At 45.6% G+C, this 273,771-nt stretch overlaps 2 protein-coding genes and 1 pseudogene across 2 annotated transcripts; 2 read left to right on the top strand and 1 right to left on the bottom strand.

Annotated features, from left to right (window-relative positions):
* Window positions 1-25,635: 25,635 nt before the first annotated feature.
* Window positions 25,636-27,410, top strand: LOC147677914 (18S ribosomal RNA; annotated as a pseudogene).
* Window positions 27,411-42,054: 14,644 nt separating this feature from the next.
* On the bottom strand, window positions 42,055-228,350 carry GALNS (galactosamine (N-acetyl)-6-sulfatase). Its single transcript, XM_086945806.1, has 14 exons — window positions 228,090-228,350; window positions 174,584-174,707; window positions 172,750-172,824; window positions 169,756-169,858; window positions 164,093-164,236; window positions 163,432-163,498; window positions 160,123-160,250; window positions 143,415-143,554; window positions 135,389-135,492; window positions 114,471-114,607; window positions 100,490-100,592; window positions 64,624-64,745; window positions 53,699-53,816; window positions 42,055-44,342 (listed from the first exon to the last, which is right to left on the bottom strand). The coding sequence occupies exons 1-14, from the start codon at window positions 228,210-228,212 to the stop codon at window positions 44,256-44,258; spliced, it is 1,575 nt and encodes a 524-aa protein (XP_086801932.1). The 5' UTR covers window positions 228,213-228,350; the 3' UTR covers window positions 42,055-44,255.
* A 404-nt stretch (window positions 228,351-228,754) lies between these two features.
* TRAPPC2L (trafficking protein particle complex subunit 2L) lies at window positions 228,755-258,473 on the top strand. The gene is made up of 5 exons (XM_086945805.1): window positions 228,755-228,894; window positions 245,693-245,865; window positions 255,488-255,575; window positions 255,783-255,862; window positions 258,263-258,473. The coding sequence occupies exons 1-5, from the start codon at window positions 228,862-228,864 to the stop codon at window positions 258,306-258,308; spliced, it is 420 nt and encodes a 139-aa protein (XP_086801931.1). The 5' UTR covers window positions 228,755-228,861; the 3' UTR covers window positions 258,309-258,473.
* Window positions 258,474-273,771: the final 15,298 nt, after the last annotated feature.

Raw genomic sequence — 273,771 nt, 5'->3', positions numbered from 1 at the left:
TGGCAATACAGCCCCGCCATCAGATGACACCAAAATGTCATCCTTTCCCTTTTCACATCCTTCCCTGATCCAATCTTTGTGTTCCTCCTCTGTGACTTCCATCTGCAACCGCCTTACTTCATCCCATGTATCAGCAACTGCTAGCATCAAGTTGTGTTCGGTCTGCTCTGTACTCTCACCAGTATATTCCCCATTAAAAACATATGCATGGAAAGTACAACAACGCGCAACCTCTTCTGCGTACCCATTCCCCACTGTGACAAAATCATGTCCCATTCCATAAACTGCGCACTTAGCGACAGCCCTTGGCAGTAGTAAAGCTTCCAACAATTTTTTCAAATATTCCTGATTTCTGATTGGGGATCCAAATTACGTTAGGAATCCGCTCCGCGACCATAGCTGTCCAAAATCATGAACCACACAGAAACCGTACTGGCTATCAGTATAGAGGGTGACTCGGATGTGTTCAGATGATCAATGATTTCAGCCACTTGTGCGGAGTGTACTCCTTATAACCAAGCTGCTTCCACCACTCCAGAGATGGTACAGGCAGCAAACGCTGCTCTCGGATTACCTTTATGGTCTCATATGTATGAACCATCAACAATAGAACTTGGTCAGGATCAGACAATGGTTCATCTACAATGTCAGTTCTCGGTTTCAAACAGAGTTCAGTGACATCTAGACAGTCATGGTCTTCACATTCTTCTCTGTCAGCACTTGGAAAAGCCAACAAGGTAGCAGGATTTAACATAGAACACCTCTTCAGAGTCACATTTTCCAAGGTGAGCAACACCTACTTATACCTGGCCAGCCTGTTATTTGTCAAATGCTGTGTTTTGGTTCTCTTCATCATAAGTTCTACTGAATGTGGTACATATACTGTAAGAGGATGACCCCACTGTGGCATTCCATTCTGCTCGCTCGTGCTATACTGCTATTTCAAACTGTTTTGTATTCTGTTTGCTTTGTGACTCCGACTGCAGGCCCTCTCACCGTTCGATTCCTCCGTTAGGCAGTTGCCTGCTGGACTCGGACTGAGAAGGAGCTCGTTGTCGTGGGTTCCTGTATTTGTGAAGAATAAAGACTTTCAGCGTCACCAACTTCACAGCGTTTGGATCCTCGTTTTCTCCCCACCACATTTGGTACCAGGAGTGGGGTTGGCAGTGTTTTGACCCACCAACCGCAAAGGCACGTGTACCTGTCTCTACTCTTCCGTTTGTTGCTTACTGCTGGACAAGGACACTTCTCGCCTCATCCCTGCAGTGTTTTGTGCTTACTTCCCGCTCTGTGGGGTGTTTTCTTCTTTTGCCTTGGCCCAGCAGACAGCTTCGGGACTGTCGCAAGCCATGCATGAGTACACCGTGCGGCTCGCGCCAGGAGTTCCTCACCGCTGCACTTATGACCTGGCCTTCTTCCTGGTTCTCACATCACAGTGGGACATCGTCCTGTGACGTAATTCCTTCAGGGGTTGCTAGGTAGTGAAACGTCCAGCGCTCCTTATCCAGGTGCGGCGTCAGATCGTCACGTCGGAATGCGGCCATTTTGTTTTCTTCTTCATTTTACCTTAAGTTTCAGCTGATAATTACCGCGTCTACTGGCAGCCACCTGCAATTCCTACTTCCATTTGCTACAGGGACTCTTGTTCTTACCGTGCAATGCAACGCTGTAAGTTTTCCTGGCAAGTTAAACTGCAGTGCAGCGACGAGAAAACTTCTGGCAAATTACAGATTCCTGTTTTTGGCTCATCTGCATCTGCACTCTCTAAGCCTGGCAGACCGGAAGTTAAATGAGAAGAATGGCTTAGAATTTTTGAGAACTACTCAGCTGCCATAGACGCTGACAAATTTTCTCCCACCAGAAAATTGCCTTTGTTGTTTAAACATCTTGGCATAGCAGCGCAGAGAGTATTTGACAGCCTTCCTTCCGTTCCTGCACCAGGCGCAGAGGGTATTCCTTGGAACCCTTATCTAGAAGCCAAGGAAAGAATGCTAAAACAATTTCCTGATGAATCCAGTGTGTTACTTGAGAGATTTAATGTTGCTATGTGCAAGCAAACACAAGATGAGTCTGTTGAAGACTATGTAGCCACGTTTAGGGTACTTGCTGCAAAATGTGAACTTGGACCAAATGATAACATTTATATACGAGACCAGTTTGTATTTTATTGTTTCTCTAAATCAATCCAAGAGCATTTGCTAACATGTTGTAATCCCTCGTTGGCAGAAACTTTGAATGAATGAAATGGCATTTGTAATGCGCAGCTATGCCCAATGGGCGTCAAGGCGCCTAAATCAAATAACTAGCTGTCAGCAGTCAGAATCAGAGCTTACTGGTATGCTTTAATGAAAAGCCAAGTTTTTAATGACTTCCTGAAAAGGTCAAAAGAAGGCAGTGACTTGATCTCAAGGGGGAGTGTATTCCACATCTGGGGTGCCAGAATGGAAAAAGCTTTGCTCCCCCAACTAGCCTTCTTGGCTCGAGGGATTACCAGTTGGTTAAGCTCACTGGAGCGTAGGCATCTGTTCGGGACATACCTAGTAAGTAGGGATCCAAGGGCATCAGCCGGGCCTGCAATTAAAGCCTTATATGTTAGACAGAGAAGTTTGAACGTGATCCTTGAGGGAATAGGGAGCCAGTGGAGATTCTTCCTCGCCAAGGTCATAGATGACAACCAAGGCAGGGCAAGGGCAAAACGCGCTGCCGCATTTTGTATGACCTGCAAGCGCTGCAGAAGGCCCTTGTTGGCCCCGGCGTAAAGTGAATTACAGTAATCGAGCCTTGAGCCAACAAGGGCGATCACCACCTGTTTCCGTGCCTGTGGGGAAAGATAGTGGACAATCCTTTTTGGATGTGGCTAAGAGTATTGAGAGGTCTATGGTGACCTAGAACGTTTTGTCAAATTATGCTGTGCAATCACAACCATACGTCAGTTCCATTGTAAATAAAGATGTTATGTGTGCTGTTTTGGTAAATTTACTATTGACAAGAGACCTTTCAAGAGTCAGCAAATTCAGGATCAACAAATATGTTATAGAGGAGGTCCAAGGAGCCATTTTGGTAACAGTCCTTCTTGTCCTGCTGTTGGCAAAAGATGTAACAAATGTTGGAAATTGGGTAATTTTCAAGGGTTGTGCAGGGGTACGGCTGCTGTAAGCAATAACAACAACATAGTTAGAATTACCAGTGTGAATCTTAAGAATGTTGAGAATGAGATGGGCAAAAATACTTCAAAGTTCTCTAATGTGTTGTTAACAGTTGATCTTCCCACTGTTGCGTCTGTTAGTTTGGAGAGAACTATCAAGGGACCCACTATGGATGCATGTATTGATGGGAAGCATGTGCATGTCATGACTGACTCTGGTGCGCCTGTTACGATTTTGGCAGTTCTTACTTTCTTCAACCCCAAAGCGTTTGGAGAGCAAAAAATTGATCTTCTTGGTTTTCTTTGGTCTTCTGCCAAATGCTTGGGGAGGTCATTAACACGAAAGTCTACGTGGTTGTCAAGGGAAGAGATACTGTGGGTAGGAAGGACCTTACCAACACTTGGAATCATTCTACGACCTGGACAAGACCCACCCATCACTTTACGGGAACAACCCAAAGATATGCTTTATATGGACGCCAATGGAAATGTACAAATACCTCACCTGTTTGATGTTTATTCCAATGTTTTCAAGAATGTTGTTGGCGCAGTCTCTGGTTTTGAACACTGCATCAAACTTAAGAAAGTTGTCCTACCAGTGGTTCATAAGGTTAGGCCTGTGCTTTTGAGTGTAAGAGAGGATCTTAAAATCTGATAGAATAAACACAAGGAGGAGAACAACATAGCACGTATTGATGCTTCTAAATGGGTATCTCCCATTGTTTTGATGAAGAAAAGAACTGGGGACCTCAGGCTACTTGTGGACTTGAGGTCTCTCAACCAGAACATAGTAGTGGATTGTCACCCCTTGCCACACATTCATGAGATGTTGGCTAATATTGGCTTCACCAAGTTTTTTTCGATAATTGACTTGCACTTGGCATATCACCAAGTGCAACTTTCAGAGGAATCTCAACATCTCATTGTCTTTGTGACTCCGTTTGGTGCCTTCAAATGTTTGAGGTTGCCTTTTAGGCTCACATCAGCAGCGAGTGTGTTTCAAAAGTTAATGGATGGTTTATTTGGTGATATGCCACATATGCAAGCGTTTCAGGATGACATTCGTATCTACACAGAAATTGAGGAAGAACATGTGCTAGCTTTGCACAAGGTTTTAGGTGTTCTTCAAGACAGAGGCATGACAGTCAAACCTAGCAAATTAAAACTCTTGGTGCAAGAAGTGGAGTATTTGGGCCATCTCATCTCAAACAAGAGTATTAAACAAAGATTTTGTAATGTGGAGGCTATTCAAAAGCCCGGCTCCCTCTGATAAGGATATATTGCGTTCATTTTTGGGGCTGTGCGAATATTATGAGAGATTTGTTCCAGGGTATTCACTCACAGTTCAACCATTCTGTTGTTTATTGAAGAAAGGAGCTAAATTCATTTGGTCAGAAACTGTTAATGTCATTTTTGAAGACCTCAAACTATTGGTGGTCAGTGCTCCTGGTTTACAACCTTTTGTTTCTACAGGCAAATCATTCATCACGATTGATGCCAGTCTCAAGGGACTAGGAGCTGTTTTTGGACAGTGGGATAATGGGCAATAGAATACCATTGCCTTTGCTTCCAGGGCACTGTAAAGTGCTGAAACTAACTACAGCACTATTGAAAGAAAAGCATTGGTTATAGTGTGGGCTGTGCAAAAATGTAAAACCTGCATTTGGGGTAACTTGTGCAAAGTTTTCACTGACCACAAGCCTTTAGTATTTTTGTTGGCAGGTAATGGTTTGGGTTCGGCCTCTGCTCATCTGGTTCGTTTGTTGTCCAAACTTCAAGAGTATGATTTGGGGGTTAAATACATCCAAGGAGGGAAAAATGTCTGTCTCGGCTGCCTTTGGTTTCGAGTGGTGATTTGCTTGATTTCTATGACAAGGAGTGTGTGGTTGGACTTGTGGATGCTGTATTTCCTTGTCATGGCTCCTTTTCCCAACAAGAGTGGGAAGAAGCTATGAAAGAAGATGTTACTTTAGGTAAAGTTGAGAGCTATACTAAATATAGGTGGCCTTCTGAAAAAAATCTTTCCACTGAAATGAGATACTATAATCAGGTTTCCAAAGAGTTATATTTTGAGGATGGGATTTGTGCCAGAAAGGGTCCGTTTGTTACTCCCACCAAACTCAAACCCAAGATCATCAATATTGCTCAAGAGGGACACTTGGGGTTTTCAGACACTTCCAAGAAGTTGAGGCAAATTTACTGGTGGTTGGGTATGGACTCTCAAGTAGTCTGTGCGGTAGAGTCCTGTCCCCAACGTGTAGTCTCCGACAAGCACTAAAAGATGTCCATGGTACCATTTCAACCTGTTCCTTTTCCTGATAGGCCTTGGGAAAAAATTGCATTGGACTTTGCTGGCCCTTTTTCCCTGCTTCCTGGTGAAATGAGATAGTTGTTGGTAGCTATTGACTACCTTTCGAAATGGATTTATTATTCTTTTGTTGAAACAGCAAACACCTCCTCTGTTATTCATTTTTTTAAAAATAATTCTTTTTATTGTTGACAACTTCAATGGTTATAACTACATATCAGATTTTGCAATATCCATGTGATACATTTTGACATATTCGTACATTAGTGTATATTAGAAATGCTTCCCTAATCCGAGTTATTCTTCCTCAAGTGTCGGGTGTCTAGCTACTTGGGGGGGTTTGCATCTGTTCCCTCTGTAATAGTTCCATTTACCCTAGATATGTGCCCACTTCTTGGGACAGCCACGTGACACGTATATTGTCTTTTCCATTACCACGCATGAGTCCATGTCTTTTTGCCATGTGTTCAATGTAGGCGTTTCAGCCGCGCCCTGTTATCCGTTTTCTTGAAAACATATTTAAGGTGTAGTGCCCTCAATGTGAAACTGTCACCGACAATGGCTTGCATTTGGTTTCCAAACAGATGGAGGCCTTTTTGAAGAAATTTGATGTCAAACAATTACAAGTTGCCCTCTACAGTCCAACTTCCAATGGACCTGTTGAGAGAGCTAATAGATCTCTTAAAGAAGGCATTCAAACTGCTTTGGCAGCCAACATCTGTGTAGCGATTTCTTGCAAGAAAAGGTGTGGGCCTGCATTACATCTCCCCATTCTACCACTGGGGTTACTCCATTCAAAGCTCTCAGAGGGAGAGAACCAAATTCTAGTCTATGCCTGATTGGTTTCATACTTTGTCTATGGGTCAGGACTTGATTGAGAGTAGGAACTCTGAGAGCAATGCCCAGCTGGTCAGAAACAGAGTGGCCACAACACAGTTGGCACAAAAACTACTAACCAATAATAGACATAGGGTCAAGGATACTCATTTTGCCATCAATGATTGGGTGTTGATTAAAAAATTGTATAAGGTCTGCAAAGGGGAGTCCAACTTTTCTCGTCCTGTACATGGTATATGGGTCAGCAAACCTTCTGTCTTACCTGAAGGGAAAGGTTGGTGGGACAAGGACAATGTTATCTGTTTAACTAAACAACGACTTGATATCTTCCAATGTGTCTATACTGATAGGGAAGGTGTTGATGGTGCTACTTTGAGCTATATGATCTTGAACCAAGCCCTGGGCATGTATCCTGTCCTTCGAACTTCTGCACTAAACAGAGTTACACTTCTCAAAGTGCTGACACTTCCAATTTTCAAAGTTTTGATAATTGTGTTGATGCTTTTGTTATGCAAGGTCTAACAAGTCTGAAGAATGTGTGTTCTCACTCTCAATGCATCATCAGACCACCTTCTAGGTTACATGATTATGTTCTCTATTAGTGTTTTTTTTGTTCTAGGGAAGGGGGTATGTGGTTTTCCATTCTGCTCACTCATACTATGTTGCTATTTGAAACTGTTTTGTATTCTGTTTGATTTGTGACTCCGACTGCGGGCCCTCTCACCGTTCGATTCCCCCATCAGGCAGTAGCCTACTGGACTTGGTCTGAGAGGGAGCTCACTGTCGTGGGTGCCTGCATTTGTGAAGAATAAAGACTTTCAGCATCATCAACTTCACAGTGTTTGGATCCTCATTTTCTCACCACCACACCCACATCATTTGATACTAACACCTGTTGCAACAACAGATTCTAGACATCCGGTCAACGCTGAAGCTACAGGATCTAATGTAGCTGAGAAATAGGCCACTGGTCTATGGGCACCCCATGAGTCTGGCAAAGAAACAGGAGTGTTGTGAGCAAGAGGAAATCATTGAGCAGAAGCTTGGATTCCCATCAATTGTCACTGTGATCAATCTTATCCTTTGGTTATCCACCCATATGGATGATATGTCTCTTGATCATAGAGACTAACTTCCAAACAAGGGCAGGTTTTCTCAATGGGATCATAACAACAACCCCAAAGGAAAGAAGAACAAGTTGAGCCTCCCCCTTGACTCAGTACACGCCGGAGGCAACGACGGACAGAGCGGGGCCTCGATATCCTGAGTTAGGTCCAGGTGAGGTGAGGTCCAGTCCCCGGTCAAGATGGATGCCATCTGCATCCCTTGAAGCGGAGGATCTGTACAAGAAGGTTGTATTCATTCCAACCTTACAATGATGGTAGTTTTTTCACTTTAATTGTTCACGTAATTTTTTGTATATAGTCCGTTGCAGTAGCAAAATCTTAAGAACAAAGGTCCTGAAGAAAGCAGAGGGCATTTTTACCCTACTGGCTGAAACATGTTGGCCTTGTAAATTGCAGTTATTTGTTAATGCTGCTTATTGCACTGTTCTGATTTTAGACTAGTGTGTGGGGTGATATTCCTAATAAAATTTTGTTTTTCTCCTCACAACTCTATTTTATTCTACGCACTTTGTTTTGTTTGCACTGCACATAATTCCCATGTAGTCATGAACTAAAGAACGTAAAACTTGTTCTTCTTTCCTTTGGGGCTCTTGTTTTGATCCCATTGAGCAAACCGCCCCTTGTTTGGAAGGTAAGCAGCCATGACAACGCGGGCTTTACCCCGCGCTGCCATTACGACGCTGCTATTACAACGCAAGTCGTTAGAATGACTTGCGCTGGAGGGCGCTGTTGGTAAAGGAATAGTTTAATTTTCTATTCCAACACCTTCCCTACTGTAACATGGGCTGGAGTTGGAATAGAAGATTAAACTATTAAACAATTCAGCGCCTGCAGCGCAAGTCGTTGTAACGACTTGCGTTGTAAAGGATGCATTGTAATGGCAGCGCGGGAAAAAGAATGCGTTGTCATGACATACATTTATTTTGGAAGCTTGTAGAGCGCACGGCTACCTCCGGCGGAGGTGTCCCGGCACTAGGATTACATGAATGTCCCCACAGAGAGTAACCAGAATCATATCCCACTGAGGGACTAGGAGAGTGCCAAAGATCAGACAATACCAAAGCCCTAACGCTTCCGTTTGGAAGTTAGTCTCTATGATCAAGAGAAATATCATCCTTATGGGTGGATAACCAAATGATAAGATTGATCACAGTGACAATTGATGGGAATCCAAGCTTCTGCTCAATGATTTCCACTTGCTCGCAACACCACTGTTTCTTTGCTTTTCTATTTTTCACCTACTTCTCGGAGTAGGTTGAGGCACTAGGTGGCATTGCTTATATCAGACCCCCAGTTCTGTTGGTTATTGTTACTGTTTAGATTGGGGATTGGAACTGAGGCATGTCTTTAAATTATCCCTTTGACCCTATCTCTCTCTGTTGTGTTTTTGACCCCATGAGTCTGGTGAGTACGGATAAAGCGCATCCCTTACATTCATGACAAAATAATGAGAATGCTTTGTTGAAATTAGGCATTCCTAAACCTAGAGCGCGACACAGACACTCTCTCAGCTCCTGGAAAGCAAACAAACATATGTTACCCCTGGCATCGGATCGCACACTTCCTTGCGGGTCAGCATCTGTAAAGGTTTTGCCTTCAAAGAAAAGTTGGGAATCCACTGTCGACAGTAGCCAACCATTCCCAATAACATTCTGACCTCTTTCTGTGTGGCAGGCTGGTTCATTTTCATAATTGCCTCCACTCTCTCTAGTGACACATTTCTCTTGCCTTTTTAAATCGGATGACTCAAATACTGAAACTCAGTGAGGCAATGCTGACGTTTTGCTGGTGACACCTTATGCCCATTGTCAGCCAGATGGTTCAGCAAGAAAATTGTCTAATCCCTGCAATCCTTGCTCATTTCAGATGCAATGAGAAGGTTGTCGATATACTGGACTATCACCGAGTTTCAGGACAAGGTCAGGCCATCAAGATTCCTTTTCAGGATCTGGTTAAAGATCAATGGACTTTCAGTATCCCCTTGAGAGATACAACACCATGTTTATACACAGTTTTCCAGCCAAAAAGCAAACACACATCGGCTTTCCTCATGTAATGGGACCAAAAAGAACGCCAGACAGAGGTCAAGCATGGTGAAACATGCAGCTTCACAAGAAATCTGAAATAGGATCACAGATGGATTTGGTACCATGGGACAACATGAAATCACTATGTAATTGATCTTTCTGAGGTCCTGAACAATGCAATATTTGCAGCTAGGCTTCTACAAACCCATGATAAGACAACTGCACGGACTCTCCAGTATTTCCTTCAGAATGCCCTGCTCAATCATGGACTCAATCACCAATGTCATCCCTGCTATTGTTTCTTGTGTCAGATTGTCCTGGGGTGTTCTTGGAAACTCTGCATTTAGCTTGGCATGTATACAGACTGGCTCGACTCCTTGAATCAGTCCCATCTCTTCTCGTGAAATTCTACTGGGAAGTTAATGTCTCTCAGATCCAGTGGCATGTCTTCCACAAAAATTGCAGTACATGTAGCTTCACCAAGAGAAGCATAAATATCACGTTCGCCAATGAAGAGGTTTGGGAACAAATAAAATTTACAAACTGCAACAGCAAAAACTTGATATATATAACATCACTTGTCCATGCAGACTGGAGTATGACGGCATGACATCAAGACCAGTGAAAATCCGCACAGGCGAGCATAAGAGTAATGTACGCTGTAAGAAAAATACGACAAAAATGGCGAACCACTATCTGACCATGACCCACACAGTGGACGATTTAAAATGGACCATCGTTGAGCAAATCCAAAACGAGAGAGATTTACTAGAAAAAGAACAAAATGGGTATTCCGTTTGGGGACCAACCTCACTGGCCTCAATGACGACATACCATGGGCCCAACTATCTAGATAAAATTCTTGCACGATAACCAGTGGGCATGCTCCTCGATCTATTAAATCTTTATGGTCTTTATGGTTGACTTACCACACACTATCTATGGTGACTATCTTTAAAAACGCTCCCCAGAGACCATATTCTAGCCTTTTCTCTATATAGGAACCTCAGAGATCAACCTCTGACCCTTTTTCTAGGTAAAATCAAGATTAGTAATGAGCAGTGTCTTTGGCGACAAGGTCTTGAGTTTCCAGTATGCATATATGTGTGTGTATATATTTAGACTATGGGTTATTGCCACATAGTATATTTATGAAGGGGATTTATGGGCTTGTACCTCTATGAGATCACCTGTACCCTTTGTATTTGATGAGACCCCCTCGTACACGACGGTGCTTAGATCACTACCCTGGCTCCGTTCTCATTAACTCCGCTATTTTCCCCGGCCCCTAACAACGAAACGAGGTACAAAAACTCCACTCTAGCTGCAGGTTGTATAGCAGCTTTTTCTCACTTCCGCTGAACATGCGTCACTATGGCAACCGTGCCTGGCGCTTGGACACTGCCAGAACTTGCACCAAACCGTATTTCCAGAAGAGCAAGTGCTTTTCCGTTCGCGCAGGTGTAGGCCATTATGGCCATTTATTGGCAGCATAAATTGACCCGCCCCGCGGTTCCTTTCACATCACAGAGCAGCGGGTGGGTGTTATTCTGAGGCGAGGCTAAATCGGCCAGACCGTAAGTATGGCATAGCTGTTGGGGGATGTATTTATATTTGCAGGCATTAAACCATCACCAGCAATGTATGACAAACCCTTTGGAGGGTTTATGGGGCATCAGACCATCGCCAGTAAGATACCGATTTTCTCCTTCCTGCTTTACTTTACAGAGCTACGTTTGGCGACACCCTTCCCTACCTGTTACAAGAGGCTTATGGAGTATTACCTGCTGCATTACATAGTATGTATTGTCTAATGACTGATGACACCATGTACATACGCACCTTGCAACAATTACTCTAGCCACATAAATAGAGTGTGAGTTTTCTGTTCTATGTATGTGTGTGTCTCATGTGTCCCTTTTCTTCCTCAGGTCTTCGCACTGATAGACCACGGTATCAATAGCACTAAGATCACGCTACAGTCACCATGTGGTTGTTTCACTTTTTTAACAATTCTCCTTTAGCAGATTTTGAGTGTTTGCGCATGGGAAAGCGCTACTAATTGTACTTTCTCTTTCAGATTAACACATAGATGATACTATTAGGTATCGTATTAAGTGCATAAAATTCATGCATCTTTTAGTTTTGATTTATCACTTTTGCATATAGCACACCAATTTTGGTTAATTCAACATAGTGAGTACTGAGGGGATCTTTCAGTCCTGATGAAGAAGCCTTTGCTACGAAACATGTTGACTATATAGGAGTATCCGCACATTATAGGCAGGACATCTCTGCATCACTTCTTTAACAGGTCCAGCCTCGAGGACCTATTAAAGTTTTTTAAGTCCATGAGGCCAGGTCCTTTTTAAATCACATACCCATACTCACTCCTGACCTCCCCTCTCACTACCCTATCACTACACATATTATTGTCAGAACAGTGCTCAAGCATAGTCGTAAGTCGTAGCACGCCCGTCCCGCAGCGGGGCGGGAAGACCCCTATGATGAAGCATGAAGCAAACATTGTGTGCATCCACACCAGGATGAGTAACACACTTCCCTGAATACAATCAGATCTTTGTGGTGGATCCTTTTGATTTAATTACTGAGTACTAGAGGAGGACGTATCTGCCCAAGTGTCCGTGTACAACACTACCTCTTCACTCCCTCATCTTGTTATATAAGCATGTCTTCCACAGTCCGTAACAATAGCATAAAAGTTAATATTTGCTAGTTTAAAGGCAACATCTTCATCGTTAGTCTGTAACTCAATTCCCTTTGTCATGCAGTAGATGGTGCAATTTACTTTACAGAGAAGATTATGCCCTAACAAGCACACCTGGCTTAAATCACACACCACAAACTGATGTCGATCCTGAAAGACTTCAATTTTCACCAGCACCTCCTCAGTCAGTGGATTTGTCATTCTTTTATTAGAAGCTCCTACAACTTGGATTGATTTTCCGGAGAGGGGTAGGTTTGGGGCTACTGCGGATCTCACAATAGAATGGGTAGCACCATTGTCAATCAAGAATGTAATGGGATGACCATCTACGTCTGCTTCTACCTATGGTCCACTCTGGTCTACCTCCAAGACTGTGCCAAGTCTTTTGCCCTCTAAGGCACCTTTCATAAGGACGGGTCCTGATCAAATCCGTCCAGAGACTCCATTAAAGACATCTGTTGGTATACTCGACTACCCTGTGAAATCGTCATGGGTTGAGATACCTGTACTAATTGGTTCTGGTTCCATCCATTAAATGATCTAGGCCTTGTCACTGTTGGCAACTGGTTTACCCCCTCTGACACCTGTACAAGTTCTTCTCCCTGCTCTTGATTCACCGGATTAAGGTGACACTTGCGCTTCCAATGCCAATCTTGTGACAATAATGACAAGCGGTGGTCTTTTTTAGAGTCGCAACTCTATCCATGTCTTGGTGTCTATAGCAATACCTCTTCCTCTTCCCTGTCCTGCCGCTCCTATAACTCACTGTTCTTGTAGCCCTCCTGGGACATTTCACTGACCACAAGTTGCAATTCCCATAACTGCTTGTACCTGTTCTCCCTTCTGTGCATTGCACATTTGGACTAACATCAATTTCCCCTTCTTTCTCTTATATTTTGAGTCCACTCGTCACTGCCATACCTCGTACCATAAGATTTTATCTGCCAACAGATTATGTGCTGTTGAATCATGAGGCTAATCTCCAGCCTCAGTCCAGACCCAAATTTGGACACAAATTGTCCCATGTTCTTAAGGTCGAGCGTACTAACCCGCTGTATTGCTTGAAGGCTTGTAACAGCCTCTCAAAGTAGGCATGTACTGATTCTTTAGGTTCCTGGGTGGTTCCGTCTATCTTAACCCAATCAATGTCCTGGGGGAATATTTTAACTGTAATCATGTGAACACCTGATCGTACTTCTTCATAACCAGTGGTGAGGGACCATGACTTACAGAGTTCTTCTCTGGTTCAGCATCAGGCCAATCAATGGCTATCTTACAGGCAGACCACAGATCACTAGGAACCACAATTTCAAACCACATGTTCAAATCAATCCACAACACTTTCGAGATCTTAACAAACTGATCAACTTGCTTGTACCACTCAGCAGATTTCACCTTTAATCTGGGGAAATCATTTGTGAATGCCACAAGATCACCGCAACTCCAAGGAACATGCACCCACCCTCCACTAGGCACTTCCAGTATGGGATATTCCTCTACACCCTGTGTTCCCCCACCTGGAGGTGGTGTTTCTCCTGTTACCTTCTTTATGCTCTTCTTCTTGGGCAATCTCTCTTCCCACTTATACAGCATACTCCAAACCCTTATTCCTACTACCAGTTCTCAAATATGAATCCTCAATCCAGTTCCCCTCTTTTCCTCTACTTCTGGATCACTGTAAGTTAGCCTGTTGTTTCCCTGCAGTGTCTTCATCCGAGATAAGTCTACTCCATTCCTCTAAGTCAGTTCCAACAGCCTCTCATGAGCCTGTCTCGCCCTCTGGGTGAAATCCTTTGCCATAAACAACAGGTTACCAGGCTCATAGGTCTCCCACTGGTGATCTCCTCTAGCTATGCTTTCATCTGTACCACACCCACTAGCTTCACCTTCACTGCAGCCTTGATGGTACCCTGACTCAACTTACTATTCTGACTCTACCTGCTGTTTTTTATGGTCCTTCAACCAGGATTCCAAATCCGCAACTTCTAAGACGCTTTTGTCCTCAGAAGTCCTCTGACCTGTGATTGCCTCTTGAGGTGTGTCACTCGGTCCTCTCTCTGGAGTTTCACGCAGTCAAAGGTCTGAACTAGCTCTTACCATAAGGATGGGCCTTATAGTACTAGACCCAATCTGTCCCTCGAAAGGGTCCGCAGTAGTTGCTAAAGGGGTACTAGATTCCATAGGCACCAAAGGATGACAATTCTCGCTTACACTCCCTGTTTTTCCCAGCCTAGTTCCTTCGACCGGTATGGATTGCCTCTACAAACACTTCCCACTGTGCTTGAGTCATCAACAGGACCAATGGTAATCGGTACTGCAAGAGCTTACGCAACCATGAAGCAGCGTTTACATCAATCTGTTCCATACCTCCCAAGGTGGACACTCTTGCCCTACCCGCTCCTGCTGATATCATCCCCACAACCCCTGTGTAAGAAACCACTGGGGCTGATTCACTTTCTTGATTCTCTGTGCCTTCGACTCTTTGCCCCCCCTTCACTCAATTGCGGACTATAGGGTGGTGGGCGCTCTACCAACAACCCATCCGACAAGCTGTCTTAGTTGTCACTACTGTCGCTCCCGTTCGTCCTTCTGCTCCCAACCTGTGGTCCTCCATCTCCCACCAGTACGGAGTACATCCTCTCTCCCTCTATGGTATGCACTCTCCCCCTCTTAAGCCTTGCATCCCACTGTGCATTATGATACGCCTTATCAGTTTTCTTCATTCTCCCCTGATCTTTCTCCCTTTGCTTAGCATGAACTGCGCGCATCTAATGCTTCAAACTGTGTGGGTCTTGGCAAAGGTCGCAATGCAAACATCGTTCCTCTAAGGTGATTTAACACATCAAATCTAAATGAGCCAAAACATGGAAATGACAATTCACCTTCCTTCTCAATAATTTAATGCCAAGTTTGGAGCCAAATTATAGTATGGAGCCCAACTTTTGTTGCCATATAGTCTGCTGGACTATCCTAGGGTGGAGCTTCTTCGCCCAGTTGAGGAACAACCCCTTCAACACCCCTGGGGAGACAGAAGATTTGTGGTCACAGCAGCCAGACTCTGGAATGCTCTCCCACTCCAGATTCGGTTAAGCCAAACTCTTTTGCAGTTTCGTAAACTGCTGAAGACATGGCTGTTTGACCAGTAACCGGCCTGAATCTTGTTCTGAATCGCTAGCGCTGAGACGCCCATGGGCATTTGTTTGCGCTCTATAAATGTCAAAATAAATAAAATAAAAAAAGAAATAAAAAGATCTTGCAAAAACCTAAAGCATCGCATGATTACAAAAATTTAACTTTTGTTCAATTAATTCCGATGAAACAGTCCTCCTCAATCAAAAGTTTCCAGATGACTACCAACCAATCCCAGTGCGACGTAACACCAACTGACCTATCACAGTGCAGCACAACCTGACGTCACTCTTACTCCCTGCAGAGGTTCACCCTCCTTCACAATTTATCCATATGCATTCACTCACACAATAATCCTAAAGCCGTAATTGTCTGCCATCTAAAAGATTGATAGAATTCAGCTACACAAGAACACTCGCACACAGTAACCCTTAACCAGCGTGGATCACCTGAATCTGTATAGTCAACCCCTGTACACAAGGTCCACTAAACTATTCCCATACATCCCATTCCCACAAAGTTCCCTGTCTTATGTGGAACTGACGATGACATCTCATGACAACTTCTCAAATTCTTCGGTGAGGCAATCACAATCTCTGTGTCTTCTGCACAATTTAATATATCCCGGGAACTTAGGCCACTTCAAGACATGCACCTCAAATCTCAATCCTTGGACCGAAACCACATTCACTCGACACTCATTCCAACTCCACAATACATCACACAATCAAACCATTCCCGCAATCTAACACTCTACATGCATCCTGTTAATACTCCTCATTCCACTGCTGATTCCACGACACCATCAAACACGTCGGTCTCCGGCAGGTTTTGTTGCCGTCCTTTCTCGATCATTGGGCTCTAGGTCGGGGCTTTGGAGTTCTGCATCTCCTCTGAGCTAGATAACTTTTAGTTTCTCCCTTTACTTCATGTACAAACCATCCTACCAACTGAAAGGGCTAGGCCCATAAGTTCTAGACCTGTTCTGGAGTCACAATCCAATGGTTCTTTTTTGCAGCATGAAAGTGTAAATGGAGGGAAATTCATTAAACTCACAGCCAATTAGTCATTAAATCGTTTGGATACACAATAATTCATGGGCAACTATATAAGGTTATTTAATATATTTCAAAGCCAAAGATAACTGGATATAAAGAAACCTCAACACAAGTGTATGGTAATTCAAAGGAATTAGCATGAAACCAAATCTGTGTATTCAGTTCAGATGATGTAGCATAAACAAGACTATTAGTTCAAGAAGTAGGATACAGAGAATCAGGAAACATGAGTCCAAATTCCCCTGCATCGAGGGTTGGTGAGTAAAAAAAAGCATTAATCCGATCCCTACTCTACCACTAAGTTGACATCCCTACATAGCATTTCCCATAGAGAGGATATAGGTGCCAGTGCGAGTAGTCTTCCTAAGAGGTCTCACCACCATCAAAATGGGTCAAGCAGCATAAAGTCACTATCACAGAAGTAAGAGCTCATTCTGAGATGCTCTCCCTCTCAAGGCAAGGAAGGAGTGGGCTACTTTCCCTATTTCCAAACACCAATTATTTGCAGGTGGCTCTCTCATAATGCACAGCGCACATCTTAGTTCACAATAGGCACAGTCACAAGAAACCTTCCATGATGTTCTTCTCCTTCGATCTTGCAACAATCTGTCCTTGATTTCCAGACCTTCTCCAGTGTGAAACCGTCCGCGCCTCTATCACCTTCGAGCTGTGTAACTGTAACTTCTGCTCTCCTTTTCCAGCTCCTAAAACAAAGACTTTACTTTTCCCATACGAAATAACTTTTTTTACCTACAATGCAACCGTGAGAAAGAATAGATTCTACAGAGCAGAATGCATGAAAGGTGGATCATGGGAAATGCACAGGAAGGTTGTGGAAAAAACAAGAGCCTAGGCCGCAACACCATTTTGGACAGGAGACTAATCCTTGAACTTTAAGTGGCAGGGTGCTCCAAAAAGCCATTTGAGGGTGGAAGTGGCTCTTGTGAGGTTTCCGTCTTTGAGTTCTTGTAAATGTAAACGTAAATTGATACTTGTATAGCGCACTACTCACCCGCAAGGATACCGCTGTGGAACCCATCCTGGCTTTCCCTGTGAGGCGTCCACTCCTGGACACCCCCAAGGTGGAGGCCAGGCATCCTTAGCGTTGTGGGGGCCGTTGTGGAGATTAAGCAAGCTATTGCCCAGAGTTGCAGAGTGGGACTCTATGATTAGAGTAGGCACCGAGGCGAGAATTATCAGATCCTGTGGAATTTTGAGCCCAAGACCGGGGAATTGAACCCTGGTCTCGGGCTAGACCTCTGCATCAGGGTCTGCCGCTCTAACCATTGAGCCACACTTCTCCACTTCTTGTGTATCATGATATATATTGATTCCTAAATAGCGGAACGTACAGGACTCCCAGTGCAGCAGAAGGGTGCCTACTATCAGCTGCTGCAGAGGGCAATTCACTTGGATTGGGCCGACACACAATTTGGACCACTTTACTCCTCGACCTGAGGCCCTTTGGAACTCCGAGAGGATCTGTATGATCCCAGAATCCCTTCTCGGATGTCGCAGACATATAGGAGTACTTAATCTGCATATAGAGAGACCACATGCATTTCTGTGTTCAGTGGTGTTATCCACTCCCCGCCCTGTCGCCCGAGCTGCTGGGCCAGCTGCTCCACGGCCAGAGCAAATAGGAGTTGTTAAAGGGGACATCCCTGACGGCAGGGCAACCAATCCTCATCACAAGGGGAATGCAAGAAGTCCAAAGACCATGTAGTAGTTCCCTCTATGTCACCTCTAGGCCTTGGGAGAAGGAATGGGGGAAGGCACACACACAGGAAAAGAGTGAGAGGGCAGGCCACCTCCCAGGCGGCAGATCAGCAAGGCAGTACAACCCTCTCATAAGCAGCGATAAAAGGCAAATCGAAATTTCAGGCACAAAAAGTTCACACAGTAAGTGAAAACATTCACAACAGTCACTGCTGCACTTTCACTCTGAAGGTAGGAAGCAGTCAGCAGTAACGTTAAGCTATGATCCCACCTGGGCATAGAGTGCAGGGCAGATGGTGAGCTCTAGCACTTGTGCACTCTGATCAACCCTAACCTACTGGGCACTAGTTCACACATGAATTCCCCATGAAGTGTATGTTATTCTTTGGGAAATTGATGCTGCTGATTCTGGACATGTTTGTGCACTCTAGAGATATGATTGTAGCAGGAGCTGGTGCATGTTCTCTGGGATTGTGATTTATCTTGTCAATCGAGAATCTACCACATAGAGAAAGTTATTTACACCCAAACCAGGGCTTCCTATCTTTAAAATCAATTGTGTCTTTATTTAATACTTTCTGTGCGGAGGACGAAACCGTTCCATCCTCTCTACACATCCAGGAAATCCTTCTGCTGTTTACAGCAGAGGCATTTCCTTTTTAGGTCTCGCCTGTCGATGCGCATGCGCATCGAGCAAGCGAGAGTATTGGGACTTATCCACTCTTTATCCACTGCAAGGAATCGTGGCGATTCCTTGCAGTGCCCGTGACTTTTAAGCTCAATGCGCATGCGCATTGAGCTTAAAAGCGCGTGCACGTCCGTCTTGTTTTACCCGCTCCGCCCCCTCCCCTTCCCTCCGTGTCGCATTTCTCATCCCCCCTCCCCTCTCCTCCGTCCGTCTTCTTTGTTTAATTTAACCCGCTCCGCCCCCTCCCCTTCCCGCCGTGTCGCATTTCTCCTCCCCCCTCCCCTCTCTTCCCTCCGTCTCGTTCGCATTTCTCATCCCCCCTCCCCTCTCCTCCGTCCGTCTTCTTTGTTTAATTTAACCCGCTCCGCCCCCACACAGGTTTGATTCTAGTTACTAGTTTGCCTTTCGCATGAGGCTGATCTATATTGTTGTTCTTGGTTCCCCTTAGAGCTCCAAATGTGCCCACACTATCCAGGGTTTCACCCCCCCCCCCTAATTCAGCTTCAATCACAGCAGACATTATCTGCTCCGAGCCCCCAGCAGCGTTTTGACATACTGCTTCTTGATTAAAACCCTCAGACGCATTATCATTATTTACTTGCTCTAAACAGATTAAGTTAGTAATTATTTTGACTAATTTATTGCTTGTTGTGGAATCTGCGTTGGTATCAGCCTCTAGCAGCTCAGCTGTCTTCCTCGAATGCAGATAACGCAGCACCGGCTTCCCTAGACCAACAGCCTGTTTCGCGTTCTCTGCTCCAGCTGCATCAGCCTTCCCTGACGCCCTCATGCCCCCCGGCGTCTCCGCACTCACCGGCAATCGATTTGTGGCACGAGTCCCTCTAGTTGGATTCTTTTGCGGGGCTATTTCAGACAGCAGAATTGACAGCCGTGCCCGCAAGGCTAATCCTGAATTAAAGCAGTTGGAGACATGCTGGGTTGCTAGACGCGCCGCCACGTAGGTGAGCAGCAAGCGAGGTGTGCACCTAAATCCGGCCCTTACTAGCGTCTGCATCCAGCACTGTGGACTGTTGGTGGGGCCGCCGTCAGGTGAGTGGAGTTTCGTGGAATGAGTTCCGGGCTCGCAGGTAAGTTCCAGAGCGGCAGCACTCTCCCCTTTCTCACTACACTCAGATATTCAGCTTCCCGATTTATCGTTGCATTTCTTTCCTCACCAGTCCGCTAGCGTTCCTCTCCCATAGCTAGTGAGAAACGCAGGAGTCACAAACTTCTCGGCAGCCACATCGTGGTACAGGCTCACAGAGACAGCGTCAATCCGCCATCTTGCTCCTCCCTGATAGACCCAATTTCATAATCAGCACTTTAAATGCAGTGAACTGTCGTTCAAATTAAAGACTACTATGAGAGTATTTACAAAAACAGTGACTCCAATTGTAGGATTCCTTCATCAGGGGGGATTGCATATCTTCCCATACCTGAACGACTGACTAAGCCATATTCCATCAGGTATTTGACTCAAATGGCAAAGAAGAGAGTTGCCTAATAATTAATCAAAATATGCCACTCTAGATTCCACCACAGACTTTGGAGTTTATTGGGAATCTTTTCAGGACGGACCTAGGAAAGGTGTTTCTCCCAAAGCAAGTATTGCAGTCATCACTTCATTCTTTTTTTCATTGTAACTTGGCTCCAGTCAGGTCTTGCGTTAATGTACAGTGACACATGGTATCTAAGGTGTTTCTGTTACCATGGGCGCATTACCTATTGAAGAACTTACTTCACCACCTCCATAAACAATGGAATCCAACATACAGGATGACTCTGCAGCTGCCAATCACTCTTTTTCTTCAGTTACATTGGTAAATACACATATTGAGTGCACTCCCCCTCAACACCTCACCCTAACTCACCCTCACCCTAACTCACCCTCACCCTCACTCACCCTCAACACCTCACTCGCCCTCACCCTCACTCACCCTCAACACCTCACCCTCAACGCCTCACCCTCACTCACCCTCACCCTCACCCTCACTCACCCTCACCCTCACTCTCACTCTCACTCTCACTCTCACTCACCCTCACTCTCACTCACCCTCAACACCTCACCCTCAACACCTCACCCTCACTCACCCTCACGCTCACCCTCACTCACCCTCAACACCTCACCCTCACACAGTGCAATAGGTCTCAGACCATTTCAGTTAGAGCTTTTAGAAATGTGTATGGCTTTTTTTATTTGTAATTCTTTAGCATTGGCTACAGGAAACAAAAATGCTAAACATTTACCAAAAAAACCCATAAACAATTCTAAAAGCACTAACTCTAATGGTGCGAGACCTATTGCATTTCCAATGCTTGTTTATTTTACAGCCTCTGGAGCAGGGGGCAAAGCTTCCCCTGCCACCCGAGGCATTTTATTTTGTTTGTGTAATGACAATCGGCACCCCTGGAATGCTGGCATCATTACATTGAAAGTGAAATGGGCTCCACCCTCAGGCCTGCCACATGGCAAAGCGCACAGGATGAAGTCCTGTGGACCTGAGAAGGTCCCTCCAGTTCGGCCGGGTCCAGGAGCTTCGAACAGGCCCCAGGCTGCCGCACTGCCAAAGGCCTGGGACGGGGTCCATTGGGCCTGAATAGCTTCCCCTGCTTGGCCAGGTTCAGGAGCTCCGACAGGGACCCTGGCGGGCCTTGGGATGGGCCCAGGCTCCCCTGTCCTGATCTCTGTCCTGCCGTGTGGCAGAGTGCCAGGGAGGGGGCCCGTAGGCCAGGGGAGGCATTCCCTGCACAGCCAGGTCCAGTTGCTCCAACAGGGCCACAGGGCAGGTGCTCCCGCCCTGGGCTCTGTCCTCCGGTCTGCTGCAGGGACGGGGGTCCATTGGGACTAAGGAAGCTTCCCCTGCTTGGCTGGGTTCAAAAGTGGTGACAAGGGCCCCGGTGGGCCCTAGGTTAGGTGCCCCAGTCTGTGGCCAAGCCACTGGGACTGGGCCCGGGGAGGACGCCTCTGTGGGCCGGGTTCAGGAGCTCCAACTGGGTTAGGTTCTCCAGCCCTGGGCTCCGTCCTCCAGCCAGCCGCACTGCTAAGGGCCCGAGATGGGGGTCCATCGGGCCCAGAGAGGCTTCCCCTGCTTAGCTGGGTTCAGAACCTCTGACTGGGGCCATGCCCCCGGGAAAGGCTCCTGTGGGTGTGGGGAGGCCTCCCCTGCGCGACCGGGCCCCGGGTCAAGGAGCTTTGACTGGGCCCTGGGTCAGGTGCTCCCACCTGGGATCCATCCTCCGACCTGCCACAGCGCCAAGGGCCCAGGACGGGGGTCCACTGGCCCAGGGAGGCTTCCACTGCTCCAGAAGTTCTGCCTGGGAACCCAACTGGGCCTTGGGTTGGGGCGACCCATCGGGCCCGGAGAGGCTTCCCCTGCTTGGCTGGGTTCAGAACCTCTGACCAGGGCCCAGGCGTGGGGCCTCCCCTGCGTGACTGGGCGCCGGGTCCAGGAGCTTTGACCAGGCCCCAGGTCAGGTGCTCCCACCCTGGGATCCATCCTCCGACCTGCCACACCGCCAATGGCCCAGGACGGGGGTCCAATGGCCCAGGGAAGCTTCCCCTGCTTCAGAAGTTAAGACTGGAACCCAACGGGCCCTTGTGTGGGGTCGCTCCATCCTGGTCTATGTCCTCGTGCCCACCGCGGGGCTATCCCTCTGAGATGAGCTGCTGCGGGATAGGGAAGGCCTCCGCTGTGTGGCATGGTCCAGGCTCCATCCCACTCAGACCGGCTTCAGGCGTCTACAGGGCACGGAGACTGCCCTTCTTGCCGTGGTTGAAGAGTCTAGAAAAATCTTGGACAACAGAGGCTGCGCTGCTCTTATACTGTTAGATCTCAGCGCAGCCTTTGATACTGTGAACCATCAAATCAAGATCCAAAGACTCAGGGAGGTGCGGGTTGCAGGCACTGCCCTGAAATGGCTGCAGTCCTTCCCTGTAGATAGATCTTTTGCTGTCTTTGAAGATGTTCTCTCAAAGCAGACTCCTTTCCAGTATGGAGTCCCCCAAGGGCCCTCTTTAAGCCCTACCATGTTTAACCCCTCCCAAACTCATGATGAGCTCAGCTCGTCATGAGCCACGGTTCCCGTGTGCTCATGACGAGCTGCGCTCTTCATGACCGTTAGAGCGCTCACACGCGGGGCAAATTCCCCTGCTGTGCTGGGCGTTCTAAGGAACGGGCGTGGTCATGAAGAGCTCAGCTCGTCATGAACACACGAGCACCGTGTCTCATGACGAGCTGAGCTCGTCATGAACACCCCCCGGGGCGCTGTGCGCACCCCCCAGCACAAAGGGGGAATCAGCCCCGCAGTGAAGGGGTTAACATCTACATGAGATACTGCGCGGATGTGGTACTTCCCTGGGGGATCCATACTGTCACCTATGCTGACGACACCCCGCTAGTGGTTTCTCTCAGTCAGCAAGATAAATCTGAGTTGGGTTTAACTTCCTGCCTTACGAAGGTCTCTGAGTGGATGAACATGTCTTTTCTTAAACTAAATGGCACCAAGACAGAAATTATGTTACTGGGCCATGCTGCCCCTAAGAATGTAGATCCTATGTGGCCTAGTTGCCTTGGTCCCCCTCCCGTACCGAAGAAACAAATCAAGAGTCTGGGTGTTTGGTTTGATTGCAACTTGGATTTTAAAGTCCAAGCACGTAAAGCTGCTGCCAACTGCTATGGACTTCTCAGGCTGATAAGGAAGATTCTCCCCCTTCTTCGGTTTGACGCCAGACGTATGTTGGTCCAAGCACTCATTTTGTCCCGGCTGGACTATGCAAATGCAGTCTATTTGGGCGCGCCACAAGGAACTATCAAGGTACTGCAGATTGCCCAGAATTGCGCGGCCCGCCTCTTAATGAATATTCCTAAACGGAATTCAGCTAAGTTGGCACTTAGTCGGCTGCATTGGCTTCCTGTCCAGGAAAGAATCATGTTCAAGGCAATTTGCATTGTTCACAAGTCTATCTCTGGTAAGGGCCCCCCCCATTGTTTCCGTCAATGGTGCAATTATATTGCACCAATAGGACTTTAAGATCTAATAACAAACGACTACTCGCAGTTCCTATGATCAAACGGTCACGGACTGGAGGTCGGCGGCTCTCATACAACGCAGCCAAGTCTTGGAACCAGCTTCCGGACTACTTTCATCTGGAATCTGACTATTTTAGGTTCAGAAAGCAGTTGAAGACGTTTCTCTTTCCGTGATCAGTGGTGAATGATAAGGTGTCACAGGAAACGCTGGGATGCACTCGGAAATCCATGTGCTATACAAGTGCGAATTCATTCATTCATGGCCTGTCACACAGTTATGGACCAGGGACTGGGGTCCATTGATTTGCTGGCATGGTAAGGTGCCTGAAGGCCCCAGGTCAGAGGTCTGTCAGGGGCTCCCTTTCAACCTCATGTCTGAGGGCCAGCAGGGGTCCTACAACTCAGGCCACAGAGTCCCCATGCCCACCAAGGACAAGCAGAAGCCCTTTTTTTAAGGCACAGTGTGACCAGATGGCCATCCTCTGAGCATGGACATCTGGACGGACAGAGCCCCTCTGCCATCTGGTCACACGCAATGCTTTCCAGTGGCACGCCCAGATGGTTGGGCTGACCTGGAAGTCCTGATGAAGGCTTATTTTCATTCCTAGAGCCCAGTCAGGCTCCAGGAGGTTGTGTGCATTTGCACCTTCGGTCCCTTCTGTCACTTGGTGCGCACGTAGTACAAGAAAGGGGGTAGCCTTCCTCTGGATTACTAGGGATAGTGTACTCTGGATCCACTTCTAGAAGTGCTCAGCCGGGTGCCGCCAAGTCCCGGGAGTACACTTGCCTTCCATCCCTGCTCAATGGGCCTTTTCTCTGAGCCCCAGGCCTCCCTGCCCTACCCAATTGGTCTTTCCTCTGAGCCTGCCTTCCATAAGAGCAGGCAGGGACGCAAAGCCAAAATCCCAGCACAGGGTGGCCTGCCAGGGGAGGGCCCACACTGTATACCCTGATTGTTGGGCACACTTGGTCCATTTAGGGTTAGACTGCTTGGCCAGCCCCGGCTGTTGTTTTAAGGGACACTAAGCCATCATCCCGGTTGCCATGAAAGTTCCGATGAAGGCTCATTTGCTTCCTCAAACCCAGACAGAGCTCCAGGAGGTTGGGTGTGTTCACACCAGTGGTCCTCTCTATCACTTGATGCGTACAAATTACAAGAAAGGGCGGTAGCCTTCTTCTGGATTATTAGGGACAGGGTTCTCAACCGGGTGTAGCCAGGGCCCGGGCCGGGCTGCCTGGTCCTCCTGGGGCGTGGCTCCATGCCTGGCTCTCAGCCCTGTCCAGTGTGCCTTTCCTCAAAGCCTGCCTTCTCAGAGAGCAGGCAGGGGCATGAAGCTGACATTCAGGTACAGGGAGGCCTGCCTGGGCTGGTTCCGGTCAGTGCGTATACTCTGATTGAATTGGCATGCTTGGTCCATTGAGGGATGGACTGGTGGGCCAGCCTCAGCTGTTGTTTTAAGCAAAGAGCTTCCACCTTCCCAGGGACTGTCCGATTGAAGGGCCTGCCATTCGCAGAGGCCCTACCCAGCAGAGTGAAGGCCGATCAGCCTTACCAGCTTGCGCCCCACCAGTGGGCCTACCAGATTGAAAGGGGTCAGGGGGCACTAGGTCCCAGATGCCACCTGGCAGTCCGTGCCCTGTGCATGATACCATCACCCCCTCTGCCCAGCATATTTCTGCAGCAGCTCAGAACAAATGTTCCGTGGGGTGTCCCCGCCACATAGGCTGACACTGCTGCATCTCGGTCAGGCTGTCCCTCAGCCCGCTTCTTCTTTCCACAAAGACAGTCGGGCCTGCCGGTGGCAGTGCAACAGCACCTGTGCCCCCCAGCAAGCCCCCCACCTCCCAGGAGCATATGCTTGTCTCAAGCCATGCATGTGTAAGTACACACGGCTGGTACAGTAACAGTACGAATGGCTCATTAAATCAGTTATGGTTCCTTTGATCGCTCCATCTGTTACTTGGATAACTATTATAATTCTAGAGCTAATACATGCCGAAAAGCGCTGACCTCCTGGGATGGTTGCATTTATATGAGGAAGACCAATCTGGGCTCCCCCGGCCGCCTTGTTGACTCTAGATAATCTCGGGCCAATCGCACATCCCTGTTATGATGATGATACATTCAGATGTCTGCCCTACCAGCTTTCGATGGTACTTTCTGTTCCTACCATGGTGACAATGGGTAACGGGGCATCAAGGTTCGATTCTGGAGAAAGGGCCTGCGAACTACCATGGTGACAACAGGTAACTGGGAATCAAGGTCCAATTCCAGAGAGAGGGCCTGCGACACAAGGAAGGCAGCAGGCATTCAAGGGAGGCAGTAACAAAAAATAACTATACAGGACACTTTAGAGGCCCTATAATTGGAATAAGTGCACTTTAAATCCTTTGACGATGATCCATATGAGGGTAAGTCTAGTGCAAGCAGCTGCAGTAATTCCAGCTCCAATAGCTTATATTAAAGTTACTTCAGTTAAAAAGCTCCTAGTTGGATCTTGGGATTGAGCTAGCAATCTGCCGTGAGGTGAGCTACGTCCTGTCTCAGCTCCTGCCTCTCGGCGACCCCCTGATGCTCTTGACTGAGTGTCCTGGGGTTCCTAAGAGTTTACTTTGAAAAAATGATTGTTCAAAGCAGGCCGTTGCCTGAAAGCTTCCATTATTCCTAGACAAATAGGGCTCTGGTTCTAATTTGTTGGCTTCGGAACTGCAGCCATGATTAAGAGGGATGCCCGGGGCATTCGTATTGTGCCACTAGAGATGAAATTCGTGTACCGGCACAAGACGAACCAAAGTGAAAGTATTTACTAAGAATAAAAACTATAATATACCTTTGCATTTCTGACCATAAACAATGGCGACTAGCGATCCGGCGGCGTTATTCCTATGACCCACGAGCAACTTCCATGAAACTAGTCTTTGGGATCCGGGGGAGTAGGTTGCAAAGTTGAAACTCAAAGGAATTGATGGAAGGGTACCACCAGGAGTGGAGCCTGTGGCTTTATTTGACTCAACACGGGAAATCTGACCCAGCTCGGACACAGAAAGGATTAACAGATTGATATATCTTACTTGATTCTGTGAAAGGTGGTGCATGGCCATTCTTAGGGGTGGAGTGATTTCTCTGGTTAACTCCTATAACTAATGAGACTCCTCCATACTAACTAGTTATTCAGCCCCCAGCAATCGGCGTCTAACTTCTAAGAGCGACAAGTGGCATTCAGCCACACAAGATAGAGCAATAACAGGTCTGTGATGCCCCTAAATGTCCAAGGTTGCATGTGCACGCTAAACTGAATGGATCAGCGTGCATCTACTCTTTTCCGACAGGTGCGGGTAACCTGCTGAACCCCACTCGCGATAGGGATTGGGGATTGCAATTATTTCCCATGAATGAGGAATTCACAGTAAGACCGGGCCATAAGCTCGTGTTGATTGAGTTCCTGTCCTTTGTACACACCGCCCATTGCTACTACCAAATGTGTGGTTTAGTGAGGTCCTCAGATCGGCCCGCTGAGGTCGGCAAAGCTACGAAGATGATCAAACTGGACTATATAGAGGAAATAAATGGCATAACAAGGTTTCTATAGGATGAACCTGCGGAAGGATCATTAACGGCGGACTGGCCCGAGCGAGTGACGGTGCCAGTCCCAAACCCTCCACCAACTCCAAGTTGGACACACACTGTAGGCTTGTGTGCTCTGGCTGCAGAGTGGTTTGTGGCCGAAGAGGGCGCGTGGGTGAGGACTGCGTATGGGGCGGGCTCCTCTACATGGGACGACCTGACCCATGTACCCTTGAGGGACCAGGATGGGAGCGGCCTTGGCCACTCCGGGAGGAGCACAAGGGAAAGCTAGCCCGAGATGGAACCCACGCTCACCCAGTAAAATCCAGTGGGCGGAAACCAAATGGCAGTGTCTCCCAGAGCTGGAACTACCCCCCCGAAGGTCCTGCGTCCTGGGCCCTTCCGTGCCCAATCCTGGCCCAACTGGGTTTTGGGCGACTGAGGAACCGCCCTTCTTGGGTGGCAGGGAAGCCTGGAAGAGAAGGAGCCGGGGTCACGAGTGGACCCCAGCTCCTCTCTGCAGAGTGTGCAGCATGGGGGAGCCATCAGCTCTCTATTTCTGGTGCCTCCGACCATGGCAGGGGGAGAACTCTCTTGCTCCCTCTCTGGGTTTGGGGTAAAGAGCAGAGACCAGCCCTGCGTGAAGGACCAGCTCCTGGGTCACCAAGCAGGTACTTGAACCCAGGAGAGCTCTGGGAAGCCCTTAGCAGATGCCTGGGCTTGGTCTCCAATGGCAGTGCCTGTACATGATGTCCCACCCTACCCGGGGATACCGTCAGCAGGCCTGGCACAAGGCTTACCGCACTCCTAAGAATGAGCATGGCCTGGCAAAGTGGAAGTGGAAGTGGCAGGATGGGGAAGCCCTCTCCCCCTTCTCTGGCAGGGAGGGAGGCTGTGGGCAGGCCCTCGGTCAGATATCTGGTGAGGCCAGGGCTCCATGCGCCAGGCCTCCATTTTGCAAAGCGCTCATCAGGGGGAAATGGGCTCCACAGACAGGGAGGCCTGCCCGGTGAAGAAACAGAGCTGAATCTGGTCGATCGGGCATAGTTCGGCCTATTTGGTGACTCTGGGCTGCTTGGCTGGAAACACCTGACAGTGGCCCCGGTCAGAGCTTCCGAGCCACAGAATGGACAGGACGGGGCTCCGCAGGGTCAGGGAGTCAGCAGGCCTGGGTCTGTGAGCCCACTGGGACCCTGGGTTCCCTATCCTGGCACATGGTGTCATAAAAGGAATGCTGCCCCTGTGTGGCCAAGTTTAGAGGATCTGAATGGGGCCCTTCTGGGCCATGGGGTAGGCGCCCCAGTTCTGGGGCTCTGTTCTCTAGCCTGTTGCGCCGCAATGGGCACAGGAAGATGGCCCCACTGGCCTGGGGAGGCTCCCCCTGCTTGACTGGGTTCAGAAGCATGGACGGGCCTGTGCCAGGGCTCTGGCAGGCCCTGGGGTGGGAGCCCCCATTCTGCGGCCGGTCACGTGTCCAAGGGGAGGCCTTCTCTGCATGGCCAGGTTTAGAAGCTCTGGCAGGGCCCTGGGGCAAGCGCACCCGTCCTGGGCTCCGTCCTCCGCATTCCTCGAAAAATCATAAAAAGCGTACTAAACCTGCAGGTTGAGGAACCTGAATAAACTCCAAATCTTGTGCCCCTTTTGGAAATACATAGGTTTCCTTGATACCTATTTTTAGGTCTCGCCTACACAGCGCGCATGCGCTGCATAGGAAACCTTTAGCCGTCGCTCTCCTCTTTGTGGAAGCACATACCCGTGCTTGCGGCTGTATCCTCCTTACGGGAGCAAGCAGGTGCGCGCCACAAGCATGAGTATGTGCTTCCAAAAAGAGCAGACTGCTGTCCCCAGCGTGCGTGCACCACTGGCGGATTTCACGCTTGCCACCAGCAGCCCGTCACTTGTCATTCAAATTGATCCTGGGACATGCATTTAATCTGCAATGCTTTAGGCCGACTCTTAGGGGCTAGGCTGTCCAACAGAAAGCAATCTGCTTTCGGCTGCAGGGGAATAGGAACTTCAGACGTCTGCATCCTAGAATGCTAAGCAGGGGCCCGCAACTTTTTCAGTGTTTGTATTGCATGGAAATAGCTGTGCCGCTATTTCTTTGAACACGGTTGGCCCCAAATAAAACCACATTGTCTGCTCATTCCTGAGCTTTTAGGGTGGTGTGCGCCTTGATCTGTGCGACTGGGATCGTTCATTTTGGAACTGGACGGTCCCTGGCAATTCAGCTTTTTATGCATGCTTGACTAATTGGTGTCCTAGGGAGGAGACTTATGATTGGAGCTGAGCAGCGAGCCATTTCGGCTCATTTGATAATCTCTCTGTATATTTAATCACAGGCTAGTTGTGGCCTGTGATGATTGACGCAAAGAAGTAAAACTCCCTCTTATCTCCGGGTTTCTGTGCTTTAAAGAATGGTGATCCCACTCATCTCTCTTTTGCTCATAATGTTTTCTCAATAACTATTGCTTCATGTTTTGAGGAATGGAAACCAAGTCCGCTATTGCTATTTTTTAAAATTTACTTTGTGTTGCAGCCTGCTGTGCCAGTAATTGATCACGTTCTCCTAGTGTAGTGTTATCTGTATTAAAACAGGGCCAGAATCGGCTGAGAAACGTTTGTTGTAACCATCCGCTCTCGACTATGCAATCACGACAGAGTTATTACTATCAAGCGTGGGTGCCTTAGAACAACATGCTTTGGTACTCATCGGGTTGGCAGCTGCCCTCTACTTCGTCGATGTTAATGCCTCCACTGATGCCTTATGCTTCCTGAGAGAGTTAATAATGCATAGTGTTTTGACAGTGGGTGCAGTGGTATGCAGACGGGGGCACAGCCAAGCCATCCAAAAAAAATGCATGAAACATTCAGGATGAGACAACAGCTGGGCCTTGCAGGGCCTGAGGTGGGACTGATGCCTAAACTTTGTGTTCTTGGCTTTTTTATTTGTTGGCGTCTTCCTCCATGAACAGGAATTTGCAATAACATATTGACCTTCTACTTCGTCTCCATTTATGATTCCGCACCTCGGTCTGTCTGCACGAAACTTATTTCACTTACGTGGCCATCTGAGGTTATGCCAACTTGATGGATTTGTGCTTGTTTGGGTTTGCCCTGTACACACAAACACTTTTGTTAGTTTTGCAAAAAAAATCTGTCTTCATAATCATACATGTGTTCTTGTGCTTTTGTGGAGTGCGCTGCTTAGGCCCATGCTTCATATATATCCTGGCACTATACCCATATATTTAGCTTTAATCCTACATATGTGAGAATGTTTTTCAAATTCCCTTTCAGCCAATATCCCTTCTGTGCACTGTGCTCTTATGATTTGTAGCTGGGTATCTGCGTATTTTCTGATTTGATTGGCTCCCTCACAAGAGTTTCATATTTGGTAATAAATAAAGCTAATTTGTTTCTATTTTTTTTTTATTAGGCAGTGTTGTTCATTCCTACTTTTTTGTAGTTTTATATAGCACAAACTCAACCCGGAGGTTTCAGAGCGCTTTATATGAACACCGGTTGCCTTTCAGAGGGACACATTAATTTTTGTTAGGCATGGGGAGATTAAGTGATTTGCCCAGAATCACAGGATGTTGACCATCCCTGCCGAGACTCTAACCTGGTTTCCCAGCTTCGAGGTGGACCGCTCTAGCCATTAGGCCACATCCTCTTTGTTGTTAAACACCCTGGGTCCGAAACATAAGTTGTAGTTAAGGCCAGCAAACGTGTTTAGTATTAATTCCAGTGGTTGCTGTTGTGTCTTGATGTCACATTATTTATGTTCATCAAGGTCATTTTTCTTGACGTTTGTGTAGATAATGTTGTTTGTGCTTAACATATCCCCAAAAATGCCTGAGCCTAACCCAATAAGAAATGAAAACGAGAGAACAGGGGATAATCTGCTGCATGGCTAAACTTATAAGGTCCCAAAGGGGAGACCTACTGGCTATGCCAATGCTTGTTCACTTTTTATATTTTACCAAATGAATTTCTATATATCCTGTACACAATGAAATACCATTGTAAGGTGCAGCTCACTTATTGGCTCTGGGTTCCTCTAGAAGGAGTAGTTTCTGTCCTGTAACTCCAGTTCTGTAGTAGGGGTATCTCTGTTATAGTCATAATCTAGTGAATAGTCCCGCCCATGTGCGTGGACCCCGGCAATCAAAAATAATCTCTTAAGTTGTCAAAAAATGCAGAACTGCAAAGACACTTAAGAGAGAATTTAAAGACAAATAATGCAGCCTATATCCACAGGCTACACTGTCCAGTACTTCAACTAGAAATTCCACCAAAAAACCGCACAAACAGCACAGCCTGCCCAGTTTCCTACATAGAGAAACTTGCCTCTACCAGTAAAAGCCTCTGGAATGATAGAGAGGAAGGCATGGACAGACAAGCCCCATCGGCTGCAATTATGTGGCTTAAATAGGATACTGTGCCTTTAAGAGAACGTCCCAGAACTTCTCCCAGTATCCCAGAATGCACAGCAGGTCCCTTTTACTTTCAGTTCTTTTTGAAGGCGTAACACGCCAGACCTGTAGCATTCCTTACATAAATATCTTTCTCCACCGGGGAGGAGGGCGGGCGCTTATGACTATAACAGAGATACCCCTACTACAGAACTGGAGTTACAGGACAGAAACTACTCCTTCTGTAGTAGGGGATCTCTGTGTATAGTCATAATCTAGTGAATAGAATGGCAAGCCCATCCCCACACCAAGCGGTGGTGGAGAACGAGAATTAACACCACTATTGTGCGAACAAATTTCGCAGCGAAGCCTGCTGAGCGTCTGCCCTGGCATCAGTGTCCAGGCAGTAATGCTTAGCAAAGGTATGGACCGAGTGAAATTCAGGCGTTGTGTTGCCAAGAACCTTATACTGTATTTCATGCTGCTAAGGTTGTTATGCGTACTCACCCTAAATTTCTTCCCAAGGTTATTTCTGATTTACATGTCAACCAGACCATAACTTTGCCTACGTTTTTTCAGAATCCTTCATCTCCAGCGGAAAGGTCTTTACATTCCCTGGATGTTAGGAGGGTGCTGAAATGTTATCTGGATAAAACCAAAGATATTCGTAGGTCAGACCAATTGTTTATCAATTATGGATCGGTCAGGACGGGTCTTGCTACCTCTAAGCAGTCCATCTCTAGGTGGATTGTGTCCTGCATACAGCTGTGTTACCAAAAAGCTAATAAGACCTTAGGGGGTAAACCTAAGGCTCATTCCATCAGGGGCAAAGATGCCATGACAGCTTTGCTCCGTAATGTTCCAATTGCAGAAATCTGCAAGGCGGTCACTTGGAAGTCGGTCCATACCTTTTCTAAGCATTACTGCCTGGACACTGATGCCAGGGCAGACGCTCAGGTTGGGCAGGCTTCGCTGCGAAATTTGTTCGCACAATAGTGGTGTTTATTCTCGTTCTCCACCGCCGCTTGGTGTAGGGATGGTCTTGCCATTCTATTCACTAGATTTCGACTATACACAGCGATCCCCTACTACAGAAGGAGTAGTTTCTGTCCTGTAACTCCAGTTCTGTAGTAGGGGTATCTTTGTTATAGTCATAAGCGCCTGCCCTCCTCCCCGGTGGAGAAAGATATTCATGTAAGGAATGCTACTTAGAGGCAAGTTTCTCTATGGAGGAAACTGGGCAGGCTGTGCTGTTTGTGTGTTTTTTTGGTGGAATTTCTAGTTGAAGTACTGGACAGTGTAGCCTGTGGATATAGGCTGCATTATTTGTCTTTAAATTCTCTCTTAAGTGTCTTTGCAGTTCTGCATTTTTTGACAATTTAAGAGATTATTTTTGATTGCCGGGGTCCACGCACATGGGCGGGACTATTCACTATATTATGACTATACACAGAGATCCCCTACTACAGAACCTACAAGCCCTATATATCCCAGAAGGATGCATCGGACGTAACAGTATACCCGTCCGGTTTAGTAAAAAAAGCCACATGACATTCGGGTCCTTGGAGAAGCAGAGATAGGTCTGTAGCAGGAGAGTGCCTCACTGGAAATTCTACCGGCATCTCTTACCCCCCTCCCAAACCCATGAAGTGAAGTCAGTCTCTACTTCACAGTCCTGTGGCTTTTTGGAAAATCCCAGAAGGACGCCTATGTAAAACCGTGAGTTTTACCTTCCATACGTCTCCACAGGTCAGGATACGCCTTAGAGAGCATATACAGCCGTGGAACTCTGGTCCTGATGAATGCTTAGCATAATTGCAACTACAAGCAGAAACATGTCGACCACCTTTCACTTTTTATACTAAACCGGACGGGTCTGGTCAAACTAACCAGCCAGCTTAGTCTGTCTCACCTGCTTTTAACGATTTCTGATTTTCCACCATTAAAATCACTTTAGGATAAGACCAGCCATCTTTTAAAAATTGCACCACTTTCGCACTTCCCTCTCTCACAAAACAACGTGCTCCGCTGTAATTCAGACGTTGTAGAACACCTGGGGGGCACTCGGCCTCTGTGGTAGGAAACCAATGATGAGGCATGTCACCAACTAGGTTGGTGAGTGAGGGTTCTTTTAAACAAAGAGGTTTTTCCTTGTGCTGTCTATTCCCTTAATTTTCTTTTCTTTAGAATTTTTTCTTCAGAATTCTTTAGTCACTCTTTTGTTGTTACTGAGTATACTCTTCAGTGGGAATAAGAGTGATTATCCCGCTCTCTCCTGTTGTTAATATAGTCTTCTCCCAACAACCAGCACTGAACATTACACACCAACAGCACGTCAGATAACTTAGTTAAGAATGCTGCCTGGTCCATGTTAGGTGCATCTATGCTTCCACTTAAAATGTGTTGTCGTCTAGTCTGCCCTTGATTAAGACTTATGGTCCATCTGGGACAACCTTGGTGTCATCTGCCTAAAAAGGGGCTCCTGCCTTGATCCACACCAGTCAATCAATCAATCATTTATAAAGCACACTACATACCCGCGAGAGTCTCAAGGCGCGGGGGGGGGGGACGCTACTGATTGAACAGCTAGGTCTTGAGTATCCTCCAGAAGGTCAGGAGGTCTGGGGTCTGTTGTAGGCTCAATGGGAGGGTGTTCCATGTCTTGGCGGCGAGGTGGGAGAAGGATCTCCTACTGGTGGTTGTTCTTCAGATGCGCGGGACGGTGGCGAGTGAGAGGTTGGCGGAGCGTAGCTGGCGGTTGGGGATGTAGAAGGAGAGCCGTCTGTTGAGGTAGGCTGGGCCGGTCTTGTGGAGTGCCTTGTGTGCGTGGGTGAGTAACTTGAAGGATATCCTCTTGTTGACGGGGAGCCAGTGCTATTCCCCAGCTATCCCCCTGCATATTTTGAGAAGTTAGTGGAATACACCTGCCCTCTCCAGCACCTTTGCAGCTTGTTAGCCTCAGTAGTGATCAAGTGTGATTCCTTGAAGCAATCAATATGGGTATTGCGGCAGCGGAGGTAGGAGTATGCATGCTGGGGTGTGCATACCACGGATGTTCCACGTTATCACATTTGAGCCAGCCATGGCGCTGAGTGGGGCTTGTGTCAGAGTCTAGCTTCACCGAATAGGGTAAATACCAGATCCAGAGTGTTACGTGTGTAGACTGGGTGTGGACAAGAAAACCACACATTAAGCAAAAGAACCATAAAATATATATAAATATAACACATAATACCATCAGGGCAGAACCTCAAAATGCATCTGTCACACTATATAACATAGTATACTTAGAGAAATAAACCAGCCTGTAGGGTTAGAGCAGTTTGTGGGCTTCAGGCGGAGGATACCTCTCAGATGAGCAGCAGTGTAGTTAGCACTGTGCAGAAGTAAGGTTGTTGCCCACAAGATAGGACACCGAATTTTGAAGAACCCCCCCCCTCAAATATGCACATCAAGCTGGTGCCTTGGAGTATATTATGTATGTATTACCCTGCGGGAGCCAGTGCCTTCTGTGCACGTTTATGTGCTGCTGTTGTGTCATGTTGGTAAAGAGAAATAATGGCTGTGTGTCCAGTGGCGTCTGTGCTCAAAAGAGTTCATCCGTAGCCTGCGGCATGCCTTCTGGCAGTGTCAGTGTGTCAGGATGAGGGTGCCGATGGTGGAAGAGCAGTTCCCACTGGAGGGTCCAATTGATTCTCTGCCAGCATCAGATTGGGGGGAATGTTCCCGGATGTTTGCAGCCATCTTTAGTGCATGCCACTATTCCTGCATCACCTGTACCAGATTAGGAGTGTACATGAGACTGGGTGGACTGCACTCCCTGAATTGCTTATCACGGCTTTGGTCTCGACATGGGAGTACTGATGTTTCATTTTCCAGTAGAGAAGGATGTTGCGAGTTCATGCAAGCTGCAGTTAACAGACACAAAGGAGCCTCTTTGGCTTTGTACTGCCAAGGTGTAGTCTGGTAAAAGTATTACTTGAGCATTGTCAACAGGTCAGTCATCTTGCAGGCTTCTTGGTGGATGAGGTTGCGGCCCTGGAAATACAGCACCCTGAAGATCAGACATCTGGTGTTGGTTGGCTGCCAGCAGTGTCCTGCGGGCAGGTCTGTGGTGGGCTCTTTTGACTGGGAAGAAATGGCCAGAGGGCTGATGGGGAGATAAATTCACTGATCCACTGGTCGATATAAGCGACGGGGTCCTAGCCTTCAGCATTCTCTGGAAGGCCCACAACTCGGATATTGTTCTATCTGGAGGGGCGCTTTGCATCATCCGCTATCTCAGAAAAGATGTGTATGCGGTCTGTAAAGTGGTTGATTTCAGTTTCTGTGGCATTTTCCTTAAGCTGTAAATCAGCTAATGACTATTCTGTTACATGCACTCTTTCAGCTAGCTCCTGGTGGTCGGCATTTTGAGGTGTTATACACCATGGTATTTAACGAGAACCAGGCTATCAGGTAACATTTGTGTGACAAGACCTCATAACTATTAGAGAAGCTGTTTTCCTATGTAAAACCATTGTAATATGAAGCTGGTAAAATGATAAACTGTGTTTTCTCAGGCCGTTTTTGCTGTACTCTGGATGAAATATGACATTTGGACTATAGTAATAAATGAATGATGTGGGTTTATTAGCACACTTGCTCTAAATACATGTTATTGGGCTACCATTATGTTTGCTAGAATTCTATAAATTGTATTATTAAACTACAGATGAGTGAGGCACCAACACTAAATGAATGCTTTTTGACACATTCAATATGTAGATGTACTGTAACACTGACCACTCAAAAAGTACTGCAAGTTGAATCACAAAAGTTACTTAGTTATAATGGTCTATTCCATTTTGTCATTTTCAGGAAGTTGCAGTGAAGGTAACATAAAAAAATCCACATATTCTTCACTGTAAACAATAAGCAAGAGTTCCTCTCCAAGGCAAAATTGTTTCAGGATGCACCACTGCAAAAGTGCTTTCTCAAGCTATTCCCAAGCAGCAAGTATTTGGAGATATATCTGGAGTGCCTTTGGGAGAGGAATTCACTTTAAGAAGGGCACAAGCAAAGAAAACCAGTGTAGTAAAAGCAAAGGCAAACAAACAGATGTTCACCAACTTGTAATTAAAGCTGGGTGATAAACTCCACTCTGCCGGCGGAGTTCCCAGTGCTTTGCCCACTACGCAGAGTTCTGGCAAAACTCAGCTAACTGCCACGTGGTGGAGCTTTTTCTTGTGTGCGGCTCAACAACATTACGTTGGCGAGTGCTAGGAAGAATTTAGTACACCAGGGTGATTTTTGGGAGCAAGAATGGCACCCGTTAAGATATTCCCAATGTGGACGGTCACTGTAGGTCGTTGGCGTTGAGAAAGCTGCCACTCGAGTAGAAAATCTACTCGATCAGCAGAATGAAGCAGCGCCCTCTGGCACGCTGTGTGGTGCAGTTCATGCTGATTTTACGGTGCGGAACAAGATCCTGCGCTAACAAGCAGCGCAACATGTCGAAATCCACCCATTCGCAGAACTCCACGGAACCTTGCAGAGTTTTTATGTAACTCTGCGCAATTCCACAGAGCGAACTTTGAGACTTCTGCCCACCCCTACTTGTAATACTTAACACAGTTCTAGGCCACCATAGCTCAGGATTTTTGTTTGCGCTCATCTTCACATGCATGCAAAACATTGCACAATTTGGAGAGAATAATACACTTATGCTGTTGACAATGTAATCATGCTACCACACTTTGATCAGGTAATTTGCTTTATTAAGCACCATTAACAGACTGTTTACTAATTAAAGTCTAAAGGATGACAGTGTCCAAGAAGAGACAAATAGTTTGAAAAGTGCTTCACTCAAAAATGCTCTCACCCAGGCGGGCACAAAAATGGACAAGACAGTCCACAAAATTCAGAAATAATTGCTGAAACTACAAAATCACACAATCCACTTCTGTACATTGCATCAATTTATTCAATCAATTTGATTTTTCTTCATAATACAAAAATAGAATGCACCATTTTTTATCATACAACTTTCTAGGGTACTTCTGACATCATAATCGCTATAAAAACTTACCAACAATTGCATTTATGTAAAACAAGGCAGAAGCAGAAAGGACAAAATCCTTGATGTACAACATTATGGATTTGAATCTTACTTTGGTACGATTTAGTAAGTGCCTTTCCTCAAAACGATAATCCCTTCGACTTTCAGAGGAGGTGGGAAGGAGCACCTCTTGACAAGTTACACTTGAAGCCTCTATTCTGGATGAGGCTGGCTTGAGAGTATATTTAGAACAGCACTTTAAAAACATTATCCTGAGGTAGCAGGGTATAGAGGCTGTAAAGATTGCCATTTCAATTCTAGGTTCATATGAACACAGATGGGCATGAAGCAGGCCAGCACATCGTCGTTGGAAGTTCAAAGCAGCCGAAACGTTAGGCCAGGTGAACAATTATTGCAGACATACAAGAGCTTCTGTAAAGAGACCCATTGTGAGACAGTCCAAATTTTAAATCAAGAATGAGCATAGTGCAGTAGCCACTTCATGAAATGAAAAACCTGCAAAATATGGCTACACCTCTGGCTGCTGCATTTTGCACAATCTGTAACTAAGACCATGATCCAAGTTCTATTGAGAATAAATTACTCAGATGTTTTAGTGATTTGTGTTGTCTTATCTTTTAATCAGCTCCTCACCGGTACATGCAACATTGCCCATGTTGTAGCTGTGACCCAAATTGCTCTAACATAACGCTGATCTTTTCCAGTGGTACTGCGGTATAAACAATGAAAAACCCATTGGCGTTGCTTCACCAAATGTGGGAGTTGCAGCTGTGCAAACATTTTAGTTACAGATATTCGTCATCATCATATTGGAGAATTTGATTATTTTAACTTACTTGAGCCCCATGAGAAGAAAGCCTTTTAGGAGAGACAGAACATCTTTTTCAATCAAAGGGAAATTGCTGGTTGGTTTTCATGTAACCTTTGTTACACATCAATAATACTTCCTTTGCAAGCTGGAGGTCCTAAATAAAGTGTTGTCACTCTGTATATCAACCAAACATTAAGGAAGGCGGGAATTTATTAATTGGTAAGCATAAAGTAATTCTTGCTTAATCAAATGGACACTCATGATTAAGAATCTAGGCCGGGTCTGGAGGCTTAGTGAACTAACATGTCCACTGTAGGGACCTGTATTTGACCTCATGGTCCTGGTTCAAATCCGAGCAGGCCCACTCAGTCTTTCATCCTTCTGAGGTCTGTAAAATGAGTACCATTGAGTTGGGAAATAATAAACATCTGTTATTCAGTGCCAAGATACCCTTTGGTGAAAGTGTGCTTTATAAATACACATGTTATGTTATTTAATACATTGAGCCAAATACATTCAGCCAATAATAACAGCCAATCAAGTGAAAGCTTTGCAATTGTAAACTTTGAGATACCCACCAACAGTTGTTACTGTGGCAACTTCCATCTTCTGAAAACATGACGAACGAGTGAAAGTTAGTGTGGTGTGATACAGAGGAAGTCCAGCTTTATGCAGGTGTCCTGTCTCCACCTCCACGTCTGGAGCAGACACTAGTGTCTGGAATGTGACAGAGTTACTGCCAGTGGCTCACGCTGTTGCAAGCATTCCAAACCTCACATTTTATTGTATTAATGTGATGCCCGAAGTGTGAAAAGGATCCCCAGATGTCAGCCCCATGCTCACTGTCACAGGATCTAACTGCACCTCACTGGTGAAGCCAAACAGGTCTGAAATTGGTTTGGGGTTGCTTTTCTTCTAGTTTAGATTAGTTGTTGCCTGGCAGTTTGAGGTGGACAACGCCTACTGAAGCAAAATAAAGATTTGTTTGCATGGTTGCTCCATGTCTATAGACGCACAGCGGGAAAAAAAGATAGACTGGAATGCAGCTCGGAGGAATTGCCAGTGAAAGACTTTTGTAAGCATTCCACTCATCACCATTTGCTGTTTTAACCACTTGTCACCAGAGCCACAACCCAAGAGTAAATTTGGTTGCTTTAGAAATACCCAAGATTGTACAGTGTATAGGTTAAAAAAAATCCAATAGCTCTGGAGTGGTTGATTTTGGGAGAAGAATTATTTTCTCCAATTGAACACATTTCCTGCGAATAAGGACTTGGGAAGATAACACCAAAATAGGATTTTTAATTTAATTCCTATTTCTTTATTCTTTGGAAAAGTTATGAAGTCACAAGTAACAAAGTTTTAAGTTCAGAAATCTCAAGAAATTACTGTTTAATCAAACTTTCCAAATGTGACCTTCTAGCTTTACTTGTTGATCTGCCAGATACCGTAAACCATACCAGATGCATTCCAAAATGAGCAATTGGGGTGATTTAATAATGAACTTGGTGTGGCAGAGCAGAGTACATTCTAGCCACGTATGCTTCATTATTCTATATCCAGGGCTACTGGAATTGTGCAGTACTGCAGCTGTGGCGTTTTCCACATAATTATGGATTTGCTGCATTTGCCACACACTCCATCATCTTTTGCAAATTTTGCAAATTTTAACTTACCGAAATTGTTTCTAGCTCAAATGGATCAATAGTTTGCATAGACAGATAAAAAAGTACAAAACTATGAGGTAATACGATCACAAAATGTGCCACATTATGAAACCTATTTTGCCTTTTCTTGCTGCATGATTTAGTCAACGCTGCTGCATAATTTGGTCCTCCCCTGCCACATAATTCCAGTGGCCGTGTCTATATTCTGTTATGTTTTTCATGCCTGAGAAGCTCTTTCTCCTTTTGCTGGTGTATAAAGTAAGTTATTGTTAACCCATCGTTGTCTTTCTTGTTCATACACAAATGAGTTGCCTCAGTCTCAAACAATCACAGAAATTAGGGTGAAACTCTTTGGTAATGAAATTTGTAAAGTAGCCTACCCAATTTAAGACATCTTATTAACCTAAACAAACCTACTAAAGTTATTACTAGGTTTGTTAATTAATTGCTGTGATTCTAGCACGAGTTCTGCACATACTACCATGCTTCAATCACACATGAACACCTGCCTTGTTTTAAACTAATGCTGAGACTCTACAATGAAATACTTGAAGACCACAGTGTCCAATATTTAGGGCATCAGAAAACATATTCCAAGAAAAAAAAGCAAAATAAGAATTATTGCTGAAAAAAAAGATAACATGTTCCTATAATGATTAGGAGCTGTGCCCTGATGGTACATCGAGTTAGTCCTTTAGGAAAAATAGGGATCTACAGAAAATATTGATGGAATGTTATTCTAATCTCTTACAATATTTGATATCAAAAAAAGGAAACCATTCAGATAATAGTAAGTGAGTCGTGACTTGACTCCTCATATTACACTTACTAGTACAGTCCTTACCCCGCAACGTAGTGGATTAAGCCTTCTGGACATCAATGTTTGCCGAATTCAGCACTACCTCATCTCGTGGAAGGTCGTCTCTAAAATATTTACACAACTTTAAGATAGTGCTTCTGCTGGTGGCCTAAAACATCAAAATCAAAAAATATGTCATAGACTAAACACTAGTGTCTTTTGACCCCGCCAGTGTACCTTGATACTGTGCTGTGTAGCTCACAAATTACACAATGACCAAAGATTACTCAACAGCACAAAAAGGAGTATATTTGTCAAACAGATTCATGGTGTGCATCCACCTCTTCTGACTGAAGTGTGCATTCTGGTTTTCCAGTATATCTGGAATCTAAACATGTGATGTAAAATAGCTGTGATGGTCAGCACCTTTATTTTCTGTTTGAAGACACAGACAGTTTGTGCACCATCTTTTCATCTTGGGCCTAGATGTACTGTTTCTTGCCTTTGTGTTGACATTCATCAACTTTGGGAAGTCTACATGGTGGTGTATGACTAAGAGTTTAAATCTGTGCTAAGTGGACTATTTAGTTCTGTAAGTCCATTGCTAAATTTGGGCAGATGATTTCCGGTTCTCGGCACCGGCACTTAATTGTCAACACAGGCATTTATGACACCTGCCACATGGTGGTGCTGTATGTGTAATTTAAAGATGAGAAGAACAACACTTGTTCAATAGTACAATATACATTAAAAACAACCAATACCTGCCGCCCAAGACATTCTTATAGCTTTGGGGGCTTCGAACAGTCTGAATTGCAACACTTGTAGCAGTGTAATGGCTGGTAATTCTGTAGGTGCTGTCTTTGGCAGCACTGGCAGGGGAAAAGGGTGGTGCAAGCTGCGGCGGCCTCCTGACTAGAGCTCTGGCACCTATATATTTTGTTTTACAAATTAAGCACAGGGAGTACCACAAAATGGGTAATATTAACACCGGTTATTTCAGCACAAAGAAATGGCAATAGTGTGGAATGCAGTGCTAGAAAAGGTATGATGTATGAAGGGCTATATAAGAAACAGATTGTTATTGTGTAAACACTCACTTATCGTATACAATATTGTAAAAAATCAAGAATGTTGCAGTGGTAATTCTTAGACAAGACTAAAGATTCAAGGCAGGTCTCCAGCTCTCTGTATTTGTATGTTGTAGTCCATGTCTCATTCAAGTTGACCAAAATGACCTTTGAACCTAGGATTGCAGCCTCTCTATCTGCAATCTTTCTTAGTCCCATAGTCTCAGGTGCACTCAGGTTGTACGGCTCCCATGTGTACTGTAATACATACGCTGGGAAGACGCCCAACCTGAAGTGAGACACCAGAATGAGAAATATCCTGCTGCCACCTGCTACCAAGGTAAAATCTTTGGGGGGTAATAACTGAAACCCTGTTCTTTGACCACCGGATTAGCATGGCTGCATAACATTGTTTTTCCTTGCTGAAAACTTTGCAAAATATTTTTACTTTTCTCACTAGAACCGTTCCCTGGTTAGTAGTATCCGCTTGTATCTTGGCCAGACTGGATTACTCTAAAAAGATGTACGTTGGATTACAGTCAGTTCAAGCTGCCAGGCTGTAATGCATTTATGTTTTTATTCTATCACATGCCTCTTTGTTCCACCACCTTATAATTCCAGTCCCAGTGTCTAACTCTTGCCTGTTCTTTTTCATCACTGCTTTTCTCCCCCATTGCCACTGCTTTCCTAGATTTCTCCTTCGCCTAGTTTCTCCCTTTTCTGCCGCTCTGTCTCTGTCTGTGAGCCAAATTCTGGTTGTAAAAAACAAATAAGTCTTGCTCCCCATAAGTGGGTACCGGTGTCAAGCACTTGCTAACACTGGCACAAATAAAGCACTGATAAAGTCATACAAGGGCAGGGTGCACGTTAAACACAGAGCTGAAAAACAAAGAACACTTCTTCAAAGAGGGCTGTTCGGGTCAGGGCACAGCATGGCCTGCGCAGAGTCTGTTGGTACATGGATGGATGGATGGGAAAGGTCTGCCACTCGTCTTTTGCCATCAAATTCTTGTTTTTCTCATAAGATGGACTACAAGTTCACAAAAAAACTGCCAATGAGCAGACATCTAACAGTTTGATCTTTGTGATTGCAACAACATTACTTAACGTGTGTGCATCGATTTGGGCACCTTGGAATAAAGCCCCCTGACCCACTCAAATGTGCTTTGACACTTGTCTAAATTAGGCAACGAGACACAAACAAGTGTTTTATGCACTATACGTTTTTTACAAATTGTGTGGTATATTTGTAACCAGTCTTCTGCTCTCTTTGAATGATTTTACAGATATAAAGAATGTGAAACTTATAATGAATTACTCTAATTCTGTTATGCTAAATAATTTAGTTTCTTGTCTGAGAAACTTTAAAACCTACGCATCACTGTGTACACACACCTTTTAATGGTGATTGTTATTTTAATTGCCGTATTATTTGGGCTCGTTATTTTCTGTTTATTTGCTACTTGCCTAACAACAGCTTTTAAAATGTTTTCCATAAACCAAGAACAGAGGAGTGTGAAAAGAGAATGAAAAGGTAGGTTTTTCATAAAAAGTTCCCTGTGGAAACCCCATTGAATCGTTCGATAACTGATTTAGAGGTAACTTGTCTGCTTAATTAAAAATCTGTTCCCTCAGAAACCCAGAAACCCAGAAACTCATGTTTCTAACTCCTGTTCAAAAGGCTCGTGTGAGTCGTTGTGCTTCCAGCATGGTGCTTGTTGTGAAGTCACTGAATTGGCTCTTCACTTGTGGACTTCCTTTTAATGTTTGTGAACTCTTTGGTGATAGACGTGACTGCAGCCCTTCTGATGAATGCACCTTCTGTTCTTCAGAACACACCTGGAGTATTTCATTAGAAGTTACCTTTGCATTTCTGGATAACCTTTTGTGGAAGAAGAATGAGAAAATGGGCACTGAATGATGGTCCCAACACCGCGGGTAAAAGGGAAGCAAAGGAGACTTTGAAGGAAAGCTAGCCAGAATGTCAGCAGATGACCCCGGCACTAATGCCGCATGATTCAAAACCATCCCTCCACCAAGTTATTCCAGTTGTAGCAGAAGTCAGAAGTCAGTGGGGCCAACTGCATTTCCAGGGCTTGGACGCAGGAGGAGTCAAACACTTGTTCAGCTTCTCGCAGCCTGGAGGAGACCAATTCTGCCAGGTGAAAACAGAGAAGAAGAAAAACCAAAAATTAATATTTTTAAATGTCAAAGGCACAGCAAAGACTTTGTATACCTACCTACTGTTTGTGGGATTCAATAAACCCTACTCATGTTTAGGTGATGAATCAGTTTTGTTTTCTTTCTTAGGCCCACTGCTAGAATATTTGTTTTTCCAGATGTTCTACTTTAGTGGCATCCCACGCCATTCATGAGAACATCTCATAATTTAATCTCAAATTATCTTCGTTGGATCTTTCTGCTTTTAATAATCATGTGAGCGTTGGTGCCGTATTTACACCACACAATCAATACACTAGTGGTTTGCCTGTCAGGGTCACATTACTGTATTTCTGGTGTGTGTTTAAGGCATGATAGAGAAAAACATTAACAAAGTCGAAAGAACCGGACTTTTGGCTTCGCCATAAAAGAGCCCAAAATAGCTGCTGATACGCAAAGCCCCTTTAGTTGTCTTTATTTGGTGCCATTGTATTTTTGGTTCATATTACTCCATTGTGTCCAACGTAAACAGGAAACATTTTACATAGTCAGTGGTTATTCTGAAAATCTAGCATGTTTCGTGCCCTCCTAGTCTGATGCGGGACACCCCTGATCTAAATGGCCTTGTAGCAGTTATATGCATAATATATCCCATAACAATGGGATCTACAAAGTAATTAATTCTAATCAGACATTTATTGGTACATCCTATGTAGGATACCAAAACACACTGTAACAATAATAAAGTGCTGTTATAAGCCTGTCGTGGCACATCATGTACGTTACAGCATGAAAGTACAAACACTGTAGGTAGGATTTCCAGTTTTCAGTTAAAACCGATTATAACCAATAAAACACCACCAAAATGAATATTTGCTTTTCAGAAAAAACTACAGAACACCAGATTTCGCTGCATGTTTACAGCTTTGCCCTCCTCTGGACAAAGTGTAGCAAATACCAGTATGGTCTTTTCTGTAATGGATGGTCCCACTGTACCCCACTTAGACCATGGTAAGCCATTTACTATGCCCATAATTTGAATTTCCCTGGAATCTTAGGAACTACTCCATTTACATTTGGGGAGCCTTGCTTACCCCATGTGGCTTCGGCTCACTGTTTACTGCAGATTGCTGTGTAGTGGCAAGCAGGTTTACAGCTGAACTCAGGGAAGGGTCTCAGTCCAGGGAAAACAGCATCTCTATGATGTCATCCTCATTTACTGAGAGTGTTACAAAGTTGTGCTTTCTCACAGCTCTGGTATCCGTACTGTGGCAACAAAGAGCATTCTGCAAACGGATGACTCCAGACTAAATGTCCTCTCATACATCACTTTATCTAACACTCCCTTTCCTAGGTTTACTTTATGATGATCTGGAAAGCCTGCCTATATGAGCCACATCCCCACATACAGAAAAATCAGGGGCCATATCATGAACATCTTCAGTACCCATGTACAGAAGGGCTTCATGCACCTGTTTTACTTAAACTGTGCTACATTTAGCACATATTAACTCAGAAAACCTACAAGTTTGTTTCTGGCCTGTAGACGGTACAGCTCAGAAACATGAAGTGGCAAGCACTGCTCTGTGTTTCTTCATATTTGTTTCAGACAGTGACACCTCAGGAAAAACAGGTGCAAAGATCTATTTTGACGCCTTCATTATATAGCCCCAGGATCACAAAGCTCAACTTTCATTCCTACATTCTCCAGTCAAAATGAAGCTTGGAACTTATGGAGCCTCCACAACGCTTGACACTTTTCAACACCACTTGTACAACTCCCTGTGGCTGCAATAAATAGAAATATATTGAATTGTGCATGTGCTTTTCCCCAAAGATGAAAAATGCACTAGGAGAGTGCATGCTGCACAGAACACATAGGTAAAGTGACATGTGCAATATTCACACATGTTAACAACCTCTGAAGGATGATTTTAACACCGTGGGTGCTCATGACGGCTCCCGGCCGTCATGAGTCACAGTAGGTGTGTGCTCATGACGGCCGGGAGCCGTCCGAAAGTTGCTGCTCCGCCCACGCGGTATTAATTCCCCGCCTGTGCGAGGGAATTAATCAGTGGGAGGAGTTCGGGCAGCTCCCGGACGTCATGAGCACAAGTCCACCGTGATTTATAACGGCCGGGAGCCGTTCTCAGTACCAGAGTGCCACGCCCAACCCCGTCCCCCTCGCACCGCAGCCGAATTTTCCCCCTCGGAAAGGGGTTAAACACTAAATGCATGTCTCCCCTTCTATGTGGAAGTTGGCCAGAAAACGGTTCAGAGCAAGGCATTCCTGCCAGGAGAGTAAAGGAGAGGTGGTGGAAAGAAAATACCAGGAGACATAAAAAAATGAAAGGAGAGGAGGCAAAAAGGGGAGGCATAGGAATGCAGAAGGTTAGGGGTAAGAGAGATAGAATAAGATGGATTATTAAAGCAAACAGTGAACAAGAAGGAAGGATAATGCTAAAGGGGGACAGCGAGGGTAAGAGGGAAAATGTGTAAAAGAGTAATGGAGTGAGATGTATAATTTCATAAAAAGCAGATAAATGTATGCAAGGGCATGGATGGAGTGAAGCAATCATGGGAGATGTTTATCACAATCAGTGCAATGGTGCTTTCTCAGTGAAGAGGCTAAAACTGAGGTGTCATGAAGTCTAAACCTCCCCATCAGCTTCCAGCGCCGGTACGCTGCACGCAAGACGCTAGTATGATCCAGTATACAGTGAGGGCACAGTAAGGAACTGGCACCAGTGGGCTGTACAGGAAACGGGCAACGGTGAGCTCTGGGAGGGGCAGGCCCCATTACACTCTGTGAGGAGCTGGCATTGGTAGGGGGTGCAATGAACTTGTATTGGTGGGCAGTGTGAGCAACAGGCATGGTTGGGCAGGACAAAGATCCTGACCTGGTGGGTAAAGAGAGGAGTTAGCCCTGCCTGGCATGGGGGGACATGGTAGTGCCCAGAATGTGAACCTGGCACTTCTAGGCAGTGTGAGAGATGGGCAGCGAAGAGCAGTGTTACGAAGCTACCACTGGTGGGGAGCTAGCACCGGTGAGAAGAGTGGAAAGTAGGAACTGGTGGTCAGTGTGAGAAGCAGTGGCAGACAGTGTGAGGGACTGGCAAGAATGGATCCTGAAAGTAACCTGAACTTCTGAGAAGCTGCCAATGAGCAGAGTGAGGAGCAATTGGTAGACATTAATAAGAAAATGGGACTGGCAGGTATAGTTTGGTTACGTACCACTAGATGGCAGTGTTGTGTTGGGAACAAACAGAGCATACAAAGTTTTGAAGTAGGTACCAGTGGTCACAGTGAGGACACGGTAATCGTGCGCACGGTCTGTAAGAATCGCTTATTGGTAGGTAAGGAGATGCAAATGGTGTGTAGTGCTAGGAATTGGTACTAGTGAGTAGTGAAACTCTGACAGATCGACACTGAGGGGCTGGTAGTAGTCAGTGGGTGAATCTGGCAATAAGTAAACCTTGTTCTCATGGGCAACAGAAGCGGCTAGCACTGTTGATACGTTTGAGGAGGCAACACCTATGGATAGTGTGCGCAGTTGGCATGGTGGCAAGTGCAAGTAGCAGTCACTTGAAAAAGTGAGCAGCCTGCATTGCTGGGCATTGTGAGAAGCGGGCATCATTTGGCAATGTAAAATGCAGGCAGTGGAGGTTAGTGTGAGGAGCAGTCACTGGTGGGCAGAATACAGAGCTGGCATCTATGGGCAGAGTAAGGAGCAGTGACTGGTGGGCAAAATACAGAGCTGGCATCTATGGGAAGAGGAAGGAGCAGTGACTGGTGGGCAAAATACAGAGCTGGAATCTATGGGCAGGAGCAGTCACTGGTGGGCAGAATACATAGCTGGAATCTATGGGCAGAGTAAGGAGCAGTCACTGGTGGGCAGAATACATAGCTGGCATCTATGGGCAGAGTAAGGAGCAGTGACTGGTGGGCAAAATACATAGCTGGCATCTATGGGCAGAGTAAGGAGCAGTGACTGGTGGGCAGAATACAGAGCTGGCATCTATGGGCAGGAACAGTCACTGGTGGGCAGAATACATAGCTGGCATCTATGGGCAGAGTAAGGAGCAGTGACTGGTGGGCAAAATACAGCGCTGGAATCTATGGGCAGAGTAAGGAGCAGTCACTGGTGGGCAGAATACATAGCTGGCATCTATGGGCAGAGTAAGGAGCAGTGACTGGTGGGCAAAATACAGAGCTGGCATCTATGGGCAGAGTAAGGAGCAGTGACTGGTGGGCAAAATACAGAGCTGGAATCTGGGCAGAGTAAGGAGCAGTCACTGGTGGGCAGAATACAGAGCTGGCATCTATGGGCACGAACAGTCACTGGTGGGCAGAATACATAGCTGGCATCTATGGGCAGTGTAAGGAGCAGTCACTGGTGGGCAGAATACAGAGCTGGCATCTATGGGCAGGAACTGTCACTGGTGGGCAGAATACATAGCTGGCATCTATGGGCAGAGTAAGGAGCAGTGACTGGTGGGCAAAATACAGAGCTGGCATCTATGGGCAGGAACAGTCACTGGTGGGCAGAATACACAGCTGGCATCTATGGGCAGTGCAAGGAGCAGTCACTGGTGGGCAGAATACATAGCTGGCATCTATGGGCAGAGTAAGGAGCAGTGACTGGTGGGCAAAATACAGAGCTGGCATCTATGGGCAGGAACAGTCACTGGTGGGCAGAATCAAGAGCTGGCATCTATGGGCAGAGTAAGGAGCAGTGACTGGTGGGCAAAATACAGAGCTGGAATCTATGGGCAGGAGCAGTCACTGGTGGGCAGAATACATAGCTGGAATCTATGGGCAGAGTAAGGAGCAGTCACTGGTGGGCAGAATACATAGCTGGCATCTATGGGCAGAGTAAGGAGCAGTGACTGGTGGGCAAAATACATAGCTGGCATCTATGGGCAGAGTAAGGAGCAGTGACTGGTGGGCAGAATACAGAGCTGGCATCTATGGGCAGGAACAGTCACTGGTGGGCAGAATACATAGCTGGCATCTATGGGCAGAGTAAGGAGCAGTGACTGGTGGGCAAAATACAGCGCTGGAATCTATGGGCAGAGTAAGGAGCAGTCACTGGTGGGCAGAATACATAGCTGGCATCTATGGGCAGAGTAAGGAGCAGTGACTGGTGGGCAAAATACAGAGCTGGCATCTATGGGCAGAGTAAGGAGCAGTGACTGGTGGGCAAAATACAGAGCTGGAATCTGGGCAGAGTAAGGAGCAGTCACTGGTGGGCAGAATACAGAGCTGGCATCTATGGGCACGAACAGTCACTGGTGGGCAGAATACATAGCTGGCATCTATGGGCAGTGTAAGGAGCAGTCACTGGTGGGCAGAATACAGAGCTGGCATCTATGGGCAGGAACTGTCACTGGTGGGCAGAATACATAGCTGGCATCTATGGGCAGAGTAAGGAGCAGTGACTGGTGGGCAAAATACAGAGCTGGCATCTATGGGCAGGAACAGTCACTGGTGGGCAGAATACACAGCTGGCATCTATGGGCAGTGCAAGGAGCAGTCACTGGTGGGCAGAATACATAGCTGGCATCTATGGGCAGAGTAAGGAGCAGTGACTGGTGGGCAAAATACAGAGCTGGCATCTATGGGCAGGAACAGTCACTGGTGGGCAGAATACATAGCTGGCATCTATGGGCAGAGTAAGGAGCAGTGACTGGTGGGCAAAATACAGAGCTGGCATCTATGGGCAGGAACAGTCACTGGTGGGCAGAATACACAGCTGGCATCTATGGGCAGTGCAAGGAGCAGTCACTGGTGGGCAGAATACATAGCTGGCATCTATGGGCAGAGTAAGGAGCAGTGACTGGTGGGCAAAATACAGAGCTGGCATCTATGGGCAGGAACAGTCACTGGTGGGCAGAATACATAGCTGGCATCTATGGGCAGTGTAAGGAGCAGTCACCGGTGGGCAGAATACAGAGCTGGCATCTATGGGCAGTGTAAGGAGCTGTCACTGGTAGGCAGTGGGTAGAAGACACTGACCAGTAGTGTGAAATATCTACTGATGGGCATGTGTGAGGAGATGTGAATCATGGGCAGTGCAAGGATCAGCCAATGATGAGCAAGTGAGGAGAGGACCCTGGTTGGCAGGGAGAAGTCTGAACAGCTTTCCCACCAGCAATCAGCTAGTCCTGGAGGGCACTGCCAGGAGTTCACCTCTGAACCGCTACTCTACTTTGGTCCACCGTTTTCTTCGCCCTGTAAAGGCGGAATAAATAAACACATAATAGTCTTCGGAATAATTTTAGGTGGAACTTGCAGGGCGTGTTTTGCCTTCAGACTCTGGGCTTCTAAGGCTGATGGAATAACCCTTCTGCCACCGCCATGTTCAAGGCGCTTCTTTCACCCGAATGGAGTAGCTGAATAAATGCAGGCATCTTAGGCTTAAAATGTACTTTGGTTCTACGCATTTACATACTGGGAAAAATGATAAGCATAGGCACTCGGTCCTTTCAATGAAAGGTTTTCTTATAAAAATGCCGGACCAAGAATCCACATTTTATGTTGGGCATTAATTTGCATAAAACAAGACCAATGAGCTAAGTTAACAGTGATGTGTAGAGAGGCACCCTGCAAAGAGCAGAAACTCTCCTCTGCAGGATATATGATGCTGTTTGCCGCTTCCTTCCCTAGGCTTCTCTCTTGTAATATTTTTGTGTTTTATGAAAGTCTTGTTACCTTTGCATTGCTTCAGAGTGCTAGAGGAGGCAGCAGTGAACATTGCTATAGCGCCAAGGGAAGTTAGCATCCCTCGGAAAATGGAGCCATTAACCCATCCAGGGCATCTTAACAGCATTATAGGCCCCCGGTCAAAGCAGTGCCCTGGGCCTTGTCTACATAACCCCTTACAGGAATAAAAATGTTTAACGGAAAATTTGTGTTTAATTCTGGTCTGCATGGGGCCCCTATGCTCGTGGGGCCCCCGGGCTACTACCCAACGTGTCCATGCAATAAGACAGCACTGAACCCATTTTCTTCTACAACGATCCCTAATCTGAGGGAAAGAAAATTGGAAATCAAGTGTGAAGAGTTCTGTCTTCAGGCATTTCCTGAATCGAAGGTGGATAAATTCAGACCTTAAGTTATTGACTTTTATGTATACATTAATTTACTTACTCATAAAATGTGTTCCTCCTCTCCCTCTAATATTTTATTACAGCTATTATTCTATAAAATGTTGATATATCTTTTTTAAATTGTAACAAGCCCTCCTACTGGTATATTGTACATTTTATTATATTTACTATTGCATTTTTTTCATCCCCCACCCCCCTTCTCCTTCTTTCCAGAGTTACATTATCTTTTCTCTCCATATACAAATGTTTTGTTTGAATGTGTTACTTTATGGACTTGTTTGTACTTGGTTGTATCTTTTCCAAAAGAAAGTTTCTTTGTTTAAACTAAAAAAAAATTAAAAACTTAAGGTGCTGTTAAGGGAATTCCACTATATCCTATAATATACACCAAATCTATGCCGGGCCTTGCAATACAGGACAGTTGATGCACCCAGCTTTGAGACTCACTGCCATCCCTCTAAGTGTCAGAAAACAATAAACTTCTCCTGTTTTGTGAAAACTTCTGCACAGTGTGCGAAAAAAACTTGCCAAAGATTCAAGTAAATTTTTTTGATCATACTAGAAAACATACATTCAGTTTTCACATTATATTACAATTACTTCCATAGTTCAATAAAAAACTGATGTTATGCTGCCCTCTGGTGGCTGTTCACAATATGATAGTATAATCTCACTATAGAGGTGACATGCTTCATCATTGGGCTCCCTCTTGCAAGCGTTTTTATCGTGAATTAAAACTATCTCCTGGTTGACAGGGTCAATCCTTTATTGATGTCCCGAAAAGATGGATGTGAAGGACAGACAATCAGTGTAAAAGAGGATGAAGAACCACTCGTACATCTGTCCCCATTCAAAACCTGGGAGACCAACTCGATTCTCAACTTGCCTCAACAGAACGGTATCCTGACTATCCACACACCACTGTATCCCTGCAACACCAGTGGCAAGAAACAGAACATACACAAAATATTTTGTAGTAATGTTGCTACAATTTGTTATGTTTTTTTGTTATATCATGTGTGTGAAGACCTATGCAATTCATTGTGGGGGTTATGGATGCTTCGTGGCATAGAGGATGAATTTAATTCGTTTTTAGGTTTTGGATTGTAATCAAAGGAATAGTCAACTGATCTTTTCCAGGGAATATGAGTGTGCACAAACACACACATATTCTAAAGTCGACTCTGTTGAATGTGATGCGGACATAGTGATTTTTAAACAGTTTCCCAGACTCTCCTCCCGTTGACACAAACCTTATTTTTTCAATGAAATAACATGTCCTCCCTTTGTACAGATGGTAGTCTCTACACCCATCAAACTTTTGTATGATGCCCACAACAGGACTGGCCCAGTGGGTGTTCCTTCATCACTGTAAAGGCAACATGATCGTGAGAGGAAATATGGCACCTATGACCTTCTATAAGGAATAGGTATCCCTCACTTCCGCTTCCCTCGTGGAATTGAAGTGCACTTTGGTATCTGCCTGGTCCTGGTGAACCTGCTCCTCTGTTCCCCTTCCTCTACTTTTCCACATCACCACAGAGCTCACACGCCACCCTCTCTTGTACACCCTTTCATCTCCCAGACTGCTGTCTGCAGAAAAGAGAAGGACGACTCCACCTATTGCCACAATGATGATGAGATCTTCTAAGGATGGAGTTAGTAACGACACTGCAACAATCCTCGCAAGCTTTCACATTAGCATCGCAGAGGAAAAAGCTATGACTAATGCACACAATTGTATTCATTTTTTTATTTTCAGGAGTTTTATATAGCGCGAACTTAACCCGAAGGTATTGGGTATCAGAGCGCTTTACATAGCACCAGTTGGGTTACACGAGTACACATTCATTTTTGTTAGGCACAGGGAGATTAAGTGATTTGCCCAGAATCACAGGATGTTCAGCGTAATTGCCGAGACTCAAACCCAGTTCCCCAGATTGGAGGTCGACCGCCCTAGCCGTTAGGCCAACTCCTATCCCCTGGATGTTCCAGACAAAGAACTGTCTTCAAAATCAAAATTATCAAGAGCAGCAATTGTAAATCATTTCCTGGTGAAGTGACTAATCTATGCAGACTGGCATCAAGTCTTGGTTGTGAACACGTTGGCTGTTCAACAGAGTATCGTCTGGTTTGAAAGCAATTGAGGAGAAAGATATAATGCCAATAGTATATTCATTTATTATGTTGCATCACATGAAGTGATGCCAAAGCAAAGCATGTGCTTCCAGATCCTTACCATGACTGCCCGGTCACAGACGTTGAGCTGCGGTTCTCCTGGCACCATCGTCTCCTGATGCTGTTTGACTATGAAGAATATCTGCTGCATAGCACCTTGGTACTCCGGGCTCGTCACTCTGGAAAAGCATAGCGCAGCGAGAAGTCATCATTGGTGGCAATCAGCATGGCGAGGATTGCTACAAGACTACAAGATGGGATACACTCACAGCCACGATACAACCCAGCCTTCCTAACTGCTGACGTCTGCAGAGAAGCTCCACTGTTTACATCACTAGAGAACAAGGCCACAAGGATGTGTATTAGAAAGGGCCCTCATGTAACACTATAAATTTAGATCCGATTTATGTGTCACTATCAAACAAGATTCACAAAGTGTGTGTGTACCCATATTATAAAATGCCCCTTGTGTGCCGCACTCGTGTACAAGGCCCCCAGAGGGTGAACCAGTGTCAGACAAAGCCAGGTATGTTTACCACTACCCTTTAACCATGTAGTCTTCATCAATGTCAGACGTCACCTAAATATTTCATTATCAACCAAACCAGCAAGTGTAGGCCCTAGTATCAGACAAAATGATGTATGTATACCACTGCCAAAGAAGACTTAAAGGTATGCACCATCAGCCAGCAAACCCAATAAAACACCCCCTCGACGGTGTGTACCACTGTTGACTGTGATCGGAGGCGACACTATCCGATAACATCTCTGTATCTGCACTATCAAATCAGAGTACCTGAATGAGCTGCTACTAAAGAAGCCCTCTGCTGTGAGACATTATCAAATAAGTGCCCTTCGATCACTCAACACCCCAAATGTGGACCACTATTAACCACATGCACCATTGTTTACCCCTTTCCAACTAGGTCCACCTAAATTAAGCATGTCTCAAGTGAACCCCACTACCACAAGGTGTCAAAAATTACCTTTTTTCCTGCCAAGAAAAAATAAATGATATTGCTGTAACATTTTAGGAATCATTTCTCATCAATTTTCAGATAAAACAGCGGGTGAGTTTCCAGTGGTTGTTTCTTCCTTTGCTTCCGTTCAGAACTGACTTCAGAATAACTATGTTCTTTGGGAGAATAACAACTGAACTATTTAAATATAATGTGCGGAAAATCTTAAATGCACCCAGAAGAAGTACCAAAAGGGAAAGTCTAGCTTTAATCACTACCTAAACACTGAGCAGTGGGTGGGTACTGGAATGGGAGCAGTCACCATCAATAAACATCCAAAATCACTAGAGGTGGAAACATCAATGTGGGACAGGGACTGGAGATAAGAGATCCGGGGGAAGTGAGGGAGAAGAATGCTTGTACAAAACGGGATCAAGAGAAGTGGAAGAGGGCCGAAGATGCATCGGAAACAAAGAAGGAGGTGGGAGGAAGAGGAGGGGAAAGATAATAATGAAAGATCACAGCTAAAAAGGGAGATTGTGAGAAGGTGCTGCATGGAGACATCAGCTGGAAGATATCCCCCTATGGGCAACACATTATACAGCGCCTAGAGAGCACAAACACCTCAGCCTGAGGCCATTACGCTAATTGACAGAGGTCTTCAGGGAACCAATCACACCTATTGTGAATTTAAAGTCCAAGCCAGAATAATTCTTTTACCCTCTGTTATTTGATCTTTTAGGGTATTTATTTTCATTACTGCTCTGTTTGCATTCGACCCAGTTTCCCACTCCCTCCCTCCCAACTCAGAATACAACGCTGTTTGAGGAGGCGAAGTGCCTGTAACGAACGCTGGTGACTTCACTCCTCGCCTTGTCAACAGAACCAAATCCCTGGGATTCCAAAGCGACACAAATCCAACTTCAGAAAATGGATCACCCAAGATTTAAAAACACATAGTACCAACTATCATTGTTTCACTTAGTGAATGTGTTTCTTCCAAAAAAAGAACTTCAGAAACTCCACCAATGCACTGGTTCTACCCAACCCAAAAGAGGAAATACCCCCCTTACTTTGACATAGAATTATGCTACAAGACTCTTCTTCAGTTACATCCTCGGGGACAAATGACGTCAATCCTGCAAGCCCTATACTGGCTACCGATAGCCAGGTGATCTATGTTCAAGACAGTTTCCATCTTCACAGAACTACCCAAGGAAAAGCGTCACTTTACCTAAAGCTGAGTTTCAAACAGAACTCTCAAAATAGGACACTTTGTTGAAGAGGAGCTAAACGGATCATTGCACATCTGAGCTCCCCTTAAGAGTGTGTTACATAAAAACACCAAAACTGGTTAAAGATCCATGAAACTACAAAAGAGCAAACCCTAAACTGCGAGAGCTCCACTCGTTGCTGGTCTGCATCATGACCTGCTGTGATGTTTCAAAGGTGCATAGTTTCCAGCACCCCACTGTATCCAACAACCAAGGTTAAGTTCTGGACGAGGGCCAGTACTGCATCCTCTTAAAGCCCATCCAGGGGGCTAGGTAAGGACCAAGATGTCTGATCTGTAAATATCGCCCCACTGAGAGGACCAGCAGGAGCTAAACACAAGGGCCGGTGCTGGTCAGTGAGCCAGCTTCAACGCAGAGATGCAGTACCGAGACTCCCCCCGACACCCAGTCAGAACCAGCGGGGACCCTGGAGGCACCCTGGAAGATACGTGCTCAGCTGCATCCATATGTGTTTCAACATGGAGCCGTGCAGGAGAGGAAAAGAAGTAGGAGAGCACCTCACCACAACTCTGGCCTCTAGGGCCCCTTACACCAGTCGGTAGGTGGGGCAGACAGCAACGACTGCCCCTCCAGTGAGTGGGGAATTTGTTGACGAAGTCGCCGGATACTGGCATTGTAGTATTTGCTGCTCCCCCTCAGCTTGCAAGGAACTGTGCACTGCCTCCCTGAGGCTGCCGGACCTGGAGAATTTATCATATCCTCGATCGGCGCAGATGCAAGACCCAATCGGCACCACAGTGTGGTGCTGCGGCGGTGAACTATAAAAGGGGGTAGACAGCCCACCACTGGGCCGCAGCTCCCATATGTGTAGGCTGCCCGCAACCGATCCTTTGATGGTGCCCAATATCAGCCCTTTGCCAATAGCGTTAACTAATCCAACTTCAAAGTGTCTTGATTTGGAGGCCCCATATTACAAACAAAACTCACACTGATTTATCGCTAAATACTGGGTGCAACCACATTTTGGTCATGATGATCACCCTCTTCAAAACTGTTTTAGTAGTTTTGAAACATGACAAATGCAGTAGTGGACTGATATTAATTATGTTAAGGTACATACTTCATTCCTATTCAGAGTCGTGTTGTTAAATTTGTATCAGCCCCTAGTATTACACATATGCATATATTTGTATATAGAACTGGGGAAATTGTTTCCCTCGTGCCCATATTCACTTTCCCTGCGCCGTTTTGTTGGAGGACCTTTGTTATAATGTAATGTCTTCTCATACTAATGAGATGAATATACTGAAAATAAATGTAACTGTATTTTCTCAGAGCATTTGATATCCTTATTTGATTAGTCAAAGAAGTCTAGGCTTATACGTCCTCCAAGGGACCATTGTCTTTTTGTATCATCAGCACTTGGCAGACCAATCATCAACAAATCTGCAACCTTACGGCAGTGGCCGAATGACCTGGTGGGTCTGGCAGCGGCCCGGGAAGGCCATTGATCACCAGGAGTGGGCTCTGTAAAAGGATGTATGTCGTTACTATGCATGCTTTTACAACGCATGCCTTTACCACGCAAATTTTACAACTCAAGTCGTTACAACTATTGCGTTGGGGGGCGCTGGATAGAGAATAGTTTAATTTACTATTCAAACTCTAGTCCCCGTGGATAGTAGGGAAGGCTTTGGGTAGTAAATTAAATCATTCCCTATCCTACAGCGCCCCCCAGCGCAAGTCGTTGTAACGACTTGCGTTGTAAAAGTTGTGTGGTAAAGGTAGTGCATGGTAAAAGCTGCGTTGTAAACGCTGTTCCCCCTGTAAAACAACCCATCAACTGAAATATGCACTGGCTGACTGGTTGGCCTTGAATCCTGCCCAGATACTGCTTGAGCTGTTCCTAATCCTGCCGGTTTGGAGGCATGCCTGGTCGCACAAGACCTGGTTGTGCGAAACATTCGCTTGCCGAAGATCCCCTCCATCCCTGTATGCATTTTGCACAGCCCAAGGCTCCAAATAAACAAACCCAGAAGAAGATAACAGGCTTCCCTGCTGCCCAGGCTACAAAAGTGGTGACCTCCATGGCCCAAGTGGGGTTCCAAGTGTAAGAAAAGCAGTCTGAAATAGCTTTTACGAAGGCGGATTAGAAAGCCACCTTGCAATTGTTTCGAACTAAACTGCGAACACACTTCAAGGAGGATATTTCCAATGAGATCTTGCAGTTGGGGTCCGACAGATCTGGAAGAAAAGATTGCTGTGCTTCGATCCGATGTAGACTCCACAGGCACTAGAGCTGTGTAGAAGGAAACCCAACTGGAAGCCCTGCAGAACCAAAGTTTCACCCTAATTGACAAATGTACTTCCCATTTCTGTGCAAAACAATGCAATAGCACAAAAGACTGACAGCCTGGAAAACACAACCAGAAGTAACAACCAGTGCATTAGGGGCGCCAGAGAGTGAACTGAAGAGCCTGGTACAGTAAAGTACATCCAAACCCTATTTGCACCAATTGTGGGAATGGATCCACCCACAATCCAGATCGACCGAATACACCACATAGGCCATGACACCCAGAGGAGAAAAACAGACATTGAGACATACTGGCTAAGTTCCATGAATACCAATGCAAAGCACTGGTCCTGAAAGTGGCCAAGAATAAAGACTCCACTGAGTACAACATGTACAGCTGCATACCCTACCAAGGTATCTCCCTGGCTACCACTCCTTTGTCGCCAACAATTTTGCTCAATAACTGATCAATTGAGAGAGCATAAAACATGCTACAGATGGCTTTTCCACTTTGGCATTGCCTTTGACCACAGGAATCACTCCCACTACTTCTCTGAGCTGGAGCCTGCTGCCCACGTGTTAGGAGTGGACACTGAAGACCAAGCCCCATCTCTGTGAGAGCCACCTCGGCCTCACCGCCCCGTGTTTCATTGTGGCAAAGTCCTAGATTCCACAGCAGGAGAGGGACAAGACGCGACAGATGCAAGTCCGTAATCGCAACAGAGGAACGGACAAACTCAGAGGAACAGATACCGACCACCAATATGGCCAGACACTCCACTGTCTGACTTAACATTTGTTCCAATACGACAACTACAACTGCAATGATTGCTTCCTACAGGAGAGACATGGGGAGATGCTTTGTTTTTGAACTTCACAAACGGTAGTACTGCAATGCAACTTCCAGGGAACCATAGGGGTACAGTGATAGTAATAGAGGACACAGCAGGAAGTGCTCGGGGGAACGAGACCTCACACCAACGCCCCTATGATTTAGATTGTTCCTTAGAATGTCAAGAGACCCAACACCCCTAACAATGTAAAATATGTCAATTTGCTGGGTGAAGGGGATACGCCATTTTAACTTTCAGGGAATCTTTCAGGAAAACTCTTAAAAGATTACTGAGAAAACAAAATGTAAACACAAACGCTGTCCCCGGGGCTTTATTTATCTAGCTAATCAAAACATAATGGGGTAGTCCTGTTGTTGCATAACAAGTCACCCTCTATGAAATTGAATATCAAAAAAAGATAAAGAACCCTAAAAGAAAAACTTCTCACTTGCACAGCCATCTATACCCCAAACACTAGACAAGATCAACAAAATGCTAGACGTCCTGTCAGGTTTTACAAAGGGGGACATTATACTCCTGGGGCATTTAAATGTTGTGTGGAATCTACTGATGGGAAGAACAGGGGGTGCAATCCAACACATGAGGACCTTCACAAAGAGACAAAAAAAGAGCTGGGACTCCATGACATTTGAAGAAAACTCCATGACAAGGAGAAGAGATATACAGTCACTGAACATTTTCAAGAGTAGACTATATTTTGATTTCCTCCCCTCTCATGCAGCTATTCCCCCATTCAGATATTGGGGTAATTGTTGTCTCAGATCATGCCCCAATGCACACTGCCTTGAATTAGGGGAAATCTCTGGGCGGTTCAGGAGATGGACTTTCAATTCATCTTTGCTCCATTGCCCCGTTCTGAACTAAAGACCCATATGACTGAACATTTTCAAGAAAACGATTTACAAGGGAGCCCAGTGGGATGCCTCTGGGATGCCTTCAAGGCATTTATACGGGGAGTAGGCATCAGCAAGATGGCCTTTCCCAAAAAGCTACGTTGGAAGCATAGAGAAGAGCTAGAAGTCGTCATGAAGAAAAAAAAGAGGAAGAATACTGGATCTCACAGGGACAACTAAGGACCCTAGGCACTAATAAAGCTGAGCTCTCACTTTTGATACTAAAACACGTACACTTTGTTCAGGTAAACAAGGTTGGGACGTTCTTGGCTCGTCTCCTCAGAGCAAAGCGGAATGGCCCTTTATTGGAGACATCCCCCTAGAAGACAGCACTAAAGTGCCCAGAGAAGATGACAAAGATGTCAGCTTTTCATTCTTTTTAGTCCTGCCTCTATGTTGGGGAGTCAGACCAGGACACTCGCCACAAAAGAGTCTTGTCATTTACTGAGCATCACTCCCCAGCAATATACGAAGCTGGAGGAGCCTATTACAGTAGATGAGATCAAATTAGTTATCAAATCCCTGAAAATAAACAAAGCCTCAGGACTCTTTGGGCTTGTGGGCAAGTTCTATAAACTGTTAACATCTCAGATGACATCTTTTTGGAGTGCCTTTACAACTCCCTCATGTCAACCAGAACAATCACACCATCCATGAACGAGGTGACAATCTTCCTTATGTATAAACAGGGTAAGGACACCACCAGATGCGCCTCATACAGGCCCACAGCGCTCCTGAATATCAATGTTAAGATCTATACAAAAATCTTTGCTACATGCCTGAAATCAATTATACCTGTACAGCAGGATCAATCGCACTTTATTGCAGGCCGACAAACACATTACTATATGAAGATGGTGGTCTACTTGGTCGAGAGGCAAAAATGAAAAATTCACGCCAATCTTCCCTCCCTCGACACAGAGAAAGCTTTAGACTTGGTGGACTGGGTCTTCTGGTCAAGGGTATTGGAGATAATGGGCCCAACATTTTGATCCATGGTCCTGGCGGGCTACCAATATCCAATATCACGCATCCTAGTTCACAGGACCCTATCTGAGCCCATACTCTTACCCAAGGACACACTCCAGGTGTGTCCCCTGTCCCCTTACTTTTCGCCCTGATTAAGCCCTTCATATTCCATATAAGGGATGACAATGAGATAACTGGCCTCTCTTTTGTGAAAGAACATAAACTGATGTTATTTGCAGATGATGCCCTGTTGACTACAACCAAACCAGAAACAACACTCCCTAATTTACAGGAGCACTTACTAGCCTATGAAAAAGGAATACGACCAAATGTGAGATACTCAACCTCACACTCCTGCCTGACACACTCATGACAGTGCAGAATACTACCTCCCTTAAATAGGTATATCTATGACCTTTTTGGATTTAATTTGACCCCTTATTTGCTGAGATACAAGGAGAGCTTTGATGCTGGGAGTCCCACCTAGTATCCTGGTTAGGACACATCAACGCACTAAAAATAAAAATATTAACATGCCTTCTCAAACTGTTTCAGGCCCTGCCCATTTTGCTCCTAAAACCTTTTTTCACAGGGTTAAAGACCGCTTTTTTGAAATATATCTAATGAACTAGGAGGGCTCTAGCTGAAGACCTCGAGAGAGAAGAAGCCTACCTTTGCCAGATATCTATGCGTATTATATATCATCTCAATTGCACGTCCCACTAGAATGGAGAGCACATGAATCTGAAAAGGCCTGGTCACACATGGATAGAGTGACAGCAGACCCATCCTAGTTTGGAAATCTGAAAAGCAGAGACCATCAAATGTATACCCTAGTACTCCCACTAATACTGTGCTATAAGTGTGGGATATCATTAACAATAAGTTAAACTTAACTATATACCCATCTCTACACACCCCAGTAAACTTCAATTCTTCATTCACACTGGCACTACTCCCTGGCCCATTTGAGGCCTTGCACAGAGGTGAATGCCTCAGGTTAGGCGATATGTATTCTAAGGGTACTGTAAAGACATTGCTTGATCGCAAACATGACTTTCCCTTGGAGGAACATGAATGACTCCACTACGCTCAATTGAGACATTGGGTACCCCACCCAACAATAAAAGACGCAGCAGCAACTGACCCAATGGAGCGTCTTATCAAATGTCTCACTGGGTCTAAATGAGTTATCTCCTCATTATACCAGCTGCTTCTTACCGGAGGCCTCTCCACTACACACCAACACAAAGACAAATGGCATGCTACTCTGGTGCAGACACTAACAGATTGAGAAGGGGCACAACTATAGCACACCCTTAATATAAATTCACATACATAATTGGGCAAGAAAACTCACTACAAATTGCTTTTCGATTGGTACATGTACACTACCTAGTTGCATACACTCTTTCTCGGGGGTGAGCCCACTATGTAGTCTTTGAATGTGGAAATGTAGGCAATATCTTACATATATGGTGGTTATCCCTTAGATTAAAGGCGGAGGGGGCGACGTTGCCGTTTTTTTAAATCAATTTTTTTCTTTTCCTCTCCTCTTTTATTTATTACCTTGAAATCCATAGCCGTTCATTACTATGATCTTTGAAACATACGAATTGGAAACATACTGTGCTGTTTGCATGACTTTCCATTGATATTTTTGTAACATTTACTACTTTTGAAAACAATCAAAATCATCTTGTTACAAAAAAGCGCATCACTGCTACAGTTTTGAAGCTACATTTTGTCACCCTCAAACTGTTGAATCAGCCCTAGTATATGGGGCACCCAAAAACTCACCGCAGACAAAAATGGTGCAGCACCACAACTGCTTCTGGGCTTATCTGCAGCTTTGAAGGGATTCATCAACAAAACATTTCTACCCAGCCTTGACAGTGTAGTTATACAAGAGCCAGCTCTAAAATGGACCCTTTCTCAAAAACAGACAAATCCTGGATTCACGCAATCATAGACTTCGGCTACTCACAACCCACAAAGTGTTATCCTATGTGAATGTATTATTTGCCCTCCTCTAATTGACCTCTACCTGCCACTCATATAGAACCTAATCAATTGCTTTAATATGGCATGCTAAAACTATGTAGATGACATAAAAATCATTCTAAAAATGGAGAACCTCAAGGACCTTTTCACATCAAGACTTTATGACAGCCTCCAAGCTACACATATTTGGATGAGGATACATCAAAGTCAACGCCACAAAAACTGAGATCATGACCTGCAGACAATGGCACGATCACCACCCCGCATCTATGTGGCCCAAAAGGTTTGAAGCTCCACGAAGAACTGTAAAGGAAGTGAGGAATCTTGGAGTGACCATGAACTGAAAGCCACTATTGACTCCACAAGTTATTGAATCAAAGGGAACTCCTCCAACACAATGAAAACCTTGAGGGCCATTTTTCATTACCTGGGCTACCAACAAAAGCTAACAGCTATCCTTGCCCTTGTAATCTCAAAGGTCTATTAGACTAACAGTATGCACCATGGCACATCTGATTTCTTAATTAGAAATCAGATTCAGAATGATGCTGCAAGACTAATACTTTGTCTACATCCTCGGGAGCACACAGCGCCAATCCTGTAAGCACTACAATGGCTACCCATAGCCAGGCGATTGATAGTCAAGGCAGTTTACAGCTTCACAAAACTAATCGGAGGAAAACTGCCCGTTTACCTCCAACTGAGTTTCAAACAGAACTCTCAAACTAGGACACATTGTTCAAGACTAGCTACATAAATCTTCATACTCCACTACAGGAACAATCTAGTCGTGAATCTGCCTTCTCAGATAAGGTAGGTAGACTCTAGCACCTACCTTTCCAGAAACAAATAAAAGTGTGGGTGTTTTGTAGGTAGCTACTGAGTCAAACCCAAGCAAGAGATATGGAAGGACGCCGGGATGCCCACAAGATCCCCAACCACACAAGTAGTAGAAAAACACAACCCTCTGTACACTGGGACGGAAGATTCAATAATAGGGCACTTGTTCTCACGTGTACTAAAAGAGCAATAGCCCACTGTAGCTTAAAGAGTTTATGTTGAGGCCGCCTAACTAATAATCAACTGGGTCAGCCAAAACAAACCCACCAAATCTTGCCTACACGAAGACTTACTTTACTACATAGAACAACTATAAGTTAACTTATTTATGCACCCAATTCACGATGGGGAGACCCACATAGATGTAGAGATCTGCCCCACCTAGACGGTGAAGAAGAGGACTCTAATATAGCCCTTCCCAACGGGTCCCAAGTCGAGGTATCTTCTTCAGCCTATGTCCAATCATGCGCAATATGACCTTAACACTAGTCATCTGGTCATATCTTCACTGTCTACCCTCAACTCCCTCTCGCAGCCTGTTACCAATCACTAGATGACCTCAAGTCGATGCGTTTCAGCTGCAATAAGTTCAGGGAGACACTGGAAAATTGGACATCACAATTAAACAGGGTTCTGCAGAGTTAACCTCAGCTACCAGCCTATTTAAACTATAAAACTGTGTGTCCATCTCTCCTGCCTTTTCATACATCACACCACAAGACAAGAGCACCTCTCTGGTCACTCACATATGACACAAATACACTTCTCACATGGTCTCACAATTAAGGACAACTCTGTTCCAACCACACATTATGTCCAGTGTAGCATGCTGCCCACCCAGGGGTAAGAAGCAGAATATATATTGTTCAGTACAGCACCATATAATACACTTTTTCACATGGAGGATGCTTACCTTCTTCCCACCAGTGGCCTCACCTTATTGGATACTTTTCACCAGGATCCCGCCCAAGGTGAAACAGGAGCGGTAACACTGTGTGCTCCTGCTGATCATGTGTTGTGACTCCCAAAATATTCTGCCCTGGACAGAAATCGATTCCCTGCAAAATAAGGTGGGGTGGGGGAATGGAAGAAAAAAATTGATTCTGTGCAAAAAAATATATTAATTAACCAAGTAAGCGTACATGAAAAATACGGGCAAGCCTAATAAAGCAACTGCGTTTACCACACTGCATTGATGTTATCTTGTCTCAACTGCTAAGTACTGAACACTATTCTGAACAGCCTTGACATGGCTTAATCCACTCTTGTTCTTTTTGTTTCTCCCTCGTCTGAACCCATAAACTTTCCCAATATTCCAAATCAACAGTAGGCTCCAGTGAAGTAGTCCAGAACTCACTGGTTAGGCCAGAGGAACTCATATTGCCACATAGGTAGGTGACTTTCCATTCCTTTCTTGATCTCTACAGCATGTCAGGACCTCATACCAAAAATGGTGGTAATCTTACCAAAAATGGTAGTTGAGCCTACCATCAGCAGGAAGATGTTACCAGTTCCAGAGGAGAAACATGCCAGCTGCAGGCAAAAAACAGCCGACGAATACGGATGGGTGATGGAAGGTGTTAAAATTACCACCGGTAGAGAAAGCATTACTACTGGTTTTCCCATTCCTCAGGGTAATAACATCCAATCGCAGTTGTCAACATACCATCAGCTATAAGCTGAACTTAGTTAAGTCAAAAGTGTCGAAACAGGAACCAGAGGCCATTTCCTAGTGCATAGGCCAGGTAATGAGACTAAGGGCCTGATTTTTTACTGATATCTAATCCGCCGAAATATAAATCCCATAGAATATAATGAGATTTATATTTTGGCAGACAGGATATCGATTACAGTTGTAACAGAGTAACCCGTCCGTCGAAATCAAAATCAGGCCCTAAGCCATCACATAAAGGAAGAACTATTTTTACCACAGGCTGACTGTTGCTGCAGCTACCATTCCCATCCCGGCTTATTTCAGGCTAGAGATATTTCTAACAGCTGGGGTAAAATTGTAATGTAAAACATAAGTATACTGCCAACACTGAATTCAAGCTAGAGAGGCTGATGAGGGGTGTTACCCCGAAACCAGTAAACAAGACTTCATTCACTTGATTTGTATCTTTTCAGCCATGAACCAAGCTCGTCGGTGTTGGCTAAAATCAAAGTTCAATGAACATGGAGTACGCACCTGTCGGTCAGCGATTGTTCAAATCCTATGCTCAATGGATCCACAATTGATATGCAAAACAGTCAAATTCATCACCCATTTCGAGAAAAAACGAGGCCTTTGGGAAAGACTTGATCTTGAAACAAGAACTCCTTTCATTGTGGCAGAGCCACGGCCCTCAACAAGCATATCTTTAAGCAAGATTGACATCTGATTTTATAGATTTTATCTTTTATATAGTAGTGTCAATATCCTGCTTTTTAAACACTGTGGTATTTTATATATTGTAATGATTTTAATTAACTAAGCAATCAAGAATTTACTCACCCAGGCCCCGGTAGATATATATATATATCCCAGAAAAATGTTAAACATCTTACAGTCAAGCACAGCACTGGCAAGAGGAAGGTAGTCGCCGAAACTGATACAGCTGCTCTGAAAGCTGTCCCTGTTAAATGTTATTCATGCCCCTCCTCCAGATCAGGTGCACTTACATTGCATGCTGGTGTCTGTAGTCTGGGTGGGTGGCTGAATAGTTTCAGAAGCGCTCCAAATCATACAGTGATGCTCCCAACTTAATGAGCGCGGGCCACACACCAGCTCGAGCGCCCGGAGGGTATCAAACAAAGTCCTCAGCGGATTCCTTCCTCAGGCACACTGTGATGCCTCCTCTCTCCCCAATGCAGCCCACACAGCCAAATGGCAATATACCTGCTGGGGGGCGCCTTGTTTTGCCACCAATGCAAGCTTCCACACGGCTGGTTTATATATATATACACGCGTCAAAGCAGCCTATAAGTGAATAAACTTATTTGGAATTGTAATTTCACGGAGTCAGTGCCTTTCTTGAAGTGGAAGATTGGAGTGTTCCTGATATATATATATATATATACACACACACACGCATACATTCACACACGTACACACACGCATACATATACACAAACACTGAAAAAACAAAGGTTAAAGTAACCTTAGAGTTTGGTTAATTTGTCAATGACAACATTAACGTTTTGAACTAACAAAAACAAAAAAAGGAAATTCACCAGATATAGTTAACAGCACTAACTATAACTTGTGCCCCCACCATGCACTGCTTATTATCTCACATGACATCACTCATGACATGTTCTATGACATCATTTATATCACTCATGACATTTCAAATGACGTCACTAATGACATCATCCAAGCTTACTTTACCCACATATTGCACTATAAATTATTATGGCATCAGAAGCCTATCAGTAAGTGCAACATAGCTCAGGAGAAATCAGCCATCATTAATACCATCACAGATGCAACTCCCTTAGGTATAGAGAGCATACATTATGAGCAACATTGACCCTATACCATCAACCACAGATATATAGAATGCCCTAATTGAGTACAGTGTTCAATCTGTAGACAACTACTCACAGAAATCCTATTTCCTAAAAATATGAATGTAAGTTTCAAAACAAATGACCTACTACGGACAGCTTTTATCTGTATCAAACCCCTAAAATTCACCGAACCTACATTGAGAAATAAAGTTGATCCCAGTAGTGAACTATGTACTGTAAACAGTGCTTACTCTATGGAGAGAGTTTACTCTACATCACACTGTTTTAAACTGTGACATTTTCACGAGAAATGCACCCACAAAGTATTAGGAAGTATCTACTAAGAACAGTGTACACTCTATGCAACAGTTGTCATAAAAGACACTATTTGATAAAGAAAATAACCAACATCTAAAGGTGCTAAACATCCTACTACCTGCACCCTTCACACTGTGGTGAAAACATTACAGATAGCTCGTCTCTCAAGAAAAACAAGCTCATGTACATAGGCTAGTACCTGGTGCACACAGTCTTCTATCTTTTGTAGTAATGGTCATGCGGTACAAAAGGGGGTGGTGATGGACGGAGCATCTGAATCAATCAAACACTCACACCCAGTCAAAAGATCTCGGTTTAATCCATCACCGTTCTTTAGCCCACTCTGCCACCCCAGTTCAGACATGGCTATATGCAAATCAGTCTGACCCTGTGCCTCATGGGAACAGTCCAGCCCGAACTGCCAAGCCATGTCTTCCCTGGACCCGAAACAAGCTTCCGAGGACCAGTTTCTGACATGATTCTGTCTAATAAATCAAGGCTGCTTACAAAAGTTGGTATCTATTATGTAGAAACCTACTCCTATTGAAATCTTTTTCTGCAGAACCAAAAAGGTTGTGTGGAACATAATGAACACAGTTCAAATGCCACCTGCATATAGAGCTACTCATGAATACAAAGATATACAATGTGATCAACACCGCCACAAACCTATGTGCATTAGACCTAAAAAGGTTTGGTAAACACTGACACCCATTAGCTGGATCCGGTTTGTACAAAATTAAGTAGACAAGTAATATGGTAATTAATATGGTACTTAGCCGCCATTATGTAAACTATAAAACAAACTAGCACACTCACAGGATGATGTAATCAGTGATGTCACCAATGATGCTATTTAAGATGTCATAAATGATGTCAAAGAACATGTCATGTGTGATGTCATATGTAAGGTCATAAGCAGTACATGGGGGGTGCATCTTGTAGTTATCTCTGCTAAATATAACTTTAGTATTTCTGTGTTTTTTTTTTTTTAGAGAAGGCATGCGGCCCCTCTCCCCAGGCTGACTTCGGCCTCAGGGACCCCATCCCCCAGGTGTCAATATTAGGAGGAGGGAGCACCCGGCCCCCTCCCTAAACCAATTTTGGCCTGGGGACTCCATCCCCTGGGGCCCGGTGTAAATTTTAGAGGGAGGGACACCCCCCCCCCCCCCTTTACCTCAGGTGATTTTGGCCTCAGGGACCCCATCCCAGAGGCCAGGCGACATTTATAGGGGAAGTGGGGCATGCTCACGGGGCCGCTTTTGGTCACAGGGAACGCCACCCCCTGGGCCCGGTGATATTTTGCAGGAGAAGGGGGGCACATGGGGCCGTCCTCCCTGGGCAAATGTGTCCATTGTAACACCATTCCCCGGGACCCTCAAACTTAAAGACGGGTGCCCACCTAGGGCACCCACCATTGTCTCATTGGGGGCCGTGGGGGAGCTACTAATGTTACTAATGCTGCTCCTTGCTCGTGTGTCAGCAATATTTTGATCTGTTTCCCAGCCCACATCACTGTAGGCAGGGAAACAGATCAAAACTCCACTCCCAGTGGGCAGGAGCATTTTTAAACCTCCCACCAGTTGTGAGCAGACTTGGTTTTTATACCGTTTGGCTGGAGTTTTTAAAATATTCTTGACAAGCAAGAGCAAACACAGGTTTTCCTGCCCGCACTGGTGTGGTCAGGGAAACCGATATTTCCCAGAGGTGGGCTCCCAGGGACATTGCATCAGAGACGACCCCGGGGGATGGGGTCCCTGGTGCCATTAATGGCTCATTAAGGGGGGCCCTGTGGCCCTCCCTTCTTTAATGATTTTGCCTCAGGGGTAGGGTCCCCGGGGCCTCTGAAAGTTCAGGGATGGGGGCTGTACATTCCCCCTCCCCATACCTATTTGGCACCAGAAGTGGGCTCCCCGGGGCCTCTAATGACTCAAGGGGGGCACACATCCACCCTCTTCATACACACGTTTGGCCCCAGGGGTGGGCTCTCTGGGGCCACTGGAGGATCAGGGAGGGGAGCCACACAGCCCCCCATCCCTTTACTAATACAGCACAGGGGTAGGTTTCCTGGGTCATATAGTAAATAAATGGAACCCAGCCACCATTATTTTTCCCCGATCCTGCACAAGTCTTGCTGAATCAGAGCATATGTGCCATTTTTAGGGGGGGCGTGGATCCCTCTGGGTCCACCCTCCTCCCCTATGGGGCCAGGGGAGAATATATATATATATATATATATATATATATATATATATATATATATATATATATATATATATCAGCAACATTTTTCTCATGTTGGTGGCTGACTCCCGCAGGAATGAGATGACTCAAGGGAAATAAAGCTCCCTGGGCTAATCAGAACGCTTTTTTAATTGGCTCTCTTGAGACTCTGGCAGACCTAGCTGTCAAAATATACAATTATAATGTACCCTACATTTCGCAAACATGAATGAACAGATGTACACAAAATCACAAAAAGCACAAACATGCAGACCTAGATCTAGCTTCCTACCAAATTTAGTGTAATTCTGTGCAGCAGTTTTTGCTGTAGCCTTGTCTAAAGAAGTCTACGGAAAATGCATGGGGATTTTGTGTTTTGGGACCTCCCTTTTTTCTGGGTCCCTGTTTTACAGATCACCTTAAACACCTTGAAACTTTCCAGGAAGCAGCTGAGGTGGATAAACTTTTTTAGGGAAAGTTTTGTGAAGATTCATCAAACTGGGGCCAAAGATATTGGCAAGCTAAAAAACGCTCTATCTATGGAAGAGCAGACCTAACTCAAACTACCTAGTGGCCACCACCACTAGGTAACACATATATAATATTTATACTTAAAGAAACAATGTGTGAAATGTAAACTATCCAGATCTAGAAGGCAGATCCCGAAAAGAAAATCTTCAATTTGTCGTACAGACAAATGCAGATGTAGATGTACTTTAAATGGGGAGTGAAAGGCACTGGGAAAGCTGTTCAAACTGCGATGTGTAACATCCGTGTGAAATTTTAAATTAATGAAATAGGGCCTGCAGAAGGAGCTGGCCAATAAAAAACAACCACCAAAGCAGAAAAAGAAAGCCTATATCTAGTGGTACTAAACTCTCTATAGTCATTTAAGAACAAAATTGCTTATTCTAGTTAAAAAGACAATTTCCTTCAGTGAATGAAATTAATTCTGTGCTGATCTATTTTTGTTTGTTAGAATCAGAGGAAAGCTTATTGCAAAAAAGCCAAAGGCAATGGTCAACAAGAGTTTGTTTGGATGAAATTAATAAAAAATTATAAAATTTAATTTGATTAATTTGTTTGACGAAATTTATAATATTAGAATTTCTTTGCAGTAAATGTTATTTTAAATAAAGATGTACATGTTCAAACTTTGGCAAATCCACCAAAAATAATCTTAACTGAAGTACTACTGACTTAAGTATTAACTACATGCTAGGAAACTATTGTTAGCGGTGTGTGCTAAAAAAGTATTTGCTATTAAAATGAGTGCGTATGAGCTGTGCAAATTTAAAGGAAAATAAAATGGCGGCCTAGTTCACGGAGACCGAGCTACTGAAAGGGCTGGTTAAACAATACACCTTTTACAGTTCAAGAGCTGGGCTACTTAGGCCACCTTATTACCTGGCAGGGAATAGACAAACTGTTCAGAAAGCAAACAGCGGTGTAATGGAACGAGAGCGAATGAAAGAAAGACAGGGGGAACAGACTATTTGCTCGGCGACCAAGTAACGGGTAGAACAGACCTCCTTGGTTCCCAGCAGGATTTGATCGGCCAAACAATTTGCTATAAATATCGCGAGTGTGGGCTTTTAACGGACAGCTGGTCAACAGAGCGGGTAATAATCTGGTTTTCAATAGAGGCGGGAGGTTATGGACCTGTCGGTGGCCATTACACTATGGTGGACTCCTGCAGGGGCGGCGGGACGAGGGGAGGTTGGAGCGGAGGGTCGTCAAAGAGGCTGCGGGCCCTGCAGACACTAATGGACTTAAATGCATCTCTGCTGCAGGCCGCGCAACAGAGTCCGCGCGCAATCATTGGCTGTAGGCCTTCATTTACAGCCGCGCGCGAAATAGGACAAAATGGAGCTCCCAAGACAGGCCGTTCTGGAGAATTTAGAAGGAATTTAAGAAATTATATGTGTTCCAATGTTACCACCTCCCGCCTTTGGATTACTTGTTATTACTAAGAAATGTTTTGACCTTTTCCGGGCGCCGAGGCTGCCCACGCCTGTACTTCTCTATAACATTATCCTCCTCCTATGTTAGACCTTTGGTTTTTGCTGACTTAGCCCCCCATGAAGCAAAACATCACAGAAAAAAATGCTTTAAAGTGCTTCTGGACAGACCTGGTTTAAGGTGGTATTTTTCAAAAGAGACCAATTTTTCCATTAGTTACTTGCTAGGTTAAAAATCATTAATTGACACACCTTGATTGTGAATGCGTTTGACATCAAATATCAATAACACAAAGAGGGGAAAGAACTGGCCTAAAAATGTTAGTATTAGCAAAATACACAGATATTTAATTTGATACCCAGTTGTTGACTGGACGAAAATCCACAAAATGGCAGGTGGAGGTCTACATTTCCAAAAAAAGCCAATCAGGGACCAGTTAGGAAATGTTATTTGTAGTTGGTCATCTTAACTCTTTCCTTCCTTGTACGAGCCGCTTGTGGAATCTTGCGTGTCCGCCTCGACGCAGCACCGCACACAAAGTACCAGGAGTTTAAAAGGAATGTGAGGCCAGCTCAGAGAATAAAGTAGAGTAGTAGCATAATGCATCTATTCCATCATAAGAGGAGGAACTTATGACTAAGTTGGAATTATTGGGGCACAAACAGGTGCATCTCTAGATGTGATTTTTAAGGGTGGAGCGCAGAGGTACAAAAATATAACTGGGAGGGGGGGGTACCTGAAATACACGTGAAGAGTGTACACACTTATGTGAGTAGACTTGATTATATATATATATATAAATATATTAAAAAAATATATATATGTATATATATATATATATATATATAAACACATACACAATGTAGCTATACATAAATCCGTATCTATATCTATATATATCTATAGATGTGATTGTTTCCGTTTCTTGCCAATTACTGCCCCATTTTTATTTTTATTTTTTTATATTTAAAGACCTTTATTGTTCAAGACACCTTTTCACACAGCACACAGCCTACAACCCTCAGGGGTTGGCAGCAGTGGATAACGATCAAAGGAAACACTGGCAACCAGACACAGCCATTTAGCCAGCAACCCTGGGGTCCGGCGGCGTAATATAGGAAGAACAGATAGACATTTCTTAATACACAGCACGGTATACAGGTAGGTCTGTAGATTTTATACTTTTCTGCTAAGCTAGGTACTTCAACACATCTCCGGTATCTACACCATATGAGTAACGGTCAATATCCACACGGTGAATCAAACAGTAGCAATATCTATCAGGTACATCGTGGACAGGCAATAGAGGAATTGAAGAGTCTTCACGTGTGATGCCACTGTGTCATAAGCAGGCGTAAGATGGTATAGCTCATTAAGGCAAGGGGTAGGCTCATATGGTTGGCGGCGTCAGGCTGCGACTGCTGCAGCCGAGACCGAGACACACGATGGCTTGACGTGTGTGGAACCCTCTAATGACAGTGACGTAGATGTGAGCGTCTGAGGTAAAAGGTGACGCCCGGGCTCGGCCGTCCGGTGCCGGAAGGCGTCCGCCCCAGCCGTGCTCTGCAGCCCAAGTGCGCAGAATAGTGTGACATGTCTCTGCAACGGGAGTGTAGTGTGGCAACAGGTATGCGACGTCCCACAACTCCGCCACGGTGCATATATTGTCTTCGTCAATAGTAATAAGAGGCCTGGCCAGGGAACGTGACCAACGAATGAACTAATACATTAACCAATGCAGTGGTGTGATAACAAAGGAAGGGGGAATAAGAGAATGATGGCGCCTGTCGGTGCATTTAGGTGGGGGGGGGGGTGTCATTGCTGTCGCAGTAGTAAGGGGGGTCAGTGGTCCTGGGGCGAGGCGTGGCGAGACAAATGTATGGGCACGAGGAGGCCCGAACAGGAGTCGCCAGGTGATAGCTCCAAAGTGCAGCCAGGGCAGAGGCCACACTCCGAGGGGTGAGAACAGTGTCTGGCGTGCGGGAGGTGCAACAGGGCGAAGAGGAGAAGTCTGTCCGCCGTCAGCGGCGGGGCATGTAGCGCAAGGAAGCAGGAGCGAAAGCAGGAGTGCGGGTGTAGCGCGGCTCAGGGGCGCGTGGGCGGTGGGAAGGCAGTAGCGCCAACATCGGCTTGGGCGTGGTGTTAATCAGGAGGGGGAAGGGAGTGAGTGTGTCGGTATCTCGTAGTGGTCCTCGCCATGGCGGCAATAGTGGGTTATATCAACTCAAGTTATCCCTTGTTCCTGACTGGCTTGCTGAAAGGACTTAAGGAGATCGTCCCAGAGCTGTACAATGGGGAATTTCCGGAGGCCCGCTGTTTCCTCCCGGAGGAGCACCGTACTTTCCGCCCGCACCCAGTTAATGAGGGATGTGTGCCAGTGTCGGATATGTGGGGGGGTGCTGGCCTTCCAGTGTTTAGTAAGTAAGCGCTTAGCCGTGATGACACCCATATCCCAGATCCTCGCCAGCACTTTGTTCAGCTTCGTGCACTTCTATAGCCCTAGGATACAGGCTTCCCGTGTTCGCGGCACATGTTCATCGGTGCTTTGCGTGAGTGACGCTGTGACCTCGTCCCAATACGCCTGTACGTTCGGGCATTGCCAGAGCATATGCAGGAGGTCCACTCCCACCAGGGAACATCGCGGGCAGGTGGCATCAGTGACTGTGAAGTATCTGTTAATTTTATCGGGCGTGAGATAGGCTCGGTGTAAGATATAAAATTGGATGAGTTTAAAACGGGGGTTGCACAGGATGTTAGTTGGCCCGTCCAATACCATTGCCCACTCCTTGTCAGTCCAGTCCCTCCCTCTATCGGCTGCCCATTTCTCCCTTAGCGGCAAGGTGGAAGGTTGCGTGTGGAGCAGCAGGGCCTGCGCCAGCCAATGTATTATATGGGAGCCGTTGCTCATGACATGGAGATACTGCATAAAATGATGCATCGGTAATTCCTCCGACATATCGCCCCAGGAGGTGGTCAGCGTACGTTTGAGGGATGCGTGCAATAGGAATTGCCCGGCTGGGAGGTCCGTGCTCGCGGCGAGGTCCTCAAAAGAAAGCAGTGCGCCATCAACGTATAGGTCACCTAGCGTCTCCACTCCCGCCCGGGTCCAGCTGACCAGTTGAGCCTCCGTCAATGCACCCATTACCCCGGGGGTGCCCAGGAGAGGGAGTATCAGGGCATATGGCTTTGTTGCCCGTGATCGTAGGACTACTTTTGATAGAAGAGAGGTACATGTACTCGTGCATCTGGTATGGTTAAAGGACAAGTGACTATCGGTGTAGATTTGAAGATTGGATATATCGATGCGTCCAATATACAGATGAGATAAGGTATTTTCAGACTTGTTTCTGACTTTGAACTGAACTATTAAATGCCCAGGGAAGGACTAGATATCATTTAAGCCCTGATGAAGTCAGTTGATGCATGTAATAAGCATTTGACGAAACACGTGTTGGCTGTGAAAGGATTTGTTTTGAAGAACGACTATTTAAAGAAAGTGACTATGAAAGAACGTATTTTTGGAAAACGCCCATTAAATTACGTTGGACAATCATAACGAGTTGGATTTGTGGATCACTTTACTTCAGTGGATTTTTATTCTACAAGACATTACTTCTGCACTTGCTTGAAAATGTTCTAAATACATGATTGCATAGATTGTATTGTTTCTTCTTGGTGTGGAGCTCAGAGAGTAACCAGTGATGTCGGTAATTCCTCCGACATATCGCCCCAGGAGGTGGTCAGCAAACGTTTGAGGGATGCGTGCAATAGGAATTGCCCGGCTGGGAGGTCCGTGCTCGCGGCGAGGTCCTCAAAAGAAAGCAGTGCGCCATCAGCGTATAGGTCACTTAGCGTCTCCACTCCCGCCCGTGTACAGCTGGCCAGTTGAGCCTCCGTCTATGCACCCATTACCCCGGGGGCGCCCAGGAGAGGGAGTATCGGGGCATATGGCTTTGTTGCCCAGTTGAGTCATAGGCTTCGAAGGAAGCACTCGCATGCCACTGCTAGATGCAATTGAGAGGGACAGGGGGACCGAGATAGAGAATAGAACAATGTACAAACCTGCGCTTGGGTCCAGGCGACAGCGTCTGAAGCGGTGTCTCCCAGTTTTTTACCGCAAAGCCATCCCAACACCCATTGCAGCTGCGCCGCAAGGTAGTACAGCTCCATTTTGGGAACCGCCAGGCCTCCCGAATCAGTGGTCATGTACAGTTTAGTCAGTGCCACGCGGGGCTGGCCCGTGTTCCAGACAAGGCTGCGAAGTAGGACTTCCAGGTCCCAAAACACTTTGTTGGGGACGTATGTTGGAATGTTGGCGAAGTAGTACAATAGCCGTGGCAGGACTATCATCTTGGCCAGTGCCACACGGCTAGGCACATTCAGTGGCAGGGTTTTCCAGAAGCCGATTTGGGCGCGGATGGAAGCAATCGCCCGCATCAGGTTCCCCTCCAGGACATCCGCTGGGTTCCGATAGACGTGGATTCCCAGATAGCGGAATGTAGTGGGGTACCATTGCAGCCTCTCGCCGCCTAGGCGGATATCGCTTTCGGGCGTATCTGGGCTGAAGGAGTAGGCACCCGACTTGGACCAGTTGACCCGCAATCCCGACATGTCCTCGAAAGTTCGGAAAATGTCAGCGAGAGTACCTGGGACACTGGTCAGATCTCTGACATATAATAGCAGGTCGTCGGCGTATAGTGAGACCACATGAAGTCCATCTGCCATTGGGATTCCCCACTCATCACCCTGCGCTCGGAGGATCGTGGCCAGGGGCTCCATAGCCAAGGAGAACAATAGGGGTGACAGGGGACAACCCGGTCTAGTACCCCTTCGTACACGGATGGCATCAGAGAGCAACTTGTCGGTGCGGACCCGGACCGTGGGTCTATGGTAAAGTAGATCAACCATGGTCTCATAGCCGCCTCCCAGCTGGTATTTCTCCATTACCGCCCTCAGGTACGGCCACTCGACTGAGTCGAACGCTTTCTCGAGGTCCAACACAAGGCACCCCGCTCGAGGCCAGCAGCGAACGGCATACTCCTGTATACGGAACAAACGGCGGATATTATAAGAGGTGTGGCGTGCTAGAACGAAACCGTTCTGGTAATGGTGCACCAAGAGGGGCACTAGAGAGGGGCCAGCCTCCGGGCTAGGGTGGAGGCAAGTATTTTGTAATCTGTATTTAGGAGGGCCAGGGGGCGATAAGAGCCCATCCGTGTGTTATCCCTGCCGGGTTTAGGTATGGATATTAGGTTGGCTTCATTTAGCGTGGGAGGAAGAGAGGAATCCTCCGCAGCCGCCGCGTACATCTTTAGGAGCTCCGGAATGAGAATGTCCGAGCTAGCCTTGTAGAATTCGGCCGGTAGCCCATCAGGGCCAGGGGATTTGCCATTGGATAGATTAAAGATGGCTTCACGGATCTCCTCAGGTGTGAGCGAAGCTCCTAGTTCATCATGTTGTGCAATAGTCAGTTGTGGCATTAGGAGGGGGGAGAGATACTCTGCCACATCAGGGTGGGGGTCACGGAGTCGGGAGCGATATAGAGCGTCGTAGTGGGCCGTGAACGCCTCATGAATGTAGCGTTGTGAATACAGCAGGCCCGTCCCGTCTACGTGTATCGCCGCTACCGGGGCTGCACGATCTTCCTGCGAGATCAGCCAGGCCAGTAATTTGCCAGGCCTATCGCTCAGATGGTGTGTTCGCCCCGAGAGGGCAGCATAATTAAGATTGCGCAGCCTCTCCAGGAGGCGCGCATGTTCTGCATGCGCCTCCTTCAGCGGGTCAGCAGTACCCCCGACCGCGTTCCGTTCCCGATCAAGAAGACCGGTCTCCAGTCGGGTGAGGTCGCTATCTAGTTGCCGCCGCATGTGCCCCTGCGTACCCAAACAGTGGCCACGAATCACGACCTTAAAGGCATCCCATTCAATCTGGGGAGAGGACGCCGGGTCGGAATTCTGCTCAAAATACTGGGCCGTTTGCGTGAGAAGGGAGTCGCTAAAAGCCGCATCCAGCAGCAGCGCCGGTTGAGTCGCCAAGCGGGAACGGGGGGTGCGGGCGTTCCCAAGTGATGGTTAGAAAGTGTGGGTTGTGGTCCGAGTGATTGAGTCCCATGTATCGCGGGTCAGTAACAAGTGAGAGAAGTTCAGCGGTCACCATGAATCTGTCTAGGCGCACGTGTAGGCTGTGCGTGCCTGAATAGTAGGAATACACTTGAGCCATGGGGTTGTGGGCTCGCCAAGCATCGTGAAGATCCCACTGAGCGGCCCAGCCGAGTAACGCCTTTGTGGCACCGTGTGTCTGCGCGCTGGCCAGGAGCGGGGAGGAGCAGTCCAGTGTTGTATCTAATACGCAATTATAGTCGCCCCCCAGTATCCACGGGCTGTATGCCAAGTTGCCATTGTCGTAGAAAGGCGCACTGGGAAACCGCCCTGGTCAGTGTTCGGGGAATATAAGGAGACTAACACCACCTGCTGCCCATCTAGTCTACCTTGGGCCACCACGTATCTGCCTTCGGGATCTATATGTGTGTCCGTGACCGCCCAAGGAGTCCCAGGACGGACCCACAGTAGGGCACCACGTGCATATGAGGAGTAGTCCGTGGCATAGAGCTGCCCGCGCCACCTACGATGCAGTGCACGCACCTCCGTCTTGTTCAAATGTGTTTCTTGGAGCAGCGCTATATTTATCTTATGGCGTTTTAGATAGGAATAAATCCGATATCGCCTGGCCGGTGTGTGCATGCCTCTGACATTCCAAGTACAGATCTGGATTTCAGTCATGATCCCCGCTCATGTAAGTCCCACTCCCGCCGCCCAGGTCCAGCCTCCCAGGTGAGGCTCCCCGTAGGTCCCCCGGTCCCATCCCCGCCCCCAGACCACATCCAGCTGCCAATTCAATATGCATTGATCCCCACAGGTGCACAAGGGTAGGGGAGAAAGGGAACTTGTAAAGCCAAAACAAGGAAACCATATAGGTAATGCCAAAAGGTCGGCTGCACAACATGTCGCCGTCCAAACACTCTAGTGAGCTAAAGTAAACTATACAGTTCTAGAGGGTGTTGGGTGACTTATGCAACAAAAGTCTGATCGACAATATTGTCTGTGAGAAGAGTGTCACCCCTCCCGGGCCAAAAAGGGGAGATGCCGTGTCTGGCAGGCAAACCCACAAGTCCATCCGCCCAAAGTTCCGGAAAAGGGGGGGCGCTCGGTGCCAGAGAGTAGAGTGAGAACCCACAAGGGGCCCTCGTCGCCAGAGGGGCTAGAGCATAAGTCGCTAGCAGGCGTGTGGTCACAGCCGAAGTGCCGGTCCCATCAAGGCAAGAACAGGGCTGTGTGTGCATATCAAAATGTTACTCACTGCGTCACACCGTCGCTAGGCTCCTCAGGGCAGGGAAATTCCCGCATCAGTCCATGCTTCAGTTTGCTCACCTCAGGACGAGCCAGACCTACACCGGCACAGCTTGCACCAGCCCCACGCCGCGGCGGGGGAAGGCCTTCGGGTCTCCCTCAGCCAAGAAGGTCCGCTGTTTGAGGCGTGACGTCCGGGGGGCCCGAAGACTGTTGGGAGTCCGGCAGGCCGTAGATTGCCTCATCGTCACTTGGAAATGTGGTCGGACTGGCGTTTGGGGCACAGGATGGGGTCGGGGAGCTGCTGATCTCCGTGACCTTGCGCAGCGCATCCGGTTGTTCCTGTAGGATCAGGTCCGCTGGTGGAGAACGAGTCGGCACCTCCTGGGTGCGGGGGTGTGTAGGTGTTCTGCGCCTACGGCGCTTCCGAGATGCTCGCGTGCCCGAAGTCGTGGTAGTCCCCTGCGCCTTCCTACGCGCCTCAGTCACTCCTCCATCCAGCCAGGCCTCGGCCTCTTCAGGGCTAGTGAAGAAGTGCGTCTTGTCCTGTGCCACCACTCTTAGCTTGGCGGGGAAGAGCAGCGAGTATTTGAGGTCCGCCTGTCGCAGTCGCCTCTTGACTGCTAAGAAGGAGTGACGTTGCCTTTGGACCTGTACGGTATAATCAGGAAAAAACATCACTGTTGCATAGTCTATCTGGATGTCGCCAAGTTTCCTAGACTCCCGCAGGATCGTGTCGCGGTCCTTATAGTTGAGGATACGAAAGATGAGAGGTCTGGTGTTGGAGCCAGGAGGGAGGGGTCTTGTGGGTACCCGATGAGCACGTTCCACTACAAAGTGGGGCGATAGTGTACCCTCCGGCAGCAGGTTTCGCAGCCAATCCTCTACTCTTCGAGTGGGATCTGTCCCCTCCCATCTCTCCGGGACGCCTACTAGCCGGATGTTATTTCTCCCCGCCCGTCCTTCTGCATCCTCGGCGCGGTCCTCCAAAAATTCCACCCGGTTGAGCAGGTCCCGGATATGCTTGTCTGCCTGACTCACCGTGGGTTCCAGTGCCGTCACCGCCCCCTCCAGGGCCGAAGTGCGGTCTTGTAGCTTCTTGTGGTCGGCTTTGAGGTGGGTCAAGTCAATCACCACGCTGTCGATTTTGGTCTACAGGGATGTGCGAGTCTGCTGAAGGGATTCTTCCAGCCGCTCCATGACTGCAGGTACATTGTCCAGCTTGGACGTCACTTGGTCTGCATCCATCTTGGACGGCGCCTTGGAGAATTTCCCTTTCGTCGTCGTACCACCGGTTCCGGTCCGAGTTTTCACCCCCCCCCCCCCCCCCCCCCCCCCAGACATGGGCTAGGCGTGGCAATTCCACAAGTCCTGCACACAAGTGGGACAGCCCAAAACGCAGCACCAGGCGGTTAGTATACAGGATGCGGGGGGGTCGGCGGCCTCAAGCGCAGTCCGGGTGCAGAGCGGGAGCAGCTGTAGTGGTACCTCACTGTTGGCACGGCTCCGCTGTTGTGTAGCTAGCGCCCGTACCAGCTCCCACCCGCGGGTGCACAGATGAGCAGGGCAGGCAGCGGGGGTGCGTTGCAGAGACTGGAGGGGGTGTCCCAATAAAGCAGCTCCAGACCTCGGGCGCGCAATTTTCCAAAGGGTTGATACTCTCAGGTGCAGGCCGGGCGCGCAGTGACACGGGCTACACTGGTGTCAGGTAGTTTTCGTGTGTCAGATCCAGTACCAGCGGTAGCACCATGATGTGCAGCGGGGCAGGGCAAGCAGCGAGAAGCGAGAGCGCGCCGTAGAGACGGAGGAGTTCCCCCAGGCTCGCGTGGCAGCCGGCATGAGTAGCCCCCCCCGCACCACTTGGAAAGAAAACGCCTGGGCAATTGTAGGCAGCGGAGCTTTTTTATGAAGGCCACCTCATCGTGGCAACCCTCTGAGTCTGAGACATGAAGTAAGGAGCGGTGGTGCAGAAGAGCAATTGTCTCTTGGGGGTCCCCAGCTCACCTCCAGAGGCTCTTGTGGCACTTCCGCAGATCTCTTTCCCTCCAGGGCGTCCCGCGGCGTGGCGTCTCCGCAGGGGTGGGGCGAAGGGGGCGTCAGTGCCCAGTGGTGCTATCCTATGGTGCCGGGAGGTGGGCAGATCCCTCCCCGTTTCCGGCGGCTCCGCTCGTGTCCTGGGCCTCTGGGTCCCCGCCGGCCACTTGCCGCCTGACGGATAGTGCCTCCGTGTTGGACGTGAGGAGGGCGCACAGATCGACAGTACCACAGATCGGTCGGATATCTCCTCTCCACACTCAGCGGCGTAGGCGCTCAGGCTACCGCATCCCGCGCCGTCAGTCCGACACCTCTGGATGCGGCCTCGCTCAGGGTCCCGATCAGTTCCGACACTCCAGCGCCATCACGGTCGTGCACCGCAGCCCCAGGCAAGGAAGGTGCAGCTATACGGCAGGATCGGGCCGCAGCTCGGTGTCCGGAGGGCCGCCTGGTCCCTCCACTCAGGTTCCGCAGGCTCCGGCTGTGTTCCGCTTGGGCCGCAACTGTAGGCCCAGCTGCTCGCCCAAAGCCCCGGTCTCGCAGGGGCAAGCATCCCAGCGGCGCTCCGACAAGGCCGGCTGCAGTGTCCCAGCCAGCACCGGCGCGGGGCCCGGCGTCCGATCTACCTCAAAATCGGCCAGTGGGTGGGCGGGATTTGTGTCCAGGTTCGCCAGCCGTTTTTGGCCAAATCAGGATAACTGGGCCGGAGAAACGGCCCGGGAGAGGGGAGCTCAGGCAGGAGCTCTACCCAGGCATGTCGTCCACCATTGCGTGCTAAGCCACGCCCCTTGCCAATTGCTGCCCCATGAGGAAGGAGCTTGTGGCTCCGAAACGCGTTGGGGAACTGAGAAAAGCAGCCATAATTTGCAGCTTCAGAAAATAAAGGTTTTTGACAAACTCACCTTCCGATGGAGTTGCGTCCTTGAATCAGAGGCAGTTTGGGGTGAATATATGCATGGTGGCCTCAGCCGCGGAGGATGCACCACTCACTTGAAATGTGGTGGTGGGACTGCATGGTCGTGATCTCACAATCAGAAAGCGGTGCAGGATAGCATTGGTCGCGAGTCACGACAGCAGCCCCTGCCCCACCCTAAAACTAGCGTAGGCGCGTGGCGGAGACAACTGCGCACCCAATAACCATTTTAGCCTAAGAGGCCTGGCTGGGCCCGCGGCGCGCACCATTAACTATTGAAGAGGCTCAGGCAGAGGCAGACGCCCCGCCGGGGCCCGCGCGTGCGCACTGCACAGCAGTTGCGTACCATTAAATTACTCAAAGTCAAAGAGTGATCCTCTGAGGCCCGGGGCTGGCGTGCATACACCATTTAATTATAACAGCGGGCGGTGCTGTTGTGCACAGTCCTGGCTGTGCACCATTTAATTTATTAAGGTCGGCCTGGCCGGGTGTGCAGTGCGCTCTGCGCACCATTAAAATCTTGCAGTCATAATAAAGAAAGGGAGGGGGCCCCCCCGCAATGCAGGGGCTGCGGTGGCCTGTGTTACGCCCCTGTGCAGGAAGTGTTTAATATTGAGAAGCTACACATTACGTCTGGGGCCCACTGGAGGGCTGTAAAATATGAAGGATAATAAGGAACAATGTTTTGGCAAAATAACACGGACCCGACTTTCGGGAAAAATTGGGACCACAACTACCAGCATGCTTCACTGGAGAATCCATGCAGCTTTGGTCATTTATAGATGTGATTGTTTCCATTTCTTGCCAATTGCTGCCCCTTGAGGAAGGAGCTTGCGGCTCCGAAACACGTTGGGGAAATGAGAAAAGCAGCCGTAATTTGCAGCTTAAGAAAATAAAGGTTTTTGACAAACTCACCTTCCGATGGAGTTGCGTCCTTGAGTCAGAGGCAGTTTGTGGTGTGTGTATATATATATATATATATATATATATATATATATATATATATATATATATATATATATATATATATATATATATATATATATATATATATATATATATATATATATATATATATATATATACACAACCACTCAGGATGCACAAAAGGAGGGAACTCTAGGAAGTTCAAGTATGTGGATAAACTTTATTGTCGAACAGCTTGCCAGCAGTCATTCCACCAAAATCGGCACCTCTTTAAAAGCCAGACGCGTTTCAGGAAAGTATTCCTTCCATCAGTGGCAGCAGAGAGTGAACGTCCGTGCTGCACACGTTCTGATGTAATATCAAACACCTGCCCCGGTGGGCGGGGCGCTCCCGCAGCCCTCTGGTGAGTGTAGTCCATGTGCTGTAATGTAACCAAGTGGCTGCGCTGTTGGCACTCTGCAAAATACAAATAATGAAGCCCCAGTGGGTTGATGCTGGGATCTTAAATGTCCTGGCTGCCCCGCTTTATAGCAGTCCGATTCCACGATGCTGGTTCCATCCCTGAAATGGGCGCAGCACATCTTCCTCCCTCAAGTCCCAGCTCGAGTCATTATTTATATTTGCAGACTTTCCTGAAACGCGTCTGGCTTTTAAAGAGGTGCCTTTTGTGCATCCTGAGTGGTTGGATTTAGTACGGTCGGCACCGCCGTGGAGGAGAGCCACTGCTTCAACGCAGGCCTTTCCGGCTCGAACTCGAGCTGGGACTTCACCCATACAGGCACAACGTAGCTTTTTTTCCCAGTTATTCATTTATTTCTCACTTTATCCGTTTCTTTCTTTCATCTTTTTCTTATCTCTCATTCCTTACCTCATTTTTTCCCTACATTGCCATCACATCTCCATCTACAGCTTGCATTTTATTTGTTTCTCACCCTAGCGCCCTGACTCCTCCGACAGGCTTAGCTCAGAATCTCTAGACTTGCTTTCTGTTTATTTTTTAAAGTGGTCAAATCCATATAAGAGAGAGAGAGAAGCAGAGACTCATTCAGCTTCCAGTATCGATGAGTGAATAATCATAGGAGACCCGTAACAACACATGTGAGACTCTAGTTCTTCCCCACTAGTGATTCATTCCCCTAGGATTACCTTTTAAAGCGTTCTTTACTCTGCCCGATAGCCGTGGCGATGGGGCATACAGGGGTGGGGTAGGAAGAATGCAGCTAGGGCACAGGCCCTAGCTGGCCCCACCCTGGAGATGTCACAGGACACGAGTTCAGAGTTGCTGCATTTTAGCACATGGTTGTAGGTACACTGGTCCTTCTGCACACATTTTCGCTAGTTTCTTTTTCTAGGTGCCGGGGGTAAGGCATTTATTCAGATTATTCTACGGGAGCCCAGCGTCACGGTCCAGAGAGAATTCGTGAACATGTTGTGTACCTGGTCACAGGGGCGGCCTTAGGCATGTGCAAGCTGTGCACCTGCGCAGGGCCACCAAACCCCAGGGGCCACCACGCCAATATATATCCTTAATATAATAATCCTCTGAGGATGGATACATATTTGCGTGGCCCCTGGCAGGGATTTGGTGGACTCCGGCTCTGTTCCACTTCCAAACACCCTGCCCCCCCCCCCCCCCCTTCACTGGCCTCCGCGCTCCGCCCCGCCCGGACCCCCTCTTCCGGGGCCTCCTACCTACGCTCCCTGCCCAGGGCCGTAATGAGCCTAGAGCGGCCCCTGCTGGTCAGGTTGCATTGGCGCTCTCGGGGTAGTTATATAACCGGTGCATAGTCGTCCACAATAAGCCTTAGGGACATGGATGTCTGCTCAGAATACAAAGCAGCTCCTGGAGAAATTGCATCCTGTCCGTCCGTATACATTGTACCTCTGACACTGTGCAGATACACAGGATGCATAGGATAGGAACTCTTGCAGAAATTGTATCTGGCCTAGACGCACAGTATCTCTCCGAGAAGCTGCGGATTCTCCAATGACGTCCTTCCTGTTCGTAAAGTCCAAGCTTGGTTGCACCGCTCAAATCTTCACACCTCGAGTCGCTACCGAGACTCGCCTGCCCGGTCTCGCCTCTGTGAGCACCAGCACCTCTGAGCAATGAAAGCTCTCCGCTTTCCTGTTCGGAAGCCTGTGTTTAACCAACAGGTTGATTAACGTCTGTAGCCTCTTGTCAGTAAGATCATTAACAATGCATCCGCTCGGCTGCAGCCTGCACGTGCGTGGTTGGTGCGGGTGGCGCCCAAGCGCTCGACACAGTGACTATTAACAGTGACTATTAACAAAACAAGCATTTGCAATGCAATAGGTCTCGCATTCACGAGAATTTGAGCTATTGACATTTCAAATAACAATATCTTTTATTTTTGTTTTTAAAACATAAATAAAAGGCATTGTCATGTACAATGCCAATAGCTTAAACTCGCGTAAATGCGAGACCTATTGCACTGCAAATGCTTGTTCTAATCTAGCCAGTCACGCGAGAGCTTAAGAAAGTAGGTCACCTGTATACTGTGACGAGTCCCTAACACGGAAGAACGTGGCCATGATTATTGAACATCTCTGAGACATATTTGTCTTCGGTTGAGAAAATATATTTAATGTATTGTTAGTTGTTACTCACCACATTCACAGACATGGAAAGCAGTGCACTTCGGTGCCAGGCTGGTGTTTTGGGGCTGCTTCTGAACTGCTTTTGACTTTTCCAATGTTTTCCAGTGTTTTTAGGTCTCGCGACCTATCAATGCGCGCAAGCGCATTGAGCGGAGCGAGAATTCAAGTGCTCGAAATCCTCGTCAAACCAAGGGCTTCTTGCGCTGCGGTTTTCATTAAGTTCACGTGAATCACGTGACCAAACAAGCATGCGCATTCACGGCCGCACAGCACATCAAAGGGCTTCTCCCAGCCTGCGCTGTGCGGCTTCTCCTCCCCTAATTATTCATGGCCGGCCACAGGCCGGCCGTACTTTCAGTTTCCCGGCCGCTCTGCATTATCAGGTACGTGTTGTTTCACTTTGTCTCCGTGCGTGCGTCTCCTTTGTGGTGTTCCCCCACCACTCGTGTTGTTCTCTCCCTTGTGAACCCAACCCAACCCCCCCCCTTGCATTTCCCGTACTTGTCTTTATTTTTTTCCTTTATCGCTGTATTTTCACTTTGTCTCCGTGCGTGCATTTATTTCATGTTATCCGAGTTTTTTCACTTTGTCTCCGTGCGTGCATTTATTTAATGTTATCCGAGTTTCACTGACGTGATGGAAGGAGTCCAGCTCCAGTAAACTTTCAGGGACATTTTTCTTTAAACCAACCTCCGAGCCTTTCAGAATCGTAAGGTTTATGTGACTTACCATTATCTAACTTTTCTTGAAATTTACATGTGATCCTGGCACGTGGCAGACTATCCCTTAGTTTTGCTACAATTACCACTTGCAACTGTTAATGCTGAAATGCGATAGGTTGCTGTCATAGTCTGCTCCCCTTTCAAATGTAATTTTGACAGTGCCGTCCAGTTGCCCCATACCATATATGGCCTTTTACCCAGCAGGACACTACTTTCTGTAACTTGTAGTTTTACTTATTCCTACCGAACTATGAGCTCCCATGTTTTATCATATGAAGTGTTTATGAAGAAGCCAGTATTTGCTGCAGGTTAAGCACTCAGCTAAGCATTCGTGTAATTGGCTTCCCCCCAGCGCTGCAACCCATTTGAAGGCAGGTTAGTGACAATCATGCATGTAATACATTTACTGGTTGTGTTAATAGCAATATAGGTCTGACATGTACTGGCTACTCGAACACAGGGCTTACTAAAATGTACACAAATGACAAATTTGAGCTTGATTCCGATGCTTAATCCACAGAGTTTTTTTTGGTTCCTTTTCAACACGTAAAAAACAAATACTGAAGAGGTCCGAATCACATCACCGTCAATGGACTGTCAGTTGATCCAGACCTGCAGAGTACCTTAAAGTCAAAAGGGTAGTGCGGTTGGCAGATTAATTTACTTGTCTCTGTTTGAACAAGTGGTCAAACCTCTATATTTTAGTTACGTTGCAAGGGGATATTTAAAGTTCTGTGTTCATAATCCGTTGGTTCCAACCTCATTTGATCATTCATAATTTAACAAGACTAGCTCTGCTCGGGCTGTTTTGACACTGGCCGCATACTCCATTTGAACCCATCCTAGGTTGCTATCTACATAGGGGATTTTATGGTGCAGGGTCTCTGTGTTAATTCATGTACTAGACTGGTAACATTTTTCTAGTTTGCCGAAGGTAAACTCTGCTTGAGTGCAGACCGAAAGTCCATTTACTTCAGATACTGATTGAGACTACATAGGTTTACGAACTTTACTTTTTTCATCTGAACTACTATCCTCTGGCAGTCAGCTACTTCATTTCATGCTTATTTTGTTACTTTACTTGATCAGAAGTTAAGAAATACATTCCCTGGTATTAAAATTAATGTCTCGATTTATACTTGGGTCCCAGCTACATAAGTGATTCAAGTATACTGTGCTGTTCAAGACTATTCCGCCTACTGGATTGGAGGGGGTATACATCTGGCAGTAAGAACTGACAATATAGTAACCAGATGTTACCTCAACTTTGTAACCAGGATTAAAAATGCATATTAAAATTATCAACCATTTGAACATAATCGGAAGGTTACAGTATCGTATGCCCAGCCTAATTGTTGATAGTCAAAGCATGTTTCAAACAATGAGCAAGAACATAAAAAAAACAAGCACTGGCGTTGCCAATAGGTCTCGCAGTAGGAAAGTTGGAGCTATTGGTTTTGTAAATGACAAAGCCCTTTATGTTTTTAAAATGAAAACAAAAATAAAAGGCATTGCTATTTGCAATTGTAATAGCTCCAACTTTCCTACTGCGAGACCTATTGGCAACGCCAGTGCTTGTTTATTATTTATTGTATACTGCATATATTTGCAAAAATACAAATTTAAAAAAACAATACTGCACACTTGCCAAAGGCAGACCTCTTGGCTTTGCCACTAATTGTTTAAAGTTGTCCTACCTGCACAGCTGCTACACTGTTGCTTGCCATTTACAAGGTAAGAAAGGGTACCCACTAGTACTTGGGGGCAGGGGACTCGTAGGGCTGAAAGGTAAGGAGACAGGCAGTCCCGAGGTGGCTCTATATGAAGACGCGATGTTTACGGGATAGAAATTGAGGGTGGAGGGGTATACCTGGAATAAGAGGGTGAGATTAAGGGAGATAGTGGGGTTACCTCGTGCCACAACAGAATAAACCCATTTGAACTGGAGGAGAAGTGTTAAATCTGGAGTGGCATCTGATGGAAGAGGGCCAAGAGCAGAGGACAGCTACACCCTGTGGTGGAAGTCCAAAGACACCTGGTCTGAGAGAGGTAACAGTCCGGGGTCAGGGAGATCCGAAAAAAAGACTGTGAAGGAGTAAACAGTAGGGAGAGACTGCGAGGAGACCTGTACAGGGCAGAAGTGGCGTGTAAACAGGGGTCCCCTGCTAAGGGCAGGTAATCGGCGCTCTAAGCGGGGTTCCTGTGTGTGAGAAGAGCCGTCAAGAGATTGGGAAAGTGCTGCCAGGTGACACCATGCCTTCCAGCAGTCCAGATCTGGGCTTTAGGTGGCGATTATTTTGTATTTTAGCTTCCCCGTGTTTTGTATGGGTCTGTAAGTCCCCGCATGCTACGAATGAGCAGTTGACTAGAAATCCGATATTAGCTGAAGAAGTCTGACCCGACAAGATGTTGAGCAGCTTTGAATCTCGGCATCGGCTCAACATCCTGTGATTGTGTGCAGATAACTTATTCTCCCTGTGCCTTCAAAAAATGAACGTGTCCATGTGTGATGTAAATGGTGCTCGGGTCGCTTTCGCGCTATATAAAACTGCAACAAATAAAAATGGGCGCGTATGGCCGGTAACTTTTTGTCCCAAGGCAACGTAGGGTGGTGGTGCTTTTGAGGAAATCCTATCACGTTGGTTCAATCAAAACTACTACAAAAATATGGAGTTGGAGTCACTTCCAAAGGGCTCTCCTATCCGTCTCTTTCTTTTCAAGAATAGACAACGTGCACGATGGAAACTCAACAGTCAAGCTAATGTACTCTTACAAACGCAGCACGCGCTGTTGTGTAACACGATGCCGCCAGCTTGCTTCCGGGTCCGACCTGTCATCAGACTTGCACAGAGGCAGTCTGAGCCCTCCTTGCTGTTTCTGGTAGCCTGGATTGAGTCACTTTTCAATTTTATTTCGTCAGGAAGTCAGCTTTGTCATTGAACGTGACAAAGTGAAATTAATTTCTGCCCTTACGCTGTGCACGTGACTGGGAGGGAGGGAAAGTGAAAGCGAGCCATGCACGCGTTGTGCTGAAACAAGCCTTACGCGTGCACATCTCCTGTCCATACGTGTGCACATCTTCTGTCCCCTTATGACGAAAAATCGACAATAGATCTCGCCAAGCGAGCAGCGCATTCGCTGCGTCGCTAAGCGAGACCTAAAGAGGATTGACGTCTGTTTCTCCAGCACTAGTTCAAGTGCACCTTCTGTAGGTGACTGGATCCACATGCAGAAGTAAGTAATAATAAGCTATTCATAAAGCGCCCAGCAGACGTTGAACCATTTCTAGGCTCTCAGCGAAAGGAGCGGTTGTGCAACCTAACGAAAGGCCAAGCCGGCCATGTAGGGTGTGACTTGCTGATCTGTTTTCCCTGCCTTTCTATCTTTTAGATTTGGCCTTGAAGAGATTGTGACTACTACATATGAATGTTAGGGGTGTACTGTGGAGGAATCTGACACGTGATTCGAAGATCAGGGGCGGAGTAATATGTGCAGCTCTCTGACTCCACACACACCAAACACATTTCAAAGAGACAGTGCGCGGTCCACGTCTAATAAATGCACATTGCAGTAGCATTTCATCATGGTAAACCGACTCTAACTGCATTAATTGAAAATAAATAAAAAAGCAAATGATGTACGTAATGCTGAACTATGCCAAACACTCACCCCCAGTATAGACTTCTGGGCCTAAATCCGTATATTTTTTGCTCCCCACGCCACCCCAGTTTAGACACAGCCATATGCAAATCAGTCTTGACTCTGCTCCCCATGGGAACAGTCAAGCCCGTACTGCCAGGCCAGGTCCTCCCCGGACTGGAAGCAAGCATCCTGGGACCAGTTTCGGGGTAACACCCCTCATCAGCCAGGCTAGCTTGAATCCAATGGCACAGGGAGCCCGGGGCCCACGTCTGGGTATACCCTGCCAACTTAGGGCAACAATTGCAAAAAGAACAAATAATTGATTGAGGGTGAGTGTTTGACATTGTTCAGCATTCCGTCCATCAATTGTTCTTTTGGCATTTGTCACCTGAAGTGCGGCAGAGATGCCCAGACATGGGTCCAGAGCTTGCCATGCCACTGGATTTGAGCTGTCTTGACTGATGAGATGTGATACCCCGAAGAAGGTCCTAGGATGCTTGTTGCTGGTCCAGAGAGGACCTGGCCTGGCAGTTCGGGCTGGACTGTTTCTATGGGGAGCAGGGTCAAAACTGATTTGCATATGGCTGTGTCCAAAGTGGGGTGCCGTGGTGAGCAAAAAAAACTATGGGTGGTGGTGCTTTTGAGGAAATCCTATCACGTTGGTTCAATCAAAACTACTACAAAAACGTGGAGTTGGAGTCACTTCCAAAGGGCTCTCCTCTCCGTCTCTTTCTTTTTAAGAATAGACAACGTGCACGATGGAAACTCAACAGTCAAGCTAATGTACTTTTACAAACGCAGCACGCGCTGTTGTGTAACACGACGCCGCCAGCTTGCTTCCGGGTCCGACCTGTCCTCAGACTTGCACAGAGACAGTCTGAGCCCTCCTTGCTGTTCTGGTAGCCTGGAGTGAGTCACTTTTCAATTTTATTTCGTCAGCAAGTCAGCTTTGTCATTGAACGTGACAAAGTGAAATTCATTTCTGCCCTTTCGCTGTGCACGTGACAGGGAGGGAGGGAAAGTGAAAGCGAGCCATGCACGCGTTATGCTGAAACAAGCCTTACGCGTGCACATCTCCTGTCCATACGCGTGCACATCTCCTGTCCCCCTTCCAACAAAAAATCGACAATAGATCTCGCCAAGCGAGCAGCGCATTCGCTACATTGCTAGGCGAGACCTAAAGAGGATTGATGTCTGTTTCTCCTGCACTAGTGCAAGTGCACCTTCTGTAGGTGACTGGATCCACATGCCGAAGTAAGTAATAATAAGCTATTCATAAAGCGCCCAGCAATCTTACGAATCGAGGGGAGGGTTTGACATTGTTCTGCATTTCGTCCATCAATTGCTCTTTTTGCATTTGTGATCCCAAAAGGGATGGGGATGTGCAGACTGGATCACGTGCTCACCATGCCACTGGATTCGAGCTGAGGGTTGATACCCTGAGGCCGGTGCTAGGATGCTTGTTTCTGGTCCAGGGAGGACATGGCCTGGCAGTTTGAACCGGAATGTTCTAATGGGGAGCAGGGTGACGACCGATATGGCTGGGTCAAAACTGGGGTGGGTTGGTGAGCAAATAAACAAAGGATTTAGTCCTGATCTTTGCCTGGTGGTGAGTGCTTGACATTGTTCAGCGTTCTGACCATCAATTGTTCTTTTTACATTAATTGCAGCTGAAATTCCCTCTGGCTAATACAATGTAATAGAAATCAACATGCAGTAGGTTAAGAATTGACCTGGGCGACCATATAGGGTGATCGTCCCATAAATCTGGGCCTCACACGCAGGAGGACCGCAGACAAGACAGGTGCTGCTGCAGTATATTTTAAATTAAGCCACAGTTGGGCCAAGAGGACTACAACTGAAGGAGGGTAAAAATAACCCCATCCCACATCGAGTGAACCCCGGCTGTGGTCTGAGATGTCAAAGAAATGTATTTATTTGAATACATTTAAGGCTGCCCTTTGATCTGTTTTAGTCCTGAGGAAGACCCGCCATGACGTATAGTCAATCACATTTGAACACAGGGTTGAAACGTTGACGGCATTACATTATGTCCTATGTCAGCTATCCTTGGAATACGTAAAGAAGAGATAAGGATACACTGAACAACATTTTTGGGAAATGTTGATTATATGTGGTTCCAAGGTCTCATGTTTGTGATCACTGGGAGATTTTTGATTTTCACTATGTATATGTTAATGTGATGTATTGTTCTTTATTTTCTCTGGGCAGCTGTTGAAAAGAGAAATATGAAAAGAGATAAACATGTTTTGATATATGAAAAATAATATATTTAAAACAAATTATTGGTTGTGTCTGTAGTTTTTAGCTATTATTTTCTTGAAAGCTTTGTGTTGTTTGAAGAGAGAAGTTTCACACGTTTGAGGGTTAATTTATAGGCCCTTCTAGTATTTAATGTTTAACGAAAAACATTATAAAATTCCCCTTTAGGAGATTTCGTTCACTGAAAGAACTGTTTGTAGATCATAACTGTATACTGAGGTTCTGAGGGACACAGTGTAACCCCATTATATTTAATGATATGGTCACCCCCTTGAGCGTTCTTCAGTTTTACATTGCATCTTGTTTTTCTCGTCTGATCACCCAGCGCCCAGGAAGCACCTGCGTTAACTGGTGGTCAGTGGGACAAAGTGACTACCAATAGTGTGTACCACACTGCGTATTTGAGCACATACAGAGTCTGTGGTGCTAGGACAGTGACTCAGTTAAGCGGAGGCAATGACCACACCAGTCGAGGAAGATTAAGTAGAGCCATAATGCTCATGATGCAGGTACTTTTGCAGCTGGAGTTCTTCTTCAGGCCAAACCACAAAACCCACCACCCAAACAATGTGTCTAGCCCTTTTCAAATAAATGAGTGGACCAGTTTTAGCGCAAGACTCTTTGTTGATGTAGGATTTCCTCAGGAGACCTTGATTCTTCCTTCAGAGTGACTTCAGGTTGCAGTAGGTCTTGTCCTCTTGGGATTCCCTTGTCTGCCGCCGCCAGAGCGCCCCACGCTGAGCGTTCCCTCCCCCTCTGACGGGCAGGTCACGAGGGCGGGGACGGGCGTGGCTACCATCTTGGGCTGCTCTCTGGTTGGCGGGGCAGCTCCTCTGTCCCTCCACCCCCTGCCACGCCCCTGCTACTTCCGGTCCCCTACTTATGGCACTACTATCCCGGCCGCGCAGCGGACGAGCGCAGCGGGCGCGACGAAGGCGCGCCGAAGTTGCGCCTAAGTTAAGCCCGTCTGCGCCCGTCCGCGACGGGGCGGGACCAGGGGCCACACCCCCTGCTTCTTCATTGTCATATACGCCTGCACAACTCCTCGCCTGCACCGCTGATGTGCCTCTTCCCCATACCCTCATGCAGCACCTTGTTGCATTAGATATCTATGTCCCCCATTCAGACTATGTTGTGCCTCCACGCCCCACTCCTTCCTTGCCTGCTCAGGACACCGGATCTCCCCCCATTGGACCCTCATCACCCCCTCACACTGCTTCTGCCTATCTCCTCAACACTCGCTCGGCAGGCAAGCACCAACTTGAACTGTTTAACCTTCTAACCACAGACTCCCCAGATATTCTGTTCTTAACGGAAACTTGGTTTTCTGAGGCTTCTCTCCCTGACATTCTTGCCATCCTCCCCGATTCTTATTATGCCCTCCGGGCTGACCGCTCCGTGGGCAAGACCGGGGGGGTGTTGCTATGATTGTTCGATCCACTCTTCAATTCCAGCTTCTCTCCCAACTATCTATAGCTGGGGTGGACTTTCTGGTCGCCCGCTCCTCTAATCTTTCCGCACCTCTCACTGTCGTCCTTGTCTATCGCCCTCCCCTGAGTATGCCCCTGTTTGTGGCCTCCCTGCAGGAACTCCTCGCTACGCTTGTAGTTAACAACTCCTCTGTTCTCCTGCTAGGTGACTTTAATTACTGGCCTGGCGACCCCAGGGAGGACTTAGCGTCCAAGGACTTCACGGCCACTCTCTTATGTCTCAACCTTAAGTCCCATGTACTGGCCCCTACCCACAATCTTGGACACATTCTGGACCAAGTCTGGTCATCTCAGGACATAGTTTCCCCCCCCAGCATCCTCCCTTGTACCTGGTCCGATCATTCCCTCATTTCCTTCACTATCAACATTGGTTCCCCTCACAAACCCCCTCGTCCCAAGAATGTTTTCTCACGTAGTTGGAATCGCGTTGACTTGCCTTCCCTCTCTCATTCCCTTGCTTCTTCTCCTCCCGACCTTACTGGCATTTCCCTTGACTCACAGGCCGCTGCAGTTGGCAACTGGCTATCTTCCGCATGAGATTTAGTAGCCCCTCTCAAGTTAGTCAAGTCCATTCGTCCTCATGAGGCTCACCGTTGGTTTAACTCGGAGCTCAAGATCCTCAAATTGGAACTTAGACGCTCGGAGCGCCATTGGCGCCGTAGCTACTGCCCCGACCTCAAGGCCAAACACAAATCTCTTCTTAAAGAGTACAAGAAGGCCATTCTGGCCACAAAGACCAAGTATTTCTCCGAACAAGTAATTCTTTCGGCCAACAAATCTAAAGAAATCTTCTCCTTGGTCAACAATTTGGCCACCTCTGATCGTGCTTGGCCTCACTTTACTCCTTCCCAGGCCCTCTGCTCTTCCTTAAACAACTTCTTTATTGAGAAGATTGTTAAAATTAAATCCAACATCTCTGTTACTCCTTTTACCCCACTTCATTCTGTCCCCTCTGTGCCTAAATCTTCCTTTTCCTCTTTCCCGCCCCTCTCCTTGGACTCTTTCTTAGCTCTGCTCACTAAAACCAAGTCTGGCTCTCCCACTGATTGTGCCCCCTGCCCGCATTCTTAAAACTCTCTTCTCTTCCTGTCCTGCTACCCCTCTTTCCCTCCTCAATGCCTCTCTTTCCACCGGATTGGTCCCTTCTTCATTTAAATCTGCTATTGTTTCCCCCATTCTTAAAAAACCTGGTCTTGATTCTTCTCTCCCTTCTAACTTCAGACCCATCTCTCTTCTTCCCTATCTTGCTAAAATTCTGGAATCCTACGTCACCTCCTGTCTCTCTACTTATGTCGAACAGAACCAACTCCTTGCTTCTCACCAAGCAGGTTTCCGCTCGGGTCATTCGACCGAAACTGTGGTGCTAGCCGTCCTTGACGAGCTCAAAGCCAAGGCCGACATCAACTCTCCTCAAGCTTTGATTCTCCTCGACCTGTCCGCTGCGTTTGACACGGTCGACCATAACATTCTTTTGGACCGTGTCAGCGCAGCGGGCATACGAGGCCCCGCCCTTTCTTGGATCACGTCCTTTTTGACAGGACGTTCTCAAGCTGTTCACCTCCCCGGCTTTTCCGCTCTCCCCCTCCCGGTGCCCTGTGGGGTTCCCCAAGGCTCCTCCCTTTCTCCCCTTCTTTTCAATCTTTACATCCACCCACTTATCTCTTCTCTCCTTGAGCTGGGGGTCTCTGTGTATAACTACGCAGATGACCTCCAGCTCGTCTTTGATCTTTCTTCTTCTTCTCACTCCCTATCTTTCTTCCACTCCACCATGGTCTTTATTTCTGGGTGGATGAGCGCCAATCACCTCAAGCTCAATCCAGATAAGACTGAGCTTGTCCTGACTGGCGGCTCATCCAGCCCTTGGTCCCCTGCCTTCTGGCCCCTTATTCTTGGCCCCCCTCCTACCCCGGTTCCCTCCGTCAAAACATTGGGCATCAAGGTCAGTCAGGACCTGTCCATGCATGGCCAGGTCAGTGCCGTGGTGTCCTCCTGCTTCCTCTCCCTCCGGATGATCCGGAAAATCTCCTGCTTCTTTTCTCTTGACTCCCTTAAAATCATTATTTCTGCCCTTATCACTTCCCGCCTTGATTATGGCAATAGCTTGTTCGCAGGCATTCCTGCCTACGAAACCCGCCGCCTTCAAGCAATCCAAAATCAGGCTGCCCGTCTCATCTTTCACTTGCCCAAAACCCATCACATCACTCCTGTCCTCAAATCCCTCCACTGGTTACCCATCCTGCAGAGATCTTTGTTCAAACTAGGTTGCCTTGTTTATCGGGCCCTTGATCACTCTGCACCGGCTTTCATCAATTCTCTGATTTCCCTTCACACCCCTGCCCGCACTCTCCGCTCATCTTCTTTTGCCCTCCTCACTGTTCCCCGTTTCCACAAAACTCGCACTGGTGGAACTAGATTTTCTGTCCTTGCACCCCGGTTCTGGAACTCCCTTCCTCTCTCCATGCGTTCTATCCCTATTTTCTCACACTTCCGTAAAGCGCTCAAAACTTTTCTGTTTGCCTTGGCCTACCCCCGCTAAACCTCCTGGCCCTGTCTGTTCTGTTCCTTAGAATTCTCAGCGCCAGGAAGCCGTTTTGGCCATCGTGCGCTCTACAAATAATTTCATTCATTCATTCATTCATTCTTCTTCTAGTGCCTTGATACTTCTTGGCTTCCAAACAGAACTTTGGTAGAGTAAAGTTACTGGTACCCTACGAACAAGAGGTGTAGTGGTGGGGGGGAGGGGGGCACTGGACAGTTCAATTCCTGCTGTGTAGACACTTCCGGAGCCCTGAGCCTCAACCTCACAGAGCAGTGCAAGTCCTTCTTGGGTGCCGCAGAGGACATCTAAGGTTCGTCCCGCCAGGCTCCTTCACAGCTCGTCTGCTTCTAAGCACCATCTTCCTCATGCGAGGGCAACTCCAATGCCTCTCCTGAGCAGGGGGTTAGCTCTGTCCTGCGAAACAGAGTCCATGCACCCCTTCCTGCCTTCCTTTCTCTAAGCTCGGCAGGGTACTGGTCCCATACCTGGCAAGTGGCGTTGGTAGTAAATACTGTCGCTAGAGCTGTAGAGACTCCGGATTCTGGTACATAATTCTTTCTATATGCTTGAAGTGGATGTTCCAGCCTATACTAAAGTGTCAGGTGGTAGTTGTGTAGTCAATTAATCAGTCCAGACACCAGTTCTGGTATTTCTAGACCTTTTGCTTTACATTCAACTAAACTATATTGAACTCGTTTATACAGTGAACAATTATCCTGAAAATCTGGCTTGGATCTGGCCTGCCTGGTCCTACATTGGAAACCCATGTTTTAGTTCGACTTAAAGTACTTGCAACCTTTTTCAAAGCTAATGACCTTCTCAATCCAGAATAGAGATGATTCAGTCCAGCAACGGGCACTGCCAGTCGGCAAACTCTTCTTGATAACCGAGGCTGGAAGCGGATGACCGCAATGATGCCTGGCCCGCATTCCGCTAAATCTTTCAGCGACCTTTCAAAGCTATAGCTCATAAGACTCTTTTAGCTCATTTAGATGCTTTAGGCCTGAATGACTCCGCAGTGGCTTAGATACATTTTCTTCTGTCCATCAGATCCTAATAAATGTTTCCTCTTCCTATCCAGGTCATTTATTTACTTGTTGAAAGTATTTGTATAATGCTTACTTACCTGCAAGCATAGCCGAGACAAGCACAATTCAACTCAAGCAGTACAGTAACAGTAATCAAATAGTATTCTAGTACCTTAACAGGACATACATAAAAGGGAGAGTATTAAATTGCTAAATGCAATCTGAAAAAGTGAGATTTAGTTATTTTCCAATCTTCATTTTCAGTGCCCAAATGGTGCCTTTGGAATTTGCTTTTATAATGGCACTCATTATTCCCTGCCTGTCACCAAGCATTCCCTTACCTTCAAAACACATATGATGTAATTTAATGTTCTAAAAATTAACTCATTCAAAACCGAAATGATGATGCTTAGCATCCCCATCTAAGTCCTGGTGAACAGCATCTGACAGTCCACCATTTGGTGCTAGCCTTTTCTAATGCAAAAATACAAAAAGTCTAAGCGGCTAGTTTGGATGTCGGTTGGAAAGCCTTGGAGGCTTTCCGACCGACATCCCTGGTTTGACTTCCGCCCGTCGTACTACAATTACAGCGGTTGGAATTCAAACCAGCCGGTCAATCCGGCTAGTCTCAGACGGGCTCGAGGAGCCCGTCGGACAGTGAGAAGGGCCGCATAATCCTGTGAGGAACGCTTTCCTCCTTCGGGATTATCTTGGCACTTTCCAAGAGCAAATCAATGTTGGCCTTTCTGACATGGATTTGCTATTGGAAAGTACTTTTGGGGGCCCCTAGCAGGGACCCTTTTCCCCCTGGCCCTCCAGTTGGGGGATTTGGGAGGCACCACTATAAATCCCTGCACACTGTGCTTGACACATGGTGCAGGGATTTACACAGGCTCCAATTTCTCTGCGGGAGCTTGTGCAACGGCTACAGCAGAAGCTCCCATAGAGAAATGGGAGTATGCGACCACCCCATGTGCAGTGGGGTTGTAATTGTGGTGTCAAGACCACCGACCGGAGTTCGGTTGGTCATCCCGAGACCGCAACGGTGCCGACATTGTAATCGTTCCCTAAGTGTTCTTAGAGAAATGGGAGTATGCGACCACCCCAAGTGCAGTGGGGTTGTAATTGTGGTGTCAAGACCACCAACCGGAGTTCGGTTGGTCATCCAGAGACCGCAACAGTGCCGACATCGTAATCATTCCCTAAGTGTTCTAATGTACTCTGTACTGACCATCGAGCCATTGATCACAAATGTTGGAAAACATAGTTTCTACCCTCTAGAAATTATTGAGAATTTCTTTCCTGTTCTCAGCTTTCATCATAAACATGAGGCAATCATGGACCTCTTCTTGCCCCGATTCAATTCCACAAATAGTGCACTTCTATATCCCTGAATATTTGCTTGGCCAACTCCCTAATGTGACTTAAATAGAGACAACATGTCTACCAGTCAATACTTCATTCCACTGGCTGCCCATACGTGAAGGATCAGATAGATTCTACTGTGTACGGTCCATCGAGCCCATGACTACTGGACACAAGCTTCATGATAATCCGTGACCATAAATCTAATGTACGTGGATAGCCTGAAACCATGGCATTGATTCAGCCCTCCTGGACCTATGTTGGACACTCCTATTTTAAACCATGAATAGCAAGGTATAAGCAGGGCTAATGGAATTATGTGATTCAACATCAGCACCATTTTCCACAAATATGGATTCTGCTGATCAGCCCCATAATTTACAGATTTCAACATTAGAACGTGTTCCTAGCTCAAATGGATTTAAAGTTACCAATAAAGTGGTACACATGGTGCCGCACAGCGGAAGACCCTTGCAAAGGTTACCTGGTCACATGTCAGGTGCTAACTAATACCAATGAAGTGAATTATTTGCTCAGTCAGTATTATTGTGCAGGAAAATGACAAAAAGTGAAAAATATACTGAACTCTAATTTGCCTCATGCATTTTATCGCAGCGTCATACATTCAACACTGCAGGACAACTGGATCCTCCAATGCAACATAATTCCAGTGCCCCTGGGCCAACGTAAAGTAGGAACATATTTTGGACCATTACATGGCAGAGCGGTAGGGGCCTGTGCTTTTACTGGTAGGAATGGTCTCTGTAAGGGATGGGCTTAAATCCTACAAACTACACTTCCCTCAGCCTTTACTGGTCTTTCAGAAATTCCAGTCCATCAAGAGTTCTTCAATCTCCACTGACGTCCTATAATACATAGACACTAAACTCGGGAGAAATTCATGTACACCCTGGGCTACACATGGAAAAACATGCTTAACATACTGATCTATGTAATCGGGAAAAGGGGTGTACCCGTGATGGAATTAGAATTTCAATAGAAAAGGAAAAGAGCAGCAAATTCACAATGAACATATGTGGTGGGGCTTTAAAGTAATGCACAAATGGTAAAAAAAGAAAAGAAAAAGAGAACCTTCCCTGAAAAAAGGTCCCCTCCACTACACTGCTGGACCATTACACAGATGCCAGTCCATCAAACTGACCACTACCGAGATAGTCACTGCCCAGAATAACCCTGCAGAGAATGAGGGAGGTACAATGGAAAGTGTAAGAGTTAGAGAGGGGGCTCCTGTTAGATTTAGGATTAGGGTACAGGGTAAACCTATGGTAAGGTTTAGACTTGGAGTTCGCCCTAGATTAGGCAGTAGTGTTAGGTTTAGGCATGGGGGTAGGATTAGGTTTTGGGTATGGTAGATAGGCTTAGGTTTAGTGTTAGGGTAACATTTGGATTTAGGCTTAATGTTAGGGCTAGAGTTAAGTTTACGTTTATGGTTAGATTGTGGCTTTAGGTCAGTACATTGATTATTTACTTAGGGCCTTATTATGAGTGGCAGTATCCTTTACCTCACTATGTCCCGCCCTCCCCAGAGTATTAACACTAGGTGGAGGTACTGATCTGGGCCATACAAGTGGCCTGTTGTCTCCAGACCCAATATTTCTAGGCCTGGAGACGTTGCCTAGTTCTACCAGGTGCAGGTGAAACCACTGGAAATAGAATTGCACCTAGCAAAGTCCTAACAAGAGCCTAAGTATATATTCTCTCAGTATTAGTAATTTTAATGTAGTAGTTTCAAGAGAAAGCTGCAGATTTAGTTTACGTTGTAATACCCACATTTTGAGGGTTTCCTCAGGAGTTTTATATTTCGGTTTAAGAAGTATTTTTTTCCCGTGACTTTCTCTTGGTTAAAATATATGTTTCCAGATGTGCGCGCCTTACCTGCGAGAACTCCTGCCATGAATTGCTCCAAGTCCAGAAGTGGGCCTTGTGCAGGCCGGCTCTGACGGCCATCATCTCGTTGCCACGGTAATAGAATACGGGCCTGTGAAGAGAAAGCGGAAGGATGGAGGCGAGGTCCAGGCGCGGGAGCGGCGCGCGGCGGCGTCTGAAGGAGCGCGCGCAGATAAGGGAGACAAACACTTTAATGGAGTATGCCTTGTGACGCCGCTATCAGCCTCGGCCAGGCGGCCTCTTAATCGGCTCCACTGCAGGCTTTTCAATTATGGCTTTTTTTTCTGGAGGTAAAGTGTTTCATCAAGTTCAGAGATCGCCTTGTGCTGGCGGGAGACACTGGGGAGCGGGCCTGGGCTGATAATCGGAGAGCTATCGCTGGGAGCCTGGTTGAAGAAAAACACGCGCCCTGGGTCACCGGAAGCGGGGGAGGTTTGAGCGGAGGCAGTGGTGGTTACTTGACTCGGTCAATGACAAGTCTCTCTAATGCAGGCACTGCCAGGGACATCCTGAAACCTTCCCTGCAGCATCTGGTCTGCTCCGTCAGAGCACCTCTCTAATCCCAAGCAGCAGCAACTTGTACACTCTGCACTGCCTAAAACCTTTCAATTAGCAACGTGCACAAAACTGGTACCGTAAACAGCTCTGCCATTAGATCACCTCAAGACTGAAGCAGCACCTTGTACCAATGCACCCCTTAAATGCTGATCTGTAGCACCTCTCATCCTTCCAATGCAGGTAAAGACTGCTTTGCAACTAGGCCCCTCAAGCATGCCTGCAACGCTTCTGGTTTCTTTACCTGGAGCAATAAACAGTTCTGTTAATGCACCTCTGCCATCCTGGTCCTGCAGCCATTTGTCTTCGCCAGTCTCTGCTAATGCACCTCATTGTCTTACTTGCAGCATCTACTGTTTTTCCAATGCGGAGAGCTCTACTCATCTGACAATGCACCGTGGTAATCCTAACCAGCAGTAACGCACGCCTTTCCAGACAGGGGACTATAAACAGCTCTGCCAATGCCCCTCACTCTCGACTAGAAGCAAAGTGTCCCCTACCGGTACCAAAACAGCTCTGCCAATGCACCTCACTCTCGACTAGCAGCAACCTGTCTCATACTGGTACCAAAACAGCTCTGTCAATATCTTGACTAGCAGCAACTTGTCCCAACGGTGCCCAAACACCTCTGCCACTTCAACTCAATCCCGACTAGTAGCAACTTGTCCCATACCGGTACCAAAACAGCTCTGCCAATGCACCTCACTCTCGACTAGCAGCAACCTGTCTCATACCGGGACCAAAACAGCTCTGTCAATATCTTGACTAGCAGCAACTTGTCCCAACGGTGCCCAAACACCTCTGCCACTTCAACTCAATCCCGACTAGTAGCAACTTGTCCCATACCGGTACCAAAACAGCTCTGCCAATGCACCTCACTCTCGACTAGCAGCAACCTGTCTCATACCGGGACCAAAACAGCTCTGTCAATATCTTGACTAGCAGCAACTTGTCCCAACCGTGCCCTAACAGCTCTGCCAATGCACCTCACTCTCGACTAGAAGCAACTTGTCCCATACCGGTACCAAAACAGCTCTGCCAATGCACCTCACCCTCGACTAGAAGCAACTTGTCCCCTACGGGTACTAAAACAGCTCTGCCAATGCACCTCACTCTCGACTAGAAGAAACATGTCCCATCCTGGGACCAAAACAGCTCTGCCAATGCACCTCACTGTCGACTAAAAGAAACTTGTCCCCTACCGGTACCAAAACAGCACTGCCAATGAACCTCACTCTCGACTAGCAGCAACCTGTCTCATACCGGGACCAAAACAGCTCTGTCAATATCTTGACTAGCAGCAACTTGTCCCAACCGTGCCCAAACAGCTCTGCCAATGCACCTCACTCTCGACTAGAAGCAACTTGTCCCATACCGGTACCAAAACAGCTCTGCCAATCCACCTCACCCTCGACTAGAAGCAACTTGTCCCCTACGGGTACCAAAACATCTCTGCCAATGCACCTCACTCTCAATGAGAAGCAACTTGTTCCATCCTGGGACCAAAACAGCTCTGCCAATGCACCTCACTCTCGACTAGAAGAAACCTGTCCCATCCTGGGACCAATACAGCTCTGCCAATGCACCTCACTCTCGACTAGAAGAAACCTGTCCCATCTTGGGACCAAAACAGCTCTGCCAATGCACCTCACTGTCGACTAAAAGAAACTTGTCCCCTACCGGTACCAAAACAGCTCTGCCAATGCACCTCACTCTCGACTAGCAGCAACCTGTCTCATACCGGGACCAAAACAGCTCTGCCAATGCACCTCACTCTCGACTAGAAGAAATTTGTCCTATACCGGTACCAAAACAACTCTTCTAATGCACCTCACTCTCCACTAGCAGAAACCTGTCCCATCCTGGGATCAAAACAGCTCTGCCAATGCACCTCACTCTCGACTAGAAGCAACCTGTCTCATACTGGTACCAAAACAGCTCTGCCAATGCACCTCATGATTGACTAGCAGCAACTTGCCCCACACTGATACCAAAACAGCTTCGCCAATGCATCTCACTCCTGACTAGAAGCAACTTGCCCCACACCCATACCAAAACAGCTCTGCCAATGCACCTCAATCTCGACTAGAAGCAACTTGTCCCATACCGGTACCAAACCGCTCTGCCAATGCACCTCCTCCATCCTCATTAGCAACAACGTGTGCCTTTCGAACAAGCTCTATTAACAAACAACAGAGCAGAGGAGTGACGCGTTCAGTGTCTTACCATTACTGAATCCTGAAGTTTCTGGAGTTCACCGCTCCCATTAGTACTGAATGTGGAACAGCTGCACAGTACAAACCATTAGGTGAAGCGAACCATAAAAAAACAGAGCACCATAAGTCAGATCCTTTTTAGCTTGAGCCTACGAGACAGCTAAAGCTGTCTGGTTGTGAAAGATCTATTGTGCGTTTACCAAGAACTTGAAGGGGCTTACAGCCCATTGCTTATCACTGGTTGGCTTTATTGTCAGTCCTTCATTTGTTTATTGTTTGATGGCTTTTTTTGTCCATCTTGTGTCTGTCCATCTTCTCTTTGTCCCAAACCTGTAGCATAGAGTCTTTACCATCTCTCTGATAGGCTGGCTGCTATCCTTTCGTAGCTCACTTTTAGGGAACTGCTTTTAAATTTTGAATAAACTCTCCATTAGTGTGTGTTTTTCCAGCTCTCTCCCTTGTGCTCTTCACTCCCCACCCACCAAATATTCCCACTCACACTCAATGTTGCCATCTCTGTTGTGTTACAAGTCCTTCTTCCCAGTGCTTAATTTGTAAAAAATGAAGTGCTAGGGTCTTCATCAGGAGGCCACTGCAGCCTACACCACCCTTTGCCCCTTCTAGAACTACCAATTACAGTACCAAACCAATTTCTAACCATCACACTCACTTTCCTACCAAGAGGGCGTTGTAGAGCTAGATAAAAGGACAGTATGGTGTTTTCCTTCCACATCAATAATATAACCAGGGACATGAGGAGAATAAAATGAAGAGAATAAATCGAGGAGAATGCATTTTGGTGAAAGGGTGGAGGCCTCTCGGACCGTCCATACAGGTGGTTTTCTGGTACCCTGTTTTTATCCCCTACCTTTTGAGTGCCCTTCCTTCTTCATGTGGGAAGAAAATACTCAGAAATGGACCAATACCAAGGAGGTAATCCAAGGGTTTTAGGAACTGTTGGGATAATCTCCCCATGCCCTGATAATATTCCCATTCGATGGGATAGGAACAGCTGGGGGTATAGATTGTTTCTGCTAATCTCTTGTTTGCTAACAGTAGATCCCTCAAGAGGGTGAGTAGAACGAGTACCTCTTGCACTCTGTGTGTATCGTAACCTCCTCGGCGCTGACCAGCAGCAATCAGAGGTGGGCGAGCCAACAAATTAACAAGGAGAGCCAAGCCAAGGGTCAGGTTTGGCGCTTAGAACCTGTGCACGAGCCGAGCCCTGAATAGGTTTGTTATGTAAATCATACAACAAATATCACATAAAATATGATAAAGCCTCCTCAAAATTCAAGAAAATGTATTTCGTTAACATGTCGAAGAGTTTATATAATAATAATAATAATCCACATTTGTAAAGCGCGAACAATCACCCGTAAGGGTCTCCAGGCGCTGGGGGCCGTCGGGAAGATTAAGCGAGCTATTGCCCAGAGTCACATGGTGCTGGACTAATCTGCCACCGGCCTCGGGGATCGAACCGTGATACCCAGATTCCAGCGTCAGTTGCCCTGGCCGCGGCGCCACAACTCTCCCTTTTGACATTAATATGTCACATTATAGAACTGGATTGAGACGCACATATTAAAAGTGACATTTTTTAAACATGAACCATTAGTGAACGAAGAGGCAAGACAGTGGTCATGTAAACCCTGTACGTGGCCCAGATTATTATACAGCAACACTTTATTATATTAAAGCAAACACAAAAGGGTTTTTGTTACAAAAGGAAGTGGGGTCGCACACTACTCACACACCGGCGGTGTCGCCCCTAAGGACTCTCGTTAGTGTAGTTAGGTGTTCGCAATGCATCATCTTTCGATCTTCCGCTATCTTCGCCATCCCTGGACACATGTTTTGGGGTATCACCCCTCGTCAGCAGGGATAGGCCGTGTTCTGGGGTTGCCGATGGCTGCCAAATATCTGCCAGGTATAGTACCACTCAGGCGCGTAGGTGCGGGATCCCTGGCTCGTCAGCCGAGAGCTCAAGGGAGCTTTAAAGTTACAAAAGGAAGTGGGGTCGCACACTACTCACACACCGGCGGTGTCGCCCCTAAGGACTCTGGTTAGTGTAGTTAGGTGTTCGCGATGCATCATCTTTCGATCTTCCGCTATCTTCGCCATCCCTGGACATGTGTTTCGGGGTATCACCCCTCGTCAGCAGGGATAGGCCGTGTTCTGGGGTTGCCGATGGCTGCCAAATATCTGCCAGGTATAGTACCACTCAGGCGCGTAGGTGCGGGATCCCTGGCTCGTCAGCCGAGAGCTCAAGGGAGCTTTAAAGTTACAAAAGGAAGTGGGGTCGCACACTACTCACACACCGGCGGTGTCGCCCCTAAGGACTCTGGATAGTGTAGTCAGGTGTTTGCGATGCATCATCTTTCGATCTTCCGCTATCTTCGCCGTCTTCGCCATCCCTGGACACGTGTTTTGGGGTATCACCCCTCGTCAGCAGGGATAAGCCGTGTTCTGGGGTTGCCGATGGCTGCCAAATATCTGCCAGGTATAGTACCACTCAGGCGCGTAGGTGCATGATCCCTGGCTCGTCAGCCGAGAGCTCAAGGGAGCTTTAAAGTTACAAAAGGAAGTGGGGTCGCACACTACTCACACACCGGCGGTGTCGCCCCTAAGGACTCTGGTTAGTGTAGTTAGGTGTTCGCGATGCATCATCTTTCGATCTTCCACTATCTTCGCCATCCCTGGACACGTGTTTCGGGGTATCACCCGTCGTCAGAAGGGATAGGCCGCGTTCTGGGGTTGCCGATGGCTGCCAAATATCTGCCAGGTATAGTACCACTCAGGCGCGTAGGTTTTGGGATCCCTGGCTCGTCAGCCGAGAGCTCAAAGGAGCTTTAAAGTTACAAAAGGAAGTGGGGTCGCACACTACTCACACACCGGCGGTGTCGCCCCTAAGGACTCTGGTTAGTGTAGTTAGGTGTTCGCGGTGCATCATCTTTCGATCTTTCGCTGTCTTCGCCATCCCTGGACACGTGTTTCGGGGTATCACCCCTCGTCAGCAGGGATAGGCCGTGTTCTGGGGTTGCCGATGGCTGCCAAATATCTGCCAGGTATAGTACCACTCAGGCGCATAGGTGCGGGATCCCTGGCTCGTCAGTCGAGAGCTCAAGGGAGCCCATAGGGGCGACACCGCCGGTGTGTGAGTAGTGTGCGACCCCACCCCCATTTGTAACAAAAGGGTTTTTGGACAAGTGGTATTGTGAACTTACATATTTGAAACTATGAAGACAGAGGTTTTTTGGGTGAAACAAAATATTTGCCTGCGATCACACAATTTAAGCAGGGAAGTCACAATTTTCCAGGTTTTGTTGTTTCACTGTACAAATCAGCCACTAAACAGATGTCTATTTGTCTTTCCCTTTTTTGTTAATGCCTTATTTTTTCCTTCGTGCATTTTGTGCAGCATCTGGTGGCTTAGTGGACTAATGCGTCCACTGTAGGGGCCTGTGTTCGACCTAAGAGTCACAGGTTCAAATCATGGCAGGTCCACTCAGTCTTTCATCCTTCTGAGGTCGATAACATGAGTACAATTGAGTTGGGTAACAATAAACTTCTGTTATTCAGCTCCAAGATACCCTTGGGTGAACGTGCGCTTTACAAATACACGTTATGTTATGCTTTTATGCAGGTTTCATATAGCGTGACTCAACCCAAAGTTATTTGAGTGCTATAAATGAGCACCAATTACATTACACAAGTCACATTCCTTTTATAAACACAGGGAGATTATGTGATTTGACCAGAATTGCAGGATGATGAGCAGACGCTAAGACTCAAAACTGGTTCCTCAGTTCCATAGTCAGCAGCTCTGGCTGTAACTCCACATCCTGGATAGAGGGAAGGTGGCAAGCAGCAACCTTATGAAAGATCAGTTCTTTATGGGCTTGAGGTTCCAACAGACCTTGGAGCTGTGCTAGAACAGACCTCAAGCTATCAGTGGTCCACCCAACCTCTAGCAGCAACTTATGTCTTTCCAGTACTAGGACCATGGCACTGGACGAGGGTATACGCGGGTAGACGGCTTTTACACACTCTTTCACAGGCTGGATGCTGTCTCCTCCGCTAAGAAGCTGGGCCCCACAGTAATATGCTGAACTCATCCCAGAGAAATTTTCAGGCACCTGAACACATCCAGCAGCTCCTGCACCTTGTCTGCTTGTTCACAGCAGCAACGTGCAGGCGAAGGGGCTTTGTTATTTTTTATTCCAGCTGAGCCCAAAACAAAGGCCATAGTTAAGCGGCCATCAGACCTCATTCTGATTGATTATCTTAGCTGGGGGCTAGCTGGAACCTCACCTCTAGCTGAAAATCTAATGGAGGTAAACAAAGGCTCACAGCTTGATTTTTCTCCACAGGTACTTAAGAGGGGCATGTTTTTGGCTCTGCTCAGTCCCTGTATATATGATATATGAATGCACTGTTGAAATGTCAGATGTGTTGGTCTGTCCCAGTATTAACACAAATAATTTAAATACCACTATTTTTTTAAATTTCTTTCATAGCACTACTCATCCCAGTCCAGAGTGTCAGAGTACTTTCCATCAAATGTACAAATTATACATTGACAATAAATCATGTGTGTGAAAATAAATGTGCAGGAATGTGTTACATTAGACTGTGAGGGTTACATGGTCCAGGCACCACATGTCCTTCATAGCTCACTGTGCTTTGTTAGAAGAACTACAATTTATGAACTGCAAGTAAAAGAAGAATATCTGTGTTAAAAGCCATAACTCACTTGCCCATCTACACAAAATAAAAATCGGTCATCTGCGTGCCACATGATGTGCTTTGCAGGAGACATATTAACCCTCTATGCTACTTCGATTCAAAACTGTGACTAGACAAAACACAGATCTCTTCAGCAAGTGCATCAACCTCCAGAGTTATCTTACCATTATTACTATTCTCTGAGATTTACCGGGCACACAAAGTTCTATGCAATAGTTGCCTTAAGCCCATAAGATATTTTAAAATGCAGACTTTTGCAACCAATTAACTAGAGTAGATTTATTGCATCATTTCTCCTTGTTGACAATTTCTTTGTGGCAGAGTTAAAAAAAAATAATGTATAAATCGAACCCCAGATTTTGCAACGGGGTTGCGTCACTTTTTGGCACAACTCTCAATGCAAAATCTAATTTGTTAAATATTGTAATGCACTCAAATCTACCCATGATAGACATGCTACACGTGTGTGAGGTCTTAAGATCTGATGTCACTTTCTGTGAGGCCATCACTTCCTCTGAGGTAATGGGTTGTAATGCCACTTCCTGTGATGCCACGTGCGATGTCACGCTCATTGATGTCATGCACCATGATGTCACTTGCACACTGCCTAATTTGGTTAGTCCCTCACTTATTTTTAGGTCTCGGCTAAAGACGCGCGTAAGCGCGTCTCCGCCGAGATCTTATGTCACCGAGCGTGCTTCCCAGGAGACAGTCCTGGCCGCGCGCATTTCCTGTTGAGGCGATTGCCGCGGGCCGCGCGCTCAGCCACTGTCTCCTGAGAAGCTTCAAACACGCCTGCGCATACACGCATACACACACGCATGCACACAAACACACACATCCCCACCAATACGGGAGCCGCCCGCTCGCCCCCACCCCGCCCCCCCCGCCGACAGATGCGCACCTTTTAAAAACTCTCCAGCAACGGGCCCCTTATGCCGTTACTACTCCGGTGATCAACCATTTTTCAGCGCTCCCCACTCTTCACATCGCTGATGTTCCTCAATTGCCCACTATCCCGGCACTCTCGCCCCCCCTTCGCATGCCTCCCAGTGCCTCGTCCGCTCTCTCCTTTGCCCACGATACTGCACCCACCCCTCCCCCACCTCGCCTCACACTCTACGCCGCACCTCTTCTGACAATTCCCCCAGCGCCCACGCACGCACATACATAGACACACACCCCCGGACACACACATACACGCGCGCACAAGCACACACACACGTGCACCAAGGCCCCCCATCGCACACATACATATACACACACAAGCGCACCCCCCCTCTACAAGTAAGGGCACTTACCGCCACTCCGGAGATCTGCAGCCTCAACCACTGCTCCTCGGGCCAGACACTCGTGGGTGCGGGCTTCGCGCACAAGGCGGAAGTCCCGCCCCCACCATAGCTTTCGTTTTCAGGAGTGCGCTCGCCGTAGCAACAATGGTAAGACTTTCATTCTCAGCCAGCCCATCATAGGAGGGTCACGCAGAAGGGGGCGTGCTTTGTGCTTCCTCCACAGCCCCGCAGAGGAAATAAACACGGGGCCAGCCGCGTAGCTAGGGGGGGGGGGCGGGCTCATCGTCTCGTCATTTAATGGTACAAGTATCTTATTCAGGACTCGTCCAGCTTGTTAGTCTGTACCGGGGGACCTCACTTGGGTTTCATCATGGGGAAAGGTTAAGTAACTGCGTATCAGGAGCAGATCGTTCGCGTGATGACTGGCAGACCGTGTAAGTGCACAACGTACACCTATCTAGCAGGATGGACCAGCCGCCGCCCCACAGAAGATGCCGGTGGTTAGGAGTGTTTATAGCAGCCACTGTGGCGTATTAATTATCTGAGGTATGGTCCCCTTGGTTGGGCTGTTCCAGCAGAATCAGGCAGTCCCAGAAGTTATCCCCATGCTAGGAGCCGATAGTGTAGCAGGTGCCCAGCATCCGGCGGAACGACCCTCTGTGTTTTGTAAATGACTGTGATTCACAATGATTTGGCCTTGGCAGTAGTTGGGCATTGGGTACTTTACTGGTCCGGAGCTTGCCCCCGGCATAGGGGCGGTGATCACTAGTTCCAAGTCTCAAGGCTGCGAGATCGTCGAGGCTCCAGCCCCAGTGTAGCACTGATTCCCAACTCTCACAATGTTGGCTCAGTCCCGAGGTTTTTTGTAATAAGTGGGGTGGGACACCAAAGCCACCGGTCCCCAGTTGGCGGTGCTTGTTAATGTGGAGCACTTTGTCTAATACTGCCTGTGTCCGCCTTGGTTTTATCTCGCCTGGAAAGCGCCTTGCAAGAGGTCTGCCCGGTCCCTGAACCCGTGTGGGCCTCCAGTTCAGTGGGCGGCAGCCGGGTCGCACTGCTGCCCAGGGTAAAGGGTGGGTTGATCGGGGAGGGGTGAATGCGATTCCTTACCCCTATTACGGTGGCTGCTTTGTCTTGGTGGTGCAGGGTTCGCCACGCAGCTCCGAAGTCAGGTGGGAAGGAGAGGGGGCACCCGATGACGGGAGCCAGGCAGGTCTTCGTCCCTCCTGGAGCCGCCGGCTTTGTTTGTGGACCACCTCAGATCAGTGGCCTCCGGGTAAGGTATATAGGGAGCGGCGGTATCAATTGGAGTCACTCCTGCGAGCAGCTTGTCCTATTTCCTCCCGTGGATCTACACTTGGGCGAGGTGTGTATTCTAGTGCGCCTACTTCCACCGTGTCTCGCTTTGGCCTTACCTCGGAGAGCGCCGTGATTAGGAGAGGAGGCGAGGGCAAAAGCATACAATCTGCATATCATTCAGTGCGACATGCGCTCCGCAGGTACTGCAATGATGGTAGCCTCGTCTGCAACAGAAAATATGCAGATATTTAGGGGCTTTTGTCGCGACTCTGGTGGAGCTCCTGTCTTAAGGCGCCATCTTCATCGGCGCCAAGCCATGACCCCCCTCGGTGGTGTTTCTTGTTTTAAAATACTTTTTTTCCTTCCTCGAGTGTTAACTGTTCTGACCGAATCTGGGATCTAGTGTCATTTTTCTTAAAGCATTTGCCGAGTCTTTGATGAGGCACTGTGTCACATCTCATTTGGGCTATTTCTTTTGGCCTACACTGGAATCCGGGACGCAACTTGCTGCTTGGTTTTAGGTCTTTTTAGAAAAGGGGGTGGTGATGAACAGAGTGTCTGAATTAAGCAGACCACTCTTACCCAGTCCAAAGATCAGGGCTTGATCCATCACCGTTATTTATCTCACTGCCCCATCCCAGCTCAGAACCTGGCTATATGCAAATCAGTCTGTCCCTGGCCCAGTGCATCATGGGAACAGGGCAGACTAAACTACCAAGCCAATTCTTCACCAGAAAGGAGACAAGCTACCGGGGACCGGTTTCTGGCATTTCAGCCGTCTTCGGCCCGGCTTGCTTGAATCCTGATGGAGCAGTGAGAAAGGGTGCTGTGTATTGGCAATGTTAATGACAATGCCATTTATTTGTGATTTAAAGAAAAAAAAATGTCATGAGCAATGCCAATAGCTCTACCATTAATGATGCCGAGACCATTGCATTGCAAATGCTTGTTTATGACTTCTACCCGTACTAGAAGACAAACATCTCTCTCTCCGTTCTGACCAGCAGCAAAGCAATCCTTATACCAGCAAATGCATCCCCGCACCCGATTAACAGGAAAGTGTCCCTTTCCAACACTGGGACATGAACAGCTGTGGCAATGGAATCCTCTTCAGTGGTGATCTGCAGTAGGTTCCTTCATCCTTATTATGGTAAAGAAACAGCTGTTCAGGAGTAGACCCTTCCTTACTCCTGGAGCACCTTCTTGTGCAATGAGGTTCTTCTCTCCGTCTCTATCTCTCTCTCTGTTCCCTTCTCTCTGGCTCCCTGGCCTTCTCCAGTGCACTGTCTGAATCCGGATTGACCAGCTGGGATTTCTGCATCACTAGGAGAGCCCTAACAATAAACCTCAACAGTCCCGCCTGCCGTATCGACTGTTTCTGCCAACAGTAGGAGCTCCCCATGCATTGGTGCCTCAATCCTGACTAGTGCCTTTCCAAAGCGGAGACCTGTAACCAGCTCTACCAAGTCACCATCGAACGCAAACTATGAAAGCATCCACGAACTGCCCAGCCTGTCCACTCTGCTTTTACCATTCACCACCTTAGACTTCATTAACACAACTATAAAGCACACATCACACCTCCAAGCACTACATTTTCCTCCTTATATGCTGTGATTTGTTTCTTCAGTACGCCACGGAAATCTCCTCACCACCATCTTAGTATGGGATAGTATTCAGGACCTGGCTTGTTTCTCGGCTGCTAGACTGCAAAATGAACGACTAAATTCAGCATGGGGTCGCCATGTTTGAAAGGCTATTTCTTGCAGGTGGTTCTTCCATCTCCTCTCCTCAATACTTGCTTTAATTTGTACTTCTTCGCAGTAAGGAGTCGCCCTGGGGAGGGTAACTTTGAGCTCCAGAAATCCCAAATAAACCAGTTGAATACAACAAAGAGTATTGCAGTAAGCAAGTGTCAAGTTTACTGCTGAATTAATCAAGGGAGCGCATGGAATTCAATTGCAATACAAGCCCTATGCATTTCTAGTTTGAAGGATTGATGAAATAAAGTCTTTATCACAACTTTGTTTTGGGTTGTAGGAGCTGGGTCTTTGATGAACACCATAGCTTGACTGCTAACCCTACCCTAGTGCACCACATTAGTGCTCTGAGGCTGTTGGCTGTGATTACTCTCGCTCAGTAAGGGCTTTGATGGGCCCCAGAGCATTACCTGCACCGAGTGTTAGAAGACTTGAGCTGGGGTCAGCAAGTATCTCTCGACTACGGAGAGACACCTAGAAAGGGATGTATGTCGTTACAATGCATGCTTTTTCCACGCATGTCTTTACAACGCAGGTTTTACAACGCAAGTGGCGCTGGATAGTGAATAGTTTAATTTACTATTCCAACTTCAGTCCCCGTGGATAGTAGGGAAGGTTTTGGATAGTAAATTAAACTATTCCCTATCCTACAGCGCCCTCCAGCGCAAGTCGTTATAACGACTTGCGTTGTAATTCCTGCGTTGCAAAGGTACTGCGTGGAAAAAGTTTTGTTGTAAAGGATGTTTCCCCCTAGAAAGCCTCTTACATTGCAGTATACAGCATTTGTGTTGCGTCAATCCTGCTGCAAGGCTAAATGCCACAAGCATTGCATCGGATAAATAAACACAGAAGATGACAAAATGCCCTTCAGCAGGGTGGCCAGGGGAAGCTCGGGTATTAGGAGGTTGAGGGGGGGGGGGGGGGCACCCCTGTAAATAAAACATGATAGGAGACAATCACCGTGGGGAAAATATCTGTTAATAGAGTGTATCAGTGTTTGCCCCACATTGAAAAATCCACAAATCATGTGCTGCATTGGTGACCGCCTTCAAGGCCCAACCGGTCTGGAATTAAGTGACCGGGAGACCAAGGGCTCAACCATACATTACATGCAGACAAAGTATACGCCGTCCGGCGCATCTCAGGTTTGCAACAGCCATCTTTATACTCACAAAGATCTAAACCAGAGCAAATCTGCAGATAGCAAGAGCATTGTCAAGGTGTGCATATCTAAATGGAACTCCCCCTGAGTTGAAATGAAACATCTTAAAAATGACTCCAGCACTTTCAAATAATGCACATCTTCACGCGTACGACACAGAACAGCTGAGGAGAATGGGGATGCTCAAGGCATCTCATGACTCCATAGGAAATTGTGAATCGTTTCCTAGACTGTTGTCCTCCCTATTCGTTGGTTGTGCCAGTGCTTTATTGGTGGTTCTCTGCCTCTCTTGCTTGGTTTTACTTTGCATATCAGCAACTAGGAGGCTTCTAAGTGGCACCAACATTTTTGACAAAGTAGTCCCTTCATTAAAAGTTCCACTTCTTATTTTACTTAATTTTCTCTGCCTCCAAGCTCTGGAATTCTCTCCTCCTATTGATCTCTGGGCAAGACTCTCACCTTTCATGTTGCAAGGCATTAAAAACCTGGCTCTTCACTCTCACCTGCTAGGCCTTTTCTGCGCTTCTTCCGACCTCCCGCTCTATCTGTAGCGCCTTGACGCCCTTGGGCAAAGAACGCACTTTATAAGACTAATATTCATCCATTCCTTATGATTCGCTTACCTTGAGAAAATATGACTCAACTACTTGCACTGGCCGTGGGGAAACTTGAAATCCTTGCTTGTTGTTCTAAAAGGAGAGTTATCATTTGCAACACAGCTCAGTTTGGACTGGTAGTTATATCACCAGCAGGCTGTCTCACATGTTCACTCATCAACACCCTAGTTTTCAGTGTTTGCCTTCTAGCATTTGGAACAAAAGGAACTTTCCGACAGCAAATCAATGCCTTCAATCTTCGCCTGCCACTCTCCTTTCAGTCTCACTCACACAATCCGCAAGCTTCAGTTAGAACCTGAAACTTTCCTTCTAAACTCACCTGTCAATCATCTTGCCCTGCAAAAGGACAGGTGAAAGGTCAATTCCATCTATCACTCTGTCATGGGGTCGTTCAAGCCCGGCCAGCGACAGGCTTGTGGTGAAGAGATCCATGACACTGCCCAGTTGGTGGCTGACCTGCAAGAGAAGATACTGTTCATAAACACAATTTCTAGAGCCACGCCTGTGACATCAAGTCAATTGTAAGAGTACCTCATACTGCTGAAAAACTGGTTCAAGGTGCTTGAATGCAGAGAAAAGAAAAGAAGGTAAAAGTTGAAGGATATGGGTAAACAGGAGAGTAGGGGGTTTAGGAAAGGGGCACATATTCAGGAGAAGATTAATTAAAGACAAGTCGGAATGGGTAGCTATGTAGCAACTTTGTGGCAAAACAATGTTCTTTGCTAAATCAGCTTCCTGAAGCCTTAGTTTTATACAAGCTCCAGTGTCATGATAATTTCAAGACACTCTAGTACAGCTCAAAAGACCAGTGGAATACCACTGAGGATTGTAATGAACAAGCAGGGTCACAGGCCTCAGTTGTTAACACAAGAGATGAATGTAAACTCTTGAATCTATCTGAACGCAGGTCATTAGTACAAGCACATTCAAGTCCATCATCTTTAACAGATGTTTGCAATTACAGACACTATCCATCAACAGGAACATCAATCTAGGTCCTGTCCAAAAATAACTAAGGGGTGCTCCACATGTTGTCACTGAGGATAATCCAATCCACTCTAATCCAAAAAAGTTAACAGCAAAGTGCACGATTACTGATGTTTGTCAGCACTGCGAATAGCTCACTGTGGGCTGCTGATAGGAAAATCATCAAGCGATCATATGAATTAGGTTACAGTGAAAAGAAACGTTTTTAGCTGTTTTTGAAAGGAAGATTTCTTTGTTTGCTCTCAAATAGAATAAGAAAATCCAAAGATCTGAACCTGTTTTTCTAATTGTTCTGTCTTCACGGTCAAAGAATTGTGGTAGGATTTTTGGTAAAGGTGCATGCCAGAAAAATAGTGGCCATTCCACAGACGGTCCCTGTGTGCAATGAATGGTGCTTTGAAAGTCACATGTTTTCATCTGGAAGCGAGTGGAGCTTCATTAGAGTGGGGTTAGATTAGCCATGGACATTTAAATCAAGCACCATTCTAACAGTGCAAATCTGAACTAGTTGTAGAGTCAGAGGTTTGCTTGGTAAAACCATGGTAGACACTACTGGCATAATCAAGGCATGCCTGGACAAAGACATTTGCTGCCTGGACATATTAGGAAAGATCCAAGTAAGGGGACATGCACTTAAGACATTTTAGATGGAAGAACGAAACAGTCCTCTATTACAGTGGACATTTGGGTTTGAATTTTAAGACAGGGTCTTTAAGGGTTCACTTTTTTTACCCTGAAGTTACTAGTATAAGACAATGTCCAAAGGTCGTGGACAGAGCTCAGCTTGCCAAAGTGGAGTCTAGTGAGTTAGGCAAAACCACGGTCTTTGCCGGGTTCAATTTTGCCTAAATTCTAGAGATCTAGGAAGAAATAGTAGCTATACCGTTAGCTATATCATCCCCAATGTGTTAGAGGTCTCAGGCAGGGAGTTCAGCAGAATCAGTAGCTGACTGTCATCACTGTACGTGAAAGTCACACCTGATAGTCATGTAGTCCTTTAATCAGTGGTATCATGTACAGGTTGATAAAGAGTAGTGACACCTCTTGTGAAATGCTCCAGACTGGAACCAGACTAAAATCAGTGGGCTGGTGGAGGGAGGAGAAGGTGGAGGGGTTTGAGACAATAGAATTCAGGTGTTACAGTAAGTAATGGAATTAAAACTGGTCTAGATTCTTCAGATTTGTAGGACTCACAGACTGGACAAGGGTCTGCAGAACTTTTTGAGAGAAAGGATTTCTATGTGAACTGCTAGGACAGGCTGCTGAAAGCTTATTCTCCCAGTTTTCCTCATTTAAAGGACTAAAGTCAGTATAAAGAGCCTTTAGAGATAAAGATTCAAATTTCACATCATCTATGGTGTTACAAATGTCTTGAAGTTTGTTAGGCAAGAACTGCTCTATGCTACAGAAAAACATTTGGGAAGAGGAAGCGTCGGATTGGGTCAGTGACTATGGTTTTTAAATATATTTTTATTAGCATTTGAAGATCACATACATAAAAGGCATGTTAAAAGTTCAGAACACATTACAGCATTGCACATTCTAAGTTATAGGACATGGGAAGCTGGCTCTGTATAAATATTAAGTTATTTTATTTCTAGAAGCAAGCCAAGCCTGGCACAGGTAAGTGAAATAAATGCTTTGCAAAATCTTATGCAATGTTTTACAATTGAATGCAGGTTCAAATGCAATTGATTGTAATACAGGTAAGTCAAAGTGTCGAAATTACATGTCAGATTACTTTTAAGTTTTTAAAAAATCATTTTTCTATTCAGTGCGATATGCCTATATATCACACTGGGACATTTCCGATAGAAAAGGTAAGTAAAATGAGTTTTGCACATTTGTAGCTTTTCAGATTTTCATACAAATCAACTCCACACTTTTTCAAGGAAAAACAGTCAATGTATTCCCATAGAAAGAAATTAAGTTATTGGTTAACAGGTAAGTACTCAGTCTTTGGGGTTGAGTTTCTGGGGTTAGAACAAGGGTGCCCCAGGGTCAAGGATGCACCCTTGAAACGCCCTCAGAGGCACTAGGACGACCGGGTGCAGAGTGCTCGGACCCATGTTATCCAATGGGGGGGGGGGGTAGGGGGCCTGCGGGTGGTGGCTGCTCACATGCAGGCCACACTGTTGTGGGAACAAAGCTCCTAGGGTTTAGCTCAGGGCAAAGGTTTAACACAAAAGGTGCACCCACAGCGGCACAGGGCGGCCGGGATGGTGCTGTTTTGGCATTGGGTGCCCTGTTGGTTTCAATGGAGAATCTAATTTTGGTTTTTAGCTGTAGGCTCGGTCCAGGAAGACTTTCGGGAGGAACCAAGATCTGTGTTGCCTCCTTCCACCGGTCATGGCCGACCGCTGGTTGGGCAAGGTTCTGCCTGACCAGAGCGGGGGCCTGGCATACCCCTAAAGAAGCCCATGTCTGTGACGTTGACGGGGAACCCACTGATGGTTTTGCTCTTCATCCCTCCCCTCGCCTGCCTCTCATCTTCCCTGGGACCCTTCCCCCCTTACTGGGTCCTCCCCCTCTACTCCCCTTGCATTCTTACTGTACCTGGACGATCCACCCCATTTCTAAATTCTTGAGGATCCTTCTTCATTTTGTGGGGTTGGGGGGTATCCTTCCACTTCTTGACACAGACCGGGAGCTGAACACCTTTGTTTTGTTGAGCTAGTTGTTCTTCTTTTGCATATTTCTTTTTACTATATTCAGGCAGTCCAGGTCACCTACTAAGTATTGTTGAACACTGTGCAAACAGCAGGCGCTGCTCATTTATCTCTCTATCGATCTGGAGATCAATCCTGTGTAGGAAGCTGGGTTTCTGTTGCAGTAACCCTCCCACTTGGTTGCCAGACTACTGATGCACTTTGATTTGACGTCCCTAGGTACCTGACAATCAGGTTACCAGGGCCTGTGTTCTTTCCCAAAACTGTATCTTGTACCCCCAATTGGCACAGCTCTGGCCACATGTCAGACCCTTGTAAAAGGTACCAGGGGTACCAAGGGCACTGTGGCCCCTTAGAGGCCCTGTACCTTTACACACACACACATTGCCATTGCAGGCTGCGCGTTTTGGCCCAGAACAAAGTAAAGAGTCAACATGACACACATCCATATGTGCCATGCCTACAACCTGCTGCCCTGGCATAGGTCAGCCACTACTCTAGCTGGGTGCACTATTCAAGTGGTGAGGGTACAGAGGCATGAGCCCTGCACCCCTACAGTGTCTAGACCAATTCTTAGACACTGTAAGTGCAGTAATGCCATTAAGAGTATATGGTGTTAGGAGTTTGTCCTTACGAACTCCCCAGCACCATAATGGCTTTACTGAAAATTGAGACGTTTAGTATCAAACTTCTCAGAACATTAAACCTACACTGATGCCAGTGAGGGATTTAATGAAAAATGCACTCAGAGGGCCTTAGAGATGATGAGCCTCTGGTGGGTTCCCTGACTAGTAAACACCAGCGTGCCACAACGGGACATGTTTCCTGAGCCCAGAAACAAAGCCTTTACAGTATTTAGGGGGAAGCCCTGAACTAAGAAGACAGATTCCTGCAACCTAAGAAGAAGAAGGATGAAAGAAGACGCCCAGCAGAGGAGACTGCAAAGAAGAATGGACTTGGCCCCAGACCTACCGGCCAGTCTGTAGTTTCCAGAGATCCTGTGCCAAAAGACACCTTGTCCTGCAGCCAGCAACCTCCAGAACCCCTGGGAGGACTAACTGCCTTCAACAAAGACCGGATCTCCTGTGAACAGCTGCTCTGTTCAAAAGAATCCCCAAACAGACTGAGCCAGCTGACGACAAATAACCAGACGCCTGGAACCACCACTGCACCCATCGCCTACAGCCCGAGGCTTCCCAGACCCTTGTGTGCCTGAGTACGGCAGTAATTTGCAGTGTCTGGTGGTTCATGTGCATCAGAAAACAATGTATGAAGCCTGCAGTTGCGAGTTGGGAGAGAGACTCATCTGGGCTTGTTTCCTCTCGTGCACCTGAGCCCTTGGCTGCTTCTCCTTCTCTCTACAACTCCAAAATGGAAATCACCAGTCTGACGATGTGCAACTGCCTTTTAAGGAGACTCCACAGCAAATCCACTTCAGGTTTTCTTTTTTCTTTTCCCTTTCCATCATACTTTTTTCTCCCTTGGTTTCTTTCTGATCTTCCCAATGCATTATGTTTCCTGTCTTGTGGTGTTTGATGTTGTTTCCTTCCCTTGTTCGTTTACAATTTAAAGGTATTTTTGTGGTTAGAGGGTACATTGCAACAAATCTCTGTACCTAAACTTGTTTTCTGGCTACCTCCATTTGCTGATCCTCACTCCTCGCTCTTGAAGAATTCCACTATCGGATCACAGATTCCTGGTTTTCTTCTGTTGTGTATCGATTTAGATTCCGTATGCATTTCCCGATTCATGCCCTTATATAGGTATAATTCACATTGCCCTCATATAGGCATAGAAATCCAGTCCTTATTTAGGCATAGCCCCTGCTACCCAAATACAGGCATGGCTACTTACATCCGTTCATCTACGTCACAACGACTTCTTGGAAAACCAGACTCTTAAGCTTTAGGGACTTTCCCTTGCCTGGATATTGATTGCTCCAAGAACTCATTTATTATGCATGAACATCTATTCCTTAGGGGTTCATTCATGATGTTCATATGCCCGACTTTTACGTCAATACTGGAATTCCTAAACACCTTCAGGGTATAAATATACCTTCACTTGTTATGACAAAGCACGGTGTGGTTCGGTGCAGTTAGACTACCTACATGCACGACACAGCTCGCCACAGCAAGTACCGAAGGAAGCCAACTCCCCTGCTGACGCACTGACTAGAAGCTGTCATCCTCCTGCCGAGAATCCAGCTCCAGTGTTTCGGACTCCCCTTGCGGGGTGTTGGGAAATCGTGTCCCAGGAAAGAGATACCAACCTCTCTCATTGTAAGGTATGGAGCTGATTAGAACTACACTACACTTCAATCCTATGAAGTCCTTCTCCAGTAAGGAAGTTGTTATACCTTTAGCTTTTTCCTCTCTAATAGGTGGCAGCTTCTCAAGGGCACATGCCTGCCACATGTTCCAGGGTGCAGTGACATTGTGGCTTCTGGAAACTGTCTCCCGTACATCTGAAGGCCCAGGCTACATTACAGGTAAGATTCCAGACCTGAACATGTACTTCTTCAGCAAACATTGCAGGGAGGCATACAAGGCCCTCTCTCCTTAGATGTTTTCCAGACAAGGAGGTATGGTACTGTGCAGCTCGGAACCCAGATGCAACAGTTGGAGAGGGTATACTAACAACCTCGCAGTCTATCCTTGGATCTGCCAACTGCGAGGCATAACAAGCAAACCAGGTACTTGGAGAAAACCTGCCTCATGTGTGGGTAACGGATTCTGTAGAAATGATTTGGTGGCAGAAGGATTTTTCAAAAATTGCTTATTTAGTAACAGATAGCTTTTGTCTAACCAAAGTTTAAGATTGCCAAGAAAATGGTAATTGTTCTAGGTTTAAAGGTAGAGTGTCTAATAGATTAAATAAAGACATTTGGAGTGAGGCATGCCAGGAAGACAGTAGTTTTACAAGAAGGTGAAGTAAAGTCAGAATAATTTTGATTAGCGTTTCGAAGTATTCTATACCTGTAAGGAGTTACATGCAAAAATGGTGACTAAAAGATCTTGGTGGTAGATAAATGCTATGCCACCACTGAGTTTATTGTTTCAATGGAGGTTCAAGATTTTAGAGCTTGGTGGTTCAAGTTAGAGTCAGATGGATGCCAGTTTTCAGTTAGGAACATTAAGTTTACTTCTTCATCAAGAAAGGAGGAAACAGTTATTCATCACTGCCAAACTAAAGTTCAGTAAAATAGCCTTCAGAAATGGGGATCTTGAGGCTTACTATTCAATATTAGGTTCAATTTACTTTTTTGCATGGCAAATTTACTATATGAATTGCCCGCACAGCTTTTTGTGCTATTGGGATTTAATACGTAGCGTGTGGAGACGAGATTAAGCAAGACCTGTAGCTTGTCATTACCTCGACCTCTGCTACTCTCTGACCTTCTACTGGGGTAGAAGTGTTGGCGTCAAGCAGTGGTTGGGCTTGGACAGGGACATACTGTCTTGGCTTCACCACAGCAGCTGCACACTTCCACTGTGCAGGATTCACCATTAGGTAGGTAGGTTAGGTAGATTGTTAAGAAAAGGCAGGGCCATGAACCTGCAAACCAGAGAGCAGGGCCACCTGTTCCAAGATGGTGGCAGAAACAAATAAAAAACAGACTGGGCGCATGCTATTGCATAATGGCATGGAATAAAGAGTCCTTAGCACTAGAATGTGAAATGAAAAGAGAAGAGGCTGGAATGTTACTTTAGCAGGGCTTCTTTAGCAGTCAGGACTTAAAGATAACACCTCATATTTGTTCACTCAATCAGTATAGGAAAAGAAGAGGGAACTCCCTTTAATAATTGATTGTTTGTTAGGTGAAGGTTCTCTTAGTGACTCTGAGGATACTACTCTGCTCCTGATCAATAACTGGGTGTCCACCTATATCCAGGTCATTAAAGGCCACCTGAATCCAGTCCAGAACTTTTCACTAACAAGTCATTGATTTCAGGTGCGTTATTCCAACTAGTTCAATAGCATCAAGACAAGACAACATCAATCAAAATGCGTTAGGCTCTCATACAAATATCTAAGACTGGAAGCTGTGTTTATAATGACCTGGATGGAGGTGGTCACCCGATTATTAACATGCATGTGTACCCTCCCATGCTTGACAATGCCTCCATCATAAAACTGTCTCCTGCCTTTGGTTCAGAAAAAGCTGAAGATGGTTTCCATAATGACTGCAACCTCTTAATACGATCCGCCTCCTTACTCCCACGCAAATCAACCTTGTGAAACTGGAGCTTATCTTTGCCTCAATGTAGGTGGAGCTGTTCCTTCTAGCTACAGAACAGACAAAACGTGTCCATCATACATATGTGAACTTCCTATTTGCATAGATTTCCAGGACAACGGGGATTCTCTCTCCCTTTTTTGTCAAAGTATTCTCCATGGGATATTTAGAGTGCTCTGTTGGACAGTTCAGCAGCCTATAAGAAGGCAGAAGTGTAATACAGGATTTTAAGTCAGGTCATCACGGTTATTAGAAATGAAGGAAGAGTGGTGTTGTAATTGGCCATTAGTAATAGATTTGAAAGCCAACCTTTACATTTGCCTGAGCTTTGAGACGTTTGGCTAAGCAGGCGTAAAGACTTAATAGAGAGAACAAAAAAGGCAAGGAGAGTTCACAACTTTCTCTTGCAATGACAATTGACTCTTATCAATTCAGATGTGGTCCACTTCAAGGACCCGAGAGATGCACAAGCAGAGACGGTTTTTAGGTCTTGCATAAGACAGCAAGCAATGGACTTGGAATTTGCCCGTTGCTTACCATTTGTTGGCTTTATTTTCATTCATATCTGCTACCTCCAAATTGGTCAGTGCGTGCTTGTTTTACTTCCTCTTCTTTCATTTGAGGCATGGACCAAGTACTGATTGCTTCACTTTGATAAGTGTCCTTCTGCTGCTTGTGCCACAGGTACTATTTTTCTTTCTTCTTCCTCGTTGGCATGTTGCTTCTTCCTGTCCACCCCATTGTCCGTGTTGGCTCTTCCATCCCAACCCCATCTGTGTTGCTTCTTGCCTCCCACCCCTTTGTCCGTATTGTGTCCTCCTTCCCACCCCCTTGTCCGAGTTGCTTCTTTCCTCCCAGCTCCCACCCTCCCACTGTTCATATGACTTCTTCCCTGCCACCTTCCCTCTGTGTGTGTTGCCCAAACCCACACACAATAAGAAAAATAAAGTGCTATGAAGCAGCCAGCGTTGGCAGAGTCAGTGTTTTTTGTATCTTCCTGTTGTACGTGTTGCTTGTTCTCTCCCTCCTGTTATCCGTTACCTCCCAGCATCCCTCCAGTTGACCATGGTGCCCACCAACCATAAGGGAAAAAAGTGCAATAACGCAGTCAGCGCTGGCTGCTTTATAGCACTATTTTCCTAACTTTTCACCATGATGCACTGCATCCATACTGCTCCACAACATGGGTAAAATACATTGGCAAAGCCTATAGCTTTCTTACGGGCGAAACTATTTGACTTTGCCAGTACTTGTTAAAATGCTTATTAATGGAGGTTTAGAAAATGTAGTAAGGAAGGATGGAACTGTCCCTGTGGTCAAGAATATACAATTGCAGAGAAACAAACAGGAAAGGGAGTGTGGACATGTTTTATCATTGCACGCAGGCATTGTAATCTCACAAAGGGTGATGTCACCAAGATCGTGTAAATTGATTTGAAGCTGTTGCTATTCTTACTCACTGTCCCTCTTCAGACAGAGTTTGAACATGAGACAAATTATACTAGTAGTATGAATGCAGCCCGTCTCTTTCATTTGTATGGTCTTGTAGCCCACTCAGCAGTCCAGGAAGCCCTTAGACACATGCCTTTGTTTGTTTTTTTGCAGACTGCAGTCTTTCTGGCAGACAGCATTGGGACAGGTATGAGTATCATAAATATGTCCAGATGTGCTTACTGGTTTAAAGCACCGCACATTGTAGTTCTGGTGTTGTTTTTGAGGTGTTTGTTGGGGATGCCTTGTTTTATCATTTTGAGCAAGTTGTAGGACTTTGTGATTTGTGTGAATTCACAAGGGAGAACTGTAGTACGTTCCTTGGCTGGTTGTGATAAGTAGTAGACAGTCTGACAGTCTGGTGTCATGTTGTGCACTTGAAGGTGGCAGTTAGTCTGAAAGTCTGCCCTCCGGGAGTGATATCACTGTACATTGGATTGCTCTGGTGCTGTTCAGTGCCTGTGAGGGTGAGGTGTGCTGATTAAAGCATTCTGTTGTTATTATGAGTCTTGATGTGTCATGTTTTCAGAGGGCCTTTGTGTGAGGGACTGAATGCGGTGTTGAGGCACACCATTCTCTTAGCAAAATGGTTTTGGTGCTGGGTACAGGAGGGTGAGATGGGTTGATTATGGAGTTTTGTTATAATGGGTGTTTGTATAAAATATTGTAAAGGGTAGTTCAGTGAAGAGGTTGATGTGCTGTTGGGTGGTATGGTTTTGCCTTTGTGCTGCATTATTTGTGTGAAATTGTATACAGCTTTCTAAAGTTGTCTATTAATGTGGGTGCTGGTTACCAGTAGTGGCGTCTAATGCTATCAGTAAGAAAACATATTACATTTTCCTCACTATTGTGCGGTTTGTGTATTTAGGGCCATTTGCGTCGCATTTGTAATTCACAATTTGCGACTTGATAATTGGGATGCACAACAGTGTCTGATCAAATTGAATGCCTCATGCATATTAATGAGGCTGTCGCAATTTGCGACCCCATTGGGAATGGCTGGCACGCCCAGGGATGTTGGCCTGCTTTTTAAAAAAGCAGTTTTTTTGTTTTTTAATGTAGCCCGTTTTCCTTAAAGGAAAACGGGATGCATTTAAAAAATTAAAATGAAACTTTTCAGTTTCATTTTTTAAGGGCAGGCAGTGGTCCCTGGGACCACTGTCTTTCCTTAAAGAATATTTGTGCATGCATTCACAAAGGAGAAGGGGTCCCCTGGGGACCCCTTTCCCAATTTGAGAGTGCTTCCCCATCCTTCTGAGAAGGGTGGTAAACTACAAATGTTTTGCGACCGCAATTACGATCACAAAACATTCTTACATAGCTTAAGGAGTCGCTATTAAGGAAGGACGACTTTGGAACACCCCTTCCTAATAGCGAGTCCTGAAACCTATTTTGCGAGTCGCAAATTGATTTGCGACTCGCAAAATAGAATTACTACATGGGCCACAGGTTTTTTGCGAGCGAAAAACGGGTCTAAAACTTTGCATCCGCAGAAAACCTTTGTACATCTGGCCCTTAGAGACTTGGGGTTGGTGTATGCCTTTGTTGCTGTTGGCGTGTGATTACATCCTGTGATATTTTCTGATTGGCTTACTATTGGTTCTGTGAAGAATTGCTCTGTGCCAGGTTCAATGCATTGTTGGAGTGACACTGATCTGCCAGTTAGATGTCATTGGTGCCATGTTGCGTGCATCCGAGGGCGGTGGGAGGGCTCTAACAAGTTATTGTATTAATGTTAATTGCGAGAGTTAATTGTGAGTAGTTGAATGAGTGGTTTAGGTGGCACTGCTTTGGCATGTACATGGCTTGAGTGCTGTGTTGTGGGGGTGAAGAGGAATGGGCTGTCCAAAACGTTTCAATCTTATGGGCGTTAATAACAAATAGTGGTGGGTTGTGGTGTTACTTAGTATGGCCCTAAACCCGGAGAAAAAGAGTACTCGAGATTGAATAGGCCTGTGATTTGGCAGAGGTAGAATGGTGGTCAGGCTAACAGGCAGGTGATGGTTCTGCCCAACACATCTTTCAGTGGCACGTCCCCATCAGGAATCCAGAGTTCCTTCAGGCTAGCCCTTTATGTGATTGGAAGCATGAAACATAAATGAGAGCCTTTTTTGAAGCCTTACAAGAGGTACAGATTACATGGTCACAGAATAGCTTGGGGAGGCTTCCATTGAAATGAATGCAACAAATATTCTGTTCAGTAGGAGGGGAAATCTCTGCAGAAGTTTGGACTATTCACTAAATTATTAGATTGGTGGCATTTTCTGCAACTGTAATGAGGTTGGGGATTTGGAAGCACACACTTTTTGTGCATATTTGACAATTGGAAGAATACAACTATGAATTGGCTAAAGTGTCGGAAGTGCCACACATGATACAGGGTTGTGCACTGCCTCAGATCACATTTTCACATGGTCTGTGAATGTCAATGTAAATTTCTTCAGAATAATTTTCCACATGGAAAATGTCAACACTGGAAGGTTTGTTGCAGAGTTTCTTAGTGCTGGAAGTAGCTGTATAAATATTCACAGCAACCTGACTAGCATTCATAATGTCCAAGGCAGAAATTAAAATAGAAAATATGCATCTTCAGATGTTTTCAAAGTGGTCTTTCCAGCAAACAAAAACTGGAATAGAGAGTAGTCAGAAATGTACCTGGCACATTAAAAACAGTCCACTGCTGAACTACTCGAGGGTCGAAGAATGCCCTCCACCTCTTTTCTGCAGCCATGTCACTCTTCTTGTGTCAGATTGCTAGCCAAAGACTAGGAGGGCCCCAAACTTTGTAAATGAAAAGATGAAGATTATTGCATAGGGGGGTCCTCAAAAGATCCCCCAACAGTAAGGGGCACAATAGGTCAGATGGAGAGGTCTTGACTAATGCCCTAAATATGCTGGGGAAGTCCATTCACCAAAGAAGGTGTGGCCATGACCTATTCCCTTAAAGAAGCACTTATTGGCTGTGTGGCCTTCTGGGCATCCACACCAGCTGCTGGGAAAGGCACACTAGAAATTTGGTAAATGACATGTACATAAACATTCAGTCAGTGTGACATTATTTCCATGCAATGAAGTGCCTGAACCACTTCTGAATGTTTGAGGTCCTCTCAATCACCTTTGTCACTTCACTATATTCACCCATTAAACGCACAACGAGAGTCACTCTGTAAGAGGCACCCTTGCATGGGCACAGTTCATCTAGATTCACTGAAAAAGGAGCACTGGTGAGTGAGCAGAAAACACCCACACTGGTGGCCTGACTGTTTGAGAAGTTAACCACACATGATGTCCCCCATGAGATGTGTTGTTGCCACGTGTCGGGTGTGAGTTTCTGAAATAGTGCTGGTTTCTACTGCTAGTTCTGCATTTAGAATTAGAGAAACACAACTAGAAGTAGTAGAATGCAATGTACAAAGTAGAAAAGCATGATCTACACATAGCAGAAGTGTGGCTACTACAGCATTTTGTCAAACCACATAAGTTACAACACAAGTTGTCCCAATGTTTGTGACCTTGGTTGATCACATAGGGTTTGAAAAACAAGCAGTGCTGCCAATGGAATATTGTAATCCATAATAACTTACATGTATGTCAACTACGAGAGCTCACTGTTGTGATGGGACAATGGCTGGCCACTGTGAACTCAGCCAGGTTACTTATTTGGGACCAATACCAAACATAACTTACAACCCTCCCAGTGTCAGACGTCAGACTGATTTTCCTGTGTCATCCTCAGCCACTAAAAGGCCCAATCCCAATGATTTTGCAGTGCATTGTCACATGCAACATAGAACTACACATCTAACACTGTAGGTGAGTAGTGGCTGGTGTCAGGTGAAAGTGGTGGGCAACGTGGGGGAGGGGAGGGACAAACAGACGACAACAATAACAACATAAAATATAACAAACAAAAAAGAACTTACCTGCTGCATTGCTGCTTTTTGCTCCTCTCAGTCCACTGAAGCACAGGCTGAGGCTCCCAGACTCCCTACGGCCAATCCAGACGAAGCTCTTATGCTGCTGGCAGCAAGAGAGAAGTGCCAAGATGGGCTTGAGCGGCCTGGATTTGTGCTCCCAGAGAGACTGGGAGCCTGTGACTGCTGTCTCCAACCCGGCAATGCAGCTCGGGTTGGAGACATATCAGGACGCAAGTTGGTTTGTCCGTCCTAAGATGGTCGGCCAAACCTACAAGCGCACTTGTTGCAGTGCCCACCACTCCTCCATGAGTGGTCACATAGGCCCTACACCCAAGACTCGGCTCTGCGAAGAAAAAAAAATTATAATAAACCTGTTTTATCATCATTTTATTTATTCAAGTTTTGAATCTGCTGGCAGAGGGTGGTGACGCTCTTCCACTATAATGGAGGGTCTGCAGCTGCTGTAGGCCCCATCACATGCACTATACGTGCCCATATCTGGCAAGATCATTGGATCCTAGCTCAAATGACATTATTCTCCTTTCTATCCTCGCAATGGAGCAATTAGAGGGGGCTTCTAGTCCCCCTTGCTGTCAGCACTAAAGCCTTCTTCCTAGCATTGTGCTTTGAATGAAGTGTGAGATAGGTTTATCCATTAATCAGAGCTGTAATCAGGAAGGCCATAAATGGGTGCAGAGTGAGGTATGGGACGTGCCTACACACTACAGAGGATTGTGGCTAGGAAGATCTTGAAACAGCCAGAGAGAGAAATGTGGAAAAGACTTATCAACGAGATGTACCTAGGAAGAGGCATGTACAGCTAGAGATGAGGATATGCAACGGGCCTCTCCGGTACAATGCAAAAACAATGTACCCAAAAGGCATTTAAAAAATAACATTACCTACATTTTTAGATAGCAAGTCAAGCTGATTTATTGTATACATAGTAACTATGCATTAAGCATTTGGATAAATTGTCACTTAAAGCATGGTTTATGGAATGTATTCAAGGCATGGCCAAAGAGCCAATAGTTGTATGTAGTAGTAAATAAATTGTGGTAAAAGGATACCGTTAGGGCCTTGTACAGAAGCACTTTCTGCAGCTGTGCAAAATACAAGAAGAAATATCCATAAGCAAGAGGTGATAATAGAAATGCTAATTGTCAATCAGTGGGTGTCAACAAGTCAATGTTTCAACCCCTTTTTGTTAATTTATACAGGTTTTCATCAGGACAAAAAGAACATAGGGCCGGATTTATATTTTGGCGATCCGACATTGTTCTGCCACAGCATCATAGTAAATACCTTTGTTGTCCTGATGGAAGTCCCGACTACCGAATTTATAAATGAAGGTCACAGCGGTTCCGGTCAATGCAAACCACTATTTGGTGTGGGGCTGCGTCTGCATGACACATCCCTGCATCAAACAGAAACTTTTTTTATTTAAAAAAATAAAAGCTCAAAACAGGATTTTGTTTTTGAAAATTAAAAACACTACCCTCGCCATAGGAGTCATCTCCCATGGCAGCGGGGGGGTTATTTATTTGTTTACTTTTCCTCAACTCCAGGGTTTGCCTGGCAGTGACAGACAATAAAAAAACATGGCCTCATGTCCGCCCATCCTGATTCAGATGGCGGACATGAATCCATTTCTCCGACACACCTTACTTCGTCGGGCTGTTGAAGAGGCTTGTCTATGGCTGTGAAGGAGTAGTGACTGCCGGAGCCAAACTGTAGGGCTGCCCACATTTAAATCGAGCAGGAGGGTGTTCATGTTGGTGGTGTGTAGAAGCTGTTGCAACTGAAAATACACACCGCCAACATATAAATCAAGCCCATAGTTTGGTGTATTATAATATTTATTCTAGATGAAGCAATTGTGCACTCTATGGAAGGATGGAATCTCTCACTTAAGAAATGACTGTGCAAAGAAAAGATTGTTAGTCTGGCATTAGTATTCTAATACATGAGGGGATAAGTTCACCTTGGAAACACTCATTCTATTCTGGAAGAGACAGGCATACGCACAGGCCCTGGTAGGAGGGGTGCTGCAGCACCCCCAAAATACCCACGCTGGAGTTCAGATGGCGAATGAGCAATAAAGATTTTTAAATATTTGTTTTCATCGTGTCACATTTGCTGTGTGCTCAAAGACAGAGGTCAACTATCAGGATATGTCTTCTGACAAATTGCTGCTTATTCTTTTAACATATAGACAGACCAGTGTTTGCTTTTCTTTTCTGACTGCAAAGTTTTGTAAAGTGAACTATCAGATAATCTTGCTGGGGCACAGGGAGTGCAAAACGAAAGGATGTAGGATGTCAGTTTTTCCTAACACAAAACATTTAAATACCTGTAAAATAACTGTGCAAATGTTTCAAAATATATCAGCAGTAAGGTAAGCATACATAAAGCACGTTATTTTTTTTATAATTCTGAAGTGTGATTGAATCAAAGATTTTATTAGGATCAAAACACTTTACTTGGTGATGTGCAAATGGTAAATATTTACTGAAAACCGATTTGCACATATTATCATTTGTCTACTTTACAGTTTTATGAGTAAAACTGTACGTTCGTGCGAATTTTGTAGCCATTTCAATGGAAAACGACTGTGTGTAAATAACTATGCTCTACCATGCCAGGCTTTAGTAATAGTTTCGCAACAGTGTGACCCCTAATACACCGCCGGCTACATACTACACCCTTACCACTCTCCTGATGAATGAACTTGTCTTATTTGCAAGACTTGATTTTTGTGCTACACTTGGATTGTTTTCAATCCCTATGACTTCATTCATGTAACACTGCTGTCAGCACCCCACTCTGAAAATTGTTCCAGCACCACTGGGCATAAGTCAGTCCGTTAATTCTTGTTGTAGTCTGCGTTCTGCAGGAAGTCAGTCCTCTGGAGAGGCTGTAGCTGGGAAGAGTTTTGGACACCTGCAGATTGTGGAGGGGGTGTGCTGGAGGACTGCGGTGACAAAGAGGGCAGCAATCCCTGAACTGTATTTTCCCGAATGGAACTGTAGCAACTTAAAGTTTGATGAATTTGTTTAGAAAAGGTGGTGCGCCTACAATTGAAAGAATAAACTATCTTGTTGAACAGTAGAACGTTCCTGCTACACCACACTGTGCCTACCAACAATTAGCGCAGCAGGTGCAATGTTACCAAGACTAGTTGGGGCCCCACTGCACCCTAATTTTAGTTATCTTGTACTATCACGCTAGGAGGGGTGGGGGTGATTTCCTTGCTTGCATTAGGGACCATGCTACCCTTGCAATGTCTCTACCCTATTACTCTAGTGTAGACAACCCAAGCCCCGGCTGCCCTACCCTGTCATTTAGGAATGCAAACAAAATACACCACACGCAAGCCTATTACAGGTGTTGTGAGCAGAGGTGTTTATCTCGACTACAGAGGGCATCGGAATCACATTCTTTAAAAATCAAAAAAAAACTTTACTGCATTCAAACATAACAAACCACCATTTAAAAAACACGCAATTTCGCAGTCAACAAAGGCCCGGGCATTCTATTCTATTAAGCAGTCATGAAGAGCCGTCGGCCGCGAGGAAATAAATGTTGGCTGAGTCGATCTGATAGGGCCGGTATCAGCGAGGAGCAGGCGGCAAAGCGCGCGCAGACGGCCCCCGCGCGCACAGAGGCCCCCGCGCGCCCGCGCCGTCCAAGGCGACCCGGCTGCGGGGAGCGCGTCTTTAAGGAAATGACAATCCCTTCTGCTCCGGGCGGTGTCGCCAAGAGGAATAAGTCAGCGCGTCCAAGCTTTAAAACTCTGAAACAATTAATAAAACTGCCAAACAAGAAATGGGAAGGAGAGTGGACGAGGCGGGCCGGTTGAAGCGATGAAGAAACGAGGACAAGAGCTGTTTTTTTCTGTCTTTCTTTTTTTTTTTTTTTAACTCGACACGCCGATGTCAAGGCACGATCTCTTTTTTTTCCTTGCATAAAAATCCTTTTGCAGTTATCACAGCGCGCAGACCTCCTATCCCTGTCTAATTCCGTCTCAATCTGGGCCCGGGGGGAGATAGCGGGCTGGTGGCGAGGCTGTCTCTGGGATGATACGTTCTTTTCCTCCTTCAGGGACCCGCATGGCGGAGAAAGGAGGATTCTAAAACCGGCACAATAAGCATCTCTGACAGATGGAAGGTTCGAGAAGTCGGGGAGCGGCGGGGGTTTGCAGGGGGCTGCCTACTTACGCATTCTACAAACACAGCCGGACTCAGCCGAGCGGTAAAGGTGGAAGTCAGAAATATGTGATTGCTCGGGCGTGAACTTGCATAGCTCCCGAACACATCAGTGCGGGTGGGGAGAGGGGTTACAGCTTTTACAAGAATGGAATACTAAATAACTAGAAAACATAGTTGCACACAAAAGACATACACATCACTGAAAATATATTGGTTAAGCTTCAGCTAATATTCTGTAGGTATGCGTGCGTCTGATCAGGTTACAAAACAGAAAAAGAATTGGTGTGACAGAGATTAACAAAAGCAAAAACACTTTAATTTCCATGAGTTAAGTTGCACTGCTCATGAGTAGTGTAATGTTCATAAAGAAGAAGAAGACGACGTAGATACACCTCAGCCATCTCAAACCAGTCAGCAACTGACTCCAAGAGAATGCATACCACATCAAACAATGTTCTATGTTCTATAGAACCTAGCACGAGGAACAGGGAGAATAGAATATCAGACATGTCCCTTCTAATGATAAACAAAGAGAAATATGCAGTTGTATAATGCAAATACCAAAGTAATAAATCTTAACATGAAATAGGGAGAAGAGAATACCACACATCTCCCTTCTAATAATAAACAAAGAGAAATTTGCAGTTGTATAATACAGATAGACAAGTAACAAATTTGGCCTATGCGAAATTTTCTTTATGCCGGCGTAATCTTACATACTTCTCAATGTTTCACAATATGCGTGTTATACAAAATTTGTGAAATGACACCACCCTGCGTAACTTCATGTCCATTTGGGTAAAAATCATATTGCAGGAGCATGAACAAACAGAACACGAGTGACTGTTATTCACAGCATATGTGTTTTTTGTTGTGTAAAAGGCATGCTTGCATCCCAAAATGGACGCGAGGACGCATTTGCTGCTCAGATATACCTGTAAACGCTAGATTGGCATTTTGTATAATTTTTCAGAAATGTTCATGCAATTTCACAATCGGAAATTATATGAATTTCACACACCTCTACTCATGACCTCAAGCCTGGCCTCATACATAGGACATCACACATCACAAATTTCCTCATCAATGATATCACTTGTGATGTCATAGATCACATCACTGCTGACATCATTGATGACTCCACTTCATCGTCAGTGCATGGCCAGCCCAGTGGTTAGATCTTGCACCCAGAGCCTTCCAGGAACGTGGCTAATATGATCTGCGATTCCAGCATCTTTTCTCCTTCCATCCCGAGGACGGCTTATGCTATTTACATTGGCCACCTCTATTGGGGATGGCTCTGTGTTTTACCCAATGGACTGCGTGCTACTGTGTCCTTCGATCACATAAATGATACAGTCAACAATATAAATCCTGATGCCCTTTTTCTCTGCCAGTGTGACCTTTGAAGGAGTGCACTCAGTTAAGATCCATGGCTAACTTAACTGTCAACTGCTTGAAAGCTTCCAGTTTTCTGTTTTTAACACTGACTCACAGCACTTCATTTCTGTTTGCCAATGTCATCCAAATGGTAGCAACAGAACCTTAACTAAAGTTTTTTGCATCTGAAAGGTTTTATGAATAAAATCCCCATTCGATGTGGCCACAAATGTTTATACAGCGCCTGGATACCCGAACGGGCGACAAGTAGCGCTCTACAAATCTACTGATTGATTGATTGATTGATTTAACTGTGCCCAGCCTGTGGTAGTTTGAAGGAGGTTCTGACTACTGCACCCAGTCCTTTCACACAAATTGGCTGTTGCCATCTGGGTAAAAGGCGTTGCTGAAGGTTACAAATTGCCCTCAGTTGTTCTGCTTCTGATACTTCTTCACAAAGGCAATACGCTAGTTGATTTGCCATTGGACGGAAGGCTTGTTTTTTGGCCATGCTCTTTGCCAATCCCTGTGCACTCGGAACCACTGAGCTCTGCCTTTGGCAGTCTGTGGCATATACTGGGCAAAAGTCGCCCATGCCCTGCACCTAGGCGCCTGCAGCAACCCACTGGCACATCGTGCCCAGTCTTTCTACACCTGACCTCGCTGCACAAAGGCTTCAGCCATGTGAATTGGGAAATGGGTGCAATGAGCGGTCATCAATCGCACCTTGTGCCCATTCCTCGTGTACCTGCACCCACTGCAGACTGCCCTTGGGCCTACATCCTAACATCACCTGGCACTGATAATAAACTTGCACATAATTTCTCACTTAACTTACACAATTACACAATAAATAACATCAGTGATGTGATGGGCGCTTAGTTTGAATAAATAAAAAAAAAGTAGAACATTCATGCATTAATCAAAGCTAGAATCCTAGAGTGTCTGGTGAGAAATATTAAATGTGGCTTCATGGCACCTGACTACAGGCTGAACAAACCTTTGCATTAGGTCATGCTAAAGTATGCAATCATTTTTGCAACTAACAATTGAGTTTATGACTCCTTTGGTGAACTTAGTCTCAACACCCATCCAAAGAAGTAATGCACATCAATGTCCCCAGAAGGGAGCCTGAATGCCAGCAGCCAATAAAGGCATCAATGACCACAAGAAGTACTGAGCATCACTAAAGGGCCCAGGTGGTAAAAAACATGAACGGCCCTGGGAGTGATAGCATCAATATTGCCCTGAGGCAATAATAAATATCAAAGGCCCCAATGGTTTTTGAGCATTAATGTCCCTTAGCATTTATAACTATCAACAACTTCAGGCAGTAACGAGCAGCAAGCCCTTGAGGCAGTAAGGAGTATTAATAGGCCCATGCCGTTCGAAGTATCGATATTGGCGACAGGAATTAAAAAATGCCCCAGGCGGTAATGAACATTAATGGACCAGAGCAGTAATAAAGGTTTCAGGGGCCCAATGATCAATGACCCAAGCAATAATGTGTATTCAAATCTCCCCCTGTTAAGGAACATTAATTGCCCCATATCTAGATGCGCCCACCTTACATAGCCGATTCAAGTGACTTGCTAACTTAAATTTAAAAATCTTGCAAATGCCTTCTACAATTGTCGGGTGTCAATCCGAAAGAAGCCACCAGAGCAGCTGTCAGCTATCACAGCCCACCCTTCGCTACCACTACATCAGCCGCCCCATTATCCTTTCCACAAGTCAAAAAGGGTATTAATTTAGCAGCAGATCCATTATGTCCATATAGCACAAAAATAAAACTCTTTAAAAGACTCAAACTTTAAAAGCAGAACAGAATCATAGTTCACTAGAAGGAGCTCCATAAGCAACTTCATTTGAGGTTTCAACAGATGATGAGCGTGGATATACTCTGCTATAAAGAATTTAACAAAAATCCCTCATTCATATGGCCTATTGGAAACCTACATCCTGCTTTCACGATATCCGACATTCCAGGTCCTTTCAGGACAGCTTTCTGTCACCGCTTCTTGCAAAAGGAAAGCGGCTAGAGAGCAGGCCTTTTTACGCCCCTTTAAGTCTCATCACCATGATTCTCTGTGGTATAGGAACATAGTGACAAAAGCCAGCACACTTCACCAATAGTTCCTTTACATTGTTCCTAACTGAAGCAATTCATAAGGGTCAATGTTAGGAAAAGAATGGCATGCTCAAGAAACCTAGTAAACAGAAGTCTAAGTAACTGAAAGCTCATCATTTTGCAGATAATACATCAGTCTTGCAACCAAATAAAGACGTACTCAAACGTCCATCACCAGCCATGACCATAACTCTGCTATGCACCTTCTTACCTGCCCGGCAGGGATGTGTCCAGGCCACCAAGCAATGGCTGGCTCCCTCATACCTCCTTCAAAGGTGGTCTGCTTTCCACACAAAAATGGTGCATTGCTGCCTCCTGGGGAAAACGATGGTTGCAAAAGTGAGAATCAATGGGATTCCATGATGAATCATTGTATGTCAAGTGTGAGTGATTGCGTGGCAGCGTGTATGACAGTCTGAGTGTCCAGAATCTGTGCACTGATGTGCTGGAATGCAAAGTGTTGGGAGGGTCTACAATGCTGTGTGTGTGGAAGCTTGGTGGAGTGTTGGGGGGAGGGCATTTGAAATGAACTGTTGTAGCTACTACTAGGGTAGACACCATTCAACTATGGACGTAAACCTGTACAACAGCTACGACCCAGTAACCGCAATCTGCTCTGCATACGGAGAATAAGGAAGGCCGAAATGGGTGGGCGTGCATTTTCTCAGATGGCCCCCAGTCACTGGAACTCCCTCCCTGATGAGATTCGCGATTATTCCAATCTCTTTCAATTTAAGAAAATGCTCAAGACTTGGCTATTCTAATTTGGTTCTTACTGTCAATAGGTTGTTCTTCTCTGGCGCCAAGAGTTCTCCCTGGGGATGATTCGCTGCGCCATACAAAGGAGTAAAACATTTTAAAAAATAAAACCTGAATAACTGTATTGGCCCGATGCACAAAAACCCATACATGCACTCCTCTAGGTGACTTTGTATGTTCAGAATAAATATCTGACTCTATTTTGGAATTTACAAACTATTCTAAGAGTACTCCTGGGAAACTGCAGCTGGGAATGTCCCCGAATTTGGTATTAGCCTTCCCATTTCTATTTGGGAAAAAATGTATTCTTGCACTATTCAAAATCAAACTTCCAGGGTTGGTATGGGGATTAGAAAAGTTTATAAACAAACAAATGTGTTTGTGGGAGTTCCCAAACAAGAAGGCAGTTACTCATTGGATGCCCAACCCCCGTTCATGAAGAAAAAGTTACTTACCTGCGGTAATGATCTTTCTGGCGGATACTCTAACTGTAGATTCCTCACCTGTAGAACATAACCAGGCATCTGACTGGATCCGAAAACTTCGAAACTGTCACATTGTGGGTAGGGGGTGCTGTCTTCGAATGATGTCAGGTGAAGTCACTGAAGCCATATAGCGCCCGGCCCGGCACATCAACGCTATTTTCCTACCATTTTTGCCAAGCCTTTGAGGCAAAAGTTAGATTGACATTGACAGATTAGTACAGTACCAAAAAAAAAAAAACGGAACATTATTAATTTTCCTTATAACTCATTCATCAAATGAGGACAAAGGTGAGTCGGAGAGAAATCTGTAAGTAGATAGAGTAACCACCAGAAAGATTGTTACATCAGCTGAGTAACCACCAGAAAGATTGTTACATCAGCTGAGTAACCACCAGAAAGATTGTTACATCAGCTAAGTAACTTTTTCTTCCAATGGTTACTTCTTACTGCAGATTCCGATACTGTAGAACAGATTATAGAGCCATACCCTGCTTAAGAGAAGGGTTGATGGATGGTTGGACTAGGAAATCCTTCAGAACCAACCAGGCAAATTGGCCGTCCCTACGCACTTCCGAATCCAGGCAGTAGTGTTTGGCAAAAGTGTGCAGGGATGCCCACATTGCCACCTTGCAGATCTCTGCTATGGGAATGCCTATGGCAGGTCCAGAAGTGGTGGACTTGGCCCTATTGGATGGTCCACTTCAGCACTGCCTATCTTTTTTTGCCCTACGGAAAACTGGTAATCCAGTCTTATGTCATTGGTGCAGTCTAGATAGTATAATTTACTGCCCGCCTGGGATCCAAGCGATGGTACCGCTCCTTCTCCTCAATGGGATGGGTAGAAAGTCAGGAAAGTGATGGACTGATCCAGACGGAATAAAGTCACCATCTTTGGTAGGAAAGTAGCCCTTGTTCTCAACACCAACTTATTGGGGTCGACACAGGTAAATGGAGGACAGGAAAGGAGAGTCTGTAACTCGCTCACAAGTCGGGCGAAGGTGATAGCCATTAAAAACACAGTTTTAAGGTTCAAGAAACGTAAGGGGCAACTAAGCAGAGGCTCAAACAGCATCCCTGTAAGAAAAGTCAATACTAAATTATGGTCCCACTGGGGCACAATAAAGATGTTTGGAAGATACAAATTTGTCAACCCTTTCAAAAAAAGGATAAAAGTGGTGGACTTGAAAAGGGACAGCTGGTCCAGCAGACAAAGAAATGCAGACAGGGCATCTAAATAACCCAATGTAGTACCAATCGCACAACCCCTCTGAGCAAGAGAAACTGCAGGACCTAAGACAGCTTGGCCTGCAAGAGGTCCACATTATTGTCAGCGCACCATGCAACAAAGTTGCTACATTGGCCCAGGTAAGCATATTTGATGGAGGGGGAAGACGTGCTGACAAGATGACATCCACCACCTCCGGTGGCACCTAAAAGGACCTCAGATGCCTCCACTCAATCTCCAAGCATGTAAGTGGAGGTCCTGGAGGTTGGGCTAAAGAACCATTCCTCCCAAATGGGAGAGAAAGTCCTGCTTGAACAGTAGGCGAAGCCGAGGACATGTGGAGAAGCACCGAAAGTCTGTGTACCACACCCTACTCGGCCACTCCAGAAAAAAGAGAATGACTTGGCCCAGTCTTGGTTACTCAATGACTCAAGGGTACAGGGAAAATGCATAGTGCAGCTGAAAGTTCCACCTCAACATAAGCACATCCCCCAAGGCTCCCCATAACAGATACTGCAGGGCACATAACTGCTGGCACCGAATACTTTTCGGGGAGGCGAAAAAGTCTTCCTGGGGAGTCCTCTACTGGGCAAAGATATTCTGGACTACTTCTGGTAGAAGAAGCCACTTGTGACCGGCATGGTGACGTCGGACAAGGCTGTCGGCTCTCACATTCAGAGACCCCGATAAGCGATTGTTGGTGAGCCAGATCCCTTAGCAATGTGTCCAAGACCACAAGCTCAATGCTTCCAAGCAAAGGAGGTGAGACTCTACTACTCCTTGCTTTTTGACGTACCACACTGCAGTCATGTTGCCTGTCAAGATCTTGATTGACCAACCTTCACTGGATGGGAGCATGGGCTTGAGCACCAGCTGAATTGCGCTCACTTCCAGCAGGTTGATGTTAGAAACCCGCTCTTTCGGAGACCAGGGGCTCCTGTTCTCCTGATGAGCTTCCCATTCCTATGTGGAGGCATCCATCACTACCACAGCCACGGTCAGAGGGAGAGTGAACGCCATCAAGCAGGTCAGGTTCGCCTCGATATCCCAGCAAGCCACTTTTGCTGTAACGCTGAAGGAAATCATAAATAATATAGTCTGACAGGTTTCCCCCATTCTGTGGGGGCTACCAGCAGAGGGACCACTGCAGGGCTTTCATGCGCCAACATGAATTCGTGACTAGGAGAATGAAGGAAGCCTGCAGACCTGGGAATCTGTGACCTCTCAGGACTGGGACGCTTGCACCTTGGGGAAAAGATGGAATCATATCCTAGATGGCTGCAGTCCTCTTAGGCAGAGGAAAAGCACAAAAGATGGTGATATCCAGTTCCAACCCCATAAATTGGAGTCATTGGGAGGGTCACATGTGAGATTTGGGCTGGGTGACCAAATAGAGACAGGCGGCGACATGGTACTGCAGCAAAATAATTTTTGTGAACAATTGTTTCAACAACTTTCAGGAGAGAGCTAGCTCTAAATCTGAATCAAATGCGAGGAAAAAAGGCAACCGACACTGATGTACCCCAACAGACCCTATATGTTTTTGTTGGTGACACCAGACACTACTTCAGACATCAAACCGAAGTCAGCACTCACTACCCGCCTACGGAGAGCGTTAACTTTCCTGATTCAGTCTGATGCCTGGGGATATCCTGCAGGTGAGCATTCCACAGGTAGCAGTATCCATCAGAAATCATATTTACTCATACAAGAAAGTATGTGTCAGTCAATCATTTTTATGAGTACAAGATCAAGTTTTGTGAATCAAAAATTCAACTTTATTCTTGAAAAGAACAATTTTCTTACTTTTGGTAATGCCTTTTCTGGTGGAGACTATCTAGCTGCAGATTCCCTAGCTTAGACTATGCCCAGGCGTCAGACTGGATCCAGAAATTTTTGAGCAATCCCCTCATGTGCCAGTAATTGATGTCAGTTGGCTCCATGTGGCGTCATCATAAATGACATATAGTTTTCAGAACGTGGAAGATGAGAGGGTTGTAAGGAATCTGTGGCTAGATAGTCTCTACCAGATAAGTTGTTACAGAAGGAAAGTAACTTGTCCACCTGATAGAGACTTCTAGCCACAGATTCCTTACTTTAGAATAGATACCAAAGCAATCTCTCCCCAGAGGTGTGTCTGCAGACTGTGTTATTATACTAAGAAGTCCTGGAGGAACGAATGGCCAAAATGCCAGTCACGCTGACATGATTGTCTAGGCATTAGTGTTTGGCGAACGTGTGCAGTGATGCCCATGTGGCTGCCAGGCAGATGTCCAGAGCAGGGACCCCTCTCACGAACGCAGTGGTTGCAACTTCATCTCTGGTAGAATGAGCACTTAAGCCCTCAGGGGGGCTGATTTTTAGCCATTACACAGCAGGTTTTAGGACAAAGGATAATTCATCTGAAGAAGATTCTTTAATGAATTGCTTTTCCTTTCTTCACACCCATAAAACCAACGAAGAGTTGATCATCCACCTGGTAATCTTTGGTGCGATTGACAGTGCTCTATTTGGGTCCAGATGTTTAGTCTCTCCTCTTCCTTGGTAGGATGAGGGCGGGGGGCAAAGAAGGAAGGAAGTGTGATAGTCTGCGTGGCGTAAAAAGATGCTACCACCTTTGGCCAAGAGCATGTTTGGGTTCTAAGAACCAACTTGTCTGGTAAGAAAAAACTGTACAGGGTTAATGGAATGAGATTTCAATTTGGTAACCCTCCTGGCAGATGCAATTGCCACAAGGTAAAGTTTTGATGGTCAACAGTGTCAGAGGGCAGCTGTGCATCAGCTCAAAAGGTGAGCACATGAGGAAGGTGAGGACTACATTCAGGTCCTATTGGGGCATAATGAAGGGTGTAGGGGGAAACATAATTTGCAAACTGTGAAGTAGAGGATCACCAGTAAATTATAGGAGGCACAGAATGGAAACAAGCAGCTTTATTGCAGAGAGAGAGAGAAACTCCATCCACTCAGCACAGACTCTGCCACTATAATTTCAAGTCATAACATTCCACATTCCCTGAAGAATGCAGCTAGTTCAAAGAAAAACACATATACATCAATACAACTGTTAAGTGAGAGATATCACACAAACCTTTAACTCCTTGGACGCTCATGACGAGCTCAGCTCGTCATGATGTACACCTCCATACACTCATGACGAGCTGAGCTCGTCATGAACAATGGGAAACTCAATAAATCAGCACAGGAGGAAAATAACACTAGCATCGATGGTGTTAAGGAAGCTAGTCACAACATGTGACTTGAACAGGAAAGGTTAGCCTGGCAACTGCAGGAAGGCAGAAATGGCGGAAAGGAACCCTTTAACCGTGCCCAAAGCAAAGCCTTGCCGAGTTAGAACAAAAAGTAGAACTTCAGAGAATGGTGCAGGCAAAGTATCAACAGGTTTGGATACACACCAAGTCACAAGATTGTCCCATCAGCAGGCATAAATCATTTTCGTGGAGGGACACCTGGCTGCAAAGATGACATCACACACTTTGGGAGGGAGGTTGAACATTCTCAGCTGTCACCGTTCAATCTCCATGCATTTAGGTGGAGAGTGTGTAGGTTCAGTTGCAGAAGCCTGCCCTGCTGGTGCGATCGAAGATCCTCCCGAAGCGGCAACCTGATCAGAGGACAGATGCTCATGCTCAGGAGTTCAGGATACCAGAATCTCCATGCCTAATTCAGGTCCACCAATATTACTTGGGCCTGGTCGATCTTGATGTTCTTGAGCACTCTGGGCTGGTAGTGGCGTTCATCGGACGGCCCTTCTGGGAAATTATCTGATTCAGGCCTTGTAGGCCTGGTCGGGGTTGGAATCAACACCATGTAATGCCGGTCCAGCTCCGTATCGGAGTCGGGAATCATGATGGGTTCGAGTGGCCAGGAAAAGAGCCACTGGAACAGACACCAGAGGAGATAACGAGGTAGAGTCTGATCGGATCCACCAACAGATTCTGAAGGGCCGACTGGTGCCGAAGGCGGACCCGCCAGGAGAGCTCCAGTCAATGAACCTCCTGAATTCGTGGGTCCCGAATGCACTCCAGAGGGGTTCAGTGTCCTAAATATGAGGGTCATTGCCTCGTAGAATCCAAGAAGCTTGTGCGGGGGTCGCTCCAGCTCTGGAGAATGTGGGGAAGCCAGAACGGTCCCAGCATCAGGCCCAGCTGCACAGGAACAACTTGTGTACAGGCCTGGATTTGTATCCAAGAGTGAGACCAACGTGGAGAAGTCGAAGTGCGGTTTGACTTCTTCTTATGGAACTTATCTGAAGAAGTCCTAAAGCACAAAGAGGATCGAAGCGAGCACCTTCAGGAACAGCCCCGTAACCACCCACGCAAATGGGACCTGGAGCAGCGTGGAGTCACATGGCTTTATGACCCATTCAAGAGGGTCTTACGGTTCATGGTCTGACACTCCAAGCAGAACATGGAGTTGTGGTCCTTCTCCAGGCACCACAGACACACCAAGTGGGGGGTCAGTCACTGACATTTCTCAAAGATGGGCTCGACAAAGCTTAAACCCAGTAGGTTTATTTGGGGACATCTTCCAGAAATTACAGATGGAAAAAGACACACTAACTTTGACAAAATGTCAGAAAAATGCAGGCAGGGAAAAGAAGGAACTGAGGTCAGCGTACTGGGGTAGCGCCAATCTAGGCACTGCATACATCACTTCCAGCACAGACGACAGCATGCCCAACCGAACGTCCCACATACCGGCGCGCAAGGAGATTGCTCAAAATGTTTTGGATCGTTTGATGCCTGGGGAATATTCTAAGGTAAGGAATCTGCAGCTAGAAGTCTATCAGAAAAGGACATTTGCAAGCTTAGCTTCAACTTACAGGCACACAGACCTTTGTGAGTCTCATTTATCTTTTCATAAATTTTTCAATCCGACTGTCTTTCCCCAGGTATGTGGCTTGGTCTAACGGTTCAGGTCTCTGGAAGTGTTACAACTTTATCTAAAGTGATATCAGTATTAGCAGATATGCTTTAATATAACGGCCCAACTCTTCCCTGTGTGGTGGATTATAAGGGAGAAAATACATGCCCACCACTGCCAATTACACACAACAGTAGCACCTATACATGCCGCAGATACTTAAAGAAGCCACCAATATCTTTAAAGGCCTCTGATAAAAAGCAGCTGGTGTTGCTATTCATTAGGTTTACCATAGCAGCTAGCGGTACCTGTGGAAACTAAGTACACGAGTTGCCTACAGGTACCACTAGTAACCAGCCAGTAATAATACATATAGCCATAGGGGGTCCCTAAATACAGCACAGATACAAATAGGTGACAGTGAAACCTATAGCCAGCAGTGTTACATACTTTATTCAAGTGATACATATTACCAATTGTTATACCTATAGAAAGCATTGTTACATTAGCTGCCAGTGATAGATTATATATATATATTATATATATATATATATATATACACTATAGTAAGCAGTGGTACCTACAGCTGGCAGTGATATTGACCAATGGCAGTGGCATCCACAGTCCATGGTGGTTCCTAAAGTCACGGCTTGTGACAGTGGCTGCCAGCGATACCTAGAGCTTCTCATGACACCAAATAGTCCCATGGACTACTTGAGCATCTGTTTTTCCATGCTTGACTCCCGCAGTGTGTCACAGTGTGTTAGAAATTACCTCACATCCTATCTTGGAGTGCGTTTATAAGAATCTGTCTAGAGAAGATGGGCGCCCACATCTCTGAATCTTTACAAGATAAACGCTGGCAGCAACTCCCAGATTCCTACCTTCATTAGGTGCAGAAATGAGAGCAGCTCCGTTATCAGATGTCAGAAACACAAATGTCTTCTCTGCAATGCCCAGGTTCTGGAGATGTGCCAGGATCTGTCCAACGCTGTCATCGATCTCCCGCACTGCATCGCCATACCTGGGGAAAAGACAGACAGCCTTTCCATGGGCTTGTTCATAATGGGGCCAGCAAAAGAACATCTACAGCCGGACTAGTACTGCCATCACTTCACCTGAACAATGAAGGACAACTAATCAAGAGACGGACAAGGAACTTATTAGGAAGCCCAGCACTCATGCTCCTGGGGACAATCTAACAAAAAAGAGGGGTACAGTTCCCTGAGGATGGAGGGGGGGGCATTGGGAAAACCAGGGGAGAAAAAGAGTGCTCATGGATGGATCTGAAGAAATGGCCTGGTAGACCCGGGGGTGGGGTGGGGAGGGGGGAGATTCCTGGTGATCAGATCTGAAAGCTCTCGCATACCCAGGAGGGTGTCATGCTTCATCATAGGGCGCTCCTCATCGAGCCGGCGCTGCAAGGCTCGACGAGCCCCTCAGTGAGGGCTCTTTAGCTGAGATCTTTTGATCTAGCCATATGCTGAGGGCAAGTGAGAGGGTATTGGTGTAGGGTGGTACACAAGTGGTTACAAGCATTGAAGGGAGATCAAGGAAGGCGTGAACATGATGGCCCCCTCAACACAGTAAAACCAATGGGGCTATCTGTCACAATAATGTACTGAGATAGCTAAAAGGTCAACATCTTTCATGCCTGGGTTCCAGGAGGGTCAGTGGCATTTCTTCAGGACCAGGTAACTGTACCTACCCTGCTATGGATTGGAGCCAAGAGATACTTGCAGCCAGGTAACCAATGCAGAACAGTTCACCTGTGCCTGCTGTGATGCAGGAAGGAGGCTCAAACCCTCCAGTAGTGGTCATTTGGATTCCAGAAGCAAGGTGCGGCCACAGCCTTCTCTAGATGCAAAAAGCATATCTGCAGCTGCACGACACCCACATACAAACACAGACCTGTTTCCACAATCATCTCAGGCTTAGGAATAAACACAAATAGAACTGTTTTGACCTTAAAGTTCAAGTTCACATACACAGAACGAGATACACTGATGACATTACATCTTTAGCAGGCATTTGTTTGGTTTTAGCACAACTATTTATTATTTTGAGAATTTGTAAAGCGCGACTGACACCTTGCAGGCTTCCTGGCGCTGGAAATTACTCTGTTGACGGTAAACCGGGAGAACAGTCAGACGGACAATTTATTTGGGGAAGAGCCAGGTCTTGATACGTCTCCTGAAGGGAAGAAGCTGTGATATCTGACGTATGTCAGTGGGCAGGCTGTTCCACAGCTTGGCCGCTGCAACACTGAATGATCTGCCCCCTGTCCTGGTTCTGTTAAATCTGGGTACCTTTACCAGACAGGCAGAGGATGAACGTAGGTCTCTGGCAGGAGTGTACCATAGAAACAGGGCTTGCAGAGGTTTGGGTCCAAGTCCGTGCAGAGCCTTAAAGACAATGCAAAGGGATTTGAAGGCCACTCTTTGTTTTAAGGGTAGCCAATGTAGCTCAGCCAGAGCTGCTGTGGCTGAGGCCCTCCTCGTCCAGCCAAGAGCCAGCTTGGCGGCGGCAGATTGAATTCGCTGTAGTCGATCCAACATCGTGATTGGAGACTCCAGGAGCAGGGCGTTGCAATAGTCAAGGCGACTGAGTATCGTGCACCTGACTATCGATGCCCTGGCTTGTGCCGGGAGAAGAGGCATGATTTTCCGCAGTGATCGAAGCAGGGCTGTGCAGATTCCCACAGTTTTCGTCACCTGGGTTTCCATACTTAATTTGTTGTTCAGCATGGCTCCCAGGTTGCGCACCGAAGGAACTGGCAGAGGTTTGTCTCTAAACTCCGGGGGCCAGAATTCGTTCGGAAACTGGCGGGGTATCTTAGTGCCTGAGCAGAACAGGACCTCCGTTTTCGCGGAGTTGAACTGGAGGGAATTACTGTGTAGCCATCCAGCCGTCTCTCTTAGGCAATCGTGGAAGGTTGAGAAAGGAATGGCGTCTTCACCTTCCCACGAGAGGATGAGCTGTGTATCATCCGCGTAATTTATTGTTTTGACCCCAAAGGATTGGATCAATTTGATTAGCGGGATGAGGTACACATTAAAAAGGATGGGGCTGATGGAGGAGCCCTGAGGGACTCCCTGGGGTACTGTTGCAAAGGCAGATTGAAACGTGGGAAGAGAGACAGCCTGTCTTCTGTCCCGAAGATAGGAATGAAACCAGAGCAATGCAGTGCCTTCCACTCCCACTTCCCCAAGTCTCTGCAGCAGCCTACCATGGTTGACCGTGTCGAATGCGGCAGACAGGTCCAGCAGTATCAATGCCACTGGCTGGCCCCTGTCTGCACGCATGCGAAGATCCTCCATGGCAGTTAAGACTGCTGTTTCGGTGCCGTGGGCAGGACGGAACCCGAACTGGTGATCGTCAAGAAGGTTGTTTTGTTCTAGGTGGGTGGACAGGCACGAACTGACCCAGCGTTCTGCGACCTTCGCTGGGAAAGGCAGCAGAGAGATGGGTCGGTAGTTGGAAAGACAGTCTGGGCTCAGGGAGGGTTTCTTTAAGAGAGGGGTGATTAGTGCCTGTTTCCAAGGGGTTGGGACAAAGCCACTATGCAAAGACTGATTGCATATTAGGCGCATGGTATCAAAAAGTTCATTACCGAAATTTTTCCAGACTTTTGGAGGTAGGGGGTCGAGTGGAGAGCCCGAGGTGATACCAAGCGCAAGTCTTTCAAACTCGACGGCCGGGATCGGAGGGAATTCCCCCAGTCTTTCCAGAAGGGCAGAGCCTGGAGGCGACAGATTTCGCGAGCTGGTGTCTGGTCTCAGCATGTTAGAAGTTTCTGAAGAGGGGGGTGTTTTCAGGTTGTGAATAATGGTGTTTATTTTATTAATAAAAAACACTGCAAGATTGTCGCAGAGGGCTTGGGTAGGAGGCTGTGTAGAGATGACACAGTCCGGGTTGGTCAGATTTTTGAGTATTTGAAAAATACTTTTAGAGCTGTTCGTGGCGTTGGTTATGATGGAGCAATAATGTTTGGCCTTATTTAGGGCGATGGCGGTTTTATACTCCCGGAGGTTTGCTTTCCAGAGGGTTTTATGAGTATCAGAGTAACCCTGCCTCCATTTTCTCTCTGCTTGTCTGCATGCTAGTTTGAGAGCTCTTAAAGAGTCATCAAACCATGGGGCCGGCGCTCGTCTCTGTGGTTTGCCCTTTTTCAGAGGGACGAGGCGTTCCGAGGTGCTGGAAATCCTTGTACAAAGGGATAGGTAGTTGGCCTCCACTGGTTGCGTAATGGAGAAACTGTCTTCTACTTCAAATACTGGGCCATTCAGTCTGAGTTTGTCCAGAGCCTTCCAGTCTCTGTACGGGGGTACATGACCGTGGAATGACGGTCTGCAAGACCTGCTACCTACTATATGAAATTTGATCAGTGCATGATCAGTCCAGCACATTGGCAGAATGTCGCTCAGAAGTGCTAGCTGGGGGGAGGAAAAGATTAAATCGAGCTGGTGCCCTGCTGCGTGTGTGGGTTTGTTTACTAGCTGGGAAAGTCCCATTCCTTCACAAGAGATTAGGAGATTGTTGAGTGCAGAGTCGAGACTGCCGTTGGGCCAAAGGTTGAAATCGCCCAAAACAATCAAGTTGTTGTGAGAGGTGGCCATATTGGTGAGGGTGGTGAGGAGCGACTGCTGCTGAGTAGAATTAAACGCTCCCGGCGGGCGGTAGCAAATCACCGCCGTAAAGGTAGTACCAAGATGACAGTTGATGGAAAGGCCGAGTATTTCGGTCCCGACCACTGGGTCCATGGCAATAGTTTTTGCTGACCATGATGCTCTATAGATTACACCGACACCACCGCGCCGTCCCTTAGGTCGTGGGAGATGCAAGATTTTGAAGTCTTGTGGGCAAGCCCAGTCCAGTTCTATATTGCAGTCGGAGTGGGTCCATGTTTCCGTCAGGAATAAGACGTCAAGATGATGATTATCTATGAGCTGGGCGATTTCGTGAGCGTGTTTGGGCAGGGACCTCACGTTCAGCAAGCCACCTGTAAATAAGCCTTCGCGCGCGAACTCGTGCAGAGGATAGGCGGTGTCTTGGAAGGACAATTGTCCATTATGAGCGAAGTCTCTAAGGAGGAGTAGAGCCTCACGCGTCAAGTGTGGTGAGCTACTGGTGGACGGGGGGGATCGAGGCCGCAGGTGGCGCACCAGGCGCTGCCGAGGCGCGGACGAGCGCAGACGAGCTTGCCTTAAGCGCGCCTTCGGCGCGCAAACGGCGCTCCCGCTGCGCTCGTCCGCTGCGCTTGTGTGGCCGACACATTTATGGCGATGTTGTGGGCGTGGCCTCGCAGGGGGCGTGGCTCGCCTTCGAACCGCGATGGCGGTGAGTTAGTGAATCCTGTCTCAGCGCTGGTTGCCGCTGTTTCAGGAGTGCCTCAGAGGGTCTGCTAGGCGTGTGAGGGCAGCGCTTTCCAGTGCAAGTGAGGTTAAAATGGCCAGAACACAAAATACAAGTGAATTTTTTTTAAAATAAACGAAAGTACCGTCCTCCGGCTTTCCGCCTCAGAGGAGTTTGCCAAGTGGTGTTTGTTGCGCTGCGATCAGCGTTTTATAGGGATCCTGGGTGGGCGTGGCCTCGCAGGGGGCGTGGCTCGCCTTCGAACCGCGATGGCGGTGAGTTAGTGAATCCTGTCTCAGCGCTGGTTGCCGCTGTTTCAGGAGTGCCTCAGAGGGTCTGCTAGGCGCGTGAGGGCAGCGCTTTCCAGTGCAAGTGAGGTTAAAATGGCCAGAACACAAAATACAAGTGAATTTTTTTTAAAATAAACGAAAGTACCGTCCTCCGGCTTTCCGCCTCAGAGGAGTTTGCCAAGTGGTGTTTGTTGCGCTGCGATCAGCGTTTTATAGGGATCCTGGGTGGGCGTGGCCTCGCAGGGGGCGTGGCTCGCCTTCGAACCGAGCACACATTTAGGGATGATACCCTTAGTTGTGTGGTGCCTGGCAGGACAGGTATATTACTGCATTTTTGTCCCTGGGAGTAAACACATTGGGTACACCAACGATCCAATCATAGCCCACTATACAGATCATCATTACTCATGTGCTACGAAGGCCGCTTGTTCATCACCACACATGTGCAGTTCTAACCCAAAGCTCCATCCTTTGGTACAGGTCACTGGTCAATCCGATGTGTCGAATATCATGTAAATAATCAGAGGTAATGTCTCCAGGCTGCTAGAGCAAGCTGTCCCTGGGAGGTGGTAAAGATGGCTGCTGAGCCTTAAAGGGATGTCGGGGTTTTCCAAAAATATGTATTAAGCCCATAGGTAGTAGTACAGCATGCATAGGACCAATCAATCAGTCAATAGATTTGTAGAGAGCTTCTGGTCACCCGTGAGGGTATCCAAGTGCTTATTTACGGAAGTAATAGCTAAGTCTACAGCAGTGGCGGCTGGCAGGGAACGGGGGTGGTGAGGTTAGGGGGGAAAAAAACGTTTAAAAAAAACACTTACCTCCTCACGGCTGCCTCTGTCTATCCTCCGTCGTTGTTTCCTGACAAGACCCGGAAGCGCACAGGCTCAGCATTGTGATTGGTTTAGTGCTCAGAGGGGGAAAGGGAGCCAGTGCATGTTTCCCACAAGGCTGTGTATTAAAACCTGGTGGGGAACATGCAAAGTGCACATGACTGTTTGGCCAGGCAAAGACAGCCGGCCAAACCATCATGCGCATTAAGAGTGTGCATTAATCAGTCTTCCCAGACTCTGACACCAGCCTCGCCCTAACCCAACCCCGTAGCGAAGAAAAATAAAATGATAATAACGAGGTTATGAAGTTATTTTTTCCTGCTCCGACAGCAGTGGGGAGATGCTCCTCGCCTTAGCGGAGGAGTTGCCCCTGGTCTACAGGTCATTTAGGAGCACTCTGTGCTTGGAGCAGACAAGCAAGATAGGTAACCCCTGCCCAGGCTCCTTGTCGCTGCATGACCACACCCCTCCCCCCCTCCTTCCCTGATGTATCTTGTTCTCACCTTCGACCTTGCTGGTGAGGTGCTCCTAGAATCAGCAACACACTGAGCAAGAGGTGATCACTCTGATAGGAAGGATGATGCATTGTCCTTTGGGGGAACAACCGAGGAAGACCACTGGAGTTCATAAACAATTCCCTCAGGGCCAGGCAAATGATGCTGCAATAGTTAAAACCCAAATGCAAAGTCTCAAAAGGTTTCAGTCTGTGAGCATGAGAAACCGTTAAATACAAAATGGCGGCTGGCATGGGGCAGACATCAGCAGAAACGTACCAGGAACAGGTCTCTTTCTAGCACCCTAGGGTTATGTTATGGTATACTGCTTTTGTATCCTGACGAGCTTGCCCTTCATAGGCTGTGTTCGGGCAATAGTTGGGCAGCAATCCCAAATTAGATGGCTCATGCTGCTGGCTCGAAGGTGTTTTATGATTCAGTCCACAAATGTTATCTTGCCATTGGAATAACATTACACCCGCCACCCTTTATTCTCTGCGGTAAGCACTACAAAACAAATCAAAGATACTATCTGGGCCGGTACCCGTGGGCGAGTAAAATTGAGGACAAAAACATAATGGAAAGATGAAAAGGCCACAATCAGAACTCTATATCCCTAAGACAAATATTTGTTCCCTGAATGTTTCACTAGGGTAACATAGCGTGTATCAATCCAGGATCACAGAACAAGGGGTTGCGGGCTTTCTGAAATCCCACCACCAATATGACCGAATTGGCAAGAAACTGTAAACATACCTCGTAGAGACACAGTAGACATTATAGACATACACAGAGAAGTCTCAGCCCACACAGAAGAAACACCAGTGTCAGAAAAGGTCAAATTAAGAAACCTAGTTCCAAGGTTAACAGGGTCCAGACCACAACAGGCCATGTGCCACTGAGTTTTCACAAACATAGTATGATTCTCCCTTCAGTAAAGGTTTCAGAAAGAAAGTCACAGCTTTCAGTAGTTATTAAAAATAGATCAACGTCTTAGGAATGTCAAGATACAGGCAATGCCCTTGGGCAATGCAGCTAATAGCATAGTGAATGCAGAAGAGACACAATCACACTGTTCCCACAAATGTTTTCATCATTTGCATTAAGCTAGGTTTGCCTGAAATGGCTGGGTCCAGAATCATTCTAGGGGTCCGTGTTATATGTTGAGAAGGGAACTGGGAAAGATCATGTGAAAAGAATAGGAGAGCAGCGAGACATTCGATTGCGCTAAATGGAACAATCTTTGCAAGGAAAATGGGCACACCCACTCCTTTATCATCCAGTCTACATCATTGTTTGATCGTACTGTAGTATTTCTATAGAGCTTTTGAACCCACTTACGAGGCACAAGTGTGCTTTCGATTTGGTTGAGTAAGAAACTGCCCCCATTTGTTGGTTAGGGCAGTTCCTCCGCTAAGGCGGAGGAGCATAGTTGCACTGCTTTTTGAGCAGAGAAAAAAAATAATAATATTAACATGATGTTATTATCATTTTATTTTTCAGTGCGGGCTCGTAGCCAGGTTAGGGCTTGCCTGGGAGAGTCTGGGAGCCTGGGTGCTTCTGTTCCGAGCTGCCCGTGCCAAGAGAAGAGGAGGGAGGAGATGCGGCAGCATTCATTGGTACGTTTATTCTCCTTTTATCTTTTTTTAAACCCTCCTTCTCCTCTGTCACCCCTCGTTCCGAGGCAGCCACCACTGGATCAGACGCGTGTGCGGGATGAGTTGTCAGCTATGAGTGCTGTGATTTGGGGTCCAGCAGGAAGCCTAGAGATGTGCTCCAGACTTGATGTGGCAGCATTTTGAAGTGACTTGTGTGTGTAGCTGTATGATGGATAGCCAGTGCTTAATTTGAGCTGATGGTTACAGACAGAAAACACCAGCACTCATTTTTGGGGTCCGGCACTTATTTTTCCTGCAAAATTTAACTCTGTGGATAAGGTGAGCATTAACTTTCTGTTAATACAAAGAGCACTAACATTGGAGCTTGTTCTAACATTAGCTTGTGTTTACACTGTCCTCCATTTTGCCTCAAAGTCACAGGATATCAGGAGATGACTGTTGTTAATTCTGTTTCTAAACAAAACTCATTTACTTCAACTTGAATAAGCAGAAACGGTTCTCAGAGAGATTTTCTCGTTGCGCTGAATCAGGGAAAGATCTTACTGTCCCAAGCTATGTAAGCAATGCACCAGAAAAGCTGTACATCTAAGGCTGTGAGAATGGGTGAATCTTAATGTACCCTTGTGTTGAGAGAATCTTCGAGTATATTCAGTAGTAAAATGCTTCCTTTAAGATGTTTGCTATTGATCAAAGCCATGAGAATCAGGCATCCCCATTGAATGCATGAACCTCTTTGTCTGAAGCCGTATGTAAAAGTGTGGATTTTGCTAGTAATCAGAGCTTCTCTGTTCCCCATCTTAGAAGGCAACTCTATGCCGTATTTCATTTATAACTCTACTGAGTTCTTTGAACCAGTGGCGTAGCAAGGTCAGGTGGTACTCGGTGCAGGAAATTTCTTGTTATCCCCCCACCCACATTAAAATTATTAAAATAAGTTAAAAAAAAGATAGTTACAAACATTTTTTGCAATTTTGTCACCCCCTCACTGCCATTTTGTCACCCCCCTCAGCGAGGACACCCGGGGCGGCCCGCACCCACCGCACCCCCGCTTCTATGCCACTGCTTTGAACTTATGATTTATATGCTTTGCTGCTAACTTATTCATGGTACCTTATCTGTAATTGGTCAATTGTAAGGAAATACATCTTTTCACTGTTCACCCCCACTTTTTGGACTGATGCTGCTGGTTTTTCGACTCAGAGTGCACTGAGGCTTGCCAATCAGACCTCAGTGCTAATGTTTAATAATATAAAAAAGGCATGTTTAACTGCATACACCCAATTGGCACGGACATGCTTACTTAGAAGTCCCTAGTATCTGGTACCCAGGGCATGTAAGGCAGAGTGTGCACACAACTGCAGCACTGTCTGTGCCATCCTGCGTGTAACTGAAGTAAAATGGATCCCAGCCTGCCACTGCAGACTGGCAGGGCAATGTGTGACACTGCTAACTCGATTTTGCCATTACACCTACTGGGAAAGGGACAACTTCCCTTACGTAATACATGTAAGGCTACCCTAGAGAAGGCCTATAGAGTCTCATGACAAGGAGCTATGTATTATTAAGTAAGACCTATGTTTTAATATGTTTTAACAGCAACACTTCGAAAATTTTCGTTTTGCTGGGGAAGGTTTGGAGCCCCATTGGCTAATACAGGGTTAAAGGGTTGGCACTCCAACCTATCTAACCCCTGAAGGGGACCGCCTAACAATGTCAAATAATCAATTTAATTGGGAAATTAAATCAGACCTGATGGCCACTTTAGATTTAAAGTCACTATTAAAGTTAAGCAACTTTTAGAAAGTTGCTAACCTACACTACAGCTAGTACAGTTGTCTCACAAAGGCCATGACACACAAGCAGGTTTCTGACCGCCTGGGGAGCCGTGTGAACGACTCCCAGGTCTGGGAACAAAGGCTGTTGCCGCAGAGCGAGGTGTGACTTCCACTCCCAATATGGCCACTCGGTTGTTAGCCCAAAGGCAGGCTTCAAAAGTTAAGTAGTCTTTGGAGGGTCGCTGGTAACAACCTCCCTGACCAGGATGCCTTTTTAGGTCTCGGCTAGCCGCGCGGAAGCGCGTCTCCGCCGAGATCTTCTGTCAGCGAGTGTGCTTCCCAGGAGACACTCCTGGCCGCGCGCAGGAGATTCTTAACTGGCACGCGCATAAGTACGAGCGCTGCGCGAGGCTCCCACACAACACACGCATGCGCATACATAGAAACACACACAGAAGCCCTCACACACGCACATACATACATACAGAACCCCCCCCACTCATACACACACACGCGCGCGCACACACACACACACACACACACACGTGCATCGCCCCCCCTCTCCTCTCCCCCCTCCCCCCCCCCTCCCCTTTAACTTACTGTGGCAATCTGGGGGACTCCGCTATCCGCACCGGCAGGGAGAGTTGACGCTGCGGCTCTTGGTAGCTCCTTTCCCGGGACTCCCTCTTGGTCAAGGGAGCCCCGCAACACGTGTGCAACGTCCTGTTGTCGGCCCCGGGGCTCTCCGCGCTCGCAGGAGCCCCGGGCCGCTCCACGCATTTCCTCCGCCTGCCTCCTCTTCCGGTCCGGACGCGGCTCCGCCCCCGTCACAGGCGACCTTGCCTGACTTCCGGTGCGGCCGCGGCGGAATTCCGGGGACAGTAAGAGTTATGTTATATTTGGCTGCTAAATGAAACTATGGCCTGCCTGTTTTGTTACCTATGTTATTTACTCTGTTAAGATAAAAGAGCAGTTATAAATGATGTCCTTTTCGAGGCACATTTGTCTGGTTATTCACATTAGTGCGCTCCATGCATCTTTCAATATGTACCATTAACGCTAGTGCAGGATACACTTCTGCACTGCCGTCCCAGTCACTGACAGCAGATCCAGGGCTGACAATTCACGAAAGAGACACTCTTAATTATTGTAAGTGGTGTTTTCTGTGCCTTTGTGTTTGTCTCTGTAGATCATTGCAAATCTGATCGATTTTAACGATATTATCCTGGAAATCTGTGTCAGATGTCAGTACCCCAGCCCAGAATTCCCAATATTGTACTTTAATACGTTGCATTACAACATAATGCAACATATACAGTACTGTAAAAAAAAGCCCTGAAGTCTATCACCAGTGAAGTATGCTCGAGTCCACAAAAAGACGCACTGTGATGTAACATGCTCACCTGTGCATGCAAAGAAAATCCTCTTTCAGTGTTCCGTATGCTGTAGTATATTGTGTTTTGTTGCTAAAGAAACACAAGCTCACACCCAATGTTTACAATTCCAAAACAAGACCACAAGAACAGTTATGGTATTGATTGGCGAACTCCGTATGTTTTCCTACTAAAGGTGCTTCACTCCCAGGGCTCCCTGTTCACGAGAATGCCGTAAAAATGTTTAAAAAAACTAAAATAAAGGGGAAGCCCTCTTGGCGGTAGTAAAAAAAACAGTATAAACAAGAATAGAGTGTTAATATATCTCAATAAGTGCCAATACAGAGTTATACATAATCTCTTTGAGTTTCATATAGACGTTGAGAAACAGGAATGGTTGAAACGTTCATTATTTATTTCTTGCTTGAAAATAGCAGGGATATGGACACAGCCAACATGCTTCGGCCCATAACAACAGGACTTCTTCAGGGCTGTTAAACATACACATGACAAAACTTAAGCCACATACAAAACATGGATCCATGCAAATTATAAACATCAAGTGCACAGTAAAGCAACATACAAAGCAACCAATTAAAAAAAAATAACAATATTAACACAAAATATATTTGAGTGCAGAGTAGTGAGTGCAGAGTAGTGAGTAGTGAGTGCAGAGTAGTGAGTGCAGAGTGCAGAGTAGTGAGTGCAGAGTGCAGAGTAGTGAGTGCAGAGTGCAGAGTAGTGAGTGCCGAGTAGTGAGTGCCGAGTAGTGAGTGCCGAGTAGTGAGTGCCGAGTAGTGAGTGCCGAGTAGTGAGTGCCGAGTAGTGAGTGCAGAGTAGTGAGTGCAGAGTAGTGAGTGCAGAGTAGTGAGTGCAGAGTAGTGAGTAGTGAGTGCAGAGTAGTGAGTAGTGAGTGCAGAGTAGTGAGTAGTGAGTGCAGAGTAGTGAGTGCAGAGTGAGTGTGCAGAATGCAGAATAGTGAGTGCAGAGTAGTGAGTGCAGAGTAGTGAGTGCAGAGTAGTGAGTGCAGAGTGAGTGTGCAGAATGCGGAATAGTGAGTGCAGAGTAGTGAGTGCAGAGTAGTGAGTGCAGAGTAGTGAGTGCAGAGTAGTGAGTGCAGAGTAGTGAGTGCAGAGTAGTGAGTGCAGAGTAGTGAGTAGTGAGTGCAGAGTTGTGAGTGCAGAGTGCGGAGTAGTGAGTGCAGAGTGAGTGTGCAGAATGCAGAATAGTGAGTGCAGAGTAGTGAGTGCAGAGTAGTGAGTGCAGAGTAGTGAGTGCAGAGTGAGTGTGCAGAATGCGGAATAGTGAGTGCAGAGTAGTGAGTGCAGAGTAGTGAGTGCAGAGTGAGTGTGCAGAGCAGTGAGTGCAGGTGCAGAGTGCTGTGTATTGGCAATGTAAATAACAATGCCATTTATTTATGATTTAAAAAAAAAAAAGAAATGTCATGAGCAATGCCAATAGCTCTACCTTTAATGATGCAGAGACCATTGCATTACAAATGCTTGTTTTCCCTGCAGACAATTAGGAGACAGGGCCAAGAGAGGGAAACCAGTGCCCAGACCAGTTTTCCCATGACCATGTAGCCTACTGGTAGCCACACCCCTAGGGTGGTCTACTCTGCTCCTCATGATCAAGAAAGGGTCATGCCATCTTGAAAGAGGCAGGAATGGGGTATTCTTGGATAGCCAGATGCCACACATCACAGGCATTTCGGCACTAGAGAGGAGGAGACCAAGTTGTCCATTGTCTAGTGACCGCGTGGTCCCCTCTGGCTCATTTCTGGGATAAATATGGCACCCCTGGCACCCTACCCCATAGTTCACTTAGGAGAAGAGGAGAGGACCTAAGAAGGAATGCCCTGCTGTCCCTGAACTGCGCAAAGAGAGGCTGCACCCTGGAGAGGACTGTCCCTGCTGCACTTCTGGGCTAGTGTGACTGGGAGTGAACCTGCGGCTCCTGACCCCCTGATAAGCCAATTTCCCTGCTTCACGAAGACCCATGACTCCAAGAATAAGGTGGCTGATCCCCTGGAACCAGCTCCAAGATAAAAAGAGCTGAAAGAGCTGAAACTGGCAAAGTGGTGGTCCTTGCAAAAGATTTGCCGCTACTAGTCGCCAGCCACAAGAAAGAGAGAATCCAAGATAGCCAAAATCTGCACCGGAGTGGCAGACCCGGGAGTGCTGTTCCAAGTTGGATTTCTCATACTCAAAGGACACCAGCCCCCACCAAAGGCTTTGCATCCAACTACGGTGCAATGTGAAAGGTAGTCCAGCATTGGCTGTCTGACAATTGCAACGTAGATGACTTCGAGAGACACCAATGTCCGTGGCCAAAGTCGCCCCACATCACCCGTGGTCTTAGGAACCACCATGAGACATCCCCGTTGACTGCACCACTACTGGAGCATCCTTTTGAGCCTCTTTGGCTGCATCTGTCAGCATCAAGACCACTCCATTGACTTCTACGGTGGTTGATATCTAAAGTTGGGATTTTGCTTTAAAAACGCTTGGGTGGCCAGGCAACCACCTGCAGTATCCTTTCTGGTCCCCTAGACCTCGTTCCAGTTGGATTTGGTTGTCCAAGCGAGGCTGGTACACTCGTTCTCACTTTTCCATGCTTTTTAAACTTTACTTTTGCCAATGCTTGTTTGCAGCATCATTTAAAAGTGATAAAAAGTTCTAAAATCTATAACTACGGAACCCTCTGATGGATTTTAATGATCAAGGCCTCTAAAAATCCATACAAATATACTCAGTGGCGTAGCGGGGAGCAGTCTTGCGGCCATACGGGGCGGCAAACTTAGTGATTGCCAGCCTTCCCCACTCTCGCACGCGGCCGCTGCAGGGCTGCAAACGCAGGGAACGCCACGGGCGACAAAATGTCTAGCTACACCGCTGAATATGCTCTATTTTTTATAAATTAGTGTTGTGTCTTTTTACTGGTGTGTGATTTTCTTATTTCGTTGCAAACTTTATAAATAAATGGTGCTGTTAACTGCTTTACACTAAGTTCCTTTGCCAGTCCTTAAAGCTTGCAGCCACAGCTACCCAGGGTTGACTTATAGTTGAGTAAACGATACTGACTGGAACCAGCAAGGTCTCTGTGAGTGTATGCCACGATAAGGCCCCACAGCCATATCATATCGTACACCCAGATCCTCACAATCAATCAATTCTTATATAAAGCACTGAAAAGAGAATCTTTGTGTGTCATTTTAATAAGAATATTTTTCTAACTAAAACAGATGGTTCCAATCGGGGAGCACCAAAATCATCCATATGGTGACTACACCGCTCCTGGTCCTAGATGTTGGTGCATCCTTTGCGATGGTATTTAATATAGATATCCCACCAACAATAGTGTATACAAACCTGAGTAACCAAGTCTGGGAACAGCCACATTTTCATTGCTTTTCTGAATTCTAGATGGCTGCTGACAGCCCTCAATCTTTTTTGGAAACATGTTAAGGAGCTTTCATGTCCGAACAGGGAAGGAGGTTATAAAGGAACGCGAGGAGGAAGCTGTGGAAGAAAACACTTGTATTAACCCCTTCGCTGCGGGGGTTATTTTCCCGCTGTGCTGGGGGGGGGGGGGGTGGGGAGGGGGGCGCGCACGGCGCCCGCATGCTCATGACGAGCTGAGCTAGTCATGAGGCACGGCGCTCCTGTGCTCATGACGAGCTCAGCTCGTCATGGCCACACCTGTTCCCGTGGAACGCTCAGCACAGCAGGGGAATTATCCCCGCATGCGAGCGTTCCACGGCTCATGGGTAGCTGAGCTCGTCATGAGCACCGGAGCGCCGTGGCTCATGACGAGCTCAGCTTGTCGTGAGCATGGAAGGAGTTACGTTTGGGGTTATTAGCAGACCAATTAACAATATAACAACGTTACCCACGAGAGGGCTGAGATTCGAAGACAAACATGGGCAACTATAGAGTACAGAAGGACCCGTATGTTGCTCCACGAAAGTGTAAAAAACAATTGGCAGCCCACATTCCAGTAGACAAGATAAAACGTAAACTAACTCACCCTGATAACATAAACCCTCACTCCGCTACAACATTCCCCCAAGAAGGGATGGATGTCTAGGTCAACTTGGAACATGGACACACTATGCAAAACCTGTTTCGATGTTTCATCCCAGTCTACCAGCGGTGTCACACTTCAATGTTTAGAAAAGAATACAATTGATCTGAGAATAACAAGATCCCTGTAGCGCTCATTAAACCATTGTCTTCAATTGGTGTTAAGACATCATTTGTAGCTTCACCAGAGTTCCAAGGAAATTATTTCCCTATAAGTTCCTGGTGCGATTCCTGGGACCCCATCAAGTGCTATTAATATTCACTGAATGTCTTCTAAAGTGGTCTGCTCTTGTGGAGCAGATGAGATAATTCTGTTCAAAGATTTGCTATGCGTGTTTCATTGCAGGCTCACAGCTTTACCACTCCATTCTAGAAGAGCTTCCAAGACCTAGAGATTAAGAACAGAGCCCAAAACAAAGGGTATTGTTACGATGAACTACTGGACATCTCTTAGTTAACCATTTACATCTTCAGTTTAATTAGAATGGAGCCCCCAAACCTACTCAATACATTTAGCAAAGATCCCTTTACTGACTGACTCACTCACTAGTTAGTGGAGCTAGATTATGCCCCCTGATTTAGCTCCTACCGCGTGCATGCGAGCATGCACACACCGTGACAGCTCACCTGTATGCGTCCTTCTTTCATAAGTCACATGTCTCTCTCTCTGAATCCTCACACTTGCTCAGATTACGCTTTCTATTTTTTTTTCACAGCACTCGTCCTCTGAATCATCTAATTTGCTCACTTTTGTCCTTTCCCCTTGGCCTCCCACGATCACTATAGTATTATAGTTGCATGTTTTAGACACTAAAATTACTTACACGTTGTAGTGCTTCTCTGACATAGATATGGTTCTCGGATGCTAGTATAAATTATCTTACCAACGGTGTGGAACGTTCAGTGGATAACACTTAAACAATGGTTATCCAACATGGGTGTCCTTTCTAGATTCTTAATATTGGAATGTTCATCCTAGTTGGGTTGATCAGGCATACTTCAGTGTCTGTGTGTGCTCATGTCTTGTACCCCTGAGAATGATGCTATGGAGGAGAATAACTGGTTGACCTGCTCTTTCTCAGCCCTACAAAATAGCCTAGTAGTGAAGACAATCTTTTTGGTTCACTCCGCAGAATGTTGAAAGTGGTGGTTGGGGGCCATCTTCCTTTCAGAGGCTGGAGCAAGGTGGATGGACGCTCTTCCAACAATGCTTGGAGACCAATTGGACATTGACAGATTTAGGAATTGTTTAAAAATCTATCTGGGCTTAATCATACAGGGACAATCTGTTGGAAGATAAAACTGGTTATATTTTGTGGACAGCCCTAGGGATATATGCATAGGATGTACAAACACAAGTTAACATACCATAACAGATACAAATATCTGCCTTCATGTTTGTGAAGTATTTCATGCAGTGATATAAATAAGCTTGTCATATCAAAACAACCCCAATTTGCAGTCATTTTCCAAAGAAAAGGTGTCCGCCCACATGAAGAGCCAGAGGGCTCTAGTCTAGCAGGAGGGTCTCTCCCTCTTGTACTGAAGGATGAGGACTGGCACGTAAGTGCCTCACTTCTGAAACATGGACTGATGCCCGACAAACTATTGTCGCCCTAATGAATACATCAGCAGAAACACTCAAAGGGGAGTTGTGGTAATTTGCAAGCAAGGTTTTTAATTCTCTCTCCTTTCAGATCACTACGTCCTTTTCAGCCCTGTCACTCTACTTAAGTAGACTAATACAAATAAGTAAAACTATACTTACAGCCCCCTCTGGCTGGTGCCTAGAAACTTCTTGGAAGCATAGACAGGCGCATGAGTGGCATCGATGGCCCAGTACAGGAAGAACGGCTGATCACTATTATGCTGCCTTCCGATAAAGTTTAGAGCCTCCTGAAAATAAGTGTAAAGCAGAGTGTAAATAATAAAGTATACACCATACAACATGGAACAAAGCTCTAAAAGGTCTTGTCTTAAATGGGTCAATCTACAGAAAAGTGTCATCTACAACAAGGCCACAGTGCACCCAGAACTAGGTATGGTTCACTGGATTGAACAGAAGCATTTCAAAGATAATTGCTTTCCACAGCAACACATGTTGTTATACAGGGCATTACCAATCAGAATAGAGAGCGAGTAAGGGTTGAAATTCTGAATTCCGCGGTTATAGTGATTACAGGAGACACTGAGAATGAAACTTGCAGGATTAATGAATGTCTATAAGAGACGCAAGATGAAGCAAAAACAAGCACAGTAATATCCAAGGGTTGGGGAGACAGATGGGAGGAGAGAATAAGAAGGAGGTGCTCAGGCAGATAAGGAAGCGATAAACGGTAAACTGAAGACACGGGTGAGCAGCAGATATTCTGGACGCAGGGCTGACAGACAGCCATCTTATCAGGTTCCAGTGGTGGATGTGTGATGGAGTAACACGTCCGCCAAGATCTAAATCAGGCCCTGAATCTTGTGGAAGAGGCCCCATCCCAGACTGTGATAGTAGCCCATCCTGATCTAGGCAGGCCGCTTCATGAAACATTTAGCAGTGTGAAATGAAAGGTGGGGCAGACCTTTACCGAGCAGCTGGAATATGGCTGCTGTGGTACAAATCCAACCTTCCTATTAAATTTTAGGGAAACAAAATTCAAAGGTTTCCAACAGAGGGCGTTAGTAATAGAAAACAGAAGAATGTTTGGCCGTTAGAGGCATATGGGTGGAAGGAGAAGTCCATGGAGATGAAAACACCTAGGGAGATGTCAAAGAGCCAGAATGCCAAGGAGTTCCGGACAGTTTTACAATGTCCAGTGGTAGAAGATGTGAGCATTGGGCAGTGGAGAAGTGTGGCTCGATGGTTAGAGCAGCAGACCCTGATGCAGAGGTCTAGCCCGGGACCAGAGTTCAATACCCGCCTCGGGTCTTGGGCTCAATTTCCTCAGACCTGATAATTCTCGCCTCTGTGCCTATTCTAATCATGGGTCCAACTCTGCAACTCTGGGCAATAGCTTGCTTAATCTCCACAACGGCCCCAACAGCGCTGGGGTGCCTGGCCTCACCTTGGGGGTGCCCAGGAGTGGACATTTCACAGGGAAAAGCCAGGAAGGGTTCCTAAGCGGTATACGGACAGCGCCGGGACACTTCCGTTGGAGGTAGCTGTGCGCTCTACAAATGCTGGCATTTACATTTACATTTATTAACAAACAAGTTCAACACAAAAGCTTCATTTATTACCACTCACCTTCCTCCATCAGAATATGTCAGACATGCTTGATGGCATTCAGCACTGGTAACCCAAGTGTTCAGGCAATGAACAGACATTTGTAAAAAAAACTGCGAGATGACCTTTGACATATTTGCTTTTTGTTCAAAACATTATAAAATGTTTCTGCACTTGCTTGAAATTTCTATGTTTATTCGATTCATCGCATCATTTGCCACCATTGACTATAGCACTTTTATCACAAGATTTAAGAAGGTAGCTGGGAGTCTCAGAAAGAGCCACTTGGTGGCGGTTCTCATTTTTGCCTCAAACCTCAATGAGTCAAAATTTAGTATTTATACGTTGACTCCCCACTAAATGTCATGTTGACCTCTGGAAATCAAGAAAATTCCAGGTGACTGGATTTGATCCTCTGGCATAGGTCTTAAAATGTAAGCTAAAGAGACATCGCTGCACTACAAAATGAACACTCATGAGAACAGGTACATTAAAATAGAGGCTTGTCTAGAGGACCTTTAATACCAGAAGATAACAAGCTCCCACTATTTAAAGACAGAAATAATTGAGATACTAGAAGTAGCTCATGATTCCAAACAGGGAGCACTGAACTAGTCATCCTTGTACTATTAGGTAAGGAAGTGATAATCCATCACCGAAGATGACCTGGGGCATTGCACAACATTAGTAAAATCTTCAGAGATCCTTTTCCAATTCCCAGCTCAGCTTCAAGTCACAAATCTTTTAATCAGAGTTAAATCACGCCGGAGAACTTGTGACAGGTTCCTACATTTTTGCAAATAAAAAGAGCAAATATTTAATGAGATGAACTTACTACCATCTAAGGTTCAGGATACTGCTCCAAACTTTGTTTTTGTTTCTAAACACTTGCCTTCCAGTACTGGAAAACCAAAAAAACACATTGTCGGTAGAACTACCATAGAAATGGTTACCTAACCAATAGTGTGAAAGTAGGGAAGGGAGTTCCAATGCTGGGCTTTTTATAAATCTGTTGAAGTTAGTGACCAGAATTCTAATCCCAGGCTGCCCATTTGAACACAATTTCTGGTCCCAGTGGCTAAATTTTGGTGCTTTTAGGTTTTATGCAAATAACCGCCAATGAGACACTGCATTCTGCATTTCATTGGAGGGGCAGAAGAGATACTCTTATTGAGGGGAAAATGAGGCATGAAGTAAAAACAATCATGAAATTCCCAACTGCTTGACTCCCGAAGAAATCCTGAGAGTTGTGAGACATGGTTCAGCAACAAAAAGTTTGATCATGCAATAAGGAACCTTGGTTCTAATTCGATCTTTCGCACTTGACCAAATTATCCTATTCTGGGGAAAAAATAAAATCAATAATTCCGGTTGCTTTAGCTCCCTTTTGTGGCAAGAAATTGGGATAAATTAGAAACAGGTTAATGATTGTTATTGAGAACTCAAAAAAGAATGGCCATTTAGATTTTGAACAGCCGGAGTAGGTGATGGGGTGACCTTACATGACCTCAATGCGCACAGAAGAGAGTATGGTTACAGCCATGGGGGGTGTAAGTGGTAAAGCACACGCCATCAGTTAACTACACATAGGAAACTAACAGTGTACCTCCTATCATCTTGAGTTGCTCTTCCACTAGAGGGTGACAGTAAATAATGCCAAAAATTGAGGGTAGGGGGGGGGATTTGTATTTATAACCCCTAAACTGGCTCGTTGTTCTGCCTCCCAACTCAGCAGCCTACATATATTATCTGAAAGGAATCAACTGCCTGAAAGAAAGTACCTGAGGTAGAGGGGATGACCCAGACTGTGACAAGACTGGAGGGTAATGAGAAAATGGATAGAATTACAGCTGTGGGGCATACCTTGAGGTAGAGCTGGGTTAGGTTGGACTCGCCAGTCTTGAGATCAATTGGAAAATCTTCATAATACCTTCAAAACAGCAGAGTAAATAGGAATCAGCAACTACTACTCACAGGCACCTTCATGTTTCAAATAAACATCTTTATTTTTATGCAAAGACCTGCAGCTAAATTCGAGGCTTTAACACAATCATTTTGAAATAAATTACAGGCTACTACAACATTCCATTTTATCAGAGTTTAGACAGATCAGGCACCAAAACACTTCAGTTCTTACACTGTGTGTGTGTGTGGTTGTGTGTATGGGTGCGGTGTAGGGCTGGGCTGAAGCATGGATGGGCCAAATCTGTACCTGTCAAATATGCTCAAGAGCTTTATGCGGTTGGCGGGTGTTAAGCTTATCTGACAATGATGCTCCGGACGGAGATCTGTCTGGGGTGTTTTGGCATTTTCATCAAACATGCACATGTGTTCTGAGCTTATCTGTATATCATATGTCCCATAAAAAGATGGGTTGCCACTTGGAAGGTGGTGCTGGGCAACTGGGTGGCCGAGCTTTCGTGCAAATCAAAGCCATGAGTGAGATTTATTTGGGAGGGCCCAAGTTGATCTGTCAAATCATTAAAAATAAATGGTTCTGCTAAGGTGTAGGCTGTATGCAAACCTGCCAATCATATCCATGTTGCGGTATAAGGGAAGGTTGGGAGTCTCCTTGTTGTCGTAGGGTCCAAAATGACAGTTGGGTGAACCAAACCATTCGTCGAATCCATGCCTCAGGGGGTGGTATTGAGGGCGGTGCCCCAGGTGCCTGAAACAGAAATGGTGGTTAGCACCAGAGTGAGACATTGAGCATAGACACCCAAGGAAGGGATATGATAGAGTTATGGAGTGAGGCTTAAGTGGAGGGAAGGGCCCTCTTAAGTACAGAAGGCCTTACTTACTCATGCGCCTGGTTAGAGAGTGTGACAGGGAGGGCTTTTACACTCGCAGAATTATCAAGACCTTCCAGGGCATTCAGGGAGTTCCAATTACTCACAGCGAGTCATCACAACAAACCATGCGATAAAAACAAAAAAATATATATAGTTCCAGCATGCCGTGATGTACCCGCCCACCAGAGGGACAACCCACTGATGGATAATAAAGGACAATGGCAAATGTGATAGTGAATGGTAGCAGGAAAAAGTGTGCGGCAGACCTCTGAAGAAGTTGAAGAACCAACGAAACGCGTTAGGATTGCCAGAGCAAAATTAATAAAGAAGTGTGCGAGAATCACGTGAAGTGCGACTCCATTCCTTCATCTGATGAAGTGGTGTTTATTCTATATAGTGGCTTGGTTCGGCCGTGGGAATCACGTACAGTCAACGAGAGCGTCGTACTTCCCCGAAAAGAACCACAGGTGGAGACTAGTGAAAACGACATAGGGGAAGTGGCTGCCGCAGGAGACTGGGCTTCGATATGGCTCCAGTGCCATCTTTTAAAATGAGATGTTACAGGGCATGAAGATTCTACAACACAAATACATTGTAGGTAAAACTTTTTGCACCACCCACCGGAGGGTTTTAAAGTACCTGCCTACAAACACTACGAGTTCCAGCACGCCGTGATGTACCCGCCCACCAGAGGGACAACCCACCGAGGGATAATAAAGGACAATGGCAATTGTGGTAGTGAATGGCGGCAGGAAAAAGTGTGCGGCAGACCTCTGAAGAAGTTGAAGAACCAACGAAACGCGTTAGGTTTGCCAGAGCAAAATTAATAAAGGAGTGTGCGAAAATCACGTGAAGTGCAACTCCATTCCTTCATCTGATGAAGTGGTGTTTATTCTATATAGAGGCTTGGTTCGGCCGTGGGAATCACGCACAGTCAACGAGAGCGTCGTACTTCCCCGAAAAGAACCACAGGTGGAGACTCGTGAAAACGACATAGGGGAAGTGTCTGCCGCCGGAGACTGGGCTTCGGTATGACTCCAGTGCCATCTTTTAAAATGAGATGTTACAGGGCACGAAGATTCTACAACACAAATACATTGCAGGTAAAACTTTTTGCACCACCCACCGGAGGGTTTTAAAGTACCTGCCTACAAACACTACGAGTTCCAGCATGCCGTGATGTACCCGCCCACCAGAGGGACAACCCACCGAGGGATAATAAAGGACAATGGCAATTGTGGTAGTGAATGGCGGCAGGAAAAAGTGTGCGGCAGACCTCTGAAGAAGTTGAAGAACCAACGAAACGTGTTAGGATTGCCAGAGCAAAATTAATAAAGAAGTGTGCGAGAATCACGTGAAGTGAGACTCCATTCCTTCATCTGATGAAGTGGTGTTTATTCTATATAGTGGCTTGGTTCGGCCGCGGGAATCACGCACAGTCAGCGAGAGCGCCGTACTTCCCCGAAAAGAACCACAGGTGGAGACTCGTGAAAACGACATAGGGGAAGTGGCTGCCGCCGGAGACTGGGCTTCGGTATGACTCCAGTGCCATCTTTTAAAATGAGATGTTACAGAGAACGAAGATTCTACAACACAAATACATTGCAGGTAAAACTTTTTGCACCACCCACCGGAGGGTTTTAAAGTACATGCCTACAAACACTACGAGTTCCAGCATGCCGTGATGTACCCGCCCACCAGAGGGACAACCCACCGTGGGATAATAAAGGACAATGGCAATTGTGGTAGTGAATGGCGGCAGGAAAAAGTGTGCGGCAGACCTCTGAAGAAGTTGAAGAACCAACGAAACGCGTTAGGATTGCCAGAGCAAAATTAATAAAGAAGTGTGCGAGAATCACATGAAGTGCGACTCCATTCCTTTATCTGATGAAGTGCTGTTTAATATATAATTTATTTTTTTATCTCAAACCAAGTTGTCAATGATAAATGCATTTATGCCTTGGAATGGCCTTGGAATTCAACTAACGCGGTGGAGTTCAATAAAACAACCACAAAGTGCAGGAAATGCTTAAACAAAAACTTCTTAGCTACTTTAGACACGCTTTAAAATGTGACTCTGCAACCATACCATTACAAAAGAGGACCAACGAATATGCAAACTGTTGTAGCCTTAGTGGAAAGACACCAGGAGCCAGGATGAATATTTAAGACTAGTTTATTCAGTCTTCAGATCAGGTTACATCTTAGATGACTCCAGCCAGCCTAGTGTGGTGCCAGCCTAGTGTGGTACCAGCCCCACCAGGAGCAGCCTCCCTAGCTGCTCAGCCCATCTCCAACTGCCACATTCACCCCACTCATTCACCCAGGCATTCCACGCATCACAGGCACACCAACATTCTATTACCAAGACACACTCTGGCTGAGCAGCTAGAGGCAGCAGGGCTAGAATACATGTTATATAATTATGTAGGATATAACACAAACCCCTACCATTAGAGCAGTTATGACCGAATTACTAGCCAGATTAAAAATTTCAGGTTCACAGAAACAGAAGAAACCACAGCCGCATTTTTGGCTTTTTTGGCCAAGTAAGGTTGAGGGTAGCTTGCAACCCATGCCTGGATGTACCTCTTTCACTCAGGGAGACTCACTGAGAGAAGCCGAAGGATAGAAATGTCAGAGCGGACACTTTCTAAGGACAAGGTGAAATTCAAGCCAGTCACAGTATAACTTTTCTAAACCCTTCTCTCACACATTATGACAACCAACCAAACTGCCTACATGTCTTTAACAATTCGAAAAGTTAAATGACATGACAGTAATACTGAAGGATGATGATCCCGATAATTCTGTCAAGAGGCAATAAAACTCACCGATAAAGTTTCATAATTATGCTAGAATCCTAGTGAGGTGATCTTTAACCTTGTGACCATTCTGCTGCTCTAACGTCTCTCACCTTCTTGTTGCTCTTTATATTTACAGACAATAGGTAGCTAGGATGATACCGTCAAACTTAAACAAGCGAGTCCACAACCATCAAAGATGGGTGAGAAGGTTTACAAGAACTTGTTCCATCAATAACGCATGCCAATATATTTAGCGAATGTTTGCTTTAAGCAACATCAGATTGGAAGAACAATCAAAATCAACACAGAGGACAGCAGGTTCAGTGACAGAATGGCTACTCGGGTCAAGGCTGGTTCTACGTCGGTTTATCATGTGACACGCCCGACCTCTTTAGCTGATGCACACTGTACCTGAACTCCCTTTGGTTAGGATCAGGAGCAGCCACATGTGTACTCCAGTAAAACTAAGCTACAATACTTTGCAAGGGATCCATTGCAAGACAATTTTCCTAGAGAAGCTTTTGTGTCAGTGACACTTTCTTCTTGCCGAAGTAACACAAAAACATGACATGCCCTCTGGTTATTTTTCAGGTGTGTAAGGGTATTGGGTGGTGAGGGTATATTTAGGGGTAGAGATGGGTGAGTTTAGGGGTTGATATATATATATATATATATATATATATAGATAGATATATATATATATACACACTTTACATAACAGAGAAATACTTATATTTTCGTTGTAAAGGCATGCATGGTAAAAAAAATTAAAATTGTGTGTTAAAGAAATGTGAGGTAAAGGCATATGTGTTGTAAAGGCATGCGTGGTAATGGCAAGTGTGGTTCCGTTATACATCCGTCATAGAAACGCAAACAGATTGGAGAGGGATGAGGATATAAGAGGAACAGAAACTAAACAAAAGACACCCACATAGCAAACAGAGCACCATTTAAACAATGTGACATATGAAATAAGTTAGAGAAAGCAGAACATACTATATAAAACACACAAGTGCAGCACATTAAGGCAATGAAGATGGCGAGAACATAGAGGAAGGTAGAAGTAACTTTACCTCATGATTGAAAAGACATTATTTAATGTACCTATGGATGCCCAAGCATGGTGCCTTTCAGATTTTTGTTGGGGCCTTCAACCCCAGTGAATAGAACATTCACTCAGATCTTCTGACCAACCACCACACAATGCATGTGACAAATTTACAGGTTATGAATTTCAGTAGTGATTATTTATATAGGTTTTAATCATTTACAAATCTGTTGGACTTTACTAGATGCTAGTATTTATTGGCTATGGCCGGTCAGGAGGATCGGGGGTGGGGGTGTATGCGGGGAACAAACCCATCTTCACCTTTACCCGATCTCCTATCCTGAGAATAAGTTGCCTCATTAAAGAGGCACAAAAGTGCCTTGTTTCCCTCCCCATAGCAAGTGCTGTAATTGGCAAGTGCTGTCTGCCTATTTTTCTTAAGCAATCCAAAATGTTTTCTAAGCTCGCTGAACCACATGGCTTCTTTTAAAAGGCAAACACAAGGAGATGATGGACGGAGCACTGAAACTTTTCAGACCCTCACTCCCAGTCACAGATCTGGGTTGAATCCATCATCGTTCTTTAGCTCACTTCGCCACCACAGTTCAGACCCAGCCATATGCAAATCAGTCTTGACCCTATGCCTCATGGGAACAGTCCAGCCCAAACTGCCAAGCCAGGGCCTACCCTGCCAACTTAGGGCGAACAAAGCAAACACAAGGAGATGAGGGACGGAGCGCTGAAACTTTTCAGACACTCACCCCACTTGCAGATCTGGGTTGAACACTTGTGCTTGCTTTATTTTAATAAGTCCCAAAGCTTCACCTTTGTTTTTACCCTGAGGAGTCACAAAAAAACTAGAATGACTTGAAGCTGAATATGGAGATCATTACTAGTAACTGGCCTATATGTATGTCATTATGTATGTAGCCTCTAAATTTCTATGCTATGCCTGTGAGACTTCTAAGAGCAGCTTCCCTCCTACAGCTTCACTCTCAAAACTCTAGTACTCCCAAGACTTTGCCCTCCAGCCAGGGTATTGTCCTGGTTCCATCCATCGTTGTAGGATGAACGTCTGGCTCTTGCACACCGGCTGCAGCAAAATTAACATACTGCAACTTGAAACACCCACAAATGTACCATTACCCCCAAAAGCCCCCTGTAGCCACCCTAGGGTAGATAGTAGCACTTTACAAAAAAAAGGAATTAAATAAACTAAATTAAATTCACTCTAGTAGCAGGCCGGCTTGCTTGTATCTTCTTGGCTTTTCAATGACCCCTTACAGGTTTGTTGAGAATTAAAAAAATGCTTAATTGTTTTGATATATAAGCAAGGAAAGGCGCTGACAGAACAGCAAACTTAAGGGGGAAAAAAATCGAGGGAGAAAAAAGTAAGAGTTGAATGGGTGTGAGATGAAAACTTGCAGAGTGTAGGGCTTTGTGTTTAAAAAACAATGTAATCGACAAACACGAATCTGGAGTGGGAGTCGAGTCTATTCTGAATCTGCACTTTATAGACCAGACAACATGCCGGATTTACCATTTGCCAACGATTTTATTGACATAGTTTGCTTTTTTCAGCAACTCAGGAAGCAGGATCTCTGAATCAGGAATGCCCCCCATTACCTCCTGGGGAGTGTAAGCTGTGTAGGAAAAAAAACAAAGAAATGTTAAAATAAAATAAAAATAAAACACCTTATGCTTAAGACTGCCTTCTTCTACAACCCTCTCCCAGAGCCTGGTAAACCCATTCTCTACACAAACATACTTGAGTTTCTCCATCCATTTTTTTAAAAACTTAAGTAATTAATTACTTTATTAATTCAGCAGCTCCTCTGACACCACCACGAATCATTCGCTGTCAGTTTCTAGACTCGGCCTCCCAATCCCATCAAGACAACCTGGTCCCAGGTATCTTGCACCAGACGAGCCAGCAGATGTGCATGATGAGGGGTGTTGGATTGAGGCTCGGTTCTTTGGCGTGCTTGTCTTGGGGGTGATGGTCTATGGTCTGCTGCCTGCACGCATGGGAACTTGTCCAACCTCAACAGGAAAACATCTCGGTTCTTATCTAGTTTCCCCTGCTTCCACCTCCTTTATTCTATTTTCTCCAGGGCCCTCTTTTGGTCCATAAACAGGAATTATCCCAAAGTAGAGCAAAAAGAGCTTAATAATGAAGTCTTTGCAGCTTCTGCAAACCCATGTCACTAAAGGCAAGACATGGCACAAAAGGTTAGGATCACACGAGAGCTATGTGTATCACTGTCGGATCTCATAGTCATGAGATCCGGCAAATGACTCATCTTTGCCAATGCAATAGGTCAAAATGGGGTTCTGCTAAAATTGGAGTCATTGGGTGCATATTACATTTGTGGGAGGCTAAAAAGCCTTTTAAAAATGTGAAGTTCAATGAACAGCCTAAACTGTAATTTAATGAGGTTGTTGACCTAGGAGGAGTGGTTGGAAACAAAAATAAAAGCTACTTTCACCTTTTCAGGAAAGTGTCGCTCAGGCAGGAACCGGCTACAGGCATCAGTGGCTTATGGGGACCCCTCAACCTCAGATTTACTTGGTGGAGAAGTGTGTGGCTAGCTCTTGGGGTGCTGAAAAAGATCCAGGCAGAAGAATGTTCAGAGGCAGAAACTCAGTGGATATCTTGTGCCTGTTCTTTGTGTGCAAAGCTTCTGGAGGTCACACATTTTCATTGTACGGTTGACTCAATGGGTCAGTTCCACTCTGTAATATCAGAAGAGCAGGAGCTCAGAGTTAAGAGGTTTTCTAGTTCCACTGGCCAGTGGATGGGTCTAGAAGCCCAGTTCAGGGAAGCAATCTTCTGTCCAGCAGCAATACAGTAGCTTCACTCTTTATAGGGAGTTTCCCAAAGTTGTTCCACTGAGAGTGGCCTACAGGTCGGTACTACATTGGAAAATGTAATATCCGGATTGGTGTTGTGTTGGGTAAAGAAACCTTACTAACCAATAGTACCTTTCTATGGTCCATGTTTCCACCTGCCTTTTCCATCAGGATGCCCATGCATAAGAGTTGATGGCAAATATGCCCAATATGTTTTAAGTGTAATTTCCAATAAAGCGGCTCCCGACACCCCTCATTCTCAGAAATGCTTCTAGAAGTGCAGGCTCCAGAATTCCTCTTGAAGGATGCCCTAGCTATGGCCTTCACATTACCCGCTCCTTCTGCATCACTGTGAGTGACAATTGTATTTATATAGCGCTTGCTACCCCTGACGAGGCGTCAAAGTGCTTTTTGGCGAGTATCACGTTACTCTGGAAGCCAAAAAGGATTAGTGGTGAATTAGTATAAGGAAATATGACATTAATTTGAGCGGTGGACATATGAGTCTGTTAGTTGGATTGCAAAGGATAGTGGAGGGATTGAAGAGGGAAGGGGGTAGAACGTGGGTTTTTGGGAGATCTTAGTAGGAGATTTGGGATCAGTAAAGGAGATATTGGGGAGAGCCTCTAGAAGTGGATTAGGGGGAAAGATGAGGTATTGGATGAGTCTTGGAGGGCTACATGTATACACCTTCATCACTACATATATCTGTACCTTGAATTTGAAACGGGGTCTCCTTTTGCTGCATCAGAAATAAAAGGCACATTTGACCCAAGATGGCATGACACAGATAACATGGCTTTTCAGGTAATCACTGTTGCTACTTCACAGCACAAGTACTGAGGTTTAACAAACGATCTTGCAACTGGTTTGTGGCTATACAGAATGACAGCGTGACTGTGCAATGCTACTTATACCAGGTTTTCTTAGAGTAAAAAAAGTGTATGTCTCTTTACAAACCAAAGAATTGCTGCAATGTGGCCTCCTGGTGGCTGTAGACTGATATGGTAGAAGAATACCATGTTTAACATACTCCTGCACTCTGCACAGAGTAAATAGTCAGAACACCTGTACTATTCTCAGCATTGTACAGTCATATTAGAGCATTCTTGTGCCACTGAACATTTAAGAGGGTTGCAAAACATACCCATGCCCGAGCCCTCAACAGAGGTGATAAAGGGAGAAGTCAGTTCATCTAGTGTGACATATCTTTAAAGACATTTCGGTATAATAAACCCATTTCCAACGCTTCATTTGTTAAACCAAAAATTGCAAGGGCCCATCGTTTGTCTCAGGAACCTGTCGTTTAACTGCAGATGGGCGAATCCCAAGGCTACCTAGTCTTGATTCCAGTTTGTGCCTCTTTCTTCCACCATCCTAGACTAGATGTCTCTTCATCTCACTCTTGCAGGTTCTCTTCCATCCCTTTCTCCCCATGCTAAAGTGTGTTCCATCTTTCTCTCCCTCATCCCTTTCTGCCTTTCCCTGTCCTTGCCTGGGTCAAAGTCTGATGATGAAAAAGAAGTCCTCCGCCAGCCCAAAAGTGCCAGAGCTCACCACCTCAACCATCAACACAAATGAAGGGCTGAAACGGACTGAGCCTTGGTGGACTTTTTGCATTCTGAATCCCAACCAGCTACTGAACATTGCTAACAACAGAGAAGTTGTAAAGCTGTCTTACCATTTCGGGCATGCGCGTTTGTTGTGTAGAAGCCATTCCTGATGGGGAGGCGGCCGGTCAGGAGGGATGCTCTGGCTGTGGGCAAAGAAGCAAAGACATGCTGCAGCATTCATGGGCAGATTTGTGTATTATATTCACAAGAAAACATGGGGACTTTGCATCAGAACAAGTTTACAGAGAACAAGAGACTACACAAAGAAAGCATGGGGGAACACATGATAAGAAATACTATGGATCTCGAACCGCCTTGCTTGAGAGCCAGGAGGAGCAAGGCGGCAAGGGCAGAGACCACTGATTAAAAAAGCACAAGAGTGTGGGAAGTAGGGATGAAGTAGCTGTAGATGTCAGCGGGGGAGGGAGCAAGGACCTGCTCAGCTCTACTGGAAGAAGAGTGGTGACACCTCCAGATACTGACACAAGGGATGTGGACAGAACAGAGCTATCCAATGAAAATCTTCGAGGACCAATATGCAGCGAGCCAGCACGGAAACTGGTAGTGGACACGGATCTATCACGTAGCGGCCACAAAAGGGCTTCTTTCAATGGTAATTGCAAGGAAGAGTTTAAGGGTGTAGACTAGTAACAGCCATTCAAAGCAAAACTTCACCAGTGTCTGATGATCCCTCTTGCATGGTCACCAAAGAGGCCTCCAGCGGAATTGTCATGGCCCTCCATCGCCTTATTCCCAGAGCCTCCGCCATTGTAGGAAAAGGGACAATGCATCACCTGATAGATCGGTATTTTGTGATTCTCTACTAACTGCATACTACAAGGGGACTTGTATTGAACGTCTATCTCTTTACTTTACGCACAACTCAGGATTTAACCTGTGCAGCTAGTTTTCTCTGTAATTCGCATGTCAATCCTATCAAATTAGTCTTTCCGTGGGGCAGTGTGGCTGGGATAAACACCAGCTGCAATTTCAGTAACCTGGCTTTTATTGTGCCTTACTGGCCTACTTGGCTGATTTATTTCCCATCCAACAAGAATGGAATAGGAGCGTCAGGGCAAACATTTTTAATTTTCCGGATGGTTCTTGGCAAGGAAGGGCATGATGATGTGTGGAATCCATGTGCTGCAACATTAGAATGGAAAGTACTTATGTTATTGGGGCATCATTTTAATGAAACGCCTGTCCTGGTTTTTTTTCATGTTGGAGATCAGACATTTATTATTGAGGATCAGACATTTCTGTAAACCGTTAGTGCATTTCAGAGCCCGCCTGTCTAGATGAAGAGCAGTATGCGCTTTTTGTTTTCTGTTCTGCTTGCAATTATGCCATTCCTATTTTCACATCAACTGTTTTCTCAAATTAAGAGCTTTTCTTACCTGCAGTTTGAAAGTGCTGCCACATTATAGACTGTAGCAAATGTATGTTTTTTAATTGCTATACATCTAATTGATCCGTGTGTGTCCTAAAACACATCAGACCATGTACCCACTTACACGCTTAAATACATTGATATACACACACACAAGCACATACATACACACACCATCCTCCCTAGAGTATATTAATGTTTTTTTTAGCCCTGCCTGTGAGTGCCTGGGTATTTTAAGGTACACGTGTCTTTGTGTTGTATGTGCACAAGGGTGCCTGCAGGTGTGTTGTTTGTGTTTGCATTTGGGTCCTCGTGCTTGTTGGTTTGTCTATATGAGTGCTTGTGGGCATTTTGGTCTGTCTGTGCATGCATGCCTCGAAGTGTGTTGTTTTGCATCAATGTGTTTATTTGCCAATCTTGGCTTTATGTGTTTACAAACACTACTTTTAGGACATCATGTTAAACATCTTAAATCGATCACCCACATTCAATGGGAATGTAAGTTTGCTTACATGGAGAGCACAGCGGATTGGCTGTGTAGAAGTCTGTGAACACCATCCCCTCTGCTGCCATTCGGTCTAAATTGGGCGTCTCCTGGGCGGGTTGGCCGTACACACCAAGGTCTCCCCATCCCATCTGTGAAGCGAAACAGAGGGAATCAGAGCAAGGAACAAGTCAGACAGAGCACAAAACAAAGAGATCTGCATTCTCTCTACCGATCACCGATTGGCATTCAAAGCTCTGTGTATGATCCCTGTACACATTAGGGAAACACCCAGTGCCTCAGTTGTAGAACTGTACGCGGTCTTTGGCAAACCACATCATCCTCACAATCCTGACAGTAGTAGAACATCTACACAATGATCAATTTCAGATGGACGTTCAGAAGGTCAATACACCTACCAGTGGTTCAAAACTGTGTTTAACATTCACACAAAATATGTGGGAAGCGTCTCTATTATATTAATACATGATATAAGCTTTGTTAATATCATTAAGACTTTCCTATACAGAAATGGATAAACATAAAAACCGCACCAGCATGGACTACACTTGATCAGACAGCAAGCAGTGATGAACAGGTGAAACCTACCGTAGCTCCATGCAGAAACTAGATTCCCATGCCTACTTTGGTTTGGTGGAAAATCATCATACCAAAACCTTAAGGCAGAGAGAGTCAAGAGGATACAGTTATGCAAGAGGAGGTGGTTGGTTGAGCTGTGCTAGCCGGGATCCTCTGGAAAGCGACCAGTTGCCCAAATTAATAGAAGTAGATTAAACATGCTGGGCCAAGTAAAAAGGAAACTAACTGAATACAAATTTTCGAAAGGGCGATGATAGGTTACTTCAAACAATTGGGATACTTCCTAATGGTTTGCCATCTCTAATCTAGATGATGACCAAAAAATATGCCTGTGATTGGTTGCATAACTGCAAATCTACCTGAATTGTAATAGAATACTGAAAATAAAAGAAGGACATTGCTTTTTCCTCATGAGGTATTTCCTGAATTGCTAGATCTTGAATTTGATAGTTATGTGCCAAGTCTATGGGCACTGGGTGAGTCACACATTTAGAAGAACCTCCCCAGGGTGCAACCTGCTTCTGTTTGCCAGAATGAGAGCAATTTACTAGCAGCGACAGAAGGAAAGACACGGGAAAAACTTATCAGATTCTATTTTTCGTTCAAGAGAAAAATGTAACATTTCATGTGACCCCGGTTCCAGCAATCTGGGTATGAATATATGTATAGTGTTACATCCATACTAACAGTCAAATAAATATTGAGTGTCCATCTATGAGAGTTTATCCAATGTGACTTTAAAATAAAACTCAAGCAACAAAGCTCAAAAATGCGAAATCAAAGAGCTTATAAAAGCAAGCTTTCACAAGCCATGTGTGACCTCTATGTGGGTAAAAGTTGGTTGCCTGCAACTTCCTAGTATAGCACTAGTTTGCCGCTTGCGAATGATGGGACCATCCTCGCAGTTGAGATAGCCAACGCTCTCACTTTAATGGGTAATTTAGGTAAGACTCTTATCGCCATTGATTTCAATGAGGAAAACCAACCCAGTTCTTACTGCTAACTCAAGCCTTTCATTCCTTTTAATGAATTTGATGACCATGGACCTTATTTCATTGCATTCCTTTTTTCTAATCTTTAGGTCTAGCCTTGTGACAGTTTTAGCTGTTTCGCCAGCCTCATGTTTAAAACCAAATTAAAAATACAAAAATGTAAAAATATATACAGATACAAATGCAAGGAGAGGCCTGTGGTCTGCCCCCTGCACCCATTCGTCTGATCAAGTGTCATTCACATTTTGGTTCCGCCCACTACAGCCTAGGACATGGTAAAGTGGGTTTGGCCACTCAGCTACTGGCTTTTTATCTGTGAGTAGGTATTTTGTTCTTGCACATGTTTCATCCCTTTAGAAAGTAGCCCACTTTAGTGTCATTTATTTATTTATTCTTGAAATGGGTAATTTTTCATGTAATTGTTTTTGCACTCCACCATGTAATGAACAATGTATGCACACCAGCATTAGATATTTTTACATTTTTATTACCTTAGTATTTTTACACTTTTAATTCCAATTGCAAATGTTTGCAAAAAAATGAACACTTCGTTATTAATGGCTACTACCCCTCCTGGGGTATAGGCCATCAACCAGGACTCTCCAGCCATCTCTGTCTGGGGCTTTTCTTTCAATCTGACTCCAGGTGTAACCCACCTCTTTGCCAGTTGTTTCTTGGCCTTCCTCTTTTCATTTTCCCGTGAGGATTCCAGGTGAGGGCTCGGTTGGTGATGTTTGATGCGAGCTTGTGGAGGGTGTGACTTTTCCAGCCCCAGCATATTTTCATGATTTCTTCATGAGCAGGAGTTGGAAAGTCCGCTGTCATAGATCATTGTTGCTGATGGTGTTTGGCCAGCGGATTTGGAGGATTTTCCTCAGACAGGAATTGAAGAAGGTCTGGAATTTATTGGTAGTGGTGGAACTCTGCCATGGCCGTTCCGAAGCCCAGCTGCAAAAGGAGGAGGGTGATGTGGGGGCTAGCTATCCCACCATGTAAAAAAATCCTATTTACAGAAACGTCAACCAAAAGACCAAAAGGCATGCCAGCCTTGGGGAAAGAGGGAAACACAAAGATTTACATAAAAATAATCACAGGCCATGCCTATTGACTTTGCTTGTTTATACTGAAACAAGTAAGAACCTGTTTCTTAAGAATCAGGAATATTTGACACAGTTAGCCAGTAACTATGTTGGAGGAAAGCAGCTTATTATATGGGGTCGTTGTGCGACCTTACTGTGTAATAAACTCACAAGTCTGTCTAGGATCCAGCCAGGTTTGTTTGCAAAACCTTAGCTCAACCCTGGCTAGCTGTGGTTTTGAGAAGTTGGGCTTGTCAAAGGATCAAGTGCAAAGGATTTAGAAGTACCATATTACTTATATAACAAAAGAAATGCGACACACAGAAAATCTGACTCCAATTTATAAAAATAGCTCTTTTTTTAATGAATTAATAGACAGCAAAATGAACAAAATTCACCGACGGGTTGCAGAGATATAAATTATTAAGCAAATCATAAGTCACTGCTTTTCATTCAAATTGCAAACAAGCATTGGCCACTACCGCAGTTAGCAGTTACTTATAAAACTTTGAAAGCTTTTTGTACGGTTGAGCATGACTTTTCTGGCTCAGTCTGGGCAACCAACTGCAACAGGGAGCGAGTCACAGAGGCCAAAGCGGCTTGGCAAGACAGTTACTTTGCAGTCAAAGCAGCCTCCAGTCCGGTACTAGGCTCTTTAGGAAAATGGCAATAGATATCAATGGAGTGGTCCTGATGCAAAGGATACAGGATGCTGAAGATGCTGAAGAATGCTATGAATGTTGATCTGATGATGGGGTTCTTCATGAGGTCACCCCTCAGTCTATGGATCTGGTGGGGTAACTTGGGCCACAGAAGTCAATGTCCCTCGAAGTCCAGTTGAAGTTCAGTCAAAAACAGTTGGCACTGGTCTAAGGTTACTGTAAAACCAGCTGTTTCCCTGTAACTAAGACTACTGTCCTTCTTAGGCGACCAAACTGCAGTCCGACAACTCTCCTGGTTCCAGCCGATTCGGGTGCAACCTTTGAGTGTTGAGACTCTGTCTTTCAGGCTGCACTTCAATGGTCAGTGGCAGTCAAGTGATTGTGGCTACCAACTAGCCAAGGTAGACTTATTCAGCTTTTGTAGCCTTGTAGCTGGGACAGGAAGTCAGGCAACTGACTCTTGGATTCACTTCTTCTGTTTGGGACGACTTACCTCTAGCAGGGCACCACAGGCACAGTCCTTCTTGGTTAGCTCAAGTAACAGCAGGTGAAGTCCAGTCTTTAATGCAGCTTCTCTTTGCCAGTTCACGGGACAAGCAGGGCAGCGCTTCTTAGGTCCTCTCTCTAATGTAGACGTGCTCCGCGGTCTGGGTGCCAGATGTGCCACTTTCATGACAAGAACGTGCCCATAGAAGATGCATTGACTGCAAGTCAATCAGCTACTAGGTTCCATCCATGCCTGATTACAACTTCCTGCAAAGTGTGGCATGTTGCCATCCCAGAATGCAATATTCTGCCCACTCTCAAGATGACAGAAACTGTCTGTCAGTGTGTCGAGCTTGGTATCCCACGCTAGATGTATGGCTACCTGTGGCATACATATCCATGGGAAAACTGGTTTGTCAACTATTTCCCCCTCTATGTCCCTGATGCCAACCTGTCTATCAGAACAAAAGAGCAGCACTTCTCATGAGTGCCCACTCTTTGCCCTTCAAAGGACCTTTGAAGCACACCTGTGGGGGTCATACCCGGTTTGGCTTTCCTGCCAGTGAAAAGTAACACCTCTTTCAACAGCTGGCTTTTTATGTTCCTTCTTGAGAGTCATTCACACCTCCCCACAGAGGGCATTTGGCTGTCTTGTGGCCAACAAACATAAGAGCTCGCTGGAAAGTTGGGCAACAGAATGGCAACTTTCTAAAGTTTTTGCAAAAATGGGGTAGACTGTACTCCAAAGTGTGATGTAATTCAACTTCTTGTGATGCTAAAGGCAAAGTATAGGACGTGCCACCCCGGCACGCGCTCTGTCAGTGCACGTGAATATCACTTTCTAAAGTTGCCATTTGTTTAAAAGTTACATTAAATTAGACTTGGGTATCAAACCAGGCAGCAAACTGGGTTTAATGCAATGATTCTTTTGATACCTTTAAGAACCAACTTTAGTAGTCTCATTCAGAAGTTAGGACTGCTGGAATGTCAGTGCGTAACCCTAAACTCGCCAATGGGGCTACTAGTCTTTCTACAGTGTAGGAAGGGGGAGGCTCTAGTTGGCGCAGTTGTAACACTAGCGACAAGCAGGGACTCTCTCTTCCTCGTCAGGGCTGAGGGTTACCTTCCAGACAACCTCTGCTTACCCTCTAGGTAGTGTGGCCTAAGCAGTCGTAGGCTAATCTTTGGGGCACATAGGGTTAAACACTTGCAATATTACACCGTCACAACCAACCCACCACACAGTGAGACCAGACTGTATTCTTTAAAAATATATATATCTGTATATAGAATTCAAGCAGGCTTATGAATACAGTTATCAGACTTTCAAGTAGCGGTTCCAAGTTACTTAGTTCAAGTTGCCACAGTTCTTTCGAGCAATAAGAGTTCTTTGAGGGCCTTCTGCCCAGTTCAACAAAGTTCTTGTGGAGCAGGCGGCTCCCAGGGGATCTGTCCCACGTCGCGTTGCCTTCCCGGGTTCGCTGTTCGTTGCGGCTCTCAGCCGAGCAGTTCACGGGTCATCCGGGGCAGCGGTGTTCTGTGGCGGCAGGGTCCTCTCCTCGTCGTCCGCTCCGACCCTGGAGGCGGCGGTTGCGTGGTGGCGGCAAGTGGCAGTACGGTCCTCAAGTGCAGGACGTACCCAGCCAAGTGCCGGTGCAGCTGTGCGCTCACAGCTGAGCTGTCGGGCAAGGTACCGACCTAGGGGACTCTCACAGGGCGACTGTCCGTCTTTGCAAGTGGATTGGCTGCTCGTTGCGCAGTCAACTCGAGAGCTCGGACCGGACGGGTCCTCCTTCGCTTTGCTCTTGGGCTCCCGGTGCAGTTGCGGTCACGGTGTTCGGGCCAGCGGCGGCTGGTCCTCACTTTGCTCTCGCTGTTGCTTGGGCCCCGGTCACGGTGGTCAGGTGGATGTCGTTGCCTTGGAGGAGATTCCTCCGTCGGTACTGCCACGAGGAGCAGCACACGCAGTTGCTTTCTTCAGGGTGTAGCGCCCACTGGTCCTGGGGCGCTGGTCAGGGGGCAAGTTCAGTTTCAAGCCCTTGGAGATCTTTTAGCAGAGTTTGGCACAAAGTCTTGTAAAGCAAAAGTCTTTTCGTAGTCTTTCCTTTTTCCTCTCCTTCGGCAGCAAGGCACCAGACACAGGCAAGAGACAGCACTCTTCCTTGTCCTTCCCGGTCCTTCTCGTCGGGCAGAGTTCCTTCTGTAGCCCAAACAGGATCTAATTTTCAAGGAGCAGGGCTCCTTCTTTTATATGGCATTTCTTTTGTTCTCGCAGGCCAGGGGGGCCTTTGCATAGCCACTCTCAGTCCTTGAGTACCCTGGCGGGTGTACTCCGGCTTCTGCTTTCAGTGTGAGGGGCAGGCGCATCAGACGCCCCACAGGAGGTGGAGCCAGCATTGTGCGGACAGGGGCAGCCAGAGTACCTTGTTGATGGGGCTCCGCCCGTCCTGGGCCAGGTGTCGGCTGAATCATCCGACGCTCCCCAGGAGGGTGGAGCCAGCATTGTGGTGGTAGAGCACAGCAAGATCCAGAGTCAAGAGCCACTCCTACCTCCCACTAAGGTGTAATCTGCGCAGTCACCACCTGTCATCCTCCCAGCCCTGTCACTCACACGTCCCAGACAGTCAGATACACATACCAGCAGAGGCGGGCTGAAATGGTTAGGCAAGCAAATGCTAACTTTCTAAAAGTAGCATTTGCAAACCCAGGATACTAAAATAAACTTTACTAAAAGAAATATTTTATCATCCTGAGTTCAGGCATACTAAACATGACGCGCTACCATGCTCCTTGAGCCTGCTGGGATTATAGGGTGTAATACCTCCAGCAGCTCAGTCTGTCCTAATGGAGCAGGTAGCCTTCAATAGTGAAATACGGTTTTGGGGGTAAGTCACTACTAGGACGGCCACACACTTCAGGGCTTGTCCTACCTTGCACCCACAATGCACCCTGCCCGCAGGCCTACCATAGGGGTGACTAATATGTAGTCAAGGGAAGGTTCGGGGGCTGGCAAGTGGGTGCACTTGCCCAGCTAGCGTGACGGTACGAGACCGCACGCGGGTTCTGCGGTCGCAGTTCCCGGACACATCTTTACGGCTGCTTCGGTGGGTGGCGCAACCAGCGCTGCAGGCCCACCAGCAGTATTGGCATCTACAAGCCCCGGCACTCCTAGTGCACTTTACTAGGGACTAACAGTAAATCCAATGAACCAATCATGGATACCAATCGCATGTACAATTTACAGTAGGGAGCACTTGCACTGCGGCACGGGTCAGCCGTGGCGCAGTGCCCTGAGTATCGGAAAACCAGCAAAACATCGGAGGCACATCAGCAAAAAGTGGAAGGGAGACTCACGCCAAGGTGCCAGGTCTAACATGTGTCCCCTCCAGCTGAAATGTGGGGGGAACTACCCTTCCCCAGGGAGTTCCACATCACTAAGGCGGAAAAATCTGGACAGACCGTCAGCATTGGCGTGATCGGTGCCAGGGCGGTGTTCCACCGTAAAGTCCATACTCTGTAGAGAAATGGACCACCTCAACAGTTTCGGGTTCTCACCCCTCATTTGCATCAACCATCTGAGGGGCCTGTGGTCCGTCTGAACTCGGAAGTGAAACCCAAACAGGTAGGGTCTTAGCTTCTTCAGCGCCCAGACCACAGCAAATGCTTCACGCTCTATTGCACTCCACCTACTTTCCCGTGGAAGTAACCTCCTACTTATGAAGGCTACGGGTTGGTCAAAGCCCTCCTCAGTCATCTGTGAAAGAACAGCCCCTACACCATGCTCTGAAGCGTCTGTTTGCACTATGAATTCCTTGGAGAAATCAGGGGCCAGGAGCACGGGCGCCGTGCACATGGCAGTCTTCAGGGTGTCAAAAGCCTTCTGACAGGTGTCAGTCCAAATCACATTCCTGGGCTGCTTCTTCGAAGTCAGCTCTGTCAAGGGGGTCACGATGGTGCCATAGCCCTTGACAAACCTCCTGTAATACCCAGTGAGCCCCAGGAAGGCTCTCACTGCAGTCTGGGTCTTGGGGGGTTCCCAAGCCAGGATGGTCTCAATTTTGGGTTGCAAGGGTGCTACCTTGCCACTCCCAACTTGGTGTCCCAAGTACACCACTGAACCCTGCCCAATCTGGCACTTGCTTGCCTTGATTGTGAGGCCTGCTCTGCGCAGGGCCATCAACACTTCCCAGAGGTGTCGCAGGTGTTCTGGCCATGTGCCACTGAACACCGCGATGTCATCCAGGTAGGCGGCACTGAACTCATCCAGCCCAGCCAACACCTGGTTGACCAATCTCTGAAAGGTGGCAGGGGCATTCTTCATCCCAAATGGCATAACCCAGAACTGGAAATGCCCATCTGGTGTAGAGAATGTCGACCTCTCCTTTGCCCCATCGGTCAAGGCGATCTGCCAGTACCCAGACGTCAAATCAAACGTACTGAGGAACCGAGCAGCCCCTAGCCGATCAATGAGCTCATCAGCTCTGGGGATGGGGTGCGCATCAGTCTTCGTGACTGAATTGAGTCCTCTGTAGTCCACACAGAACCGGAGTTCGGGTGTGGCTCCCGGCGCAGCAGCCTTCGGAACCAAGACCACGGGGCTGGACCAAGGAAGACTCAATCACCCCCAGGGCAAGCATCTTGGAGACCTCCTCCTTGATGCAGGCCCGGACCCTGTCAGTTACCCTGTAAGCCTTATGCTTCACAGGTAAGCTGTCTCCGGTGTCCACGTCATGGACGCACCAATCTGTGACACTCGGAACCAGGGAGAACAGATCTGGAAACTGCCCCAGCAACCGGCGGCAGTCTTCCTGTTGTTCGGGGGTCAGGGTGGGTGAGAGGTTAACTCCATCCACTGACCCGTCTTTCTCACAGGCCACTAAGAGGTCAGGGAGAGGCTCCGACTCCTCCTCCATTCCGTCATCAGTTGCCAACAACATGCCCACTTCGGACCTTCGCAAGTGGGGCTTGAGGCGGTTGACATGTAGGACCCGCAAAGGGTTCCTGGGCGTCTTCATGTCCACCAAGTATGTCACGGGGCTCTTGCGCTCCACAACCTCGAATGGGCCTGTCCACTTATCCTGAAGGGCACAGGGCTCCACTGGGGCCAGGACATACACCTCTTGTCCAGGCTGAAGCTCGACCAGAGTGGCATTCTGGTCGTACCACCGCTTCATCTCTTCCTGGCTGGCTTCCAGATTTGCCTCGGCAAGTTGTCTGAAGCGCCTGGTCTGGTTTCTGAAGGCCAGCATGTAGCTATATACATTCTGGGGAGGTTTCCTGGGAGATTGCTCCCAGCCTTCCTTTACCAAACTCAGTGTTCCTCTCACGGGGTGACCGTACAGTAGCTCAAAGGGGCTGAACCCTAGGGACTTCTGGGGTACCTCGCGATATGCAAAGAGTAGGCATGGTAAGAGGACGTCCCACTTACGCCTCATCGGACCTTCTAGGCCCATGATCATGCCTTTCAGGGTTCGGTTGAATCTTTCAACCAACCCGTTACCTTGGGGATGGTAAGGCGTGGTGAACTTATACGTTACGCCACACTCTTGCCAAAGGGACTTCATATACTTGGATATGAAGTTGGTCCCCCTGTCGCTCACCACCTCTAGAGGGAATCCTACTCGTGAGAAAATTCCCATCAGTGCACGTCCCACCACGGGGGCCGTCACTGTCCTCAGAGGGATGGCTTCAGGGTACCGGGTGGCATGGTCCACCAAGACCAGGATGAACCTGTTGCCCATGGCTGTCTTGGGGTCCAGAGGCCCAACAATGTCAATACCCACTCGCTGGAATGGCGTACCGACCACAGGGAAGGGTTGGAGGGGAGCCTTGTTCTTCCCTCTGGTCTTCCCACTTGCCTGGCAAGTCGGACAGGTTCTGCAATGAGCGTCTGAACTCTTATGCATTTGGGGCCAGTAAAAGTGGGTGACAAGCCTGTCATAGGTCTTGTCCATCCCCAAATGTCCTGCTAAAGGCACATCATGAGCCAGACCCAGTAGGAAGGCTCTGAACTTCTGGGGTACCACCAGCACACGGGCTGACCCAGGTTCAGCAGCCTTAGGCTCTGAATACAGGAGGTCGTTCTCCCAGTACACGTAATGTGTTTTGGCCTGAACACCATTGGCCTGGTCTGCAGCCTGCTGCCGCATACCCACGAGAGAGGGGCATTCTTTCTGCTCCTTGCAGAATTCCTCCCTGGAGGGTCCTCCTTCTTGCTGCCAATGGGTCAGCTCAGGCAGGTCCCCCAGTTCGGCGATCTGTTCCCCTGTAGGCTCCAGGGCATCCCCCTCAAGGTCTGCTTCCTCCTGGACCGTGGGAACCTCTGGGGCCGGTTTCCCGCGCCCCCTGCGCCCTCTCCCTAAGGCCGGTTCCTGGGCCTCTCCTTCAGGCCCCAGGACCTCTTGATCACCCCTACTGGCTGTCATTGACCGGGTGGCCACGCACGCCCAGTCAGGCAGACCCACCATCCGCAGGTGAGTCGTTTTCTCCACCTTTTCCCAAGGGGAGTGCTCCAAGTCATTCCCTAGCAAACAGTCAACAGGCATGGTTTTTCTTACACAGACCTGCAGAGTACCAGAGACCCCCCCCCACTCGAAGGGAACTTGAGCCATCGGACACTGACTCTCAGAATTATCAGCGTTGATAACCCTACAGTAGGCATGGGGTACAACCTGCTCTTGAGACACCAGGTGCTGCCTCACTGCAGTCACACTGGCTCCTGTGTCTCGAAGAGCCTCAGCTTCCTTGCCATTGATGATCACCATCTGCCCATATTTCTTAGTGTTAGAGGGCAGGTAGTTCGTAGGGATCATCTCACTGTCTCCTAGCGAGACTAGGGTCATCTGAACAGGATCTCCACCCCCCGGGACCATCACTTCTTCTCCTAAGTGAACACTAGTCACTTGACGGGGCGGAGCACCAGTGGGTGCGGGTTTTCCAAACAGGCGACACTTGGGGTCACTGGATATGTGCCCAGGCTCGCCACATTTGTAACAATTGAAGGGCCCCTTTGGAACAGGTTTACCTGTCGGGGCCCCATTCTGCTTTGGGGGTGGGGGAGGCTGAGAACCTTGCTGCTGGTTCCCCTGGGAACTACTTTGGGGGCCTTTTTGGAACCCTTTCTGTTTTCCCCCCTTGTCCCCCCCACTCTTCTGCTGGGGACCCTGCCCACTCTTGGCGGAGTCTCCCACGGGACCCTTGTGGACCCTGGTGCTGAGCCAGCGGTCCGCCTCCTCAGCAAGCTTCCTCGGGTTGGACAGCTTGCTATCGATCAGGTGTTGGCGTAACTCAGGAAAACAGTGATCAGACAAGTGCTCCCAGGCAATTAAATCAAAGAGACCTTGAAAATCATTCACTTTGCTACCCTTCACCCAACCATCCAGTGCTCTGCAAAAATAAGTCACATACTCCACATACGTATTCCCAGGCCGCTTAGTACATCCCCTAAACTTCTGTATATACATTTCAGGGGTAAGCCCGTACCTGCGCATTAAAGCTTCTTTCATGTGGGGATAGGATCTCTGTTTCTCAACGGGCAAATCTAGCAAGGTATCTCGCCCTTCGCTAAGGAACCTTCCCCACAACCCCGCTCCCCAATCCTTGTCAGGGACCCGGTGGGAGGACATGGCTACCTCGTATGCCCTAAACCACTGTCCTATGTCATCCCCCTTAAAGAACTCCTTAACTACGTCCTTCGGGATGTGCACTCTTGACTCTACCTGCATGGCGATGTGCTGCCACCAGAGGGAGGACGATCCAAGTCTCTCTCCTTGAGACTTATCTCCCTCATTTTCACTTCATAATCCATTTGGTGCTTTCGCTCTTCCAGCGCCATTCTTTTTGTTTCAAGCTCCAGTTGGATTTTCAATTCTGCCAGCTTTCTTTCGTGATTCCTTGTTTCCTTCCTGTCTGCCAGCTCCTCTGGCGACAGGCCTTTACCAAAGCTGTGCACGCTGTCTTGCCTTTCGAGATCCACCAGATCCATAGGTGCATTCTGCTCTTCAGTCGCATCTTGCTCCGCGAGGGCATCTTGATCCTCCGGGGCCTTTCTGGACTCTATCCAGGCTTTCAGGGCCTTGTAGAATTCTGGCTTATTCTTGCAACCAGCGTGCGGAACTTTGAGTTTCTTACAGAAAAACTTCAGCTCCGTCTTTGAGTATTTGTCCAGCTTTGCGGCGTCCCACTCCACCTCCAACACCTCAGAGGTCGTGGACTCCGCTCCATCCAGGCTCTTCGTGCCCGGCATGGTTCTCACACTCGGAATCTTCTTTCAGCAAAAAGCAAAGTCTGTGGCTAAGTAACTGGACTGAAATCACTGTGCAATGGTCGGAAGCTAAGGTATAGATACTGCAAGTGTAAATTCGAAAAATCCCACCGCTGCCACCAATGTAGGAAGGGGGAGGCTCTAGTTGGCGCAGTTGTAACACTAGCGACAAGCAGGGACTCTCTCTTCCTCATCAGGGCTGAGGGTTACCTTCCAGACAACCTCTGCTTACCCTCTAGGTAGTGTGGCTTAAGCAGTCGTAGGCTAATCTTTGGGGCACATAGGGTTAAACACTTGCAATATTACACCGTCACAACCAACCCACCACACAGTGAGACCAGACTGTATTCTTTAAAAATATATATATCTTTATATAGAATTCAAGCAGGCTTATGAATACAGTTATCAGACTTTCAAGTAGCGGTTCCAAGTTACTTAGTTCAAGTTGCCACAGTTCTTTTGAGCAATAAGAGTTCTTTGAGGGCCTTCTGCCCAGTTCAACAAAGTTCTTGTGGAGCAGGCGGCTCCCAGGGGATCTGTCCCACGTCGCGTTGCCTTCCCGGGTTCGCTGTTCGTTGCGGCTCTCAGCCGAGCAGTTCACGGGTCATCCGGGGCAGCGGTGTTCTGTGGCGGCAGGGTCCTCTCCTCGTCGCCCGCTCCGACCCTGGAGGCGGCGGTTGCGTGGTGGCGGCAAGTGGCAGTACGGTCCTCAAGTGCAGGACGTACCCAGCCAAGTGCCGGTGCAGCTGTGCGCTCACAGCTGAGCTGTCGGGCAAGGTACCGACCTAGGGTACTCTCACAGGGCGACTGTCCGTCTTTGCAAGTGGATTGGCTGCTCGTTGCGCAGTCAACTCGAGAGCTCGGACCGGACAGGTCCTCCTTCGCTTTGCTCTCGGGCTCCCGGTGCAGTTGCGGTCACGGTGTTCGGGCCAGCGGCGGCTGGCCCTCACTTTGCTCTCGCTGTTGCTCTGGGCCCCGGTCACGGTGGTCAGGTGGATGTCGTTGCCTTGGAGGAGATTCCTCCGTCGGTACTGCCACGAGGAGCAGCACACGCAGTTGCTTTCTTCAGGGTGTAGCGCCCACTGGTCCTGGGGCGCTGGTCAGGGGGCAAGTTCAGTTTCAAGCCCTTGGAGATCTTTTAGCAGAGTTTGGCACAAAGTCTTGTAAAGCAAAAGTCTTTTCGTAGTCTTTCCTTTTTCCTCTCCTTCGGCAGCAAGGCACCAGACACAGGCAAGAGACAGCACTCTTCCTTGTCCTTCCCGGTCCTTCTCGTCGGGCAGAGTTCCTTCTGTAGCCCAAACAGGATCTAATTTTCAAGGAGCAGGGCTCCTTCTTTTATATGGCATTTCTTTTGTTCTCGCAGGCCAGGGGGGCCTTTGCATAGCCACTCTCAGTCCTTGAGTACCCTGGCGGGTGTACTCCGGCTTCTGCTTTCAGTGTGAGGGGCAGGCGCATCAGACGCCCCACAGGAGGTGGAGCCTGCATTGTGCGGACAGGGGCAGCCAGAGTACCTTGTTGATGGGGCTCCGCCCGTCCTGGGCCAGGTGTCGGCTGAATCATCCGACGCTCCCCAGGAGGGTGGAGCCAGCATTGTGGTGGTAGAGCACAGCAAGATCCAGAGTCAAGAGCCACTCCTACCTCCCACTAAGGTGTAATCTGCGTAGTCACCACCTGTCATCCTCCCAGCCCTGTCACTCACACGTCCCAGACAGTCAGATACACATACCAGCAGAGGCGGGCTGAAATGGCTAGGCAAGCAAATGCTAACTTTCTAAAAGTAGCATTTGCAAACCCAGGATACTAAAATAAACTTTACTAAAAGAAATATTTTATCATCCTGAGTTCAGGCATACTAAACATGACGCGCTACCATGCTCCTTGAGCCTGCTGGGATTATAGGGTGTAATAACTCCAGCAGCTCAGTCTGTCCTAATGGAGCAGGTAGCCTTCAATAGTGAAATACGGTTTTGGGGGTAAGTCACTACTAGGACGGCCACACACTTCAGGGCTTGTCCTACCTTGCACCCACAACGCACCCTGCCCGCAGGCCTACCATAGGGGTGACTAATATGTAGTCAAGGGAAGGTTCGGGGGCTGGCAAGTGGGTGCACTTGCCCAGCTAGCGTGACGGTACGAGACCGCACGCGGGTTCTGCGGTCGCAGTTCCCGGACACATCTTTACGGCTGCTTCGGTGGGTGGCGCAACCAGCGCTGCAGGCCCACCAGCAGTATTGGCATCTACAAGCCCCGGCACTCCTAGTGCACTTTACTAGGGACTAACAGTAAATCCAATGAACCAATCATGGATACCAATCGCATGTACAATTTACAGTAGGGAGCACTTGCACTGCGGCACGGGTCAGCCGTGGCGCAGTGCCCTGAGTATCGGAAAACCAGCAAAACATCGGAGGCACATCAGCAAAAAGTGGAAGGGAGACTCACGCCAAGGTGCCAGGTCTAACATACAGTAAAAACAAAAATTTGGGGTTTTTTACTGCAGGAACATGTAAAACACATGTTCCACTTTTTAGGTTTTGCCTGGCGAAAAGATGCGCTTCTGCGCATCTTTTTCTCGCAGGCGAAAACCTAATGAGAACTGTAGTGTGGTTTGGAACGGCCCCCGTCATTTATTGGCTAGCTCCATAAATGGAGCATAGCCATTGGACGATGGGCCTGTCCGTCAATGCCGGACCAGATTCGGGGGCGTTCCAGAGATTCTTTGGCTTTTGCCGACGTCACGCGACGTCAGCCAAAAGCCGGGAACGCCCCCGAATCTGGTCCGGCCGGGCCGTGCGTTGCTTGTTTCTAAATTGGCAACAATGAAAGCTCCTCAAGAGAAGCAACGTAAGAGACAGCGTATATTCTAACAAGTCTCCATTTCTTTGGTTGAGGGCAGACTGTTGACTCTGATATAAATAAATGCAGTTCCTGATGTCTTCTCGGTGTTATCGATTTCTCTTCCCGGATTGTCCTTCCTTCATTTCTTTCATTGTAGGCCAGACGGTGACGCGGGGTCGCGTGCCGGCCGCTGTGCGCAGGAGGGGTTGTGGTCTGAGCGATGCGGAGCCGGGCGCACTCACAGCGGCCGCGGCAGGCTCCTGGAGACGGCTGTGTGAGTAGCCGCGGCCCGGGATGGGTCTGCTGAGATCCGGGAGGGGCGCGGACAGGGCAGCTGTGGGCCAGAAGGGAGAGATGTGCTCGGGACGTGTGAAGTAAACCTTTGCCCCTTTAGCACGGACAAATACTGTTGAGGGAGGCAATACGGTGTCACCCTCTGAAGGAGAGGCAGAGCCAGTCTGTCCCGGGAGAGAGGGGTGAGAAAGGTATGTTCCTTGTTTAGGGTTAAAGGGACTTGATACGGGGGCTAACGAGCTGTTTGCCTTTAGAGAAGGCAACGAGATCCCTGGGGACCGGCGCCATGTTGCTCTCATTCTGCGGCCGGCCGACGTTGGAGGAAGTCCAGGTGGGTGAGTGCTTGTTTTTCCTTTTCATTGCCTTCCCGCCCCCCCTCCCGCTGACCGTGTGCTGTTCCCGCCCCGTTCCCGCCCTCCCCCCCCCTCGCTGTCCTGTGCCCCGTTCCCGCCCCCCCCCTCGCTGTCCTGTGCCCCGTTCCCGCCCTCCCCCCCCCCTCGCTGTCCTGTGCCCCGTTCCCGCCCTCCCCCCCCTCGCTGTCCTGTGCCCCGTTCCCGCCCCCTCCCGCTGTCCGTTCCGCCCCCCCCCTCCCCTTTCACTCTCCGTTGCTTGTTTGTTTTTGGTGCCCAGGGGGTTGCATTCAGACTTGTATCGCCCAAGCACGTGGTTGCCATACTATTTAGAGCAAGTTTAGGCTTACTATTTGACTGCAGTTAACAAGAAATCATCTGGAATGCACTCGGTTTACATTGCCACTGAAAACGCAAAGGTTTAAATGGTTTCTTCTGTATGGCTTTTATCTAATTGGGAGCAGGGCATGGTGCTATTAAGAGGATTAGCAAACTTTTGATTAAATGCACTATGCCTTGAATTTCTTATGTTGAAGTGGACTCTTTTGGCAGTAATCACATCGCCAGGAGAATAATTGAACACCGTGTGCTGTTCCCGCCCCCCCCCCTCGCTGTCCTGTGCCCCGTTCCCGCCCTCCCCCCCTCGCTGTCCTGTGCCCCGTTCTCGCCCTCCCCCCCTCGCTGTCCTGTGCCCCGTTCCCGCCCCCCCCCCCTCGCTGTCCTGTACCAGGAGGTGAGTGACCAATACTCCTCTGACTGGATCCAAAGCCCACTGTGTACATCATTTTATTTTTATTATGTCTCACCTCTGTCTGTTGCCAGACGTTTTGGTACTTTACAGTGGACTTAGCGCCCGCCCATTTCTACTTCGGTTCATTGTCACTCTCCTTTGCTTGCTTGGAATTCTTAGCTTCGGTAGGTTTTCCTCCCTCTACTTTATTTCTTTTTTTTTTTTTTCTTCTTTAGCGTTATGGACGCACTGCTGCACCGATCTCTTTGGCAAACGGAGCAACTCTGCTACATTACCTTCTTATTACGTCATCTCACGCCTGCTGAAAATATTGTGCAAGCCTTTATAAGGTGATTATAGTCTCCCACATAGAATAAAGCAGAAATTAAGAGTGGGTGTTTATTTACTCCACAGCTGGGGTTCAGTACAGGAAAGCAGGATTCCACCTGCGTATTACCGCACATTCAACACTTAAAAGCTGGCCTCGAATCTGATTTATAATGAACTACTGGCGACGTGTTGGCACAGTTTACAAGCTGCGTAATGGTGTGCTTAATTCCACAGTATAGATTTCAGACACCCCGTCAGGCTATCACATGTAATCACATGGATTTTTATGAAATCATGGGGAGCTCGAAGATGTATTCTGGATGGAAAAACACAGTTCCCTAAAACATGGATTTAGTAGGTTCTTACAGTCACTTCCTATGACTGCCCGTCAACCTTAATGTGGTCCCCACCCTATCCCAGGGGCCAGTCCATCCAGCCAGGGCAGACTGCAAATTGTTGCTGGCTCTTCAGAGCTGTTGCTGCAGCAGAAGACACCAAATATTCCAGCTATGCTGAACTCCGGCACGAAGAGGAGCACGAGGCACATCTGGGGACGCTTAATTCCCACCCAATTCTGCAGTGTGACCTCTGTGGACAGTGCGTAAGCTCTTCCCTCGCACAGAAATAATTTCATTCATTTTCGGGGCTTGTTTTCGTAACCGGAGACATGTCAGGGCCTTCCACCTCCAGAGTGATTTAACAGCTTGTGCGTAAAAAAACCCAACCCGAGAGGACAGCCACGCTAAAATATTATTAATCACGCAGCCTGCACCTCCTCTGGGAGCCCCTGGAAGAGCGGCGGGGATGGGGGTTTCATCTGCCCTCACTTCCAGGTTACTGTCGGTGCCACACAAATATACTCCCTTTCCTGAGCGCAAGCACGTCTGCGGGAAAATATCTGCCTCTCTGAACCTGAATGGCAGACGTTTGACATCCGCACACGGTGACCTTCACTGAGCATGGGGCGTTGCGCAAGTGGTACCCAGACTACAGGCACTCATACGCATCTTTAAATCAAGGGAGGCGAGTGGAAGCCATGCTCTGTAAGTGACGTCCTGGCTCTTGGCATAGTGATAGTCAAATTATCGCCGCCCTAAGCAGCAGTGCCTCCTACTAAGACATCTATACCTTGATCTTCATCCAGGAGTGCGTACCATAAATATCACAACTGGTCAATTGCCACCAAGGTGCCCAGAAACGGGGCCTGGTATGGTGTATAATCAGGGTGAGCAGGCGTCCCGTGTTTGCCGGGGCCGTCCCGTTCAGAGTGCAGATTGAGAGTGCAGATTGAGAGTGCAGAGTGCAGAGTGCAGAGTGCAGAGTGTGTGGGTGACTCTATGTGTGTGTGGGTGACTCTATGTGTGTGTGTGTGTGGCTTTGCGTGTGTGGGTGGCTTTGCGTGTGTGGCTCTGTGTGGGTGTAAAATGCAAGAGGTCATGCATTTGCGAGCGATTAAGCTATTGGCATTGTAAATGACAATGCCATTTATTTATGTTTTAAAAAAAACACATAAATAAAAATAATGTCAAGAGCAATGCCAATAGCTCTAACTTTAACAAAGGCAAAACCATTGCATTGTAAATGCTTGTTACTACATGGTACCCTGCCCTAGGGCTCAGTAGGCCTGGCTTAGGAGTGACATATATAGTAAAAAGGGAGGTCAGGACTTTGTCATTATTTTGAATGGCAAAGGTGAGCTATCAGTTGGAGAACTGCCTTGCCCGCGGCAATGGCAGGCTGGGAGTCTTGCTTAGCTTTGTCACACTCGTGGAGGCACAATAAGTGCAGCAATTCATGAGGGACACTTTACCTTATAGGCCCACTGTACCCGTGGTAACATATTCTAGGGACTTCTATGCAAGTTAACTTATGCAAATTGTGGGTGAGCCAATCAGACATATACCTTTAAAGGGTCAGAGTATTTGCACTGAGGCCTGTTCCACAGGGCTCAGTGCACTACTGAGTCACTGCACCAATACCAAGTGAAAAGTGGTGGGGAGGTGCCTAGGTTCGGCATAGTAGTGTCTACGGCTATCTTCAAAGTCTAAAAGTCTAAGCGGGTGTTACACAAACTATAGTGACTAATTCATATACAGCATAATGTCTACTCTTTCCCAAATGGGATTACAGACATGCGGGCCTGTTTGTTTCAGAGTCTATGTACCTACCATCTAATGTCTAAGTATCAATCATCACTCTTTTCATCAAAGAAACTCAATGTTGACACATATTCTAATTGAATGAAGGTTTAGAGAAATAAAGAGTATAAAGTGCACCTAGGGAGTGAGAAGAGGGCGGCTGTCGTCTTCTGTTGCATTTTCAAAGATGCAACATTGGGGTACCATCTTTGGCCAACTAACCTATTTCCCTTTCCAGTCCCCAGCTTCTCTGTGAAAGGGTTTAGGAACCAGATTAGATGCCAACTTTACCATGGTTGCACAGGTCTCAACTGTTGCCTCTTCATGTGCTTACCTATTCTGCCACCTCTCTCCGAAGAAGGCAGAAGATCTGCAGTAGAAGCAATAGTAGGATTTTGGCTAGATTATTATAATTATAATTACCGGGGTACATCAAAACCTCAACAGCAATGTCCTCATACAGTCTAGAACCAAGCAGCAACACTGGTGGCCTTGGCCCCCACTTTAGCAAGGCAAAGCCAACCCTAGGCAAATCACATTAGCTCTGAACAGACAAGAGAATACAGTAAAACGTTGTCTAGTACATAAAACTCAGATCACCACGTAGGTGCCAAAGAGTACCCTTTGGACAGCCTCAATTCAGCCACATTATTATGAAATGTCCAATGGAGGGAAAACGTTCTCCAGTAGAGCCTCTCATTTTTTAGATGATTAACCTTCTGAACTGAACAGAATATCTCTCTCTACCCACTTTGGAAGAAAAAAAAAAACTTAAGTTCATTCTCTTTCTCTCAGTCATCTCAGACAACTGTACTTCCTTTCGGTCCCTTATTTCTTAGCACCAAGAGACCTTTGGCTGGATGTGGTGCTTTATAAAAACTCAAAACTAAACTAAATACATTTCCTGGTTAAAAACTCGTCCTGCGGTCCACCCTTGATTCCAGCCACTATTTCTTTCCCATAATGAGAGAAGTTTCTCTACGCCTTCTAGGTGCATATCACAGTAAGAGGTGGGACTGTGGCTCTGTGCAATGTAAGATAAATAGGATTCCACAGTTCTTATGAGGCAGAAACAAAAAGTCACACAGTGAGAAGATGCTCTTTAAGTGCAATATTAAGTGCAGGCTGGTAACCTTTCCAAACGTATATCGCAATCTTCTATCTGCTCCAGAATGTTATCGCTCTGCCCATGAAATACACATTTCGGACTCTCCATATCGCAATGGAATAACAATGGTAACATGTTAGGTTTCAGAAAAGAGAAACCAGCTCACAGAAAGGTTTAATAAACTCATGGCATTCCCACCTTTACCCAATGATACTGAACATGCCCTTCTGGTGCAGTCCCCAGAAATGCTTGCATTTATGTCAAACTCTTTCCTGCACTTTCCTTCCATTCACTGTTCATCACACTGAAGTACTGGGAAGCCAATAAATGTAAGTCTTACCTGCTCATATTGGTCAAGGCGGGTGTACAAATCCCATATCTATGGTTAGTGTTGGTGTGAGCTAGTCCTCTTTTCATGGTCCGGTCAGTATCTGGCTCTGTGCTGTCAGTGAAGTAAACTGTTATTTTGGGACTGAACCTGAAAATTGGCCTATTTAAATGCCCAGGTTTGCTCAGCTAGTTATATTTCTCTAAAATGTGCACATCTCAAGGGAATCAGAGGTGCAACAACAGGTGTGGAGACATTCTAAGGCACAGAGGTAAGATTATTAAGTGACACCAGTGCTGTAGCTCCAGCCCAAGTGCCCAACCGTACTCCTGCCCCGTTCAAGCGCACGCTCTACCAGGAATCCATGTGCAAGGAAGTTCCAGGACACCAAACATCTTCCATCTTAAATAACAGAAGAAAGAAAAGAAAACAGATATAAAGAAACACAATTACGGACTTTCACAGAAGAACCAGGAAGACAAAAGGTCAACATTTAAAAGACACCAGCTGTTTGTCAAGGATGGAAGATGCACTCAGTAAGTTCAACAAATGGAGTCCTTCAGATATTCCCAAATCTTGATCATGTTTTCGGAGAACAAGTTTGAAGACAAAGCCCCAGCCTTTCCTAGCCTTCTCTCCCTTAGTAGTAGTGCTCCCAACCTTTGAATGAAAGGGTAGAGAATAGGTTGTCCAGCACTAACAAGTATAGTGTGGCTTGTTCCCCTTTCAGAGAACCCTCAATATCTTATGCCACCTCTTCCTGTCATTTACCTAAAGATCGTCACATGGGAGGGAACTTAGTCTTGACCACTTTGCTGCTGTTGCTACACTCAAAAACACTTGCAGCCTTTTCTGCAACTCGATCGAACCAGGGCCACCACAAATCACAACGCATCCTCCCTTTCATCTTGACCACGCCCAAATGCCGCCACATGGATAAACTCTACTGCTTTTATACGCAAAGCAGTAAGGATCACTCATCTAGAGCCAAATAACTGCAGACTACCACCAAGTTCAACCTGCCTCATCTGAACCTGCGGATTTGTATTGGAGTACAACCATTTCCCAAGTTCTCTCTGATGTGGCAACCCCAATATTTTGTCTCTTTTCCTTGATACGTACATCTATTCTGCAAAGATCCTGTCACCAAAACCAATGGATGTCTCAAAGCAGCCTGCAATATTATGGGTTTCTCCCTATCCACTATGTCCCACTGATCTGGCATCCATGGCTCTCGTCTTTTGCTTGTCCACAAACATCAGCTCAAAGACTCTCTCTCATAAATTATAGTTATTTTGGAACATGAGGCGAACATAATTTTCACTCTTTTCACACCAATGGTAGCCCACTCTTCTGGATTACCATCAATTCTACCTCCTGAAGAAGAACCTTCTCGCACACCTCCTTTACCTCAGGGATTCTTTAGCCATGTGACCCTCTCTTACAGCACTGTAATGTATAGCCCACACATGGTTCAATTCAATAGGTTTATTCCAAGATGTATACATGTTGAAACACCAAAGGTACAGAGAGGTTCAGGAAGCGTCCAGTCTCAAAACCTCCTTCAAGCGACTCCTCTCAAGGTTCCAAGAGCAAACAGGCTCTAGACAATTAAAAAGAGCCTGCTCCAAGAAATGTCATACATGAGAGCACGCTCCCAGAAACACCTCATAAATAACAATAAATAAATACATAACTGTAATATACAATATAAAAGGAATGATCATTTTCCCCAAATAACACATCTACCCCTCTTATAATGCAATACACAAATGAATTATACAAATGATACAATCCATGAAACAAAAATCTAAACATATATATATATATATATATTCGAAAAGTCGTCACGAACAACACAGGCCCTTCACAGGCATAAATGACGAGGAGTGGACCCAGAAATTGCTGGTGCAAAGGTTTAAAGTAGTTTTGTTATGCCCAGCCCGTCTGCCATGACGCATTTTGCTTCCTCACAAAGCTTGATACCATGACATACTACGTGCATTACAGATAGGCTCTTAAAGTGACAGTGCACCAATGGAAATTGACGTTACAAATACCATGTAAAACGGGAGGTATATAATAGTAAAAGGGTTTCAGTGCAAAATACCGCCAAATGGCTATTTACAATACAATGCTGTAAATGAAAGGTTCTGTGCAAAATACCGCAAAGTTACTTTTAAAAATAAAATACTGTGCAGTAACAGGGGAACACTCATGTAGGGCTCGCTTCATAAATTCCTAAATACATATTTACAAATCGCATAATATCAGCCAGGGAAAAAGGGTTGCAAAAGATAAAATCCAAGTAACCCCCTCCTCCCACTCATTGTAGGGCTGCTCTATTGATACATGGCCCGCAACATATTGTAAGCCAAAAATCAATTGATCTCCCAACTTGCACAGTAGCTTGATTAAATTCATATATTGTAGAAAATCAACCTCTCATTTCATAAAGCCCCCAGTGGGCACTGGCAATTAATTGCCCTTTTCAAATATTGCTAGACCTCCTCAGTTTTTCATATATACATATTTGCATATATGCAAAATAAAAGGAGAGAACACTGGGTAGTTCTCCAGTTTAGGTGGAAAGCAGCTCCTGTTAGAGCACTCTCAAAACCAGCGACACTCTAGATCTGCTCACCTCAAGTGTCTGTTTTTCTATCAAAGTTTTTAAACATAGGATTAGCACATTGCCATCCACGCCGAGATAGAAAAGGACAAAGTCTTTTGCCATTTCTACAGCAAAGTCTTTAACCCCTTCGCCGCTGGCTCGTTTCCGCTGCTGTGCGGTAAACAAACGAACAGGGCGGGGCCGTGACGAACCCCAGCCGTCATCAGCACATGAGCACCGCGGAGCGTGACGGCTGGGGTTCGTCACCAGCATACAAGGGGTTAAGCATAGGACTAGCACAGTGCTGTCTTTGCCGAGCTGTAAAATGACAAAAGCCATTTATCACTCCAGGCACAGTATTACAGCTTTGAATTGGTAAAATACCAACTCAAGCCAACCTGAAATGAGTAAAAACAACACCTGACACAGTGTTTCGCTCTAATTAGAGCTCTTCAGAGAGGTATAGCTTTGTCCAGACACAAGGGAGCACCCAGTATAAGTCAAAACAAAACCCTTTAACGCATAGAGTGATGCATAAATTATGCAAAAAAAAAAAAAAAGGAGAGAACGCTGGGTAGTTCTCCAGTTTAGGTGGAAAGCAGCTCCTGTTAGAGCACTCGCAACACAAGCGACACTCTAGATCTGCTCACCTCAAATGTCTGTTTTTCTTTCAAAGTTTTTAAGCATAGGATTAGCACAGTGCCATCCACGCCAAGATAGAAAATGACAAAGTCTTTTGCCATTTCTACAGCAAAGTCTTTAAGCATAGGACTAGCACAGTGCTGTCCTTGCCGAGCTGTAAAATGACAAAAGTTGTAGTAAAGTAAAGTAACTGAGCTTATAAAGCGCCTGGTTACACTTAGCAGTGTGTCCCCGCGCTGTACCGCTGAGGAACCCATCCTGGCCTGTTCCTGTGAGGCGCCCACTCCTGGGCACCCCAAGGTGAAGCCACGCATCCATTAGCGATTAGGGTCGGTGTGGAGATTAAGCAAGCTATTGCCCAGAGTTGCAGAGTGGGACCCATGATTAGAGTAGGCACTGTGGCGAGAATTATCGGGTCCGTGGACATTGAGCCCAAGACCCTGCCGCAACGGGAATTGAACTCTGGTCCCGGGTCAGATCTCTGCATCAGGGTCTGCCGCTCTAACCAGTGATATTTAACAACAAGGGGTGGTGATGGACAGAGTTTCTGAATTAAGCAGAATACTCTCACCCAGTCAAGAGATCAGGGCTAGATCCAACACCGTTTTTTAGCCCACTGCACCATCCCAGCTCAGAACCTGGCTATATGCAAATTAGTCTGTTCCTGTCCCAGTGCACGATGGGAACAGGGCAAACCAAACTACCAAGCCAATTCTTACACTGGGAAGGAAACAAGCTTCCGGGGACCGGTTTCTGGCATTTCAGCCGTCGTCGGCCCGGCTTGCTTGAATCCTGATGGTGCAATGAGCAAGGGACTCACATCTGAGTATACCCTTCCACGCTTATGGTGGACAAAATATTTAACAACAAGGGGTGGTGATGGACAGAGTTTCTGAATTAAGCAGAATACTCTCACCCAGTCAAGAGATCAGGGCTAGATCCAACACCGTTTTTTAGCTCACTGCACCATCTTAGCTCAGAACCTGGCTATATGCAAATTAGTCTGTTCCTGTCCCAGTGCATGATGGGAACAGGGCAAACCAAACTACCAAGCCAATTCTTACACTGGGAAGGAAACAAACCAGTGAGCCACACTTCTCCATTTATCACTCCAGGCACAGTATTACAGCTTTTAATTGGTAAAATACCAACTCAAGCCCACCTGAAATGAGTAAAAGCAACCCCTGACATAGTGTTTCGCTCTAATTAGAGCTCTTCAGAGAGATATAGCTTTGTCCAGAAACAAGGGAGCACCCAGTATATATATATATATATATATATATATATATATATATATATATATATATATATATATATATAAATAAATAAATAAAACCTGCACCACGACATATGTTGTTTATTGTCTGGAATGCCCATGCGGCTACCGCTACATGGGCAGCACAATGCAAGCAGTGAAAATGCGAGTGCTTGAACATTCACGAGCAATCGCTAATCGTGATGTGAGTTACCCTGTAGCTCGTCATTATGCAAGCCACAATAACAGGACACTCTTATAGTTCTTCTGTTTAGACTGTATCCCTAATGAAATCAGGGAAGGAGATAGAGAGAAAAAGTTACATCTGGAGTCGAGATATATTATTGAACTCCAGACCAAGTTTCCCAGTGGGCTGAACGCAGGAGAATAGCTGATAACTCATCTATGTTAATATAACGTGTACAGCACTGTCATAGGCCCAGGTGATGAAGGAACGAATATAAGGTCATATGAAAGAAGTTCAACACAATTTGTAATGAGACCAATGCACAAAATGATCTAGCGTACTTAGTAAACCCAGTTGGGGCACAGGATAGAAATGTGATATACATATCCAATGATTGAAAATTGTGCATGCCCATCCAGGGCAGAATAACTAGAAGCCACGAGTTACACCGATTTGTGTTGAACAGTGTGCAATTATTGGCATATAATGAAGTTAAGAAGTAGAGAATAATATCGGTCTCCTTCGAATGTGGTAGAATGTTTATGTTATACTCAGTACTCCCAAAATGAATGTAATGGGTAGTATAAACTGATTAGAATAATTCCGACAGTTATAATGAAATGATACTGTAATGAACTGAAATTTATAATTTAATTTGAATGAATTGAATTTACGCTATTTTGCACACTCCAATATGGCACTGACCGAATGCTCATGCATATTCCTTCATTAGTTTTGGTTTATTTTGTAACACTTATTAACTTCCGCTTACACAGCGTTTTCCAACACTGACGAAAGCTAAGGCTGAAATGTGTCTGTTGTTTTATTTGTTGCTCAAATAAATCCTAAGTGGATTTGAAAACTGACTAGAGTGCTGGTCCTTTCTGCCTTCAAAAGCAGCGGGGCGTTGTATTATTATTGAGATTATATATATATAGGTTGACTGAGTGTACGCGTTAAAATAAACTAAGCGCAGAGACAAAGAAAACTGGCTGGAGTGTCCTTACTTGTTGAACGGCTCGGGGATTCGAGCTGCGTGTTTGGAGAGATATATATATATATCAATATTAATACAAGAAAACTAACATTTTATATACTAATGGAAAAACACAAAATCTCTTTACATTAGGCCTGACTACCATTACCTTTACACAAAAGCAGACATCCATTTAGGTTTAACTCGCATTGTTCTGTTGTAGACACACAAAGTTTTTTTTAATCTTACTCTAAATCTGCCTCTTCTACATTTCCAACATTTTTCTTTGCCTCTACTTCAGTATTTTCTACGTTAACCACATCTTCTACCTCTCTTCCACCTTCTTCGTCATCCTGGTTTAACACCTCAAAGTTTCTTCCACTTCCTCCTCAATTTCCCATATTAGTTATATTATATTTCCTATCATCATTCTCATGTTCCATATATGCATACACCACATGCTAGTTTGCGGTTAATGAGTCAAATTGAACCTCTTCTCTGCTCCCCCGGTCACACAGTTCAAACTTGCTGTCACCTTTCAAAACCGCAAACCTTCTAAGATGCCATACTTTCCCATTGCTCAATTGTGCTGCATTGCGTAGTATTTTAGTTACTTTTAAAAGTTTAGCATATTGTCTCTTACCCTTTTTTTTTTACCTTCCAGGGTTTTTCCTAGTTTTACCCCCATTCCTTCTTTGATTTTCACACATATTGAACCTTCCTTGTGATAAAAAAATTCCTTATATTTCTGATGCCTCTTCAAAATTCTTTCTCACTAATTCCACAGGAACACTAGCATTGGAAATCTGCAAAATCCATTCAGGATTGCACTTAGTCCTAGATCCCCTTCCTCAAATAAATTCAAATGGTGACACTTTCATAGCTTCATGCATGGTAGTCCTGTACATTCATACAGTTTTAAAGATTTGCATTTCCCAGTCTTTTCCATTCTTTATACTAATTGTATAGCATTCTACAAAACTCTATTAAATCTCATTAGGATAATACAAGGAGGCATTCCTACAACTACTTTCTCAAAATAACTCTTTGCTAAGTGTGACATTAATTGCACTCCATTGTCACTAATGATTTGCACAGGCAACCCTTCATCCATAAATACTCTATCAAAATTCTTAGAACTTCTACATAGTTCACTTTTCCATGACTGTGATTACAGGCCATCTGGAGAACACATCAATGTTAGCAATGACACACTTAGATAGGGCACCGACCAGGCCCCATTATATCAATAGCCACTGCATGCCAAGAATTATCAGGAGTGATAGGTTCACACATATTAGGTCTTTAAGTCCTCAATGATTTATCAGAATTTGCACACCAACTACAATTCTTCACCATTCTTTCTACACACATATCCAAACCTGCCCACCAATACCATTTTTTGTTCTCTGGTTAGTTTTTACTATGCCACCACAGCCTTCATGACACAATTTTGCAATGTTGTTTCTCAGTGTGATAGGTGGAATAATTCTATCATCTCTATGTATAAACCCTTGAACTACCTAGAACTCATTTTTTATTTCCCCAAAAGTTTTCAGCTCCTCTGGAATTTGAGAATTCTTTGGCCATCCATGTTCTACAAACCGTATTAGTTGTTGCAAATATGCATCCTTGGTATATTCCAATGTCCACTTCCTTCCTTTCAAAATTGATACTCCTTGATCAAGTATTAAAGCAAATTGAAAATCATTCCATTCATTTTCATCACATTCTTGCAAATCTGTTGGCATTCTTGATAACAAGTCAGATAGAACGTTTTTCTTTCCAGGAATATACTCTATCCTATATAGGAGGTCTTGTAAACTCATGTGCTATTCTAGCAGAAGTCTTGAACAATCCTTCGGTGGTCAATAGTTTCACCATTGGTTTATGATCACTATATACTTTGCATTGTTTACCCCACAAAACGATCTGAAGTGTTCTAGGGCCCACACACAAACTAGAATCTCCTTCTCAATCACAGAGCATTATCTTCGTTAGGTGAATGTGCATGTGAAGCATACACTAATATAAACCATTTACGGTCACTATGGACTGGTGAGAGAACTACTCCCTAACCTTTGTTACTTGCATTGACTGTTACAATATTTTTCAAGTCTGGGTCAAAACACTTCAATAAAGGAGCCTCCACAATACCTTTCTTTATATCTTTTAACTCTTCTGTGCATTCTTGCGACCACCTGAATTTCACTTTATTTTTAAAAGCGTTCTTATGTTGTACACCTTGCTAGAAAATCCTTCAACAAATTTGGAATAAAATTCGAAGAGGCCAAGATATGACCTGACTACATCTGTATCAGGGGGATGTGGAGCATTTTTGATAGCGTCAACCAATGTAGGTTTAATCGTTTCACCTTCCTCGCTTAAAACATGACATAGAAAGGTTACTAATTGCACTGGCAAATTTACATTTGAAATGTTCACCAGTTAATCCCTCACTCTGTAATATACTCAAAACATCCTCCAACATCTCATCATGCACCTGCCTATCTTTACCAAATATCAGTAGGTCCTCCTGGAAACAACATACATTTATTTGTTTCCCAAACAATAGGTGCATTAACCTTTGAAATACTGCAGCAGCTGATGCCAATCTAAATGGCATCCTTTTATACTGGAAACATCATGTTGTAGTAATTAAGGCTGTATACAGCTTACACTCCTCTTTTAATAGAATTTGAGGATATGCAGTGGCGAGATAGATAGATAGTAGAGAACGACCTAGAATCTTTCACCAAAGCTAACATCGCTGAGATTTCAAGACACACATAAGGCTTCTTTTTGTTACATTCAATGTTATGGTCATGAACATTTAAGATTAATAATTCTTTGGATTCAACATCTTTTACTATATTATCCGCATCATGGTTAGAGACCTTCCCAACACTATCTCCATCTTCACTATAATTCCTATCATTCACACATTTCACCTTAACCTTAGCCCCTTACTTCTTCTTGCAGACCTAGTAAGGGGCTAAGGTTAAGGTGAAATGTGTGAATGATAATAATTCTAGTGAAGATGGAGATAGTGTTGGGAAGGTCTCTAACCACTTACTTCTTCTTGCAGACCTTGGTGAAATGACCAATTACATCCTTTTTGCATATAGTGAAAGAGATATATAGAACCTCGAGATCAAAAATGTTGGTATCCTTTTTTGCATATAGTGAAAGAGATATATAGAACCCTGAGATCAAAAATTTTGGTGAATGGGTGTTTAACCGACAACATACGAATTGAAAGAGGCACTAGGCAAGGTTGCCCACTCTCGCCCTTACTTTTTAACTTGCACATTGAGCCTTTGGCAAATTTGTTAAGGGGAAATGAAAAAATACTTCCATTCAAACATCAGGAATGGTCCAAAAAAGTGGCCCTGTATGCCGACGATTTAATGCTCTTCACCAATGACTACCAGTCCTCCATACCTGAAATCAAAACCACCCTTGAGAACTTTGGGAAAGTCCTAGGTTATCTGGTTAATCACTCCAAAACTGAGATTATGACATGGAATACAAATCTTTCCAATCCAAGTATCAAGAAGGAAATTAAATATTTAGGAATCACACTAGTCCGCGACCTGGTGAAAATACCGCAGATAAACCTAAAAAGAGTGGCAGGCGAAACAAGAAAACTTTTAAAGATCTGGACTAGCCTCCCTTTAAGCTTCATAGGCAGATCAAACATCATAAAAATGTCTATTTTACCCAAATATACCTACCTGTTCAACACAATTCCCTTAGAATTCAAAAAGAACTCACTGAAAAAATTACCTGCAGAAATTGCGAGCTTTATCTGGGCTTCTAAGTGAACTAGAATATCGTGGAAAAAAATCAGAAGAAGAAAAGAACACAGGAGGATAGCTAGCCCTGACCTGTGGGAATATTATAGAGCCTTTTTCTTTAAAAACATGAGACCACTGTTGAGAGTTCACCATTATTACCCCGAATATCTTCAAGCAATGACCATGAAAGCTGACCATTTCTTATATAAATTCGGCCACCCAAAATTCTTTAAAAAAATAAAACTGAAGGTCCTGAAGGATGCGGCCAGATTATGGGTCCAGATCAGAGGGACGAAATATTTCATACTACAGCCCCCTGGCTCCTATATGGGACTCCCCAGGCACCCCAGATTGCTTAAAAGATAGCTTGGCAAACCCATTAAAAACAGCTAACATCGAGCACTGGGGTCAAATACTAAATGGATCATTGATCTCTTGGGAGGATCTTCACACCATCACTAACTTTACTATCTCCAAATTCAAATACTATCAACTTTCTAGTTGGGCAAAAACCCTCACATATTAGGAAAAGGATACTGAAGAGCTGGAGAAAGAAATGCAGAAAGTTCTACCCATAAAGAAAGAGATAGCCAGATGGTATTGGGCCCTAATAACATCAGGAGATGAAGATGCTCAGACCGCAGAACTAATCTGGGGGAAGAACCTACAAATTCCAGACCTTGAGGGGGTGTGGCTAAAGTCAATTGAGAAATGCTGGGCTACACTAAAATCAGCAGCTTTAAAAGAAATCATATCTTCACGATCCATAGGACCTATTGGACCACTAAAAAACTGTCCAAATTTAAAGGCGCCCAAATCAGGAAATGTCCGAAATGTGGTGAAGAGAAAGCAGATGACATCCACATCTTTAAAGAGTGCCCATCTCTCGACGAGTTCTGGTCTGAAGTGGGTAAGACCTTAAGTTCAATCCTACAACAGCAACTAACTGTAAGTACCACTCTTGTACTTTTTGGGATTGACAGCAATATAGGAGCGGGTAAGCTAACAAAAGAGCAAGAAAACTTGTTTTTTGTTTTGATTCTCCTCGCAAGAAGGGAGATATGTATTAAGTGGGTTGGCCCAGTACCCCCTACGGTTGGGGAATGGATGAATTCAGTCTTGAAAATAAACAAACTAGACAGGAGGGGAAAGCATACTAACACAAACAACTTCTGGGAAATATGGGAAAATCATTTTAACCCTAACTAGTGGTCGAGACGGAATGATGATCCTATGATTAAGCGATGGTAACTTCTGTTGATGGGTATAATACTCATCGAGTAGTCAAGGTGGCTATCTCTCCCCCATTAACGAAAAAACAGAAAAGTTATTTATGTGATGGCTCCAAAGGGGACTCCTCTGCAAAATCGGTTGGTTGGGAAACTCCCCTCACACACTCGTATTTAGGGGCAGTGCTGGTACACTCAATGCAGAGGCTGAACCCTGGTACTTCCAAAAAACATAAAATCGCAATATGAGGATAAAAAAAAAAAAAAAGAAATGACCAATTACACCATAAGACGAACATTTCTGTTTGATTGCTGGACAAAATTTACTTGACGCTAAATGGGATCTACTATCACAGCGATAGCATCTAGGATCTCTTTTCTATTATCCACTCCTTTAAAACTCTCTTTCTTAAATTCATTGAATTCTTTAACCTTTACTTTACTATTATGTCTTCTTGATGGTCTTTTGATTCTGCTTTCAGTGCTTTAGCATTGCGACAAGACAATTCTACTTTTTTTTACAATAGCCAGAATTTTTCCCCAATTAATTCTCAATCTTTCCTGAATGGCTGGATCACAAGTATACATTACCACCTGATCTCTGATAAGTTATTCTTCTGAATGATCACATTTGACATCTTCAGCAAGTTTTTTTAAGTGCTGCAACATACTCATCAATAGTCTCCCCAAATTCTAGTTTTCTCTGAAAAAATGTATGCCTTACAATTCCTATACAAACGTTTGGTGAAAATTGGTTATCAAAACCTTTCAAAGGAGCATCAAACACATTTACATCTCCACCCTGACACTTTAGACATACGTTTATAAACGTTTAACACTTCAGGTCCTACAGAATGTAAGAAAATCTTTTTTTTCCATTCTGGAACATTTAACCCTCTTCATCAATTGTTTCCAGAAAATTTAAAAATACGTCTTGCATTCCATCCACTTCATACATGGTTTCCCTCATGCACGCGAAAATGCTTGTGGGGGTTGCAAAGAGAAATTTTGTGAAGCCATGCTAAAAACAATACACTAAGCTCATCACTATATACAATAACGCAACAAAAAAAAATCTTCCTGATTGATAAAACCAGTGCCATTCTTTCACTTTCATAAGACTAGTCCACCGATCTAGCAGTGAATAACTAAAACAACTACTGAATGTTGGTGAATATTAAAAAAATATATATTTTAAACTTGCTGGAATACACAAATCCAAAAGTACAGTAATTGCTCCAGAGCTCTGGGTGGTGACTAACCATATGCATAAAAATACTTTGCTTATCTGACTCACGTACCCCGTGAACCTTAATCAGCTGGTGCCAAAGCAGTGCATGTAAATAATTGCACGTGAACACGGAGCACTAAGAATCACCACAACAAAGAGATCAGTGGAGCAGCAAATGCTGACCCGCCGACTTCTAAAATGGTGGCACGCACAGGGATGCAGCGCGACCACGTTCAGTGACCTGACACAGCGCACACAGATTGGAAGAACTGTCATGTGTACAATGGTAAAGCGTAAAATCCTCCAAGAAGTATGGCTACAAATATGCCTCCAGGAATCCAGCGATGTACAAAAGATGTTCACAATTGCGGCAAAATAATCCTTGTATTTTTAAAAGGATTTCCAGCAAAGCTATAATTCACAGTAGCCATATTTGTCAATCCGAGGGTTCATGGGTGTTTCAACATGTGACTCATCATACAATTTGTAATGTATAGTCTACACACGGTTTACCTCAAAATGTTTATTCCCAGACATAGCCAAGTTGAAACACCAAAGGTACAGAGCAGATCAGGAAGTGTCCAATCTCAAAACTCAAAAGGTATAAAGTATTTATGTAATACTCAAATAGAAATAAAGTTAAAACACACCACAAGAAAAATCTCAACCAGATTTAGAAAAATTGGATACATTTTAATAAATAAAAATAGCATAAATAAAACAAAACCCATAATTATGAATTTTTAAAGGTAAAATTAGCGACAAAAAAAAAACAAATCACCAACCGTGGTCAGCTAGTTGCACTTGACCAGTACATAGGCACAAGATATGGCTGACCGCAATGGAGCGTGGGTCAGAAACCAGGTTCCACCCAGTCAGAAGTGTTACTTAGGGGGTTATTCTGATGGTGGTAAGACTGCATCGGATGGCTCGTTGGATGCGGTCCGACCTCCATCTGTTGCTGCAGTCCGACAAATGCATTACAATGCGTGAGGTCGGAGGCAGTAGGCGTAGGGATAGTCCAAAGCTTTCCGACGGGCTCCGGGGGCCAGTAATCCCTACAATAGGGGTGGTGCTCAGGCACCGCCGTTAGGATTACAATATCCCTTTCTGCCTGCCCTTTCTTGGCGGTTCGCCAGCCATGAAAAAGCAGGCCCCTAGCAGGGGCCTCTTCACAACTGGCCATCCACAATGGGGCCTGGAGGTACATATGGTGCCCCCCTGAACTGTCGGTGCAAGGATATTGTTAAACTATACAAATCCTATTGTGGAGTGTGCTGCAGCCCGCAGCACAAGCCGCAATGGAAAATATACACTTTGCGATCTCCATGAAGGCAGTTGCATTATAATAAAGGCACCGGAAATAAGCAACCCCTCCCCTATGGTCATTCTAAACCAGTTCTGGGGGCAAAGGAAGAGGCAGGCCAGGTGTTTGCTACATCTGCCTGTTACAGGGTGGGCAGCTTTGAAGCAATTTATTTTCCTAGGCACAGCTCAGATGGTTAGCCTGCCAGGGGAACAGAGCACCTCCCCAAACCCAAGGCCTCTGCCTCAGCTTTGGGAGCAAGTCACACCTCACCAAGAGAGTGAGTTAGCTTTTGGATGACAGTTGGGCTCATGCAAACGGGCAAGCAGAGGTTCTAGACAAAGAAAGGGGTGACTTTGTAATAACTATTCTGAAAAGTGTACTTTTACAAATCTGACTTCACCACTGAATTGGGCTTATAATAAATATTTCTAAAAGTCCAAAAATAACCTATGTAGTTGTTTTCAAGATTGAGATAAATGTAATAAATAGTATTATGTTATCCCAATGCTTTCCTATAGAACAGCCAACCCCGATACCGTGAAAGTATCACTTATTACCTTTTCACTGTAAGGGCACGTTTAACATTAAAAAGTCTGTATAACCTACTTTCCAATACCATGCACTTTGCCTTATGGGTCATAAGGACTACTTAGAGTTGACTCATTAATATTTATTAGTAATTTTGGGACTTTTCAAAAGGAGTATTTTGACATGTTGAAACTGCAGTCAGGCTGCAGTGGGCGTGGCTGCAGTCCGGTCACTGTAGTTGGTGGCACAATGGGTACTGCAATCCACTGTGACCTTTAACATACAGGCCCTGGGTACACTGTTGTATCATATACTAGGGACTTATAGGTATAGGTAAGTTAAAAGATGCCAATAAGAGGTATGTCAATTTTATCATGTTGCAAGGAGGTGTACAGTTACTTTACCCCTGATTAGCAGGGGTAAAGTGCACGGAGTTCTACAGTCAGCAAAAACACTTAAGATAAAATAATCTGAGAGTCCTCCATACAAGTGATGATCATTTCCAACCATGAACAATTGTGAAAAGTGCGAGTCCTCAAAATATAGAATACCGTTCTTTGTATACATATTCTCAAGCTAAGGAGTGAGTGTCAACCAGAAGAAGGTTGAAGATATCAAAAACCTACTCTCCCACCCAGAATGCTTCAGAAGGACGCAACTTCACTGGAATGACAAATCAGAATGGGACATTTTGTCCAAATCTGGCTACAATGAAGGAGCCACTGCTGTAGTTGACAAAGACTGCTTGGGGGTGGTAATAAGTACATCTAAAAGCACTCCTAGACATGAAAAAAGTTGTGCTCCAAGACGCAATTTAGGAATGGTTTCACCCAAGAAAAAGAACCAAATTAGTTGTTGAAAATCATTTTGACCATGGAGTCGTTTTGCTAAAACAAATTATTTATGGTGCATGGACCCTCTGAGCTTCTGAAAATACAGCATTCATAGACAAGATATAGTCACAGATTGAGCCAGAAGCTTTTGCCATTAAATGGGGCATTGTTCATTTCTATCTGTAGCTCTACGCAAAAGAAATTGAAGTGGTAATAGAACACAAGCCACCACTTCGCTTATTCTGCAAACCTGCAAAGAAAATTGGATATTCTAATTACAGAAATACTGATTCAATATCACACACTAGCTGGGGGTAAATAACTCAGCAGATTACCTAGTCGGGCACCTGAAGATGCGGGACAGAGTGGCATGCACCAACTTTAAGGTTTAAATTAGGGGTGGGCGTAATTGCCTGTAGTGTAATCATGCAGAATTACCTAAGATTTCCGCAAGATTTCGCTAGAAGAGTCATTCTGCAATATTTCTTAGTGCAAAAAGGACCCCTCTGATCCAAAATGGACGCAAGGAGGCATTTTTTTTTTAATAAGTAATAGTGCTAAATGCAACAGAACATGAATAGTGAGTGCAAGCAGCCCCTTGAGCTCACTAAATGTGCTCTTGGAATAGGATTTTTCCCCAAAGTACTAGCCAGCATTTAGGGCTGTTTATTTTAGTGCAAAATGCACCCTTGAATTCAAAATAGACGTGAGGATGCATGTTGTGCTTAGAATCTCCGCTAAATGCAGCAGAGGATACTAAATGTGCTCTTGCTATAGGATTTGTTTCCAAAAGCACACTTGTGAGTAGGAGTTAACACGTAATGATCAGTAATTCCAAGTCAAAGTGTAACGCAGAAAGACTGAAATTACTCTAGTTGCTCCAACGTAATTGAAATTCAGCCCAGGCCTAGTTTAAATGTGTTTATTCTCTAGAAAATTGCATAGTGAACATATAGTCTTGCCTACATCCTATCATCTGGCAAGATGCTATTATGAAAATTGATTAACTCCCCCATCCCAACTCCCTCCACCAACACCAGTAAAGTCATTCCCATTCGTAATATTAAAGTAGGTAAAGCTACCTGCTGGGCCATCCTTGAGTGAAGGCGATGGATCAGTTTGCTTGTATTGCCTGCTGCACTCTCGTTTCGGCAGGTCTGATGCTAGGAATTGTATTCTTGGGCACACTTTGGTACATAGATCTTAGTCATTCCGGCAATGGAATTAGCAATCTTGTCCATTCCCAATATGTGCCACAGTCTCTTATGTCTGGTGGCCTATCATTGCCCCTTATGGCAGTGGTTGTCTGTTTAGGTCCACTAAACATTACTGACACTAACTTCTCTTTTTGAAGTGAAGTTCTTAAGTTAAGTGTGGGCGTTACTGATGTAGATTGGTGTCTTTAATGTTTGGTAGGGTAATGAAAAGCCCCAACCCAGAATTCCCAGTACCATAAGCCTTGGATACCAAATGCCAGCTAACAGATAGGAGAGAAAAAGAATGATGCAGATAGCAAAAAGACAACAGCCGTGCCCAGAGACCTCCTGATAGGAGGGATGGGATTGGTAAAGACACACATCCGGGGAGAAATTCATAACTCCTTTTAAGAGTGATCTGTAGAGTGTTGCATCAAGAAATGGCACAGTAAAGAAAAGAGGTGAGGTCAACAATTGCACCATAACGCGGTGCAAAAGACTAAAGAGAGATCCTTCAATCTCCCGGAAGAGACTGAATCAGAGTTGCACCAGAGACCCCAAAAGAGATGGCAATTAGAGTCCTGCCAGCAATCTACCATCTCTTGCAGAAACCGGCTTGGGAGCACCAATAGGGACCATGGTACACCGGTGAAGTGACCACTCCACTTGGAATAGTACCTTCTTCTACAACCTGAGACCACTTCCCCAGAGTCTCAGAAGCTATACGTCTATATCCGGTGATCTTTTTAACCCCTTGGACGCTCATGACGAGCTCAGCTCGTCATGGTGTACACCTCCATACACTCATGACGAGCTGAGCTCGTCATGAACAATGGGTTTTTAAAAAAGTCAGCGCACAGCAGTAAAATGAGCCCGCACGCATGGTGTTAAGCAACTGCTTTATTCAGCGTGACTGTGTTGGTTATTGTTGAAGTCCGATAAGGAATCCAGTGTGCCACGAGGCAAGAACAACACACGTCATTCACCCCCACAACTACACATGCCTGGTGCGACACAGGGGTATAAATAAAAGGGAATATGCACGCACTGGCTCAGTTCCGACTGAGCATGTGGGGTCATGTGTTCAGGTGTATGTCCTTCTGACGTCTTAGACTGGGTTTCAGCATAGACCCACATCATATAATCTGGACCATGGCTGGTGGTTGCTGACCATAGCCCATTTGGTGCCGGCTCTGCTGCCATACCAGTTATCACTCGGCAGCTCAGGGTTTATGGTGTGGAAGACACCTTCCTATAATGACATCTGACAGGCACACCATCAAATAAGGAAATGCATTGACCCAACATTGCCTCTAAAGGAGAAATGGGAGGGAGACACCGGTGGGATGGACGAGCAGGAATGGAATGAGGCACTAACCTCTCCTAAGGAAGTGGGCATCTCAGCGCGGCTGCGATTAGTTCAATTAAAAATTTTACACAGAGTGTACTACACGAGAACAATGCTACACCATATCCACCGGATACAACATCCATATTGCCTACGTGGGTGCGGAAGGAAGGTACGTTTTTCCACACCATCTGGGACTGCCCCCGGATACAGGAATATTGGAGACAGGTCCTGCGAACGATATCACAAACACTAGACACATCTCTGTTGCCAGAACCGAAACGGTGCCTCTTAAATGTGTGGGAACCTACCGATATTTCCAGACATGACCAAATCTGGGTCACAGTAGGGTTGCTTATAGCGAAAAGAGATATTGCACAAAAATGGGGGGTGGCGGAGAGAAAATTACAAAAATCATACCGAAAACCAATGATGCTTGAAAAGACTTATGCTAATGCTGCACCTTTATCTCAAGACAGCAGTACCATTGTTTTTACTACAGCAAAGTGTCTATTAAATGCATATTGCTGCCATTTGATCAAAATTGCTATAGCGGCCAGCCCGATGGGTTGCAGGCGTTCCGCTGTGTAACTTGTTGGTGCAATAAAGGTTTTTGCAAAAAAAAAAAAAATAAGGAAATGCAACTGGCCTTCTTTCTATTGACTAGGACTGGTGACTCCAGACATGCACGTTATTTTTGTTAAAATCAAGACTGCTGGAATGCTGGTCCTCTAGTAAGAATCAGGACTGGTGCCCTCTGACAAGCCTAGTCCAAAGGCTTGAGGGTGTTTTTTTGCGACTCACCCATTTACTGCCGCACTGAGGCTACAGCCAGTCTTTAGTCTCTATACCCGGTGTCCGCTGATATGCCAATCTGCTCTTACAGCTCGAAGTGGATGGATTTTCATGTAATTTTTTTATGGGAAAAGGATTTGCACACTGTAATTGATTTTACCATCACTCTAACCTCACTTTCTTCTCCATCCATTACCTCTCTACTCCCACCCTTCTCCACTTGTTTTAGAGGGGGGGGGGGGGGGGGGGGGCAGGTTGGAGAAAACGGCGGTATTAAATTTGAAAATGAAACCTAGACCCAAAAAAATCCTTCCATTTTATAAAGCTGGCGGCTATTTTACATTTTTTCTCACTTATATCTATCAAGTCAGAGTTTCCTTTCTTTTCATGGATCGCCTTATTGTCTACGCTGTCTCTGAAAATCACTTCATTACTCAACATATTCATACCGAGGCGTAACTCCAGCTCAAAATGCACGCTTTCAAGTTATTATTATAAAGTACCATAGGTTATTGCTAAGAGGCCTCATGTTGCTTATCCCATGCACATATCACTGGATTTGGGTCACACTCCTACAAGTTTCAATGCAAAAATAGGTGCCCAGCACTTTGCCCAGGATTTTAAAAAGGATGGGTGCCAACTTACAGCTCAGCAAATTTAAAATGAAATATGTTAGTCGCAATCTCTGAATTAAAGGGAAGCCACACATGTGTACAGAATTTGGAAATTTACTTCACACAGCTCTTCCTTTCTTAGTGGATCATAAACAGAAAATACAGGAAGTAGTTTTTTGATACAGATCAGCTCCATGTTCCTCATCCTTAACATTGCTGTACTGCTGTCACAATGGAGTCAAGTAATGTATTTGATCCAGCCAAGTGTCACAATCCCACACATTCTTATACTTTTAGTTCAATGTAACACATCATACTACATGATTCCCTATACATGATCAATACTGTGGTTGCCATGCAGCATGAACCAATGCACAACCCAAAACTACATACATCAGTCATATAGTTATTTTTCAGTAGTTATCTATGTAGAACTAAAACATAGAACTGCGCCTTGGTTGTATATGTGTAGATCTTGTGTGTGCCCACTATAAAGTTCAAGGAAAAAGGACAGCCACCACACCCTAATTTTATAAGGAAACTCCTGCAATTTGGTCTACCACGCAGGAATCATAGGAGAACACACATCTTTATCATAGTGATGGACTACTTGGGTGATATGATGCATGTGGCTTGAATGACACATGCATGTTCTTGTGGGTCACGACTTTTTCTAAGATTTGTTTGGTTGATATGCACAGTGATACTGTATGATGAATTTCTTATGAGCATCATGAAACACCCGTTTATATTATAAGGATAGGATTATGTGGTTGCACCTTGGAGTGTGTATCATTCTCGTTTGTAATTCCGCTCATGTGTCATGCAGGTATTTCTGGCTTATGATATATTTCTGAGAAGGGGTTAACATGATTTGTTATTGGATAGTGATATATGATGTTTGTCTTTGTTTATAGCCCTTAGGAAGTCGGTGCAAACTTCCCACGTCGACGAAACACGTATTGACTACATCTGTGAATATGTCTATATGGGAAGGCTACATCTAAGAACATATCTATATGTGAAGAATTGATTCACATAGGTAAAAAAAAAAAGAAAAAAAAAAAAGAACAACGACTACAGTGTATAGCGGATAAATCATATTACTTGGACAATTTTGAATTGTGGCTGCTCAGCAAAACTGTGTATATCTATGTAGTACTATTTCACCACGGTCTAAGTTCCACGCTGACAACCTCACACTAGTTCTCTTGTATTTATCAACATGGTAGCCCAGACATGCTAAGATGGTAGCTTAATAGGACACTGCAACTCCTCTGCACATAGGAAGAAGCTTTGAAATTAAGTCCATTATGATGTTTCATTACATTTCAGAACATTATGAAGTTCCATTTATTTGCATTTGGCAGCAATGTTGACTAATAGAGAAGCAAATGCTATTAGATTTGAGTAGGGCGTAGTCGTCTGCTTGAGAACCCCGAGATAGAGATACAAGCTTCATTGTGGTGCAATCCTAGTCTTGATGACCTTGAGCCCTTTACACACTCCCTTGCCCCTATTTTTTTCAATGTCCGGAGTTTATGATAATACGCATTTGTGAATATGGCCTCTCTTGTATGGAGATCCATCTGTCACTATTCCCTCCCTGTACCTTCATGCCCACCAGTGTGGGGGCGCACCTAAAGGAATTTCCAGTATTCAGCTACATTGGGCTACATCAATATACTGATTCACAGCCTTTGGTCAATATTCTTTACTTTTCTCCCATTTCAGATCCGTGTCAGATTTTTTCTGTTAGCCAACATGCTTTTCATCACAAATACTACATTTTTCAGAACCCTTGAGGCATATACTAATGCTAACTTACAGCGTCCAGGAAAACATTCTGATGTACAAATAACCACTGTTCCTAAACTCCATATTTTGTGCTCATTTCTTAAACACATAGGTTTCCATGATACCCATTTTCACTATTCACATTTCCCCATATGATTTGGTGTATACTTGGTACACAAAGAAAAAGCTTTTTACAATGTATTTTATTTTATTTATAAAGTTTTATATAGCGCGAACAAGATCCCGAGGGATATCAGAGCGCTTTACAATAGGATGGGAGGACGGACATAAATGCAAAATCGACAATGCAGCTTGGTTGTTGGCTCTGGATACCATGGGTTCTTGGAGAACCTAAAAACCCTATATATCCCCACAACCAGAAGGGTCTAGTGCAGAGGTCTTCAAACTTTTTGATGCCGAGACCCCCTTGTAAAACCTTTTTAGGCGTAAGGACCCCCTTACGACAAAAGATTCTAGAAACTGGTACTCCTCATCATCAACAACTATCGACAACCATAAATGCGCCTGTTAGACCTCATCACATCCATCCATCCATCATTCATCCACCCACACTTTCACACATCCATCCACCCTTTCATCCTTCCATCCATACGTCCATCCTTTACCTATCCACCCATCTATTCATCCACCCACCTTTTCACACATCCATCCATCCATCATTCATCCATGCAACCTTTTACCCATCCATCCATACATCCATCCTTCATCCATCCACCCTTTCATCCTTCCATCCATACATCCACCATTTCACCTATCCATCCTTCATCCATCCACCCTTTCATCCTTCCATCCATACATCCACCATTTCACCTATCCATCCTTCATCCATCCACCCTTTCATTATTCCATCCATACATCCATCCACCCTTTCATCCATACATCCATCCTTCATCCACCCACCCTTTCATCCATCCATCCACCCATCATTCATCCCCCCACCTTTTCACACATCCATCCATGCATCCATCATTCATCCATGCAACCTTTTATCCACCCATACATCCATCCTTCATCCATCTACCTTTTTGTCCTTCCATCCATACATACATCCTTCATCCATCCACCCTTTCATCCATCCATCCTTCATCCATCCACCTAACCTTTCATCCATCCATCCATCCATCCACCCATCATTCATCCCCCACCTTTTCACACATCCATCCATACATACATCCTTCATCCATCCACCCTTTCATCCATCCATCCACCCACCTTTTCACACATCCATCCATCCTTCATCCATCCATCCACCCTTTCATCTTTACATCCATCCACTCATCATTCATCCACCCACCCTTTCATCCATCCATCCACCCACCTTTTCACACATCCATCCATCCTTCATCCATCCATCCACCGTTTCATCTTTACATCCATCCACTCATCATTCATCCACCCACCTTTTCACACATCCATCCATTCATCCTTCATCCATCCATCTACCCTTTCATCTTTACATCCATCCACTCATCATTCATCCACCCACCTTTTCACACATCCATCTATTCATCCTTACATCCACCCATCCATCCTTCATCCTTCCTTCCATCCATCCATCCATCCACCCACCCTTCATCCTTCCATCCACCCATACATCCATCCTTCATCCATCTACCTTTTTGTCCTTCCATCCATACATACATCCTTCATCCATCCACCCTTTCATCCATCCATCCTTCATCCATCCACCTACCCTTTCATCCATCCATCCATCCATCCACCCCCATCCACCCATCATTCATCCCCCACCTTTTCACACATCCATCCATACATACATCCTTCATCCATCCACCCTTTCATCCATCCATCCACCCACCTTTTCACACATCCATCCATCCTTCATCCATCCATCCATCCACCCACCCTTTCATCTTTACATCCATCCACTCATCATTCATCCACCCACCCTTTCATCCATCCATCCACCCACCTTTTCACACATCCATCCATCCTTCATCCATCCATCCACCCTTTCATCTTTACATCCATCCACTCATCATTCACCCACCCACCCTTTCATCCATCCATCCACCCACCTTTTCACACATCCATCCATCCTTCATCCATCCATCCACCCTTTCATCTTTACATCCATCCACTCATCATTCATCCACCCACCTTTTCACACATCCATCCATTCATCCTTCATCCATCCATCTACCCTTTCATCTTTACATCCATTCACTCATCATTCATCCACCCACCTTTTCACACATCCATCTATTCATCCTTACATCCACCCATCCATCCTTCATCCTTCCTTCCATCCATCCATCCATCCACCCACCCTTCATCCTTCCATCTACACATACATTCATCCTTCATCCACCCACCTTTTCTGTGCCTCTCTCATGGGGGTGGGGTCAGTATCTCTCTGTGTCTTCTTCCTTCTTCCTCTCTCATGGGAGGGCATCTCTGTGCTTCCCTGCTTGGGGGGGGGGCAGACAGGCTGTATAAACACCTCACGGTGAAGAACAGTTTCAGGCACATTTCTCCTGCACAGGCGCCAGGTATGTGGGACTTGAACCAATGACTGTAATGTCCTTCTGCTGTTTGCTATGTGTGTTTGTAAAGCGCTCTGATACCTACGGGTTAAGCTAGCGCTATATAAAACGTTAAAAATAAAAATAAACCCCACAGCTAAGTCCATTGATTGAACTCAAAGGGCTACAGCCTCCTCCCCCAGACACCCCCCCCCCCCCAATCCCCAGCACGTGTAAGTGAGCCCGGCTGAAACAGCTTCGGGACACACAGAAAGGCACACCCGAGTACTTCACAGGTCTTCAGAAGACCTTTACTTGTTAATGAGGCGTGAATTAGGCCTCCACCGTGATCACCCGGCCTCAATCAGCCTGACGCCAGGAACTGCTGCACGCTCCAACAGAATCTGCGACCCCCTTCCCAGGACTCCACGACCCCCCTGGGGGTCGCGCCCCACAGATTGAAGACCTCTGGTCTAGTGTTATGTGCCCGGGTTAGGCCCATGTAGCAAAGTTGCTCATTTCTTACAATGTCCTCTTTTTCACAATAACATTTCTGCTGTGACCTTTTGCACATATTTACGTGTGACAATGTTGTATTAGTTTCTCTGAAACAACTTCCGTTTACACATCTAGCTTCGCATAACATTATTTATTTATATTTATATTTTAAGCATTTATAGAGCGTAACAGCTGCCCCAGCCAAGGGGCGTCCCGGGGCTAGATGTGTAAACAGAAGTTGTTTCAGAGAAACTAATACAACATTGTCACAATGCCTCGAACACCATGTACAAGGCCCTTTTATGCACAATGCACAAATGTTGTTCTACCTTCATCCACGGGGTGACAGGGCTATCTACATATACATAACATTGCTAATCTATACATACATCACAAGGATACTTTCTATTATAAATAACAAGCATCCCAAAAGATTAGCAGAGGAGGCACTTAAGCTGACACCGAAGGACCATGCATGCTGAGACTTCACCATGCAGCGGTCTGACATCTACATGAGGGGTGTCCAGTTTATGACCAAGACGTGGTCCTACATTCTCACCCAGCAGGTAATCGGGTTAGATAGTCCCTTCAGGGGATTCTTGGCTCCACACCAACACACACTCTAGGTACATGAAGAGGAGGGTTTACATAGTAGGAGTATGCCCGATTACTGCCTTGTTTATATGCCTGTATATATATATATATATATATATATATATATATATATATATATATATATATATATATATATACACACACACTGTTTAAGCACCATGATATAACTATCTACTATTTATTCTTTTGGTGTTTGTAATCACTTTCATCTGCTTTGGTCTACTGATTATCGCAGCACATGCATTCTATACAAGAATAATGTTGGTTCAATAAATACAGTCTAGGCACCTCACCCAAAGTTTATGTTGTCCACACAAATGCACAGATCCTATACATTAGTAGGGACTACACAACACTAGTGGAATTTATGGTTATAGCTTTTGAAAAATTGGCCTTCGTGACAAAAGGTTACAGATGAAAACAGTGTCCCAAATGCCCATTTCTTCGTACTCACTTTCAACACTTCTTTATTGCAACAGTTATTTTCCTTGGGAAACCCTTACGGGATCTACACATTTGAACCTTTGCTAAATTTAGGAATTTCTACTTTTCAGAAATTTGCAGCCTTCCTGGATCACCCATGGGTTTCACACTGGCCTCCACCACAAACTGGAAGTAGGTTGAGAGCACACATATAATAAGAAGAATGGGCTACCTCTATGAAAAATGCCAAAACTGTGGCAAAATCTTTTTTTATTCATCTCTGTATGTTCATGGAAGCTGGGAATATGGTGACTTTAGCACAGCAAACTGTTCATTGATGCCCTTTTTAGGAGAAAAATAATACACTTATCCGGAGCACTTTTTTCCTTAAACAGTAGCTATATTTTGCCTATTTTCTCGGTCCACTCCAAAGGGATCCACAAACTCTGGGTACCTTTAGAATCCCCAGGATGTTGGCAAACAAGTATGCACATTTGGTGTGGATACCCTTTGTGGGAAAAAAAAAGGTTATGCCGCCCTAAGCGCAAACTATCTCAAACAACCAAAAAAGGGCTCAGCACTGGGAGCGGTGGTGAGGGGGGACCCAGAAGTTAAAGGGTTAAAAGTCATTACAAAACACAACAGAACCATTATTATGCCATGCTTTTTATCTCCTAAAACTATTTAAAATAACAGTTGCATGTGATTTCCTAGAAAGATGAGTCCATAGAATACAACTTCACCTAAACGGTTTAATTGGACTTTTCAAGATGAATGGCATTTACCATTTGATAGAAACCAATTGATAAAATATATTTTCCCAAAATTGCCTTTTGCACTTGCTATTGTTAGGTGTAAATGTCATTTATTTTGAAAATGGTGTCTTACTCTTTGTTAGTTCCTACTGGGGGCCGCAGGGCACCAACGGGCTTCTGGGCCTCAACTATGGTGATTGGGTTTGTTTGCCTATGGTGTCTTGGTGCATATCCTTCAATTGTTCTGCAAACTGCCTACATACATCCCTCTTCACAAGGCCATAAAGGTAGAGAAGGAGACCAGCATCAGGCCTTCCACGGAATTAGAGCTGGTGGAGGGGAGCAGAGTCTCAGAACTCAAGCAGTCAAACAGTAAACACAATCAGTAAATGTCCAGCCGAGTGCGCTTTGATTAGGCATTTCCCCTAAGAAGGTTCTAGTAATCTTAATGAAGTCCCACCAAAATCTGATAGGCAAGTTCTCAGTCAATGTTTACCTGAGGTGAAGCGTAACTGGGTTCTCCAAGCAGGCTGTATAATCTTCAACCATATGGTGAGTGCAATTGTGCCTCCATTCGCAAGTGTTTGTCCAGGTGGCCACACCTCCTTCTCTCTACATTGGGCTGATGGAAACTGCAGTGGCACAGGCAAAGGCCAATCACTGCTAGGGGAATTCATTGGTTGGGGGTGCAGGGTCATGGTCCATGGAGTGCAGAAACGGCAGAAGCATCACAGGTCCCCTGGTCTTCCTCTGTGGCAGTCACTGGAGTTAACACACTAGTTAGATGCATGTTTCCTGTTGGTTTGTCTTGGGCAAGAAGGGAAGCTGGGAGACCCTCAAGTACACTTAGGTCAACTACGGGCACTCTCCCACAGCAATCCGCTTCTACACGACCACTCCTCTCTCTGGTCTCGATGGCTGGGCCTCTGCTCCTCGGGTAGGCAGATCCTGTGGGACAAGTCACATCTTCTGCCTTCCTCAGTAGATAGGCAGGCCTACAGGATTCAGGCAGAACCACAACCCATCAGCGCACTATGCAGACTTGAGGCGTGCCCTGTGTCTGTGGGAGTCTGGCTTTCATCAAAACCAGCACTGGATCATAGCAGCTGTTTAAGTACCAAATACAGTGAAAAAGCTTGCAACTGAAAAGAAGTGAGAAAGCTTGGCCCCCACTTTAATTAACTATTTCCAGCCAAACGATGCGCATTCACGGTCTAAAGTCTATGAACCAGTTTTGCAGGATTCCTTTTCACATTTAATTTTCTGGCTGCAGCGCAGAGAGTCTTGGTGTAAGATGATGGCTCCCTCAGCAGTTAGTGATGAGGCTGGGTCCAAATAAGATACTCATAACATGAGCACAATAAGAACAAAACTCTACCCCTGGCGGTCAGTCTTTCTAGAAGGCTACTCAGGGAAAACAGAAGGACTGGGCCTTGCCCAGAAAATTCTCTACCCCTAACAAGTGATTCGGCTGACTTGGCGCCATTTGCCCGCCATCAATCGAATGACAGTGCTCAGGAAGGAATATTTAGCAATCCCTGTTAAAAAGATTACCAGGAATCTCAAAAGGCAGCCCTATCTCCATCCACCACACTTCATTGTCTATGGCTACACCTTCCAACTCAGGAATGTAGGTAATACACTGGCACTATCCGGGGAGACTGTATAACAACCTCCATCTTTTGCCATCTCAAATCAGAGGCTATCAGAAAGTAGCTCTGTGGTCAGGAGGGATGCTAAAAGCTCAGAGTCTGGGCCTTGTGGTACATTTCAGTCCTAAACCTGAATGCTCAAGCAATATTTTGTGTGTGCTGGGCTAAAAGAAAATCAGGACATCAGTTTCACATGCAGTGGGGTTACTAAAGGGAGGTGTGCATGTTAGTCTAACATGTAGGGTAAATTCCTGTTCCAAATGTATTTTTGTGTCCAGGATTGCATGGATCCTATTTCCCCTAAACTCGTCTACCCTTCCCACATCCTGTCAGTGGGTGATGTTTCACTTTTTCCTTATTGCTGCTACGGGGATTACCCCTGAATCCCATTTCACATTTTCTCCGTTTTCTTTCCCACATTTCATGTGCCTTCCCCATCCCTCCTAGTCTTCCTCCACTAACCCTCTCACGTTTTTCGTAGGGACTAGCCTCTACTTCACCCATTTTGTAATTCATTTATTTTCCACCTCCCACATGCTCCACCTTTTGTTTTGTGGTGGCCTCTTCTATACCATCATTGGTCCTCTTAACCATTTTCCTGCCCCCCCTGTGTCTGTGTTTGCTCACTACAGTTTTTCTGCTTGAATACTATAACAATGCTCTTTAACCAAGATACGCTATGGGTTCAAAATGACTTTCTTTTAGAAACAGGGTTTATTTTTTATTTTTTTTAAATTTAATGACCATGGACTATTTTATATTATTTTCAACCAAACTGCATTGCTCTTAATTCGTTTCACCACTAAACTGTTTTTCTAGGATTTGGTTTATCAGTACTGGGCCTCTATTTTTTGCCTTTTTTTTATTAATGTACATACTAAAGCACACAGCTGCTGCTACTACTACCCAATTTAATGGTCTATTTATCAACCTCAAAAAGATGGCAGGAAAAAATAGCAATAAAGAACTATTGCCAATACTTATTTTTAATTTCTGTTTCGTCATTTAAGTGTTGCCAGAATCAATTGAAAAGTGTGTCAAATCGATATTTTCTAACAGATGTAATGGCACCACACCTTGCTAATATAATCGTCCAGTAAACTTGATGAACATATATTCAAAACTCAACAATAAAATATTAGCAAATAATTTAGTTGAAATTATTCAATAGATAATGAATGGTAGCAATAGATATTTTACGTGGAAACCACCCAGTTAATGAAAACATAATATTATGGACTGTTAGTAATTCAGAGAATTAGAAAAGAAGCCGTTTTCATTGTTAGAAATCGATGTTGAACATGTTCAAAAAAGTTGAGTTGCCATATCGCTTGTCTACCATGACGGTGTAAATAACTGGTGCGGGATCTCTATATTAAGAACTGCAGGTCACTGGTTAATTTATTGCTAAATTAACAGACAAAGTCACAATTTAACTAATAGTGATTGCATTTTAATGTTTACACATTGATGTCAAAGAAGTTCATTTGCCATATCTCTCGCCAGCTATGATGGTGAAATTTATTGGTGAAGGATCTCTATTTTAGGAACCGCTAAAACACTGGTTTAATTAATAGAAATATATCAAAATCACAACTTGTCTGAGCACTAGGCTTAGCCACACAATATGACCTGTAATAATTGCCCCATACAGAGAGCTGTTTCTTCAACATAATAGGTGTGATTCATATTTGAGGGGTTAATTTCTTACAAGCAGTAAAATGTTAATGTTATTTGCAGGCAATAACCTCACTTTGAGACTGGATATTCTAGCAGACAAAGATGAGATACAAGGAGAATTACTGTTGTCTGAACAAGTCCTCAGTAAAAAATTAGCCAATCCAAAGTAATGATAAGACACTGAAACCAGGATGAGCATGGAACAGAACATGATAGAAAGATATCTGACACCATTTTTGTACGTTTTGAGCGACTTTTAGAGGTAGAAAACAAATAACTGTTCCCTATACGGATGAATAAGTGTGTACTTAAACCACATACAACACAAATGAATATGTGCAGAAGCAATTTGTTGTCCTGGGACTGAAGTAGGTCTGCATTTCTTTCCACTATTGGCTGCAGTATTCCCCGTCAAGTTCCAGGCAGTTCCCTCTGTGGGTTAATTCTTACTCTGATTAGGCTCAGGTGCAAATTATACCCCATACTCTTGTTATTGGCCACATTCTTTTTTTCAGTTGACTGTTTCTCACCGAACATTTCTCTCAGTCTGTGACTGCTCGGAGTCCTTGGGCTGCTGTCCTGTTCCTCCTGAGCTCTCCCTCTTCCGGGAAGAGTACTACCCGGCAGTTCCTCTCTGTCTCCTCAACAGTTGAGTTGGTGATGGAGTCAGGCAGCTACTCAGGGAAGTACTGGATATTTCATAGCTGGGGCAGCAGGTTCTAGGTGCTGCCCCGCTTGGATTGATCAAGTCGAGATCAGCGCTGTCAAACACAGGCATCACTGGCTGAATGGGGACCATGGATCAGGTCACACAGTGGTCTCAGGTCATGCTACAACTTCGCAATTGTAGCACAGCCAGCCAGAAATAGCAGTGGAGAGTCAATGGCCTTACAACACTAGGGGCCAGATGTAGGTAAATTTTATTTTCCGACTTCTTAAATACCGAGTCATACCGACTCGGTATTTCAGAGGTCGGAAAATAAAAGTACCGAGATGTAGGTAAATGCAGATGTGCAATTACCGAATCGGAAACAGTCGGTATTTTCCGATGCGGGAAATACCGACCAGTTAATGCCCATTCATTCCTATGGGCTTTGAAGCCCATAGGATTGATTGGGCATTTACCGGTCGGTATTTACCACATCGGAAAATACCGACTGTCACAAGGGTGCAGGGGGTGTCACTTTGACACCCTCTGGCACCCCCAAAAGAGGCTCGGGTGCCATGTGGCAGGCATACCTGCCCTAAGGGCAGGTCTGCCTGTCATATGGCATAGGTGTGCATGCACACATGTGCATGCACACCAGAAACGGTATTTTACCATCAAGTAGTATTTGATGGTAAAATACCGATTTTGTACTGCTTGTGGGACTCAGAAGAGTCCCACCTACATACCAATTTACCGGAATCCGTAATGATACCGACTCGGTATTTTACATACTCTGTAAATTTACTTATCGGTAAATTTACCGAGTCTGTAAAATACAGGGACCTACATGTCAAATTGCTCTTACCGGATCGGTAACGGCCGAATTCGGCCGTTACCACCCGGTAAACGCCTACCTACATCTGGCCCTAGATCAGGTATCTCACTCTCTGCAGTCTCTCTCTTGTGCAGAACCACCAGACCAGAGTGGTTATGCTGCACCTTCCTCCTCCTGGACAGTCACTACTCCTGCAGGGGTAGCAGGCTCCTTTGCTCAATCAAGTAGGCTGGCTTCTAAGCACTTCAGGAACGGTGACCAGGTCTTTAGCAAGATGCAGGCTTGGGTGATATCTCCCTACCTCCGGAAAGCTGGCTGTCAGGCAGATGCCAGCTCTGGTTGCATAATAGTCCTGAGGAGAACATCCTCCCTTGGTCATAGAGAACTTAAAACAATGAGTGGGTCAGTGGGTTCTACTGCCTGAACTTCAAAAACCAGTTTGCTGTGGTTCTCCTTTCAAGTGATCTTTACAGGTTGCTCTCCACACACCACCTTTGTGTAGAATGAGGCTTCTCACAACAGGAGTATCCAGTCTGGAGTACCTACAACATACGCACAAAGAGGTCTAAGCTTTCTGCACCTAGTTGTCATCAGACAAACTAAAGGAGTGTTAAGGGAAAGACAAAAGGCTAGGACTAGTTCCATTCTTCACCTTCCAAATGGCAGTGCTTCAGAAAGACTAATCAGCAGATCTTTTCTGAGCAAAAGGCTAATCAAATTTCTAAAGGAGCCTTGTCTTCTCTTTGCTTGCATCAGTATTTAGGACTTCTTCATCCAGCATCGACAATACACTTCCACTGACTGAAATAAACTCCATCTTGTGCAAAAGACAAGGCCAGGTGCATCCAAGGGTCTGGTTCACTCCCACACTGCGCTTGTGCTATGCAGGCTACACACACAGACACACACACATGAAGAATATACACGTGGGAAGTATCAAAGGACAGGCCTCGCCACACACACCAAATTAGTATGAGGCTAGGGACAAAAATTTTAAAAACAGGATCCCAGATACAAGCAGTCAGGCAATTAGGAGGGGTGGAACGTACACCACACAGAGGACAATCCCACCCTAACAGGGATACTTAGATTTGTTATGGGAAAACTGTAATGTCACAGAAGCTGGGAGAAGGAAAAGGAAGACCTCCCCCCAATCATGATAGCAAGATCTGACAACGTCTGTATGTAGCCTGCCCACCTATTATTCTTGTGGATACATTCCAACTGAGCCTTCTATCACTCCATGGAGTACTAGTCTACATGCCCCTAGCATCACTGCTATACATGCCTTCCCTTGCACAACCCAGCACTCACATTGATATTTACCTACTCAGGCTACTGGCACTCCCGGATGTACTAATTCACAGACTCCATGGCACTTCCAAATATACCCTCCTTGGCAATCCCCAAGTTCTCCATTCATACTTTTCCACACAATCCTGCAGAAATTCCATGGGTACTTACTACTACAGTCACCTAGCATTCCTACAACTACTCCGCGACCCAGGCTCCAGCCCACCCTCACATGCTGTTCCCATTGAATCTTTCGGCACACTCACAAGTACTGTCTTCACAAACCTCTACAACTCCCCAACTACGTTTCACACATCTTGCAGCATCCCCACAACACATCCAGTTTAACACAAGCTTTCAAACACATTATAGTCAGAGTTCTACAGGTACACTCCCAATCAGTACCCTTATGCAAAGCTCCTAGCTCGCTAACAGGCACTTTCTCGTGCCTTTAGCACTCTCACATGTACCTACCATTTGAGCCCTAAGGACTCCCACAATTCATTTATGAATTAGCACGACTACTACCACAGGAATTCTCTCATGCAGCACCCCGACAAGCTACATGATGTCAGACAGCACACTAGAACGACCAAATGTGCCCCCCCTGTCCACTTAGACATTCCCCTAGAGGCTCTCCCTCCCGGTCTCCCACAGTACTCACTAGGTGCTCTAAAACTTACTACGCTGCTAATCCCCTGGGTACTACTCCACACAAAACTCCCATAGGCACTTTTTTGTACATGCCCTTCGATTCTATATTACTGCCACGGCATCCAGCTCCCTAGTACCGACAGGCGCTCCCGTAATCCACCTCTTAGCACTTCTACATGTATCCTACCAAACATCACCTAGTACTCCCACAGGTATCAAGGCACAGCACTATGTGTATTCTCAGAGAGCACTGACACATTCTTACATATGCGTTCACATACAGACTCAAATACTCCTACACACACTCTTTTGCTCCCAGAACCCTATATATCTTCAACTCTACAAGGCACAATCTTTCATAACCTACTTGCACCCCCACCATGTACTCAGTCACTCCCCTACAGCCTTACTCTTTCTATCAGCCTCCTAGCTCTTTCCAGGAATTTTCCTCATAGCCTTTTTGTATCTAGTGTAAGTGGTTAATCCAGTCCACACTTTACTTTGCATTTTGGGGCTTAGTGTTCTTTTTATCACAACATAAAATAAGGCTAACAAATCTGGAGAGATTTTTTTCCTCCCAGACAGGATGCACTGCGGAAGGTACCCTTTCACGCAAGTTACTTACACTGGTACTCACCATCACTAGTCTACCACATACTGTCACACATACTGTCACACATGTCAACATTTCGAATGAGGTAAGAGGGAGATACAGAAAAGGAGGTGGGGGGTACTTTCTCCATTGAAACAGAGGCAATTATAAGCAGGAGACAGTTAATTAAAATAAAGTAATTTCCAGTACCACTCTGCATTACGGTTGCTCCGCAACGTTCAGGTGGAGTGCTCCCCATAATGACTCGTATTCTGCTGTAGATTTCCTCAGTAGCCAGGAAATAATATGCTTTGCACAACAATCTTCAAGATAGAACACCATTTTAAAGTTTTAGGACCATGTTACAACTTTGACAGAGCGAGAGCTATGATGCTGACTTCACTCAACATAAATATTAAAAAAATAATAAAAAAAGAGTCCCAGTTTTCATGTAACAGACTCACATTTTTCATCGTTAAATGTTGATTTTCAACTTTTTCACTTACGCTCTGTAAAAATATTCTCATTCGAGTGCAAGTAAATAGGCATATGCAATTAGCCACTCTCTATTGTAATTTGCCCTTTGCATGTAATGCCATGCCATCAATCAACTCCATAGTTACTCTACTTAACAGAACCAGGACTCCTGGAGGCGTTATCTAGTCAGACCCTCATACTGGTTTTGTATCCGCACTGGCACTACTTCCCACTACCCGAAATCTACTCCCGAGTTCCATAACTTTCACACATTCAGTGTAGCCTCCTGCTGGGAGCCATCCCCATTCACATCCCCGATAGTGATTTCCCACCAATACTTTCCGATAATACTCACATCATCCATGAGCATGATTATGATATTCGGGGCAGTTCCATTGTGCCCCGAGGAAGTTCCAGCAGATGCTTCACAAAAGCAACAAAAGACCAGAACTGTCCAGCAAGTCCTGGAAGCAGCCATTTCAGTAGCCTACATCAAATCACCAGTGAGACGCCGGTTCCTTTGACAACAGCCCCTAGATTTGACAGCTTTCTTTTTCCACCACTCACGTGACAACTATGCTTGTCTCTTTTTTGTTTCCACCATTTTCATGTGACCTAGCTGTAGCTGCATCCCGTGAATGTAGCCTACCAGAAATTAAGAGGAGGCAGGGAATTTCAGAACTACTAAAGCGGCCATCTTAGAACATGTAGGCTTACGAGAACAGTTATACTTCCGATACCTACAGATGAAACAAGTGAAGATTACAAGTTAGGAAACCAGAGATATAAACATTTTTCGTCATTTATATGACTAAGTAGCTCATTATAAATGTAGTAGTTAGGCTTTTCTAGTGAATCAATACTCATTATTTTGGATGCATTATATGAGAGCAAACGTATTTACTATAGACCGTCAGTTGTACGATAATTGCGTGATGTTCACTGGTATCCGATTGCAGAACTATTGATCATGATATAGTGGAGAAGCCGGTTAAAAGGAGGACTTAAATGCACTCGGAAGTAGAACTCAAACCCTTTTTCGACATTTCTTGAAGACCATTGATGACGTAAATATACGTCACACGTTGATGCAGGGACTGAGCGGTAGCTGTTGACAACATCTCAGAATGGCGGTGTGTATAGCTGTCATAGCGAAAGAAGTAAGTAGCATTTAATATTTTAGCCGCGATCACGAAGGGATAATGTGAAGGAGCCGCACCCGCTTTGGTACAAGGTTTCATTCAAACTTAGAGAGTAGCCACGGCTCCAAGGGGAAGCAGATAGGCTTTGTAAGCATATTCGGCTACAGACAATCATGCACTAAATTGGAAACGTTTATTTAGGGAAAGACAAGACACACTTCCTTTCTTCTAACGAAACAAACATTTAACAGAAGAACTGAAAATGTTTGAAACAATGGGCCATTTCTGGCTCTATCCACCGGGGATGTGACTCTAGCTGCCTGCTTTGATTTGCTTTGCTACTTTCTTTGTGCTGACTGATTTGCTGGTTACCTCCCCTTGACCTTTTGTGTGGTGAATTTCCCCTATATATTGTTGCCATTTCTAGCCTTCTCACATGTTTAGTTTTTCGTGCTCGATCCCCACAATGTTAAGTTGATCATTGACTGTCCGTGGGACAAGTTGTCTTCTCAGTTTGCTGGTTCACCTTGTAAACATACACGACCTACTTGTGTCCTGTTACCGTTGCAGAGTGTTTTATGCGGCCAAATGCCTTCCACAGTCCCCATTTACGACAAGATGACTTTCCTGGGCTCTGCATGTTGCAGATTGCTTTCCCACGGTGCTCAATTCAAAATTTGCAAACATTCGTGACAAGAATTTTCAATTCTATTAAGGACAAGGAGGCGAGGATTATGCTTTCTCATTTCTTTAATGAAATGCTCAGCAGCCAATCAAAAAACAGAACTACAAATCCCATGAACACTTGGGAATGACCTCAGGAAACACTATAAAAGGTCCATAAATCAGTCTTTCTTCCTCTTTCTTTCTGTGACAAGTTCGATATCAAATAATAATCCCAGATAAAGTAACAGAATCAGCTCCAGGCAGGCCGCCGAAATCCACAAGATCTTCAACGCAAAGGAGGAAACATCTGGGGTCCGTGCACAAGGAGACAGGTGAGGCTCATGATGTAAAAGCAAATCACTTCTGGTCGGAACCTGAAACAGAGACAGAGCCGTAATATCCCAACATCAAGGGAGTAAGAAATATAGGGGAGGGAAAAAACATAGAATTCTTCACAACTGTAATGATACAAATTCGATATACAGTACATGCTAATATCAATTAAGCATATTCCGGGTGGGATAATCCTCGCCTCCTTGTCCTTAATAGAATTGAAAATTCTTGTCACGAATGTTTGCAAATTTTGAATTCTATGTCAGGACAGGAGGCTCCGATTATGCTTGTTCAAAGCTCGTCAATTACAACAGAGGCAATACTAACAATAGGTTTATAATAGAATTGCTTAAAAACAGAATCCGAAGACCAGTCTGCAGCCTTCATGATATCAAACAAAGTTACACCCATAGAAAAGGCTTTGGAGTCCATCGCCCCTCTAGCAGAATGCGCCCCAAACACAGAGATATCAATGCCTGCCTCGGACATAAGCCAGCGCACCCAGCGAGCCAATGTAGCTGGGGCTACGGGGCGAAAAGGCTTCTGTAAAGCTATCAAGAGCTGACCTTGCAAATCCGCGCGTACAGAAGCGGTACTCACCTCGTAATCCTTTAAACATTGCACCACACACAGGTTGGGGTGATCCGGGAATGAAGGATAGGAAATGGATGAGGTGTTGGTTTTAGTCCTTCGAGAAAGAGTAAAAGTAACACCTTCAGGTGTGAAGGAGCGGCCCGCTAGGTCCAAAGCCCGAATATCCGAAACACGTTTGCAAGAAACTAGGCATAATAACATTGTCAGTTTTGCAGACAACTGTTTCCGGGACAATAGAAGATTAGAAGGCCAGGCCTCCAAGAATCTCAGGACAATCGAAACATCCCACATAGACACATACTTCGGTGTGGGAGGTTTCGCGAGGCGGATGCCTTTCAGAAGTTTGGACAGCAAGTGATGTTCCCCAACAGGTTTACCATCAATATGGACGTGACCTGCCGAAATCGCCGACCTAAAACTATTAACAGTCCGGTAGGCAAGGCCCGACGTGGCCAAAGAAGTCAAGAAATTTATAACTAGACTGACATCTGCCGAAACGGGATCAACCTCCCGTTGAGCACACCAATCACTCCAGCGTTTCCAAGCTCCCCGATACCGCTTGTGGGTATTGGGAGACCAGGCGTTACTGATAAAGGTGGCAGCGTCGCTAGAAATGCCTGGGATCGACCAGCGATCCCCGAAATTCGCCACGCCAGTAATTGGAGAGTGCCGGCGAGAATGAGGGGATGCGGAGACCCGAGAGGATCCTGCAATAGAGTCCGCTTCTGGGGAAGAAGGAGAGGAGGGGCGCAGCACATCTCCAGGAGAACCGGGAACCATGCCTGAGCTTTCCACAAGGGAGCAATCAGAATCAGCTCCGCTCGAAAGCGTTTGGCGTAAGCCAGGACTCTGGGAAGCATCATGAACGGGGGAAATGCATAGCAAAGAGTCGAGGGCCACTGTTGGAGAAAAGCATCCGTGGCCAGAGCTGATGGGTCCGGTCTCCAGCTGTAAAACTGGGGAAGCTGCGTATTGAGGCGAGATGCAAAAAGATCCAGGTGACACTGGCCCCAAAGATGAACAAGGGCACGGAAGACTCGAGGGTGAAGTCTCCAGTCGCTGTAATCCCGAAGATGACGGGAGTGCCAGTCCGCCACTTGATTGATGCGGCCCGGAAGATACTCGGCAATAACTGTGATCTTCCGGTGAAGGCAAAAATGCCAAAAATCTTTGTCAATCTCCGCTAAAATCTTGGACCGTGTCCCGCCCAGTTTGTTCACATAACGGACTGCCGACACGTTGTCCATCCGGAGAAGGATGCAACAATTCGCCTGCATGGGGGAAAAACACCGGATCGCAAAGGACCCTGCCAGGAGTTCCAGGCAATTGATGTGAAGGGACAATTCTTGGGGAGACCAACGACCCCCCGTCGAGATGGACCCGCAACGGGCTCCCCAGCCCCATTGGCTGGCATCCGATTCTATCACCAGCTCTGGGGAAGACCCGAACAGGGCTCGACCGTTCCATGCCTCCATGTGGTCTAGCCACCATTGCATCTCCATCCGCACTTCCTCTGAAAGAGGAATTTGATCTGAATAGCGGAGACCTATCCGAAGATGCTGAATCTTCAAGCGTTGCATCGCCCGGTAATGTAAGGGACCCGGGAAGATCGCTTGAACGGAGGACGCCAGAAGGCCCACTACACGCGCCAACGACCTCAACGACACAGTCTGTCTGGAAATAACAGACGTCAACTCTCTCCTGATGTAACGGAGTTTCTGGTTGGGTAAGAGTAGTTGACAAGTCAAGGAATCGATCCGAAAACCCAGAAAATCGATAGACTGAGCGGGAACCAAAACCGATTTGGGTACATTGACCAGAAAACCCAGAGATTGCAAAAGGGTGATGGACCACTCCAGATGCTGTAGGAGCTTGAGGGGACAATCCGCCATAAAAAGGATGTCGTCCAGGTAAATAATCAGTCTGACCCCCCTGGAACGAAGATGTTCCACCACAGGCCTCAGCAATTTCGTGAAGCACCACGGGGCTGACGAGAGACCGAACGGGAGAACCTGGTACTCGTACCACTGACCCAGCCATTGAAATTGAAGGAATCTGCGATGGGGACCGTATATCGGGATGGATAAATAAGCATCTTTCAGGTCCAGCCGGACCATCCAATCCCTTTCCCGAAGGAGATCCCTCAGAAGATGGATGCCCTCCATCTTGAAATGCCTGTATACAACCCCGCTGTTGAAGTCTTTCAGGTTGAGAACTAGGCGAGAGCCGCCTCCCTTTTTCTCCACCAGAAAGACTGAGCTGACAAAGCCCTGAGGATGGCGTACTGTTGGAACAATCGCCCCCTTGCTGAGGAGTTCCTGAATCTCCTGTGACATACTGTCTCGAGAGTGACATGAAAAAAGCATAGGGGTCGGCAGACGGGTCTGATGAATTGGGTGATAGAATTCGATTCTGAACCATTGAACGGTTTCCAGCACCCAAGCATCGCTGGAGATTAAGCGCCAATTGTCTAGAAAAAACTGAATCCTGCCCCCCAGCATCACATCGCATGCCTGAATCAAGCTCACCTGTAGCTCCGGAATCCTGGTACTGTCCCTGGTGACCACCAGATCGTCCCTTGCCGTACTGGCCTTTTCCTTTCCGGGAAGGATAGAAATTTGCGCGGGTGGAATAACCGGCGTCATACTGACCGCCGCGTTGGTGAGGAACTCCCCTGTGGGACTGCTGCTGTGACCCGCGGCCGAACGACCGTCCCCGTCGTCCGGCCTTGCTGAAAACCGGACGCATGGCCCGGCGCAAAGACGCCTGCGCCTTGTCAATGCCGCTAAAGGCGGACACGAATTTGGTCAACTCTTTGAGGAAAGGCTGACCAAAGAGGAGGCCCTGCGCCTCCGGGCCGGCTTCAGACGTGGCCAATTCCGCCAATTTCGGGTCAAGCTTGAGGAGAATAGACCTGCGTCTCTCCGCTGAAATGGCGCAATTAACGTTGCCAAACATACAGACAGCTCGTTGAGCCCATTCAATAAGTTCGTCAGGGTTGACGGTCGCGGAAGCCTCCTTGGCCTTGAAGCCCAAATCCAAGATCTTAGAAAGAGGACCCAGCATATCCATCAACTTGTCCTGACAGGACCTCCACGAGCGGTCAAGACCTTTCTTGGGGTCCTTGGCGTACTTCTTGAGGTACGTTACCATCATTGGATCCACCTCAGGTGTCTCCGCCATGTTGTCCGCAAGATCTGGCCTCGGACACTCCGAGCGCAGACGAGCCCTGACAGGAGCCTCGAAGGGGTGGCGAACGTGCGCCTCAAGATAGGCGGCCACAGCCGGAGCCGGCAACCATGACGTTGAGTTGGGGTGGATGATATCCTCCGGCTCAAAGTTCAAGAGAAGGGGACGTTCAGGTGCGTCCACAAAACGTTCCTTACGGAGACGCTTCTTTGGGGGTGAAGAGTCGTGCTCCGAAGAAGCCTGAGCCTGGTCCGACTCGTCGACAGGATGAGACACAGAAGCTTTGGTTTTGTCCGAAGACAAGGCCCGTGCCAGCCTTTGAAAGTCCGATTTATGCGGATTGTGAGGGGACTTCGCAGCCTTTTGAGAAGGCGGCAACCACCCCTGCTGCACAGCATAGTCACTGAGATGTCTTTTGAGAGGGGTAATGGCTCGAACCAAGGCCTTGTTGACTGAAAATTGGACACCCTTGTCCAACTCCTCGACCAGGTTGTACTCCATGGAGTCATCCTCTTCCTCATCGAAATAACAGTCATCGTCTGCGTCGTAGTATTCAGACATTGTATCGAAGTACAACAGTAGATGCCCACTAGATGACTGGCTGAATATGGGGTATCGAGATACCAGTAAGGGGGAGTGAGAACCCCAAAGCAGGCTCAAGAGACGGTTGAAAGAACCGAACTCCGAAATCAATAGAACGTGGAGGGAGAGAGCCTGCCAATAAACCACTCTAGGCAGAGCCTATGCACAATTATCAGCCAAAACACCTCAGCGTGCTCCGGCGTAGACGGGGTCGAAAGTTCAGGGCTGTGGGCGTGAGCGCTGGTGAGAAGCGTTCCTTCACTCGACCGGCGTGAGGCAAACAGCCAGAAACCGGAAACAAGCAACGCGCATGCGCGACGTCGCTGCCACTGAAACACCGGCTCGAGAGCGCTCGCGCTCCCCCAAGAAGCCGACGACCCCTGCTCCCACTCCACCAAGGCAACCGGGCACAAGGACGCGGCCAGGCGCAGGGAGGTGAACACACGCTCCCAGGAAGACACGCCGCTAACGGACGCAGGAAGGAATATCGGTAATGAAAACCGAACAAGAGTACACAAGCAACTCGCAATAAAGCACAAACAGCGCAATACAAGGCAAGTGTACACACCAAAGCAGAGCAATCACAAGAAAAGCAATGCAAGTAAGGCAAAATAGACTTAACTGGCTGCGGAGCAGCAAAGAAAGAGGAAGAAAGACTGATTTATGGACCTTTTATAGTGTTTCCTGAGGTCATTCCCAAGTGTTCATGGGATTTGTAGTTCTGTTTTTTTGATTGGCTGCTGAGCATTTCATTAAAGAAATGAGAAAGCATAATCGGAGCCTCCTGTCCTGACATAGAATTACCTTCCCCGGACTCGGTGTAGGACGATTACCATCCCTAGGCCTGTGTTACCTCCTAAGACATATGTAAATGTAAATGTGTTTCGATTTATATAGCGCACTTTAACCCAGGGGCCTCAAGGCGCTTGCTTAGGGAACCCGTCCTGGTATTCCCCTGTGAGATACCCCGGCCGGGTATCCACAAGGTGAAAGCCAGGCATCCCGCCACGAGGGGCCGTAGTGGAGATTAAGCAAGCTATTGCCCAGAGTCGCAGAGTGTGACCCCGTGAGTCGAGTAGGCACCAGAGCGAGAATTGTCGACTCAGTGGAGTTTTTTGAGCCCGAGACCCGCTGAGGCGGGGAATCGAACCCTGGTCCACGGCCGATCTCAGCTTCTGGGTCTGCCGCCTCTAACCACTGAGCCACGCTTCTCCACATATCCACATATCCACATATCCACCATCATATGTCGACACACAAAAAGCGTTTTGGATAATTAGGAATGCTAAAAGGGAGTTAAGGGTAACTAATACGTTGAGCATGCCAGGTTATGCTACAAAATGTAAGAAGACATGAAATTCACAGTCCCACCTAATTTCCTAACATGCATTTCTAACTTAACCTTATTTCTTCAGACAGTTGGATTCATGGACCAATTTTAGTTGGATGAGTGAGGCTGAATATCTGCCCCAGACTGGAGGCCAGATTCCAAAGATATACAGATCACGCCAGAAAGATGAGTGAAGAGGGGTATCTTAGGCAGGGCAACTGAGGCAAGTTCAGAGGGGCTAATACCGACAACCTAGGAGACATCTGTGCACCGGGTTGAAAGCAAAAAGAAAAGCAGCCAGGTTCACAGGTTTAGCATGGAGGCTGGGATGCCGCGTTCAGTCATCCACCATCTTGTCGGTCACCATGCATGTGGTGGCTAATGGAGTCCACCGGTCAGTCAGCAAACCATACCTACTGACCTCATACATAGCCAAAATGACATATGTGGGCACTCTCTACCTACTTGAAGTTGACAAAGTACCCCCCAAAAAGAAAACTGGCTGTAATTTTCCTCGGGAATGGGAGGGATGTAGTGTTGGTGCTAGTAAGTAGGACATATTTATTTCCCCAGGCTTGATTAATGCTGCCATCACTGCTTTTTTCCATTAGGCTGCAAAGAGAGGGCAGTGGCCACTGTCTAGGGGATGGGCGCACTTTGGGTGCCTAGCTCGACATTGGTGCCTAGCTCTAGTATTTCATTGTTGTTAAATAGGAGACCCTTCAGTGGGCTCGCATGACTGTAGGCACTAGGGTAAAATGCAGGATCACACCAGAAAATAGTTACAGTGCAGGGTAGCGTGGCTCTATTGAGGTATGCAGAGTACGGACATCAGAACATAAATAAATATATATATGTGTATATGCAACCATTGTATAATAAATTACCTTCAACTGTTTGTAGTAAGTATACTGTAAGTCACAAAAAAACTCGATGACTTTATCGAGGTGGCAGAGTGCCTTTTTGTACGGTCACGCAATGACTATGGTGGTGGCAGAGTGTCTTTTGTAAGGCCATTAAACTAATTATGTGGTGACTTGTCATAATCTCATTTTCTATATTCGGGTGTAGTTTACATTTTGTAATGCAGGTCTCCCAGAATACACTATGTTTGACTAAAACTTAAGTGTCAAAATTAGATATTAAAATCTCTAGCTACTCCCATTGTATATTCAGTGCCATGTGCTTATGGTATCATTTAAAAATAGGAAGTGCACTATTTTCGAACATATTCCTACAGTGGAATTGCAGTTTTTGATGCTGCAACACAAAGGAGGAGAATAAAAAAAGGAAGTCTTGTTGATAAAATGTTGCCTGCTGTTGGAAAACGGAGTGTCATGTGGAAACAAATGACTTTAAGGAACAAATAAATGGCAGCTCATGCTGCTTTGCTGTTTTTGCAGCAAATGTTGCCTTACTTGAGGCATTGCAGTCAATTAAACTGCTAACTTTTTTCTGTTTATTTCGGAGATGTAATTCATACTCTGAATCTTAGAACACAAACCCGTGAAAAAAAGTAGGAGTGGCGTTTCAGTAGCGATCTTGCCTGCAGATGCATTTTGACATTTCTAATGGTATTTAATCAATTATAGGCTACTTATGCCATTTTCTCTTATTAAAGTGGGTTCGACCATCAGAATCTGCTCCTGTCTTTATTTCTGTTTATTAAGATTTTTTCCTATAAAGGACCTTTAAAACTGCTGCTCTTTTACTTGCTGCTTCTGATGTAACAACTGACGATAATGTTTCAGGCTCTGTATGTATAGATAGCAGGCCATGCCCAAAGACTACTGATGGTTAAGTGTACGGAACACCACTGTAGCACTATGCCATAGGGTGTTCCGCTTAACAGCAAGCCATGCCCAGCAGATACTGAAGGCAGGGTTAACTGATTGGTCTTGCTTGTGTAAACTTCTGCACACTTTGCATAATGGGGTCAGGTAAAAAGTTATAATTAAAAGCAGTCTAAATAATATTTACAGCAGCTTCTTCTCATTCTACCCAACACCACTTCTTGCTCTTTATCTTTCTCAACTAACAACCAAGTCTTACCTCTCCCTTTACAAATCTCAAAAACATCTTGCTAAAAAATTCCCTTCACATCTCCTATGTCCATTCCATCAAGAAAGACATAGGCTTTCATAACTACAGATCTACTACGACTCAAGTCCCTATTCTCTCTTATCCCTCCTATCATTGTTCCCCACCTTACAGCAACTCTTAATAAGGCTATATCCTCTCGATGCTATCCCAAAGCTGGAAAACTGTGACTAAGTCTCTTCTCAAAAAAACGCAACTTGGACCCCTCCTAAAAGAAATACTATTGGCCCAATTTCGTTGTTACCTGTCCCCGCCAAGATCCTGGAGAAACATCTAAATATCCAGTTGATGACTTATTTAGAACAACAATATCTGCTGGACACTTCCCAGCATGGATTTAGTGGTAACCATGGGGCCGAAATCACACTGCTATCCGCAGTCAATAACATCTGTTCCATGGTTGATGCTGTAAGGCTGCACTACTGATCCTGTTGGATCTATCTGTAGCCTTTGACACCATCTCTCCTACCAGGATGGTTGATCGCCTACAGGAAATTGGAGTCACAGATTCAGCCCTGAAGCTTCTGTCATCCTTCCTGACGGATAGACCACAGACAGTGGTGGTAGACCAATTCTACTTTTCATCCATAGCGACACTATGGGTTACGCAGGGCTCATCCCTGAGCCCAACTCTGTTTAACCTGTGTCTCCCCGCTGGCTAAACAGTTTAGATCTTTTGGGTTACAGGCCTTATCCTATGCTGATGACACACAAATAATTGTGTCTATCACAAAGGACATACAGGCCTCCGCCACTAAAGGTTTAGGAGGGCGAGATGGGGAGGGAGAGCTTTTGGCCTGTATCTAAGCTTTGAAATACTTTTCCCTACTCCATCTCCAGCCTGGAAGCTCATCTTCCTTTCAGTAAGGCCCTGAAGACTTGGCCTTTTGCTTTGTAATGTCCCTTTTAGGTCAGGGATGATGCTCTTGTCCTCCTCATTAGACTAACCGCATTAGCACCTTGACGCCTTCGGACATTTGGTTGCGGTTTATAAATTATCAAATCAATCAATCAAATCCTTTCCTTCGCAACTTTTCCCTGCACCCTGCCACAAATCATTCTAATGTCTATCAACTTTGTATTCCAATGTCAAACCTCAACTCTTAATCACCCTCTACCTTATTCACCTCTAAGGAAACCTACTGACGTTCCCATGAAGCCAAATCCATTGAAGTCTCTATTTTGCCTCGCAAGAGCAATTCAACAAATCTATTGTTACGCCCTGTTCACCATTTCTTATGCCACATCCACAACCAACATAATTATCAGACCATTCACTAGAACAATTAACTAAACCATGGCTAACTAAGGTAGAGGAAAATGTAACCCCTTTCTTTGTCACCTTTTCATTTTCTTCCCTCTTGTCAGCCAATTAAGTCATGAACGTAATCCTAACTACCATACTGCACATAGTAATTGTAGGGGGCTGGCTTAGTATATGGTGCACACTTATTTAAGTGATGCACCGTTCACTAATCCAGACAACCCTTATGGTGATTTTAGTGGTCTTTGATGACCTGTGAAAACTCTCAAAGTGGTAGCTCTGGAGAGCAGCCTTATCTTGAAGGCTTATCTTGAAGGAGTATAAAGCAGCTTGTTTTACCAACTTTAATCTGCATTGTAGGTTAGATGAAAGGAAGCCACATAGTGTGTAATAAATAAAACCTATTTTTATAAACACTATCACCAACGCTTTGATATATCTCCTACCCGAACATATCAACCTCTCCTTCTGTTTGCTTTGTTCGCCCTGGGTTTGCAGGGTGTGCCCAGACGGGGGTCCCTTGCTCACTTTGCCACTGGATTTAAGCTAGCCTGGCTGATGAAGACTGTTACCCAGAAACCGGTCCCAGGATGCTTGTTTCCGGTTCAGGGAAGACCTGGCTTGGTAGTTCAGGTAGGACTGTTCCCATGAGGCAAGGGGTCAAGACTGATTTGCATATGGCTGGGTCTGAACTGAGGAGTCGAAGTGAGCTAAAGAATGAAGATGTATTCAACCCAGATCTGTGACTGTTGGTGAGTGTCTGAAAAGTTGTGGCGCTCCGTCCATCATCTCCTTGTGTTTGCTTAGGACAGAGTCTATGCCACTCAGAGGTGACCAGGAGGCACAAAAACACAATGCCCACCGATGTCGGGAGGTTATGCAGATATAATGGTGACCTTGTCATTGCAGCTTTGAGGATCAGGCGATGCTGAGGAAGACAAGGAGCCATTCACGAGCTGTCCTGTGTCAGTGTCTCGGTGGTCGGTGTCCTACAGGAGCACCAACAAGCCCTGGAAGCTGCAACTGGCGTGGAAGATGAAAAGGAGCAAACGTTGGGACCAGCAAGGTCCAGGGGACTCACCAAGTGCAGATGAGTCGGAGCATTCCCCAAGCAAGCAGGGGAGCCAACTGCAGCAAGAGAAGACACTGAGGAGGACCTACAGGCCAAAGGCACAGGAGTCGCAAGAGGACCTCAAGCAGCTCACCAAAGATGGGGTCCCATGGTGCAGTGGATGTAGTGAGGACATTGATCTTCAAGAGTTGAGGGGCTGGAGGCGGGAGCTTCTTGTAGCTCGAAGATATCGAGTGCAGAGCCAACAAACCTTGGTAACCGCAAGTCAACGCGGAGCCCCTGGGTTTGGTCTTAGTGGCCCAACAAGGGATACTGACCTCAAAATTGCTGAGAAGGCAGGTCAAGTCTATAGGGATCTGCTGAACCACCACCTGTGTTGTTGGGTTTCGGAAAGATTGTAGGACGACAGGAGCAGCAGACCAGTCAGCTTCGTTACGGTGACTGCAGAGGCAGGGAAGTGCCTTCTTCACTCCAAGGGAGATTTATTTGAGTGTCCTTGATGCCCACAAGTCTGTTGAAGAACCGGGATGAAGCACAGACACAGAAGACAAAATTGACTTGAAGTACAGCAAAACCAGGAGCAGCAGGAGTCTTCCTTGGTGCAGTCTCGGTTCCAGCCGACGTCCAAGTGTACAGACGATTGAAGAGCAATGTCGTTTCAGGGTTGAGTCTTGCCCCATGAGGAATCTGAGGACCCACCCACAGGGGAGACCTTAAGTACTTTAAGGAAAGGGTTGGAACTCAGGGGGGGCCCCTCCCAGAGAAGGGGCTGGCAGAGGGGAAGATACTCCCATCTCCTTTGTCCAGTTTCACACCAGAGTGGTAACCAAGGTTTCCTGAACTGGTTCAAAATGGAGTATGTAAGGAGAGCACCAAATGTGCCTTTCAAAGCAGTCTGGTGGTGCTGGCAAGCGTCCCCCACCACAGCCAATACACTAAGTCCTGTCTTGGAGGTAGTCACATCTGCCTGTGTCAGGAAACCTATTGTTCTACCTTCCCTATCTCAAGCTTGGCTCAGCAGCAGGAGGGCAGAATCGTGTCTGTGGTTGCCAGAATCACTAGTTTGCTTGCAAACCCTGAAAGGCTGTTACCGGGAGTACACAGGGGTCCCCGAAGTGGGCTCAGATATAAGGAACTTATATCTGTTGTGAGAGGTGCAAGCACCAACTCACACAGGCTGGAATGACAAGCCTGCAGTCACAGTATACGTAGACTCCCATGGGTGGCACTATATATGCTGCAGCCCATGGGAGACCCATGGTGTTCCTATGCCCTGGGTACCTTAGTACCATATACTAGGCATTTATAAAGGTACACCAGAATACAATTGTGGAGGTACCAAAGTACTTACCATGTCAATATAGGGGGAGAAAGCACAATTGCTGGGCTCCTGATTAGCAGGGTACAAATCTGCATTGTAAGCCCCATAGGTTTCTATGGAGATCGGTCACTGCAAAAAGAGACTGCAGGCTCTGGCTGGTAGGCCAGTCAGGTTGAACCAATAAGGGGGTTCAAGTCTTGCAATGCTCAAGGACGTAAGAGCACCTGGGGTCCTATTCAGCATGTCCCAGGGACGACGGATGCTGAGGTGTCTTTAGGTGTCAGGTTTTCTTACCGGGAACAGTCGAGGGGCACTGTGTGCAGAGACTGCAGGTGGCGTCGGGGAGTCCATGAGGGGTGAAGCCACAGTGGACTCAAACTCTGGAGTGCTGGGGAGCCTTGTTGATACCATTGGCCCAATTAAACTTGGGCCGGGGGCAACGGGTGCATTGGTGGTTTCAGGAATTGGGTTTTGGTGGTTCAAGAGTCCTCCGAGTGTTTGCTTCTGAGTTTCTGCAGGATTCAGGAGAACAGACCTGCTGTTCACAGGGGTCTTGGGTCTTTATCGAAGGCAGGCAATCCTCCCAAGGTTCTGGAGTCAACAGCTACAGGAGGTGTCAACTTTGGTGCAGTTTTCGACGAGGGATGCAGACAAGCCGTCCGAGTTGGTACCAGGTCTGCTGCTTCTTTACTCTTCTCTGCTTTTGTGGCTGTTCGGTGTCCGCTCCCTTTGTAGGCCGTCAGGATGTGCTTCTCTGGTGCCATGGACTCCCCTAAATACTGAATTTAGGGGCGTTAGGGGAGTGTAGGGTAGTAGCCATTGGGTCTTGCGGTACTACGCCCTCTGTATGACCACTTCCTGTTTCTAGAATTCCTAAGTATGCCATCACAAAGATGACTACTTCTGAAAATGCATGTCCACCTCACTGTAGCCCACCTTAGTGGTGGTACTAGCCTGGAGGTGGCACGCCTACCTGACTAGATAATTTTTCCGCCTGTCTCGGTGACAAGGGGCCCTGGACAAAGGGGATGGCTTTCTCTCCTGTGAGGGGTAACCAGATTTGCATTTCAAAGGCGGCAGCCTTTGAGGCTTGTCGCCCAAGGAAGGTTAATCAGCAGGTCATCTTGTGGGAGAGGGTGTTACACAAGTTTTTGTTCTGGGTCTCCTGAGAGCAGAGGCCCTCACCCTATGAGGTCAGAACAGTGTCCCGGGTGGCTGACTGCAGAAACCAGCTTTGTTTTCAGGGGGACCTCAAAGGTGCCCTCTGGTCGCATGTATTGGTAAATTAATCGCTGGAATCAGAGTGGGTTTATCAATTCTAGATATGTGATACCAAACATCCCTATTTGCAGCATAGCAGTCATTTAGCTGGGGAACTCGTTTTTCACCAGTGTCCAGCACATGCTTTAAAATGGCTTTCCTGGTCACTTGTACTAGCAGTAATAGGACTGACCAGCACAGGGGCATATTGGCTCATGCTGGTATGCCCTCACATGTAATATTCAACACCCTGCCATAGGGCTGTCAGACCTGCTGTAGGGGTGACTTACAAAGATCACATGCAGTGGTAGGGGACATGGCACACAGGGATGTGTGACATGTTGTGTTTTCTCTTTTCTCTGTACCAAGACATATAGCCTGCGATGGCAGCCGTGCATGTGCTTGGTGAGGGGTCCCTTGGGGTGGCACAATTTGTGCTGCTGTCCTTGGGGACCGTCTTTTGTACCCCTGGCCCTTCTCTACCCCAGGGGTACCATTTAGTAGGGACTTATAGAGAGTGAGAAAGGTTTTGCCATTTGGAGATACAATTGTACAGTTTTGGGAAAGAGCTCTGCCACTGATTACCTGGTTAGCAGGAACCCAGTTCACTTCCAGTCAAAATCACTTCAGTTACCAGGCAAAACGTTGGGGTGATCATGTCAAAAAGGACTACTCTCCTACACTGACCTGTTAGGGTTTTTCATCTTGGGTGTGTCTTCTTCACAGAAATCTGGCTAGGAGATTATCCCTAACTGATATTGCGGGCAGTCCTTGATGGATACTTAACCCTGTTAAGACATTGTGCGACTAAGAGCTGTGGAGGGCTAGTGGCAGCACGTAAATATACATAGGCTATTTCCACGAATATACATTAGCTATTTCCAGAATGTGAATCGTTACTTGTTTACTGCTTGTCATACTCCTACTTCTGTGTCTTGTTTCTTCTCATCTGTCGACCTCCCCAAATCAACCCGGATTTCACTCTCATGTACGTAATATCCCATATTCCAATTGTACATTTTGTTTCTGTGTTTTAATAAAAACACTGCACCTGGTTGGACCAACTGGCCCTAAGGCCAAACTGAGGCCTTCTTTTCCATTCGCCCCTTGGGTCTCCTCTTTCCGCAGGCTACACCTTTGATGCTGCTGCTGTTAACTTCCATTGCAGGAAACATTTCCACAGCATGGAGCGAGCACACCAGCGTTATTTTCAATCTTCAATGTAACCATCTGTAGATCGTCCTGTAGTGATTGGTATATTGTTCCTTATTCAGCACACCCTTTCCTTGCCCCATGCTTTGTACAGCAACACGACTCAAAAAGGGGGTGGTGATGAACAGAGTGTCTGAATTAAGCAGACCACTCTTACCCAGTCAAGAGATCAGGGCTTGATCCATCACCGTTATTTAGCTCACTGCATCACCCCAGTTCAGAACCTGGCTATATGCAAATTAGTCTGACCCAGTGCCTCATGGGAACAGGGCAGACCAAACTACCAAGCCAATTCTTCACCGGAAAGGAGACAAGCTTCCGGGGACCGGTTTCTGGCATTTCAGCCGTCGTCGGCCCGGCTTGCTTGAATCCTGGTGGTGCAGTGAGCAAGGGACTCATGTCTGAGTATACCCTGCCACACTTGTGGTGGCCAAAAACGATTCAAAAAGGGGGTGGAAGCTTATATCCTTCACAGTATAAGAATTGGCTTGGTAGTCTGGTCTGCCCTGTTCCCATGATGCACTGGGCCAGGGACAGACTAATTTGCATGTAGCCAGGTTCTGAGCTGGGATGGTGCAGTGAGCTAAAAAACGGTGATGGATCAAACCCTGATCTTTGGACTGGGTAAGAGTGGTCTGCTTAATTCAGACACTCTGTTCATCACCACCCCCTTTTCTGAATTGTACAGCAACACAGCATTTTTATTTCCTTTTTGCACCTGGCCTATTTCGCATGGCGTTGGTAGGTTGATGTGAGATTTAAGTTTGTACCTTTACTTGTATTTGTTTGGACAGGTGTGAATGTGGATTTGACATTGATTTGAAATTTAATTTAAAGATGCTGTAATTTCCTGAAAATTGGAAAAGTATGAGCACATTTAGTTTTTTCTATTCTCGCTTTGGCCGCGGCTTTTTGGATTGCTTCTATTTGATAAACTGTGGTGTATCCAGTGTGCAATGGGCCCTAGTGCAAGGAAGGAAATGGTCCCGCTGCTGTTTGTTATAAAATGTAGTGGGCTCCTGAGGCCCCTTTCCATAGTACTGCTGCACCAATGGAAGCTACTTCCCTGTTGATGAGCAGTATTTGTGCGGTAGCTCGAGGTACTAAATGTGGCCATTCTCACGTTTTTTTTTTACCAGTTTATGCCCGATTTATGGCGCTTTCTCATTCTGTCAAGATGTTTCTCTATTTCTTCAGGGGACTTAATGTGGAGTGAAGTTGAACTGTATTCTTGAGTTTTAAGCATTGGTTGGAGGACAATAGAAATGCCTTGCTATGTAACTCATGTATATGATAGCGATAGGTTTGTCAGAGCCATCTGTTTAATTACTGTTGAAACATCAATACTCTGTGTGTCTGAGTTGATAAATATGTTTTCTGACATTTTAAAGGTGAGCTGCTTGTTGGGTTATTTGTAGAGACCTATCTTTAATTTGGTGAGCAGGTTGCATAGTGGCCTCTTGTACTTGTTAAAGAGGACAGGTTATTGTGCTATCTCTTCACAATTTCTAAAGCTTGTGGGTGAGGTTTGGCTATTGAATTCACCTACTTTGAGTTGTGCTTACCTTCAGGAGTGTTTTTGTCCAAGATGGAAGATGTGGGGCGGCGCCTGTGATATGTGAAGCACTTTGGGTCGGATAAGTAACCATTTTGAAAACAATCGCTGAGAGTACGCTAAATATTCTAATTGTCAGTGTATCATAATATTGTAACTATTCTCAGAGCACCACTCCTCTTCTTATGGGGTTGCTGTGTTTGAGACCATTAATACATTTTATGTTTCTTGTCTAGTAGGTGTTTTCCTAGATTGTTGATACTGGACATCGGGAGCGTCGGTTCTCATTGGTGTGCTCTAGAGCTTGCTGCTTATCAATATCGCTTCTTCCCTTTTAGAATTATCCTCTCTATATTCGAAGCATCCCAATCGAGAATGAATTGAAATTCCATTACACGGTGCACACTTCACTTGACGTTGTGGATGAAAAGATCTCTGCCATGGGAAAGGCCCTTGCCGATCAGCGAGAACTATACCTTGGCTTGCTCTATCCTACAGAAGATTACAAAGTGTATCCTTTACAGCTGTCATGTTGCTTCACTTTCTATTGATAGCACCAATAATTTATACTTAACAAATATGGGGCGTCCCTGGGCATTCCATTGTTTGTTGATATTAAGTTCTGCTGCCTGTATTGCTAGTTGTTCCTTGGTTCTGTGTATTACGAGCCTCTGTTATAATGCCCTTCTTCATCATTCTTTTTTGTCATGTGCATTACCATGACGTTCTTTACCATCTTTCTATGTGCTCGTGCTTTATTCTTCCTTACTGTTACACCTCATTTAATGCTCCGGTGAAAGTATAAGTGAATAATTGTACATTGTGTTTGGGTTGTGATACACATTGGAAAATTAATGACAAGCCTTTGCGTTCTGTGACTTTATCTGGAAGGCCATGTGAGAAAGCTGCCATCGACTTTGCAGGTCCATATTGTTTATTACCAGGCCACATGAGTTACATACTTGCATATGGAATATTATTCCAAATATGTATATGTTTGTTTTACTGAATCCGCAAACAGTGTCTCAATTGTTGTGAAAAAAATGTTGAATGTAGGAGGACCCCTTGGAGAAATTGTAACATAAAGTGGAACTCATTTTGTGTTTTAAAGTATAAGAGAATTTTAATTATGCATAACATTAAGCATCAGAAGATTGCACTCTGTATTCCAGCTTCACATGGATTTATGGCAAGAGCATATGATAAAGGTAGTGAGGTGAAACAAATGAAATGTGGTTCCTTATGACAAAAGAACAAGTCAAGATAGTTCATGATTCAAAACATCATAGCATAGTTAATGTTCTTGATGGGATGTCAGAAACGTAGGATTGTGTTATGGGTGAGAACTTAGCTTCAATGGTTTCAATTGGAAGCATAAGTTGTATCCCCATAGAGTGTGATGTAATGCTTTCTCGGCAAGACAATTCAGACTGTCCTTGTGATCAGGAGCCAGAACTAATTTCCGATGTCACCGCTTCACCATTAGCAACTTGTGAAGAAACCTCCTTATCGAATTACACTCTTGATGGGCAGGGTTGTAGAAATGAAAAGAGGAACACAAAATAACCATCAAAGTAGCATGACTTTTACTTACACTAATTTTATTTTATTTATTATTTAGATTTAAATGTTATTTTCACAGGCTTTGCTTTTTAATATTATTTTAGCATCAAATCCTTTTATGAAAAATACCTTATTTACAAAAAGAAATAGGGGTGATGATGTGGGATGTCTAGTTGTGTGTACAAACATTTATTCTTGGTGCTTTTTCTTGTATTCAATTACCTGTTAATATCTTATATTGTAATGTTTCTCATGCTTTGTAATTTGTAGCTGTTGCTGTCACTAGTTGTACTTTCAGAGTTCCACTCGTGGACGTTTTAGTTGGGCTCCGAAGCCAACTGGTCCATATCGCTGGTCGTGGGCTTCTGTTGAATACATTTCTTTAAAACATCCATCACCAATTAACTGTAGTACAATTAATGCATGTCAGCTGTGAAATGTGCCACAGTGGTAAAACTCTGTACGAAGCAGACATGTTCACCAGTTTGCTGGCCACTCAACCTACTGTTCCAAAATTATGTAAGGATTTGACTCCTATACAACTTGAAATCTTAACTACACCAGCTCTCTGAAAAGGTCTTTCATTTCTTGGTAGAGTTTTAGAGCAGCAATCCACCCACTTCAGACAGGTTGGAGCAACCTGTGACACTCCCTCTTTCAGTAGAGTCTTATGTGCTGTGACATTTTGTAGCCCCAGCAGTGGCTCCCCAATGACAAACATCCCAAAATATGTCATACATCCACCTCTTCTTCGTTTTTTTTTCTCCCAACCACCTTCCTTACTACAATATGGCACCCTTTTCACTAACATTAGATATTTGCGATTGGCACTTGGTAATTACCCAGCCGAGTTTTTGAATGAAAATCTTTTGGTACAAGTTCTAACAAGACATGCAATGCTTTTGTGTCATTAGATAAAGCCCCCAATCCTCCCGACATGTAGAAAGGTATTCTTTTTTTTTTTTTTTTTTGCCTTTACCTGCATCCTAAATTCAGCCCTTGCTATCAATGGAGAATAACATTTCAACCTTTTTCAAAATATTGTGGGTTATGTAACTTTCCACAAGATATTGCCACGTAAGAGGTTCAGAAGTCGCCTGGGCAGCCAGGGTCTGTTCAATCCAAGCATAGCATATCTGTAGTGATGACACCATTCTTCCTTACCACTAGTCCTGTCCTCCTAGATTGTAGCTCCACCCCTTAGCTTCCTTCCTGCTTCATTTCTTTTCTATTCCAAACCTCAGACTGTTTTCTAACCCTCTGATGAATTCGCAGGCTAGATGCCAGCTAGAGACAGGAATCCTGGTGGACAGAAGTCCATAAAACACCTGAGCATTATATTATGGGTATTGCGGTATGGCTAACAATCATTCTTGTGAGACTTACTGCTTTATTTGTTTTTATCGAGTTCTGGACCTCTTTTCACTGTGATTAGAAACACTGAAGAATACACGCTGGAAATATAATTTATGATTCTATTAAAATCAACATCATATCCTAGTGCATAAAATGTGTATAGTTGTAATTGTAAGAACAAGCAAACAGTGGCAATGATAACTTTGTTTTATTGAGTTTCTAATAAAACATAACAGAAAAGAATGAAACGAGCAGTGCAAAAAAATACAGATATAAATAAATATTGGTCCCTTACAACCAGCCCACATCATAATCATTGAAACAATACAAAACAATTAAATGTAGGTCTTAGGAGCCATAAAAACATTCATTTAGTATAATACGATGATGAATCTAGGACATTTTCCAATTTCTTGGTGAAAACAGTGAAGTATAAATCCTCACACTTGGCTGTCACTGGCATAAACCTTCCATTTATAAATCTCACTCCTAAGGGCCTGAGCTCTCTCCCGAGCAAGCGTAACCATTCGCATTGAAGTTATTCAGACCCACCAATGTCCAGGTCATAATTTCATCTTCAGCTTTCTCATCAGGTCAGGTAAAGTGCATCTGGGCCTCCTCTGCTGCCCCCCCCCCCCCCATTCACAGAGATCCCTGAGCCATGAAGACAACTGCGGCAACTTGACTCCCACCCATCCAGTGGCTAGTCTTCATTTCGCTAAGAGCAAAGCCAGATGTGCCAACCTGTAAGGGATCTTGTGGCTCTGGGGGTTTCACCACCACTCCCTAGAGGCAAGCCAGCGGAGTGAGGGGAATCCCCAGGCCTGTTGCTCTCACTTTGGCTGGCACCACAGCCCTCCAAAAATGCTGAATCCCAGCACAGTTTCAAGTTTAAATGTAGAAAAGAGATCCCAGCTCTCCACATCTCTCCCTTTCAGGCGTCTATCCTGTTCAACTGTCAGGAAATTAAAGCGCCTCACCTGTGGCAATGAAAACTATTAAAATATTGAAAAGAATTGAAATGTTGTAGTGGGTTTTCAGAATTTCCCTGCATATAAAGATGGAATCTCTAGTGCACCAACAGAGGTGTTCTGTATGAAGAAGGTTGCTCTCTATATCTGCACTCAGTAGCTTTGGTGTTCCAGCAAGATAAGGCCCGGGTGGCTCCGAGGTGGCTATGCCTATGGTCTTCACAAAGGGTGATTAGAGCTTCTGCTTTCTCGATCCCCAATAAAGTTGAAGATTCCTTTCTGCCTTGTACTTGCCTGCACCCAGTTTAAATTGTCTAATTATTTTGAAAAGGGCACGCCTCAAATCTAATGATGTCAAATGCAAGAATTAACAAATGAATTGTGTTGCACTTTCACTTAAATTCTGTAAAGCATTATAAAACCATCTGAATACATATGAGTAATTACTTAGCTAGCAAACTATAATATAGCAAATGTTTTATAGTATACATGTGCAAACAATACTACATGAAATATATGTTTATAAATAAGAAATTGGAACTCAAATAACAATATGTGAAATATATGAAATGCAATAGGAGGTACAGCAGCAGAAAATGCGACGTTTAGGTTTGTCCCTCCAAACAAAAGTGGTGAGTTGTAGAAGCCCTTTTGCTGATGTGAGAAGGAGTTATATACTGTCCATAAAATGTGTGTATTCTATATCAAATGGAAACTTTTTCCATCTCTTGTGACCTGCCAAACAGACTTGCATCTACTATTGGCTCACTTCTGCTTCTACTCTAGTAACTTTGTGTGGATTATTCTGATACTGAGAATGAAAAACTCAGCTCTGTTCTCTGTTATATCGTCATTCTCATCAAAACACCAGCAACAAAACTTTGATGGTGTAACAAAAGATTAAGAGGCCCCTACAGTATTCTTTCTTGCTGCTAAATTCTGAATTGTGCAAAAAGAAAATCCACTCTTTAAAAGTATGTCCAAAATGTTAGTTACGAACAACTAATTTTGTTTAGTGGACCAGTAACCTTGCTCAAAATTGACTGAAAACAAAGTCCATTTTTAGAGTATTTTGGGTGTTTTGTTATTTCCCTGCTCCCTAGGAAATTTCTGTTAAAGCCAATGGCATTAACTCGTTAATAATGGCCAAAATGGGAAACTTGTTAGGACTTAACTTTTTTCAGTGTTTGGTAGCTCTACGTATTTTGCAACCTCTAGCATCTGCAAAATATGATGGACTTTAAAGGTTAATTGGAGAGGTTGTCCAAATTGCCCAGTAAAGAGGATATCGCATGTCACCACTTGACTTTAAGCAGTATTGCCTATTTAAGATGCCTGTAACTGGTGTAATACATTTTGAGTTGAAGGTCTCTCTCGTTGTCTATCTCTCAAACATACTTACTAAGTACTGCTGAATGTCGGCACTAATGGATGTCTTTCTACAAACGCTAAAGAGGTGAATGGATCTGTCTCACAGTAACATCATGCAAGAGCTTCCAATTTCATCATAGTAACTATTTATGTAACATTGATCTCGTCGCCCTCTCTCCTGTGACACTATATCTGTGCTTTTGGCCTTATCATGAGACCTTCCACACAGTCCCTTTGGAAGGCTGTATTAATTCCTAGAGGGGTGCCTGCCTGCCCTCTGAAACCTGAGTCTATCCGTTTGGACCTCACTTCCCTGTCAAAGCTGAGCTGGTGCTGCACTTTTAAAGTTGTTTTCTTTCTTAGTTTTTGATGGCCTGCTGGGCTTAGTGCTGAAAGCTCCTCACTTTTGGAGCAGAGGATGTGGGACACCTCGCACTAGTGAGTCATCTGTAATTCCCCTGCATTACAGTTTCAAGCCCGCTTCAAAGCTAAGTCCATCTTTGACGAGATTCAGGCCACTTTCTACAAAGACAAAACAACCTTCTTTTCTCTCCCCTAGACTACCCTCGTCTGCTGTGATGGCATATGCTGAAATTCTTGGCTTCAACCTTGACCAGTTCTACTCATTCTTAAACCTGACGGTTGTTCTGTCTCGTTTTATAATGCGATTAAGATGCCACAGATACAACATCATTGCAATGGTTTTAATTAACTGTGCTAATTTAATAAATACAAATACTCATTCTTAACTGACCACAGTACAACATTCCTCTATTCTTTTCAGTTGCCACGCCTGTTAATGTGGAGTGCACTGCAATAGGACCCATCTCTTTCCACAGTCTTGTTCAGCCTCTAACCGAACCTGCTATTTATTTGTCCTTAATTAATATATATACAACATTGGTGACTCAATTTTTCTAAGTGTGAGCAACAGTGGTTTATCCTGACACAGCTCTCAACTTTGTTTACTAGCGATCAGTGGTTGGATAGCTGAAATTCATCTTAAAGTGAATCCTCCACCCCTTTACTGTTAGTGTTCTAAAGACTGCAGCATATAAAACACTCCCTTCTGGAAGACATCTCTGGCTTTAGTTCACATACTACTCCTATTCAAGTATTCTGCTTCCCCCCTGGATCAGAACCTTCCCTTGTCTCTTCGATCATGTCCAATCTTTTAGGACCTTTGTCCACTTGAAAATCTTTTAAAGACTTTCCTTTTTGCCCCCACGGGGAACGAGATTTTGTCACTTCACTTAGATTACTGTAACAGTCTGTCTGTTCCGAGCTGCATACAAGCTCACCTATATACAAAGGGTTCCTAATCGCATGGAAGGGGTGACTACATCACTCCTCTTCACAGTGCTTTGTACTGGCTCTTGTTACATAAACATACATAGTTTAGACACTCTGCATTATCCACTGGGCTTATTTTGGCTAAGGCCTGCCGTTCTTCTGTGGGGAATTTCCCCGCAACAACCCCTCTCACTTGCTTTCAACTCCCTCACAGATGTCACATTTTCACAAAGCCAATCATAGTGGTAGAGCCATACTGGTGCTAGAGCCTACCTCATGAACTTTTTGCTTGACTGTACTGCATTTCTAGTACAGAAAACATCTCAGTACCTTCTGCCCCCTTATTCACAGCAAAACAGCACTAGCAGCCTTCTTGTTGTTGTATGCCTGAGGCCACCAGGAAGACATATTGGCATAAAATAAAGAGCAAACTGTAGAAAATGTGATTGCCTTCTGTAATGGTAATATTGTCACCTTTAGTCCAAAACTAAGACTCTGACGAGCTTGCACAGACCTCCTTTTATTTTTGTTTTCTATTATGTGGTTTAGGACTTGTCTTTGTATTTTGTTCTCCATAGGCTCTCAATCCTCATGGTGTTGTCTCACAGGCCTCGCTTAGCAGTAGCTAGAGATACCAACAGTAAATCGACTGTATGTAATCCCCAGGGAAAATTATTTACGGAAATATCTATATATCAAACCTATTGGCCCAATATTGGTCCGAAATTTAGCTTTGACATTTGGAAGTCATAAATATGGAGTAAAATGAGTTAATTTGACAATTTTCATCGTGAAATTCCCGTAGAAGGGGCTTGAAACAAAAGAGTGCCTTATGAGAGAACGACTCCTAACCACAGGACATTCAGGAACCTCAAGAGCAAGTGTATGAAAGGAAGATTTGTCAGAAAGAGTAAAGGTGATAATTGTTATACAGAGGACGCAAAGATGCATTGTTACCCATCTCAATCCTGCTTCGCATGCAGAGTTTGTTCTAGAAATTGATGCCTCTTACTCCCAAAGTTGATCATGGGCATCAATGCCCATCTGTCCTCCACATTTGGCTGAAGTTGAAAGATGCAAATTTAAAAAGGCAGCTAAACGGCACTTAATTCTTTCACAAACTCAGTCTTTTTAACTTCCAGTCAACGTCTATGGTTGTGAAATAGGGACCTTTCATGAATCCAACGATCTTATGTGGATGAAAGTAGGTGTCCCATGCAATCTGGATTATTTGGAATTACTTCCAAGTCCTTTTGGGGATTCGGATATTCCGCTTCTAACCACTTCTGTCTTTATCACTGTTTACAGTGTTTTTACTTGGTCATTCAGAGGATCCTAGCCCACTTGAAATTATGTTTGTGCTCCTTAAATAAAGGTTGCTGGCTCCTTTATTTATAGACCTTGGGTCTTGGTCTTGATTTTATGTATGTATATATGGTATTTCTACAGTGCGAACTTAGCAAAAAGGCAGCAGAGCCCTATACATGGTCAAAGGCAAGCTTAAAGGCGAGGAGTAATGGGCGAGGAAGCTGGGTTGTTGATGGTTAATGATTTGTGACATAATGCTTTTTAAAGAAGTGAGTTTTCAACTCTTTCCTAAATTGGTGCAGCCTGCGGCAGTCCTGATGGATTTAATACAGTTGTGCGAGTGCAGGTTCTTCATAGTGAGAACCATCACACTCGAAAGATTCTAAGTTAGGTATTCAATACATGGGCATTACTACAGATTGTACTGTTGGTTTTGGGATTCTTGTTGCCTGAGATTACCTACTCGTGTCTGCTGTATGGAATGATTTCTCTTTTTTGTTAGCACATTAAAAACTGGACTCCACAGCAAATTGCCATTGTGGCATTTATTTCCTTCACAGTGGTTTAATTTGGAATTGAGTACAACATTACACTCAATCAATCAATCACGTCATTTGTGTAGCGCACTACTCACCCGGGAGGGTCTCAAGGTGCTGGGGGAGGGGAAAGTTACTGCTCGAACAGCCAGGTCTTGAGCTGCTTCCTGAAGGCGAGATGGTCTTGGGTTCGCCGAAGGTGGGTGGGGAGGGAGTTCCACGTCTTGGCTGCCAGGTAGGAGAAGGATCTTCCTCCGGCGGTGGCTCTGCGGATGCGTGGTACGGTGGCGAGTGCGTGGCCGGTCGATCGTAGCTGGCGTTGCAGGAACCATAGCTCTATCTCATTTAGGATCTCCCAATTGGACTTGGGTTCAATTTAAAATATCCAGCTCAGAAAGCTATGATGTCTCCTGGCAGTCCTACTCTGGGGCTGCTGGCTCGAGGTCCTAGGGTGTCATTATATCTGCCTGTTACACTAGAGAACTTTTCATGAGCTTTCATTGCTGCTTCTGGGGCATGCAAGTCATCAGTCGCAGTCTGTCAGTTTTAGTTAACAAGCAAATATAGATGTCGTGTTTGGTTTCACCATGGCATGCTTCTGCCACTTTTTCCTGATCCTCTCACAGAGTTTGAGTGAAATTAAAGCCTGTTCGATTTTCATGGTGCTCATCCCTCTTGAGCCTCTTAATCCCAACAAGTGCTCTTCATAAGTGCTGGGAAGCTCGTGTGTGGAAAGCCACGGACTCTACAAGACCTGATAATGAAATAATCCTTTAGTTGAAATGGGAAAAGGTAACCGTTCGGTCATGGATAAGTTATTAAATGAATATGGATAGTCTTTTTTTAAATCTTATAATGTTTTCAGCTCACGTCTGAATCTGCCATTCACGCCATGTTCCCTTGATTATCATGTTGATTTTAGCCAATATATATATATTTTTACTACTGATTCTATATTGTACAGTGGTGGATGTTCTAATAGAGATTGTTTTGTCTTCAGAACACACAAGCTCTACCAGCTAATGACTGTTGTGACACAGATGGGGACTAAAATAAAAGCAGTGACTTGCTTTTGTCATCTGTCTCAGATGTGTATTAATATTCTGTTTTTAATCTTGTTGTAATGCGGCGACCAGGTAAGTAACACACTTGTCTATTATTCTCCTTACACGTGGTAAATATTTCCAATAGATGGTGGTATGAATGCCAAAGCTTTCTACTAGCTCTGGGCTGTGTTTTTGTCCAGTACATCGCACGTGATGGGTCGCAAGGAGCCTAATCTGCAGACAAATGTTAAGATTTAAAATGAAACATTTGATTTATGTTTATTTCCAGCTACAGACTACATAACAAAAAAGGCCAATGGTTTTAAATTGGATTTTATAATGTTCATTTTTTAACACTTAGAATATCCTCTTCAAGACTGGGAATTACTTTTATACTCTACAAAACATTTTACTTCCAGTTTCCAAAATTGGGGAGCGAAAAACCCACAATTTAATGCCTTATCTGGAGTTTCTTCTCCATTGTTACCGATGTAAGTGTTGAGCACAGAGTCATTTCCGTTAAGTGGACTTGTTGATCGTTGTTTTGTAAATTATTCCAGTTGCTTCTGTTTTGCAAATCAGTACTTTGGTCCCAGCTGGAGCATAGTGCTGGGATGCTTTCAAAAACTTGCTAAGGACAAACTGATTTAAAAAAATATTCTGAGGTTTTTCCTTAACCTACAGCATAGATATGGTTATGTTACCAATTCCAAAGTGAAGTTTGTCATGGTTGTCGATTCCTCAAACACTGCCCTCCGGGATAATGAGATCCGCAGCGTGAGTATGTTTAATTGGAACCCATCTTGGTCATTAGGGCAACATTTCCTCACTGCCAACCACTCATGGGCAAGGTGTCTTGATGGACACAATTACAGTGTTGACTGGTATTTCTATTGGAGCATTATTGTGTTATGCGACGGCTCAAACAGTAAACCATGGTTAGTCTTTAATACTTTTATTGAAACGTGACTTCTCATTTTCCAGATGTTCCGAAAGTTGCATAATTCATACACGGATGTGATGTGCAACCCTTTCTATAACCCAGGGGATCCGATCCAATCCAGGTGAGTGTGCCGCTTGCAGATGCCTCTTCAGATCATGTGTCCTTGGACAATTTATGGTTCAAACCAGGAAGCATGGAGTCAGGTTTTATTTTTAGCGTTAGAGTGCCAGCTCAGTTATAACTATTCCTTATTTGAGAAAGTCATTTTCCCTGTGCTTTAGATTACTGAACACTGCTTTTTTTAGCCACATGACTGCAGTTGATTGGAAGATGTTCAAACAGTATGAGTAAAAAGTTCAATACACTATTGTACCATAAATTCTGCTATCCTTTTTCTGTTGATGCCCTACATATGTTGTTTTGTCACTGTGCCCTAGCGGCATTGCTAACTGTATTTTCTTCATTCTTTGAGCGTCTCCTTGACCCTCTATAGAGATGGTTTTGAATGCCTTAAAGAGTCTAGATGAGTCTAAGAAGTTGTCAGTTCAGTCTTGTAGGTCATCATTTACAATATGTTAGATAAGAAGGCCTGTCACAGCCCCCCTAATATGTAAATATGTGGAAATGCAGGAACTCTAATTTTTTCAGGGATTTCAAGCATGATCCTAGCCGATTAAATGATTAGCACTTTTTACATCGAAAGGGACTCCTAGAAGAAACGTGAGCTAAACACATCAGTAATATTTAAACTAGTTTCACAAATGTGAAAGTGATAACTTATAGCATATCTCCTGTGTAGATCTGTTGCACTTGTAGTTACTCGGCTGTCCGGTGGTGACTTTGATATTGAGTGGCCAAGACTGTAGTAATTGCGTTGGCCACTTGCTGATGGCTGCCTGCTAAGTTAAGTCCTTAGCAAGAGTGGGGTAAGAATTCGAAAAATCGTAAAATCCTTGCATTGCGAGTCCCTAACAATGGTTCTGGTTGGCCAGATTTTCAGGATAACCGACAAACTTAATGGTTCCCACTTAAATTGTGTGTATATCTTATCTCCTGTTACCATACAAACATCTGGACCCTGAATCTATGTTGGACACCCCCATTTCAGATACTTCATAATGTGGGGAAGGGACGTGGAGAGCCTTACTAGTAAAAGTTTTCCAGAGTTTTGGTATGTAATATCAAAATTCTTGTTACTGCATCCTTTGCTTTGTTTTCTTGCTTGATTTTCAGTTGATTAGTGTTATGGCTGCAGGTTGTTTTTGTCCAATGGGAAATGTACCTTGTTGGCTAGGTAGTGTATTTTTAGTGCATGGAAAGCCTCCTTTAAGAAACTGTAGGTTTTTAATTGCCTGGGTGATTGCTGTTGGAGCCAGGGTGCATCGCTAAGGATGATACTGGTGGGAAATGGTCTGTGCCTGCTGATTAGTTAGGCCGCAGTTCAGAGGACAGCTTTATATGGGTCCATGCTAAATTTCATACATCAGTCAGCAAGGCGCTCCCGTCATCTTTACAGAAGTGCACAAACACAATTCTCATAGTGAAAGTTGTAAGGAGATGGAACAATTGTACACCCCTAGGGCACTCAGTTGATACTTTGATGCTTTTGCCTTTCTCATCACTTGGGTGTCAGATGACTGATCACAGGCTATGTAGAGTAGAGGGTGGAGCATATGCTGTGTCTAAGAGCAAGGATTAGATCTGACTTTCTTTCACATATTTGGGGAGTTTAATATAAATAATTCTGATAACTAAGAAATTAATACAATTCCTAAACCTTGACCAAGAAATTGACTACACTGTATTAAAACCGTCTCCCTTTAGCTAGTGATACTTAGTATCCTGGTGGATACTGACTAGATGACACGAGATCAAAGACAATTCCCCATGTCTTGCATGAAATAAAATGATTGGGTATAGAGATTTTGGAGGACTGGAAGGTATACCGATATGTGTGTTCAACTTAGATAAAAGACCTGTAAAGTTATGAAAGATTTCTATGGTTATATTAAATGGTAAGTCTGTCCTGTACAACAGTTCGCAAAGGTACATCCCCAGATGTGCAATGGTACACTTGGTTTTCAAATGATGTTCCTCTTCTCTGATTACTCTAAAACCTGAGAACAGTAGGGCTGATGCAATTGTCCTAAAATATCAAGGGCTGCTACTAACATTTAAAATTGCAACTTATCCTAGTCCGTGAGTTAAATAGCCAGGCTAATACTGTGCTGGGATAGAAGATTCAGTCATTTTCGAGCAACCCACCAAGTTCATTCAGGTGCTTGTCATCCTGTCTTTTCAAGAAAGAAAGTTCATGGCCAAAGTCCAAAGACTGTGGTTTCAAAAAGTGAATTTGTTAGATATAGTATTCCACAGTAACTGGTTTCCTCAGATGCAGCATATTCTTTCACTCCATATTCTCAGTAATAAAGTAGCTCTGAGTTCTGAATAAGTTATATTATTAAACTGACCTAAATCTGCATAGCTGATGACATTGCTGGATATATTTTCTCTTTCACAGGGCCTTTGACAGCATGGTCACGTCAATGATGGTGCAGGTGTGCTGAGAAGATGTGGGTGTTCCTTCCGTGCCCCTAAACCTGGACCGCTGAAATTCTGTCTGTACTGTACATACATTCTATAATTCTTCTAGAAAATTCTATTTAAATGTGTACATATTACTTTGTCCCGTTTTGTGTGTAAAATAAACCTCCATCCCATTTTTAATCGAACTACACGTTATTATATGCGTACCATATACTAATTTGTAATGTTGAACTTTGAACCAGATCTTGAACTCAGTCTGTTTCCTTTTTTTGTGTGAAAACTGGCTATATCTCATCTTCACCAGTTCTACAGAACTGCAGTTGCTTCCTGTTGAGATTGTGGGAACAAAGCTCTTCACCACACCTTTTCCACCCCCTACTTGTTTCTCTATTTTCTTCAGACACTAATTTGAAAGAAACAAGGATTGAACCGAAAATCCAGTTTTCCCAGACAAAGGCTTTGCTTCAAAGAGAATGTGGGCTGAAAAAGCATTTCTGTAATTGTACTTGATGGTGGCATTTCGATTTACTCACTTAGGAGGGGGCTTTTGATTGATTATCGTGATTTGTGCGTTTTGGAGATGCAAGCTTTTTGCACCATCTGTGCATGGTGAGAAACATTAAGACACTTATACTGGCTCTCTACAGTACTTATTCCGAAGGTTCAGTGATGCAGCCATGGTGTATAGCTCTTATCAAGTGTCAACTACACATTTCTTGAATTTGTATCTTATTTTCTTTTTAATTGTGTTCGTTCCTCACTTACTCAGACTGTGTCTCACCTTCCCTCTGCTTCAGCCTCTTTTTCAACTTGCCAGTGAGGTCAAGAACTTAAGCTAATCCCCCATTACACAAAATATCATGGTTTCAAGTAACTTCTTGCCAGAAATTTAAGCTGCTGTCAGATATGGAAGTATATTGAGGCAAGTGTCCCCTTGCTATTTGTCACTGTTAATTGATCATCAAGAATTCTCATTTACACCCTTTTAACCCTCTTGACATACCTTCCAAAGCAGCCCCTTTTACAGTTTTCATTTTATTGTTCCTCTTGATGTCCAGATAAACTGAGTATCCGGTGCACTTTGGAGAGGTCCAGCTGGTTTGCGTAATAATGGCTGTGGGTGATCTCCCCATATTAGCTACCCACCGTGCTCTTTATTGTGATACTCGTGTCCCTGAGTTGTACTTAGTCAACGTTTATTCACTCACTTGCCTCGAGTTTTGCCAGTGCAGGATATACCTTGAGTCGCCTAGATTGTTGTGCACTGTTTCAGCCCCATTTTGCCCGGCATGTCTAACATGGACATACAAAATGGCTACAGGCTAAGCAGCATGGCGTCCAGTAAATATGCACAACAGCAACCAAACTGTAATGACTACACAAAGTAGTTGCTATATCTCTCAAAAAATACTCTTGGAGAGGGTCTTAATTGCTTCTAGGCCTATACAGACAGGAGTGTAGCATGGGGTGGGGGTACAGGGAAAGTTTCCCCTGTCACATGAATTCTTAGGGACATTTTTGGGGTGCAACGTTTTAATACGGGTACACAATTTTGAAAGAAAAGTGGAAGGATACTTACCTTGCCCAGTGCCCTGGCAACCCACAGGATTTTTTATTTACTAGAAAACTATTAAAATAGCTTAGCCCTTATTTAATATGTCTTTGGACTGGAGAAAAAGGGTGTATGTGTTCTTGATGACTGATCATAACAGTTTTCACCTTCTGCTGAGAACAAGTACGTCTATTAGTAATTAGATGATGAATTAATTTGCAAACGTTGTGCAAACGTTTCACATTCTCAATATGCGCCGTAATACCTTGTTGAGGCCTATAAAAATATTTTGTTTGCCAATTTGAGACTGGTGAAGGAAGTGAGCTAGCAGACCTTAGTAAACTCCATGACATCATTTGCCAGGATTTATACTCCTGTCGGCATCTATCCAAAGGCGAGGTCAGATTAATGTGCTAGCATCCTTGTACCTTTCTGGAGCGAGGCTGCATTTTACTTTTCTCAAAATCTTAGTTTCTCCTTCAACCCTGTGTTTGTGCTGGCACCGGTCCTTCTCTGCTCTCACAGACCAATTACTCTTTCATCGTGTGATAATTATTTATACAAATATTTTTATTGGTCTTCTAGTAGTATGGTACTCTGTTGAGGAATGGCCAAGGAGTATTAGAAAGGTTGTTTGCTCACTATCTGTACTCTCGTTTGGGATGAAATAGTGCCTATTGTTGTGGACATATTGGTAGACGACTCTCCCATGCCTTCAGTCCCCTGGATCAAGCAGGTCAATAAGTTGATGGCTATGTATCAGGCTTTCCTTCGAGCTTTTAACATAATCTGAAACCAATTGCTATTTTAACCCCTTCCAGCTATGTGCAAAATGGTTTTCTTGATTTCTAAACCAGTGGGAAAGTGAGAAGAATGCAATGGCCATGACCCAATGAGAAACGTTTAAAGCATGACTGGTTTAGGCAAGTTATTGATTATGCGGAACTGGCTAGGAGACTTGTCGGGAGTAGGATTAGGGTAATTTCTGAATAAAGGAGCCCGTAAGGACAACAGATAACTCTTGGCTTTTCATTGTGCCCTCTACAGGCAATTCTTTGAGAGGCAGCACTACTTGGAGAGAAATCTTCCTTCTACAATGACACAAACACAATCCAAAATGGAAGTTTCGTTATCAACTGGCGAAGGGAGTCCACAAACTCATTAGGGAGATTTGCTCTTGACACAGTATAATGATCCCATAATTTAATGTTTTTTTCCAGTGCATTAGGAGTCGCTTTGCATATGCTCGGGTCCATCATGGATATGGGCTCGGCTCCTTCACAAAGGTGGGCGGACCTTACCTTGGGCTGTCTCACAGGTGGATTGTATGGGTTCAGGGATCAGCCCAGCCTAGAGAAATGCTTTCCCTCTTTTCACCTTTTGCAAGTAGAAGTGTATATTAGTTCTGCTAGTTATATGAAGAGATATCCGAACTGTTAATGTACACTACTATATTGTGGAGCCAAAAGTATACATTTTTAATCTTCTCAATATTACGTAGCACTAAATCCTGAAAGAAGGATAATATAACATTGAAACTACGTGCTTGTATTTTTTTTAACGTTTCATTAGACTAGTGGCGTTTCCCTCCATACCCTATTTTTTCCTGCTCTCATACCGTGTCCTTCTCATTTTTCCATCACTCCTTTCTCTGTGTGTCACTCTTCACCCTTGAAATGCTGGCTTTTCCTCTAAAGTCCACTCTTGTCTGTGTGCAACACCAGTGTTGCTTGATTATAATGCCTTACCTGGAGGTGCTCTGTTTTACTAAAATGCTATTGCCTTTGTGGCCAAACCTTTTCGTGAAGCACTATGGACAAGCCACTCCCACCACAGCATTATCATGAAATGCTTACTCGCCTGCTGCTCTGACTTACTACTGTCCAGCCGTATGGAAAGATGACTGACCAGATTAGCTCATTTTGAGTAATGTTTTCCCAATAGCTGAATTTGTTTTGGCAGCCATAGCCTTATGCACCGCTTGCCAGATCATATTGAAACTTTAAATCTAAAACAGAAACTTCAGCAACCACTTTAATTTGTACAGGATTAAGTGTTAGTTTCACAAAAGGTGCATCCTGAGTTGATGAGAATTTCAGATCTAACTTCTGTACCACCAGTCTTCACATACATCACATTCATGACAACGACGTTAAGGCCGCCAAAGGGCCAGTCGTGTGTCTGTTTATTATCCTTGTGAAATACATGACGATTACCATTATTTATTGCAAAGTTCAGTCTTATTTTGCATCTGGTGAAATATTGAGGGCATCTTTTGCTCGGATGTCTCAGGAAATTAATCCAGTACAGTTTAGAAAGAGTGATTTTGTACATAGAGCTTAAAAGATGGGGTTGTGGCGGTTTCAAAATTTGTAGTGGCTGAGAAACTGTAATTCAAGTTAAAGCACCTCAGGTGAATGATAGACACGGTTAATTATCAGGACCCTCATTCATTCCCAACCGGGACCCATTTATACTTTTTAGAGATCTGAATCATTTGTTGGCAGATCATCTACTTGTCCCTGATGCCACCTAAGCATTGTGTGCGACACCCACCCACACATTGAATTAATTTGCATGTGTACTTGGAACAAGGTTCCCAGGTACACAAGGTTTTCACTCACCATGATCGCAGAATTTCCACTGAAACCATATTGAAGAAACATAGGTGGTTCGGCCATACTTTTATGTCTCTGCATGGCATGTGCATAGGGTTAATGGAGGAAACTACCTAGGCAGTAATTCTAAATTTAAACACACAATACGAAAAGGACCAACACTGAGAATGAACAGCTTCCAATTAAAAACATAAGTTTATTACAGTCACATAAACAATAACTAAAAAATACATTTCATAAAAAGTTGAATTTACATCAATCATAACATAAAAATTCTTGAACATAGAAGAGAGAGTTGTGTGTCGACGCGTTTCGGCGGCCAGCGCCTTTCTCAAGACAATTTTACAACTTTCACAGGTAAGAATGAACTTCACATATAAGTGATGATTTTGACGCTAGAGCGGTTTCATCTAATATTCTGAACCGGAACACATGTGTTTCAAAATTAATTCTGTAATGTTGATGACTATTTTGTAGACTTGTCAGTTCTTGTGATCTGCTACTAATAGATAGATATTTCAGTCTGTTTTTCTTGGATAAAAACTGCCTAGATGGTAATGAGAGATACACCCAGATGAGAGCTTTAAATAGTGTCGCCTCCACACTATAATTATATGCTAATTAGGTCTCAAAATCTGAGATGCCAGCGATATCTGATGACGGGGTTATTGACAATTGGTGAACGTCACTGGTAGGGGGTCAGAGGCCGGTTAGTACTTGCTGTATATTTAATGGCCATACATACAAACACGTCTGATTCCTTTGTTGATAGCTTGTATACTTGTAACTTCTCCGCAATATGGCGAGATGAAGTTCGAGCGTGTTGATATAATTAATACAGCTTTCCAGATTCCTTTTGATTCTGAAGTTGCAGTAGCGTGGAGGCGAACGTCTGCTTCGGGCGTGGTCCCGGGGTGAGTGCATAGGGTTATACATTCATGATTTCCATTTCTTCCATAATTATGGTTACCATAGGCGACATATCGCTATTTTACATAAAGATGATCACATTAAAGGAAGAGGTTTGTATCAGGACTGGGAGGTCCCCATACATCCTAACTTGGAGTCTTTATTAAAACAGCAGAGAGATCACACTCTGGTGTTGATTTAATATAAAGTATGACTTGCTGGCAGAGAATTATAAGTACAAATGCAGAGAGCAAAGATTTTCCGTGATTAGTATCTATAATTGTGGTAATGCGTGTGGTGCTTTGAGACAATCACTCTGTTTGGTGGGGTTAGTAACAATGAAGATATATGGTGCTTGCTGACATTTTAATATCACTTTGGTACTTGCCTAAGACACAGCCAACAAGAGTATTTCACTTTGACAGTGGGGGAATAAGGCCAAAACGGTTGTACTGCTTTGGAATTTGCAGAGAAGTTTTGTATTTGTAGGGGGAAAGCGTTTCTTGGTGTTGGGCAGCAGGCTCAGTATGGTTGATTGCTTTCCACCTTCTGACCCACCATCCCCCTCAACCATTGACACAGCAACAGAATGAGCCTGCAGTGGTCTCTTCCTGCTTCAACACTAAGGATGCTTAAGAAAATCTTCAAGTGGCTGTCAGACAACACCAGGAAAACAATTGCCCAATACCTCATCTCCAGAAGGCTAGACTGTAAACCGAGATAACCAGTCGGCTTACAAGAGGACTGCAGACCGTCCAAAACACAGCAGCCAAACTATTGCTCAATTTCCTACACGGAGCCCGCATCACCCTACACCTCCAGGAGCTCCACTGGCTCCTGATCGGCAAGCACATACACTTCAGACTCCTCACCCACACCTACAATCACTCCACAACACAGGGCCTGCCTAACAGAGCATAGGTGTCTGGAAGGTTGGTGGAAGTGAATACAGCTGCTCAGCCAGTCTCACTAGCACACACCTCACACATACACCAAAGCAGAGGAGGGGGCTGTGCCTTCTCGTACCCAGCCTCTAAAGCCTGGAGCAACTCCCCACAACACATCAGAGCCTCCTCCTCTCTTCTTGACTTTTGCAAGAAGCTCAAGACCTGGCTTTTCGAGTAAGCCCTCCAACGATGACCTCTCGCACCTTCTACAGAGCGCCTGGATTCCCTCATAAATGATCAGCAGTCTATAAAAACACCGATAACATAACAGCCAACCAAAGAGACTTTCAGCAAAAAGGTGCTGCCAGACCCTCTGAGGAATGAGGTACTAGGGAGATGTCTCACTACTGGGTTTGCAGGCTGTAGCCATGGGCAGGAGAAAAGGTGTCACCCTGAAGACATCAGTGTGGTGTAATGGCAGGAGCGACAGCACTGTCTGTTGCAGGTGCAGCAGAACTGTGCTTTGTAAAAGCTGAGTCAGGAGTACTTTGGTTTCTGTTTTTTTTTGTTTGTTTTAAGTTCAGGTAAAAGAGAAAGTGTAATTGCAGTTTGTGTCTCAGCTTGTTGGGCTCTTCACAGATGTGTTTGTGGTCTGCAGCATCTGGTACATGCCTAACCACCTGGGTTGGAGTTTGGATTTTTAGTGGTGGGTCTTCACATGGACCCAGTCGCTGGCTTGTAAAGTGTGGCACGCTTCTGCCATGCTGGTGGACATGGCAGCTTTGCCCGGAGATTGGGAGCTGTTGAAATAGTGAATCAGTGGTTTGCAATACTATAGACTCATATCTGCAAATTGAGTAAAACTGGAGGAGCGGCAGGTAGTAGCGTGGCACAACCAACGACCATTTCAGATGAGCTCAACTTAGTCTTTTGGTTGGGAATATATCTTGAATTAACAAGAGTGCCAAAGGTAGAGAATAAAGCCACCTGAGCCGAGTTTCTGCAAAAATATTGAAATTTGGCTCTCACACGCTGACGTCCGTTCTTTCTTTTTCCGCGCAGATCCAGAGAGAGCGGTACTCCCAGTCACTTTTTGGACTCTGTTTTTCAAGGTATTTTTGTCTCTCTTTTTCGAGTCTTCAACAGGAAGTCGCGGCCCTCTTGGCCAAGGGGGCCATCGAGCACGCTCCTGCACCAGAAGTAGGACATGGTTGTTATTCATTTTGGTGCCAAAGAAGGACAAGGGCCCGCTTCCTATTTTGGACCTCAGGAACATCAATTGCTTCCTCCAGAAGGAGAATTTCAAGATGCTAACCCTTGCTCAGGTCTTGTCAGCCCTGGACTCTGGAGACTGGATGGTAAAGTTGGACCTGCAGGGCGCATATTTCCATATTCCTGTCCTGCCAGCCCACAGACGTTTCCTGCGGTTCACAGTAGGTCACGAGCACTCAGTTTACCTTGCTCCCCTTTGGCCTTACCAGCGTCCCTTGGGTGGTCATGAAAGTGATGGCAGTGGTCGCAGCTCATCTGCACAGATCAGGGATCCAGTCTTCTTCCCCCATCTCGAGGACTAGCTGTTAAAGGCAGGCTCGCCCCAGGTGGTCGTCTTCCAGACTACGGCTGACCTGCATTTGCTGGGGTTCTCCATCAATGTACCGAAGTCGCACCTGATTCCCTCTCAGAAGCTCCTCTTCATCGGCGAGGTTCTGGATAGGACACAGTTTTGGGCCCATCGTCCAGGATATTTAGGCTATGATTCCGATCTTTCAGCCTCTATCCTGGGTTTCGGTCAGGATGACCCTGAGGCTTCTGGGTCTCATGGCCTCCTGGATCCTGCTGGTTACTCATACCAGATGGCATATGCGGGCTCTGCAGTGGAACCTGAAGTTCCAGTGGGAGCAGCATCAGAGGAACCTCTCCGATTACATCTAGATCTCAGAAGGCACTGCACAGCAGCTGCAGTGGTGGTTCACGAACTGGCTTTGGGTCCGAGGCAGATCCCTCTCCCTTCTCCAACCGGAACACACGGTAGTGACGGACGCGTCCTTCCTGGGATGGGGGGCCACTTGGGAGAGGCGGAGATCAGAGGCCTCTGGTCCCCAGCGGAGTCCATGTTCCCTATCAAACTTCTGGAGCTTCGGGCGATCTGGCTTGCACTGAAGGCATTCAGGGGAAAGTAGTGCAGGTGTCCACAGACAACACCACCGCCATGTGGTACTGCAACAAATAGGGCGGGGTGGGGTTGTGGACCCTATGTCAGGAGACTCTGTGCCTCTGGACATGGCTGGAACATCAGGGCATTTCGTTGGTGGTTCAACACCTGGCAGGTTCACTGAACGCCATGGCGGACAAACTCAGCCGCAGGAGCATGATGGATCACGAATGGCGTCTTCACTCAGACCTACCACAAGGTCTCCTTCGACAGTGGAGAGAGCCTCGGTTAGATCTATTCGCCACCGAAGAGAATGCGCAATGTCGGCTTTTCTGCACGTTGGAATTTCCGAGGCGGCACTCGCTCAGTGACACTTTTCGTTGTGAGTGGAGTTGCGGTCTGTTGTACACTTTTCTGCCCAGAGCGCTGAAGATCAGATGCGACCGGGCCCGAGTCATTCTTGTGGCTCTGGTCTGGGCTCGAAGAATTTGGTATCCCGAGCTACTCAGTATGATGATCGATCCCCCGATCCGACTGCCTCTTCGGGAGGTTCTTCAGTCGCAGCAGCAGGGGACGGTCCTCCACCCGAACCTGTCCCTCAGTCTCCACCTCTTTGCGTGGAGACTGGACAGTTGATTCCCTTCGACTTTCCAGATGAAGTCTGTGATGTCATGCTGGCAGCCAGGCATCTCTCCACTAAGTTGGTATACGCCTGCAGGTGGAACAAATTTGTGGCATGGTGCACAGCAAAGGCTGTGGATCCCCTTTCTGCCCCTCTTTCAGAAGTTCTTCTGTTCCTTCCTTCTTTGGCCCAGCAGGGCTCTGCTCTGGGCACTATCAAGGGCTACCTTTCTGCTATTTCGGCCTTTCGCAGGCTCCCTGAGCAGCCCTCTCTTTTCAGGTCCCCTGTTGTAAATATATTTCCCAAACGCATTACTCATCTTTTCCCTCCTTGTCCGTTCGTAATACCACAGTGGGACTTGAACCTTGTTCTTACATATTTCATGTGCGCTCCCTTTGAGCCTCTTCACAACTGTCCTCCTCATCTGCTGACTTTGAAGACTGCTTTCCTGGTTGCCCTCACCTCTGCCAGGAGAGTGAGTGAGCTCCAGGCTCTTTCTTGTAAATCTGCTTTCCTATCTGTCCATACGGACAAGGTTGTGCTCAGAACACGTCCATCATTTCTGCCAAAGGTTGTCACTGATTTTCACATCGGGCAGACCATCACTTTGCCCACCTTCTTTCCGCCTCCTTCTAAAGAGGAAGAGAGGCTCCACCGTCTGGCTCTTGTTTTACTTGAACCGCACAGAACAGTTCCGGGTGGATGACCAGCTCTTTGTTGGCTACTTTGGTGCCAAGAAAGGTCGGGCCGTACACAAGCGGACAATCTCCCGATGGGTCGTCTTGTGAATTAAAGCCTGCTATTCTCTGGCTAAAAAGGAGCCTCGGTTGGGGCTGCGCGCCCATTCCACCAGGGCGACAGCAGCCATTATGGCATTGGGACTTGGTGTCCCCTTACAAGACATCTGTCAGGCAGCTATGTGGGCCTCGCTGCACACTTTTACTAAGCACTATTGCCTGCACAACCAAGTCCGGAGAGACAGCTTCTTTGCCAGTTCTCTTCTCTGGGACTTCCTGGTGTGATCTTGGTTCGCAGACCCACCACCGGGGCTGGTATTGCTGGGGTTTCTATTCTAAGGTAAAGAATCTATCAATAAGTGTTTCTTTCAGAGGAACACGTTACTTACCTTCTGTAACGATATAGCTGTAAGAAACATTAGTAGTGATAGATTCCTTACCACCCCACCCATCCTCCCCGTTCTGCGAACTGATTTCTAGGGTTAAGGTCCTCACTTTCAGGACCCTAGTTTCAAGGCACCAGTGGTCAGTATCTTGCATGGCTCTGCGTTCCTGGCGCGGAAAGTCCTGTACAGATCTGACGTCCTCGCGCGAGGGCATTGTCTAAGTACCTGCCGCGACGTCTTCTCCGTGACCACGTCGCCAATGACAGACGCAGAGCCGCACTATGCCACCTTTCGGCGTGCAGAGGTAATGCTGACGCCTGGGGGTAATTCTAAGGTAAGTAATTTATCACTACTAATGTTTCTTACAGATATTTTGTTACAGAAGGTAAGTAACTTGTTCATTAATACTGGAACTAGAATAAAAACTGGAACAACATCGAGGCATTTAAATGAAATGTATTTGGATATGGACAAAGGGGCCCTGTGGATGTGGCTGGGCAGCAGGGGTGGTCTTGACACCTTTAACCTCAGTGAAGGCATGGCACATGGCACAGCTACAACAGTACTTTTGGGCAATGGATAAAGATTTCTGCCTCTTTTTGAACTTGAGCGAACTCTGTAGGCATGCTCCAGGGATTGTCTTGCCTAGATGAATGCCACATTGCCACCTAACCATTTTTCTTTGGGGAAAAAGAGTTCTAGTCTCAGGTCTGCAAGTATGTCATAGCTGTGGTTTGTTTTTAATGTGTAAACATCTGTTATAAACATTCTTGAAAAACATGCGTCTAATAACTATAGGCTAGGCCATCAAATTTACATTCACTTCGCTCTAGGCTCTTTCGTTTGTAGCTTTTTGATAACTGGATTTTACCAATCACTCATAGGCATAAATACTACATTATATGGCACTGTTTTGTTGTACATCAATTAAATATTTACTTTTCAAAGTGATTCTATTAGACTATATTACAAAGCAGAGAAGAAAGCCTTCATGAGGGAACACCTTGTACAAGAAAACTATCAAGAACGTTTCCACCACTTTACAGAATCCATCAATCCATTAGCCAATGCTGGTGGATACGCTTGAAGTCCTTCAATCTATTTGCCCATACCATTGGATACTCACAGATGAATTCTATCCATTGAGCCACACCTTTGGATAGTCTCGTAGTCCTTCAATCTTTTGACCCATGCCATTGGATACTCACCGAGGGCCAGATGTAGGTAATCTCGATTTACCTACTCTTAAATACCGAATCATACCGATTCGGTATTTACGAGTAGGTAAATGGGATGTAGGTAATTTCACTTTTGAAATTACCGAATCGGAATGATTCGGTAATTTTACCGAATCGGTATATACCGATTCGGTAATTGCCATTGATTCCTATGGGCCTTGTGGCCCATAGGAATCAATGACAATTATCGAATCGGTAAATACCGATTCAGTAAAATTACCGAATTTGCAAGGGGGACAGGGTGTCACTTTGACACCCTGTTGCACCCCTCAATTGTGCATGGGTGCACATGTTGCTGACATATATGGCCTTAGGGCATGTATGTCTGCAACATGGCACGTATTTTGAAGAGTTTTCATTATTTACCACCGGTAAATAACGAATTCTTAAACCCTTGTAGCACTGATTACAGTGCTACCTACATGTTGAATTACAGAATCGTTAATTTTAACAAATCGGTATTTTACCAAATCGGAAAAATTACAAATTCGGTAAAATTACCGATTGTGTAATTTAACATGCCCCTACATCTCAATATCCAAATACCGGTCGGAAACGGTCGAAAATCGGTATTTTTGGCCGTTTTCCGACCGGTATTTGGATACCTACATCTGGCCCCCAGTCTTTTAATTTATTGGCCGAATACCATTGAATACTCACACATCCTCAATATTTAGACTCATTTAACCAAGCAGCCCCAAGATTACAGGGCTGTGTATGCTCACAGATTGAAGCCGTCTGAGCAGTTGTCATGTGTTCCCGGGTTATGAAATGCTACCCCACCTTTCACTGCATCAGTGATGATGACATTCGTGCTGCAGTTTTCCTAGGTGTATGGGAAGTGTCACTGCTGATCATTGGAAAGGATGAGCTGTTGGATGGAAACTGACTGGGCTGGAGTGAGACAAGCTGAAGCCGAGGGACAGGGACATCTGCTCCGATAAATGCAAGGTTGCCAAGCATGTCCTTAACCCCTTCCCTGTGCTGCGAATTCCTCCGCAGGGTGCTTGGGGGTGAGCGCAGCGCTTCAGAGCTCATGACGAAGCCATGCCGTCATGAGTCACGGGCGGCGTGTGCTCATGACGGTGTGGTTCCGTCATGAACATGCCTGCTCATTAGTTCGCCCGGACAGGCGGGGGATTAGTGACGCGTGGGAGGAACGGCAGCCGCATGATGGAACCACGCCGTCCTGAGCACACGCCACCCATGGCTCATGACAGCATGGTTCCGTCACGAGCACGCAAGGGGTTAAACAAGTGTACCAATGAAAATCTCTCAAACCATAAGAAGTGTGTGGGGGGGGTTCATTACCCTTGTTTTGAAGTGGAAAGCATAAAAAAATTGATAAAACCATTAGCTCTGGCCTTGGCCACCTGGTGTGGTTGTTATTTTTTTTTTTACAAATAATTATTACATGCATATATATTACAAAAAGTAAAAACAAAAACATGCCATCACTTAAATGTGTCTGCTATAGAATTGTAACAAAGGTGTTAAATATAAAAAAACTCATCATTTTAATAGAAGAGTACAAGATTTCCAAGCAGGCAAATGCACCTGGAACAGAAGCCCTTTTTGGTATTGATGCACAGAAAATATACTATTGCCTTTTGAATTGCAGGATTTTGAAGACCTGATTTAAGCACATAAAACATCATTAAAAATAAAATATTATACAAAATGGAAAGACAAAAAGTGTAGCCAAAGTAAATGTATTGGCTCACCAACCCAGGTACTGAAGTGAGCTTCTTTTTAGATGGATGTGCACCGGTGATCAGGGAAAATGCCATCACTCAAAGTGCATGTGAGCCGTTGGCGGAACCGTTGCCCCAGGGTGTATGGTGTGATGTGTGACTAGTAGGTGAATAGATCAATGGATGAAGAGGTTCACCCAGGCCTCTTCTATGTGTATTAATTTATTTTATACTTCAGATTTTTTCCATTACATGAGCCTGCTGAGGCAGCTAAGGAGTTAAAAGATGCAACTGTTTAACGTGAACGGACAAAAACTATCAACATTCTCCCTGAAGGGTATGGAATGTGTGAAAATACTATTTTGCAATACTACCAACTGATTATGTATGAGTAAAACTTAAGAGGTGCTTACAACATCATAACATTGATAGAGGAATATGCATAGGCAATACTCCCAGCTTGACTCCTGTCTTCCTCAGATTCTAGCAAAAGCTTTGCCAATAGTTATTTCAATTATGAACCGACTGTTTATTCAATCACTCAGCCTAGATGTGGTCCCTAAATCCTGGAAACACTCCCAGATGGTTCCTTTACTTAAAAAGCAAATTGCTGATCATGGCAAATGTTAGGCCTATCTGTTTGTGGCTAGCCTTTTGCAAAATGCTAGAAAAAACCATCAATGTGCCGCTTGCTTAGTATTCTGAATGAAACCAGCTACTTCACAGTCAGGATTTTGATTGAGTTATAGTACAGAATCGGCTCTCCTAGAGGTATCTGAAGTATGTATTTAAATCTGGATCAAGAACACTTTGCTGCTCTGGTTCTATTAGATTTTTCAGCAGCTTTTAACACTGTGTCTGATTCTGATCTGTTGATAAGCATGGCCAAAAGTGGAAAATGTAGCTTCTCTCGCTTTGGCTTAGATCTTTTTTTTGTTTGTTTTTTAGGGGACCACTGCCAAACTATCCATCTTCCACCTTATTTATCATCAACCCAGCCATTGAGACCCAGGGCTAGATTTACTTAGGCCTTGCCTTACCCTTGTATCACACAAGGTGAAGCAAGGCAACGCAAGGGCTTAAGTGAGATGTACTAAGTCATGCAAAGCCACCTTGCATGGATCTGTGTAAGTTAGTAAATCCAGAGTAATACAAGGTATCCCAAATAGCTACCTTGCGTTACTCTGCATTGGGAAGATGTTCTATGAGGGGGGCATGGGCGTTCCCATGCCGCCACCCATGGATTTTGACAACCCAGATTTACTGGTGGTTGTAAACCTGGGATTGTGCCTTCCCAACAGAGGCGTAAAGAGGAGAAATATCTTAATTTTTCCTTGTTATTTCCCCTTTCTATGTGTGCTGCATTCTGATGCACCCCGAAAAAGAGGAACATGCCTTTAGGGATACATTTTGTGCAGGAAGGTATCCTTTCCTGCTCTAAAAAAATCCTGCCTGTAACACCGGTTCCTTTGCACCATGGCGCAAGCGTGCCTGCCTAGGTGATAGGTAAAACTCAATGCGCCAGTGTAGGAAAACACCAGGAATGCATCATATATTAGTGGATGTGGCACATTCCTGCTCTCTCCTTGTCATGCAGTGCAGCAAGTTGTCTTGCTGCATTACGTTGCATGACAATTTGATAAATCTGCCCCACAAAGCTCTGGTCTTAGCCTAATGCTATTTAATGTCTATATGGTTCCCGTTGCTGATATCAACCAACCAATCAGTTTTAAGGTGGTGTGTTACACAGATGACACTACTCAGTTCAGGTTTTCCTTCCAAGAGGCCAACAGTGAGCTCCTGGATGCCTTTAACACCTGCCTCATGAATGGATGAGGGACAGTTGTCTGAAGCTGAATTTAGATAAACTTGAATTTCTGTTTTTCAGATCCTCTCCTTCCTTTGGTCCAGATACCAGCTGAATTAGGAGCGTCTCCATACCCCTGACAGTGAGGACTGTGAAGAACATCCTTAATATTATGCCTGAACATACTTGTAAGACTATCATCCATTCCTTGATCACATTGTGGCTAAACTATGCAAATATGTAATATCTTAGTCTGCCTGATCTGTTGGTCTGGAGTGTAGAAGCCAGACTGCTTCTCAATCTTTCCTGGCCACAGTCTATCATGTTGTACCAGGAAAGCCTACATTGGTACATGGGGTGTACGCAGATTCTGTTAAAATACTGAATGATGATGCTTCGAGTTTTACACAAAAAGGGTCCTTAAAGAGAATGAACTACTCTATATCTCCCTCATAGACCTCTCAGATAATCTCATCAGTTCTTGTTGCAAATTCCAAAAGTCGCCCATACCCAGAAGAGTGGAATATCTTTCTATTTTTTTGTCTCCTAAGTTGAGGACTGAGCATTTCCATTCCCTTCATACTAGCTCATCCGAGCGTTGCTTTACACACCAATTAAAACATGGTCCTTTTGCAGTACATAACCTAGGTGCGGGACTCCAGCTTGTGTTATATAGTGCCGGAACACCCCTCACCCCTTGGGCATCAGTACACTCAACAAATGTTTCAATAATTCATAGAATGAAGGAACAGTGTGTGAGAACCATCTCAAGGACACATGTTATGTTAAAAATATTTTTATAGGGCACTTACACCGAACGGTTTCATGGCGCTGTGAACACTGGGTGAGTAAAACATTGAAACAGTGCAGTGGATTTAGGA

This window comes from Lissotriton vulgaris, chromosome 12, assembly GCF_964263255.1.
Source record: "Lissotriton vulgaris chromosome 12, aLisVul1.2, whole genome shotgun sequence".
In the NCBI taxonomy this organism is placed as follows: Eukaryota; Metazoa; Chordata; class Amphibia; order Caudata; family Salamandridae; genus Lissotriton; species Lissotriton vulgaris.
This window is presented reverse-complemented; position numbering and strand designations above follow the sequence as displayed.

What these genes read in the sequence shown, in the direction of transcription:
- GALNS (XM_086945806.1), bottom strand. Translation starts at nt 228,212, where the DNA reads ATGGCTGCTTCCAGGACTTGCTGGACAGTTCTGGTCTTTTGTTGCTTT. An exon ending in TAATCATGCTCATGGATGAT is followed by an intron (nt 174,708 to 228,089) that starts GTGAGTATTATC and finishes TTCGCTTCACAG; the next exon opens with ATGGGATGGGGAGACCTTGG. An exon ending in GGTGAAAAGTATCCAATAAG is followed by an intron (nt 53,817 to 64,623) that starts GTGAGGCCACTG and finishes ATGCTTTTCCAG; the next exon opens with AGTGACGAGCCCGGAGTACC.
- TRAPPC2L (XM_086945805.1), top strand. Translation starts at nt 228,862, where the DNA reads ATGGCGGTGTGTATAGCTGTCATAGCGAAAGAA. An exon ending in CCTACAGAAGATTACAAAGT is followed by an intron (nt 245,866 to 255,487) that starts GTATCCTTTACA and finishes CCTACAGCATAG; the next exon opens with ATATGGTTATGTTACCAATT. An exon ending in GGGGATCCGATCCAATCCAG is followed by an intron (nt 255,863 to 258,262) that starts GTGAGTGTGCCG and finishes TCTCTTTCACAG; the next exon opens with GGCCTTTGACAGCATGGTCA.